Source organism: Stegostoma tigrinum, chromosome 16, assembly GCF_030684315.1.
Source record: "Stegostoma tigrinum isolate sSteTig4 chromosome 16, sSteTig4.hap1, whole genome shotgun sequence".
Classification (NCBI taxonomy): domain Eukaryota; kingdom Metazoa; phylum Chordata; class Chondrichthyes; order Orectolobiformes; family Stegostomatidae; genus Stegostoma; species Stegostoma tigrinum.
Window position 1 is genome coordinate 14270252 of NC_081369.1, and position 288358 is coordinate 14558609.

The 288358-nt window shown below is 42.2% G+C and overlaps 2 protein-coding genes across 5 annotated transcripts in view; one reads left to right on the forward strand and one right to left on the reverse strand.

Annotated features, from left to right (window-relative positions):
• The first annotated feature begins 25152 nt into the window (after positions 1-25152).
• On the forward strand, positions 25153-240601 carry znrf1 (zinc and ring finger 1). Of its 2 annotated transcripts, XR_009446774.1 has the most exons (6): positions 25153-25656; positions 130087-130182; positions 181444-181549; positions 217824-217921; positions 225837-225882; positions 234343-240601. XR_009446774.1 is itself a non-coding variant. In XM_048546862.2 (5 exons), exons 1-4 carry the CDS (start codon positions 25188-25190, stop codon positions 217879-217881), a joined length of 729 nt encoding a protein of 242 aa, XP_048402819.2. In that variant the 5' UTR covers positions 25153-25187; the 3' UTR covers positions 217882-217921; positions 234343-240601. The 2 variants fall into 2 exon arrangements, 1 of the variants encoding a protein (XP_048402819.2); XM_048546862.2 differs by lacking the exon at positions 225837-225882.
• Positions 240602-267731: 27130 nt separating this feature from the next.
• The window catches only part of ldhd (lactate dehydrogenase D), a 59140-nt gene continuing 38513 nt past the window's right edge, over positions 267732-288358 (reverse strand). For 2 of the 3 annotated variants that reach the window (XM_048547202.2, XM_048547204.2), the window contains exons 5-11: positions 282157-282316; positions 281235-281434; positions 280046-280174; positions 276671-276798; positions 276487-276577; positions 274587-274698; positions 271329-271984 (exon numbers count right to left, since the gene is read on the reverse strand). In XM_048547202.2, the coding sequence (XP_048403159.1) occupies positions 271819-271984; positions 274587-274698; positions 276487-276577; positions 276671-276798; positions 280046-280174; positions 281235-281434; positions 282157-282316 (986 nt within the window). In that variant the 3' untranslated portion in view covers positions 271329-271818. Of the gene's footprint in view, positions 271295-271328; positions 271985-274586; positions 274699-276486; positions 276578-276670; positions 276799-280045; positions 280175-281234; positions 281435-282156; positions 282317-288358 lie in introns of those variants that run through there. The other variant, XM_048547205.2, reaches the window with a different exon arrangement.

Below are 288358 nucleotides of genomic sequence, written 5' to 3' on the forward strand. Positions count from 1 at the left end.
AAGATGGCCTCACAGGAAGAGCCCACTGAATCTACACACAAGTCTTGTTTAACAGTGAACACTATCTATCATGATGCAAAAAAAGCTGTCATTTATAACATTTCTACTGTTTTGCCCAAATGGACAGCAAGAAAAACCAATAAATTGGTCCAATTCCTATTCCTGAAACCGAAGTTCCAGTATAACCAATATGTTCATTTCCAAGTATACTGTTTTTGCTATTTTGTCACTTTGGGCAACAGCTCCACAAATCTAACAATGCAAATTTTAGAGAAGTCAATGTCTAAGACACAGAAATAAACTGCAACGATGTTAACATGTCAGAGACATTAGAATACAGTGACGAGAATGCTGTCAGACTGTTGAAAACCCAAATTGTTCAGTAATGTCCTTTAGAGAAAGAAACCTATCATTCTTAACCAGCCTGATGACACAAAAATAGGTCATCAGGCCGTTATCACCTTGTCTTATTATCATGTTGTTGCTGGTCCCCAAGATAATCACATACGAAGTTCAATATTGATAGCGAAATCCTATCGAACACAAATACAATCATATATCCACAGTGTAAATCACATTTTCACAATAAGAACGTGACCATTCATACAAACTAGAAAATGCAGTCAGTGGCCTAACACTATTGCAGGAAATAGTTTAACGGTTTGAAGTTGGCTTTAATGATTGGACTTCCTCCAGCTCCCCAAGTGGAAATTACCTGTTGTGTTTCTGACATTACAGTAGAGATGATACTTCAAAATAGTATGTTCAATGGTTGAAGAGCCTTTGAGACATTGTGTGCATGATAAAAGGCATGATATCCAAGTTTTTTTTGCAATACGGTTGAGTATTAACTGCCTTTGCAAGCTTTTCACTCATATCAAGGCAGCTAGTGATGAGCAATATACACTGGCCTTGTCAGTGTGGCTCAAATCCAGAGATTGTTGCTTTCGATAAAAGACACTTTTTTGAGTAGCATTGAGGATGATTTTAAAGCTGCAGTGACCTAACATGGTGCAGCAAATAAGCCTGGGTTTTCCTGGATTGCATTTAGCAATTAATGTAATCTTTGAAAAAACGTTGACGTTAACATTGCCAACAGGTACCTGAGCTGATTCAGCAAATCATGTTTGCCTGCCCTGGTATGTAATCCAAACTGGTTTTAAAACAAGTACAAATTTAGCTTCTCCAATAGGGGTAGGGCAGCATTGTGTATAAATCTGAAAACCTCCTGACCCTATGGTTGTAGCAGCCTTTAATTCTGTGAGTTAGGAGGACTGAGGAATTTGGAGCCAAATGGAATTGAGGTTCTGATTTAACCAGGATCTGGTTGAATAGCTGAACAACGGGCTGAATGACCTGTCTTCTTCTTTCTCCATTGTTATGATGGTGCTGGAATTGGAAAGACAGTTCTGGCTGCTCATCCCTTCTGACTACCATGGAGCATGGTACTCTGAAAACTTCAGAGGGGCTGGGACTGTTTACACCACGATGAAGTACAGGATTGGTGTTTGCATAAAATGTTGAATCACACATAAAATCACAATCCAGCTGCCGATGTTTCCATTGCAATGAGATCAGGTTATTCTGATCTCTGGTGCACCAAATCATTTTGAGTACAACTGACAATAGCATATTACCAGCATAAATGTAGAAAACATGGGGTCAAAGCAAAATTAGTGAGCAGCAAAGTGTTCCACTGACTTTATCCCTGCACAAACCATCAAGGACATGCTGATATTTCAGCACAATTATTGTGTGAAGAACAGTATAGTGCTACTCCCACGCTGTCGTTGTACTGAAAATTTCCAGGAAATGCTGGACCGTAAAAATCAGTATTGAAAGTGGAATATTTCCAATTTTCCCGGTTACATGGGCCTCCAACAACCCTCAAGAAACATGCCATGAGAATAACTGTGTAGTTTTGTTTTATTTGGTGTCCTTGCAGCTGGACTCTGGTATTCACCCACTTCTATATTAATGCACTGTAGCAACAGAATGTCCCAGGGATAGGATTCCTGCAGCTATTTGCCTGGCTTAGTTTGTCACAAGGAGGCAAGTTGCTTTTTATGGCCTCAGGATGTTCCAAAGCACAGCCAAGTGAACACATTTTAGGTTGTTCTGTGGGCAAGTGCGACAGATTAATTACTCTCAACCTGTTCCCACAAACAGCAACAAAATGAATGTCCACGTTACTTGTTGCTGTTAACCAAAGGTTAAACTTGGCCAAAACATCAGGAAATGTTTCTTTTTCTTCCTCTTTGGTGTCAAGGAGTTTTCTACCTGCAGCTTCAACATGCTCGAGCAGGTTAAGAAGATCTTGATTTAACTTCTCATAAAATGTAAACAAGCTAAAAATATATGGTTAGACTTAACTTACTTGCAGGTGGATAGATAAATGATAAAACAACACATATTTTTATGGTATAAAACACCTGTCATGGCCTCAGGACTTCTTAAAGTTCATTCCTGCCAGCTAAGTGCTATTTTTGGAAGTGCAATGCAGGAAGTTCAGCATAAAGTATGAGCATAGCAAGTTCCCACACACAACAGTGAGATAATGAACGAATTATCTCTTTGGAATGTTGGTTGACAGACAACTATTGGTCAGGACACTGGGGAAGAATATTCCTGTTCATCTTCAAGATTTTTTTGTTTAAATTTTCATCTGAGAGAGCCTCAGTTTATCACTTTACCCAACAGTAGGAATTTCTCTCAGTACCACACTAGGTTATCTCCCTGGGTGGCTGGTGTGGGGCTTGAAGCCACAGGTCTTTCTGATTAGCAGCTGAGAGCATCACTAACTGATACATAAGACTGTATTTTTCCCCAGATGCTCAGGGAACTTGCAGGGAAGAATCCTGTAGAATGTGGGAAATATATCTGCCAGTAGAATGTTTAACAGTAGCTTCTCATTCCTGAGTCTCCTTCCAGTGGGCAGGGTGATGGCCTGCCAGATGTGATCGGATTGCCAGTGCTGGAAGGGTCTCTTTGACTCTGGGTGTTAAAACAATTGGAGTTGGAGTGTAGAGAGAAAGATATGTTGTAGATACGTTGTAATGGAAAGGAAATAGTCTAAGGTCGTGTTCCCTTTATTGGCCTCCTTCCTGGATGTGCTGCCGGGGCCTGGGAGCAAGTGGAAGGGAAGGATAATATTCTTATTAGCAGCAGCTAGAAGAAGCTGTTTGCAGGGGCCTGAGAAAGTGCAGACTGTGGCCCACATCAGCAGCATAGCATCGCATTCCTGGATCAAATTCAAAAGGTTGAATGGCTTAAGCAGGGCAGGAGGATGAATATAATGGCACATTCACCTACATCCTGACATGCATATCCCCCAGAGCCCCTCACCTTGCCTTCCCAAAGCTGCTCCAGCACATCACTCCTCACACCAACACACCTCCCAGTTCTACCATCCCTCTTGGTTTGTGCACTTCTCCACATCTCCATTATCCATCCACCACTGACATCTAAATGCACTCACCATCTTTACAGAGAGATTGGAGGTATCTTCCTCAAGTCTGAGTGAAACACTGAAATACAGTCTTATTCTATGAGACAGAGTGCTCAAACTGCATGGTGTGTCAAACATAGTGTTCTTCATAGTGCGTAGCCTTCTACAAAGATTTGCAAACTGTGGATCCTGCCTTAAGTGGGATAATTAATAGCATAGCCTTGCCTTTTCCATGTCCCACTGATCTGCAGCAAAGTGTTTTTGAGGTCATTGCTAGCAGGAAAGTGCAGTTGACTTCTGCATAGGATGAAGGCATTAGGGGATCTCAAAGTGTGGACTTTGCTCAAAGCATTTCCACTTCAGACCTGTTGTCGTCCTCAGTCAACACTCTAGATGGCGCCTCATCTCCTCATATTCAAGCCTGTTCATGAGTTGATGCAAGTGAAACAGTCTTCGACAAGCTCCAGAAGCCATGTTGACAAACAGCATTTGCAACAGTCAGAACAAGGACCTAAGCATCCTGTCTCCGCTTCTTCTGAAGCCCCATGTGGAAATACTAGGGAAAGGAAGAGTGAAGATTTATCGTTGCACCAGATTATGCATGAGGGCATCTTCTACATTAACTATTGCTACGTCACGCCTTCATTTGATGTCAGTGAATAATATTTTAGCCTCACATTCCCATCTTGCTCTGATCTTAGTAGCTGAGTTGCCTTTCCAACTGTGAATGGGAAAATGTGAATTGATGGCAACAAAGAGGGTGACCCTGATTTTTAAACAGTGACACCGAGAGCTACATTTGCTCACAACAGAAAACATCCTCTCTACATCTACCCTGTCAAAATCTTTCAGGATTTTATATGTTTTATTAAAGTCACCTCTTATTCTTCCAAACAACAGGGGTCATAGCACTGACCTGTCCAACCTTTCTAAATACAACATACCTATTCCAAGTGCTAATCTGGTAAACCTTCTCTGAACTAATTCCAATGAATTTACATCCTTCCTCAAATAAAGTAACCAACACAGTGCACAGTATTCCAGATGTAGTCTCACCAAATATCACGTATAATTAAAGCATAATCTTCCTACTTTTTGTATTCAATTTTCTTCTCAGCAAATGATATTGTTCTATTTGTTTTCTTAATTGTTTGTTGTATCGCACACTAACCTTTTTTTGATTCACGCACAAGGTCATCCAGATCCCTTTGCATCCTGAGCTCTGTTACCTCTCACCATTTAGATAATATGCTTTTGTTTTATTTTTCCTGCCAAATGGACGTCACATCTTCTAACACCATACTCCATTTGCCACATGTTTGCGTACTTACTTAAGCTGTCTATACGTTTTTGTAACCTCCTTATTTCCTCTTCACAACTTCCTACCTATAACTGCATTGTTAGCAAATTTAGCAACTGTACCTTCAAACCCCCATCTAAGTCACTCATATAAAAGATAAGCAGTTGAGGTCCTAGCTCTGTTCTCTGTTGCACTACACATTACATTTTTCAAACTGAAAAAAGTCCCATTTACACCTACATTTTATTTCCTTTCCTTTAAACCAGCTAATCTTCTATCTATGTAATGTGCTCTCTCCATACTGTGACGTGTTATTTTCTGCATTAACCCTTGAACTGGATAAAGATGGCAACGTTTAAAAGCATCTCAAAATCTCCAGAGATTTTTTTAGAGCACACGCATCATGGCAAGTCACGTCAATATTCAAAGAAGTGTTCAGGCTGTGGCAGCACAGTCACACTTGACTCTGAATAAAAATTAAATTGTGTCTATCTCTCTGTGACAATCAGCAACAGCAGTTCACAAGGAGTAACAGTGCAGATGGTCCAGGGACACATTGGGTGAACCGTATCACTTATAGCTCAACACACAATGAATCAGCAAAGGTAACTGATTCAAGATATAAAGTCTCTTTTAAAATGAACTCAAGCTCTGGGTAATAAATTCTTTCTATAAATCTAAGTACAGGACATCACCGGTTAGCTTTTATCTACCGTATGAGTTACCTTGGTTAATTTCAATGGAGTGGTCATAAAATCTTGTTGACTCTGCCTGATTACCTTGAACTTAATGAAGTGATCTGCTATAACTCCTCTAATAATAGCTTCTACTATTCCCCCCGCTATGAAAAATGTTAAACCAAACTGGCCTGTGAGTTTACCGCTTTCTGTCTCCCTTCCTTGTTTTGAATAAATATGTTATATTTACTATCTTCCAATCTAATGCGACTCTCCCTGAATCTTGGGAGTTTCATGAAATTTAGATCAATGCAATAACGATCTCACTAGTCACTACTTTTCAGACCTTCGGATGAAGTCCGTCAGGGCCTGAGCATTTGCTAACCTGCATCTCCAACATGGTACTCAGTACCACTTCTCTGGTGTTTGTGATTTTCTTGAGTTTCTCCCTCCCTTTCATTTCCAGATTTGGTACTATTTGGTGATGTTAACTTATATCCTCTCCAGTGAAGATTATTGCAGAAGACCTGCTCAATTCATCTTCCTTTTCCTTATTTTCTATATTTATTCTCCAGCTTCACTATCTATAGGACCAGCGCCCACTTTGTTAACTTTTCTCTTTTTGAAATATTTATTGAAACTTTTATTTTCTATATATGTATATTCTTCTAGCTAGCTTTGTCATGTACTCTATTTTTTTCTTTCTTTATCAAGTTTTGGTCATTCTTTGATTCTTCACTTTTTTTAATATTCCATTCATCATCTAATCTGCCAGGTGTCTGGACTATTTTATGCTTTTTCTTTTATTTTGATCCTATCTTCAGCGTTTCTAGTTAACCATGATCGTGGATTGGTACTATAGAATATTTCTTATTTATTGTATCTACCCTATATATTCCGAAATGCCTACCAATGCATTTCTATTGACCTCTTCTTTAACTTAATTTGCCCATTCATTTTAACGAACTCTGCTTTCAAGTCCTCATAATTGCCCTTAATTAATTTTTTTTAAAAACATCTTTAACCCACTCCTCTCTCCCTCAAACTGCATGTAAAATTTAAACATATTATGGTCCCTGCTACCTAGATGTGCCTTCACTATGAGGTCTATTAATCCTCTGGTCTAGGTCTAGATACCAGGTCTAGTATAGTTCTTTTGTGGATTTAGATCGTACTGTTCTAAGAAACTATCCTGAAAACATTCTATGAACTCATCATTTCGGCTGCATTTGCTCATTTGATTTCTCCAGTCGATATATTGATTAAAATCTCCCATGATTATTGCTGCGCCTTTCTGGCAAGCTCTCGAATTTCTTTTCTATATTCCACCCTACTGTGTGGTTATTGTTAGAGTCTTGTATACCGGACCCACAAATATCTCTTGCCTTTATAACTTCTTGTGTCTGCTCAAATGTTTCCACATCTTGGTTTCCTGAACTGAGGTCGTCCCTCACAGTTGTGCTAACGCCATCGTTACTGAACAAACACAACCTATGCTTTTTCCTTTCATCTTTACGTCTCTTCAAGATTCTAATCCCAATCCACGTCATTCAGCAGCCATATCTCTACAATAGCTACCAAATTGTACCATTCATTTCCATTTGTACTCTCAGATCAACTCCTTTATTTTGACTGCTACGTGCATTCAGATATAGAGCTTCAGTTTATCCTTTTACTCTCTTCATAAACTTCAGCCTTATTTGTAGGTTGACTCTTAGATCCATACAGTCTATCCCTTCCCATTGTGCACTAATTATCATTTCACATATTAATATCTTTCCCTTTGGCCTTAAATGAATTATTTCATTTATTACATTTTCCTATATCTGACACTCTGCCCCTTTGTTCCATTTAAAATTTGACAAGAACACCAGTCCCGGCACAGTTCGTGTGGAAAGCATCCCATCAGTTCATTCGGAGACAGGAGGAACTGCCGATGCTGGAGTCTACAATAACAAGGTGTGAAGCTAGATGAACGCAGCAGGCTGGGCAGCATCAGAGGAGCAGGAAGGCTGACGTTTTGGGTCTTGACCTTTCTTCAGAAATTTCTGACAAAGGGTCCAGACCCGAAATGGAGAAGAAGGGTCTAGGCCCGAAACGTCAGCCTTCCTGCTCCTCTGATGCTGCCTGGCCTGCTGCATTCATCTAGCTTCACACTGTGTTATCCCATCAGTATGGTTCCCGCTTTCTCCACTACTGTTGCCAGTGCCCCACGAAGTGGAACTCAACTACTCCCACAGCAGTCACTGAAATTCCTGGCATCTTGAGTCAGAGTCTTCAGTATAATGATTTCTAGGTTACTTGGGATATGACTCCTTTAGTTGTCCCAGTGACACAGGGAACTGTCCAAGCACAGATGGTGAGTTTTAAAAGCATCTCAAACACTCTGGAGATTTTTTCTTAGCTCACGCACATCGTGCCAAGTCACATCAATGTTCAAAGAAGTGTCCAGACTGTGGCAGCACATTCACATTTGATTCTCACTAAAGCTTAAATTGTGCCTCTATCTCAATCAGCAAGAGCAATCCACTAGGAGTAACAGTGCAGATGGTCCATGGGCACACTGGGTGAACTGTATCACTTCTGGATCAATACACATTGAATCAACAAAGCTAATTAATTCTGGGTATAATTTGACATTTAATATTAAGTCATCCTCTGGTTAAAGGGACAGAATCTGGTGGATCTGTTATATGGTCAGTCTGCTGCTTAGCTACATTGTTTATCACAAGTTGATGGAGTTTATGATGCCATCTTTGAAGCAAGCAACAGTAACAGGTGTATGTCAATGAGATGGAAAGGAAAGGTGCAAGTTACTGAAACAATACAGCGGTTACTGTGTGAAGAAAAGATACTGACAGCATTGGGAGTGTTTCCAGCAATTCTAAAATTTTATTACTCTTTAAAGGGTATCTATTAAAGAGCTGACAGCGCCACCCTCTGGAGAAGTCAAAGCAGGACGTTTCAGAGATAGCAGGAACTGCAAATGCTGGAGAATCTGAGATAACAAGGTGTAGAGCTGGATGAACACAGCAGGCCAAGCAGCATCAGAGGAGCAGGAAGGATGGCATTTCGGGCCTAGACCCTTCTTCTCCATTTCTGAAGAAGGGTCTAAGCCCGAAACATCAGCCTTCCTGCTCCTCTGATGCTGCTTGGCCTGCTGTGTTCATTCAGCTCTCCACCTTGTTATCTCAAACCAGGAAGTGATGGTTGAGTACAATCCTGCACTCATTCCCCATTGCAGTCAAAGGGAAATCCATGCTTCTGCATTCACTACTGATTCCAAGTGACTGAAGCTGCAATGATTATCCCAAAAGGATTTTCAATACGTCATTCTTAGACAAAATGGGTGAAATGTCCTGATCAGATATGCACATGTTCTCTGAGCTAGCTACACTTGTGTGTTATTGAGCAGAAAGGTTTAGGGCCCTCTTCTAAGGAACGATGTGCTGGCCTCAGACAGGATCCAGAGGAGGTTTATAATAATCCCAAGGATGAAAGGCTGATCATATGAGGACTCTGGCTGTGTACTCAATGGAGTTTAGAAGGATGAGGGGGGATTTCATTGAAACTTAGAGAATACTGACAGGCCTGAATAGAGTGGACATGCAGAGGATGTTTCCACTAGGAGAGTAGGACCTGAGGGGACAGGCTCTGAGTGAAGGGTAGACCCTTCAGAACTGAGATGAGGAGGAATTACTTCAATCAGAGGGTGAAGAATCTGTGAAACTCATTGTCAAAGGAGACTGTGGAGGCTATGTCATTGAGTGTATTTTAGGTACAGATGGATAGGTTCTTGTATGGGGACCAAGGGTTACAGAGAGAAGGCAGGAAAAGGAGCTGAGAAACATTTCTGCCTTGATCCAATGATGGAGCAGACTCACTGGGCTGAATAGCCTGATTCTGCTCCTATATCTTATTCCTGGGATTTTAGAATGGGTGTAGAATGACAGTAGACTTGTTCCTGAGAAAACAGATCGTTTCCTATGGAGAAACAGAGGACTGGGCATGGATAACTGCATGCTGGAATCATCTAGGGTGGGGAGCAGTTCCAACAGGGGCCAGTGGAAGCAGTTACTAAGGAAGTGGCTCTCGAAATAGTGGATGCATTGGTGGTCATCTTCCAGGATTCTATGGACTCTGGAACAGTCCCTGCAGATTGGAGGGTGGCTAATATCACTCCAATATTCAGAAAAGGGGGTAGAGAATTATAGACATGCGAGTCTAACAGTAGTGGGGAAAATTCTCGAATTCATTGTCAAGGATTGTATCGCGGAGGATTTAGAAAGCAGTGGCAAGATCAGACAGTGTTAGCATGGATTTACGAAGGGGAAATCATGCTTGGCAAATCAGTTGGAATTCTATAAAGATGTAGCTAGTAGAGTTGACAAGGGGGAGCCAGTCGATGTAGTATATTTGGACATTCAGAAAGCGTTTTGACAAAGTCCCACGTAAGAGATTAATGTGCAACATTAAAGCTCATAGGATTAGGGGAAGTGTATTGAAATGCATAGGAGACTGATTGGCAGAGAGGAAACAAAGAATAGGAATTAATAAGTCCTTTCAAATTGGCAGCCAGTAACCAGCGGGGTGCCACAGGGATCAGTGCTGGGGCTCCAGCTATTCACAATATGTATATTAATGATTTGGATGAGGGAACAAACATCTCCAAGTTTACAGATGATATCAAGTTGGGTGGGAGGGTGAACTGTAACAAGGATGCAGAGATCCTTCAGCATGATCTTGACAGGTTGGGTGAGTGGGCAAATCCATGGCAGATGCTGTATAATTTGGACAAATGTGAGGTCATTCACTTAGGAAGCAAAAACAAGAAGGCAGATTACTACCTCAATGGCTGTAAATTGGGAAAGGGGAGTATGCAGCAGGACCTGGGTGTCCTTAGGCACCATTCGCTGAAGGTAAGCATGCAGGTGCAGCAGGTGGTAAAGAAGTTAAATGGTATGTTGGCCTTCATTGCGAGAAGTTTCAAGTACGGGAGCAGAGATGTGTTGCTGCAATTATACAGGGCCTTGAGAGGCCACACCTAGAATATTGTGTGCAGTTTTGGTCTCCTTTTCTGAGGAAGGATGCTCTTGCTCTCCCGGGAGTGCAGCAAAGATTTACCAGGCTGATTCCAGGGATGGCGAGTCTGAAAATTTCCAATGGAAATATTCTAAAGATACTTTTCTTGACATTTATTTTCCAAGTTCCTGGGCTCCTCACTATATTAAGGCTACATTTCTGCACTCAACTGCAGTAGAAGAGTCAACCTGTGTTCTGCTGCCTGAAGTTTGAATCAGCTTTGGTCAGTTTGCCACCCCACAACACCACCCCAACTCCAACTGCTGATCCTGTGAGAATCTTGCTGGTCCTACTAAACTTGCAGCTTTTGCTACAGTCTGGTTTCTGGCTGAAATTCCTCTTTACTGGGCAGAGGTAATCTCTCTGCTCTTTCTGGATCTGACAGTCACATTTAACGTTACTTTCCACAACCATTCTACATATCGCATGGATTTCATTCCTTCAGAAATATTCCATCAGGGAATACTCTATCCTTTGAATAGATCCTAGGCTTCACTTGCTCACTATATGTAAGGAGAGCTTCCACATTAGACAGAGGTTCACCTTCACATCTATCAATGTGGTCTATTGCATTTGCTGTTCCGCATGTGACCTCCTCTGCATTGGTGAGACCAAACAGAGGCCCGGGGACCATTTTGTAGAGCACCTACTCTCTATTCTTGACAAAAGACAACACCTTCCAGTTGAGAACCATTTCAACTCCCCCTCCCACTCCCTGGGTGACATGTCCACCCTGGGCCTCCTCCAGTGCCACAATGATGCCACCCAGAAATTGAAGGAGCAGCATCTCATATTTCACTCTGGGAGCCTACATCCCAACAATTTAAATGTGGATTTTACCAGTTTCAAAATCTCCCCACCACTGGCCTCAACCCATGTCTAACCCTCCCTCTCATCCCCACCTCCTTGATCTGACATAACCTGTCCATCTTCTCTCCCGCCTATCTGCTCCTCCCACCTCACTGACCAATCCCCACCGCTGCCTACCTGCACTCACCTATCACATGCCACCTACCTTCCCTAGCCCCACCCCTCATCTCTCTATTTATTCCCAGCTTCCTTCACCCTCCCCATTTCTGAAGAAAGGTCTCGACCTAAAATGTTAGCTTTCCTGCTCTTCTGATGCGGCATGACCTGTTGTGTTCCTCCAGCTCCACACTCTGTTATCCTAACCTTTTCAATGGTCTTTTTTGAACAGGAATCAGCTCCCAAAGATTGGTTAGGATTCTTGTGGTGCAGCATTAGTGTTCCTACCTGAGCCAGGAGGCCTGGGTTCAAATCCTACCCATACCAAAGGCATATAATAACATCCCTGAACAGGTTGATCAGGTAAGTATCTCAAAGATCAGTTGTATAGGCCCCAGCTAGGAACAGAGTTAAAGGAGGCCGTGCTGTTAACTTTCTAATAGAACCTGAGGCTGCTTTAGAGTATGTGATTCCCAGAAATGTCATTTTGCGACACCATCAGGGGGTGAAGACTCTTGTTTTGAGAAATTTAACGTTAAACCTTTCTCCCTTCTCTTTCCCACCCACACGCCTCACAACAAGTAGCAGGGCCATATATCATCGCCTCTCTTTTATAAAATCCTGCCGCCCTTAAAACTACTGCTCCATCTCCCTCTTTTCTCCGAATCCCTTCAAAGAACTGCCTTTGATATCCAGATAAACCTTGAATCACTGAAAATCAGGTTTCGGTCTGGGTCCAGTTCGGAAAACTGCACTTCCCAAAGTGACAAATAATAAATCTCCTTTGTCACCGTGCCCTTCTTGACCTGGTGATGTGATTGACCACTGCATGTTTTCCAGTACATCATTTTCATCTGATATAAAGATTGTCAAAAACCTATTTGTTTCACCACATCTACACAAACATGTGGCTTAGTACATTTCTTCTATTGATTTTGCTCCTGCAAAGTGTTTTGGGACATTTGACAGCACCATGGGTGCTACATAAATGCAGGTTTTTGTCTTGTGGTTGCTGTTTTGTCTGCTGCAGATTAACATGATAACCTTCTGCACTGTTATAGGCTTGCACCTGTGACAGCTCGTTTTGAATGAAAGTTATGATATTCACAGCAAGAAATCATTAAAACTGCCTTTTGAGTTGCCATTTGGGTACAAATAGTATAAGATGAATCTCTGATTACAGTCTCAATGAAGTCTTAATTGCTGTGGCCCCTGTTTTCCATTTGCCAGCTGCAATATCAAATGTATATTTGGACAATAATTTGGAACTGTCAAGTCATAGTCATCTAAAAATACAGCATGTTTGGTCCAACTCATCCATATTCTTGTCCTGTTTTAGGACTGGAAGAATGAATTAAATTTTGGATCATTGATGAGAAACAGTGTTTGAACTCATTTGGTCAGAAAAACAACTGGAAGAGGTGGGTTGCTGTTTGAGCTTCAAAGTTTTCGTTCACGTTTTCATCTCAAATGCTAACATTTTCCGAATGCTCGGAACAGCTACTTCTCCTAGGTCTTTAGATAACCACCAGATGGCGCAGCTTGAACAATCACGGCTTGGAGTGTGAGTCAAAATAGATCTTGTTACCAGAGACCAGCGGAAAATCATTTGGGAACAACGTACTTTCTGGCTTTTGAATGAAACCAGTGGGAAGTTCAGATAGAGGTCGCCGGGGAATCCGCCCATCTCTCTGGGAAACATTGCCAACTCAATCCTACAACCATAGTGTATCTGAAACACAGGATCTACTACCAGTGTCAATAAATGTAGAACAAAAACAAAGTTGCTGGAAAAGCTCAGCGGGTCTGACAGCATCTGTGAAGGAGAAAACACGTTTCGGGTCCGGTGATTCTTCTTCAGAACTCCAGTTCAGGGGAAGGGTCACCGGACCCGAAACGTTCCTCTGTTTTCTACTCCACAAATACTGTCAGACCTGCTGAGCTTTTCCAGCATAATAAAATGTGAGGCTGGACGAACACAGCAGGCCAAGCAGCATCTCAGGAGCACTGAGATGCTGCTTGGCCTGCTGTGTTCGTCCAGCCTCACATTTTATTATCTTGGAATCTCCAGCATCTGCAGTTCCCATTATCTCTGAGCTTTTCCAGCAACTTTTTTTGTTCCTGAATAACAGCATCCGCAGTTCTTTTGGTCTTTATTCAATAAACGTGGAGCTGGAAAAGCACAGCCGGTCAGACTGCATCAGAACAGCAGGAAGGTCAACATTTCAGTCCGAAGCCCTTTGTCAAAATAGGATCCACTACATCAGGAGAACAATTTTATTAAATCATTCCTACAGAAATGGCCCAGACAGCAACATTTTCTCTATTCTTGAAACTGTCTACTTTCAAGAATTGAAAACACATACAGGACTAAACAGCTGCTCGGCTGTTTTATTTAATCTCTAACGTTTATTGTCGCTGTCCAGGCACTCCCCCGTTGTCTACTGGATACCCAGAGTTTAGCTCTGTGAAAAACAAGTTTCGACTGAAGCAGGATTGGCAATCCTTTCAACCTCATCGGAGCTGGCTGCTCAATCTTTGATTCACTTATTGAGGTCGATCTTCTAGCCCGCAAATCAAACTGACAAGGCTGGTCAGAATTTCCTCCTCCCTTATGTGGCAAGAAAAGTGGGAAATGCAGACAAAACGAATAAAAGATCAAAACCTTCAGAAAGGTTTTTGTGATTCTCTCCTCAAACCTCAAATTGAGCAGCATCCACTTTATTTCCTCGTATTTGCATCTAATTAAAGGCCCGACACACTACAATACGCCAGTTGTTATTTAACCTTTTTTTTGCCCTGACAAACCAGGCAGTGTAACTTGACAATATGTGGGTACCGGGATCTGCTGCTCGCCAAATGGCTGTCCCGGCTCATCATTCAGCTGCTTCTCCAGCACAACGTCTCAAAAAGCTCCCCGGCCACCATCCCCCTTCGACCCTTCATTTACACAAATCGGCATCAGCAAAGCTGCCTCTCCTCAGACCCAACTCAAGCAGCATTGCCAAACTTTGAAACACGGGGGTGAGGGGGGGGGGGGTGGAGTTATATGCTTCTGCCGGGTCACTTTACACCCAGGGCTGCAGGCACCTTGTACGACTGCACACGGTGCAAACTTATGGCTCTCGGCTTGTTTATTTAGCGCCCACTCACTTTGTGCTTCCTTGGAGCCTGCCAGCCCCTGTCTGCTTTGCAGTATTTTTTAGCATTCACAGTCTCTAGTGCTCAATTCCAGCCTGGGTGCATTTGTTTCTCAGTGCAGAGGAAGAGGCAGGCAGCTTGTCACAATGGGGAGCTCTGAACAGTCAGGAGAGTGAACATGCTACTGTGGGGCTCTGTGCTACTTCAGTATTACACCTGAGGCATGTGCCCGCAGATTAAGTCACAAATGCACTGCATATGCTTTAAGCAAATAACCGTGTGTGAAAGGCAAAGGATATCAATCCATGGTGAGGTGAAGGGAAGCTAGAGTAGATCGGAGGTACTGCCACACTCAGTTGAAGGGTTCGCACTATTCTAGTCACATTCAGTGATCTGACCAGAGCCCGGGGAGGCATGTCCTTGCCATCTGTAGACCGGGCCACGTCTTTCCTGCAGGACAACCCACTTGGTGATTACAGGTAGGCCAAGTCATGTTGCTATAGAGACATCACTTGAGGGGTGCACAGATTTCTCTCTGAATGCAACAGATGAAGGGATTGAGTATGATGGAAGCGAATGGAACAACAGCCAGTGATGAACAGGAGATGTCCCTAGTGAGGGAGCAGGAAGCACGGAGCGGTGAGTAAGGGTCGGTATTTGGGAGGATGCGACGGCTGAGAGACGAGGTGTGAATTTGCTGAAGGCAATATTGAGAGGCCTGTTGAGGCGTGCACGCAGAGTTCAAGTGGCGTCCCTGCGAGCGTGAGGTAGCAGAGAGCAGATGTCGGTGCTCACTGTGCGTGGAGTGCAGAAGGTCACTGACCTTCGTCCTATGGTGCTGGGCTTCACACCAAAACACAGCGCTCTGCCAGGCTGCAATCCGTGTCCGCACTGGCTTGATCTGGTGGTGAGGCCTCGTGCGGCGGTCAGCTGGAGAGAGGATTACCCTCTACATCACCACCCTGTCTGTCAACAACTTCAGGTCTGTGTCAGTGAAGCAGGGAGCAAACCATCCTTTCCGGTGGGCCATCGCCTTGGTGACAATGGTTGGGTGTGACAATGTGAGGCCCAGTTCCTGCCTGCAGCTTCTGACAATGATGAGTGGCTTTAAATATGGTGCTGGGACATGACCAGCAGAGGGTGCTGGAATGTCTCAGCAGGAGCGATCATTTCCAAGTCTGAGTGTACGATTCCCTAAGCAAGGCACTTTAGAGCGCAATCACATAATTCATAAGCTGACAAGCCAGAAGACTACGTGAGAAGTCACTGCCAGACAAGATAGGAATGGGTGCCATGAAATCTCATTTGTCAAAACATTTCAACTGAAAACAGGAGAATTCTGCCCAATGTTTGCATTTCACCAAAACCAGCCCTTTCGCTCCTGTTACTCCGTATGGTGCAAAAAATCCTGGATTTATAGGACATTTTTCACAATTAGTGGACTCTTTAAAACCAATAAATTTTGTATATCTAGAATTGTAATCACAGTTTGATGTCAGAAACAGGTCAGCTAACTCTCACAACAGCAATGCAATAATGACCAGATAATCGGCTTTTAGTGATGCTGATTGAGGGACAGATATTGGTAAGACACTTATAAACTGTGTCTTTGACATTGGACCCCTTTAAATTCACTTCAACAAGTAGATGTGGCCTCTGTCTAACACTTCACCTAAATACCAGTACACCAACCAGGCACTACTGTCTCAGGAACTATACTGATGTGTCAGCCCCAGCCTTGTGATCATGTCCTAGAGGGGAACTTAAATCCAGAATGTGTGATTCAGAGGCAAGCATGCTACTGATTGAATCATGGCTGACACTCCCATGAAAGCTTCGATTGAAATATGTCTCCTCGGTTAGCCTCATAATCTGCCCAATCTGCAACAGTCCGCTGTGCGTGGAGACAACAAACAATTCTCAATCATAGAATTTCTTCTCCAAGTGATGTGCACCAAACGGTGTTATTAATCTGAGGAAACATGCAATATCTTCAGTTGACATCTTTGTTCCCTGTTGTAACTTATCATTCTTTTTGCATGTAAATGCCCTGAAAATTAGCCATAACAATTGTGACAGAAAAAGCTCACATGACTTGATCTTGAAACTAAAGTGACTGCATGAAATTAACGTAATGCAGTTGTGAATAGATGAAAAGTTACAGAGCAGTTGTTACTTAATTGAATGATGGAGCACACTCAAAAAGCTAAAAAGCAGCTGCAAGTTGGTAATCTTCAAACTCCTTTGAGGGATCACTCTGAACAATGTCTCATCGTGCAGTGGTTACATGATTGATAGTAGATTGGACAAGACTCATTCTAAGCTGTCTCATCATGTCCCTATGCCATCATGGATTTATGATTCATCAGAGCACAATGCATTAGGAAGACAGCAAGGTCAGCAAAAATTAAACGTCTGAAAGGTACAGACACCAATCTTTTGGGTCATTTAAATGCTGTGCTGGTCCTGTAGCCTGGGAGCTAGTTCCTGTGGCTTCAGTTTTCTCCAATAATTTTTAAATTCCATTCAGCTCACTAAAATTATTTCAATACCCAAGGCCAATTCCGTTAATCCCCCTTGTTTTTTTGACACTGCGTTTTCATGCAGTAGAATTGTGATGGATTACCCTTGTCTAAATAAGAGAACTACAGAGTTTAAAGGACTATCCAAGGACCACTACTGTGATTGCAGCAACTATACAGTTATAGTCTATGACTTTGTCAAAGGTCTTTTCCCAGGGTTGGGAGTTCAAAACTAGAGGGCGTTATTTTAAGGTGAAAGGAAAAAGATTTTAAAATGACCTGGGGGTGGGGGTGGGGCAATGTTTTCACACAGAGGGTGGTTCATACATGGAATGAACTGCCATAAGCAGATACAGGTACAGTTACAACATTTAAAAGATATTTGGACAGGCACATGAACAGGAAAGATTTGGAGGGATATGGCTTAACATAGGCAAATGGGACTCATTTAGTTTGAGAAACTTGGTTGGCATAGATAAGTAGGACCAAAGGGCCTCTTTCAAAGGGACTCTATTATACTAGGAGAATACAATGATGTTACATTTGGTTTAACAGCTCCTTGATTTCCTTACATTACTTCTCCTATTTATATGTGTTGGTGGCAGCACTCTTCAAAACAATTGCTATAAAAAGGCATCCAGACAGTAGGCATCTAACAGTAGTTTGTAGAGGCCATGAAAACCATTGACCTCTGATATTGTTGGGTTTCCAGACCCTTCAATTGGAATGCCCCTGTCAATAATAGAATTCCTTTATTGTAAAATTGTCTTTAATGTTCTTGCTTATCCCAACGCAAGAGAAATGAAGTGGCAATGGTATCCAAAAATGTTAGCTGTTGACTTCAATCAGATGTCTTGTCTCAAACCTTACTCTTGGCACACGATCATGACTAACGCTTTGCCCAGCATACCCTCAGTACTGTACCAATTGGAGATCCTAAATAAAAGGTGCTGTCAATGTTAAATAGTACTTGCTACCATGGAAAGAATAGAAGGGTAATTGCACTGGCCAACATTATTTCCTCAACCTTCATTGCCACCAAATTAATCCATTGCTGTTTTGAGCTTGCTGTGCACAAATCAACTTCCTGAATTCCCTCAATTACAACAGTTATTGCATATGAAAAGAACCTCATAAGTAGCAGGGTGTTTGCAATGTCTTGAGGTTGTGAAAGACATAGTTTAATTACAAATGTACTTTTTTCTCCAATAGTATCACCTATTGTCTTTGAATGGCTGTACTCTTGAACAGATAATGAGTGACTTGTTATCACATATTCAGGCAGGTGTTTGTTAAGCATAGTATAAATGTAGATTGTAATACCAGATTGAACAATTCAAACAAGTCAACTTCAAGGATAATTGAGTTTGCGGCTTAAGGGAAGATGGATTAAAGGAATATGGAAATATGGTAGACACATGGGATATTTGGATTACTGTTCATTCTTATTTTATAGTTTTAAGAAGTATCAGGTGCCAGACCTATTGTAGTATTTGTTGAAAGTTCAACAGTTTTCCATGGAACATATTTTCTCCTATACAAAAGCAGAAGTTACCAGGAAAGCTCAGCATGTCTGGCAGAACCTGTGAAGAGAAGTGTTTCAGGTTCGGTCTCTCCAATATCAGTAAATCATATATATTCACCTCAAGGTCATATTGTTGTGGTAATCACTGAAGTATATAATGACCAAAGAAAAATATAATTGTCAGTATAACTCCTGCCATTCACTGGCAAGTGAAATAGCTGCCTTAATTTTACACATCAGCCAAGTTTAAATATTGTTCAAAACAAACTTAGACAGAACTCTTTATTTTCCAGGTGCCATTCTTGACTTTGAGAGTCACCAAACTATGATTTGTACTAGAGGAAGGGTGAGGAAACAGGCCCTGATGTCTATCTTTACTGAAACAGGGATCAAACTTGTTGTTTGATTTAACACTGTTGGTGTTATTCTGAACCACATCCTAGCCATCTAGCTAACCAACCACCTGAACAACTCCTAGTTACAAATGTAGAAAACATTTTTGAGCAATAATCCTTAACAATTAGGATTTGAACTTCACCTCATATAAATCTACTTTCTTCCCTACAGGCGGTAAAAAAATTCTACAAACCAGTTTCCTTTCTGAGAACTAGCTTATACACAGTATCTGCATCATATTAACTGATCTGCAATCAAACAAAGCCAGCATTTTTAGCTGCAAGCTGATCTCCGTGTGGGTTTACCATTCATACAAAGCATACAGAATAATTAAATTTCAAATGTTTTCCATGATACAGTTTCCCTGCCCTTATAAAACAGTGCAATTTAGTGTAAGCAAATCAAAGAAAATTCACTAATCTATTGCAATTGAAGATTTCATGACTGCCCGGTTTCTGCCTACTAAATCTTATTTCTTTTGTCATATCTGGTGTTAACTTTTCTCTATTTCTTATTTTTTTAAATGAAAAGAAGAAGCTCCATGCCAACTGGCTCCCGTCCCCAGGTAATTACAGACTCTAGATCTTAATCCCACTGCACCCGAAACTGATTTACCAGTTTTTTCTGAATTCACCCTTTTCCCAGCGCTCTCAGAATTTTCCGCCTTATTCCTATTAGACCCTAGACTGTCCCCAGTGCTGAGAAGAGGTACTGCTGTTGGACAGTGCCCCTGCTGTCATCAAACTTGTCATCTTCAAAATGCAGCATCACAGAAAACCAGTCAACACATTATAAAGAATAATTGATTTGCTCTCAACCTTTGAAGAATAACCTTCCCTGATTTTAAAGACTGGGGTTTTGGGAGTCATTTCATTCACCAAGCAGAAGAAACATCCCACTTCCCCACGCCATTTAATCAACCCCAGCAACACATGGTGATTGCTAAAATGACTGCAAAGTTATTGGCGACAGCTTATAGCGGGAAAATCATTGGTTTTCTTCAAGCTTCAGGTATTTTTACTGTCAGGAGGGAGACATCCATCCGCTCTTCCACAAGTCTGAAGGAGTTTCTTTACATTGTTCACACCCACAACCTGTTCAACCACTCAGGATCCAATCAGAAAGTCGTCAGGCTGATGACCTGGAGCGTCCATGACTAGTCGCAATTGCACAAATTCTATCCGCTACATGCTGTTGGCCAAACCTCACTTTGCGTACACCCCTCCATCTACGAACAGCCTTCCGTACTCCTTGAACAAAGCAGTTATATAACGCAAGGGCTTCCAGTCTCTTGCTTTTTTAAAAGTGTAGCAATTCCTTCCACAATCCTTTGTTTTAAAACAGCTTTCACCCACCCCACCCTGCCATTTCAGTCTACTATAAAAGAAAAAAAATGAATTAATACTTTTTTTTGTTATTGGTTAATCCTGTGTGATTTGATGCAGTAGGTGAGTCAGTGGTACGCCCTGCCCTCCACCCTCAACCAGACTATTATACATGATTACAGCTTCACAGTTAGCTCCAGTAACAGCGCAATGCTGCCGACGCCACTAATCCTGTGTGAGATTTGTAGCTGGCTACCAGCATTTATGGTGCTCTTGTGCTTGCAGGTGGGCTGGCAATTTCTAGGTGTTTCCAAACTTCACCATAATTGAACGGTTGTGTCGAAATCTATATAACCCTCCCTCTTTGCCCTGTTTTCATTTGGTTCTGGAGTTGAGAAACTTTGGCATTTTTTTTTCATTTCTGGACGATTCAGGAGCAAACAGATGGTAGTCTGGAATGTTTGCTTTTACTTGTTGATGTCAGCGAGTCTTTCATTGCTAATGATATGGAAACAATGAAGTAAAAATGTGAACTAATACTGAACCGCACAGTGTTTACATTTATATTGTTTAACAACTTATCAACTTTGAAGGTTGTCCCTTAGGATTGAGGATGGCTTGCTTCTAGTTACAGTGGATTCTGCGATGGTTTATATATCCGTTGCGTGATCTGCAGATTCTGCGATATGTGGGACAGGTGATGTTTTAAGGGTTGGACACACCTTGAAATTGTGTGGAAATACAGGAACAGCTACACCTCCCAGTCGCAAACCATTTCCATTCCCCCTCCCATTCTTTAGATGACATGTCCATCATGGGCCTCCTGCGGTGCCACAATGATACCACCCGAAGGTTGCAGGAACAGCAACTCATATTCCGCCTGGGAACCCTGCAGCCCAATGGTATCAATGTGGACTTCACCAGCTTCAAAATCTCCCCTTCCCCCACCGCATCCCAAAACCAGCCCAGTTCATCCCCTCCCCCCACTGCACCACACAACCAGCCCAGTCTTCCCCTCCACCCAATGCATCCCAAAACCAGTCCAACCTGTCTCTGCCTCCCTAACCTGTTCTTCCTCTCACCCATCCCTTCCTCCCACCCCAAGCCGCACCTCCATCTCCTACCTACCAACCTCATCCCACCTCCTTGACCTGTCCGTCTTCCCTGGACTGACCTATCCCCTCCCTACCTCCCCACCTACACTCTCCTCTCCACCTATCTTCTTTTCTCCATCTTCGGTCTGCCTCCCCCTCTCTCCCTATTTATTCCAGAACCCCCACCCCATCCCCCTCTCTGATGAAGGGTCTAGGCCCGAAATGTCAGCTTTTGTGCTCCTGAGATGCTGCTGGGCCTGCTGTGTTCATCCAGCCTCACATCTCAGGTTCAGGTTGGGGCCGGCTGAGGTAACGGAAGCATTGGTGAGCATATTGAAAAGAAGGACGGGAAGCGTCACAATAATTCTTCTAGCCTGTGGCAAGACTTGTTTTGTGATCTGATCTCAGTTTCCTGTATCCAGACTCTGCCCACACTGACTGCGATGCCACTTTCTTCCACACCAGAAACGTTCCTTTTAACCCTCCCATTTTCTCCAGCCCATCTTGCTTATTACAGAGTTCCCAAAAGTTTCTGCACGTCTGAGACCCTCCAGTTAAAGATAACAAAAAACAGAAATTGCAGGAGAAACCCATCAGGTCTGGAAGCATCTGTGGAGAAAGAAACAGAATTAAAATTTGGAGTCCAGTGACCCTTCTGCAGTTAAAGCTGATGATTGTACATTTCTGTGACATTCTATCCTTCGGTTTTAGCTATTCCTAGTTACTTGTGCTGCTCTGTAGTGTAAACCCAGATCATGGACTGAACCCTGGATAATATTTGCATACACTGTCAAGTCACATGCATATCTGTCACAACAATGTTTTAGTGTGCCAGGGGCTGACCATGCCAAACGATCAGCTCTGTGATTGTTACCTATGATGGGATGAAATGGAGGACGCAGCAGGCTGAAGCGTAAAACTCCTACCAAACCCGAACCCTGATCTCGCCTATGGACTGGAAAGATTGGGTTGAAATCTCCACCCATCCATTCCCAAACCACCGCCGGCTTGAATGTCAATTTTGGAACCCGTTATAATTATTTATCTCGACAAAAGTTAGATTTCCTGCAGTCGAAATCACACTAACTTCCTGGACCAAGCGCAGTAAAAATGGGGCCGGGCTGGAACGTGCTAGACAGCTTCTGTACACAGCCGTAAGGCGATCTCCTCAGTCCAGCGCGGCCTGGGTAGGGGGGGCTGAATCAACAACCAGGTCGGCATGAATGAGTTGGGTTGAAGGGTCTGTTTTCGGGCTGTATGACTATAATTCTAAGCTGGCCCATCTCTCCACAGATACCTACTGACCTGCTGTACAGTTTGGGTCTCATTTCAGGTGGCCAGAAATATATACTTCCTCTTGTTCCCTTTCTAAAAAAATGTGAAAACAGAAATGGTTGGCATTGCACTAGATGAAATGAGTTTCCAATCAGCTCTTTTTTTAAAAAAAGTAGCGTCACAATAAATACGTATGGATTTCTCCATTTGGTGCCATGAAAAGTTGAAAAGGTTCATGACGGAGGACTTTCCTATTGCGAATGGCCTCCTCCCTCCAAGAGCATGTTGTAAATGTCATCGCAAATATTGCAGTCAACCAGACAGAAAAAAAAAAGTGCAGGAGCAAACTACTGCAGATGCTGGAAAGTGCTCTGAAAACTAAGAAAATAAATGCCGCTTGAAACGTTAAGCTTGCTTTCTCCAGAGATGCTGCCTTATCTCGGTGTGGTCTCCAGCAATTTTTGTTTGCTGTAAAAAGTTAAAGGTTTTTTTAATGCGTACATTTTGCATTTTGAGAATAAGCATCTAGATTCGTGCAATCTAGTACAATATCAATTAATCCATAATCTGTTGGCCAGGATGCTGCCTGGGATTTAATTGTCTCGGGAGGAGAAGAAATACTATTCCTTCTCGTCCCTCTGTGGGGCGTACATCATTGTAATACCGTGCGTTTACATAGAACAGTTAACTACACACTGGCTCCAATTCACCCCAGATGGGATTAGTGAGGCTGAGGTACCAGTGTCTTATTTGGCAATTCTTACTTTCCGAGGTTCTGGAGAATGTTTTGTTTTACTGATGTATGAAGCCAGGGACGTGCTGCGGAGTGGAATGGCCAGCAATTCTCTGCGAGCATGAATCAGATTAAGCAGTTTTGTTCAGAAGGGTCACTGGGCTCGAAACGTTAACTCTGCTGTTTTTCCAGAAATTTCTGTTTTTGTTTAAAAATTCCTGGGTTGCGCATGGGGCACCTCACCCTCACTTCGGGCTGCTACTGGCCGATTGTTTTACTGCTTTCTTTGAAATAAGACGATGAGCATCCTGTGAACAACGTGGTTGGAAAGTACAGTGGTCACTGTTTAGAGCGGTTTTACTCCATCTCCAGCCTCGCGGGACATCGCTTGTGACTGGCGCTAGTACCAATCTTTCTAAAGGTGAATTCACTTTCCCCACTGAGCCGGTCTCGGCTGACCACTCTCCTAGGAGTACGGCCGGAGTTAGTAACGCCAGTTAACACATAAGCGTAATGCGGCGAGCTCCGCTCATTCGCACCCAGTGAGAAAGCTGTCCGGATACTGCCTCTTCCTATATTGGATTGCCCGGAGCACTGACGAAATAAACCATCTGTCAAGCATATATCCAAGACAGCTCCGGGCATCCTGGTGGGCTCGCTGTATCCGAACAAGACAAACTGCTTTGTTTAATGGAGTGTCGCGGAAAAGTTTTAAAAACAAACGCCTTTTCTTGAAATAAACCTCATTTCCTTGCTTTTCAGAACCCTGGGCAGACAAGATTTGGACTTTTTTTTGTGTGCGTGTGTTTGGGGGGGGGGGGGGGTGTAAGAAATAACCAATACGAAGACTGCGGGAAATGTGATAGGGATCGGATCTCATGCCTTGACATTTCGGCTGGGGTGAGAAATGTCATCACGAGCGAGTTGACAGATAAGACACCCAAACAACATCGAGAGGGAGAGAAAGAAACAAGCTATCCTGGTGCAAAACGAGTGTTGGGAAATACCTGCCAATGAGATGCAGACTTGTTGGGGGAGGAAGAGGAGAAGTTGGTCAAATGCAAAAAAAAAGATAAGGGGGGGAAAAAAGAAGAGAGAAACTGTTGCTTCCTTTATGCCACATCCTGCTTGTATCAAAGTGTAGAGAACACTGACAGCCAGACAAGGCAGTGAGTGAAGTGACTGACTGACTGACTGACTGGAGGGGGCTTTGCTGGCAGCGCGAACTGCTCATGCGCCTTGCTCTCACCTGGGCTAACAGGAGCTGGGCTGGTGCGGGAGGGACAGGGAGCGGGGTCGAGGGGTGAGGGAGGGAGGGCGGGGGGGGGGGGGGGGGGTGGAGGTGGGGGCTCTCCCGGGGAGTTTGTTCGGGCGGGCGGGCGGGGGTTTTAGAACAGAAGAAGAAGATGGCCGATAAGGCAGAAGTTGGAGAACGCCAGGGTTAGACAGCAGCTTCCCTTCACCCCCCCCCCCACACAAAAAAAATCAATCACTCCCCCCCCCCCCCGCCCCGCCATCAGTCCAGTCAGTCAGTGAGTGAGGGAGGGCGAATGGCCGCGGCCGAAGCCCTCGTGTGAGACCGGGCGGCGGTTAAACCCCCCCCCCCCTCAGGCTTGGGGGGTCGACGGTAGATTAACTACCACCCCCCCCCCCTTTCCCACACACAGCCTCCAGGGGAGGGTTGTTTATACCGCCCGCCGCCCATGGGAGGGAAGCAGAGCACGGCGGCCCGCTCCCGGACCGCTTTCCCCGGCGTCTCGAGCGACGACAGCGCCGTCCACACCGCTCACTACGGCCATTACCGGGCGTCCGCCGCCGGCACCGCCGCTGGAGGTGGAGGTAGTAGTGGTGGAGGAGGAGGAGGAGGCCCCGCCATGGGGCTCAGGACTCGCTCGGTTAGCAGCGTGGCCGCTATGGAACCGGCTCATCCTTTCGGGCTGTACAGTGGTGGAGGTGGAGGGAGCCGGGCTGGAGGAGGAGGCGGCAGGGTGACCGATGGTGTGGAGCACAGTAACGGAGGAGGTCCCGACTCGGCCGGTAACGGTTACCGGGAGACAGGAGGAGGCCCGGCCGCCCGGGAACTGCAGCTCTACCTGGGCTCGAGAGCGGCCTCGCTGTCCGACTCGCTGCCGCTTCACCTGGCGGCGCCACGCTGGTTCAACACACACAGCGGTGAGTGCACCCCTAACCAGCAACCAACTCAACCACTAACCCTACTCTGTCACCACCCGGTATCCTTCCATTAATGAGCAATCAGCCACCAGTCCAATTCGTAACCTGCCCCAATTAACCACCCTGAGGCACCCCCGACGCTGGCTGATATCTGGTCATTCATGCCTGTTGCCCCCGTCGATTAATAGCATGTGAAATTTCCTTTGGTTGTCATTTTATTCAATGCGGGGAAGATAAAGCTGTCGTAATTGCTGGTACCAGCTGATTATCAGAAGTCATAGTCGTCCATTAGTATCACCGTTTCTGATCTTTATTTGCTGGTTAATTCATCAGTAATTGGTGCTAACAACAGTTAATATATTATCAATACTTATTATGATGGCTTATTATCATTTGTTACAAATTTAGTAAATATTGCAGTACTTAGTGCTATCAGTGTTTGTAATAATCATTCTCTTCTGTTTTATAGTCATATTAGTTACAATATTAATGCATAATAATAACATTCCTCAACTGCATCATACATATATTTGTTGACACTATAAATGGTATATTTCAGGATGGAAGAAAGCTAACATGGCTGTCCCAGTGCTCCCTCCTTATTGGGTAATACACAGTGTATCATTAGTAACTAGTGTTCTGATTTCACCAGGATGGGGTTATCAAAGCTACCCTTGATTACTGTTAATGCTAACACTATTGACACTCGTTATTGCCAGTACTTAAAAATAAGCTCATTCAGTTTAAAATAGTTAATTCTCTTAAACTTTGACTCTTATAAGATTTTTGATTTCCTCTGCCTTTTTACATTCCCTCTTACTAAGCAAAGCCTTTAATGAGTTCAATAATACCAAATTTATAATTAAATCAGAATTATTGTTTACACACAGGTTTTGGTTGTAACAATAGAAATCCACTTTGTTTTAGATGGAGCTATAGGAGTAAGATGTTAGCACTGCTATCCTTTCTGATGTAACGTTCTGGCCATTCAGAAAGCCAGGACCTATTAATGTTCACAATCCTGAATGAATAAACAGCATAGTTAGTATCTTGAGGCCAACAGGCAAGAATTATGATGGATTAAATATTCAAAGTTGCAAATAATCCAAAAACAGATTGGATTAACACAGAAATTTCTCCCATCTGTACAGAAGGGAAAACATTTTCTCTGTTTCAGGTCCAATGGCCCTTTGTCATGTTCCCAAAAAGTAGGCTTTAGAATAAATATTTTTATCAGTAAAATGATAATTCTGTTTACAGTTGGGGACAAAATATTGTGTTATGTAAACATTGCTTGTATATCACGTGATGCTACAGTATGATGTCTTGCTTAATTGGAACCATACTTTGACGAGTATGTCATTGAAGGCAGATTGACTTCAATTACTCAGCGTTATTGGGAGCAGCAGTGTATTTGAGCGCAGTGTCGATGGGTTGGAGAGGAGTTGATACTTTAGATGTGGAAGATAAAAGTATACCAGATGGTTAGCATGAATGAGTAGAAGAGTGGTCAGAACCACTTGGGTTTTGGAAGTAGACAGACGTCACAGACATTCAGGTTGACCAAATGAATTGGAGACAATGGGGGAGAAAAGGCTGGACCAAACCTTTGTTTTGGTGGAGTTACAAATACATGGATGAGGTCACTATGAGAAGGTGACGGAAGTCAGTTAGAGATTTGAAAGTGAGGATGAGAAATGATAATTTCTTGGAGGACATAATATCACTGAAACTTTTGAGAGCATTATGTAATGTTACTGTATGACTTGGTGATGATGAGAATGGGTGCTGAGTATTGAATGAGTACCAAGTTGTAGAAGGTTGAGAGGGGAGTACTGGTCTGAAAGATGTTAGTTAAATTTCATTGTGAGGTTTAAGGTTTTAGCAAAGACTTGTTGCTCAGATTGTCGTTGAGGTTGTTGACTTGCTCGTTAAGCTGGCTTGTTCTTGTTCATGCCAGCTTGGTGAGCAATTCCTCAACTTTACTATGAGGTGATGGAACAGGGTTTTAGTGGTAGTAGAGCAAAATTATGGAAGGTACTGGGTATGCTTTTTAAAAAAAAAGGAAAAAAGTGGCCTTGGGATAGTGTGCATTGGGAAAGATACAGTTTGAATCAGCAATATGCCATCGTGCAACACCTTGTTAGATTGAGATGGATTGTAAAAAAACCAGCTGGGTTGAGACCAAACGTATGAAGGTGCCAAAGGCAAACAAAAAGAATGGCTTTATTTATTCCAGCAGTAAGGCAGATGAAATGTTGGCTTTGTGGGAAAAGTGATTTATACAGTGTTTTGCAGATCTTCAAATTAGAGACCTATTTCATAGTTTTGCGCTCTGAGTAGGAAATGGAGAAAATGATCTGTCTTTTGGGAGTAATTGCTAGACAGTACTTTGTTTTATTTGGCAGTGTTGCTGATGTTGATCAGGAAGTAATCTTGAAAAAGTGAGGATAGTATTTTGCTTTTATTGAGATAGTAGGAACTGCAGATGCTGGAGAATCTGAGATAACAAGGTGTAAAGCTGGATGAACCCAGCAGGCCAAACAGCATCAGAGAAGCAGGTAGGCTGACGTTTCGGGCCTAGACTCCTCTTCGGAACTTCTTCATCCAAAGGGTTATGACTTTGTGGAATTCCCTGCCCAGTGAAATAGTTGAGGTTACCTCATTGAATGCTTTTAAAGACAAAGATTTTCAAACAATAGAGTAATTAAGAGTTATGGTGAGTGGAGGGGTAAGTGGAAGTGAGCCGTTTAAAAGATCAGCCATGATCTTTCTGAATGGCAGAGCAGGCTCAATGGGCCAGATAGCCTACTTCAGCTCCTATGTTCTTATGTACAACTGTGACTACATTTCAGATGTATTTTGTTGACCGTAAACTTCTTTGCGTGGTCATGAAAAGCACTATACATGACAACACAGCGGGCCAAGCAGCCTTCAGAGGAGCAGGAAGGCTGACGCTTTGGACCTAGACCTTCCTGCTCCTGTGCTGCTTGGCCTGCGTGTTCATCCAGCTCTACTGCTTTAGTTTTTATATGCCTTTTTAATGTAGAGAAAAATACTAAGCCGTAACTTAACCCTGGAAAGTTTGGTCTTCTACTGCCAAGCAGACTAAATTGAAGTTTAACCATTGGCGTTGAGATCTGCATGTTGTGACAAATCAGGCAATGGATTATACCAGTATGTTGCCATTGGATCAGCTGTACTTCTACGGAGCCACAAGGGGAAGGGGGCATGAATTGTCTCTTCATTCCAAGAAAGGCTAAAGTGAAACTTAAAGTCAGCAAGTTACTAATGAGTTTCTTTTGACCATTTCCAGTGATGTGATGCAGAGCAGACTAAGTGAGATGCGCTAACTTGAATCAAAGAATATTGTGTATTTTGGGATGCTGAAAAACATACTAACACAATTAAGGCAGCGGAAAATAGCATTAATGCTAAGTTGTAAAGGCTAGAATGCTATTGATTTGCTTCTGCAGCTTTGTGAATTACAAAGAAATAATGCATTGTATTATATAGTGCTTTTCATGACCACTCAAAGCAGTTTACAGCCAACAAAATACTTCTGAAATGTAGTCACAGCTGTACATACGAACAGAGGAGCAGAAGTAGGCCATCTGACCTATTGAGCCTGCTCTACCATTCAAAAAAATCATGGCTGATCTTTTTGTGGGCTCACTTACACTTACCCCTACACTCACTCTTAATTCCTCTATTGTTTAAAAATCCAACATTGTCTTTGAAAGCATTCAATGAGGTGACCTCAACTGCTTCACTGGGCAGGGAATTCCACAAAGTTATAACCCTTTGGATGAAGAAGTTCATCCTCAACTCAGCCCTGAATCTGTTCCTCCTTATTTTGAGGTGATGCCCCCTAGTTCAAGTTTCACTAACAAGTGTAAAAAGCCTCCCTGCTTCTGTCTTACCTATTCCCTTAATAATTTTATATCTTTCTATAAGATTCCCCCCTCATTCCTCTGAAGTCCAATGAGTCTGGGCCCAGTCTACACAAACTCTCCTTAAACCAATCCTCTGAACTCTGAACTCTGGAATTAACCTAGTGAATTTCCTCTGCACACCCTTTCTCATGTAAGTACTGCCAGTACATCCTTTCTTAACTAAGGAGACCAAAACTGTACACGGTACTCCCGATATGGATTCACCAGCACCCTCTACAGCTGCGGCATAACCTCGCTATTTTTGAATTCTATTCCTCTAGCAATGAAGGACAATATTTCATTTGCCTTCTTCGTTACCTGCTGCACTTACATACTTTTTTTTCGTGATTCATGCACAAGGAAACTGTAATATAGGAGTATAGTTAGAATCCAGCTATCAGCTACATGAGGTTCGGTGTCAAATATGATGGTTTGCTCAAAGTGGCTGCTACTTGTAGAGGGAGTGTGAAATTAAATTTGAAGGCAAATTTCAACTTTGTTAGGGGTTGCTGGGGTATGTTTGTGCTTTGGCTCTCAAGCCTTGCGAGCCAGGGTTTTTTTAGTGTTTGGGAAGACACCAGAATAGGTGGGAGAAATATGGCAAATAATGTGCTTTAATAGTGCAAGAACATTCCTCCAGTCGTAATGTAATAGTGAATGTGCCCTCTTTTTTACACCACTATAAAATCCTGCTTTGAATTTGTTTGGAGGATTTTGGAGCTGTAACTTATTAGAATGCTAACAGGACAATTTAAAAAAAACCCCAGAAAAGAACAAAGCTAGGGTGGAAATTCCTAACGATAATAATTACAGATGTGACTTAGGTTGTAAAGTTGGGGTTGCCTACAATGGGTCTCCATCTTAATGGGGGAAAAAAAACTGTTCTAATTGACTTGCCAAATTAATTAACATAATTTGAAAAATTAAGTTGTCACCAGCTGATATAAGGTGGTCTGAACAATGTATAAATGAATTGTTTGGGATTGGAGGGAATAGTGGACAATATATCCAAGACTAAATAGAGGTTGAAAGACATGTGACATTCTGCAGACTGATTTTTTTTCATTGAAAACAAAGGCTTTCAACTTTTGTAAGTTGAACCAACAACATTTTATGGCTTTGACACTGTTTACACGCTTATCCCCGGCCTTATTGTGATTCCAAAGGGAACTTGCAAACCTCCTTTCCCAAAGCTATGTTCACAAAACTCTGTTTCATTTTTCATACTATCCCATTGTTTTCCCCCTCAAAATAAAACCTAGAAACGGTGGAAAATTTGAGCAAAGACATTAGCTGGATAGGTTACTCCAATAACTTTTAAGCTTGGACAGGAAAAAACTTGACAAGTGATAGACATTTCCCCTCTCAACTATAGAATTTTTCTTTTCCCTTTCAAGAACTATCTTTCTGCTCTTATCTGTGCATGTTCCCTCTTTTTGCATGTTCTTATTGTCTGATCAACTGTAACGTTTCTCTCTGATTTTTTTCTGGTGTAAACTATTCTCCTGTACACATTATCTTGCCTGCTCCCCCATCTACCATTTTCAACTTTAACAAATTATTTTGTAGTACCTCTAAACTATAGGATTTGTTATTTCCCTTGCTGTGTCTTTTATTGTGATTTGTCAAAGTTAAATTTAGTAAAATTGCCCAGTATGCCTCCGTAAACCAATCTGCGGTGCTTTTTATAATTTTCAAATTCAAAGTAAATATGAGTTCTTAATTACCAACCCTCAATTTACTTAGTCCTCTCTGATACTCTCTTCAACCTTTGTGGGCCTTGGTTTTACTTCTTTGTTTACAAACTTATTAGATATACCATTTGGTTACAGGAAATGGTGAGTCTAAAGATTAGAATTGTTTTTTGTTTTGAAGCAAACATTTTGTTGGTTGTCCACAACTATAATTTATGAAAAAGGTTTGATCTGTGAGCTGAAGTATGTTTTAACTCTGTCTGAATTAGCTTGAGATTACAGCAATATCAGGTGAAATAAACTTTATTCAACCTAGATGACTTTTGATACTTTATTTGTTGTAGGAAATTATAAATATTCGTGCTTGATGCAATGGAAGTCAATATTTTGTCATGGAAAATGAGCAGCTGACTGTAAAAGGAAGCCACCATCATTGCATTGTGGTTAGAACAATAGTGATTACACATGGCCTTTACATGACTTAAAAATGATGGAAGTTACAATCTTGAGCATGAAGTTCAATTTAAAGGAGTACAGAAGAAACTTTCATAATTTTTAATAGCCTAAAACATTTGAAATATTGAACAATCCTTGAGGAATAGTGCTGACTTTTGTGGAACAGTGCTGAACAACAGATGGCAGAACCTGAACTACTTTGGGTCTGACAACTGCTTCTTTTAAATCTTTGCACACTCAGTCCTTCCATCTGGATTTTTGTGGAACAGTAGGTTTGTTGTTGCTAGTTTTAATTTTAGAATTGGATTCTTTTATTTTGTGACTCTCAGCACCGTCCGAGATTTGCATTTCTTTTGTTACTGTTACAATTTTTTAAAAACTGAGATTAACACTGAACTTACTATTTCATAACACAACATTTATTATTTCCCTTCATACTGACTGTTTTAGATAGTTTAAAAACTCTGGCACTTGTTAATTTGGTGATATTTGTCATTCCTGACCACAAGTTAATATTAATTTACAATAAAGAATTTAGTTTTGTTTGTAAAAGGAGTGTTTCTAAGAGTTAACTTTTAGTTACAGCCAACCTTAAAAAAAGGTTGTACTCTTAATGTTTTACCTCTGTGTCCTTATGTAAAAGAACATTACTTTCCATGTTAAAATTGTCTTTAATGTGAATCAATGATAAATGAGCTTGGTAAAGTCGCAATAACAGCTGCGTTTCAATAGTTTATGTCACTCAGTTTTCAACTTTCAGTTCAGTTGTTTTTTTCTTATTTCCTGAAGTTGGTAGAAATGTAAGTTTTTTTTTATCATTGTTAGCATCAAGCTTTGTGGGTAATTCACCGATTCCCAATGTTAGTTGCTTCTCGACCTGAATTTTTAAAAAATAAGCCCATATATTGGCAGTACTGGATCAGGCAAAGAGAAGTCTCCACTAGCACTGAAATGAGTTATCAAAGTGTATTGTTTCTAGGGCATCGATGGAAGTCCTCCTGGGCTGTGACTGAAGTTTAGGAAATGAATCTAAAATCCACTTACCCGAATAAGCTGCAAAATAGAAACTGCTGAATAATTAATCTTCAGATCTTTGCAGTGAACCTGAAGGCTTTAAATCCATTTGTCTACTGAGCTTGCTGGTTTAATATCTGCACAATATGCATACCACATAAACTGTTACGACTAGAATTGGTGATTAGATGCGAATATCAGTAAGGGAGCATTAAAGTCAAGAGGTTAGATTTAATATTTTACTGTTTGTTATCCTGCATTACTTCCCCAAGTGCCTTTCTGCTTCTAGAGTGCACCTGCTACCTTCCATTGTACTCGTGCTGTTTCTGCTGTTTTCTTGGGGCTTCTGTGGCTTCACTGGCAGACCAGTGGGGGAGTCACTGCCATCATCTTTCCCGTGAGAAGGGGATTATGGCTGCCGGCACTGCCTTGATTTTGCAGGATACCTATGTGCGGTTTCTGCATGCTGCACCAAAGGAATGGGAATATTGTTGACTTTTTGTTCTCTTTCTTAATTTTGTCTTGGTGTGGTGGTGCTGGTGTTGGACTGGGGTGGACAAGGTCAGAAGTCACATGACACCAGGTTATAGTCCAATAGGTTTACTAATTTAGTCAAGCAAGGAAATTAATTTTGTCTATTTGTCTTGAGCCAGAAGCTTTTAAGTAAGTAAGTTATATTGCACAAACACTGATTCTGTTAGGATTGGAACAGTTACATTTGTAAATTAATTGATAACTGAAAAAAAAACATGACCACATGGTAAATAATGAACCATTTGCAAGTCCTTTGCTATTGTTGTTTTAATTATTAGCATTAAAAGCAATATGCTTTAGGTTTTTAAAAATTGTTTTATTTGGGTAGTGGAAGATAAATTGCAACATTGTAATGTCTTGAGCAGTATTAAGTTTTACGGTCACGAGATGATTGAAATGTTTTAACACAAAATTAGCCTCACAGTGTGGAGGGGTGTGGCATCTGGCAATGCACTGACTTTGGTTTGGATTGACTTTATTATTTGGAAGGTCTAAAATTATTAGTTCTTCACCCCTTACAAGACCAGGAATATGAATAACTACGCTGATTTGCTTGCCGGTACACTATATAGTTTAATCCTGATATTTTGCATTATTATTTTCAATTAATTTGAATTCAGCAACTGAAAGGTTTTAAAATAGTTCAGTAGCCCTTTTTAAGCAGAATTTGGATGAAGCAACCTCCAATTAATGGGGATGCACTGTATTTGTATGTACTTATTTCAGCTGTTTATTTTCTAAGGATTACGCTGAATAGTTTTTGACAACATTGTAGCATTCTGCCTCCATGACAGAAATTATTTGGATCAATCTCTGCAAACTTTTAATCTACAAAGCTCTTTACACAGTAAACAATCTCCTAAAATGTTTCATTACAAAATATTGCTAATTAATATCTCTGAATCTGTGGTGCTTGGGACAGGATGGATAACTCAATCTAATAGGACAGTAAAATAGCACTTTGTGATTGTCTAGATTGTTGAACTATGTGAATTTTAATGCAGTGCTGAATTTCCTATGCGCATTATCTAGTAGTTGGACAATGGAGCAATATTGAACTTTAGACTATATCCTGAAAATGGTGACCCAGTAAAATGACCCTTAACCTAAATATCTGCAGAACAAATGATCTTTTGTTTTGCAATTGTGTAGAAGTCATGAAAGCTCAGTTGTGTGTAGAATCAAGTGTAAGTAATTAATTTAAGAAGTTAGGAGTAGTTTAGAGAAATGTAACTTCCATATGTGAAGGGAGATAGATTAGCTGCGTCATATTGAGCAATAATAATTTATATAACATTTATGCATGTTTTAAAAATGCTCGGATTTAGTTACTGTTTGATAAAAATCTGATCACTTTGTGAAGTAGTTAATGTTTAAAATTCAGTTGGTGGATTATTTTCAATTAAGTACTATGTTTAACAATTTCTACTGGAGGTTACGATAACATTTGAATTTTTGCCATAACCTTTTGTTTTCAACAAAGCAATAAAGTGTCATTTATTGTCCTATTTGTGTGTAATTTGTTCAAAACTTTATATAAATTGCTATAGGTTGGCATTTGTTATTATCTCAGCAATTCAATTAAAGGAATTGCTGATTTTAAAATTTGTTTCAAATTCAGCTCTGCTTAGCTTCAAGGATTTCAGCTCCATAGAAGTATTGGCAATAGCGAAAGCTTGTGTTCGGAAAGGCGAGAAACAAAGTACCAAGAAATATATGGCTGAGCAGTTATGGGATGGTCATGGAACAAATCTAAACTGTTGCAGACTAATTTTGGGAAATTGTTAAAATTAATAAACAGTTTTGCAGATTAAACATCCGCAGAGATTGATCCAAACAACTTCTGCCATGGAGGCTGCATGCTACAAAAGATGTGTGCCTGTCCATCTGTGAAGCTGAGTAGACACCACGACTAGTGAGATTAGACATAATGCTGTGGCTGGCCTTACAAATATAAATACTGTAAATCAGGCTCATTTTTTTACATGAATTCCGTCGCCCGTTGCATTATAACAGCAGAATATCAAAGTCATGAAATAAGTCATCAACAAATGCACTACGATGTCTAGACTGCACTATTGGATGTAGGTAATGAGCAGTATGTGTCATATTAATACAGTTGACCTGCCTGGAAATTAATGCAAATAATCAACATGGATTAGGAGATGTCAAAAGCCTTGCCATAAATTATGGTCACATATAATAGGAACATAGTAGTGAAAATAATGACTCATAAGTGTAGCAGTTGCAGCTGTTTTAACTGGCAGCTGAATTTCCCCTTGTGGGAGAGTCTAGGACCAGAGGGTATAATCTCAGAATAAGGGGTTACAGAGGTGAGGAAGTTTCTCTCGCTCACTCTCTTTCTCTCACTGTCTCTCTCGCTCTCTCTCGCTGTAGAGGGCTGTCAAGGTTGGGTTGTTAAGTATATTCAAGGCTGAAATAGACAGATTTTTAACCAGTAAGGGAGTCAGAAGTTAGCGGGGAAAGGCAAAAAAGTAAAGTTAAGGATCATCAGCTCAGCTGTTATCTTATTGAATGGTGGAGCAGATTTATAGGGCTCAACCGTCTACTTCAACTGCCACAATTTGTGTTATTTAAGGGAATGCTTGTTGCTTACAAGATTTTCTGTTGTGTATAAATGTATCAATTTATTTCAATAGCCTTATTTTATAAAGAATGGGACTAGGCCTTTGTAAACCTTTTCACAATGATTGTTGCATTTTTGTGCATGTCATAGCTGACCATGGCAAATTTATGTTGATGCTTGAACCTTAAGGAAATCACTCATCAGGTTACTTTGTCAAACCACACCTCTGTTGTAAGATGATTGTGCCAAATAATTGAGCTTTTTAAAAAAAAATGATCTTGAACTCTAATTACTCTCACTGTACCATTGGAAGATTTTGAACATATGTGTAGACATGCTCTGTGGGATGAATATGCTTAGTGTGAATTTAACATTTGCATTCTTATTTAAGCTCCTAACACTAATTTAGTTTAAATACTAGACAATAAAATGTGAGGCTGGATGAACACAGCAGGCCCAGCTGAAGGGTCTAGGCCCGAAACGTCAGCTTTTGTGCTCCTGAGATGCTGCTGGGCCTGCTGCGTTCATCCAGCCTCACATTTTATTATCTTGGATTCTCCAGCATCTGCAGTTCCCATTATCACTTAGTTTAAATACTGTTTTGTTCAGAACAGAAATAAACTATTCAATTAGATAATGCTGTTCATCATCTCAACTCTGTATTTTCCCTGTCTTTTCTCCATGTGCCTTGATAAGCTTGTTTAACAATACTGTATCTCTGTCTTGAAAGCTTCTGTTGTCTCAATGCTTGCAAGTTTTTTTTATGGATGAGAATTCCAAATTTTTGCTGTTCTTTTATTTAAAAAAATGATTTAGCTCTCTTTAAAATGATCTTTCCTAAATCTTGAATTTCTGCGCCAAAGGAAATTGAAAAGAAATAGGGAAACTATCAAATCCTGCGAACGTTTCAGTTAAATTACATTTTGGTATACTCCAGTTATGTTTGTGGAGTATTTGGATTACTAAACCCGTCAGTGTGAGGAGTTATGTTGTTAACCTTGAAGGTAAAATGGCAACAACATGGCTCAGGTTTTTATTTACGTAATTTTTCCGTTCAGTTACACTCAGTCTTGGTAATTGTTTAAAATGTGAACTAATTTTATAAGATGGTATATGACAGAGCCCACTGGAATTCTCTCTCACTCTTAATTCCTTAAAACCTTTAGGGGAGTTTGTGGAATCCTGAGTTTTGTAAGATCCATGATGGGTAATCATGAATTGCTATAGACTTTTACCAAGACTGCAGATGGAGGACTGTAAGCAGCTTTGAGCTCTACATTATAGGAATGATGTTGAGACATTGAAGTACATATAATGCAGATTCACTGGGTTGCGGTCTGGAATTAGTTTGGAAAGAAAGTTGAAAAATGTGGGCTTTTAATATTAAAATGTATGCAATTTTATTGAGGTGTTTAAAATGGAATGAGCCTATAATAAGATATTGTTTGTCATGCTAATGTGCCATTGAAATAAGTTTAAATGGGAGCAGTTTAGACAAAGAACATATTCTTAAATTTTTTCAAAAGTTGGATTACAGATGTAGTTGAAGAATGGGAATATGGAAAAGTATGGGGGAAGGGGTAGAGATTGAAAGTTGTATTTCCAAGAAATTGTTGACAACCAGAGGGCATAAACATATGAAAAGAATTGAGGGAGAAGTTTTTTTTATCGTAAGCTTATTAGGATTTGGAATGTCCTACCAGGGTGATGTCACTGACCGGGGTCAGTGATGAAAATAAATAGCAGGTTTTGAAAGACAACTCAAAAAAAAATGCTTGCAAGTTTTTTTTATGGATGAGAATTCCAAATTTTTGCTGTTCTTTTATTTAAAAAAATGATTTAGCTCTCTTTAAAATGATCTTTCCTAAATCTTGAATTTCTGCGCCAAAGGAAATTTTTTTTTTTTACTTTAGACCTAGGCCTCCAGCATTCACACATTTTGCTTTTATTTTATTTGATAAATGTTTTGAGAGGGCATTTAGAGAAATGTGGGGCGTGGAAATGTGACTACACGGTGGAAAGTCAGCTCAGGTGCAATGAATAGGATCGCTTCCTTTTGTGGAGTAAGACTATGATTTTTTTAAAAAGGTGTTTTTGTTTATGACAGTGAAATAGTTAATATTTGTTTTCAGAGTTAAAAGCAAAATTGAATTTCTCTTCAGACAGCAGTTGTTTGTTTTATAAATATAGATTGCAACAAGTACTTTAACAAGCCTAGAAGGATAATGTAGCTTTGGTGAAGTCTTTCAGATCATGGTACTTATGATAACTACATCTGTTAATTTGCATGGAAATAAAGTTGCAACAATCTATTCTGCTAGATATTCCACTCCCAGAGTATGCTGATGGCTCTGAAAGCTCAGCTGGGAAAATGTCCAATGTGCTGCTAAATCTTATAAAGCAGAAGGTTACAGTTTTAATCCAGGCCCCCCTCTCCAGCTGAACCAGGGAAGCTTTAATTGCTGTTTTAGTTCTGGTGGCCTAAGGAGTGAGGAAGTCTGCCAGTTATTCAGCAGTAAAGTGTGCCTGTGTATACTTGGTCAGGTAAGGGCAGGCTCAGGCTTGGTTGTGAAAATGTTTCTACTTTCAAATAACCTTGCTGATGCTCCCTGTCAAGCATGAAGGTTATCACTGGTTAAGCACTGCAGCCTGTTGGAATCTTCAAAATAGGACTCAGCATCTTCAGAAGACCGGGGAAGCAATCCAGTATTAATTAAAGGACTACATTTAACGTAGAAAGAATGCTTTTTAGAACACTCATTTTGGCTACTGACATTTCACTGAGGACCGCCATTTGAAAAGCATCCTGATATTGTTTGAGGCTTCAGATTTATTTTAATGTTAGTAATTTTAAGAATTACGAGACAGATTAATCTTTTCAGATTTATTAAGTTTAATTAATTTAAAGGATATTTGAAAGTTACAATGAATTAAAGATATTTGCTCTCATTTCAAAAGTATTTTATACTGAAAATTTTCTGCAATAATATTGTTTTTGAATTATTTTTAAATACCAAAGATAATTAGTTGTTCCCTTCACTCACCATCCTTTGTGAGCTAAGCATACCTTTTCATTTAGAGAATGGGTAAATCTAGGCAGCTTTCTCATGGCATGTCTTCTATAATAGTGCTTTCTGAAGTTAGATGAAGTTGCCAAATCTAATTCGCTTTTTCTCATCTAATTGGAAGGCATTTATGAAATAGCAAATTAGGAATAATTAGCATCTACTTGTGTAATAAATACACATCTCTGAATATCAATTTATTTTAAAGGTTGTATTTTTCTTCTAACTTCCTTGAAGTACCCTAAATTACCTTGGGATAAAGTTGTATCCATTGTTAATGTACAAATGTATGTCGTAATTTGTTTCCACTCTAACTAGGTATTGATGGAAAAACTTATTTTGACACACTGAACTGCATGTATCCCAGAAACTTTATGCAGTATGTTTTTTTAGAATAGACCTGCTGCAAAACTGTGTGTTTCTCTGAAAACAGTGAATTTTGTTTTTAAATATAAATTTGTCATCGGACTCCAATTATCTTCAGCTTGTTCCAGTTTCAGTTTGCTATGTATGCACAAGGCTCCATGAAGGGCATTTGGTGGCTTAAATGTTTTTTTTAAACACTCTGTTAACTGTAAGTTGGTTTCCAAATGCAGTCGTGAATGATGAAGAGTCTCCTTTCTCTTTCTGTTAGCTGCCAGACTGTTACCATGAGCATCAATAATCCAAACTCCATTCCCAGTGGGAGTAAGGCCAGTGCACAACATGTTTGCTTAGAAACATGAAATGTGAATTTATGCTGAAGTGCAATATCTCAAAGTTTATTGTAACTGATATTTTGGTGATAGTTGATAACTTAGTAAATGGATCAATCATCAGACTTGCTGACCTTCTTTCAATTACATTTAACGTTCTTTATTTGTGCTATTTATATTTATAAAACCTCTTTTCTTTTTAACACTTTTTTTCTCTTTACAACGATAGCCTTCCTGTTTTCCTGTGGTTGTTGACTCTTGCTATGGCCTGGTTTAATGATGTAGAGAGGAGAGACTCTGTTGCTTTCTGGTTGTCATTATTGTAATCATGTGCAAGCCTGTCAGATCACTCATCCCCATGAAGTCAACATGGCCCAGTCTCTGAACTGTCTGACCGCATGACAGTTTGGAAATTTTTCCTTCCTTGAACTCGGGTGTAGGCCAGTGCTTTGACTATTATTTACTTCATAGTATGCCAAATTATTAAACCACTTAATTATGCTCCCTGTGTAATCAGCAAATGTCGTTTGATTTATTTGTTCACATGATGTGGGCATTGCTGTCTAGACCAAATATTACCCAACCCTAATTGCCCTGGAGGAAGTGGTGGCGAGCTGCCCCATTGAACCACTGCAGTCCTCGCAGTGTAAGGATACCCACAGTGGTGTTAGGATGGAAGATCCAGGAATTCAGTTCTGAAGAAGAGTCACCTGACCTGAAACGTTAACTCTGTTTTCTCCTCCACAGATGCTGCCAGACCTGTTGAACTTTTCCAGCAACTTTGTTTTTGTTCCTGATTTACAGCATCCACAGTTCTTCTGTTTTTATTTGAAAGATCCAGGATATTGATCTGTTAATGAAGAAATGGTCATTTAGTTCCAAGTCAGTAGGGGTGTGACTTGGTGGGAAACGTGCAGGTGATCGTGTTCCCATAGATCTGTTGCCGAGAACAGTAGAGATTACAGACTGGGAAGTGCTGTTGAAGAAGCCTTGGTGAGCTACTGCAGGGCATCTTTTCAGTGGCCCAGACTGCTGCCACTGTGTGTTACTGTTGAAGGTGGTTTCTGGGGTTCCAATCAATCAGATTGCTTTGTAACGGGTGGTGTCAAGCTTCTTGAGTGTTATTGGAACTGCATTCATCCATAGAGTATTCCATCATTTCCTGACTTGCGCCTTGTAGATGGTTACTAGCCTTTGGGGAGTCAGGAGGTGAATTACTCACCGTAGAATTCCTAGCCTCTCTAGCCACAGTTTTTATAGGGTTGGTCAATTTCAGTTTCTGGTCAATGGCAACCACAGGATGTTGATAGTGAAGGATTCATTTCAAATCGAGGGATGATAGTTAAGTTCTGTCTTGTTGGAGATGGTCATTTCTCAGCACTTATCTGGCATGAATATTACTATAGAAGGCTCCTGGAATTGTTATAAACGCAAGATAAGTAGATGTTGGCAACTCCGATTTGTAAGATAAATATTAAAGCTTTAAAATACCTGTCAAATCTTTCTCCCATACCCTATTCTGTTAAAGCTTCCTATGTCCACACTTATAATTGGTTCTGCTACAGAAAATATGTCATACTAGAATTGTATACTCCTGTTCACTACAGTATGTTGGGAGGATGTAATTACTATGTCAGAAGTTTACCCATTTTCCTATTATACACAAAAATTTGAAATGACACAGACCAATTGAAGAAAATAACCTGTTTCAGTGCAGACACCAACTGAATGGAGTCCTGGACATTTCATACCTTAACCATTTTTTCTTTCAAAAATTAATTTGCCAGATACTTTTTGAAAATTAATCTCTGCAGAGCATTTTGTTTTATTTTAATAGGCATAGATGTGTAAAGTTATTTAGAAGGGTAGATGCTTTCACAGTTAATAAATTTAGTGCCTTTGTCGAATAAGTCTTGGTAATTTTGTCGTTCATTTGAAGTTACATGGTTGATCTTTTTGTTCTAAGTCTAATATTGATGAAGTGTATAACTGCCCAAATTGATAACTGGGTGAAACATTTAAATTTACGTTGTGACCAGATTAGTTGTTGGACATGAGACCAATGGCGCACACTCCAACTCAGTCATTACAGTATATGTTCAGAAAGACAGTTTACCATCACCTTCTCCAAAGCCATTAGTGATAGACAATAACAGCTAGCCTTGTTTGTAATCCCCACATTCTGGGAGTGAAAATATAGAAAAGTACTAAAAATCATACTGATGTGTTTGCAAAGAAATCAAACCGCATAGCCACTTCTCTATTTTCACACACATACGAAGACTGGAATGTAGACCATTGTGTAATTTAAAAAAAAATTTGGTGATTAATAGCTGGAGTAATTTTATGGGGTAGGCTGGAGTTATTTTGGAGACATTTGAATGCTATGCTGGGTAGTCTGCAGGTTTCCTTTTCATCAAGTTTTCTTTGGAAAGAACAAACTAGCTCACTAATCTGTACTTTGTCTTTAGATTTTTGTGATCATTTGGTCTGTGGAAATCCATTCAGAAACCACTTATATTTGGCTAGCCCATTGGTACTTTCAATAGACTGCCATAAATGTGAAATCGCTAAATGTGCCTTGGGTCTTTTTATTTAAATCCTTTCATTTGCTGGCAGTTTTGTAGGTCATGCCATCTTCTGTTGTACATCCTAACTGTCCTTGTGAAGCTGGTATGTAGCAGCCTTTTTGAACTGCTGGAGTCTATCTGATGTAGGTACATTTAAAGTGCGATTGGGGGGATTCCAAGTTTGTGACACATTGGTGTGATGTAGTTTCAAGTCAGGATTGTATGTTGTTTGAGGGGGATCTTGAAGGTGGTGATATTCTCATGTATCTGTTGCCCCTCCTGTATCGAAGTTGAGTTAGAAAGGCACTATTGAAGGAACTTAGATGAGTGCAGTCCATCTATGCTACACTTAACTCCCATAGTGCTTCGGTGGGAGGTAGGGTGAGGATCAAATGGCTTGCCTTGTCCTGAATGGTGTTGAGCTCAAGTGTTGTGGAGCTGCACCCATCCAGGTAAGTGGAGGGAATATTCTGTCATACTCCTGACTCGTACCTTGTAAACTATGCAGTCATTGACAAATCATCCTAACTTCTAACCTTTATGATGAAGAATAGGTCCTCACTGAAGCAACTGAAGATGTTTTGGGTCTGGGAAATCCTAGGTGTCCTGAACTGAGTTGATTTTCTTCAGTAACCATTTTCCTTTGGGTTAGGAAAATTTTGCTAGGGCTTCCAGAGATGTTTTTATAGTGCTCCTTTAAAAGAAAAGTTTTATGAATGCTTTAGCTTTGAGGTTTTAAACTTCTTTAGATTTGACTTTCTCAAGCTTGGTAGGTAGTCATGATAAAGGCTCTGGAGAGCTACATTTTGGCTGAAAAGGTCTGGAATTGAAGACTAAAGCCTATTTTGTTGATTAAAACATCATACTAATGACATCAGTATGCCACTGCTGGGGTTGGGCAAGGTAGGTAGGATGGCGATAGGTGAGTGCAGGTAGGCAGTAGTGGGGATTGGTCAGTGAGGTGGGAGGAGTGGATAGGTGGGAGAGAAGACGGTCAGGTCAAGGAGATAGGGATGAAAGGGAGGGTTGGTCCTAGGATATGGCTGGGGGTGGGGAGATGTTGGCACCGGTAAAAGTCCACATTGAGACCACTGGGTTGTAGGCTTCCGAGGCGGAATATGACGTTCTGCTTCTCCAGTTTCCCGGTGTCATTGTTGTGACACTGGAGGAAGCCCAAGATGGACATGTCGCCCAGGGAGTGGGAGGGGGAGCCTAAGTGGTTTGCCAGTGGAAGGTCTTGTCGTTGGTCACAAAAGGGTGCAGGCACTCTACAAAGTTGTCTCCAAGCCTTTCCATCTCTGTCTCTTTAATTGGCTGAGGAATAACGTTCTGAGGAAGGGTCACTGGACCCAAAATGTTAATTCTGTTTTTTTCCTTCTGAGACGCTGCCAGACCTGCTGAGGTTTGCCAGAAACTTTGTTCTTGCTCAAAATTCAAACAGGACTAGAAAGGGTAGATGCAGGGAAGATGTTCCTGATGGTGGGTGAGTCCAGAACCAAGGGTCACAGTATGAGGATTTGAGGTAGACAAGAGATGAGGAGACATTTCAGCACCCAAAGAGTGGTGAGTTGGACAATGATCCATGATTGTGAAGAATTATGGAGCAGGCTCAAAGGACTGAACGGAGCAGGAGGCAGCCAGTCTTCTGTGTTTCTGTTTTGCTGGGTTCTCCCATTGTTGAGGATGGGGATGTTTGTGGAACTGCCTCCAATGAATTATTTAATCCACTTCAATTCAGAACTGAATGTAGAAGAATTATGAAACTTAGATTTAATACATTATGCAATAACTGAGCTCTGTCTGTCTTTTGCTGCTTATGTTGTATGGCTTGCAGATTGCCCTGGCTTCGCCAGGTTGACACCTTGTTTTTAGGTCCGACTGAATTATGTTCCTGGTATGCCCTCCCCAACACTTCTTTGAACCAGGATTGGCGGTAGTGATGGAGTGGCTGAATATGCTGGGCCATGAGGTTACAGATGGTGGTTGAATACAATTCTCATGGCCTCCAGCACCTCATTGATGTCCAGTCTTGAGATATGCCGCAGGAAAATGTTGTTGGGAGAATGAGGGGGAGAAGAAAGAGAATATTGTCATATTATCATCTACATGAGATCGTGCTGTTGTAAGAAGAATATTCTGTTTTTAAAGGCAATTCATTTTCTGAAGTGTCATTGAGTACAGTAAAATTTGGCAACTATGATCTTGTGTTCTGATAATTCAGTGACTGTGAATCCACATGAAAGATTACGATTTTAAATACTGTAAAATTAGTGTGGGGGAATTAGAATGGCTTCTGCTGTGAGAACTATATGTGAAGCCAAGTTCCTGCCATTTTATTTAGTAAAATGTCAACAGAGGGTTCTAGCAGGTTATTGTATCTGTTAGCGAGTTTTGAGAAGATTTGTAGCTCAGGTTGAGGTTCTGGATGTGAGTTTGCTCACTGAGCTGGAAGGTTAGTTTTCAGACGTTTCGTCACCATTCTAGGTAACATCATCAGTGAGCATCCTTCGTCGGAGGCTCACTGATGATGTTACCTAGAATGGTGACGAAATGTCTGAAAACTATTGTATCTGTTATTGTACATGACCTGACTGGAGGCAGCTGCTGTGTGAATCCTGTGAGTTGCATAATGTTCTCATCTTTGCTGTGATGAGCTATAAATGGATTATAGTTCTCACCTGATTTCAGTATCTGTTTCCTCTGCTGATTTTCAGACTTCCACAGGAACAGATGATTTGATCTGTGTATGACATCCAATGGCAATGCTGATGTTAGAATTCAGATGACTGGTATGCATGTTATTTTGGTTTTGGATTGAAGAAACTAAATAAGCAAGTCCTCATGAATTCTTTTGATAATCAATATCCTGCTTGCCTCTTGGTCAGCTTCTTGATTTGATTCCTTCAAGTTGCAATGATTGTTTACATTCGGTCATATTGATTTCCATTTTCTTTAAAATGGGTTTTTTAATCTCGTTGAATGCAATGGAGCATGCATATGTAATAGTCCCTAAGGATTTCTTTGGATGAGTAGTGGAGTTAGGAAATTAAGAATAGAGATGAGATAGTTACTGTCAAACTTACTTAAAACATAGCTGATCTGCTTCCCAATCTCTCAAACCTGTATTTGTACCTTAACCCTCGATGCCTCACAAAAGCTTATCAGTAATAAAAAATCAAGAGTGCCTGGGAAATTCAATAGTTCTGGCTAAGATAACAAAGTGTGAGGCTGGATGAACACAGCAGGCCAAGCAGCATCTTAAGAGCACAGAAGCTGAAGTTTCGGGCCTAGACCCTTCTTCAGAGAGGGGGATGGGGAGAGGGTTCTGAAATAAATGGGAAAGAGGGGGAGGCGGATCAAAGATGGATAGAGGAGAAGATAGGTGGAGAGGAGACAGACCAGTTAAAGGGGTGGGGATGGAGCCTGGAGAGGTGAGTGTAGGTGGGGAGATAGGGAGGGGATAGGTCAGCCCGGGGAGGATGGACAGGCCAAGGTGGCGGGATAAGGTTAGTAGGTAGAAAATGGAGGTGCGGTTTGAGGTGCGAGGAGGAGATAGGTGAGAGGAAGAACAAGTTAGGGAGGCGAGGATGGGCTGGGCTGGTCTTGGGATGCGGTGGGGGGAGGGGAGATTTTGAAACTTGTGAAGTCCACATTGATACCACTGGGCTGCAGGGTTCCCAAGCGGAATATGAGATGCTGCTCCTGCAACCATCGGGTGGCATCGTTGTGGCACTGCAGGAGGTCCAGGATGGACATGTCAACCAAAGAGAGGGAGGGGGAGTGGAAACGATTCACAACTGGGAGGCACAGTTGTTTAGTGCGAACTGAGCGTAGGTGTTCTGCAAAGCAGACGTCAAGCCTCTGATTGGTTTCCCCGATGTAGAGGAGGCCACAACGGGTACAGCGGGTGCAGTATACCACATTGGTGGATGTGCAGGTGTACATCTGCTTGATGTGCAAAGTCTTCTTGGGGCCTGGGATGGGGGTGAGGGAGGAGGTGTGGGGACAGGTGTAGCACTTCCTGCAGTTGCAGGGGAAAGTGCCGGGTGTGGTGGGGTTGGAGGGGAGTGTGGAGCGGACAAGGGAGTCACAGAGAGAGTGGTCCCTCCGGAAGGCTGACGAGGGTGGGGATGGAAAAATGTCTTTGGTGTGTTGGGGTCGGATTGTAGATGGCAGAAGCGTCAGAGGATGAAACGTTGGATCTGGCGGTCGGTGGGGTAGTATGTGAGGACAAGGAGGATTCTCTTTTGGCGGTTATTGCGGGGACGGGGTGTGAGGAATGATTTGCGGGAAATGCGGGAGACACGATCGAGGGCATTCTCGACCACCGCGGAGGGTGAAAGTTGCGGTCCTTGAAGAACGAATACATCTGGCATGTACGGGAGTGGAATGCCTCATCCTGGGAGCAGATGCGGCGGAGGCAAAGGAATTGGGAGTAGGAGATGGCATTTTTGCAGGAAGGTAGGTGGGAGGAGGTGTATTCTAGGTGGCTGTGAGAGTCGGTGGGCTTGAAATGGATATCAGTTGTTAGGCGGTTGCCTGAGATGGAGACAGAGTTCAGGAAGGTGAGGGATGTGTTGGAGATGGTCCAGGTGAACTTGAGGTTGGGGTGGAAGGTGTTGGTGAAGAGGATGAATTGTTCGAGCTCCTCTTGGGAGCACGAGGTGGCGATCAGTGTAACGGAAGAAGAGGTTTGGTTTAGGGCCACTGTAGGTACGGAAGAGAGATTGTTCCACATAACCTACAAAGAGGCAGGCATAGCTGGCACCAACTTTGCAGACAGAAACTAAGTTAACATATTGAGTCCACTGACTCTTTGGAAACAAATACAAGTCACAAAACACTTGAAATGTTAACTCCTGACTTTCTCTGAATTTCTGGCACTTTGTTTTTTATATCAGGTCTCCAGCTTCCATGGTAAAGCAAATCAGTATTTTTCTTGAAAGTTTCAGATGATCACAGCCTTTTGGTAAGGGGGTTTCAGATTTGCATTTTCCTTTGCTTGAAGAAAGGAGTTCACACTTTACCCCTGAATGACCTGACTCTAATTTTAACCTTAAACTGCCACCTTCTTGATACCCCGATCAAAGTAAATAGATTGTCTGCATCTACCTTTTTAGATTAGATCAACTCTCAAACTTCTATACTTGAGGGTCTCTAACCCATATTTATGTGACTCGTCTTTATGGTTTAACCTGTTAACGTTCTATTATTCACTGAATCTAGACTGCTTTGCTTTTGAGGCAGATATATATTTCTCGTGGTGCATTGCCCAGAACTATGGCGTTTGACTAAGGTTCTCTCCAAATGAAGCAAAACATCTATTCTTTTTGTATTCCATTCACCTTATGATAAAGGCTAACATTGCCTTAAGCTTGCTTGATTAATTTTAATGTCTATCCTGAAAATTTTAGTAAGTTATGCACAAGGGCACAAAAGTAACATTGCTCTTTTGTGAATATAGTTTCACACTATTTATCGACACTCTAATCTTAAGTCTATAGTGAATGACATCTCAGTTAGCTTGAGTTGCCACAGTTTTGACCACTCACTTAATTTGATAGTGTCCTTTTTGCGATTTCATGCTGTCTGCAACATTTAATGTGGTGTTATCAGCGAATAAGCATGCGCAACTCCGTATTGCTTCAAACATTTTTTTGAAAAATGTGGTGAGAAGCTAAGGACCCAATACAGACATGCTCATCACTTGGGAATATTTACCTGTTAGTGTTCTGACAGGAGTGTCATGTGAGTGCAATATTTTGTTTGTAATTTGGTTACTAGTGATGAAATATGATCCTCAAATGTTGCTTAACTGCATATTTCTAATTTTCCCAGATTGTGCGGAAAATGATGAGTTAGCCCACAGTAAGACTTCACTGACTAAAATCAGCTGTGATGATTTTACTGATGACTGTTTTTCAGGTACCGACAGGACTGTTAACATGTTTGTTTTAACTGTTTTGGCAGCAAGTTATGTTAGAACATTTAACCACGAGCATTATGTTTCACTTTAGATCATATATCGATACACAGGGTATGTGTTATATTTCAGCTGGAGTTTGGTTGATGATAATGCTGTTTAATCAGTAGGAAATATTCTGCTATTGTTAACAAAGTGACCTTGAAACTACCTTCAAATGTAATGACCGTAGAGCCTGTGCATGAGCTTTGTCATATACTGTGATTCTGTGGCACTCCCTTTCCTTCAATTCACAGTTACAGTTGAAAACTTAAGCAGAGTTTTTCCAGAGCTTCAAGTCTTTTTTTACATAGAAATTTATGAACTTGTTAACATGGAAACAGGACATTCCCAAATTATTAGGTGAGTCATTCCAGTAAGTACCTAATGCCACCTCCCACCCCCAAACGCCCCCACCACCCACCCACACTCACTGTCTTTCATAACATGTTGGCAGTTAGTTTTGATCCTTTTGTTTACTGTGACTTAACTGTTTTTGTAAAAATTCCTGATGAAAAACTGGCCTGGCAAGAATGCTCATCATTGTTTTGCTTTTAAAGCTTCATTCATCCTCTAATTTGTAGACTTCTTGTTTAACAACAACCAGGGAATTTAGGGACAAATACTACTGTGTTGCTCTAACGTACATTTGATTGAATGGAAATAAAAAGATTGATTCCATATAAAAATCTTTTCACTGCCACTGCAGCAGAATTTGCTTTAGAAGATTGCATCATCGCACATACATGTATAGTGTAGGAGATCATGAGGTGACAAGTTGTAGAGCTGGATGAACGCAGGAGGCCAAGCAGCATCAGAGGAGCAGGAAAGCTGACGTTACAGGTCTAGACCCTTCCTCAGAAAATGGGGGAGGGTGAGGGGATTCTGAAGTAAATAGGGAGAGAGGGGGAGGCGGATAGAAGATGGATAAAGGACAAGATAAGTGGAGAGGAGACAGACAGGACAAAGAGACTGGGTTGGAGCCAGTAAAGGCGAGTGTAGATGGGGAGTTAGGAAGGGGATAGTTCAGTCCAGGGAGGACAGACGGGTCAAGGAGGTGGGATGAGGCTAGTAGGTAGGAGATAGGAGTGGGGTTTGAGGTGGGAGGAGTGGATAGGTAGGAAGAAGGACCACAAGGAGCTCGAACAGTTCATCCACTTCACTAACACCTTCCGCCCCCTCCTTATGTTCATCTCGACCATCTCTGATACCTCTCCCTTCTTCCTGGACCTCTGTTTCCGTCTCTGGCATCCACCTAGAAACCGATATCCATTTCAAGTCTACTGACTCCCACAGCTACCTAGAATAGACATACTCCCACCCACCTTCCTGCAAAAATGCCACCCTCTATTCCCAATTCCTTCGCCTCTGCTGCATCTGCTCCCAAGATGAGGCGTTCCACTCCCAGATATCCCCAATGTCCTTGTTTTTCAAGGACCACAACTTTCCCTCCACAGTGGTTGAAAATGCCCTTGACTGTCTCTCGCATTCCCCGCAACTCATCCCTACCTGCAATAATAACCAAAACAGAGTCCCCCTTGTCTTCACGTACCACCCCAATAACCTCTGGATCCAACGCTTCATCCTCTGGCACATCTGCCATCTACAATTTAACCCCACCACCAAAGATATTTTTCCTTCCCCACCCTTATCTGCTTTCTGGAGGGACCACTCTCTCCGTGACTCCCTTGTCCGCTCCATACTCCCCACCACCCCCAGCACTTTTCCCTGCTACTGCAGGAAATGCTACACCTGCTCCTATACCTTCCCTCTCAACCCCATCCAGGGTCCCAAGAAGACCTTCCACATCAAACAGATGTTCATCTGCACATTTGTTGATGTGATATACTGTATCTGCTGTACTTGATGTGGCCTCCTCTACATCGGGAATGCCAAGCAGAGGCTTGGGGACTGCTTTGTGGAACACCTACACTCGGTTCACAATAAACGACTGCACCTCCCAGTCGTGAACCGTTTCAGCTCCCCTCCCCCCCGCCTCCCTTGGATGACATGTCCATCCTGGGCCTCCTGCAGTGCCACGATGATGCCACCCGAAGGTTGCAGGAGCAGCATCTCATATTTAGCTTGGGAATCCTTCAGCCCAGTGGTATCAATGTGGACTTCACAAGTTTCAAAATCTCCACTCCCCGACCGTATCCCAAGACCAGCCCAGCTCATCCCTGCCTCCCTCCCTATCCTTTTCCTTCTCCCACCTATCCGCTACTCCCACCTCAAGCCCCACCCCCATCTCCTACCTACTAGCCTCATCCTGCCTCCTTGACCTGCCCGTCCTCCCTGGACTGATCTATCCTCTCCCTAACTCCCCATCTACACTCACCTATACTGGCTCCAACCCTGTCTGTCTCCTCTCCACCTATCTTCTTTAACCATCTTCAATCTGCTTCCCCCTCTCTCCCTATTTATTTCAGAATCCCCGTCCACTCCCCATTTCTGAAGAAGAGTCTGGACCCGAACCGTCAGCTTTCCTGCTCCTCTGATGCTGCTTAGCCTGCTGTGTTCATCCACCTTGTTATCTCAGATTCTCCAGCATCGGCAGTTCCTACTGTCTCCAGGGGATCGTATCTGGATCACTTTGTCCAGCACAAAGCAGTGCAAGGTTTTCTATACTACCACAATGTTATACTTTAGAAGTACTTAATTAGTTGTATGTGGTTTTGATATGGCTTGATGTCATGAAAGTTTCGAGATAAATACAAATTCTTCCTTTAGTGCCAAAAGGAAATAACACAGGATGAAGGAATATTTAAATATGGCTCCTTTGAGATTTTGACAACAAGTTTGAATTAACACCTCTGGAACTGTTTTCTGAGTTTGGAGAATGCAAAGCAGAGGTAAATTTTGGCAGCTTTTCATTGGTGTTGATATGGAGATGCTGTGTTGGACTGGGTTGGACAAGGTCAGAAATCACATAACAGGTTATAGTCGGGCATCCATGCCTCAGAATGGCACCATTGGAAGTCAGTCCCCTAGCCTACCCCATATCTGACAAACCAGTAACCACAGTATCCCGGGGCTGATTCTTATTGGAAATCTGCCTGTTGGTTTTAGTGGCTTGGGGATCACCGTCACCTAATATAGACGGTGGAACATTTATTGCAATTTTCCGATAGTTTATTAATTTCATTGTGTTTGTAAAGAAGCAACAGTTTAGATTAGATTCCCTACAGTGTGGGAACAGGCCCTTCAGCCCAACAAGTCCACACCGCCCCTTGGAGCATCCCACCCAGACCCATCCCCGTAAAACCCACACACCCCTGAACACTATGAGCGATTTAGCATAGCCCGATCCACCTAGCCTGCACATCTTCGAACTGTGGGAGGAAACCGGAGCACCCGGAGAAAACCCACACAGACACGGGGAGAATGTGCATCTCCCCTCCCCCCACTGCATCCCAAAACCAGCCCAGCTCGTCCCAACCTGTTCTTCCTCTTACTTATCCCCTCCTCCCACCTCAAGCCACACCTCCATTTCCTACCTACTAACTTCACCCCACCCCCTTGACCTAAAGGTCCTCCCCAGACTGACCTATCCCCTCCCTACCTCCCCACCCATACTCTCTTCTCCTCTAGCCATCTTCAGTCTGCCTCCACCCCCTCCCTGTTTATTTCAGAACCCTCTCCCCATCCCCCTCTCTGATGAAGGGTCTAGGCCCGAAACGTCAGCTTTTGTGCTCCTGAGATGCTGCTTGGCCTGCTGTGTTCATCCAGCCTCACATTTGATTATCTTGGAATTCTCCAGCATCTGCAGTTCCTACTACCTCTTATAGTCCAACAGGTTTATTTGAAAACACAAGCTTTTGGAGCCTTACTCCTCCTCCAGGCATTAGTGAGAGAGGTAGTGTCAGACACAGAATTTATAAGTTTAAAAAATCAAAGGATCACACCACTGATGACAATGTACTAAACAAACCTAAGATGCTGTTAAATCTTTAATCAGTTAGAAGATTTTAATTGCTTAATATGTAAATGTAAAACCCCAAATTCCCTTGAAGGCACTGTCCTGAGAGAACTTAAGGTTTTTCCATTGTAAAGAAGAGTTGGCATTTTAAGTTGGACAATGCATGTTAGGTATGAGGCCTTGTTTAGATCCTGTTTGTGTTTTGGTTTGGAGTCAGATTGGTTTTATTTCTACAGTAGGAATTTATAAAAAAAAGCCACATTGACTGTCTATAGATTGTGTGCTTTCTGAATAAAACAGGATGTCTCTGCAAATACAAATTCATCCCAGAGCGCGTGTGTGCATGTGAGTGCACGAGAGAGAGGGAAAGTGTGTGTGGGGTGAGGTCACCTGTAGTGTGACCCAAGATCCTGATTGAGGTCGTCCCTGTTGGTACCAAACTTGGCTATCAGCCTCTGCTCGGCAACGCTGTGTTATTTTGTATCTTGAAGTGCGCCTTGGAAGACGTTAACCCAAAGATCCAAGGCCGAATTTCCTTGACAGCTTAAGTGTTTCATCACTGGGTGTGAATCACAGTGACATCCCACTTAACTATATACTCAAGCGTGCGCACTTGTGGATCTCCCTTGTTCTGTGATGGTGCATGTCAGAAAGAGTTGGCTCCTCTCAGGACTTGTCACTTCCATCTTTTTTTGCATGGTGATTTCGAAGGATAGAAGAGATGAATGTGGTATTGTCACAGGAATGTTTCATTGCAGAAGTATGCTTGTGTTTCATCAGAATTGAATTGAACTCAACACAACTTTGTCTGATGCAGTACAGATGGGAGATATTCTGTCACTTTGCAGTCTCTCCATCTCCACTACTTAGGATTGCTAACATGCTGCTCATCAAGACCTGCTGCTTTGTTTTGTTAGCCCTGGGATGTGTGGTGGTCTCTACTGCTCTGTCCATTTCATTTGGACTTTTTTCCTCATGAAAGGCTCAGGACATACATATGAAAGACTGTAAGGTATATGTGCATCTATATGCTTTTGTTGAGGAGGACTATCAAGCAAGTACATCATGAATGCCACTGCCATGCATGTGATCAATGTGTGCTGAAAATTGGATGAGCTGACTGAGGTTACGTGGCAATGGAGGGATTGGGATGCACGGCAGCGGTGCATAAATGGATTGGGTGGGTATTGAGGTGATTTAAATGGAGGGATTGGCATGGCTGAAACATATGTAGATGCAAAGAGTGACGTGATACAGTATGCTTGCCCACATAGATATGTTGTGATGATGCCTACAGGACCTAGGTGAATCTACAATTTTGCTCACCTATTTTTGCTTTGATTAGAACAATACAACTGTGCCTGCACAGGAACTTGGTTCGCAACACAACACTCCTACTATAGATTTCTTCAGCCATCCACAAACATTACTGAGAAATTGGATCTTCTTCCTTGCCTTTGCTGTATCCAGTTCTACACTGGAACCATGTTGTCTCATTTAATCAGAATGGTCTTCCTCATGCAGGTTCTAATTCTACTTAACACATACAATTCACCCATTAACCCACCGCCTCCAAATACATTTGATTATTTCTGGCTCATGTCACTTGTTTTCTATTACAAATGCTGAAAGTGTGGTTAGAATTATAGTAAAGTAGCCCGATAGAAAATGATATACTTGAATCAGCCCTCAGCTTGACTCTTGATTAAAACTGATTTTGGAGTATCAGGTTACTCAACTCATAGTTATCAAAGCTGAACCAATTCCTGGCTTGACCTTATGAGGTGAATTGGTTTTCTACTTGCTGATTATCCTGTAGAAGGTGATGATGAGCTGCCTCTCGAGCTACTGCATTCCATGACGTGGGGACTTCCAGAGTGCTGCTGTGAAGCAAGTTCCAGGATTTTGATCCAGCAAGAGCATGAGATCAAGCATATAGTTCAAATGATGTGTGACTTAGGCAGGAACTTAACAGTAAGGTGTTCCCATGCATATGCTGCCCTAGTTCTTTGAGATGCTAGATGCAATGAGTTTGGAAGAAACTATTAGGGTCTTGATGAAATACTACAGTGCATATTATAGATGACATGAATGGAGTGAATGGTGAAAGTGGTGGATTACATGCAGTGCTATCAAGTGGACAGCTTTGTCCTGGCCGATATCGTACTTCTTGAGCATTGTTGGAAGTGCATTGATCTAGGCAAGTCAGGAGTATTTCATCACATTTTGATTTCTGCCTTGTGGATGGTGGGGTTGGGGGGGGGTGCGGTGGGGAGGAGAGGGACAGTAGATAAGTTACTCACTGCAAAATTCCCAGTCTCTGTCCCGCTGTTGTTATCAGCCTATGGATATTGCTGGTCCAATTTAGTTTCTTGTCTGTGGTAACCCCTAGATGTTGATAGTGGAGAATTCAGCGATGGCATTGAATGTTATGGGATGATGGTTAGATCCTCAAATAAATAAGAGAAAAGAATTGGGGATGCTGAAAACCTGAAACGAAAACAGTAATTGCTGGAGAAAATCAACAGATTTGGCTATATCTGTGAGAGAAAGCAGAGTTAATGTTTCTAGTCCAGGAACCCTTCTTCAGAACTCTTTATGGATTCTTTCTTGTTGGAGTTAATAATAGCTAACACTTGTGTGGTAGAAATATTATTTACCACTTGTGAGCCTGACGTTGGATGTTGCCCGGATCTGGCTGTTCACTATCTAAAGACTTGTAAATGGTGCTGAACATTGTGCAATCAATCATCAATGACCATTTCTCACCACCTTATGATACAGGAAGGTCACTGAAGCAGTTGAAGACATTTGGGCCTAGGACACCACGGTGAGGAAATTCTGCAGTGATGTTCTGGGACTGAGATGTTTGTGCTCTAGTTATCACAGCCATCTTCCTTTTGTGACAGGTATGACTCCTAACCAGCAAGGGTGTGAATTTTTTTGTTTAAGACTTCTGTGAAATCAAGTCTGAGTGACATGCTGATGCCTGCAAAATTATTCCAATATCTAACTTGTTGAATTATACCTGTTGGAGCATGCATTACACATTTGTAGAAAATCTGTTGAAATACTTTGATATTGCCAGCAGCAATCACCATGAGTATTCTGGCAACATCCTTTTTTTGTTTTCTTGCAGTTGTTTTTGAGTCAGCTTATGAGAGAATGTATGTCGGAAAATAAAGACACCAAATAGCCAAACACCGAGCCATGGCTTTCATTGCTGAGCTACTTGTAATCGCATGTGTACCCTATTATTACTGTGTTACAAAACATGAACTGAGTCCCCTGCTAATGTTGTAAGACTGTTGGTATACACACTCAAGTGGATGAAAGTCTTTCATTTACCCATAGTCTTCTATTTGTTCTGTCTTGCATTTGTCCCTGTTTGTATTTGCCTGGGCAAATTGGTTTAAATTATAAACAAAATAATTTGATGACTGTGAACCTAGATGCATTCCAGTTTACGCAGCAAGTTATATTTAGTGCAAGATCAATTAGTGTACAAAAAGGAAAGTTCATGCTGCAGTAAATATTCAACATACATACAGTATTTTAACATCTTTCCCCTTATAAGATACAGAAAGGTAATCAATAACCAGGACAAATCCAAGACACAATCTAAAGGCCATAAACGTTAGAAATCGGAACTAATCAGACAGTGCTGAAAAAGTTCAACAGGATAGGCAGCACCTGTGGAGCTAGAAACAGGATTAATGTTTCAGATCAGTAATCATGCATCAGAGTGGAAAAAATTGGAGATTTAATGGGAAAATTTGGTGGTAGGGGTTGGGTAAAACAAATGGATTGGAATGTCTGTGATAGTGTGGGAGGCCAGAGTAATTAAATGATAAATGTGATAATGGTGCTTGCAAAAGGAGTGATAATGAGATAAATGAAGGAAAAGAATATGGGTCCAGAGGAGAAGGAATGGTTCATGGCAGAACCATTAGCAACATACAATCTCAGAGGAATGGGAATATTGATTAGGATATCTGAAATTGTTGAACACAGTCTAGAGAATGAGGGTTGTGAGGGCCTATTCAAAAGATGGTGTACTGTTCCATGAAGTTCTGTTGAAATTTATTTGAATTTTGCAACATTTTGAGTACAGCCATGTCAAACAGTAAGATGGAGAATTAAAATGATATTCAGCTACATTGGCTGACATTGAATGTTGCTAATGATTCTACCATTAACCATTCCATGTCTGCTAGACCCATGTTCTTTTCCTTCATTTATCCCATTATCACTCCTTTTGCAAGCACCATTATCACATTTATCATTTAATTACTCTGGCCTCCCATAGACATTGCAATCCATTCCTTTTACCCACCTCCATCCCAAATTTTCAGGGTCACACTTCTGCACAGAGAGGAGGCATTCCAGAACACACTTACCCTGTGTGTGGTCTCCCTGGAATTGATGAGATTGTGAACAGTATGCTGAATTGATGGAAGTAAAAGTAAATTGCTGTATTGCTTGAAAGGAGTGTTTGGGGTTCTGGATGGTGGTAAGGGAGGAGTTAAAAACACGTATTTGCTTGCCTTGTGAGAAGCTGTTTCGAAAAGGGTGCGTAGTGTTAGGGTGATGTCTCCTGAGTATGACTGTGTGACTGAAAAAACCTGTGAACCTAGTGTATTTCTCCCAGTGAAGGGAGGAAAATACATCTATTACCAATTGAGGTGCAGTGAAATTAACATTTTAAATAAATAGACTATATTTGTTGTAAAATTACCTGTTATATCCTAGCAGTTGACTGCTAATGAATCTCCTTGTGGTTCAGCTGACAGTACTAGATCTCTTAAGCATTGCGATTGCCACTCATCACTGAGCTCTTTCTGATATTACAACCTTGCAGTTCTTATATCTTTTTGGATTTAAAAAGAATTCTCCCTCCTGCAGCCTCTTTCCCACTGTTGGGAATATCTTAACTGCCATCCTCTTCTCCTTTTTCACTGTGAGGATAGCGTGACGTAGCTTGTATTGTCAACATTAGTATCTGAATTGATTGAGCCTGTGGAAGTTTATCTGTGAGGGGGCACGATGCTTTGCCACCTTTCATTTTGACTGAAGAAGAAGGGGAAGATTAGAGATTATGCCCAATGAGTTGACTCATAATATACTTTTTCAATATTTTCCACAGTGCAGGAAAAACCTAGTCATTGCATATATGTAGAAACAATGGGTTGTCATCTAGACTACTTATTTTTGTATCGTATAACCCGGAGTTTGTGCTAACTTTTAAATTGTATTACAGTTTGTTTTTCTAACAATTGCACTAGAGATTCCTTTTGTCTTCAAAGTTATTTGTTAATAGTTTAAAAAAAAGGGGTTTTTTTCCTCTCTCTCTGAAGGCTGTGTGTCTTTGGCATCCCTTCTTAGAATAAAGATGGTGAAGTAAAGTCTGAATATTTCTACAGCAGAGGTGGGTAGATTCTCATTAAGCAAGGGGTGAAAGATTATCAAGAGGAGCTGCAAGTGCAGATGAGAGGTAACAAACCAATCAGCCATGATCTTATTGAATGGTCAAGCAGGCTTGAGGGACTGAATGGCTGGCTCCTGATCCTAATTCATATGTTTGTCTGGAGTTGCATATAGACCCGATCAACTAGGAACAGTTGTGAACCAGTTGGAATTTTATGACATTTTTATTTTCATGGATAGCAGCTTTTTATTTACACATTTTAAAACTGAACTCAAACTGCCATATTGTAATTTGTACTTACATTAATAGTTCAGACCTTCTTAGCAAAAGAGTAACATTTAATCCATCAAGCTTCGAACACTTGCTTAATGCAGTTAAAGGTCATCTACTTTGATACATTTGCTGTCGGTCAAATGAATATTGATCAGTACTGTATTTTGAATGTAGGGAACATTTTTGTGTATTTTTCAGGTGCTATTGACAGAGTGAGTAGTGCAAATGCCTTTTGATGTATTAAGCTACAAACTGAGTCTAAAAGAAATGGAATTGTGTGCGAGTGCAAAAGGGATTTGGGGTTCTGATGTGAGAGTAGCTGGTTTAAGATACTGTGATGAAGACAAAAAAGTCTCTGTTCGTCTGAATTCAAATAGGTTGTGACTTACTGCAGTCAAGGTAGTCCACTATTTGGTGTCATTTTTTTTCTGTATGGATTTGAGTAAAATAATTGAACGTTATAAATCCAATTTGCTTTTCTTGAGGCAGACTGAGATTGAACTTTGGGTGGGGCATTCATCTCTTAGAAGCTATGCAGATAAGTCAAAATGGCGGCAATGACTTGTAGCTTTATTTTAAGGTTTCCTAAAATTTCTGAATGAGCTCTTGATTAATGTGTTTCAATTGGCCATTTTTTAACTTCTAAATTACACATTAAGCCATAGATCGACTACTGAATGTAAACAGACATAGCATCAGGGTCTCAAATAATAAATGTGCCTGAGAATAGAGAAAATGGAGGAAAATGGAACTGTTTTGAAGGTCTTTAACTGTGTGGTGCTACCTAGGGAGAGGAATCAATACAGGGGGTGTGAAAATGATTGTCAGTTAGTTCTCTATACCCCTTTCCTGTCTGTTGAGTAGTGGATCTTTGTTGTGCTTCCTGTGCCATATGCTTTTAGCAGCTGTGTTGGGGGTCCCTGTTAAATGAGTGCGATGTAAATTAGGGGTTGACATTCGCTCACTTGTCACATTCTGAACACAATACAAATGCTTGTGTTCTTAGACGTGTTCCTTTTAATTTAGGGTTTATGCTTGACTGACATTATTTGATTCTATAATATGCAGTGAACTGAAACAAATGAAGGCTTGATGTACCCCTGCTGGTTGAATGACAGAGCGAGAAAGGCAACTTTTGTTAGCAGCCTTTGTGATGACTTGGATTCTATTAATCAGCATGAGACACGTGGCGCAGCAAAGAAGTGGATTTTAATAATAATGACTTTCAACTCCATTTGCCTGCAGCTCTTTGCTAGTGTGGTCCCAAATTCTCGCTGTCTGGAAGAGTTGGCCCTTCTGTTAATCTAGCTGTGTGTGCCATTTTTGTGATACTTCAATTAACATTATGCACTAGCACGATTCGTTCAGTAACCTTGTTGAATCTCTAGGTGCCTAACCACGTAGAGTTAAAATTGTACAACACCCTAAGATTTATGATTAATTAGGGCACATAGAATTTATTTGAAGCAGAGCAAACTTCTAGATAATTAAATCCTGTTCCATATTCCAAAGTTGCAAAATGTCTAAGCCTATTTGATTTGCTGTATGAATGCATGTTCTGAAACCTTGGTCACCAGGACGAAATTTGGATTGACTGACTTATTAATTTGTGTTTCAGTTTGGTAATTTGGTAATTTTGGTGTTCTAATGGAAGGTTTATGCAACGACCATTAACAGTAGTCACAACTGCATTTTGCAAACCTCCAGGTATACAAAATCTGAAGAGGTGAGCAAGTGAGAAGTAGAAATGAAACTTGAACTGAATTGCCTGTAGTTTAAAGTTCAGGGGCTACAGTAGCCCATGCACCATGGCTGGGAAACTCTCCTGCCATCCGTTTCGTCCAAAATTGCAAGGGATTTTGTCCAGATATGATCAGACTTCTGTAACAGCTACAGTGATCTTTTTGCTGTACTGAAGGTGTGCTTGCTGTCCACAAGAACAATTATCTAGCTCCTTCCCCTTCTCTTTCTTCCCACCATCAGGTGCTTCTCATTTTGTTTTGAAAATCACCCCAGAATCTGCCTCCACTACAGTCTCGGACAGTGTGCAGGAGTTTGTGAAAAAAATTGTCAGAGTCCGTTCTGGAATTGTACTTAATTCAATATGTAAAGAACACTTGATTGCACACCTTCTAGAGTTTTAATGGAAGACTATTGCTTTATGCTGTGCGGTTTATGATGGGAAGTAAACATTGAAAAACATTGCATTACAATTAGTTTAGAATGATGAAAGATTTATTTTAGCTTATAAAAATCCAGAACTGGAAAGCTTTTTGGGCAGTTTTTAAAAAGACCTGACTGCAATCAAAACTGCATATAATTTCCTAGAAAGGAGTATAGAACAATTCAAGGAATGTTCAGTTACCTTGGTCTAAACTTTAGCTTGTGAAACCTCCAGACTAGGAATGTTTGATTAGAAATAGGTAGTTACATACAGTATAAGCTTTCAAGTATTCTTATTAGAATACTTCGCAGTTCACAGGACAGAAGCAGTTAAATCAAGCTTAAAAATTTGTTTTATAAGGATATTTTCCCTAGATTTACAATGGTGTTAAGTTTATAGATGAGACGTTACTTTGCTGTGTGTTTTAAGATCCTTCAACCTGTGTTCAATATTTGGCTTTTAAAAAATTTTTACGTAATAAATTTATATATTTTAAAGAAAATATGCAGTCTTGCGTGTTTATATTTCTATGAATGACAATCATGCTAAATATAAAAAACTATCAAACGAGATTTCATTTTGAGATCTCATTTGCCCAGCAGTGCCTCAGATCACACACTTTGTCATCTAATTTCTTTTCAAATTATCATGACTTAACTGGGAACAATGCAGTCAGAATTGTGACCCAGTGTTCCACAAGCCATCATAAAATGTGTAAAATCCCAGTGAGACCACCATAATTACCAATTTGACTGATTGGTACCGAGGACAAAAGCAATTCACACCAGGTTCCTTCAGAACCAATAAAAACTTTTTATTCTGTCACACTTAACTTTAGCATGCACAGTGAAAAAGAAAGATTTCTTATCTAGGTAACTTATATCTTACCCCTTCAAAACCCCAAACCTGCATATTCAGTCATGATTAAGACAGCCAGAAAGTAAACAGTTTAATACATGTTTTAGGTGCAAAAAAAACACTTTTTTTTTTCAAAATTCCAAAAGTCAAAACTCCTGAAGTCCTTCAAATTATTGTAATGATGATGTGCTGTGCCTGCAGGGTGACAGTTGTCCTTGACTGGTTGGCCGGATGAGCTTAGAATTTGCAAAAAAAAGACTTTCCATTTCAGCATTTTTTTTGTTTTTGGGGAGGGGGTGTGATGAAGAAGACGGATTTGTCTGCAGGTTCTCCTCACTGTGCTACTTGTGACACTTTTGCTAATTAATAACCTGCTGTTGTCAGGCCTACTTTCCTTAAATTGAAAGATTCTTGGTTCTGGAAGGTGCCATCTAAGAATTTTTGGTTGATTTCTGCAGTGCATGTTGTTGTGCAGACTACGGCTACTGAGCATGGATGGTGGAGGGAGTGGATGTGGTGCCAGTCAAACAGACTGCTTTAGCTTGGATGATGTCCAGCTTCCTGAGTGTTGTTGGAGCTGCTCTCATTGAGGTAAGTGAGGAGTATTGCATCATACTCCTGACTTGTGCCTTGTAGATGATGGATAGGCTCTGGGGAGTCTGAACGTGGGTTACACATCATGATATTCCTAACCTCTGACGGGCTTTGTAGGTACTGTGTTTATATGCCAACTCCACTTGAGTTTCTGGTCAGTGGTAATCCCAAGGATGTTGTTGGGGGAAATTTGGTGATGATAATATCATTGAATGTCAAGGGGCAGTGTTTAGAATGTTTCTTTTTGGAGATGGTCATTGCCTGGTATTTGCTTGGCTGGAATGTGACTTGCCACTTGTTAGCACAAGCCTGGCTATTGTCCAGAACTTGTTGCATTTGAACATTTCTGCTTCAGTATCTGAGGAGTTGCGAATGATGCTGAACATCATACAGTCATTGATGAACATCGTCACTTCTAACCCTGTGGTGAAGGGCAGGTCATTGATGAAGCACCCAATCAAGTAAATCTATATAATTAGAATAAAACTCAGAACGCACAAATGATTGCAGAAACCATTTCAGAACTTAGAAGGAGGTCTTACATCCATCCTTGAAAAAGATGCTCAGATCATCCCACTTCCCTGTTCTTTCCCCATTTATTCTGTTATATTTTTCTTTTCAGGTGTACATCCAATTGTCTTTTCAAACAGCTTCAGAACTTTCAAACACTGCATTCTACATAAAAACAATAGATTGCATTTATAAAATAAATAAATTCTTCCTGTCTTTCTTCTGAATGTTCTGCTAGCTATCTTAAATTTGTTTCTTTGGAATACCAGCCATCTGCGAAAATCATTTTTCACTGCCTGCAGATTCAAATTGTCTAATTTTGGACAACTCTGTAAAATTGCCCCTTTGTCTTCTGTGCCCTAAAATGAACAATCCCAGTTCTGTAGTCTATGCAGAAACTAATGTAATGATGGAATAACAAAATCACAATGCACCCACACAAAGTTGCATGTTTATTTGTAGAAATGATGCCCAATATGTCCGCACAGATGCAGACACATGCACGGACCCATGTGGTCACATGTAGACACGCATGCTGTGTGAAATTTTCACGTGGGCTGGATGCTTACAAATGTTAAATACCTTTTATATTACAGTGAATCCAGGGCAAGAAGCAAGGGTTTTATCATAGAGCAGAAAAGAATGAATTGTATGCGAGGCAAAGACTGAAAGTTATGTGTAGAAAGTTCAGCAAAGAATTTTTTCTAAGTAAAAATTTGGGTAAATAACTTAAAAAGAAAATACTGTTCCAGGGGTTCAGAAAATTGCATTCAAGTAAGTGGTATATACAATATAACTTTCAGGATCATTTTCATAGAATTCCTATAGTGTAGAAGCAGGCAGTTCTGCCCATGGAGTCCATGCCGACCTTCCAAAGAGCATCCCACCCAGACAATCCTCTACTCTCTCCCTACATTTTCCATGGCTGATCCAATGAGCCTGCACCTCCCTGAACACTACGGGCAATTTAGCATGGCCAGTCACCTAACCTGCATGTCTTTGGAGTATGGGAAGAAACTGGAGCACCTGAAGGAAACTCTCTCAGACACAGTGAGAGTGTGCAAGCTCAACAAAGGCAGTCACCGGGGGCGCAGTTGAACCTGGGTCCTTGGCACTGTGAGGCCACCTATTTTAAGATGTGTAGCGATTGTTACCTTGAAGTTCTGTATTGTGTTGACATTTGAGTTTTACCTTTTTGGATGTTACCTGTAAGAAGATTGTTAGAACTGCAGTACAGATTCTGGACTGCTTGCAAGTGGTGCTACTGGAGATGTACTTCTGGTAATTTATAAATGCAATCTATTGTTTTTAAAGACATAAATCTCAATTTTACAGCATTTTTAGAATGCCATGCTTCATTCCACTATACGCCTGCTATTTCCTGCTTCGTATTCAAACCCTTTCAATGCCCATTCTTAACGTGAAATATCTATTTAAAGAGAAAATATTTAGCGTAGCATTTAGGATTACATGTTTCAGTTGTGTTCACAGCACAGAAACAGCTTGCTGAACTGAGCCAGTAGATTCTAGAGTTTGTGTTCCAAATGAGTCTCCTCCTATCCTATTTCACCCAAACTTGTCAGCATATCTTTCTAGTTCTGTCTCCTTCATGGGCTTGCCTACATCTGCCTTTGTGTCTTCTCTACTTGTAGCTAACAAAGCTTTTCATTTATCTCCTCATCATTCTCATTGGAAAAGACTTCCAATTTGTAGACTGCACAATTCAATGATGGTTTTAACAAAAAGTTAAATTGTACATGTGTTGGGACAAAATGTTGAGAATTTTCAAATATGATAGCTACAAATGAATAAACCACTCCACACGTATATTTCTTCAGTGGTCTATCTGTATGAATACAGATTTAATTTTTCTAATAGTTTTTTAAAGGGAAGAAATTATTGTTGCATTAGTATGAGTAGATGAAGCAGGTACTTAAAATCAGGAGCAAAAAGCATGCAATTGTTAGTTGTATAGCATCTTAGTTTGGGAGTATAAGTATAAAATTGTTAGCGTCACTTTCATATTGTTGTGATACAATGTGTAAAGTACAATTACAGCAGCAGGTTGTAGTGCTAAAGTTAGCTGAGAACTCTGAAATTTTTGTGATTTGTTGAAGGCAGAAACATAAGCAACATGAGGCACATGAGTATTGAACTTTGCTGTGCAAAAGTACTGCTTATTGCAAAACTGTGCTTGCTATTGAACAGGGCTTTAAAGTGACCTTGACCTTTGCTATTGTCCATATGATGCAGGAACATAGATGGGGTTAGAGGAGCAGGGATTGACCCCTTTTCGATCATAAGCCTTCAGTAGAATTCTGAGAACTTTGACAATAGATTTAGTATCGCCCCAGAATTACTTTTCAAAAATTGTGTAATGGGGAAGATATAGAGAATTTGAAATAAATAGCTAATATGGCTTTCTGTATTGTCCTATGTTAAATAAACTTTTGGAGATTATAATTTAGGGCGAAATTAGTGAACCTGTTAAAAGATACAGGTTTCATGAGTTTTAGCAGAATGCAGTCATAAAAAGTAAGTCATACATGACTAACTGAACTTAATGTTGTTGAGGAAATGATACAATGCAAAGACAAAAGGAATGCACTCCTTTCTGGAGATATAGGATATATATAACGTGTGATTTTCAGCAGGTGTTTAATATGACAGGAAGAAATGTAAAACAAATTGTGTTACATACAGTTACAGGAGATATGTACAGTTGGTACTGGTGACTCAGGGGCAGAAAACAGCTAAATTTTGTTTTTGTTGCTTGCGACATTTTTGGTAATGATTATTTGAAGGGTCTGCAGTTTGTCATTTGTTTTTTTGTTTTTCACTTGAATAAATGATTTGGACATGGGTACAAGATAAATGATAGTGAAGTTGCTGTTGATCTCAAATTGCTGACGTTACTAAAGATTCAAGTTGTAAGATTGCCAAAGGAGTCAACAGTGACATGAAGAACTTTTTGATGCACTGAGGTGTTAGGTGAAATGAATTGCTTAGAGTATAGTGGATACAGATTCAACCATGGCTTTTGAAAGTGAATTTTATAATTATCCAAAGAGAAATTTTGCAGTGCTGCAGGAAGTGGAACAGGAATTTAGGATGAATGATCAGATGAAAGATTGCAGATTGTATATTGACATGCGAATTAAAAATGATTTTTTTTAGTTAATTTATAAGTTTGTCATCATTATCAATCATTTGCCATAATCATAACCATCTTCAGCCAAAATTGCTGAATGAATGATTCACGTTGACTTCCATCTGGGTCTCCAACATCGTAGATGCTAACTTTGAGCCAATTTGATTAACTCCATGTTGTAGTGAGAAACTGGATGTGAGTTAGCGAGTTTTGAGAAGATTTGTAGCTCAGGTTGAGGTTCTGGATGTGAGTTTGCTCGCTGAGCTGGAAGGTTAGTTTTCAGACGTTTCGTCACCATTCTAGGTAACATCATAAGTGAGCCTCCGACGAAGCGCTGGTGTTATGTCCCACTTTCAGTGAGAAACAGCTGAAGGCAGAGAATACATCAAAAGAAATAAATTCTGACAACATCTGAGCAACAGCACTAAAAATGCCTGCTGTAGATCCAGCAGCAGCCAAGCAAACCCATTTCAGTACAATCCTGGAGCTCACTTCCCAGTATTATGGGTATAAACCACTATCCAAGACTGCAATAATTCAAGAAGGTGTTCACTAAGCACCTTTCCATGGGAAGTTTTGGGAATGGAAATGAATGCTGGCTTTGCCAGTGATGCTCACATCCAATATTTTTAAAAATGTCCTAAAATATTTTTACAAAATATAATTTAATTTGTAATCATTGTAAATAATGGGTTAGAGCCCCCAACCCCTTTTTTGTGTGTGTGAGACTCATTTCCCTTCATTTAGACTGGAATTTGCAATTCAGACTTCTGTTAAACTGGTATATTACCTTTGTGATGCTGACTTTTCCACTTAACCAAGATGCTACTGTTTGCCTGTGAGGATGTCGTTTTGTTTTTGCCATGTGTGCAATGTTGACAGGAAGTGACATCATAGTTTCAGTATCAATGCTACCTTTATTCAAAAAGTATTGAATTCTAAATTTAACTGTGTAAAATATATAAAACACAACACTTTGAAATTCATATGTGGCGTAGTCCAAACTGAATTGGTGACATTCCAAGAAACCTGACTTGCCAGTTCTTGCTGTCAACTAATTCTAAGTCCATCTGAAATTGCATTTCTCAGCGGAATGAGACCAGAATTCTTGTACAAGTTTGCTTTCATGATTTTTGGGCAATTTGCACATGAAGGATTACAAATTGTAAAATATAAACAATTGAAATAATATGACTCCATTTATTCCACACAAGCTTTATAAAATACATACATTTATATGCAAACAGAGCTGTTATGATATACTTTCAAGAAACTTTTGTTTGCGTATTAGGGTTTATCAATAGCCAAGCCTTAAATCTGCTGTAAATTACATGTGCGGACTTGATGGGCTGAATGGCCTGCTTCCACACCTGTCGGGATTCTGTGATTCTAACCCTGCTGTTCACGGGTTTCTATCCTCTGCTGTAAGTGCAAGTTCAACTTGTTCAACGTTCCTCTACAAGCTGTCTGTTCTTCGCCCCTCTTCTCACTGATTGCTGTGACTCCCTGCACTCTCCAACTCAATTCTAAACCTTTCTCTTCCTTCATATTATCCTCAATGATCTTGTCTTGCCCTGTCTTTACTATCTTGCCTTTTCAGTACATTTTAAAACTTTCAGCATGCACCTCTCAAATTTCTCCTGGCTATCTGATAGCTGTCAAATCATTATACGTATGGCTCTGGCTATTACTTGCAATAATTTCAGCTTACATCTGTTTGTGAGGTGAGAGCTGAGGTTAAAACAAGATCAGCCAAGATTTTATTGAATGGAGCAGAGTAGACTCAGAGTCGCGTTTTCTGTTTGTCGTCTTTATGTTTGGCCATCTACCATTAAAATTATAATTCTGTGTTTCTGTCCTTCATTGTCCCACGAATATAGGGAGAAACATTTTAAATATCCACTAATTCTTGGCTATGCAGGCTGAGGGTTTCAAGTCACTGATATTTCTTGCATTCGTGGCAGTATTCCTCATGCGATCAGTTTTTAAGCATTTGAGGAAACTGTAAATGATTCATGAGTTAAACTGTTTGACTGTTGTGTTGAAATGGTGTTTTCTCAGTCACAAAATCAAATTTAAGACTAACAGTTGAGATGATCACAACTGTTAACAAACATGACATTGTATAGTTTCTAGACTTTCAGATGGTTGACAGTGCAGTACAGTAACTTTGTTTATGTCCTTTGTATCGTGGTAACTAACTGCTCTCAGCCTATGTAAAATGTCGCTGTGCCTAATATGTTATATTTCATTTCACTGTAACACAGTGGGTCACAATATTTTGGTGCTATTTTGAACAGTACTGATATTGCTTCTTGTATTACAGTTAAACAGAAGTTGCATTTGCATCTTAGAACACAAAGGAACTGCTTGCAAGTTGAGCAACGATTGTCAATAAATGATCACTGCATCCTGCTGTCATCTTCTGGAACTGGGTGTCAATTACTGGCTTGTAGTACCTGCAGCTGCTGTGCTGTGTCATGCATAATGTAATGTTCCTTATGCTCACTGCCCTCCTCCACCACCACCTTGCTCTATCTCTCCCAATCCATCAGCCTCCATCACATCACTTTGTTGCCTGCTGCAGCTGTGCAGAGAGCAGGTCGCAAAGATTGGGCAGCACAATCTGTCTGGAGTATGCAGAAAGGCCCCACCAAATCAGTTCAAGCAATGGAACATCCTCTGCAGGAGATAATGGGAACTGCAGATGCTGGAGAATCCAAGATAATAAAAGTGTGAAGCTGGATGAACACAGGCCAAGCAGCATCTTAAGAGCACAAAAGCTGACGTTTCAGGCCTAGACCCTTCATCAGAGAGGCCTCTCTGATGAAGGGTCTAAGCCTGAAACGTCAGCTTTTGTGCTCTTAAGATGCCGCTTGGCCTGCTGTGTTCATCCAGCTTCACACTTTGTTATCCTCTGCAGGAGACCTGTTTGTGCTCCACCATGGCCCTGGTCTAAGAATGGGCTGTGTTGTATTTGTGTCCTCCTTCAGTAAAGAGCTATGTAATGGAATCATCAGCCAGGATTTCAGGGGTAGTGTTTGTTTCCCAGTAGCTATCCTTGAAAGGCATCTGGACCCTCAAGTGCAACAGGACCATGAGAGTTCTTAAGGATGTAGAAATAATGGCAACTTCCACATATCAGGGGCCAAACCTCTAAGAAATGGTACTGATGATGACAGATCACTTACACATTTCTGTTGATTAAGTCAACTGCATTGTGATCTGCACGATGTCTGTACAATCTCTTGCACCCTGCCCTGGGGGAAGCCAGCTATGTACAAAGCCTACTGTCTGGGCTGCAGCACAAACCTCACCACAGGAAAATGAGATGATGTGGCATGATCTTGTACAACTGCATTGCTTACAGCTTTGCATTTGTGGGTGGATGATGGAGATCCCTCAGTTGTGGTTGCACAGGGACTGTTAAAGCAGTTGTCAGCTTGATGGACATTGGGATAGGAGGGCCAACTACGCCATCAGGTAGCAGGCCAAATTCAGTGACAGTGTCCTGGGACATGCTGAGCCTGTGCATTGCTCTTCCAGAGGAAATGACATCAAAGACAAAAGACTCTGGCCCACCTGCATTTCCTTTGCAACCTGAGAGGTCCTTTAGCTGCAGTCTCTTCATGTGGAGGTTGCTGCTGGTCCTGAGTTAGCCAGTACATCACATTCTCTTGTATTTCTCTGCACCTTTGATTGCAGTAACAGCAACAATGACTTCTGCTGTGGCTGCATCCTTCTGTCATGCTTGGAAAGAATCTGTGTGGGAAGCAGGAGAAACAGGAGAGGGCAGGACAGGACTTCAGCATTCTTTTTGACACCTTGGCATTGGACCTTATTCTGAAGAGTGTACCACCTGTCATGTGATAGGTTTACAGTAAGAGAATGTAAGCACTACAGGAAAGCAAAGAACAAAGAAAATTACAGCACAGGAACAGGCCCTTCGGCCCTCCAAGCCTGCGCCAAGCCAGATCCTCTATCTAAACCTGTCGCCTATTTTCCAAGGATCTGTATCCCTCTGCTCCCTGACCATTCATGTAGCTGTCTAGGTACATCTTAAATAACGCTATCATGCCCACCTCTACCACCTCCGCTGGCAACGCGTTCCAGGCACCCACCACCTTCTGTGTAAAGAACTTGCCACGCATATCTCCCTTAAACTTTTCCCCCCTCACCTTGAAATTGTGACCCCTAGTAATTGAGTCCCCTACTCCGGGGGAAAAAAGCTTCTTGTTATCCACCCTGTTGAGACCACTCTGAGAGGACTGAATTCTACTCCCAGTCTCTCATCACCCACAAGAGTCATGATTGCATGCGAAACTGCCTGGTATTATATTTACTGTTCAAATCAAAAGGGAATTCTTTCTGTGCTTCAGTGTGCTTGACGTCTTGCTTTCTCTAAATGTTTTATGGTTCGCTGGTACTACTTCTACTATTGCATATGATGACTTCTGGTATACAGCTGTCTGTCTTCAATCTGCAAAGATCATCAGCATTTTCAATGCACACGCTTGTGCACTGCCTGCATTTCACATGCTAAATGATATGATTGCAAATGATTTAAACCTGTGCTTAGCAAGTGCATGATTGATGCAATTACTGCTTGAAGGATCTCCTGTCTCCAACGTGGAGCCTGCATTTTTGAACAGCAAACAAGACACTGATTTTCCCCACTTCAGATGTGATCGCACTTGTTTTCCATTTGTAGGTTGCATTTAGCAATTGACAGATCATAGAAGGCAAAGTAGGTCACGTTGAACCGGTGAGTACCAGCCTCGAATGATTCTCCTTAGTCATTTCTATCTGATACTCCCTGGACAGAAACAAGAGCGGACAGGACAAGAATTTAGCAAGATGAGTCAGCGTCACTTACAATTGACAGCTTCACATATTCCTCTACACGATGGGACATGGAATGCATCTCCTCTGACACATCACATGTTCCCACCATTGCCTCAGACTCTGACTTCAACTATCACCATTGTCCCCTGAACCCTATTATTGCATTTTGGTTATGCCCACTACTTTTCTCCGTAGTCCCCCATCATTTGAAGCACTAGACGTGGTGACTGTCTATAATTCCCTTCCTGTAGCACCCCATCTCTTGAATACAGCACTGGCTCCCCCCAATTATGTGTTGAATTTCCTGTAATCTTCATTCTGTTGTGGTGGTCAGTAGTCATCAGTCAAGTGGGTAGACATTACTTCACAGCACAGTACATATAAATCTCTCACACGTACAGAATGGGCTATGCTGCGCACACACACACTGCAGATGCACCAACTAAAAGATCATGACTCAAATTGGAAAGGGAGTTGACCCCTCTACATCCAAGGTTGCTGCCTTCAGTCCCCAGTATTGAGAGACTCCTCCCCCTACTGTAATAGTTTCCCTGAGAAGAAACTCCTTTCATGCTATTTGTTCTGTTAGCACCCAGGACAGACTATGCTTCTCCACACTCACACACCACACCACCCCCCTCCCCCCCCCCCCCCCCCCCGACAATCACTGAATGACTTGGATAGAAAGTCTCCTGACAACTGACCAGGCCCCTGCCCAACTTCTGTGCAAGTCTCTGACTGACAATCTGCTAGTTGCCTGAACCTGCAGGCCCACTCCCTGGATTGTACTGAGATGAACACCTTGACCCTTGACCCTGGCCATCCCCAAACCTCGGATTGACCCGTGGACTCTGCCTTTGACTGACTGGACTGGGACCCCCTGAATTTCAACAAGTGCAAAGTGAGTGAGTGCTCAGATGAGTTGCAGTCCTGAGATGCAGCTTTTCCTGGCAATGAGCTGGGTGTCAGTCCTAGGTATGCATCATGTCCTTGCAGTGACATTTGAGAGACAGGTGCTTGTGTCCACTCAAGTGCAGTATTGAAGTGGAGACCTGTACTGTAAGTGGATCCGAGATGTGACGTGACGTTACGGTCGGGCTGGTGATGTCAGATGCCAATGTCTGTGAATTAGGAAGCGTCTGATTGCTGTCCATGGAGCATGCTGCAGCCCTGTAACAGTCATGCCAGATGCCAAAGATGGAGGTCCAGAACAGCAGGTGGTGAGCTGGAGTTGCCAGATACCCTCTCTGGCTTTCATGTCAGGAATTCTTGGTACCTAGTTTCTATCTGGTGGAATTGTTATAGTCTGACAAGTGCTTTGTACAATTTTAGCAGGACCTGCCTGTTTTTATTCTCTATTCTCCTTTGAAATAGAGGTTAACATTCCATTTGCCTTCCCTGGTACCTCCTGAGCATGAGTGCTAGCTTTTTTTGATTCATGGTCGAGAATTCCCAAATCCCACTGTACTACAGCTTCTGATAGTCATTGTCCATGAAAGCAAAATTCAGCTGTTCTACTTTTCCTGCCGAAGTCCATAACCTTACATTTTCCCACATTATATTCCTTCTGTCAAGTTTTTTCCCACACACTTAACCTGCCTTTATCCTTCTGTACATTCTTTGTTTTGTCCTCGCTACTTGCCTTCCCACCTATTTTTTGTGTCATTTGCAAAAATGGCAACAGTTTTATATACACTGATTTTATATTATATTTCCTGTTGCGTAATGTGAAGTAGATGAGTATCAGTGATAATGGGAACTGCAGATGCTGGAGAACCCACGATAATAAAATGTGAGGCTGGATGAACACTGCAGGCCAAGCAGCATCTCAGGAGCACAAAAGCTGATGTTTCAGGCCTAGACCCTTCATCAGAGAGGGAGATGGGGAGAGGGTTCTGGAATAAATAGGGAGAGAGGGGGAGGCAGACCGAAGATGGAGAGAAAAGAAGATAGGTGGAGAGGAGAGTATAGGTAGGGAGGGGATAGGGCAGTCCAGGGAAGACGGACAGGTCAAGGAGGTGGGATGAGGTTAGTAGGTAGGAGATGGAGGTGTGGCTTGGGGTGAGAGGAAGAACAGGTTAGGGAGGCAGAGACAGGTTAGACTGGTTTTGGGTGCAGTGGGTGGAGGGGACGAACTGGGCTGGTTTTGGGATGTGGTGGGGGAAGAGGAGATTTTGAAGCTGGTGAAGTCCACATTGATACCACTGGGCTGCAGGGTTCCCCTCCACCGACACCCTCATCCGCCTAGCCAAACTCGTCCTCACCCTCAACAACTTCTCTTTCGATTCCTCCCACTTTCTACAAACAAATGGGGTGGCCATGGGCCCCAGCTATGCCTGCCTCTTTGTAGGTTACGTGGAACAGTCCCTCTTCCGCACCTACACAGGCCCCAAACCCCACCTCTTCCTCTGTTACATTGATGACTGTATCGGCGCCGCCTCTTGCTCCCCAGAGGGGCTCGAACAGTTCATCCACTTCACCAGCACCTTCCACCCCAACCTTCAGTTCACCTGGGCCATCTCCAGCACATCCCTCACCTTCCTGGACCTCTCAGTCTCCATCTCAGGCAACCAGCTTGTAACTGATGTCCATTTCCAGCCCACCGACTCCCACAGCTGTCTAGAATGCACCTCCTCCCACCCACCCTCCTGCAAAAATTCCATCCCCTATTCCCAATTCCTCCGCCTCCGCCGCATCTGCTCCCACGATGAGACATTCCACTCCTGCACATCCCAGATGTCTAAGTTCTTCAAGGACCACAACTTTCCCCCCACAGTGGTCGAGAACGCCCTTGACTGCGTCTCCCGCATTTCCCGCAACACATCCCTCACACCCCGCCCGCGCCACAACCGCCCAAAGAGGATCCCCCTCGTTCTCGCACACTACCCCACCAACCTCCGGATACAACGTATCATCTTCTGACATTTCCGCCATCTACAATCCGACCCCACCACCCAAGACATTTTTCCATCCCCACCCTTGTCTGCTTTCCGGAGAGACCACTCTCTCCGTGACTCCCTTGTTCGCTCCACACTGCCCTCCAACCCCACCACACCGTCACCTTCCCCTGCAACCGCAGGAAATGCTACACTTGCCCCCACACCTCCTCCCTCACCCCTATCCCATGCCCCAAGATGACTTTCCATATTAAGCAAAGGTTCACCTGCACATCTGCCAATGTGGTATACTGCATCCATTGTACCCGGTGTGGCTTCCTCTACATTGGAGAAACCAAGCGGACGCTTGGGGACCGCTTTGCAGAACACCTCCGCTCGGTTCGCAATAAACAACTGCACCTCCCAGTCGCAAACCATTTCCACTCCCCCTCCCATTCTTTAGATGACATGTCCATCTTGGGCCTCCTGCAGTGCCACAATGATGCCACCCGAAGGTTGCAGGAACAGCAACTCATATTCCGCTTGGGAACCCTGCAGCCCGATGGTATCAATGTGGACTTCACCAGCTTCAAAATCTTCCCTTCCCCCACCGCATCCCAAAACCAGCCCAGTTCGTCCCGTCCCCCTACTGCACCACACAACCAGCCCAGCTCTTCCCCTCCAACCACTGCATCCCAAAACCAGTCTAACATGTCTCTGCCTCCCTAACCTGTTCTTCCTCTCACCCATCCCTTCCTCCCACCCCAAGCCACACCTCCATCTCCTACCTACTAACCTCATCCCACCTCCTTGACCTGTCCGTCTTCCCTGGACTGACCTATCCCCTCCCTACCTCCCCACCTATACTCTCCTCTCCACCTATCTTCTTTTCTCTCCATCTTCGGTTTGCCTCCCCCTCTTTCCCTATTTATTCCAGAACCCTCACCCCATCCCCCTCTCTGATGAACGGTCCAGGCCTGAAACGTCAGCTTTTGTGCTCCTGAGATGCTCCTGGGCCTGCTGTGTTCATCCAGCCTCACATTTTATTATCTTAGTTGAGTATCACATCACTCATTTTACCTCATTTAATTTTGCAATTCAATTTATCTTCCTATTGGTCAACTGGTGAACAATTCTGGTCTATAGTTTGTATGCATGCATCCAAATACATTATTATTGTCCAACTTGTACCTCAATAACTATACTTTTGTTCTTAATGTATACAATCTACAATATAACCACGGGTCCACGGACGGAATCAGCAACTAGTTTGGCGGGGAGTTGAGAGTGTTAATGAATGGTAAATTGTGAATCAGACACATTGATTTTGATGAAGGGTGGTAAAATTATGTAGAAATGTTTTGCTGTGGTCCTGCTTGCTGCTGTGTTGCTGAAGTGGATTCTCGCCCACCTGTGTTTTCTTCACTTTCTAATGCATCAAATCTGTTGACCGAGGTCATGCTGAGTGTAGTAGGAGTACAAGGAGAGGCTTAACAAGGTGAATCGTGAGTTGCTACAATGTGAACTAGCCACCATTACTGTTGAGTGTTTTTTTTGAATGAGCTTGGGTCCGTTAAAGAGAGAGTGTTAGTTCTGTCCCTGCATCTCTTCCAGGACTAAGTGTATCGTGAGTAGTTTCTATATGAATTTCATTTTGGTAATAAAATAGCACATCTAAAATATCAGTAATTTACTTAATTATAATTGATAAGTTACTGACTTTAGTTATTTACATATAGAGCAAAGTTTGCCTTGGACTGTCTTGGTGTTGTTTTAATTTGTGCAATGAAACAATAAGACAACCTCATTTGATATAACTTATTTCTTTCTCCCATAAATAGAGATAAGTTTGTACACCTTTTTCTCTTTTCTATCTCTTGTACTGTATTTAGCAATGCAAAACCTTTTTGCATATGATGCAAAGCGGCTTCTTTCTTTTTTTTTCTGTGCTGCCTGTTTCAAATTTCAACTCTTTTCTTTTGTTCTTTCCAGATAACCAGCGTTGCCTCATCCCAACGTCCCCCCAACCCTGGCCCCCTAGCATCCACATTGGGTGGATCAAATGGGCCATTTCCACCACCTCTAATACAATGCCACCGCCAGATGCACATTCAACTCTTTCAGCAATCCTAAGGGCCGTTACCTCAGCAATGACCTGCTTAATTGCTCCCAGTGCTCACTGTCATTTTCCTGGAATTTCCTGGCAAGCACAGGTGCTGCAACACCTCTTTTGACCTCCCTTCTTGCCATCAGCATGCCAAGTACCTCTTTCAATGGAAACAGCAATTTACTTGTGTTTTTTTCAATTTATATGCTTGTAATGTAGTCATGACATTAGGAAAATCAAGTCAAAACAAAAAGATTAGATGATTCTTTGCTGAACACTTCCATTTAGTTTCTGCTTAGTCCTCAGCAACTGGACAGCTGTTTTAATTTTTGAAACTTTTTTGTATACTCCGATACCCCTCACTCTCACTTTCCTCCTTTAGAAATTGGTTAGAACCTATCTTTTGATCAAAGATTTTGGTCCTTTGTTCTCGTGTCTCTTTTTGTAGCTTTTGTCTTTTTTTTTGGTTTAACTGTTTTCTCATCAATCTGTTCAAAGATGTTATTATAGACCTCTGAAAAAGGTGGGATTTAAACCCAGGTTCCCTGAATAAGTGGTAGAGATGTTTACCACTATGTCACAAGAACCTTAACAATGCCTCTAAGTGCTGTTGTGATGTTTAATTACATTAAAGGTGCTACGTTGTCATGGTTTGTCTTTAACAGAACAGACTACTTATGACTGAGAGTAGTATTCATGCTCTTTGATTTTTATGCAGTAAAATTCTTTTGTTTTTGAATCTTGAATGAATCTTGTGGTTTCACTTTTGTCATAAGGACCCAGGTTTTTGGATTTCCATTTTAAAAAAAAAGTTACTGATTTCTGTCATGATCATAACAATGTGCAGGATGTCCTGAAAAAAATTAGGGTTGTATTCCTGAAAATTGCAACGTTAAGTGAACAGACTTTAAGTGAAGCACTGATTCCATTGAAATTGAACTGAGTTCCATACGGCCTTATGTTAGCAGAGGAAAAAAAAGAAAACATTTGTACCTATATCCTGTAAGTTGAAATGCAGTATTTTAAATGACTAATATTTGTTTGATTAAATAACTGTTAAAAATACTTCTGTTAAAAAGATGAGTAACATTTTACTACATTACCTTCTCTAGTGGGCCCTCAGTGTGTGGAACCAAGTGGCCTGTTGTCTGAGTTATGTGATCAGGCTGTCCTCTGGGGCATTTCTTGTTATTGGTAGCATTAGGGCTGCTGCATTATGTATCTTTTCAGCAATCTGTGGCACCCTGTTTTTCTGGCTGGATTCACCTTGAAGGTGGGGCGCATTCAGCCCAACTAACCTGTGCTGGTTTTCCTGCTCCACACAAGCCTCGTGCTACCCACTCTACCGCCATACTTTGCTTTATCTCACCCTATTCAAGTATAGTCTGTTCCTTTCTCCTTCATGTACCTGTCTAGTTTCTTCCTAATTGCATCTGTACTGTTCACCGCAACTATTCCATGTATTGTTCCACCTGAATTCCACATTTCCAGCTGTGTTCTGAGTGAAAGTACTTCTCCTGAATTCTTTCTCAATTGTGAGCTTTAACACTAAATGCATGGTGATATTGTGGGTAAAGTTAATCTCGTCCTAGTCCAATGTCTGCCTTTCTAGCAGATGGTTTTGCCGTTTATGATCAGGAGCAGGCACCATGGCCAACTTTCCCTTTTGATCATCCACTTGTATGAATGCAGCACAGATCAACAATTTTGCATCACATCATTTCAGATATTGTAGATGCTGACAATAATTCTCCCGTTGAGATTTTACAACTCCACGGATCTCTCTTCTGTTTCTTTGCTTGCTCAGTTATCACACCCTTTTTCCTTGTTCTTTCATTCAATCTCCATAAAATCTAATGAACCTGAAAAATGAACTTCCTTTCCTTTACTCACTTTTACTGCCTTCCCAGCTGGACATTTTCAGATTTTATTTCAGATTTCCAGCATTTGCTGCATTTTGCTTTCTCCTAAATTCTCATGCTTTAAATATTAACTGGTTATCTCGAACAGTTGTTTTCCACCTTGTAGAAACCCAACAGGTGCTCACTTAATGTTCAGTGTCTATTCTATGGATGTTGTTTCTTTCTTTCTTCCTTCATTCTTTCTCTCCATCTTTCGCACATGTTATCCTTGACATTTTTAGGCTAAAGATAGAATTCTTCAGAATAAGTGAATTAGTTTCTTTGTAGGCAGAAGCAGTTGCTACAGATATATGCTTGTATTCGATAAGAGTGAACAGTTTTGAGGTTGAGATTTGCTCAACAGTGTCCCCTTCCTAACGCAACTTTCTGTAAAGGCAGCTTGGAGGGATCACATGGGAAGTGGTTGTATTGTTAATCACTCTGTGGACATTAAACTTGAACACCCTAACAAATTAATTGAAATCTTTCAGTGACAGGTCAAGTTTATGGGCAGTTACAATCTGTTCAGTAGCAAGAAAACACGTCATTTGGTCCAGCAGAAGCATGCCAGTGTTTATACTTCATATGAATCATTTTACCACTAAAGCCCATCAATGTAACATTCGACTCCTTTCTTCCTTGTATCTTTTAACTAGATCAATTTAAATGCCTGTATTAGTGACCGTTTTAGAATTATGGTCCTTAGTTCAGGTCACCTTGCCACAGGAAACATTTTCTCAACCTATCCTATCAAACTGTTTTATAATTTTGCAACCCTTGTTTGGATCACACCTTTGCCTTCTCTTCTTGAGAGGAAAGAAGCCCAACCTGTTTAATCTTTGTTGATTCTTATGACCCTTCATTTATCTTTACTAGAAAAGCTGTTTTCACCTTCTTGACTGCCTCTATATCGTTACTCCAAATGTTGAACATCAATGGTTCCATGAAAGCTTAACATTACTGCTGTTTTTTTTTAAAATTGTATAACTCTTGAATTGAACCGTAATGCTTTGCTTTCGTTTGTGACCTTATTAAGCTGTGCCATTGCTTTCAGTGATATATGCATCTCTTTGACCAAGATGTCCTAATATCATCTTGTATGGCTTGGTGTCAAATTTTGTTTCATTTCACTCCCATGTATTTGACACTTTTACCAAGTAAAAGATCCAGTTTGACTCAATTAAAAGTTAACTTGAGGTTTATTGTCGTGATTTCGTCCTCCCTTCTGATTTACATATTTTGGAGGAGAAAAATAGCCGAAGAAAGACCATCCATGTTAAGTTACCATCTGTTTGTAGAAATTGCGTATGTGTACACTTAACATTTGCCAATAGGTGATGATAGTTGCTGTGGCACTTCATTAGATTTGCTCTTTATCTTAGTATTTGTTAATTGGAAACTCAATGAATGATTCTGTAATCCTTTGTTCCCACCTGGGTGACATACAGCTAACTTGTGTCTTCATAATATAGCTACATATGCCAGTTCCTGATTGCAGTTTCTGAGCAGTCCTTCATATATCTGCACACACACGCACATTCCTTCCATCCTGCTCAAAAGCTCCAGATATAACTAAGTTAGGTTTCACTTGCTTCCAGCCAAACTCAGAATTGACATTCAAGCAGTCTTAAACAGACATGAGCTTCACTTCATGCAAGTTTTCTTTTTGTCTACCAGTGATGAATCCATACTTCCATGTTGTATAAAATGTTTTTGTTTGAATTATTTTTACAGTATTGTGACAACACGTGGCACAGAGAACATTTGGTTGTTGTTTGGCTGATACGGTGTATGGAGGTGCTGTTTTATGAGTAGATTGGGCCTGTGTTTGTTGGAATGTAGAAGAAGAAGACATGACTTTATGGGAATAGATCAGATTCTCTGGGGACGCGACGACATGGATATTGAAAGGTTAATTCCCTGGTGGGACAGTCTGGGAACAGAGGACATAACCTCAGAATAAGGGCTCAAGAATTTCTTCACTGAGGGTAGTGAATCTGTGGAATTCTTCAATGCAGAGGTCTCTTGAGGCTGGGACATTGTCTATTTCAGCCTTGAAAAGACAGATTTTTAATTAGTAAGGGAATGAAGGAATATGGGGGAAAAAGTAGGAAGGTGAAGTTGAGAATTATCAGAACTTCCACCATCTCAACGGCAGACAGAGCAGACTCATAGGCTGAATGGCCTACTTCTGTTCCTATGTCTTATGGTCTTTGGCAAGGATAATGGAGATAGATTCAGTTTTGGTTTTCAACAAGTATTGGATAAAGATCTGAAGGATGAAATTGCAGGGATCTCGAGAAAGAGCTAAGTGGCATGTGTGGCTAAATAGCTCTTGCTGAAGGGTAGCATGAGCTTTGATAGACTGAATAATTTTCTATGCTGTAACTACTCCATTCTGATGGAACAGTGTATGGAAGTAGATGGGAGAATTGAGAATATAGAGCTTCTTCTCTCTGTGGACTTGGATGTAAATGGGGTTAGAATGTGTGTGTTATGCAGAAATGAAAAAAATGAATTTTTTTGAGCTTTTCTTTTTTAGTATCAGCAATAATAAATAGGATTCCTATGCACTGATGGATTGTTTGTGTAATTTTGGGGTGAAATGCAACAGTATCGGCCTTACGGCATAGAATACTAGCTTTGCTCATTTTTTTGTGTTGTTTTGAGACAAAAATAATCATTGCTTTGTCACTTATACTGTTCCCTCATTACGCTTTCTGGATATTATGTTGCTCTTGCTATTCACTTGGACTTTTCATCTACAATCAGGATGCTTTCTGATACTTCTGCTGCTTTGAGTTAATTTTTAAATCTTCAGTTAGTGATGTAATCTTGTGCATTAGACAGTTCTGCATATCAGACTATCTAAAATGAATTGTTAAAGTCAATATCAATTGATATGCTATACAAATCAATTGTATAGATGAGAACAGCTCTGGTAAATGCTGTGATAGCTTCGATACATAGTTATTTATACAAGCCATCAGCACTTTTCAAGGAGTAATCACGTAATACTGTTTCTTTTGACTCAGTCCGATTCTCCGTGATTCGTGTTTTATGCAAAAAAAAGGTCTTTGGGCAGAATCTCCCCAGCCCCTAAACACATGGACATTGATGAGAAAGCTCAGAGAATTATGTGAGATCAGCAATGAACAGCTTCTTGCTGTTGAGAACAAAAGTCTAACTTTCCAACCAACATTAAACAGCAAAATGAGATTCTCATTTGCATGAAGTGACAAGCTTATTTGCATATATTAGCACACACTCCTATCCTTATTATTACATTGTCTCATCTTGGTGATATGCAGTCTCCCAGTCTCCCATTCTCCCACATGCTACATAGAAACTAGACAATTTACAGTGTGAAGGCCTGAGTAGCAACCTGATGACTCCAGCTCTCTGCTCATTTCTCTGGCCCTCCATCTTGGACATTAGTCACCTGTATCTGAGGGCACACGACATCATGCACCTCCCATACGGCAAGACTTCCAGGTCCCCTTTGGCAAAGCAGGGTGCTTATTACAATCTGTCCAATATGTCTGGGGCAAATAAAATGATTCATCAGCGCAGGTTCTGACTGCCAGTGCTTGACCAGATGTATGACTGAGCCTTAAAAATGACACCTATGCCAGCAATCCTGAGAGGTGGTCAGTACTTCCACCTGTATTGAGTGGGAAAATGCAATGATCAGGGCGCCATAGGCACATGGCAGCACATGGTAAGTAATGAGGTGAATTTGGGAAGATAGCCTAAGGAAAGCCCACCAAGAAACTCACTGATATTGTCATTTTTTTTAATGTTAATTTTTATAAATCCAGAAATCTCTCTTTTTGGCTTCATTGAAGCGAGAAACTCTCTTATGAAATGGACACAAATATATTTTCAAGGAAATGGATTTTTGTTAAGAATATAAGCAGTAGCCAGAGTTGAGAGTGTGCAGATATAAAATGGAAAAGTATTTCTTCAAAATTATTTTTGTCTTCACCTTTGAACATGCATGAAACCTAATGAAAAATTAAGGTACATTCTTTTCTTTAAAAAAAATGCTGCCAAAGCTTTAATATGCTTATGGAGGTGCTGCTAAGGTCATAATGGCTTCTTGTTGACTGAATTCTAGCCAAATGCATATAATGCAGCAACTGTTTTAACAGGCATGATGCTTTTATTTTTGTTGTTGATTTTCCATCCTGTTTTGCAGCTTATCATAAAACTGGTGATAGGTTATTTTGGCAGGTTTCCCGTAGGTCATTGAAAACCTGGAAAAGGTACACAAATTTCCAAAACAGGCCCAAATCCAATGAAAAATAACGGAAATTTGTCAAGACAAAGATCCAACTTTTATGACTCTGGTCAAAATTCTAAGTTTTCTAAATGATTTTTCCAGTATTCACGTCCCCTTCTATGTAATAATTTGTTTCACTTTGTGTGTCCGGATTTCAGTATAGATTTTATTTTTCCTCCAGTAGCAGCCGTGAGGTGTTTTGGAGACTACCAGAATAATGGCAGTCAGTTATCTGACTAGCTTTATACTCTTTTAAAGGAAGTAAGGCACAGCCTGAACAAGTACCTGATGGAGAACCTAAAGTGATACGTATGCATTGTTGAGTCCCATATGCACTAACCTTTTGCATGAGGTTACTGAAAATTTCTTGGAAATGCCAAAGCATTTTATTTTCTTACAGGTGCAGCATTCTGTTTTGAACATTTTTGAAAAAAGCATGCCACCAGAAACAAATTATCTGATCATTCACTCGTTTAGTTGTTGACAGGAGTCTTGCTGCTAACCGTTATTTCATTTTAAAAATAATACAAGGAAGTGCTATCCTAAGGTTTTGATGAGGTGCTTCATGAAAGTTCATTTATTCTTTCTTTCTCGTAATACTTGCATTAATTATTGTGAGCTAATTATGGGAGAATCCTGTTTACATTTGAGAAGTTTTGTGTGTGTGAGCATGTGTATTCTTCTACAGAGATAATGGGAACTGCAGATGCTGGAGAATTCCAAGATAATAAAATGTGAGGCTGGATGAACACAGCAGGCCAAGCAGCATCTCAGGAGCACAAAAGCTGACGTTTCGGGCCTAGACCCTTCATCAGAGAGGGGGATGGGGAGAGGGACTGGAATAAATAGGGAGAGAGGGGGAGGCGGACCGAAGATGGAGAGTAAAGAAGATAGGTGGAGACAGTATAGGTGGGGAGGTAGGGACGAGATAGGTCAGTCCAGGGAAGACAGACATGTCAAGGAGGTGGGATGAGGTTAGTAGGTAGATGGGGGTGCGGCTTGGGGTGGGAGGAAGGGATGGGTGAGAGGAAGAACCGGTTACGGAGGCAGAGACAGGTTGGACTGGTTTTGGGATGCAGTGGGTGGAGGGGAAGAGCTGGGCTGGTTGTGTGGTGCAGTGGGGGGAGGAGACGAACTGGGCTGGTTTAGGGATGCAGTAGGGGAAGGGGAGATTTCCCCTGTCTCTGCCTCCCTAACCGGTTTTTCCTCTCACCCATCCCTTCCTCCCACCCCAAGCCGCACCCCCATCTACCTACTAACCTCATCCCGCCTCCTTGACCTGTCCGTCTTCCCTGGACTGACCTATCCCCTCCCTACCTCCCCACCTATACTCTCTCCACCTATCTTCATTACTCTCCATCTTCGGTCCGCCTCCCCCTCTCTCCCTATTTATTCCAGTTCCCTCTCCCCATCCCCCTCTCTGATGAAGGGTCTAGGCCCGAAACGTCAGCTTTTGTGCTCCTGAGATGCTGCTTGGCCTGCTGTGTTCATCCAGCCTCACATTTTATTATCTTGTATTCTTCTACAGTTTGATTTATATTAGAAAAATACCTTGAGTAAATTTGAACATTTTTACATCGAATACCGTATGTTAAATGAATTACTTGTAAGTATTCTTGTGAAACTTTTTCCCAAGGAAAATATTTCTTATCTAAATATTGAAAGATGTGGTGCATCCACTGAAGACCACTTGTTACATTGGAAGTTGTATACGTGCAGTGTGTGTTGCTTCTGATGAAGACACGCCCATAGTCTGTGAAAAGAAAATGTCACAATTGAAAACATTGATATCAGATTGCTATGACCTATCTTAAATATCAAGTCATTAGGTAGAGCTGTTCTGACTAACATAACATCATAGAAGGAAAATAATCAAACAGAATGGACTGTTTATAAATCTTCAGTGAAACCTGAGGAAGAAAATTATCTGGAGGATCCCGTCATGAGCTTCTTTTCAGAAATATTTCAGAAGGTAAAAGCAATATTTCAAATACTTAACCTGTGCAGAATGATGTTGTGGCTTTGAATTATCAATTAATTCATCTTAAGGCCTGGCATTCAGCATGTGTCATAGCGGCCTATAATGCAGAAAAAAGCATTTCAGTCCATCAAGTCTGCACCGATTTTTATTTTTTAAGAAAAAGGAAGCACCTGCCTATTCAAATTTCATTTTCCAGCACTTGGCTCATAGCTTTGTATGCCTTGGTACCACAAGTGTGCATCTTAATGCTTCATAAATGTGATGAAGGTTTCTGCCTCTGCTACCATTACGTGCATTGAGTTCCAGATTCCCACCACCACCACCTGGGTCAAAATTATGTTCCTCTCATCATCTTTAACCATTCTGTCCCTTTTCTTGCCCCCAGTTATTGATCTCTCCATCAAGGGAAAAGTTTCTTCCTGTCTACGCCAATAATAATTTTATATGTCTCAAACGTGTCGGTCTGGTGTGTAGAGTTAAAACATTTGCAAGATGCACAGGCATCAGTGAGGGATCTGGGCATTTCTCTTCTGGGGCTGACCATTTAGGTCACTCTAGTGTGGACCAAAGTTAGTCCATTGGATGCATTCACACAAACTAGAGAAAAGGGTTGTGGGACAAATTAGGCTACTGCAACGGAAAAGAGGCTAGGCGGATTATTCTTTAGTATTGGGGCTGCAGACTGGGCTGCTTTTAAGGGGTTGGGGGAATAACAATTGCGAAAGAGGCAAGAGTATCTGCAAGGGGTTGGGAAGCAGAATATGGTAGAGCATAGATAGGAAGGAGGTGAAGCAGGAAGGGTGTCCATCCATAGTCAGTAGCCACCCTGGTGTCATTTAGTGGGGGGCGTGCAACATATGATCAGAGCTGGAATGGTCACCTCATGTGCCAGGGACTGACTGGGAAAGGTGAGCACCTTTGGCTTCAGGTAGATGAGGTGGTGACCAGGAGAAGTGTGAAGCCAGTGGACTTCGTGGAAGGGCTCTCCGGAAGGAGATCTGGATGTTCGGGCCTTGTTGGCACAGAGGTTGAGGATGGCAGCATCTGGTTAAACAGCACTTACTGTTGCTTTCCATCCTGCTGAAAGTCAAAAGTACGCAATAGGGAAGAAAATGGCAGTGATCACGCCTCAAGTGGTTAGGTTAAGCGAATTGACCTGTGAGGGACAAGGATGAAAGCCTCACTGATGTCAGGGCATTTAAAGAGATACAAAATTGCGCAAATGTACTATATTGGTCACAGAGCTACAGGCTCGCTAATCAGTGGCCTCCCAAATGCATTGGATCTGTTTCCTCAGCACCACCTTGTTACGCATGTCACTGACCTTAACAGCAACACCTTTTAGACACAGAGGCTGTGACAGAAGAGGGATGCCAAATGATGAGTGCCAGTGGTGTGAGCAGAACCCATATATGCCTTGTTTGTCTTGTCTCTGGATGTTGCAGCAGATTCTCATCTGACTTTCTCCATTAAAGATGATTGTCTTGCCAAAACATGAGCAGAGGTGCAATTCTGAAATAGTTGTGTGTGGAGTTTGAACTTGCAAAGAGTGAGGGAGGTGTGCAATCTGACACTTGACATAATTAAATAAAATAATCAATTTACTATTCATAATCTCAAAACATGAATTACGCGAATAATTAAAATATCTAAGTCTTTGGGGAAGACTTCTTTTGGAGTAACTTTTAATGAACATTGAATCAAAGATTTATTGCAATGTTTAGGGTAGTAATTTTTTTTGTTGTATTTATTATCATACAGTCTCACACAAAGTGTGTGGAATGAATTTTTTGTTGGGAAAAGAAGTTATTGATCAGTAATAAGTTTTCTGGATTGTTAACAGCAGGAGATAATTATATCTATGTTAGATTCTACACTTGAAGTCAGTTTGAAGACAATCTCTGTATGAGTCTAGATTGTGACTTTCCATGCAAGTTTGTTGAGAATGGCAAGTGAAGTGGGCTCAAGTGATCTTGATCAGTCTTAATAACCGGGGCGATAGACTCTGTCTGTCCAGGCTGTCAGATTGTGTTTTGAGCGCCAAGGAATCTAGCATTTGATAGCTATCTGTTATATCATTTGAACAGTGTTTGTTGATTTGAATGGCAGGTAACAGTGCAAACTTTAACTTTCCCGTTTATGTTTGGACATCTCTTCAGACAATATTTTTCAGCTGATAACATGGGACATTTGCCAGCCACAGAATGACCATGTAGTAAATTCATAATCATACAAAATTAATCCCATGTAATGTTGGAAATTTCCACTTCATTTGCAGCTTTTGCTTGATCCTACAGAAAATATTGGAATCCCTGCAAGGATGGCTGAATTAGTTCTAATGGTGCATTTGCATCAGATGTCTCTGCGCTACTATTTGGTGCAGACTGGCTATTTTGTATGATGTGGGAAGTCTGAAAATTCTTAGTTATGCTTTGGATTAGCATGCTTGCACTGTTTCCTATTTGGATTAGGTATAGTTACAGTAATGGGACTAATGGTATCATAGTTTATAACTAGGGGCTACTCATAGATAGGAAATTGTAATTTGTTGTGTATGCACATATGAGTGTGTGTACGTATATTTTATTTACATATTTAATTATCGATGTTTGAATAAGATGTAGTTGTGATGATTTAGCTCCATAGAATTGAGAGCTGTTGTCGAGCTTGTAACAATAGCTTTATTGACCTTTTTTTAATATTTCACCTTCCTCACACTTGAAGAAAGTAGGCTGGCTGTCTGGCAGAATTAAGAATCAATAGGTAGAAAATAATTTCGTTTAGCTGCATTTTACTCTGCTGTGAAAAATGTTTGCAATCTTTTTTTCAGTAAAGCTACGGGATTGATACTCTCTTCCACTGTTATGTCAGAAATGTGTCAACCTTTATTATTCCACTATCAAAAGACACTGGTTTCCACCTTTAAAATTGTCTTCTTCACTTCAAAAGCAGAAACATATGGAAAGTGTGATAACAGCTAATTATTTCATTCTTTCACTCAGATGTAGAAGTAATTGTAAAAAGGAGTTTGCAGAGGTCAGTTGTTGAAGTTAATTTGGATGGTGCTTCTTTCCCATTGCAGTACCTCTGACAGTTTTCAGAATGAGTTGTAACTGCATCATTTGGCAACACCAAGAACAGAATAATCTTAAAAACTTCTTTCATTCTTGGTTAACAACTCTTGTTAATAACTCTCAGTACTGTGGAACTATTGTAATCCCATTTTCCAGCTTGTTCTTGCATCTCCTTTCCTCGACTACCAATCTAACTTATACCTGCAAAGCTTGTGTTTCAATTGCTGTCTCAGGTTGTGCTTTCCGTGGCTTCACAATTGCCTTTAATGAAAGATATGAGTGGAATTTTGCCAAGGCCTATGTGGCGTAGGCTGGCAAGACCTTTGGCAGCATTGAACAAGAATCTGAAAGAAGCTGATCATGACATTGGGAGCATCTTGCCACACATTTATGCTTTTCATGAGAACGACAGCCTTGTCGGACCCAGGCTACTCCATGTGCAAAGGGCACATCCATGGGTATTGACATTTGGTGTGCCAGCCTCTTAAAACCCCTCCAAGCAAATTTAGTCACAGCATGCTATTGCAATTTGGACTGCAGCAAGGTCATACCAAGCTCAGGGAAATTTACTCCAGCTCCTGGAACGGACCGTGCCGGGGTCCTCACTTGATGTCATAGTGCTCGCTCAATCTGAGCTTACCTAAATGTTCACAGCAACTCTACCTTGCAGTGTCCTGCCTTGCCTGTTTGTGTGTTTCTCCCTGAGAAAGATAATTAAAACAGTTTACATTTCCTAACTGCTGTCGCATTTTATTTGACTGCCTCTTGTACATGGTGTACAGAACAGTCATGATAGGTTGCGGCGTTGGGAGTGAGTTTCCAACTTGATATGATGTGTCTTGAGTGTTGCAGGAGCTGCACTCATCTAGGCAAAAGAGAGTTTTATTCTTTCATGGGATGTTTGCATGACTAATAAGTTGAGAATTTGTTGCCTGCCTGTAACACCCCTTTAGAGGGGCGTGGTGAGCTGCAGTTAATGTGGGAAGGCAGGGACAGTGAAGGGACAGCAGTAAAGTTCTAAGCTGAAATAGTATATAATTTGGAGAGGAATTTGCAGGTGGTGGTATTTCCATGCATTGATCCCCTTATCCTTTTTAGGTGGTAGAGCTTGGAGGTTTGGAAAGTGCTGTGAAAGGAAATTCAATAAGTTACTGTTGTGTATCTTGTATATGGTAGATACCACTGCCACTGTTTGATGGAGGATGTAAATATTTAAATTGATAGGTGGTGTACCAATTAAGCAGGCTGCTTTGTCTTGAATCATTCCAAAGCCTCTTGAGTATTTTTGAAGCTGTACTCATGTAGGCAAGTGAACAATATTCCATCACACTCCTGATTTGTGCCTTTTGGATGGCTGCATGGAGTTAGGAGATGAGTTACTTATTGACAAATAGCCAACATCTCGACTGCTCTTGTAGCCATACTATTTATGTGGCTGGCCCAGTTAAGTTTCAGGTCAACGGTAATATTGCAGATGTTGAACATGGGGAAATTCGTCATGAAAGTGCCTTTGAATGTTAAGGAGATGCAGTTATAACCATAAGAAATGGATATAAGAACAGGAGTAGCCTTTCGGCCCCTCAAGCCTGTTGCACCATTCAGTAGGACAATGTCTGATCTGACATTCCGCTCATCCACTTTTCTGCATTTCCACCATAACCCTTGATACGCCTGCTGCTGAAGAATCTGTCAAGGTCAGCCTTAAATATGCACAAAAACTCTGTCCCAAAGCTCTCCGTGGCTAGGAGTTCCAAGGACTCTCAACCCTCTGATGGAAGAAATTCCTCCTCACCTCAGTCTTAAATTGATGTGCCTTTATTCTGAGATTATGCCCTCTGGTCCTAGACTCTTGCCATGAGGAAAAGAAGGCACTTAAGAAATCTTTGTCTCAATGAGATCACTTTTTGTCATTCTAAATTCTCATGAGCAGAGTCACAACTTGTTTCACCTTTGTTTGTAAGACAATCCCTCCGTACAGGGATCTTCCTAGTGGATGTTCTCTGAACTACCTCCAAAAAAGTCCAAAAAAGTCATGTCTTTTCTCAAATATGGGGTCCAAAGGTGGCACGGTTGCTCAGTGGTTAGCATGCTGCTCACCGCACCAGGGGCTCCGGTTCGATTTCCCCTTGGGCAGCTGCCTGTGAGGAGTTTGCACGTTCTCCCCATGTCTGCGTGGTTTTTTTCCGGGTGCTCCAGTTTCCTCACACTGTTCAGAGATGTGCAGGTTAGGTGACTTGGCCATGTGAAATTGCCCTTGGTGTTCAGGGATGTGTAGATTAGGTGTGTTATAGGGGAATGGGTCTGGGTGGGATGCTCTGAGAGTCAATGTGGACTTGTTGGGTCGAAGGGCCTGTGTCCACATTGTGTGGGGGTTCTATGGTTCTAAAACTGTCCACAGTACTCCAGATGTGGTCTAACCAGCAGCTGTACTATATATTTTCTTGAAGTTGCTATTGCTCAGCATTTGACATGGTGGGATGATCTTTGCTACTACTCAACTATATTCTGTTGCTTGTGGACATGGACTGATTCATTGTCTGCTTTTATCAGTTCATTTCGATAATTGGTTGAATTTGTTCTGTTTTTCATTAACAGTTGCTTTCTGAGTAGTTCTGTGCTTGAACAACTTTTTATTCCCATTAATATTGCTATGTCACTTTTGTGCAGAATCTCAATTTCCCTGGCTAAACAAGAGTGAATGAAGTTAGTTGTACAATTTTGGCCTTCTTCACATTCCTGCCATCTGGTAACAGTCATAAATCAGTGCCTGTAATATCACAGTGGTCCTGATTATAAAACCTTTGCTTCAGTTTACTCTGCTGAACTTTTGGAAAGAAGCGTAACTCTGATGAGTGAGACTTTCTGACATTGAATACCTACATAACATTGCAGGGTTTGTTTACTTATTTTGCTGCTATACCTTTATATTAAGACTCTGCAGAGTTACCAGCAACAAGTAGATAGCAAGGTAAAGTTGTTTCCAGCTCTCATGTGGAGGTGGGTCATTCGGACTTGATCTTTTTGATTGTAAATCCTAGTTACTTTTAATGGCTGTAAATTGAGATCAATTTTATCTGTGTTAATTGGACCTTTAGAGTATAGCTATATCACTCAAGTTGAGAGCTTGGAACAACATGTGTTTCTACTCCAGGAAGTAATGGTTATATTTGTTGTAATATCCCATATGTTCTTATCCTTGCAAACTGGGTGTGTTTTAATGCTGGTTGAGATTAGTATTGATGAATAAAAGAAAAACAGTAAAATATTAGCACAGCTTAATTGGAACGGAGTGATTTAATCACATCAGCTTTTGTTGATGAATGAATATTATTGTTTGTTGTACTGTTTGTGGTGTATTATGGGTTACTGGCAATTAGTCTTCCACATCAAGTCAGTGTATGCAGCCATTGTGTTCGCACCAATTTTTTATGTAGATGTATTTGGAAATCCGTGGAGAAAAAAAATCATGATAGCATGTATTACATCCATGTAATAACTTGGTATTCTGCTAGAATTTTGATTGCACTGTCTGGGTCTAAGGAAATTTGATTTATCCTGAATATATTAGGTTTCAGAAAAGATTGATTTATCAGATATTATCTATTAGTCTCACCTATTCTGTTCCATTTAATTGGTGCCCAATGCAGTGTGGGTGTCAGCATTAGACTGTCCATGAATTTGTCATTTGCCTGAATTAGTGTTTGGCAAAGTATATTGGCCATTATTGGAATGGAGGTTAGCTGATCGTGTTTGTCTCTTGAAGTGCAGCTGACAGCAACCTGGAATTTCTTTTTTGTGGAATTCAAACGAACGTCAGGGGAGTAAGTGTTGCAAGTTGCCCCATTATGTTGTTCCATTCTAGTGTCGCTAAATTATCCAAACTGAAAATATTGTTGAGCATTGTGAGGTTAGTTATAATGTGGTTCATGGTGCTATTTAGGCATAAAGTCTTTCTCTATCAGACTTGTGATGGCACCCAGCCGCCTTATCTGTACCTTGTTCTGTTGCTGCAATGCTGCCCAAGATCTGCATCAGAGAACCCCCACACCCACACTGCCCACTGGAGCAACATGCTCCCTGTGACAGTGGCCACTTGACAGCAAGCCCCTGAGAGGCTGCTACTTGGTCTTCCTCAGAAGATACAATATGGATAGCTTTTCAGTTTTTCATTTGATAGGCAAGACTTAAGCCATCAACTGAAGATTCTAAACCAGCTGTGGAGTAAATTTCAGTGTATGAATTTTCAAATTAGTTGGATCATATTTTGCTTCTTTTATATTCCTGAGTTGATATAATTTACTATTTTCTGAGGTCCTGATTTATGGTCTTAGCACCAGCTTCCTTTGAGAAATGTTTTAATAATCTGTAATTTTTTAAAAACTTATTTTGATCCAAGCCTACCAAAGCGGAGAGATTTCAGGCAATCAATATCAGCACGTCATTGGAATCTTCTTTTGGCTCTTCGTGATTCTGTTCGATATACAAATATCAGAATCCTCCTAGTCTAGGGCAAGTATTTTGTGTCTCTGTGTTCTAATTCTTATGATTAAATGAAGATTTTTAATACAACCTTACTGCTGAATTTTGTAGTGATGCACGAAGACTGATTGTTGTTGATGGTGTCACTACATATTGCATAAGCAATGAATGGGTCTAGTTAAAATATCCATGAGTTAAGGTATTACTTCAGTTGACCTAACAGCTTAGGCTATATACAGATGACATTGCCAACTGTGTATTTTGCTGCCTGTTACTGTTAATAGGAAATTATTAGGCTTCAATTCACTTCTTTAAATTTACTGATATTTTGAACTATTTTGTTGCAGAGCCAAGCACGAGAATATTCTGCTGTCTATTGTTGCTGTTGAAATTTAGAGGAATTTATTAACTTGATGATTTATGTACTGTTGAAGGTGTTGATTAAATGTGCGCATACTTTGGAGAACCACTTCCTATCTTTGCAGTTGTGTGGCTGAATACATTTTCTTTGCATTTTCAGTGCAATGGGCCAACATTAAAAATGAATTCTTGCTTGCTGAGATAGTATATGCACAGTATCTGGAAGATAACATTGTCCAAGGCCAAACAATGCTCATTTAATTTTCTCAGTAAGTAATAAAACACTCCTGTTTTCCAAATCTTTAAGCAATACAAAAATAATCACTACCTTGGAGCAATGTCTTATATCTATAACAAGAATCACAAATTACTGGAGAAACTCAGCAGTTCTGGCAGCATCTGTGAAGAGAAGGCAGACACTACAGCTTGGTGTATTGAAAATAAAGTTAAGGTGGTGACGAGCAGTGAAGCAGATTCTTTGGATTACAACAATTCATTTGCAACTCATCACTTCAAAATATATTAAAAGAATTGTCACTTCCATATCTCTCAATGCTGAATAAAGATTAGCATCTGTAGTACAAATTTTATGTGAGATTTAGCTGTTGCTTGACACTTTACGTGCCTGCCTGTGTATTAGCTGGAATTGAATGAACTGGCCATGAACTATCAAATATATTTCTGTACTAGCGGATGAAACTATGGCTTAGTGCTGACAAAAGTCTTGTTTAGAATTAGTAAACATTAATGTATTGGATGTCATCTGATGATACTTAAATTTTAACACATTAACCTTTCAGAATCGCATATTTATTTTGTAATAAATCAGCTCACAACATTTGACTGAAACTTCCTTTGAACTCCAGGCAAGTATTTGGTCGGAGGTCTCCTTCTAACAGAAGAGTAACAGATTCTTCAATAATCAGCTTACAGTATTATCTTCACATGTTGTTGAAAAGAGACACATGTTACAAAGCTTTTCAGGATGTAACTATAACGACAAACAGAAGAATGCCACATTTGAAGTTGGGTCAATACTTCGGGATAAAGGTGTGCAGATTTGATGGCTAGCAGGCTGTGTATGGGTGAGGCGTTTCTATGGAGAAAGTAACTGAAACCTAGGTGTCCTTGTCAATCAGTTGCTGAAAGTAAGCGTACAAATGCTGTACATGGTGAAGAAAACAAGTACAGTAGTATGTTTGCTTTCATGAGAAAATTTGAGTATAGGAGCATGGATGTCTTGCTGCAATTTTACAGTGCCTTGATAAGACCACACGTAGAGTTTTGTATGCAGTAATGATCGTCTTATCTGAGGATAAACTCATAAAATGAATAGTTTTCCTTACCAAAGTTATGTATTGAGAAGCATTTGCATGCACTCAAACAACAAAGGCACATTGAATACGTCTTATCTTTGTTAGGGTGCATTGACATCTGCACTGCATGTACTAGTCTTGAATTTGGATCAGAAGTTGGGAATACAACTTTCCTGATTGCAGCTCTTAACGAGACTGTTCTGGAGTTCTGTGCGTGCATCTTCACAAAGCTGACTTGTAACAAACATTTAAAGTGTTCACTCTTCACAAATAATTTTCCTGGTCTCTTGAGATGTAAATTTTATGTTTGAAAGGCTGAATCAAACTCCCTTGAGGTCGAGCTCAGTGCCTTCTAATCATTTTTTAAAAAATACTGAAGTTGCTGGAAAAACTCAGCAGGTCTAGAAGCATCTGTGGAGAAAAATCACAGTTAACATTTTGGGTTCAGTGACCCTACTCAGAACTTCCATATTATTCAAGAGTATTGCTGTCTCTGAATTACTTGTATAGCACTCATTGCATTGTAATCATTAACAGGATTTACACCATGCAGTGTCCAACTGAGACAACGTGAAACTACAGGGAACGTTGATTTACTTCAGGTCATCTCCCATCTCTGAATTTATCCTGCAATATGTTGTGCCAGTGTAAAGAACAAATCTGTTCATACTGGCACGAATTTGTAGTGTAAGTGTGCCTTCCCTTTATCGGTCATCCCGTGTAAATAGGAATCCAGCAAAGTATAACGCTGCATCTGATCTTTGGGAATAAATATTGGTCATCCAGGAAGTTACTTCATAATAGATCCAACTACCACTTCAAATCACAGTCATGTTTGAATTACAAACAATGGATAGCCTTGAAATCACGAACTCTGCTTGCAGCTGAAGCCATCGGACACACTGGTAACAGTGAGGTAACAGATAGGATACAGACTTTTGTGTGGTGACTTTATCCAAGGTGGCACAGAAACCCTTTTGTAATCTGTCAGAGTGCTTTTAAAGAACTGGCCACTTCACAAAGGCCAGGAACTGCACCAATGTTACCAATACTTTTCCTAAGTTGTCTGATTACTCAAGTGTATTGCTGTCTCTGAAATACTTGCAGAGCACTCATTGCATTAAATTCCTTGGTGCTGTATGGTGGTAACTGAATTGACTAACATGCCTACTTGCAATAACTTTTTCTTCAGAGAGGAAAATGAAGTTTTCACTCTCGGAGATGTGATTTGCTTAATTTTTCTGTCTTCTGTTGACAAATTTATGAGCTTTTCTTGAATGGATAGCATGTTCATAAAGAATCGTAACACTGGGACAGTTGTTTTGGGCATTGCAAATCCATTACAAGCAACCAACTATCATGTGACCGTGTTGGATATATGAATAGTCTTACAACACGAGTCATTGCTGTTGGATTGAAATCTAGGCCAGTGCAGCCAAAAATAGAAGCCTCCAGACTGGAATCAAGGTTATAGCTGTTAAAAATAGAAATGGACTGCACTCTATTTAGGTTGCTAAAAGCAAGTGCTGCAGTTTAAATTCAGAGTTGGACTTTGATGCACAGTGGATTGTGCATAATGCGGGGGATTATGAATTGAAACTCAACATGAACCACCATTCGAATTCCCCTCCTTGTGTGAATTGTGTTCTAAAGAGTTGGTCGCTGTCTGTGAAGGGATAAAATAATTGATGACTTGTTTTCATTGTTTGGAAGTATGTTGCATACTGGCTGACCAGCAGGGAGAAAATTCAGAGCTCCAGGGTTAGAGTTGTAAGATGACGAAGGAATGAAGCAGCAATGATAGTCTTTACATCATTTCCCTGCAAAAGCTTTTAAGTTAGGTACAATTAGCTTTTCCTTATTAAAGCACAGTGTGATGTTTTTGTTGTTTACTTTGTAAGAATGAGGAATAAACATATATTCTCTGAAACTCTCTCCATGACATTTTTAATGACAGTTAGGTATCTGATGTTAGCTAAGATTATGTTTTGTTGATGTGATGTAATGCAGAAAAGCATTCGCTATTGTAGTACGAGACCAGGCAGGTTTCACATCTGATCTTACATGATAGTTCAAAAGAACTATAATTCATTTTTAATTAACCTGTACTAATAAAGAGAAGGCCAACCTGTTATTAACCTCTGCTAACTTGGGGTGTTGGGTGAGGACATGATTATTTAATATTGCTGACTCCTCCACTGTCTCCGGTCCTCACTGCAGTCAGTTCTTTTACCTTCATCACTTAATGTGCATGCAACCTTTCAGCTCAGCTACCCAAGAAAAATCATTCACGAGGGTGAGGTGCTGTTTAGTTGCAGCTGCTGCTCTAAAATGTACCCCATCCTTCACATTATAGTATCAGTAAAGTGCATGTCAAATGAATTGTATTGGATATTACCAAGGACAATATCTTCTGACCAAATGTAACTCCCTTTCCACATCATGTGAATCATAGAGAACTGAAGTTTTCAATCTAGGTTTGTAAAACCTAGGATTTTAAAATAGTAAACTGTTAATTGATATTGTCATTAATATATTGCAGTTAAAATTTAAAACAGATTTGTGAAATCCTTTCATGGATATTATCACATTAAATGCAGCAACACAAAAGTGACCTGGATTATTGCAGCCTTTCGAAATCGTTTTTTTTTCCATAGCAGGAGGAAAGCACCATTAAATGTAAGCTGTGCAGAGCAACACTGGAACAATGCTGAACCGCTTAAAGATCAAACACCCTTCATGTGTTTTTTTTTAAAAAAAAGCAAAATTGAATGAAACTGACAGCATTTTTTTTGTGGACATTCAAGAAATTGAAAACACATGCCGGAAAAAATAACAGAACTGATATGCTATCTAAATGTGTCACTAGGACACAAGTGTTTGCATACTGATTTTTGTGGAGCCTGAATAATATGTGCTTGTGAGATAGATAGTAACCTTACATCAAGCAATCTGTAATGAGGTATGTGTGATGTCTTTATGGGAAATGTTAGAACATGCCAGCGTGGTAGCTTTCACCACTGACTACGGACAGCGTTAACTACAGATTGCTACATGACTATAATTATGTTGAGAATTGGAACCATCTATCTTCAGTTCTAGAAACTGGAGGCTTGTCAAAATGACATATAGTGGAAAACCTGGCTGAAATATAAAATACTATGTAGTGGAAAAATGAGGCATGGCAGGCCACATCTTGGCATGTGTAAATGATAATGCAAGCAACGTTGTGATTGCTGACATACTGTGATATATTGCATGGGAATATGTCATTTGTTTTTTCATGCTTTACAGCAAGAAACTCTGGTTTTTCTCCACATTGTGTGGATCATACAACTGAAGCTGCAAACGAGCTTGTTTCACACTTGCATCACGGCACCATGATGACAAAGCACTTGAAAGAAAATAAACACAATTTCAGGTTGAAGGATGAGATAACATGGTGTACAGCTGGATGAATACAGCAGGCCAAGCAGCATCAGGAGCAGGAAAGCTGATGTTTCGGGTCTAGACCCTTCTTAAGAAATAGGGGAGGGGAAGGGGAAGCATTCTTTTAAAACTCACCAGAATTTGGTAAGTGACATATAGTCATGGAGTTATGCAGTTGGTCTAACTCCTCCATCTTGACCAGATGTCCTAAACTAGTCTAGTCCGATTTTGCCAGCATTTGGCCCGTATCCCTCTAAACTCTTTCTATTAATTTACCCATCTAGATGTCTGTCACATGTTGAAATCGTACCCGCCTCCTCCTCCTCTAGTAGCTTGTTCCATCCACCCACCACCCTCTGAGTGAAAAAGTTGCCTTCGGGTCCCCTTTAAATCTTTCCCCTCCCAACTTAAGCCTATGCTGCCTAGTTTGGACCCCCCTGACCTGAGAATAAGATCTTGACAATTCACCCCATCCTTGCCCCTTGTGATTTAATAAACCTGTATATGGCCTCCACTCCAGGGGAAAAATGCCCCAACCACAGCCTTCTGTGGCAGTGAATTCCATAGAGTGGTGAATCTATGGAATTCATTGCCTCAGAAGGCTGTGGAGGCCAGGTCATTGAGTACATTTAAGACTCAGGTTCTTGATTATCAAGGGTTACAGGGAGAAAGCAGGATAATGGGGTTGAGGAATTTATCAGCCATGACTGAATGGCCTAATTTCTGCTCCTATGTCTTATGGTCTACTTAGCCTCCCCCTATCGCTCAAACCCTCCAATCCCAGATGCATCCTTGTAAATCTTTTCTGCACCCTTTCCAGTTTAACAACATCTTTCCTATGGTAGGGGGACCAAACTTGAACGCAGTATTCAATAAATGGCCTTGCCAATGTAATGTACAACTGCAACATTCCAACTCCTAAACTCAATGCACTGACCAATTAAGATAAGCATGCCAAATGCCACCTTCACCACTCTGCCTACCTGCAACTCCACTTTTAAGGAACTATGTACCTGTAACCCTAGGTCCCTTTTTTGGCAGCACTCTCCAGTGCCCTATCATTCACTATACAAGTCCTGCCCCGATTTGCCTTACCAAAATGAAACAGCTCACATTTATCTAAATTAAACTCCATCTGCCGCCACTCGGCCTTTTGGCCCTTCTGATAGATTTTGGTGCCATCTGCAAACTTGCTAACCTACATTCACGTCAAAATCATTTATGAAATGGCGAAAAGCGGTGGACCCAGCACCAATCCTAGCAGCACACCATTGGCCATAGGCCCCCAATCGAAAAAATAACCCTTTACCACTATTCCCTGTATCCTACCTTAAAGCCAATTTTGTATCCATTGGCTAACTCTCCTGGGATTCCATGCGATCTAACCTTGCAAACTCGTCCACCATGCGGAACCTTGTGAGACTGCTTGCTGAAATCTATACAGACAACATCCAACTCTCTGCCTTCATCAATCTTCCCTGCCGGTCCTTCAAAAAACACTCATGTTGGACAAACCCAATGAGCAATGCTTGTCTGTAAGAGCAGTATCTGCAGATAGCTCCTTGGCAAAACAGCCTGAAGCCAGAATGCTTCACTTACAAGATGAGCATTGGCAACTTTACTTAGCCATTAGTTTTCGCTTTAAAATGTGTTTCAACTGCCATGTCGTCTGAACAGTCAGTTTCAAATTCCAATATTTGCACAATTTGCAATAGACTTCTCCGAACTGACCTCAGAATTGAAACTCCTTCCAAAAATAGTAAAGTCACTGATTTCAAGGTTGTTGTTCAGTTCTCTCTGGAGTGATGCATGAAACCTGCCAAATGATCCTGCCAAACTTGCATTTATTGCTTCTTTTAGATCCACACCATAAACACATGCAGTTTCTTTCACCTGGCATTTAGATTGTTGCTGAATCAAAGCTTCTGCAACTTTTGTTGATGATAGAAATAGGAAAATCTGAGTGCTGTAGCTGTATCAGGTCAGTCCATAGAACCAGCTCCAAAAGCAATGCGTGAATCTGAAAATAGTGTTTTAATAAGACTTTTACATGAAGACTGTGCAGAAATAGAGAAGGAATGTATGGTAGAAAATTGCTCAAAAATTACTTCAGGGACTGTAGTTGAGTACCGGAATATAGTCCATTGGAATTGTGGAAAGTGAATATGTTTTCCTAGGTTTGTACAACATGACAGTCACCTGTGATTTCCAGGATCTTTCTGCCTGTAGAATGTATTTACCCAATGTTGCTCTTACTGTACATAATCTACCCAGAAGATTGACACCAAAGCATTAAATAATATTAACTTTTCTGAACAAAATCCAGCATTGGTGTTGAAATTCAGCATTTAATAACCATGAATCTTCTTTCTTTTATCGTCAATTTTTCATGATTTTGGCTAGCTCTGGGATGTAAGAAGTTAGAAAAATGCTGCTGAAAAGACACTTTTTGAAAAGGCATTAATGATGGTTGAGGATATTGTATAAGACATTTCTACCTGTAGTTCCTATAGATTTACCCATTGCTTCTTTTTCATCTTTGGTCAGTATAATTTAAACTACAGAACTAAAGAAGTGTAATGAGTCTTTTGTTTTTGTTAATCACACCTACTAACTTATAAATGGCTAACCAATACAATTTTAATTATTTAAATGGATACTCTTAAACAATTACATTTGTATACCAATTTTAATCATTCTGGATATATGACAGATAAGCTTTAGCTGCAATATGCTGTTCCTATGAAGTTTCAGTCGACAATGTTTTCCTATCTCAGTGATGTTGTGAGGCTGAACCACACAGGAGGTTGATCTGGATCAATGTTGCAGTAGTGCTGGAGATTTTTAAATCTAGTTAGAGTTTCTTTCTTTCAGTGAGCAGTTTTACATAAGTGCTAAAACCGATTCAAAAGTAAAACTGCCAAATGCAATTCTGGACACGTTTTGATTAAAAACAGCTTTATAATTCATAGTTTTGGCCATTCATATTTGAAGGTATTGGCAACTTCGATTAGATCTATTGAATAATGTACTTGCTGCATATGTACACAAGTGAAATACTACAGGTTCTGAAATGTCATACATCTGGAACTTTAACTCTATTAGTTTATTTACATTTGCCACCAGACCTGCTGACTTTTCCAACATTTTCTGGCTTTATTCTACATGTTCTTGGAATTTATTTCAAATTCATTTGCAAGTAACAAAATCAGGAAGGTTGTTGGAAAGGTAACAAAGTGTGGAGCTGGATGAACACAGCAGGCCAAGCAGCATCTTAGGAGCACAAAAACTGACGTTTCGGGCCTAGACCCTTCATCACCCCTCTGATGAAGGGCCTAGGCCCGAAACGTCAGCTTTTGTGCTCCTGAGATGCTGCTTGGCCTGCTGTGTTCATCCAGCTCCACACTTTGTTATTTTGGATTCTCCAGCATCTGCAGTTCCCATTATCTCAGGTTATTGGAAAGGGTCTGGCAGAGGATGGTTAGGAGATGATGTATGTTCCAGTTGAGTTTACCTCAATTGCTGTTGTTATTTTAACATTATTTCAAGAGATAATCAAGTTCCTTGTGTCAAAGTTATGAAACTCGAATCTTGATTAACACCCTCAAACAGCATGCAGATGCAGACGTGTAGTTAGCACAATTTGTGCTGTGATATGGGCTTTCCCTGGGAAATTTTCAAACCAAGTATTAAGCCTTCATTGTGTGGGTTTCCAAGAAGTTTACTTATCACTTTTCAAAGTGGGTGGGGTCATGACTTTGGAAATGGCCTGAAGTGTGCAATTTTCTATCATGAAAACAGTAGCAAGGAACATTTTTATATTGTATTTACTGACTGATTTGCTACAGTACGTGACACAAACGCAAGCTTCTGAAATAAAAAGATAAATAAAGAATTTATTTTCTCTTGCATTTTGTTTGGGCAGAGTTCATGTTGTTACTCTTGAATCTTGCCATAAATTTGCAGTTGGTCAGAAATTTCAATGTTTCTATCATTCCTATCACATACTGGAATGAATTCAGTATGGATGTTATAGGTTGAGAGTTGGTGAATTCCAAACAAACAACGTTTAGGTTGGTATTAGTCCTAAATCACACTTTAAGCACAATACAAGCGTATTGATAGTTGAAATTTATCATTTTATCATGGCACATAGTAAAATCGTCCGCTATCCTGTTGGTGCTTAGAAACCAAATAATGTCAGTGGCGATGCGCAGATGTCAGAAGGATAATTGGTTCATTCAAGTATGTGGTCAGCTACCACTGTTTAAAAATAGTACAGTATAGCATAGGAAAAAGCCTTTCAGCCCACCATTTCTGTGCTGACCACAGTGACATTTTAAACTGCCTGCTTTCTGTTCCTTGCCTGTTTTGTGTGTCTGACTAAATGTCTCTTAAACATTGCTACAGCGTCTGCTTCTACCACCTCACCCGGCTGTGTGTTCCAGCCAACTATCACCCTCTAGTTCTGTTGGAAAAATGTTGTGCAAATGAGAGGAGGGGAGAAACGTTTTATGTACGAGTTCATTTGGATGTGTCAAGGTCCATAAATATTTAACAAACCAGTCATCACAACAATTTGTATTGATGTTGCAAGCCCTCATGGAAGCATTACAAAAATAAACACAGCACGTAGGCACTGTCTCATAAACTAACTCTCTGCTACCCATGTCTGTGCTTACATCAAACCCTGTTTACCCATCATTGTAACCCTAGTTGTGGAATTCTCTCCTAAAAGTCTCATCACTGAACCTCTGCTTTTTCTTTTAAGACATTTCTTAAAATATACCTCTTTGAAACTTTACTGCCCAAATACCTCCATTTGTGACTCATTGCATATCTTGTTTTGTAATATGCCCAGAGGGTCTTGCTATTAAAAAAATGCTACATAAATTCAAGTTGTTGACCTACTGGAGCTCCTAAGGCTGGAAGAAATTTTAGTTGAATGGAGCGCACAACTGATATTTTTGCAATGTTTCTAATTTTAAAACCTTCCTCATTCTCCCAAGATCGACAGCCTAGTAACTGAGATCTATGTTTTAAGTGAATAGAAATGTAAAGTACAATGGTTCTGTTACTGACTGAGCTGTTGTTGTTTCAGAAGAATAAATTGCACCACTGCTTGCACATGATACCCAATTATTGGATGAGTTTGGAAGAGTAACCTTTGCCTGGCCTTGAACTCTAATTCATCGATGAGGTGGTTGATGTCTATTCTGTGTGCTGGAATTGGAAGATAGTTGGTTTAAAAAATCATTCACTTCAAGGACTCAGGCTAATATGGTTTTACCTATCATAATGTTTATTCTGCAAATAGCAAACCATAACAACTAAATTTGGAGTCTTTGGTATTGACCAATTCATTTTTCAAACCAACAAAATTAGTTAGGGGTGACTACGTTTTGTGTCCTGGGCAAATATTTTGCCAGACAGCTGCAGAAGGTAACCTGTACAGTGGGCAACAGTATTCCATGCTTCTGTAACATCATTGTAGATTTAGTAAAAATCTGCTTCTGTTTTTCCTTTTAAAAGCAGAAGAGTAGATAATAATTTTATAAAACCTTTACAAAGTTTACTTTTCGTTTTAGACATGTTGCTCCAGCAATTGTAACCGCAGGACAGTGATTGACAAATATCAGAATAAAATCAACTATCTACATTTTATTTAAATTATGGGATGTGGGCTTTGCTGGTGAGGCCGGCATTCACTGCTATTCTTAGTTACCCTTGAAGATGGTGGTAAGCTGCCTTCTTGAACTGCTACAGTCCGTTTGATATAGGTAGACCAACAATGAAGGAGTTTGAGGATTTTAACCCAGAAACACTGAAGGAATGGTGCCATTGGACCTCAATGGTTCAAGAAGGCAACTCACTACACCTCAACAAATTTACAAATTTAGTTCCAAACTGATGCAGATAACTCTGGCTGTTTTTTTCGAAGGTGTCTTCTGATTTTTCATTTGCTTGGGAATTGTTAATGGCACAGTGAGTCATTTGTTCTTGGCTGATATACTTTGCTGTTCAACTTTCAGACCATATGACGGAATTTTTCTGTTTGTGCATTTTATAGAATTTATTTGTGATGAATAAAAAAATGTATTATTTTACCAGGGCACATTCACTGGTATCGCTGTTTTTACTCTTGGGGATCAGTTATGTGATTTTTGTATTGCATTTTGTATTGTAAGGCCATAAATAGTATAATTGTAAATGCAGTTTCCTTCCCAATTTTAACATGCAGGTTATTTACTGGACTGATACCAGATTTCCATAAATGAAAACCGTTTCTTGCTGAAATAAAAATAGATTATTGGAAATAATCAGCCGATTAGGCACAATTGGAACCATGCCTAATGATCAAATGTATTAAGGAATCTGACCTTTTATGCCGTAACAAAACTACCTTGGTAGTGGGGCATTCCTTTTCAGACTGTGGTCCCTAAAGTTTAGACATCATTTCAACAACGTTACAGGCTGCTGTTGTATGAGGGTGGATGGTAAGAAGAAAGTCATACATGTGCTTTTTCAAAGACAGAGCATGATATGACATGAACAGAGAAAGAGTGAAAAGTTGTATCTCTATGGCCTGGCAGAAATTCATAATGCACAAATAGGATGGGCAATAAATCTTGGCTTTGACATCAACATTCTCACCAAAAAAAAAGTATTGGCTATTAATTTGGCGTCATGAGTGCATGAATGTTGGCAACAGGAGGATGTAAACAATAAGTGGGAAATGTTACAGGAAAATGAACAGGCAGATTTTGTTAGTGAGCAGTATCACAGGAAATTGCTGAACAATATACTGTCTACGATTTGATACTATACGAAGCAGCAAATTCTTGTTGATGTTGTGAAGCAAAAACTAACAAAGCAAGTTGACTTGATGGCTTTCACAGATTAGTTCAGCAGTATTGCAGGAAGTTGCCATTGAGCCCTTTTTTCACAATTTCTAAAATAGATGGTGTGATAAGTTTAGTATAGCTTTGTGACAACTGTGCTCTGGGTCCTCACCCTATCCTTCATGCAGCCATTATTTTTACTTTGTCATTCATCTCCCCTATTTATCTGTCATTATTTCATTGGAAATATCAGGCTGAGCTAGATAAGCAGAGCAGTAGGAAGAGTATAAGGGGTAAGTTGAAACAAGTGTGAAATTAGAACAACTGTCGTTCATTCGTTGAATATTAGAAACAATACAAAAATGATGCAAAAGCCAAAACTTATGTAGACAATATTCCTCTTCTTTATTTCACTCCTTATGCAATTTACTGCCACTCTGTCAGAATGGTATGACATAGAAATAGGTGTACATGTAAATCATTAATTTTTCAAGCTTACAACTCAGCTAAGGGTCCTTATAGTGCAATGACAGTGACCCTTCCTCAGTGCCAGAATGTCTGTTTAGGTTCCATCCTCCCCAGCCATATCACAATGTGTCTGACCAGGTTGATTAAAAATATCTACCTGCATGTCAGCTATTTAACCTCATGTGACAGCAATTTTTTTTTAATTGGGACTGGAATAGCACTTTTACAGCACTTTCCCCATCTTGCATGACAAAACCAATTCTAAACTTACTGAATTCTGCAGTGAGAAATGTTTTAAGGTTTGACAGAGTGACAAAGCAAAACTGTTTAAGAAAATTAAAAGAATATTTTAAAGCCCATTGAGTCTATTCTGTCATTCACTGAGTTCATGGCTAATCTGATAATCCTCAACTCCTGTTTTTCCTGACTTATCCTCATAAAAGCTCTTCAACAAGGTCCCTTCATTTTTCTGGTCTTGATCAGCAGTGTCAAATACTTACGGATATTTCTAACATATTTAGAATCAATCAGCTTTGTTTTAACTGCAGTTATTCATTATGTGCCAATAGCTTATGTCAGTATTCTGGAATTTTAATCAGTTTTTGGTGCAGCATCTTTATAAGAAAGGAAAGCCTTGTGATTTTAATAATAACTAACATAAATTGTCAAGATCTTTTCTTTAGTTGCTTTGAAGCAGCTTATATTTAATGGAGTTCTTATTGTTTCATGTTTCTTAAACCATATTTTCTTGTCAGTCTTGGTTGATGAATATTTTGAAACATTTCCCACTGCAGAATTCTAAATCAGTAATAAGTTGATTTTTATTATATACATATAATTTGGTAGCACTAGATATTGCACAGGCATGGCACTGTATCATTTTAAGTTTGGAATTCAATTTTACATCTGCCTGAGGCAAATAGGTGTTTTCTCTGTGATGCCTTTTTCTGTCATTAAGTTAATTGATACAGGATAAACTTTTAACCTAAATGATGGTGACTCTAACAAAACTATAGAACTACCCTTAAAGGTGAAATAAACCCCTCCTCTGCTATAATGACTGTAGTAAATCATTAAATTGGTGGCTTTGGATGGATGAACAACAGAAAAGACAGGAAAATGGAAACTTTCTCGAATGCTGAGTTTCTTTTTGTTTTCAAGGTCTGAGTTGAATGGAGGCACCTATGTGATGCTTAACACTTGATCAGTTTTTGCTTAGAAGAAGTATAAAATAAAATCTCTTGAAGAGTAAATTCTAGGAAATTGTGCTCAGTTTGAAGGATTTCATGCAGTGATACCGTGTGCATAATTGCTTTCTGCAGTCTGCAGCAAAATAAATAACAACAAGTCAAGCAAAACTTTTACACCCAATATCACCAAGTGAAACATCTTAACATTTTGATTTGGTTCAAAAGATAGTGTCAATGATGTTTTATTTTTGAATTGTTTATGTAGATGGGCATGAGTTTACTTTCACCAGTATGTTGCTGTACAGCTTGGAGAGGGAACTGCTGTGCAGACACATGTCTTTGACAAATCTTATGCGAAGATCCATATTCGCAGTTGGTGGAGTAAGCCTCGCATGCAGCTCTGGATATGTATTTCTACAATATCAATTTTTTTTCGTCTATTGAAGGGATATGCACTTCACTGGCTAGATCTCACTTGATGCCCACCCTTAATTGCCCTTGAGAAGGTGTTGGTGAGCTGCCTTATTGATATGGGATAAACTTTTAACCTTAATGATGGTGACTATATAACAAAATTACAGAACTACCCTTAAAGGCGAAATAAACTTAGGTCCACAATCTATTTCTTATAGTTCCTTCACAGCACTGTGGATGTAAGGAGTGCCAGGCTTTTGACCCAGCAACACAGGCCATCCAAGCCAGGATGGTGAGTGGCTCAGAAGGGAACCTGCAAGTAGTAATATTTCCATGCATTCACTGACATTGTCCTTCTAGGATAGTACTAATTGTAGGTTTGGAAGGTGCTGTGTAAGGAATCTTGGTGAATTTCTGCAATACACCCAGTACGTGGTACAGACCACGATTGTGTGTTGGTAGTGCAAGGATAAATGTGGATGTGATGCTAATCAAATAGCTTGCTTTGTTCTGGATGGTGTCAAGATTGTTAAGTGTTATTGGAACTGCACTCATCCAGACAAGGGGGAAGTTGATCCATCACACTGCTTACTTGCATCTTGCAGATGATGAACAGACTTCGGGGAGAAGGGAAGATGAATTACTGTGAATGGAATTGCTAGTCTCTGACCTGCTCTTGTAGCTACAGTGCTTGTATGGCTAATCCAGTTCAGTTTCTTAATAAACCCAAGAATGCTGACGGTGGAGGATGGCAATGCCATTGACCATTCAGGGACTATGGTCAGATTTCTGCGTGTTCAGATGGTCATTGCCTGGCACTTGTGTGGTATGAATGTTACTTGCTACTTGTCAGGCCAAGCCTGAATGTTATCCAGATTCTGCTTCTGCTGCATTTAGACATTGACTGTTTCAAGATTCAGGAGATGCAAATAGTGCTACACGTTGTACAGTGAACAGCACCCTGACTTTTTGATGGAAGGAAGGTCATTGCTGCAGCGCCTGTAGGTATGTCTGCACTCCTTCAAATGTTTTTTTTGCATGTGCCTATTTTTAATTGTTCTGTACGTTGCACACATGACTTCATTTGCTCATACTCTGAATTTTGCAAGTCTCCTCCTAAACCTATTCCCTCTGTCTGTCAGCTGAGGATGCTGGGGTCTGGGATACTACCGTGAAAAACTCTTGGAGCTGACATGACTGTTTATTTGTTTCTGTGCTGTACAGCTCTACAGCTCTGATTGTGACCTAGCATGTAAACTGTTGACTACTTATGTTCCTTTTTCAACAAAAAAGTTACGTTCTTGAGATATTTAAATTGAATAACCACAGATCATTTTCTTCAATTGCATTTTCTGAAACACAAACTTTGAGGAATTGAAATGCCTTCTAGTTTAAATAGTATTGACAGAAAAAGATCAATAACACCCTTTTAGCTGCAGACTAGAATATTGAAACCAATGGTATAAATGAAATAAGATTGAAAGTATTATTTTCATAAAATGTCTTTCCCAGTATCATTCCATTATTTGCAAAACTTTCCAAAGGTTCTTTCTGGCTGAACTCTGCTTAAGGACTGTGCATGAATCAGGCCAGGCTGGGCATTGAGCCAGTTGGTTTCACAACATGGGTGTATGCAGTTCATTGAAGAAACCAGAGTACGTTATGAGAAGACAAGGTAAAAATTTCTGGTGCAAAATTATAGTTGTGCAGTACACTGCAATTTAATATCGGAGATGTATATAGCTTTGGCTGATAGCTGCATCCTTTTTTTAAAAAAAATTGCCACACATTTAAGAACATAAGGGAAAGGAGCACAGGTAGGCCATTCAGCCCATTGAGTCTATTCTGTCATTCACTGAGTTCATGGCTAATCTGATATTCCTCAACTCCTGTTTTTCCTGATTTATCCTCATAAAAGCTTAATGATTAGAAATCTATCTCAATATTGAATATATTTAACATTCCAGCCACAACAGCCCTCTCCAGTAAAGAATTGCACAGATTGAGATACCTCCTGAGAGAGGAAATTTGTACTCCTCTCTGTTTTAAATTCCTTGAATTACTTTGAGAATATGCCCTCTGGCCCTAGGCTGTCCTATAAGAGGAAACAATCTTTCTGCGTCTACCCTGTCAAGCCCCCAAGAATCAATAAAGTCTTCTCTCATTCTTCTAAACACTGAGTACAAGCCCAACCTACGAATCTCCTCATGAGACTGTTCGGAACCAAACTAGTGCATCTTCTCTAGATTGCCTGAAATGTTAGTATATCTTCCCTTAAATAAGAGGACCAAAGCTGTTCTCTGTATTCTAGCTGTGGTATGACTAATGCCCTGTATAGTCATAGCAAGAGTTCCCTCCTTTTGTATTCCATTCTTTTTGAAATAAGGGCAACATTGTAATTTGTCTTCCATATTACCCACTAAAGCTTGATTACTGGCTTTTGGTGATTCGGACATTAGGATCTCCAGATTCCTCTGCTGCAGCTATCTACAGTTTCGCTTGTTTAAATTATATGCAGCTGTTCTATTCTTCCTGCCAAAATGCATACCCTCACATTTTTCCCACATCTGCTAGATTTATGCCCGATTTTTGTGTCATCTGCAAAGTTTTTGATAGGATGTTAACCTCTATAATCCAAGTCATTAATAGATATTGTAAATAATTGTGGCCCTAGCACTGATTCCTTTGGCACTCCACAAGTTACAGATTGCCACTTTGAAAGTGCCCCTTTTTATCCCAAATCTGTCTTCTCTTAGTTGGAAAATCCTCTAGCCATGCTAAGACACTACCTCCCACCGTTTGCTCTTGTCGTATTATGGAGCTTATGTGTGGTACCCTATCAAATGTCTTTCAGAAATCAGAATAAAATCTGCTGGTCCCCCTTTATCTACCTTCATGTTACCTCCTTATGAACTGTAATATATTTCCACTTCATGAAGCCAGGCTGACCTATCTTGACTGTATTGTGTTTTAAATGCTCTGCAGTTACATCCTTTCTCATTGTGGAAAGATGAAGAGCCTATTATAATGTTAAGCTAACTGGTCTGTAGTGAGAGATAGTAGGAACTGCAGATACTGGAGAATCTGCAATAACGAGGTGTAGGGCTGGATGAACACAGCAGGCCAAACAGGATCGTAGGAGCAGGAAAGCTGATGTTTCAGGCCTAGACCCTTCTTCAGACATGGGGGAGGGGAAGGGGATCTAAAATAAATAGGGAGAGAGGGGGAGGCGGATAGAAGATAGGTGGAAAGGAGACAGACCGGTCAAAGAGACGGGGATGGAGCCAGTAAAGGTGAATGTAAGTGGGGAGCTAAGGAGGAAATAGGTCAGTCCAGGGAGGACAGACAGGTCAAGGGGAGGAGGTTGCGGGATGAGGTTAAAAGGTAGGAAATGGGGGTGTGGCTTGAGGTGGAATGAGAAGATAGTTGGGAGGAAGGACTGGTTAGGGAGGCGGGTATGAGCTGGGCTGGTTTTGGGATGCGGTAAGGGGAGGGGGAGATTTTGAAGCCTGTGAAGTCCACATTGATACCATTAGGCTGCAGGTTTCCCAAGCGGAATATGAGTTGCTGTTCCTGCAACTTTCGGGTAGCATCGTTGTGGCACTGCAGGAGGCCCAGGATGGACATGTCATCTGTGGAATGGGAAGGGGAGTTGAAACGGTTCATGACTGGGAGTGCAATTGTTTATTGCGAACCAAGCGTAGGTGCTCTGCAAAGTGGTCCCCAAGCCTCCGTTTGGTTTCCCCGATGTAGAGGAGGCCACAATGGGAACAGCGATGCAGTATACCACATTAGCTGATGTGTAGGTGAACATCTGCTTGATGTGGAAAGTCTTCTTGGGGCCTGGGATGGGGAGAGGTGGGGAGCTATAGGGGCAGGTGTAGCACTTCCTGCGGTTGCAGGGAAAAGTGCCAGGTGTGGTGGGGCTGGAGGGGGATGTGAAGCGGACAAGTGACTCTTTTTTGTGCCTCCATCTCTTTTCGAATGTGGGTGATCCATTAGCAGCTTTTCAATCCTCGGGGAGTTTTCTGAATTCACGGCCTCTTGGAAGATTTCTACTTCTGTTCTAATAAAAACTAAACAGTACACTTTTATGCATATTGTATGTGTTAGAGTAGCAGAGCATAGTCCTTCACTTTCCCTTTTGTTTTGAAGTGCTGGTGAAATTTTAATCTTTGTCGGTTATGTTGTATTCCAGCCACTGAGCTGTTGTAACAATGAAATCTCTCGGAGTGATATTCTGATCATGATGACATGACTGATAAATATCAATCTGTTGCTATTAAAATGAATTTCTTTTATGGTGATCATTTACTTAAGGTGAACATTCAGCTTTACTTTATTCTGCATAAGGAGCAAAACTTCCTGCTTCTCGTACCATGCCTGTGTTGAGTGAACGGTTTTGTAGGAGAGTGGGTTTATTTCCTATTTTCACCATTTGATGTGTTTTACTTGTGAGGTCCCCTGAACTCGCTTAAAAACTGTTGTCACCCAATGCTATTTTGTAGCAAATTTCCGTTGGAGCACCACCTTGATTTTCAGTGCCACAGATGTTGTTTTGATTCCAAAACAGTGCCCACAGTAATGCACACTTCTGCTGTGAGCCATTATCTTGGGTTCGGAGATAGCAGGTGTATCTGCTGCAAGTATGCAGAGGGGCACAGCATATTTTTAATAATGATGTAGGGGTGCCGGTGTTGGACTGGGGTGGACAAGGTCAGAAATCACATGACACCAGGTTATAGTCCGACAGGTTTATTTGAAAACAAACTTTCGGAGCGAAGCCTATGAAGGTGCTATGCTTGTAAATCTTGTGTTTTCAAATAAACCTCTTGGACGATAACCTGGTGTCATGTGATTTCTGACCATGTTTTTAATAACGTAACACTGATTTGACAACAGTGCTGCCATTTTTGAGCACAGCTGATGCCCGCGCTTACCCATGCTGAGCTAAGCATTCTTTCAGCAGGAAAAAAGGCCACTAGTGCTCGTTTAAAGAAAATCAATAATTGCTTTAAGCTTAATTGCTGATTAATCGATTTCTACTGCCTGTTGATGAACTCCTAGAACTGTTTGGTGATTTGTACTGTTACTAAAAGTTGACAATATCTACAGGGAGTAGTGTAAAACATGTTGAAGTAGGTAGCCTTGACTTCAAGGATTCTGCTCAAATCACTTGCTCTGAGACACGGAAGAAGCAATTTGTATCCCTTTTGACTGGCAAGATGAGGAAACAAACTGCTTAAAGAAATCGCTGGAAAAGCTCAGCAGGTCTGGCAGCATCTATGAAGGAAAAAAGAGTTAACGTTTCAGGTCCGGTGCCCCTTAATCAGAACTTTTGTTTTTTATTTAAGCTGCTTAACGAGGCAGGAGGAGGAGAGTAAGAAGAGTACTGAGCAGCAACCTGTTTTTGCCTAATGTGTTCAGGGACTAACTCTCCTACTTGAATTTCAACATAGCTGAAATGTGACTGATGTCTCCACTGGATAACTAATGCACAGGTGGCCAACATACACACAACAAAAGTAATGTGATTGCACCAATATCATCAAGTAAACAGTTAGGATGTTTAAACAGCACGTCCTTGGATTGCTCTGTTTGAGCCCTGCAGTTTGCAGCAAAGAGGTCCTTGTTGGGACAGTCTGCTGTATACTGCATCAGTGCCCCTTTATGGGGGCAGAACCATTACTGAATGGCTAACAGCAGAGGGGAAGGAGAATGGGAAGAGGCAGCAAATGTAACCCATTTCTGATCAGCCTGTTCACAGTCACTTCACCTAACTATCCATCAGTCAATCAAATTCAATATCCCTATTTAGAAACAGGCTGCACCTCATTCTCTCTGATATAGTGTTATTTTGGCCACAATCTTAAAAAAATAAGCTACCAGAGAACAAACATTGCAAGCCAAATTTGTAAATGAAACTGTACAATACAGCAATCACCCTTGTGTATATTCCTAGTGCAATGTTTCTCCTGTGAATGCAGCAAGAACTCAGAAGGGCTTTTGACTTTTCAGGCGGGAAAGACTGCAGATAACTTTATAGCTTGATATCTTGATTTCACCATCTTGTAATAACTGCAGCAATCTTAGCTGTCAGGCAACAGCAAGGGCTCTCATGGGCTGGAAATATGAACATCCTGAAAGGGCTGTAAGCTCATGCTCCACACTGCCACTGCGCTGGCCAGTTCCTCAGCCATCCTAATAATATTAGTCCAGGAACTCCCCACCTACGTCCGTGACACCACCCACGCTCTCCACCTCCTCCAGAACTTCCAATTCCCCGGTCCCCAATACCTCATTTTCACTCTGAGCATTCAGTCCCGATACACCTGTATTCCCCATGCTGATGGCCTAAAAGCTCTCTGCTTCTTCCTGTCCTGCAGACCTGACCAGTCCCCCTCCACTGACACCCTCATCCGCTTATTCGAACTTGTCCTCACCCTCAACAACTTCTCCTTTAATTCCTCCCACTTCCTACAGACAAAGGGAGCGGCCATGGGCACCCGCATGGGCCCAAGCTATGCCTGCCTCTTTGTAGGGTATGTGGAACAATCCCTTTTCCAAAGCTACACTGGCCCTATCCCCCATCTCTTCCTCCGTTACATTGATGACTGTATCAGCACTGCCTTGTGCTCCCACGAGGAGCTCGAACAGTTCATCCACTTCACTAACACCTTCCACCTCCAACCTTAAGTTTACTGAGACCATCTCCGATACCTCTGTCTCCTTCCTGGACCCCTCTGTCTCCATCTCTGGCATCCACTTGGAAACCGATATCCATTTTAAACCTACCAACTCCCACAGCTACCTGGAATGTTCCTCCTGTCACCCACCTTCCTGTAAAAATGCCATCCCCTATTCCCAATTCCTTTGCCTCTGCCGCATCTGCTCCTGAGATGAGGCATTCCACTCCCGAACATCCCAGATGTTCTCTTTTTTGAAAACCGCAACTACCCCTCCACAGTGATCAAAAATGCCCTCGACCGTGTCTCCCACATTTCCCGCGACTCATCCCTCACACCCCCTATTCACAATAATAACCAAAATATGATCCCCCTCATCCTCACGTACCACCCAACCAACCTCTAAATCCAACGCATCATCCTCCGACATTTCTGCCATCTGCCATCCAACCCCACCACCAAAGGCATTTTTCCCTCCCCACCCTTATGTGCTTTCCGGAGGGACCACTCTCTCCATGACTCCGTTGTCTGCTCCACACTCCCCTCCAGCCCCACCACCCCCGGCACTTTTCCCTGCAACCGAAGCAAGTGCTACACCTGGCCCCATACCTCCACCCACCCCCCTCACCCTGATCTCAGGCTCTGGGAAGACTTTTCACATCAAGTAGATGTTAACCTGCACATCTGTCAATGTTATGTACTGCATCTGCTGTTCCCGTTGTGACCCCCTTTACATTGGGGAAACCAAACGGAGGCTTGGGGACCGCTTTGCGGAACACCCATGTTCTGTTGGCAACAAACAACTACATCTCCCAGTCGTGAACCATTTCAGTTTCGTTCCCCCTCAACCCCTCGGACGACATGTCCATCCTGGGCCTCCTGCGTTGCCACAATGACGTCACCCGACAGATGCAAGAACAGCATCTCATGTTTTGCTTGGGAAATCTGCAGCCCAAGGGTATCAATGTGGACTTCACAAGCTTCAAAATCTCCCCTCCCACAACCACATGCCAAAACAAGCCCAGCTAGTCCCCACCTCTCTCACCATTCCTCCCACCTCAAGCCCCACTGCCATCCCCTACCCACTAACCTCATCCTGCCCCCCCGACCTGTCTGTCCTACCTGGACTGACCTATCCGCCCCTAACTCCCTAGCTACATTCACCTTCACCGGCTCTGACCCCGCCTCTTTGACCTGTCTCCTCTCACCCTATCTTCTCCTTTATTCATCTTCTATCTGCCTCCCCCCCACCCCGGCTCCCTATTTACTTCAGAATCCCCTTCCCCTCCCCCATTTCTGAAGAAGGGTCCTGACCCAAAACGTCAAGCTTTCCTGTTCCTCATGCTGCTTGGCCTGCTGTGTTCATTCAGCTTCACACCGTGTTATCTCTCAACCTAGTAATCCGTTGGAGGACAGATTGCTGACCTACATTTACACCCTGAAAATTCCTATAGACACCAATAAGTATTTGAATCAAATTGTATGGATGTCATGACACATCTCTGGGGCAGGTGGCCTCAGCTATGAGGCAGCAAGAAACGATTGCCCGACTTCAGTCTCAGTTTCCACTGTGACATCTGCATGGTGGGTGGCTTCTTATGATACAAATACAATGCCACCTGCATTTGTTACTTACATCTCCAATCTTTCTTTAGAAACAAAATCTCCAAAAAATGTTGTGTTTTCCTGCATTACTTCTAAACTCATGTTCAACAAAGCAATTATCTCTGTCGTAGGTTACATCTTACAGTCCAGAAATGTGACATTGAGGTCCTTGTCAGTAAGAATATTTGCATATTCACCTTATGCAGTGAATTTATTTTGGCATTTTTAGCATCTAAATTTTGAACTAAAATTGTGTATGCATGTAATTGTGTGCGAAATGAATCATGGTAGTATGCTGTGCAGTTATAGCTTTCTCACTTAGATTGAAGGTGTGTGTCCCTGTCACTATTAAAATTTTTATTTGCTTATCACTAAAAAGATACATTCAGATTTTAAAACTCAGAATCTTGGATAATAGCTAGTCTTAGAGAAGAACTTCAGAAAGACTTTTGAGGTTATTAGATTTCGGTCCTTCTGCGACCGAGTGCATCATGGGCTTGTGAACATTGCGTCTTGAGCATTCTTCCTATTTTTGCTGGTCATTGATTTTATCTTATTACATCTGTGTGCATTGCTGGCCACAAGTTCCACTAACTTTTCTTGTGTTTACACTTTTTATTGATGAATTTAAAGAGGAAGTTGATGAAAGGAATGCAGTGACTTGTCTGAATAAATTTTAAGGAAGCTTTTGAAAAGGTACCACATGAAGAACTTTGCTGCTCGATCTTCCCCACTTCCTGAGGCTTGGTGACTATCAGGTGAAGCCACCACCAGTCATCACTCCATAATGAGAGAGCAGTCTGGTAAGTCTATGGCAACCTCACCTTTAACTTTCAAATTAAAGATCTGATTTTAAACAGTTGAACCTGATGGAATAGCGAGGTCAGTGTGCAGTAGGATAAAGCATTCACTTAGGGATGGAGACAGGGAGTTGTGGGAGATGTTTATTTTCATACTGGAGTTTAATAGATCATGGTGTTTCCAAATCGTCAGTCCCAGAATTACTGCTGTTTTTTCCAATTTGTAATATATATAGTGTATGTATTTATGTGTGTTGGTTCTTGGAATACAGAGCAGCATTTCAAAATTTGCAGATGAGACCAAACCCAGAGGAGAGGCAAAAAGTGAGAATGATACGAAATCCCTGCAAAAGGAAATAGATAGTTGCGCAGAATGGGCAGAGAAGTAGCAGATGGAATTTAGTGCAGAGAAGTGTGAGGGAGTGCATTTTGCTAGACGGGATGAGGAAAAGCGATATTGACTCAATTACATAATTTAAAAATGTGTGCAGGAGCAGGGAGCTCCGTGGGTACATGTGCTTCAATGTTTGAAGATGTCAGAACATACTGATTTGAGCAGTTTCAAAGCATAAATTGAGGCATTGAACACAAAAGCAATGAAATTGTGCTGAACCTCACAAGTCACTGGTTTGGCTCCAGCTGGAATATTGTATTCGGCATTCATTACCAGACCTTTAGAAAGTGGTCCTTGAGAGAATGCAGAGAATATTTGCTATAATGATTCCAGGGTTGGGACAATTTTAGTTATAACATTAGATTGGAAAGACTAGGAGCAACAGAGATTCAGGGGAGATTTGACAAAGGCACACAATATTATGATAGACTTAGATAAGTAAGGAAAACCTCTTCCCAACATCTGATGAATTGGACAAGATTTAGAGGTCACCAATTTAGAATTTTGGCAAGAGATGTAGGGGAATGTGAGGAAGAACTTATATGCAGCAACAGTTAATGACCTGAAAGTTGCTGCCAAGGTTAGATGTGGAAGCAAAAGCAGACAATGTTTGCAAAAAGAAATTGCATAAGCACTTGAAACATGCAGGACTTTGAGGACTTAGCAGGGGAGTGGAACTGACTAGAATCCTTCATAGGCCTGATGAGCCAATTGGCTCCTCTGATATAAATTACTCTAATTCTGAATGCAACAGGACATTCGTAGGTGAACAGAATAAGCAGATGGTGGAATCTGTGACTGGTGGAAACTGTCTATCTAAACTTACCTCGGTGTATTGACTTGTTTTTGCTGCTGATCATACTAAAGCCCTCCTTTGGGATAGGTTTACTGGCAGGGTGGCATGTTTTACATACAAAAACAAAAATTGTTGGAGAAATTCAGCGAATCTGGCAGTATCTGTGGAGAGGAAAACAGTATTTTGAATCCAGTGACTCGTCTTGAGAAAGGCAAGTTCACATCGGCAGTTTCCATTATAAATGTGAACATAAAATATTAGCATAGGGAAAGCTAATAAGATATGTATTAAGATGCAAGATTTTAATGCAACAACTAATGTAGTGAGTTTAGGTCAAGTAATGAAACGATATCCATGTGTTCATAGTAGAAATGTAAAAATGAAGTAAAATATATAAGTCCAGTGGAGACAGAATTCTATCAGTGCATCTTGAATTGGGCACCAATTACTAATTTCACCTTTCTTTCATTTTGCCCCCTGTATTTCAGCTTCACTTGGTGATTGTACTCATGACTCACTTGTGCAACAGAATATAGTCTGTATATATTTTAAAGAATAGGTCTACATGCACTCACTATGCACTGTTACACTTCTGACTCACCACTTTCTTTCGTGCTTCTTAAATTTCCACATGTTTTCTACTTGAACATAATAATGTCAAATTGTGTATTGCGCTTTATAGAATTCCTAAGCTTAAAATGAGAACTGACTTGCATCTCTGCATGCTGATCCAATTACGTAAAACTGTCAAATCTTGCTTTAGCTGAAGTCTGCTTTATTATGATTCTTGGTGACCAATGAAAGATCATTACATTTTGGTAGAACGCTAGTTGGGATTTTATAGGCTTTGCAAATTGGAAAGGTGATGGAAGTGGGAATGGAGAAGTATTAAGGTGAAAACCCCATTAAGGTCTTTTGCCCATGCCATTAGAATTTTACCAACTCCATAAGGGTTTTCTGCCACATGGACAGAATGCCAATTATGCCAATTCCTCTTGTTCAGGGGTCAGAGAGGTCCCTGGTTATACCTGTGTTTGGAATGCCCTCCCACCAGACTCTGGCAAAAATCACCATTCCCAGAACAACAACCCTCCAAGTCCTATCATCACCAATTACTCCTGTCTCTTCACTGGAGCCTGTCTGACTGGCCCTGACTCATGAATCTTATTCTGAGGGCAATGCTGTGCTCCTTTTCCTGGTTGGGTACAGTGCCAGCAGCGCTTATTACCTCAGTTCTGAGGAAAGTTCACCAGATCTGAAACATTAACCCTGATTTTATTTTCTCCACAGATGCTGCCAGACCTACTGAGCTTTTCCAGCAATTTCTGTTTTTGTTACAGATTAAAATCTGGTTGTTTGCAAACACTTAAAATTAATACCACACCAATTAACAAGCATAAGATCATAAGACTGCTAAAACTACAGTCTTTACACGAGCACATTATTTATAAGGTTGGATTTTCAGCACGAAGTACCCGAACTGAAGCTTTTAATTGGAATGCTTTCAGTTCATTACTCTGCACAAGGATTGTGTAAAAATAAAAAATCACAAATAAAATGCAAACCTTCAAACAACACAAAGGAAAGTTTCTCTTGCAAAGAAAACACCAGTTGCATTTCTTCTGCATATGCTACTGTAAACCAACCATAACATACCAACCATCATTATTCTGATGAAGAGTCTAGGCCTGAAACATCAGCTTTTGTACTGCTAAGATGCTGCTTGGCCTGCTGTGTTCATCCAGCTCCACACTTTATCTCATTATGACAGTTGGTTTTGTATAAAGGGCTTTAAGGGCAGATGAAAGCTCTTAAATCAAGACAAAATGCTAGAAACAGTCAGCACCAGCATTTTCTCTTGTTTCTTGTGGTAATGAAGGCATAAATGACTTGAATATTCCAATGCACTGTTGGCTGGTCGTCCTCTGTCCAGCCTTCCATAAACTTGAGGTGATCCAAAGTTGTGCTGTCCATGCCTTGTGATGAGATGTCCCATTCCCTTATAATGTCTTAACTTTAACATTCTCAACCTTGTTTTCAAATCTGTCTGTGGCCTTTACCTTTTCTTACCCTTTGTAATTTATTCCAAATGCCCAATCTTATGAGATGTCTGTCACTAATTCTGACTTCTTATGTAGTTGCAGTTACAACTGCTTCACCATTGGTCACCTCACACTTGGGAATGCTCACCCTGCACCATAGTACCTCACCTATCTCCTTCAAAACACTCTTTAAAGTATAGATTTTGTTTTAATAGAACCATTTACCATCTGACTCCATCTTGGTGTCACATTATATTTTAAAATGTTTCTGTGAAGTGTCTTGGAACATTAAATGGCACTTTACTAATACAGGTTGTTTTTATTTTGTGCTTCCAGAATTTACAGTATTTTAAACTATTTTAGGCTTACAAGTTCAAATCACTAATGAATATCCCAGTATGTATTTTTAAAAACCTTTGTACTGAATTAGTCCCTAATATACAAGTTTGTGTGTCACACACTTGGAATGTAAGAACTAATATCTACAACTGTCAGGAATTGCTACTTTCAGAAGTGGTAATGAATTAAGAATAAAATAAACATTGCAAAATGTTGCATAGAGTACTCGAAATGGAGAGAATAAGGCTGGAAGGTTCATGTATGTATACACAATTTTCAGTTTTGTTCAACTCTGTACAGATTTGCATATTTAATTACATTAGTTTTTTTAATTGGATTGAATAATTTTTACTTCTGTAAATTAATAAGATTCAGTTAAGTAACTTTGAAACTTTTAACTTGATTTAGAAACCGTCCTTTATTTAGTAACACTTGGCACAGTCAAGTGAGGAACAAGGCATAACGGAATCTCAGAAATATACATCACATTGCATCCTATTTCTAGAATATATAAATTAAATCGAATTAGTCAATTTGCAAAGCAGAATTCTGTAGAAGCAATATGCGTGCCATGATGATTTTGAGTAACTTGAAGTACAGAATTTTCTTTTTTGTTTAACCTCCAGTGATTTATTATTTTAATAGCTCCAACCGGAGCCATCCAAAGACATTGTGAATTTATTCCAGCACACTGTCCAGTTTGCTTTGTTCCTCTTGTATATTGTTGTTACTATTGACATCTGGTTTGGTTCTCCTTTGATAGTGTTCTTGAATAGTTCGGTTGATATTGTAAATGGTATGGATAGGCAGTTGATACTTTATAAAAGAAACAAAGTGTTGAGCATAACCAATTTAATTTAGTAAAATATACAGCCTCTAAAAATCACTTAATTTTTGGCTTGAAATTACTTTAAAAATATGATTCATGGCATGCATTCCTTAATTGCTTTTCTCAATTGATTTTTGCTTGGCGAATTTTCTATAATTTTCCAGGTTTCAAGGTAGTGTGGGGCATCTTGGAGGTTGTGGGAGAGGATGAAGGAGGAGCTTGAAAGTTAGTAGGGTCATTATTAATTTATTTTTTCAATCTGTGTAACTTTGTTAAATACATGACTCCATATCCCACCTTCTCCAGTTAGGCAACAAAACTGAAGAGGAGAGATATCTTGTGTTCTTGAATATTCTTGAATGATTTTATTTATTGCACCAGTGACCTGGCAATCTCGAACTGAAAGTTTGTGTTCCTGGATCCTTCTCCAGTATAGTGAGTAGGGATGTATCTGCTGAAATTCATTTCAACAGCTATTTACAAACTGAAGGTTGATTCACTGAATAAAAATACAGTACACATGACACAATGCATATTAGTATAGTGCCTCTAATGTAGATAAATGCTTATCTCTGTGTCTCTGTAATGTGTCTTGAAATGTCGACTGGTACATAAAACAGCAGGGGCTAGGGGAACAAGCAAAAGCTTTGTTGGAAAGATTGGTTTTTAAAGTGGGTTTTAAAAGAAAAAGGAGATGGTGTTGAAGGAATTTAGGGAGAGAATTCAGTTTGTAGGACCTGTGCAGCTGGATGCAGATAATATTGAATTTTGAATGTTCAGATCAATTTTGTGAAGAGTTCAGTTGGAAATGACTTTTCTTTGTAATTTTAGTCCTACGGTATGATTCCCCAACTCGGAGGCAACTTTGATACTGAAATGAATAAAAAGGAGCCTGATGCTGTGAAGCCACCCCTCTAACCCATTGTGAGACTTGTTTTTATTTGGATTTGTATTGGATTTACTGATGACCACATCATAATAGCTGTAAAGTTAGAAAATTCTGATTCCTCCATATGAGGTAGTATTTGCTAACAGTAATGATAGGCTAAGGTTGCCTTATTTTGCATAGTGTAGAGGTGCTGGTGCTGACTGGGGTGGACCAAGTCAGAAGTCACACCGACACCAGGTTATCGTCCAACAGGTTTATGCAGCATCATGTGAACCCAAGATCACATTTAAGGCCACTTCATGGGTACATGTGACCCCACCACACTTCTGTATCTGTGAAATCTTCTTTAGTGCCCTTTTTTTGGTCACCATCACCTGGATAAATTATGACCCCTCTACTTCATTAGTTTGTACAGTTTTGGATTACTAATGACTTTGGTTAGACCCTTGACATGCGACTGTTGTACCTATCATCTTATTTCAGTCATTTGGTTTATCTCCAGCACCACCTTATTTTAATGTTTTTGTAATTGTCTCTCTGCCTCATTTAATCGGATTATAGGTCATGCCTTCACTGGTTATTCAGCTGTTGACACTTTACTCATACCACCTAACACTTTGGATCACCTGCAGGGACTTATCATTTGGCACTTAACTCGCACCAGTTGTATAGTCTTTTGATCTTTCTGTCCATAAATTCTGTGTTCTGTGTGCTTCTTTCTTACATCGCCTAACGAAGGGGCAAAACTGTCAAAGCTTGTGATTTCAAATTAATCTGTTGGTCTAGGACCTGGTGTCTTGTGACTTCTGATTTATTTTCTATAAAGTTATTTATCTAATCTTTGTATTTGTAATTTATCCCCCATACACTGCTTTTATCTTCACTCTGGGGTGAGATGGTGAGAAAGAAATGTGTATTTCAAAAATACATTTGTATCCTTCTTGCACAATTTATGAAACTAAATATCTCCATTAGCACTGCGGATATTTCAATAGACTATAGCGTTTCCGAATTGTGTATTGTCCTTTACAATGTTTGGTACTTTTGTTTTCATAGAATCATAGAATCCCTAAAAGAAGATGGGAGAAAATCAACAGGTGGCAGTAATAATAACTTCATGTAGTTATTATTATAAAGCCAGTTATATATTAGAAAAAAAATCTTGGCCCATTCTCTTGTATCTATTTGTATGTGGTATCATTTTTGAATAGGAGCAAGAATTTTATAATAACTGTGTCCCTATATCTTAGACCACATATGAAGATTGCTTACTCTCAAATACAAGTGCACTCTTCCCTTGTGTTCATAATGTCTGCAAGTATCACACCACATCTGAGCTGGTTGTATGGTAGAGCAAAACAAAAATAAATAAGGATTTTAAAAAGCAGTAAATATGCATTATTCCCCAATGTACCCATCCTTCTTAGACTGACGTTGACACTTAGTATGGATCATGTTTCTTTACTTAACAACAATTACTATTTATGACAATTAGATAAAGCTGTGGGTAAACAATTCTGAACTTTGGACACATAACTCTACTAGTTAAAACTCCAATCCCCTTCTCACTCCCCCTTATGCAACAACATGCACACACACTTACATTTACACGTACATACATACACAACATACTTAGAGACCAGGGAAAAATAGAGTGCTGTGGGCAGAGGGTAAGAGTGGGAACGCTGTTCAGAGATACTTGTTTGCAGGGTTGCTGAGATCACCCTTTTTTCTCACAAGCATACAGCTGCTTTTCATTCTTTCTTCTCCGAATGTATTCACTAGTTTTGCAGGAAGCACATGGTGACTGTTTTTCGCTTATAAAATGCCTGTAACATTTTAATTAATTGTCACAGCTTACAGCAACAGTTGAAGGTAAAATAAAACTTCTTTTTCAGGCTTAACATGTGTTTTTTGCAGAGAACATCAAAGTGAGCTTGTGGAGCTCTGGCTTCTTCCTGTCTTTCTCGCAGCCCAAAGCTATTCAGCTACCTGAGAGCCAGTCACATAATTGTTAGTAGGCAGAAGACCTTTGCCAAATGGCCACTAATTTACAGACCAATCACCCATTACTTGCTGGCTGAATCTCCATTAGTAGAATTCTTTAACTCCAGCTGGTCTGCACTTTCGCATAGTAATGCTTGAACTAATAACAGCGTAAACAGTGCTTGCAATGAGTGTCAGGTTACTTGCATTCAAAAAGCAGACGATAATCCTTCCACAATCCTTGGTTTTAAAATAGTTCTTTTCTCGTTCCAGTCCTAAATCACAATGTACAAGAAGATAAAAATACATAGCCTTTACATAAGTTTCTGGAAATTTGGTTAATATATGCAGTATTTTCAGTCTTCTCTGAATGTATTCATTAGTTTTGCAGGAAGCACATGGTGACAGAGTATTTATGGTGATGGCCTACTTAAGGTGAACATAGGAACAGGAGCAGGAATGGTCTGGTCCCAATTCTCAAACTATTCTCCCCTAGTTCTAGAATCCCTAATCAGCAGAAATGGTTTATCTTCCCTGTTTTTCTCCTGTTAATATCTTAAAGTCTGATCAGATCACCTCTTAATGTTCTAAATGCTAGAGAAGATAGACCTAATAGCCCCTGAAGTACAGATATCATTCTTGTAAGCCCGTGTTGTACTTCCTCCAAGACCAATATACCCTTCCTGAGGTTTTGTGCCCAGATCTGCTCGTAGTACTGCGACTGAGGACTAACCAGGATTTTTGCATAACTGCAGCAAAACCTCTCTATTGTTGTACTCCAGTCCTCAAAAGCCCAACATCCTGTGGGCTTTCTTGATTATTATCTGCACCTGGTTGTGATATTTTAAAGATCTGTGCACCTAAACACCCAAGGCTGTTTTGGATATGCACTGTATTTAACTTTCTACCATCTAAAATGTATTCAGACCTTTCTTTATTGGTCCATAATAGATAAACTCCCTCTTGCTTACATTGACTCATCTGCCACAGATTTGCCCCTTCACGTAGTCTATCAATATCACTTTGTAATTTTATGCGATCTTCTATACTGTCCACAACGCTGCCTAATCTTCATGTCATTAGCAGATTTGGATATGACTTTCTATGCATAGTCAAGTTGTTTTAAATTATATCAATAATTAAGTCTTTGACACAGATCCTTGCGGGACACCACTAGTCACATCCTGCCAATTTGAGTACTTACTCATTGTTTCTATTTTCTGTTACCTGCCACACAACCAATTTACCAGCCATGTCAATAATTTTCCCTCCATTCTGGTCTATCTTAGTTCAGAGGTTTGTTTTTAGTGGGGGACTTTATCAGATGCCTTCTGGAAGTCAATATGAACAACATTCTTGGAGACCTCTTCAGAAAATTCAGTGAGGTTTGTCAGGCATGACCTACCTGTTATCCACGTTGGCTCTTCTTGTCGAACTGAAAATTTTCAAGGTGTTCAGTTACCCTATCCTTGATTGTAGACTTCAGCATTTTCCCCACCATGGATGCTAATTGGTACATAATTCCCTGGTTTTCCTCTATTATCCTTCTTGAACAGCGGAGCGACATGCAGTTTTCCAATCCCCCCCTCTGAGAGCCAATTCCTGTATCTAGGGAACTCCGAAAAATTTCAGTTAGGGTGTCAACAGCGTGTTCTCCTATTTCCTCTAACAACACCTGATGGAAACTGTCAGGTCCCATGGATTTGTCACTCTTTAATTCCATTAATTTGCTTCATTATTGATGTTTCTTTATGTTAATTTTATTCAGCCCTTGACCCATTATTAATTTTATTCAGCCCTTGACCCATTATTAATTTTCTTGGGACTTCCGGTCGGCTATCTTCCTCTTCTATTGTAAATACTGAGGCAAAGTAATTGTTGCTGAGATACTTGTAAGATTTTTACTGTTGCCAGATTACTTTTATAGAATATCTCCAACAGTGCCATTACAGAAATCTGACAAAGCTTGCTTTGCTTGTTCCTTGAATCCTGTGCCAACCAGCTTTTCTGCATCGTCACCTGAGCTGTCTCATTTGCCTAGTAACCATATAGTTGCAGCCGTAAGGATATTCCAGTTAAGTCCACCAAATCTTATGGTACGGTGTTCTGAATCTGTGGAAACAATACTCTTATGTTCGGAATCAGTTTCTTGCACTGTCTTTCTCTTCTCCTTCTCTTGAAAATTAGCTATCTCGGAAGTGGATGACATTGAAGTGGGAATTTCAGAAAGTGAGGCCTATGACAGTATAGCACAGTTATTACGAGCAAAAGAGCAAGTGATGTACAGGTGGTCAGAGGCTGGCAAACTATATGAATTTTAGATTTCATTGAAGCATTGGATGGAGAACACTTGAAATGGAAGATGAACCAGGTCATGAAGAGATTTAAGCAAAAGATAAGAATTTTAATTTTAAGGTATCAGACTGGTAGGTTGGGGAGAGTAAGGGTAGGTTTGAGATAGGAATCGAGCAGAAGAGATGTTGAAGAGCTCAATTTTATTGAGGGTTGAGTTTGAGTCCAGCCATTACAGCAGTAGAATAGTGAAGATCGTAAAACATATTAAGTGTTTTCTTGCCACTTGTATTTCCCCTTTTGGGACCATATCCTATTTAAGAATGGAATTTTGAAAAACGCGTTGCTGATCCTTTTGAATGTTTAAACAATAAAAATTTGTGACTTTGCCTCTTGGTTCTTAATATAATGGTGCAGTAATGAAAAGCAAGGGGTTGCATGTGTTGGAAAACAGATGACCATGAAAACACATGGCAGATTAGTTAGCATTTGTGACCGAGCAGATGAGTTCGATGTTTCAGATGTAAACCCATCATGAGAGCTGCTGAATTGTTTCTACACCTGAAACATTGCTTAAGCTGTTCTCTTTATAGATGCTGATTGGCCTCCTGAGTGCTGTAACATTTTGCTTTTTAAAAAATCCTGAACTGCCCTTTAGGGAAGGAAGCTGCCATCCTTACCTAGTCTGGCCTATATGTGACTCCAGACCCACAGCAATGTGGTTGACTCTTAACTGCCCAGTGGGCAACTAGGGATGGGCAATAAATGCTGCCTAGCTAGTGACGCCCTCATCCCATGAATGAACAAAGGAAAAAAAAGCTTTCATTCTTCACAGATAATTTGACTTTGCTCATTGAACATGATCCATTACTTAAGATAATGAAATGTGAGGCTGGATGAACACAGCAGGTCCAGCAGCATTTCAGGAGCTGGGCCTGCTGTGTTCATCCAGCCTCACAGTTCATTATCTTGGATTCTCCAGCATCTGCAGTTCCCATTATCAATGATCCATTACTTGTTGCTTATTCATCGACGAAGGAGACCACTGATTCATAACTCAACCATAATAGTGCTAGTTAAGTTATATGGCGCATTTGGTTTACAGTTTCAATCCTTAAAATACTGATCATGTTTGTACTGGTATCAAAGTAGAACTATATAAATTTTGCCATTCTCAAGTCATTTGCTCTGTTGGAATTGGGATTGGGGAGAGATTATAACAGCATTTTATTCCATCTGAATTGTGTTTTATACTGGTTAAGTATTTAATCCCCAGAAAAGACAGGAGATGAACTTTGAATAAGTCTGCAACTTCTATCAGCTCTCTAGTCCCAGATAAAGGTGCTAGTAATTAATTTGCACTCAGGCTTGTTTCATTGTGGGGTTAGATATCTCGTGCACACTCACTGCCACTGATTATTTTTGTGGAATCCAGATTCTCAAGGACTCGTTGTCACTAACTTCTCAAAGGAGTTGTGAACTGTTTTCAGGAATATTTTGAAGGGTAATTTTACGAGATTTTACATGTTCCCTCACATCTGCCTAGTCTTTTCGCAGATGCATTCTGTTACTACATTTGAATGACAGCTTTGAGATTATAGAACAATATTAAGAGATGTGAGATAGTGCAAAACGTCTATTATAACTGAGTGACAGTCTTTGATTAAGATTTCTGTAAATTTGTGGGCGCAGTAGTTTTTCCAGAGCAGATTTCTGTGTGTTTTTTCAAGACTTCTCATTGCTTCTGTATATAATGCTTACTGAATAAGGTGAGCAATAGAGGGAGCAAGCGGAATGGAGTTAAGGGATGTGGCTAGGTGGTTAAACCAAAGTCTCGGAGAACTGAGGTCAGTGTTCTAACCAACCACTGTTTTGAGGGTTGGTATGCCTAACTTGATTGCACCCCTTATCCCTGCAGTGAAAACGCTTCAGCAGGGGAGCCATTTATGTAGAGATTGGCCAGTTGAGTTGGAAAATCACCCAACTTAATCTTCCTATCTTTAATGAAAATCTGGTATAAATGTTAAGTTTTCTGTTCTGGCAGTCTTATCAATCTGTCGCACCTAGAATCGCATCTGAAGAACCAAAAGTAATGAAAAAAATTCCCATTCGTGCAATGTGAATATGGAATGGTAGAACACCTAATTGGAAAGAATAAGCATTTTGTCAACTTCAGGATTTCCTGTTGCATTGTATGCAATGACCATGTGATAATGGCAATGTAGAGAAGTTAATGTTTTCTCTTTTTAACAGGTGGAAAATTTGAACATAAGCCATTCTGAAATTAGATTTCATGTTTGCTGTTTATAGTAAGTGCATAAATTTGTGCATTATGAAGTTGATTTATGATTGCTATAAATTGTGCAGAGAGGACATTGTCCCCCCTCTGGCAATTCGTAGGAATATCCAATGGACACAGTTAGGTGTAACCATATTTTAATTTAAATGTGCATTCTCTAATGTAATCTCCTTAAGACTACCTGGTATTTTTCAGGAAAATCACCATGTCTAGTTGGCATCTTTTATGAAATATCTGTGGTTTTTAAAAATGTTAGTTGGTTAGGTTAGCAACATGAATGCATCCTGTGAGAAGACCAGCTTCTGAAGTTCAAGGTTTGAAACTTGTAATGAATTCAGATCTGCTGCAGAGCTTCATACTAGCTCAGATGTGTGTGTTACTACATGCTGTTCATCGAAATTAGCAATTACTGACTTGCGTCTGCTAATGCGATGGTGAACCTTTTCAATTTTGACAGACTTGCACAATAACTGGTAGGTGTCCGTACAGTATGGTGAACAATGCATGGCACATAAGTTGTCTATGATTGTTAATGTCATTATCTTTTGCTTCTTTGCCTAGGAAAATTGGCCACTTATTTTAGTTAAATTGTATCACAGGAAGTCTGGAATGAAATGAGATGACAAAAACAAATATGAAAATTTTTAGAATACAGAACTGCAAAATTCCAGACCCAAGTTTTTATGTGTCTCTAACGTAAGTGAATTTCCTCCTGTTATACTTGCTATCAAAGTGACAAAATGAGTGGAAGCTCTTACAAGGAGTGGGAGACAATTGAGAGCAAATTCCTCTCAACTGCTCCTGTGCACTGACTTTCAGGCTTCGACTGTGAAAACCTGTGTGAATGTCATCATAGCTAACTTTTAGTTAAGTAATTGTATGTGACATGTTTGAGAATTGAGAAGAGGGAAGAAAATAAGCTTGAAATTGGGGCAAAAGTGTCAATGAAAGTTGAAGTGTTTTCAATCACTGAAGCAAAAAGAATAATAAAATATTTGGATAGATTAATAGATTCATGAAATATAGATTGTTCCTGAAACTTTCCCTGCACATTTGCTCAAAAATTTAATAAAGCCACTGTGCATTCTGGTGCCTAAATGTGTTGGCATACCAATGTCATGGACTAAACCATGCTAGAAGTCAAATGTTTCTCGACTTTCCAATTCCTCTTGTTGTGGAAAATCAAGAATGATCCTGTGTCTCATCATTTGGTATATGGACCATCATTGTATTTCAGTGCCCACTTACATTTGTAAACTTGTTAAATGATAGGCAGGGAGAGTCCAATGAGTCCCTAAAACTTGACTGGCCGAAACATCATGACTAGACACTCCCTGCTCCTACTTTCCTGCTCCTAAAGTCATGTCTTGTCACGTGATCCTTTTAGTTACATGATCCAAACCTTGCTTTAAGAATACCCCTATTAAATGTCTCCTTTAAGTCCACATAACAGAAGCATTTTAATGATGATACCATTCTCGGTGGGAGCGTTGAACACGCGGGATTTAAGTGGTATGGCGACAGAGCAACAGCTGATACAGGGCACAAAAACTCATTTTACTTATAGTCCTTTTGATTCTAGTTTAAGTTGATTAAGTGTATAAACTGAAATTTGTGGATTTTAGTACCAGAGGACCACCTTTGCAGCAAATGCCTGCATTTTGAGGAACTTTAGTTCACAGTGGTTCAGCTAGCACTTGAGATGCGGTATATGTGGGAAACCAGAAAGGGGCGTGAGTTCAGTCCAAGGGACATATACACCGTGATGGTAAGGCACTCCAAGATGGTGAGGAAATGATACAGATCTAACATGCTAACATAGGACTGTGAGATTGCAATTCATGGGATGCCAGGATTGAGGACAAGGGGGGCTATGTTGTCAAGGTAGATGCTGTTTAGATTGGGACCTATGTCCAATCATCTAGGAAGTAGGATACTTGATGGGTTTTAAATAAAGGGATTGAAAGGATTCAAAAAAGAATGAATTCAGAATCAGTAACAGAAATACCAAGGTTACAAAACAAAGTAATGATATCGGTAAAAGTAAGCAGAGCCGGGAGGGCACAGAGCATGCTACCAAGATATATTTCCAAGTTGAATGAGACATTAGTAATTATGGTGACATCAGGGAAAAGAGAAAATAGTTAGCGGTGCCATATTTGAATGTGTCAAGTGTTTGCAATGTATGAGTAGATGAATATAATAGAGAAATTAATCTCACAGGTGAAAATTAATCTGTTTGATCCAATAGCTGTTCAGAGATATGGTTGCAAAGTGAATGAAGTTGGGAATTAACTATTCCAGATACTTAATTTAGAAGAGAGGCAAAAATGGAAGGCCAGAAAGAGTTTTTCTGTTAATGAACAAGTGAAAGGTGTACGGAGAAGAAATATTAATTCAGAAAATCAACTCGGGTGGAATCTTCAAGTCTGGGAGATGGCAAAGCAATTTATTTTGTTTGCCCCGGCATCCCAGAACCCCTACTGTTTTCATGCTCCCACTGGAATTGAGTTCCAGGTAGGAAGGCCCATACTTAACCTTCCTGAACTGCCTCAGTGGAAACACTGGACATCAAAGACCTTAGCTCCAGGTGGAATAAAAGAGGGATGATCCACTCAACAGTTAAACCAATGCAACCAGTCTTGTAGGGATGCGAATCCCATGATCTGCACTAAATTGCTGCGTGATTGAGAGACCGGACATAGAGTAGTGGAGTAGCTGCTGAAAGCAAGCCCCTGCCCTTCCTTCTGTTCTCCCGTCCCCTGCAACACACAACCCAGAAAACCTTCTGCCTTGCCAGGAAAGCACATAACTGACACTTTGAGCCCTCCCTTCTTGTGGCATTGACAAGTGTGAGCAGGATGGGACTTCCACCCCTTGGCATTAATTCAGGCCCACCACAGCCCCCAAGGTGACCTAATTGGAGGAAAGTGCAGTGAGCATTGCTGTATGGAGTCCACTTGAGTGCCTTGCCACATTTTGAGCAAGCAAACAAGGTGTATGACAAAAGTGAAAGATACTGCTCTCAGAGACAACTGCACAGAAATGACATAAGTGTAGTTTGTACTGGACAGTGGGAAACATGAGGCAATTGGAGGCATTTTATTTACTCCTGTAATCACAGACACTCCAATCTTCATTTGGACTACATTACCCAACTTTCCAGTAATTATGTGGAGGAAGATTAATGTGGAGGATTGTAGTCAGTATGCGTACTGTCTACGTATAATTGATCTTGCTTAATTTAAATCACTCATAGGCTTGCAATGTTAAATTCATACTTTCATGTAATTTGCATTGTTTCATTCCAATTACTGGAAAACTTAAATATTTCAAATTTGAAAATGAATGTGAAATTATCAGGAATAATCTGTGTACGTGGAAAGAATGTTACTTTGGTTTGGATTGTTTTGAAATATTAACTACTGCACTTGGCACCATTCAGTATTTCAAACACACCAAGGATTATTAATCTAAATTCTATTTATTGAAAACCGCTAGTTAACATCTTTTTAAACAATATTTTGAATTAAATATATGCATGAGGTGTTTTTTTTTAAATTTTATGAAATATCTGTTTAATTAACTTTTCATATGTAAATTGTTTTATCATGACACTGAAATATTAACTTAGTCCAGCCTCATCATTTGAAATAAAAGTATTTTTAATCATTTTGTTTTAATGTAGATTTGTCCAAAATAGTCTAATTTATACCTTGTATATGTATTAACAACTGAAAACAAGTTTGCCGAGTGCTGTAATGTACTGATCGTCTTCCATGCTAGAGGGCCACATAGGTTTTGATAACCTGTCTGTTTATCTAAGGATGAACAGGGGGGTGATTAGTTCAGTATAAATCATTTTCTATCTATTGATTGTTTGAAGCGCAAGTTTGTTTTGCAGATTGTGAATGTGAATGTGAATGTCTTGATATGAGAAATGGGTTTCCTGGGGTGATCAGTTTACATTGCTAATTTATCTGCAATCAGTGAATTCAAACATGTTGAAGATATTTTTAAAAGTCTAAATTATAAATGTACTCTTAGGATCCAGCTTTAGGTTGAATAATAAAAGACAGATTTATACTTTTAGGTAAAATAATTGCGTAAATTTAACAAGCCATCACTCAAGTACCTTTCAGCTGAACTCCTCCTTTCATTCACTCCCCAGATGAAGGCTTAAATCAGTTCACTAAAGTATTTGTTAATTTAAATTTAATGCCAGGTAATCTTGTAATGAGAGGTAACAGGTTGAATTTCTGAATCTGTGATCATTTCATGACTAGAGTCTTGCAGATGAAAAATAAAGTTGAACTGGATTATTAGTGAAGACTGCCTGTTCTGTTCCTTTTGATGGTATTTGGTATGCCAAAATTTTAACTCCTAGCCTGCATCTGAGGGAAGATTTCCTGGAAGCCAAATGCTATTAGTGAAAAGTATAAGCTGCCACTTTTTCTCATTAATTTAAATATTGATGAATTTTACTTTTCCTTTCAGGTTTCAAGTGCCCAATTTGCTCAAAATCTGTAGCTTCCGATGAGATGGAGATGCACTTTATAATGTGTCTCAGCAAGCCACGACTCTCCTATAACGGTAATGTACCAAATACTTCTACACTTGCAGTATGTGTGTTACTACTTCTTTAATGAGAGTTGACAACAAAAGTGCAGTATATTCTCCTGTGAAGTGTTTTGTGTTGCCTCCGTGTAGACAATAAGGGTGAGGATGATACATTGGCAGATGTTAGAATATGAGCTTGTATCAATAATCCCATTTCTAATTTTCTGATTTTTAGCCTTGTGGATGTGGGAAATTGCTGAGCAAGCATTCCATTTTTTGTTCTTGAGAGGAAGAAGACATCTGAAAGAATCTGGTGGATTTCTAGAGGCTTCCTGGGCCATTTTTGTCCCCACATCCTTCTCCATGCCACACTTGCAATTGACAGTAAGCGTTACCACAAGTAGCATCTGTGACTTGTGCAGAATAGGGAATAATTTCTCTAGAGGGAACTGGTTGTTATTATAATCACCTAAGAAGTTGATAATACAGCTGGTCTCCTTTTTGAAATAGTTATGAAATAATACAGCACTCAGTTGCTGTGTGGAGATGTTTTGGTACCTGGATGTCGATGGATTGAAATTTGGGCATGCTCCATGTCCCTAGGATAAAGTTTCTTTGATGTTTACTTCAGCCAATCAAAATAAAAGCCCAATAGCAAGGCAGTAATGTACTCCTACACTTTTAGTTGCATATTAAATCTTGCTTCTGCTTCTACGTCACCTGCCATTTCTATATATTTGTAATCTATGTTCATGACTGGTCTAACGCATTTACTGTAAATTCTGTGGTAACTTCACACATTCCTCTCAACCTCGAATCTGCTGCTGTCCAGTTCAAGGTCTGATAGAACTGTCAGTGCAAGAGATAGATCATTGAAACAGTCAATATTATTCTTGCCAATGATACTAACCTTATTGTTATGTTAGGGAATAAGCCATCAATGAGAAATCACAGAACTGATGTTTACCCACTGGGCACTGTCACAGCTCAAATTGAAGCAGACATACTCCTTGGCCAAGGTAGAAATAGATCCAGTTCCTGGTCTCATACAGAGTTTTGGTTCTTTTTTCAATCCTTGCCTTATTTTGGGTGAGAGAAACACAGGTTTCAGTCCATATGGTTGAAAGTATAGCCGGGATGATGATTATTGAGATTTGTATTACTGACATTATCTTCAAAGTTTCCAAAGACCAGAGGAGCCACTGTTGACAAGTAATGTGGAATTAACATAAAGCTGGCACAAATTCAGCATTATAAATCAAATGCCACACAGGTACATGCAGTGGGATTGCCAAAGCAGATGTGATTGGACGAGTTGCCAAAATATTGATGTGCCAAAACCTTGATCCATGCAGGTTTTCATTGTTAGTTGGACTTTGATAAATGAATTTGCATTTGTGCTGATTTTTGTATGCTGATGATTTCTTTTTTCCTTTGGTCATTATGATTGATTTTTGTTGCAAACAGTTGCTTCTGTAAACAACTTTTAAAATTGATGAAGCAAATGTGAAAGGCTAGCTATGAACATTAGCAAGTTCTGAAACTTAATTCGGTGACTGCAATTTTGAGCATCTTAACCTCTCCCTGATGTAGAACGAACAATGTCGACTTGTGTGAAGAATACTTCCAGTGACAAAGGTTATGTAGTAAGATTTGCAAAATGCATCAATCAAATACAATAGCGCACTTGTGGAAGATAAGGTCTGTGCTTGGATCATTTCAACAAATCTTTATCAATCAAAGTGCCCTTTAACAGACTTCTTTTATTGGCTTATTAGAAACTTGTTAATACCCGTTTTTTGATGTCGGCAGTGGAAAAACAGATCTGTCGTGTGGAAAAATCTCCCTTAATTGTAAAGTATGATTATTAAGGCAAACTGATGGAATTTAATAGTGATACTAATTATCTGGCAAGTTTTTTGTTTGCTAGAATAGAATTTGAATATTGCTAACAAAAAACACACATTTTATCAAAGCTTTTCCTTTTGCACTTGGAATGATAGAATCATATCGCACGGAAGAGACCCTTCCTCCATTGAGTCAGTACTGCCCAAAATACACCACTCCCCACACCTGTCTCATGCTAAGCCCACAGCTTTGCATGTTATGACCCTTGAAGTGTTTTAAAGTATTTTTTAAGGATTGTAAGGTTATCCACCTCAAATATCCTCCCAGACAGTGCATTCCAGACTCCCACAACCTTTTGGGTTAAAGCAAAATGTTTTCCTCAAGTTCCCTCTCAACCTCCTGCCTTTCACTTTAACAGTTTGCCCTTTTGTTCTTGACCCTTCAGCAAAAGGGGATGGCTGCTTTCTGTCCAACGTATCGATATTCTGTCCAAAGTATTCTTAAGTTGAATACTGTGTACAGTTCTGATCACCCTGCTACATGAAGGATAGTATTAAATTGAAGAAGTTTCAGAAAATATTTGCAAGGATGTTACTGGGAATGGAGGGTTGGAGTTATAAGGAGAGGCTGGATAGGCTGGGACTGTTTCACTGGAGCACAGGAGGTTGAGGGGTGGCTTTGTAGAGGTTTATAAGATCATGAGGGGCATACATAAGGGAAATGGCAAAGGCCTTTTCCCCATGGTAGAAAAGTTCAAACTAGATTGTTTGAACCATAATATTAAAATGAAATTTTCTTTCTTTATGCCTACCCACTTCATTTTTTCCACAAAACTATGATTTTGAAAGAGAGCTTTGCTGTTATCTAAATGGAATGACTGAACAAGGTGACCAAAGAGAAGCCATGCTTACATGCTAAGCTTTCTGGTCCCATAACAAACCACATCCTGCACCAATCAAGATGAAAACTTTGAAATTGTGGACCATTTTCAGTGTTTTTGAAATTACCTCTCAACGAAGATGGACATGGACGGCAAAATTCATCATCTCCAACCTGCCAGCTTTGTCTTCACCTGATTGAGGAACAGAGTATCCAAGACTAATGCCACGGATTACCAGGCATCATTGATCCCCGCAGTGCGCACCTTTACCTTTCAGAGATTTGGAGGAGTTAGAGCAGGCACTTTGAAACATTGAAGACAATCACCTTTGGTGACCGTGCAAGGTCTTCCAAATCTAATGGAAAGAAAGATGGCCCTGCATCAGCGTGCTGCCATTACACAACTTGTCTGACACTCATGCCAGTTATACTGCATTGGGTATGTCATTCATGTGCCTGATTTGATTGCTAAAGCAACTGCAGTATTTGCATCTCAGTCCTCTGGAGAATCTCTTGTCATGACGGTGATGTTAAAGGCACCTCTGGAGAGGTTGGATGTAGCTGCTGACTCATGGGAGACCTTGGGCTGTGATCAACCAAAATTGGACTAATTTGGAAACGTTTTGAGAGATGTTGTGTATTTTCAGAGCAAAGTCCAGGTGTCAGAAGGAGCACACTAACCTCTAAACTAGCCACACAACAAAGATTTCAAGCATCACCTGCCCAAGCTATAACATTTGTGTATTTGTGGCTAGTTAAGCTTGTAGCAGAACTCTGAACTGGTAATTAACAAGTACATTTTTTTTCTGCTCTGAGAACAGCATTTAAACTGATTCCACATGCAGAATCATCCCAGGTTTGCTAATGCCTTTCAGGGAAGGCACTGCCATCCTTACTTAAGTCTGGATTGCATGTGATTCCAGACAACAATGTAGTTGACTCTTAAATCTGGACAATTAGGGACCGACAATAAATGCTGGCCTACCTGGTGATGCCCTCATCTATGAAAGAAATAAGAATCACATGTGCTATGGGGAGAAATTTGGGTGTGATGTCCAACAATGATCTCCCTGATGTTGAGATCAAAAGGTTCCATTTTCTAACCAGGTGATGCAGATGAGATGTGATTCACACCAGTGAACTGGGAGAGTTCTATCTGCACGGATTATCACTCAACATAACACTCATTGCATATTAATGCAGTGACATTAGATAGTAATTTCTCACTTCCCCATCTGCAAGATAGAAACTAAATGGGGGAATTCCTGATGAGAAAGTCAGGGTGGTTATATGGTGGCTTCAGTTCACTTCTGCACTACTGAACCTCCATTTTGGTCACCAGTCACCAGCATCCTGGAGCAGACTCCATAGGCAGTCGTCACAGGAGCCTCACATCCGTGGTCATAGGTATCCAACACGTACCAACCTCACCGCATCCTCATGTCACATTTCCAGTTAACTTGCAGTACAATTTTTCATTCCAGTACAGTACATGGCTCTTGTCATTGCAGTGTTGCTACCAGGACACTTTACGTGCCGGGTAAGCAGCCAGGTCATTGTTTTGGCTAGATTACATCTCTATCATCCTCATTCACTCTCTTAGCACCTACTCTATTTGTACCTACTTCGATGCTGTCAGCAACACTGCCATGTCTTGCTTTTTTGGTGCTTTGCCCCATTACCAGAACTTAAAAGAATCACAGTGTCTTGACTTGCTTTATAGTGCAGACACAAAGCCAGGCAGCTTGTTACAGTTGTCAGCAATGATCAGTGAAGAGAGTGAATATGTTGCTTTATGGCACTCTACTAAGTCAATCTCAAGGAATTAAAGCAAATAGAATTTTCTTGTTTGGGCAGTGTAAGTTAAAAACAGAGAATACTTCCAACTGTGATAACAAAGTGTTGAGCTGGATGAACACAGCAGGCCAAGCAGCATCTTTGGAGCACAAAAGCTGCACACTTTGTTATCTTGGATTCTCCAGCATCTGCAGTTCCCATTATCTCCATTACTTCCAACTGTATTGGGTGTTGGTGAAGCTGCACCAGGAGTACTGTGTACAGTTTAGGCCTTTACGTATTTAAGAAAGCATATACTGGATCAAAAAAGATTCACTGGACTGATTGCTGGGATGAAGAGGTTGGCTTCTTAAGAGTGACTACATAGATTATACCTTTTATTTGTTAGAGTTTAGAAGACCGAGGAATTTTTTTTTAACATACAGGATTCTGGGGGGGGGGGGCTTGACAAGGTAGATGTTGAGAAGATGTTTTCCACTAGTAAGGGAGTTTGGAACTAGGAGACGCAGTTACAGAATAAGCGAACACTCATTTAAAACTGGGATGTGAAGGAGTTATATCTTGTCTGTTATTCTCCATCTTAAAAGAATTACGGAAGCTCAATCACTGAACATATTTAAAGAGAAGATATTTTTTAAAAATACTATCAGATAATTAACAGCTATGAGGAACTGATGCAAAAGAGGAATTGAGGTCTGGAGCAGATGAGCCACAATCTTAGGGATGGCGGGATAGTTTTGAGGATCTGTATGGCTTACTCATGCTCTTGTTTTACGTTCTTATGTAATTTTTAAAGACTAAAGACTTGCTGTTCCAGCAATTGAGAAATTACTTCTAAACTAAAAATAAATCTTTTCATTATTTAAGAAGATGGTAGAGTGTAAACTTTGGAACCAAAGCAGGTCATATAATTACCAGTTGATTAACTGCACCAGCAATAATGATACAGAGGCACCTTAACAAATCTCTCTCAACTGGACAGGGCTTTATTAATTAAAAATTAAAGGAGAGGAATTCCGACCCTGATTGTTAAAACGATCAAGAATGATTCTTTGTAGGGCTCTGAACAGGTTGCTTTAAATAAATCTTGACTTACTTTTGTGAATAAAGAAAATAATATTTTGTCTGTAGTAATTATAGTCTAGTAAACTGACTGTGTTAAAGCATCAAAAGGAAAACCTTCCTCATAATAAGTTTTGATGTAAAGCGTGTCCATTTAATATTTTGAATCAGACTTCTGCAGCCTGAACATTATTTCCTGCTTCAAACATCACACTCAGTTTTTGGGAGTTTTATTCAGGACAGTGATGATGTATAATTTTTAAATATGTTGTCACTTTTCAGCTTCCTTATGACTGTTATGCCCTTGAATAGTTTTGAGTTAATCCCACATTTATTAGTTGCACATTAGTGTTTTCATATTATGCTAAAATACACCAGTGAACCACTTCCTTTTGCTGCTTGACCCTCCATTCAATAACAGTGGGGAGTGTAAAATCCAGCTTTGATGAATGTAGGGAAATTGAATTCCTCTAGTTCTTTTACAGACTTGAGCAAGATTCCTTTTTAAAAGTCTGAGAAAGAATAGACCAAATGCGGCTCAAATTAATTGAACTAAATTGAATGGAAAATAGATTAATATGTTGAATTCCATTGATTCCTTCTTGCATTTATCGTGTATGGGATGTCAGTTTGTCCAGCATTTCTGATTGTATTGCATTAAGTCATTGTATGAAATGTTCAACAAAAACGGATTTAGAGCTGTTAATATAACATTTCTATCCAGTTTGATTAAGATCAAGGTATGCTACAAATATGATTGTGTTTGAAGAGTGTGGTGTCTAATTTCTGAACATAAAAGAACAGAAGACCTATAATACTATTCAAGCTGATCTCAACTTGGCCTTAACTCTAATTTACTGCTTGCTTCTCTTAACCCTTCAATGCGTTATTAATTAAGACTCTCTGTCTGTTTCCTTAAATCTAATCCATGTCCCAGCATTCACCACACTTGGAGTAGCTAATTCCACAGATTCACAAGCTTTTGAGAGAAGTAATTTCGGTAACTTCATATTTTAAATCTACCAACCCTTATCCCAAAACTGTGACCCTCTTGTTTTAGATTGCACTGCAAGAGGATACGTCCTCCCTATGTCTACTTTCACAATCCCCTTTTGCTTCTTCAATACCTGAATTAGATCTCCTCTCATTCTTCGCAGATTTAGCAAATATAGGCTTAAGCTGTGTGATTTCTCCACATTAGACGAACCCCTCACCTCTGAAATCTTTTAGTGACTCCCCTCTGAACTGCATCCAGTGCAACTATATCCTCCTCAATTAAGGAGACCAAAACTCCAAGAACAATCTGAATAATGCTTTATGTAATAAATGTTAAGACCATAATGGAATGCTGCTGAAACAATTGATTTTGATTAATTTAATGGAGGAGGTGATGGCATAATGGTAATATCATTGGACTAGTAAAGCAGAACCCCAGGTTAATGTAATGGGGACAAGGGCTTGAATCCCATCGTGGTAGATGATAAAATTTGAATAAATTAAAAATGTGGAATATAAAGCTAGCCCACTGTGATGTTTTGTTCACAAATGTCCTTTAGGATTGAAATCTACCATCCTTAGCTGGTCTGGCCTACATGTGATTCAAGACCCATAGCAGTGTGGTTGATACTTTACTGCCCTCTGGGCAATTAGGGAAGGGCAGTAAATGCTGGCCTAGTCAGCAATGCACTCACACCATAATGATTTTTTAAAAAATTTAGATAGTATAGATATTGCTGCAGAATAGTTTAATTTGCATGATTATTGTAAATACGACTAGCAATTTAATGTTAATTGGTGGACAGCTCTATGTTGTATTCCTATGCTCGCAGACCATTATGGCTCTGACTGTTTCATATGGAGTGATTTACAGCTTATAGCAAGAAGAAATTTGAGAAGATTTGTAGCTCAGGTTGAGTTTCTGGATGTGAGTTTGCTTGCTGAGCTGGAAGGTTAGTTTTCAGACGTTTCGTCACTTGTCTTTATTTTAAAAAAATACTTTATTCATAAGATGTACTAAAAATAAAACATATTTATACACCTACCCAGTCATACAAGCCGCTCTGGGTTACCCAGGGGGTACGTACACCAACTAAAGGGGGAAAAAAAAACAAAGCGAAGAAAATACCCCGGCGGTTGTCTGCCCGCATAGTCCCCGTTGGCCCCGTGACCAGTTGGGGGAAGGTGCCAGCTGGGCCCAGTTACCAGATAGGGCCCTTTTTTCTATTCTGGGCGAGGGGTTTCATACGGTGGTCTTTCCCCACACCTCGCCTTGGCGGCGGCTGCCCCAAGCTTTAGCACGTCGTTCAGCATGTAGTCCAGCACGTAGTCCTGGACCTTGGAGTGCGCCAGTCTGCAACACTCAGCCGGGGTCAGTTCTTTCAGGTGGCAGACCAGCAAGTTGCTGGCAGACCAAAGAGCGTCTTTCACCACATTGTTGGTCTTCCAGGCGCAGTTGATGTTGGTCTCGGTGTGCGTCCCGGGAAACAGCCCATAGAGCACGGAGTCCCGCGCCATGGAGCTGCTCAGGACGAACCTCGACAAATACCACTGCATCCCCCTCCAGACCTCCTGCGCACAGTCACACTCCAGAAGGAGGTGATCGACAGTCTCGTCCCCCCCCGCAGCCACCTCGAGGGCAGTGTGCGGTGGCGCAGAGATTCCGGGCATGCATTAAGGATCTCACTGGCAGAGCCCCTCTCACCGCCAGCCAAGCAATGTCCTTGTGCTTGTTTGAAAGTTCTGACGATGAGGCATTCTGCCAAACGACTTTGGCAGTCTGCGTGGGGAACCACACGACGGGATCCACCCTCTCCTTTTCGCGAAGGGTCTCGAGGATACGACGTGCTGACCACTGTCTGATGGCCTTGTGGTCAAAGGTGTTTACCTTCAAAAATTTCTCCACGAAGGACAGGTGGTACGGGACGGTCCAACTACTTGGAGCGTTCCGCGGCAACGAGGCCAGGCCCATCCTTCGCAACACCGGGGACAGGTAGAACCTCAGTAAGTAGTGACACTTGGTGTTGCGTACTGAGGATCTACGCACAGCTTGATACAGCTGCACACAAAGGTAGCCATCAGGGCGAGGGTGGCATTCGGCACTCCCTTTCCCCCATTTTCCAGGTCTTTGTACATGGTGTCCCTGCGGACCCGAAACATCCTCGACCCCCAAATGAAGTGGAAGGTGGCCCGGGTGACCGCAGCGGCGCAGGTCCAGGGAATAGGCCAGGCCTGCGGGACATTCAACAGTACCGAAAGACCCCCTCACCTGACAACCAGGTTCTTACACACGATGGAGAGGGACCGGAGCATCCACCTGCCCAGCTTTTGCTTCAGTTTGGAATGCGCTCCTCCCAAGTCTTGGTGCACGCCCCAGCTCCACCGAACCAAACACCCAGCACCTTCAGGTAGTCTGTCCTGACGGTGAAGGGGATGAAGGAGCAGTCGTCCCAGTTCCCGAAGAACATGGCCTCGCTCTTAACCCTATTGACTTTGGCACCCGAGGCCTGTTCAAACTGGCCGCAGATGTCCAATAGCCTAGAAGACTGCAGAAGACAGCGACGTCGTCCACGTACAGGGAGGTCTTGTCCTGAAGGCCTCGGCTGCCTGGGATAGTCACGTCCTTAAGGCTCACGTCCTTCCTGATGGATGCAGCGAAGGGCTCCACACAGCACACGAACAAGGCAGGAGAGAGCGGGCAGCCCTGCCTGACTCCAGATCTGACGGGAAAACTGTCCGATTCCCACCCACTGATCGAGACTGCGCTAACGATGTTGGTGTAGAGCAGCCGGATCCAATTGCGGGTGCCCTCCCCGAACCCCAATTTGGAGAGGACGTCCTTCACGTAAGCATGAGAGACCCTGTCAAAGGCCTTCTCCTGGTCCAGGCTGACAAGGCAGGTGTCCACGCGTCTGTCCTGTACGTAGGCAATTGTATCCCTGATGAGCACGAGGCTCTCAGCAATCTTCCTGCCCGGCACAGCACAGGTTTAGTCAGGGTGAATCACCGACTCCAGGACAGACCTGACCCGGTTGGCTATGACCTTGGCCAGGATTTTGTAGTCCACGTTCAGTAGTGAAATGGGATGCCAATTCTTAATTTCTTCCCTCTCCCCCTTCCTCTTTTAAATGAGGGTGATGATGCTCTTCCTCACGGACTCGCACACTTCCCCTGCCCAAAGTGCACTATCGTACACCTCCAGCAGGTCCTGGCCGACCAGGTCCCACAGAGTGGAATACAGCTTGACCGGTAAGCCATCGCTCCCGGAAGTCTTATTCCTCCCCAAGGACTTGACGGCTGTGGTCGGCTTGTCCAGGGATATCGGCCAGTCCAGCCACTCCCTCGTGCCGTCGTCTAAGACCTCCGTGATAGACGACAGGAACGACTCGGAGGCCGCGCTGTCTGTGGGCTTCACGTCATACAGTCCGGCATTGAAGGATCTGCTGATCCTCAAAATGTCAGGCCGAGACGACGTCACCGAGCCGCCGTCCTCCTTCAGCCGGCTAAGCACAGAGCTCTCTTTGTGCACCTTCTGAAAGAAGAAACGCGAGCATGTCTCGTCCTGCTCCACGGAGCGGACCCTGGACCGGAAGATTATCCTGGAGGCCTCCGTGGCGAAGAGCGAGACTTGCTGGCCCCTCACCTCGCGGAGGTCCCCTGTGATATCAACCCCCATCAACTGCAGAAGGAGCAGGTTCTGGACCCTTTTCTGGAGTCGCAACAGCTTTCCCCGCCTCTCTCTCGCCTTCCGAACACCCTTGAGGACAAAGAACCTCTTGATGTTCTCCTTCACTATCTCCTGGAGACTCAAAGAGGGGTTTCACGGTTCTCCAACCAGCGTGTTCCCTCGTAAGCTCCTCGACGTTCTATGGGGTCAACAGAGTCGTGTTGAGCTTCCACGTCCCCTTGCCGGCCTGCTGGTCGTCCTGTAAGTGACAGTCAGCCAGAAGGAGGCAGTGGTCAGAGAAGAACACCGGCTCGACGCCGGTGGACCTGATCGAGAATGCCCATGACACAAACAGGAAGTCTATCCTTGAGCAGATAGACCCGTCTGGCTGCGACCAGGTGTGTCTCCGCTGCGCTCCGTCTGCAGGGGTGCTGAAGACGTCGAGCAGCTTGGTGTCCTTCACCATGCCCGTCAGGAATCTGGACGTGATGCCCAGTTGACTCCCCCCCCGCCCCCCGCCCCACCCGCTGTCCCCACGCCGGATCTTCCATCTGCATTGATTGATGCAGTTGAAGTCTCCGCCTAGGATGACCAGCCTGGACGTAGCCAGCAGGGGTGGAAGCTGCTGCAGGAAGGCCAACCGCTCACTCCGTACCGCTGGAGTGTACACATTGATCAGCCTCAGGGGAGCGTTCCTTTAGGTGACATCAGCCACTAGGAGGCGCCCCCACCACCACCACCTGAACTTGAGAGATGGTGAAGTTGCGCCCCCGCAGCAGAATAGCCAGGCCCGAGGAGCGACAGTCGTTACCCCCCGACCAGATCAAAGGCCCACAGGTCCAGGCGCCGGACCATTTCCCGTACCTGCTGAGGTGCGGTATCCCGCATTCCTGCAGAAACAGGAGGTCCGCCTTGACTGTGGTCAGGTCGGCCAATGTGGACACACATCTTGCGGTGGACTTGACGCTGCACACATTAATGCTCGCAACTCGTACCCCCATTGTGGGCAGTGACCACAGTACCCTTCCCAAGTCCAAAGTCCAGCACCTCCATCTGTCCCTTCACGCCCATTGCCCGGGCTAACTGCTGGATGCTCTCCGGGCTGAGGAAACCGTCCGTGCTGCCTTCCGGGTGGCATCGCTCCGTCGGGGGTACGGAGGCAGGAGAGTCCGGCTCTGGATCAGGCTGGGGACACGCTGTTTCCTCTTTCCTGCCTGAAAGTTCCGGGGGGCCCTCCAGGGCCCCAGCAGCGCGTGGCTGGGTGTTGGAGGGAGCCTCAGGATGCCTCCTGTCACCTGGAAGCGGGATGCTGCTTTCCTTCTCCCTTGAGATCTTTAGCTTCTGCTTAGGGCGGGCCTCCTCCAAATCTCCCTCGTCAGAGGAACTCTTATTGCGCCCCCCCCCCCCCCCCCCCCCCGTAGCTGCCTCTTCCCACCTGATGGTTGTGATGCCTGGGCCCGCCGGCCCACCTTCCTCCTCGCTTTTCTGACCGTCGTCCACTCTCCTGGGTCACCTGTCGCCTCCTCCATCGACTCTGGGTTGTCGGTGGGGAGCGGAGCCTGCAGGGGCGCTTTGCTGGCCTCTGGTCCATCCTGCGGGGCTGGGCCCTCCTGCACGACCTGGCCCTCCTGCACATTAGGGGGGTCCTTGCAGGACCCTGGTGCCTTCCTCTCCTCCAGGGGGGACCTTGCCCCTCATTGCCCCTGCCGGCAACCTGGGCGTAGGTGGTCCCCCGCTGCGGGCATGCCCTGTAGAGGTGGCCCGCTTCCCCGCAAAGGTTGCAGCATTTTTTCTTTTGGGCAATCCTTTGCAAGGTGTCCCTCGTTCCTGCAGATGGTGGCTTTGCAGTCGGCCGCCACGTGACCTGACCTACCACAGGCATGGCAGACTTTAGGTTGCCCTGCATAGGTCAGGTAGCCCTTGCTCCCGCCGATTGCGAAGCTGGACGGTGGGTGTACAATGTTTCCGTCCACGCCCGTCCTCAGCGTCACCCTGACCTGCCTCTACTGGTCCAGATCCCGAAGGGGTCCATGATGTCGGTTAGGTCCCCTTCCACCTTCACGTATCTTCGAGGAAGGTCAGGACATCAACTGCTTTCACATGCAGATTGTACATGTGTACAGTCACCATACGGCTCCTCTGCACCGGTATTACGAACAGTGGGACAGTGGTCAGTACAGAGAGGGGGCCCTCACCTCCTTTCTCCTTGAAAACCTCCAGGAAGCGCTCGCAAAGCTTGGCACTCCTGAAGGTTACGTCGTAAAAACCTCCTCCAGGGAAATCCTGCAGGCAGTAAATGTCCGCAGCAGTGGACCCACAACAGTCCAACAAGACCCTCTTCACGAAGAAGGTGCGGTCCACAGGTGCACCTTCATCCACCTTCTTCACGGAAACACGGATGGTGTTCCGGACCCCCTGACCCGGGGCACGAGCACTCACCGCAGCCGTCGTTGCAGGTTGGCTGCTCCCCTGAACCAGTGGTAGGCCGAAGCCAGCATTAAGATCCACCGGTTGCAAGGGTGCACAGCCAACCCGACGTCTTCCTTCCACCTCCAACACAGCGCTCTCCTCCTCTCGGTCCACAAAAGAGTGGGTCTTTATTTTGTTCCAGATGTAAGCTGGTTCACTGATCTAGAATGTTTGTTCCCAGATAATCAGTCGCCATTCTAGGTATCATCAACAGTGAGCCTCCGATGAAGCGCAACAAACCCAAACAAACAGACAAACATGCCCAGAAACCATAACCACTCTCCCCTACATCAAAGACATTTCCGAAATGACTGCCAGACTACTCGGACTTCTTGGCATCAGGGTAGCCCACAAACCCACCAACACACTAAAACAGCAGCTAATGAACTTAAAAGATCCTATACAGACAACAAGCAAAACAAACGTCATCTACAAAATGCCTTGCAAGAACTGTGACAAACACTACATTGGACAAACTGGCAGAAAGCTAGCCACCAGGATACATGAACATCAACTAGCCACAAAACGACATGACCCACTATCACTCGTATCCTTACATACAGATAAGGAAGGACACCACTTTGATTGGGACAACACATCCATCCTAGGACAAGCCAAACAGAGACACGCATGAGAATTCCTAGAAGCATGGCCTTCCAACCAGAACTCCATCAACAAACACATTGATTTGGAGCCCATCTACCATGCTCTGAGAAAAAGAACAGGAAATGACATCACCAATGCAGGAAACGACATCACCAACCCAAGGAAACCTAAATCGATAAATAGAAAGCGAGACATAACACTAGCGCTTCATTGGAGGCTCACTGATGATGTTACCTAGAATGGTGATGAAACGTCTGAAAACTAACTTTCCAGCTCAGCGAGCAAACTCACATCCAGAAGAAACTTGTGCAACTGATGGGTTAGGTTTAAACCCGAATTCAGGCAGTATTGGTTCAAAATTGGTGAAGAAGAGTTAGCTAGTTAGACAACAAGAGTTAACAATTTAAATCTCTGACCTTTCAACAGAACTGGGAAACACTGCAGATGTATTAGCTTTTGAGCAAGAATTGGGTCAGACCATGATTAAGGAATGTCTGTGATAGAGTGGAAGACAGGAAATATTGAATGATGGAAAAAAAATCAGTCCTTCAGGGTAAGGGAATGGTGCTTGGGGAAGAAAAGAAGTAGAAGATGTGTCTAGAGTCGGTGTGCTGCTGGAGGAATGAGAGAAGGCTGAAATAATCAAAAGTGAAGATAAGCGTTTACTGCCTTAAATCATTGAACTCAGTTTTGCATCCAGAGGACTGCAAACTACTTAGTTGAAAGATGAAGTGCTTATGCTCAAAGCTTACCTTGAGCCTCACTATAACAGTATGGTCGCTGAGGACACAAATGTCAGTGTGACACCAAGAATTAAAACCACTGGAAGCTCAGTGTCATGCATGCAGACAGAAAAGTTCTAGGCTGCAGCTGGTTCAAAGCTAGGTCACTGAGACATCAACTGCTGTCAATGCCACTGCTGTGCAGATGGGATTCCATTGATATATGCTGTCCCCACAGAGATGATTCGAGCTCACTTCTTCAGGCTACGAATATCAAAATTAACTTGAGTCTTTTGGATTTGACTTCTATTCCCCTAAAGCAAATGGATTATCAAGTGTTTGACTGTTATTTTAAGGAGAAGTATTTTGAATGCAAAATAATGTTGTTCACTCAAAGTATAATTAATATACTAAAAGCACTTCAGATCTCATACCCGAGACCCAACAGTAGGAAAGAACAGTTGGATTAATGAGACCAGTGAGAGGATTTATCCACAGATTGCTTCATTTAAGTCAGCATGGATTTTTTTTGAGTCTACACGCTAATTCAAAGTCTTTCAATTTAAAATACCCCTTCTCCCATCGCAGCAGTACTCCCTTTTAATTGAACCCGAAATCAGTGCTGTATTTTATTTTGAAGTCTTTCATATCCTGTGTCAAGATTTGTTTCCATTTATTCTGTACAAAGGAACTGGAATTTGTTCAAACCTACTAGGGTGCAATAATGAATTAACATGGATAAAGGATGCCTGTCACTGCAGTTGTGCTGTAGGAGCTGCTGCTACTGTTGTAACATCAGGTATCTTTTGAGCTTACGTGGTAGAATTAACTAGTTAGAATATTCCATTCCAGGTAAATATAGCAGATTATTGGATATAAACAGTTTAGAATTTCCAGCTTTGAACTTTTGACAACTGCCATTCCAATGTTATACCTTAACTTTAATTAAATTTCAGAACTTTCATATTTTTACAACACTTTGCAAGGAACTGCTTAGTATATATAATTTGTGGTTTGGATTTCCATGTGGAAATGGATGGATATAGATCAGTTTTGTGGAAATAATTTAAAAATTATTCAGCACAGTCTGTAGTCAAGTGCTTGGAAGGAACACCTGTAGCGATAATAGATGAAGTGTTTGTACTGTTTAGTTTATAACAGATATGAGTAAACACCCCAAAGCCATTGGTTTAGTTTTGACTTCAGCACAGAAAGTTCACAGTGTCAGTTCAGAAAAATCAGGAGTTGACTTCTCTTCTGAGTCATGAGAAACAGTTATTATAGCTGAACTGTTTTAGTTGTGGAGCTTCCAAGCCAGGTGACTTTGGATAAAGTTAATAAAACTGAACATCTTTAGACCATCAGAATAGTGAAAGGCCATGCCACCAGATCAGAAATAAATCGTAAAATTTCCTCCACAGTTCAGGAAAATAAACTAGGAACAGTTGGTTAAGTAAAACCAAATAATTGAGATAGGAATCAAATCTGGCTGGCATTGAGTATCCGTAAAAGAATAGTGTCGGTAACCAGGTTGAAACTTTGCAGGCCCGAAATGTCAGCTTTTGTGTTCCTGAGATGCTGTTTGGCCTGCTGTGTTCATCCAGCTTCACACTGTTATCTTGGATTCTCCAGCATCTGCAGTCCCCATTATCTCTGAAACTTTGCAGTGATGTTCGGTTCAAGGTCTTTCAACTGCCCAGTAGTGAATATTATTGGTGTACTTGTAGAATTGCTTTGTTTTATATTGTGTAATAAGCTTAAATTCTGTTGTTAAAGTCCACTTGCAGCCTCATGTCAGTGTGTTTCTGTGATCAACCACTGTGATAATTAACTGCAAAGACTAAACGTTTGACCTGTTGAGCCAGATTTCAAGCTGGGATTTAAATTGTCCAGTCCTGTCATAAAATATAGGAATAGCAGTTGGCCAGTCACCTGTCAAGTCTTCTTTGCCATTCAGTTAGATCATGACTGATCCAATAATTATCAACTCCAGTTTCCTGCATTTTCCCAAACCTTTGATATCCTTACTGGCTAAAAATCTATTTATCTCAGCCTTAAGTATATTTAATTGTCCAGTCTCTACAATACTTTTTTATCTGGGAAAGAATTTGACAGATTGACTACTCTCCAAGAGCAGAAATTCCTCCTCCTCTCTGTCTTATGTATGTGATCCTTTACTCTGAGATATAATGCTCCGGTGCTCGAGCCCTTGCACGGGGGAAGGTCCTTTCCACAATTACCCTCTTATGTCTCATAAGAATCATGTATCCTTCAATGAGGTTGCCCCTCATTCAGTGCATACAGGCCCATTGTATTCGACCTCAGTTCCCCTTATACTTGGAATCAATCAAGTGGACTTTTTGTTGACTGCCCCCATTGCTACTTTATCATTCCTGAGACAAGGGAACTAAAATTTTTCATAGCATTCTAGGTGTAACGTGATCTTGAGTATCAAAGTATACTAAAGCCTTGTGTATTTTTACCAAACTTCCCTGTATATTCCACTTCTATTGAAATAAAGGCCATTCTCCTTACCTGCTCAAACTTTAAGCCAGATTTTTGCGATTTAACCACAAGGACTCCGAGATGAGTCTGGGTTGTTGCTTTCTGCAGCTCTCTCTATTTCTATAATATTCACTTGTCTATTCTTCCTACCAAGGCGCACAACCTCATTTTAGAGTACCAACATTTCATGTACTTCCAGTACTTTGGGCTGTCATTGAGTGGCCTAAAATGTGGCATCTTTATCATATGCCTTCTAGAAATCCAAAAATATTGCATCTACTTTTATCCTGCTTGTTATCTCCTCAAAGAATTTTAATAACTGTTCAGACATGTTTTCCCCTCGTGGAAGTGTGTTCACTTTGCTTGATCATAAATGTGCATTCCTAAATGCTGTGTGATTACATTGTTTAAAGTGTACTGTTTTATTTTCCTCATAACTGGTAAGTTAACTGGCCTGTAGGTACCTGTTTCTGGCCCCTTTCCTTTTAAATAAGTGTGTTAGTCAATTTTCCAATCCTCTGGGACCATTTTAGAATCTAAGCACTTTGGAGGATTACAGGCAGAGTATCCACTACCTCTGTAGCCACTTCTTTTAGTACCCTAGGATGCATCCTATCAGATCCAGGAGACATCTTGGTCTTTAGCTCATTAGTTTCACTCGTACATTTTCTATAGAACGTAGAACATAGAACATAGAACAGTACAGCACAGAACAGGCCCTTCAGCCCATAATGTTGTGCTGACCATTGATCCTCATGTATGCACCCTCAAATTTCTGTGACCATATACATGTCCAGCAGTCTCTTAAATGACCCCAATGACCTTGCTTCCACAACTGCTGCTGGCAACGCATTCCATGCTCTCACAACTCTCTGCGTAAAGAACCTGCCTCTGACATCCCCTCTATACTTTCCACCAACCAGCTTAAAACTATGACCCCTCGTACTAGCCATTTCTGCCCTGGGAAATAGCCTCTGGCTATCAACTCTATCTATGCCTCTCATTATCTTGTATACCTCAATTAGGTCCCCTCTCCTCCTCCTTTTCTCCAATGAAAAGAGACCGTGCTCAGTCAACCTCTCTTCATAAGATAAGCCCTCCAGTCCAGGCAGCATCCTGGTAAACCTCCTCTGAACCCTCTCCAAAGCATCCACATCTTTCCTATAATAGGGCGCCCAGAACTGGACGCAGTATTCCAAGTGCTATTCTCTCGTGATAGTTATTGTATTTATTTTCTATCTTCCTTTTGCCCCTTGATTATCTAGTGTTTTTCAAATGTTATTAATGTCTTCTACTCTGAAGACTGATGCAAAGTACTTATCCAATTCCTTTGCCATTTCCTGGATCCCCATTTCTATTTCTCAACCTCGTTCTTGGAAGGGGCCATTGTTCATTTTGGCCTCGCTTTTAAATATTTAAGGAAGTAGTCAACTGGGGTCTAACAGTTTATACCATATTTCAAATGGCATTTGAACTGCTGCTGCAATACTTCGTTGTGATTCAAAGATGCCATTGGCATGTTTTCAATATCCATCACATATTGGAAATGTATTGCATTACCAAGATGCACCAAGAGTCAGGTCTGTGAATGGGAACTTGTGATATTGACTTAAGAGGCTTAAAAGTTCATTTCCCACAGAAGTCATCTGAAACTTATTGGAATGAATCAGGCATAATGTAATTTGTGACAATTGCCTTTACTATGTGTCTATTTTCATGCACAGTAATACTCATCCGTTCTGAAAATAAAGAAGGGGGATGGTAAAGATGACTGGATAGACATATTTGAATTGCAACAGTCAGTCATTTTACTCATCAAAGGGTGTGATTTAGTTATTAAGTTGCACACACCTCGGTTCACTGTCTTGGTGCTTTAATAATATTTCTCATAAGGGATTTTGTTGCTGGTTAAAAATGCCAGCAGTGTCACTTATCCACTCACAAGCTCTTTCCCTATTTCTTTGAAATATAATTTATGTTTAGAAATAGATTTTATCCAATTTTTGTTACCCAACAAATTTTTGGATAACATCAACGATTATGAGTGATGCAGTTTAATCGTGGGACAAGTGCACATTAATTCAGAGATTTCTCTTTTTCCCCTCTTAGTGCGGCTTTGAAGAATTGTAAAGCTGTATTTCTGTGGGGAGGAAATAAAGGCACTGGATTTTGAGGAATGAAAAATGGTGAAGCTTTCAGTGCTCAGTGCTGTCAAGGAGTAAATCATACAACATTCTCTATCTTCCACATAACACTCAGTTAGGTGCTGAAAGTTGTCAGCTGTATATGCTTTATTCTACACCTCCATTGGTACTTACTGTGTGAAATTGCTCTACTTACATATGAGACATCCAATAAATATGCTAGAAAAGTTAGGGCTTGTCCATTCGGGTGTCAGTGAATTTCTAACAATATTAAATCTCATAAATAGACTCTAACTAATGAGAGAATCAAGAAGCGTTGTTTCTCAGAATTGAATATGTCTGGGAGAGATGAAGAGATTTTTGTTTTTTTTCTCTTCCCTGTACACCATCTTTTTGTCCTTTTTAATCTGTTTCACCTTCTGTACTCTGACATTGAATTAACTACCCTAACTTGCACTTCCTGGTTCAGACTGTGTGTGAATCAGTAGGAATTCCTTGTTCGTTGTGCTGAAGGAGAGACACCATTGCTTGCTCAGTTCGCAGATCCCAGATTTCCTGCACAATGTGCCAGTCCGTTTTGACAGCCCAATTACTGCAAGCCACAGAGCAAAGCTTCACAGAAGTTTTATGAGTAAATGTAAGTGCAGTGAATATTGAGCTTTATTTCCTTGCCAATGACCACAAAATTAAGGCTCATATTTCTACCATGTGGACATGGGGCATCACACTAATAATGCTGCCATGTTATGTAATAGAAAAACCTAATACAGTGAATGAGATTGCACACCAGTCATTTCATTCAGCCTTAACCATTATCAGCAATTTAAACTTAACATGGAGGCAAATTTCTTCTTGGACAAAACACATTTTTGTTTAGCCCTAGGCTCAAAATTCTGTCTTCATGCTGTTCTGTTCATTCATACCTATTTCTTTGGTCTGGTCTTTAAGCAAAAATACTATAAAGAAGCATGTCCAAATGTTTTGTTAGATGCAGTTGTATTATTGGTGACTTTGTGTTAACCAAGAATGGCTTTATAAAGTTGAAAGGTTAAAATTCATGAGTGCTGACATCTAATCGTATAACTTTTAAGATTTGTTTCCTGTTCTTTATATCTTCTGCCAGAAGGCAGTAGCAGCATTGGTTCACACCTCCAGTGTGCACCAGCAGTTAACATGGAGTTTTCATCTTGCAATGCTGTATGGTGTGCTTAATTAAACCTGACATAGTTTGTGTAAATCCAGTCTGTTTTCTTTCCAGATGGTCAATTTATTAAGGTAATTGTTATGCTGCTTGGAAACTATCCTTTTTTAGTTGGGGGGGGGGGGGGGGGGTTGGTGCAGTGCAATGGCCATGGTTGTATTTGATATACATTTTTTGAGACAAATAGAATACGAGAGAGAGGATGCAGAAGGTAGACAGTCATGCCATTAGTCGGTAAAATCCAAAAGAACTGCGGATGCTGTAAATCAGAAACAAAATCAAAGTTGCTGGAAATGCTCAGCAGGTCTGGCAGCATCTGTGGAGGAGAAACCACGGTTAACGTTTCGGGTCCGGGTTCTGAGGAAGGGTCACCGGACCGGAAACGTTATCCCTGTTTTCTCCTCTACAGATGCTGCCAGACCTGCTGAGCTTTTCCAGCAACTCTTTTTTTTGATGCCAATAGTCTGACTCTGTACCACACCAAGCCACAGAAGAGCAGTTAAGATTGTTAACTCAATTGCGCATTAATCTTCATAGTACTAATGAATCCAGCCTACTTTACTACTGTATCATTCACTTGGATATGTTACAGGCTGTGCAGAGAATTGACAAGAATTTGTAAGAATAATCATGTTCCCTAAGGATTATCAATCAGACTGCAGAATACTGTTGATTAGCTAGAAGTGTGTTGGCAGCTGTTACAGCATCTGAGACCCTGTGGTTACAACACAAAGTTTAACTTTAATTAGCTGATTGCCCATAACTTCAGAACCCTTTCAGGATTAAAAATCAATTTTTTATAATATTTGAGCAGCTGTTTTTGTTATTCATGATTAAACATTGGATTAAATCCAAAATAATTGACTGAAAAGATGTAGAATTTTGCAATTTAATTTTATCATTGCACTTGTCACCAAGCATTGATGTCTGACTGAAAATGCACCGCTAGACTATAAAAGCAAGATATGAGTCCACCATCTTAAGACTGTCATCAAAAACACATCTTCACGTACTGATTAAGTGAAACATGCATTGTACTTTTCAGATACACCACGTAAGACCATCAGTCAGCAAATTATCACTGAGCATCTTTTTTTGTAATTCAAAACAGTGAATTGAAGGGCAGAAATGGTTATGTTCTGAGGAAGAATCACTGGACTCAAAATGTTCATTCTGCTTTTCTCTCTACATACGCTGCCAGACCTGCTGAGTTTCTCTGACGTTATGTTTTTGTTTCAAAAATACATTGAGTCGGCCAGTCATTCCTCTCTGATGTATTGATGAAATTGGAATACCTTTGTAATATCTGTTGCACCCTTTCTGTCTGTATTTCATATTGTTGTTAGAGACTTTTTTTGTAAAGTTGCAGTCTTCAAATGGACAATTGGTGCATAATAAATTGTTTAAATAGCTGAAAGCTAGTTTTGGTCAACAGTTAATCATTTTACAGGATGCATAGTTGATATTGCTGATTTAAGTCATCTTTCCTTCTAATTTAATCTTATATGACCGTCCTGGTGACTGATGACATTTTACCTAGTAGTGGACTTCCTGTAATACAAATCACTACAGTTATTCCAACTTGTTCTTTAAAATGTGGTTTGATAAACAAATATCATTTTCCTACTGGAAAACAAACATGGGCTACATTCCTGATCTGTAATTGTTTTCATATATTTGTTCATCCAATATGGACATCACTGGCTATGCCAGCATTTATTGCCCATCCCTAATTGCCCAAAGGGCAGTTAAGAGTCAACCACATTGCTTTGGGCCTGAAGTCACGTGGGCCAGACCACATGAGGATGCAGTTTGCTTTCCAAGAGGACATTAGTGAACTGGATGGGTTTTTCCTGACAATCAACAATGGTTTCATGTTCATCATTAGACTTTTAATTCCAGATTTTTTTGTTTTTGAATTCATACTTCACCATGTGCCGTGGTGGGATTTGAGCCAAGGGCCCGAGAGCGTTGATAGCCTCGGATAATACAGCTATGCCATTGCCTCCCCACGTTTTCGCATTTAAAAACCGATTGACTGCCTTGAACCTACAAATAAGATTTTACTAGCTAATTCTAACTGCTTCCTTCCAAGTGTTTAATCATCTTCAATTCACCAACCCAACTGCTTGCTGCTTCTCTCTCTTGGCCCTCCCACATGGTCTACCTATTTCAGCCTAGCCGCTCCTTACTTCCCTCTAAGACCATGCTGTCCGCTGCTTCCTGCCATTCACCACTCTCTCTTGCTTTTGTCTCTGACATTCTAACCAAAAAATCTATGTTTTCTTCAACCAACCTTCTCAGTGAGATCTGTTACCTTCAAAGATTTGTATACATACACCCCCAGGTCTGACTGTCTTGCACCGCACCTTTTAAAATTGTAACATTTAATACAATTGACCTCCCCTTGTTCTTTCAACCAAAATTTATCATTGTACAGGTGAAATACAATGCAGAGAACTGAAAGAAATCTGTTTATTTCACTAGTGTGTCCACTTCATTGTTTACACATTTCTAAATTTTGTATCATCTGTAAACTTGGGAATATGCCTTATAGACAGAATTTCAGGCCATTTTGGATCACTTTGGAAAATTATGCTCCATACTTTCCTATAGTCTGAGAACCTATCATTCACCTCTTTACCTTTGCCAATTTCATATTCAGACCGCCACTTTTTTTTCTCCCATGGGCTCCAGTGTTGCTAATTTTATCACATGCATTTTTGAAAATCCATTCAATTCAATCATCAACTGCATTGCCATTGTTGAAGAAATTGTGGTAACTAAAAAAACTCAAAGTTGACTTCTGTTTATTTGCCCATACTTTTTGAAACACTTGTGAATTTTGTCACATAATATAGCTCTACAAGACTCCTAGCACTAACATTAAGCTGAATACTGGTAAGTTGCTGTGTTTATCACTGTCTTCCATTTTTTGAACAAGGGTCTGGCATTTGCATTGTTCAATGCTGTGCCTCCACTGTCATATCCATGGGAAAATTAAAAAGCCCCTTTTTTGTTTTTGGCAGTCTCAAACCTTTCTTCCTCAGTAACCTTGGATAAATCCCACCAAGACTGGGTGTCATTCTACTTCCTGATTGTCAGCCCTTTGAACATCTAATTCTGCTTATCATGTACTTAATTTCATGATTACCTTCAAATATACTGCTAAATGACAGTATTTGTCCCTCTAGTACCTCAAAATTGCCTTTTACCTCACGAGAAGTTTTGGTCCACAAAGGATTCCATATCCCAAGCCCTGCGCTCATTCCTGGAACCTGAATATCAAAGACATCTGCGTCAAACTTCTGCACGTTGACTACAGCTCCACCTTCAACACCATTATCCCCTCCACATTGATCTCAAAACTCTGTGACCTCGGTCTCAGCTCTGCCCTCTGTAACTGGATCTTCAGGTTTCTGACCCATAGACTGCAGTTAGGATCAGTAACTGTACCAGCTCCACAATAACACTCAACAATGGAGCCCCCCAAAGAATGTCCTCAGCCCCCTACTGTACTCCCTGTGTTGCCGAATTCTGAACAAATACCATCTACAAGTTTGCTGACGACACAACAGTAGTGGGATGGATACCTAACAATGACAAGTCAAATTACAAAAGGGAGATAGAGGGTTTGGTGACATGGTGCAATGAAAATAGTCTGTCTGTCAATATCAGCAAAGCTAAAGAGCTGATCATTGACTTCAGAAAGAAAGGAGAACATGCCCCCATCTATCAATAGAAATGAGATTGAGAGGGTGAAGAACATCAAGTTCCTCGGAGTAACGATACCTGACAACCTGTCTTGGACTTCCCGTGTGGATGCAGCAGTCAAAAAGGCACAACACCTCTTCTTCCTCAGGCAGCTCAGAAAATTTGGCATGTCCATAAGGGCCCTCACCGACTTCTACAGATACTCCACTGAAAGCATACTGTCCGGGTACATTGCAGCCTGGTATGGCAACTGGTCTACCCAGGACCATAAGAAACTACAGAAGGTGGTGTGCACAGCCCAGGCCATCACAGAAAACAACGTACCATCCATGGAAGTTACCCTCCGGACCAACCTCAGGGAATCTCTCTCCCATTGCAACTCTCTTGTAATCTTTTCGGCCTTGAAACTGCTCGATCTTCTTTTCTCTCCATCTTCGGTCCGCCTCCCCCTCTCTCCCTATTTATTCCAGAACCCTCAACCCATCCCCCTCTCTGATGAAGGGTCTAGGCCCGAAACGTCAGCTTTTGTGCTCCTGAGATGCTGCTTGGCCTGCTGTGTTCATCCAGCTTCACACTTTGTTATCTTGTACCATCCATGGAATCCACTTACACAGCTCACTGCCTCAGAAAGGTTGCCAACATAATCAAAGATCCATCACACCCCGGTAATGATCTCCTACAACCTCTATCGTCAGGCAGAATATATAGAAGCTTGAACGCGTGCACGAGCAGGTTCAGGAACTGCTGCTTCCTGGCCATTATCAGCTGATAAATTAACTCTAGCCACAAATAATGCTGATATTGCTAACGTTGACCTCGCCTAGCACACACCCTGTGCAATGTAACCTGTATGCTTCTGTGTAAATATTTCAACAGCCTTTTAATCTGTACATCCTTGCTTACTATGATCTGCCTGTATTGCTTGTAAACAGCTTTTCATTGTGTTTTGGTGCACGTGACAGCAAATAAATCAAATTAATAAATCAATAATCACCTCTGCTGTTTTATTATTTATATGTACATTTAAAAAAATCTTGTTTTCCATTTCATATCAGCTGCTATAATCGATTGTCATAGCCTGGGGGGCTTGACGACCTCTCACTGCTGGTTTGTGAAGACAGTGTTTTGACCTGTTGCATTGTCTGTGGGCATTATATCTCAAATTAATGGATGGTTTTTAGTGAAACTTGGTGTACAGAATGTGTCCTAAGAAAGAACTGGTTAGATTTTTATTAGCAAAGATGGGTTTCCAGGTTTGTAGCATTTAGAGTTGCATTGAATTTACTTTTACTGGCATGTTGTGCATTCTCATTTAGAATTCTGTTGATTGTTTTAAAATGTTATGGATTGTCTCAGCTGCTGTGGTGGAATTTCACATAGCTATCATAATATGCAAAGTTTTTTCAGAGCAGGTTGTTGGATGTGAATTGGCCTGAAATTTAGAGAGATGGAAGTCTTGATTTTAAAGAAAAAAAATCAGCATCATGGTTACAGAGCATTTAACCCCAGGCTGGAAAATATCTAAAGGAAGAGCTGTGAGATTTAGCAATCATGTTGATTTTAATATAGTATGTTGGAGGAAATATGTGCAGTACAGAGTGCCTCCTCCTATTTCTTTGTTTTTTCAGTAACCTCAGTATGTTCTGTATTCTGCTCAGTTCTTAAACCTTTTGAGGCTTGTATTTGACATGAGCCCCTCTTCTCTAGCTCATTTTAACTTTTATCTCTTTTATCAACCAGTGAGCTGTAGCTTTGGATGCCGTTAACCGTCCTCCTGAGAATGTTCTACTCTACCATTTTTTGATGGCTTTCAATTGCTAAAATTCCAACACTTACCCCCACTTTTCTCTTTACAGTGTTGCATCCCAAGTTAAATTAATGAATCAGAGCTCCCCCATTATCATCACTATGCTACTTTATTTACTTGCAGTTTGTCTCCTTATCTCCTTCCTTGAAATTTGTAGCCTATTGTGTACACATTTAACTCCTCAGTTTTTTTCTAAATTCTGGTCAGGTTGGTCCTGTCCCCTAGTTAAAACATTCTTTTCTTGTGTTTTAAAGGTTTCTTTAATCAGTCTGCCAACTTCCTGCTTTTTTTTTCCCCCACCCTTATCTTTCCTGAATATGCCAGGGTAGGAATATTAAGTCCCAAGCTCCCAGGGTTCCATAATTGCTGCCACAACAGTACTTTGTGGCTTGTGTCAGCAGCTCACCTATTTTATTTTCCATTCTTTGTATGTAATTCTGTGGTTCATTCACTCGCCAAGCTGGTTCGTTAGTTCGCAAATATTTCATTACCCTGTTGGGTAACATCATCAGTGCAACCTCTGATGAAGCACTGGTGTGTTTTCCTGCCTGGTATTTAAACTCTGGGGTCTGTTGGGTTTCATTACCTCGTTTCTGGTTTTCTGTTGCAGCGGTGTAGAGATATAGGGCCTGGTTCTATGTGTTTGTTGATGGCCTTCTTGGTGGAGAACGAGGCCTGCAGAAATTCCCATGCTTGTCTCTGTTTGGCCTGTCCTAGGATCCTGGTGTTGCCCCAATCGAACTGATGGTTCTCTTTATCCGTGTGAATGGAGACGAGTGAGTATTGGCCGTCGGTGTTCATGTACTCTTGTGGCCAATTTTCTTCCTGTCTGTCCAAAGTAATGATTGTCACAGTCCTTGCATGAATTTTGTATATTACGTTGGTTCTGTCCATAGTGGTGAGGGGTTTTTGGTTCAAGTTAGCATTTGGCGTAGGGTTGACATGAGTTTGTATGCTGCTCTAGTGCCCAATGGTCATAGGAGTCTTGTCCATTCAGATATGTTCTTGATGTATGGTAACATGATGAGTGTGTTAGAGCATGCAGTATCTTCCTGTTGTTCTTCATGTGATAGTCATTGTCAGATCCAGTTGTTCGGGTATCCATTGTCCTTAAATACTTGGTGGAGATACTCCTTTTTGGCATAGTTCCAGGTTGCCAAAGGACCCTAGAGTTTAAATACCAGGCGAGAAGACAAAACCAGCGCTTCATCAGAGGCTGCATTGATGATGTTGCCCAGCTTGGTAATGAAGCATTTGCAAACTGACGAACCAGCTCAGCAGGCAAACGTATCGCAGCATCCACAACCCAAGTTACAAATCTACTCGAACCTTTGTTTGTAATTACATGACTGTCTTAAATTGCTTCACATTTGCACCTGATCCCTCCAGTTTCTACTGTGCTCCCAGCATCCTGTTTCTCCTCTCTCTCCCTAACATTTCGTCCTGGTGTAAACCCCGTTATAAAGTAGTGGAAACCATCCCTCGCAATTTTAGTTATCCTCCCAGGGGTATATTATTTCTAGCTCAGTTGAGTTGTAACCTGTTAACTTTGGACAGATATTTTCTGACCTGAATGTGGTCCCTGTAGCCCACGAATAAGTCCCTAATTTGTGCATCATTTTTCCAAATATGCATTAATTTATCTTCATCTTGTGTTTCCAAGCTCACATTGTATTGCACCTACTGTTGTTTCACTCATGCTGCTTACTTTCCTTGGAAGGTCCCGAAATTCTGATCTCAACTCCTTTACTTTCTATGTCATTGTTTCCCAAATGGACAATAGCTGCTGGCTGTTGGCTTTCCCCCTCAAACTGTTTGATACCCTGTAAGTGTTGTCTGTTACCCAGGCAGCAGGGAGGTAACAGGTCACGCAGGGCTTAGATTGAGGATTCCCCAGTGACCAGAGGATTTTTGTATTTTACTGTGCCAACTGTACAATTAGCTGCTGTGCAGTGTAATGAATATCCTGTGGACTGCACACCCACAAAGGGTCATTATTCTCACAGGCATTGAGCAATGAAAACTAGCACAGTCTGAGTATTTCTGCACTGCCTTCCTGCTTGTCAAGAGGCCAACCACTTAATATCCTTCTGAATTCTTGTTAGTTGTGAGTTGCCTATCCTGTGAAACATGAGTTACAGGAAATTCTCAGCATTCTGTATGCCCTGTATTGACTTCTGTCACTCCCAATACTTAGAAGCCCTGAGCTTGAACTTCAGCAGCTGGAGATTTTTTCCGGTACGATTGGTTGTCCAGAATATGTGCATCAGGAATCGCATACAATGGAGCTCAGCTGTGCCATCGTTTTACATAGCCATTACTCCATTTTCTTACGTGCACATTTTTATTCAGTGCAGATTAGATTTTTTTAATGTTGAGGATTTTTTGACAGTACATAATGATTATTATCCCTTTCTTTAAGGTACTTCATACTTCTGATCCTCTAAGATTGGAATCTTCTGCCCTCTAGAGGCAGCCTTGGAAGTGGGACGAGCGCATAATTGTGATGGAGCTAAACTCTGCTGCTTTCTTGTCAACACCAAAATTTTGCTCAGAATGGGAAGTGCCTTGGCAAGACATCCCTCCCTGTAGCCACCTGAGGCTGTTAAATGGCCAGCTTATGTCCACCAAAAGGGCAAATCCTGCAATTGCTGGTATGAACATAGCTGCAAGCTGTGCAGCCTTGAGGCCCATGCGGAGTAGCACTGTACAGTTAGTGGGCTTCTCCAAAAGCTGATGAGCCACACAGCTTACAGGGAATGTAGGCAGGCAGGCTTGTCATCATCTGGGGGAGAGGATGCTGGTTGCTTGATCAAACAGACCCAGTTGCCTAGTTACAGCTATATTGGGTGATTTGGAGGTGCATACTGAGAACCACCCTCGCCCCACAGAACCCCATCCCACAATATTTACCTGTGGCTGGGGATCCAACAGCAACCTAACTGAGAACATGCAACAAAGTGCACCAAAGCTGTGTCCTTGATACACGCTGCAGTGAGAATAGGCTGAACAGTTTTCCGTGTTGCTTCTGTAAATGATGCTAATTCCATCAGCATATAATCATTACTATGTTAATTAAGGAGCACAGTCATGTTGATCTGATGATAATAGTCTGTCCTAAGACCAATGGAGTAAGCTGTTCACTTGATGGCTCTGGGGTGGTGTGAACACTTGTAGCATGATGGACTTAGAGTCAGAGAGCTGTACAGCATGGAAACAGACCCTTCGGTCTCAGTCGTCCATGCCAACTAGATATCCTAAATAAATCTAGTCCCATTTGCCAACATTTGGCCCGTATCCCTCTAAAACCATCCTATTCACATACCCATTCAGGTGCCTATTAAATGTTGTAATTGTACCAGCCTCCACCACTTCCCTCTGGCAGCTCATTCCATACTCGTACCATCCACTGCATGAAAAAGTTGTCCCATAGGTCCCTTTCAAGTCTTTCCCCTCTCACCTTAAACATATGCCCTCTATTTTTGGACTCCCCTGACCCTGGGGAAAAGGCCTTGCATATTTAATCCATCCATGCCCTCATGATTTTACAAACCTCAATAAGGTCACCCCTCAGCTTCCGATGCTCCAGGGAAAATAGCCTCAGCCTATTCAGCCTCTCCCTATAGCTCAAACCCTGGAAACACCCTTATAAATCTTTTATGAACCATTTGAAGTTTCACGACATCATTCCAATAGTAGTGAGACCAGGATTGCATGCAGTATTCCGAAAGTGGCCTAGTCAATGTCCTGTACAGCTGCAACATGACCTCCCAACTCCTACACTCCATACACTGACCAATAAAGGCAAGCACACCAAATACCACCTTCAATATCCTATCTACCTGCAACTTCACTTTGAAGGAACTATGAACTTGCACTCCAAGGTCTCTTTGCTTAGCAACACACCTAAGCCCCACCATTAAATGTATAAATCCTGCCCCAATTCCCCTTTCCAAAATGCAGCACCTCACATTTATCTAAATTAAACTCCATCTGCCACTCCTGAACCTATTGGCCCATCCCGTCAAGATCCTGCAGTAACCTCCTTCGCTGACGATTGCACCTCCAATTTTGGAGTTATCTTAAAACTTATTAACTATACTTCCTATGTTCACATCCAAATCATTTATATAAATGTCAAATGCAGTGGACCCAGCACTGAGCCTTATGGTACGCTGCTGGTCAGAGGTCTCCAGTCTGAAAAGCAACCCTCCACCATCACCCTTTCTCTTCTACCTTCGAGCCACTTCTGTATCCTAATACCTAGTTCTCCCTCTAATCCATGTGATCTAACCTTGCTAACCACTCTACCATGAGGAACCTTGTCGAATGCCTTACTGAATTCCATGTAGACCACATCCACCACTCTGTCCTCATCAGTCCTCTTTGTTACTTCAAAAAACTCAATCAAATTAGTAAGACACGATTTCCCACGCGTGTTGACTATCCCTAATCAGTCCTCACCTTGGATCATCTGCTGCCCTCCTTACACAACTAACCTCCTAAATTCCTATTTTGCTGTTTGCAAGAATTAACTAAATTGGCGTTGGCCTCGTCCCTTGAGAGTAGGATTAATTCACAGTAGAGTTGCCTTTGGTGCACTTCTAGCTTCTATAAAAAGAGCTGAAAATAGGTTACTTTTTATTATCAAATTGTAAATTTCACTCCGGGCATTGGTTAAAAGCAAGGTGGTAAATAAAATGCAGAGAAATAAGTATTTTTTCTCTATTTGCCAAAATTACAAACTCTTTGCTGAAGGAAAGAATGAATCTTTGTTTTAGACACCCAAAATCACTAAGTGTTCTTGCTCGTTCTCGTTGTTGCCAACCTCTTTATTTATGGATAGTTATCTCTATAATGGGTCGGTGCCTGCTAACACAGTTCAAACAGAAAAGTTGCATTGTTGGCCCAGGTAAAATGATGGATGGAAAGGTAATATACGTATTGGCCAGGTATGAATATTTTGAAACTTAATAGATGCAGCGTTTCTTCTTGAATAGATCAAATTTGTAATTAGGATCAATTTACTCCTATTGATTCTGTTTTTCTGTGCCTAGTAGAAAATAAATAGTTTCCAAATTGCATTTAATTGAGTACATATTATAAAATATGTGTACTCAATAAAAACATGAAACTATTTAAATATTATTTAAAAAGAAAGAACCAATTTTCATGCGGCAATTTCACAGCAGCCTCTACTGCCACGGCACTTGTCTGTTTGAGAAAATGTGAAGCCTTCTGCTCGTTCTTACTACGAGCAATTTCAGCCTATGCTGTATTTGAATTAGCAGGTTTTTTTTTAAGATTTCCCTTTTATAAATGTTCATGGCTTAGCTGGCACTTAATGGAAACTCCAGTATCTTCACGGAATATTTTCTTAACGGAGGCAGACTGTGGATGTGGAATTTAGGTGCCTACTTTCACAAATCAATAAAAGCTTGTGCACAGGTATATCAAGAAATTAAAGGCTGATGGAATATTGGCCTTTATGTCAAAGGGATTGGAACATAAGAGAGAGCAGGTGATTATCCAGTGATGCAAGATCCCCTTTAAGTATCATGGATAATGGGAACTGCAGATGCTGGAGAATTCCAAGATAATAAAATGTGAGGCTGGATGAACACAGCAGGCCAAGCAGCATCTCAGGAGCACAAAAGCTCCTGAGATGCTGCTTGGCCTGCTGTGTTCATCCAGCCTCACATTTTATTATCTTTAAGTATCATGCTTAGTTTTAGGCTCAAATCATCAGGAAAGTGTATGTCTTTGGAAGGAGAACAGCACAGATTCACCAGAATTTTGCCAGGACTCAAAGGATGAAAATATGAGGATGAGTTGGATTAAGTAGCTAGGTCAGCTGTGATTCAGTGTTGTTCTCTGGCCTCATGAGCCAAAAGGTTAGGGAATTGAGCTCCATGTTAGAGATTTGTGAATGAGATCCAAGCTGACATTCTGGTAGTTTGGAGGAAGTGCTTCCTTTAGATGAAACATTAAGCTAAGGTTCTGTCTGCTCTTTTGGGTAGAAGCAAAAGATGTTAGGGCTTTACTTCAAAAAGAACAAGGTTCTAACCAGACTCCTGACTGGCATTTATTCTTTCATCAAAACTGCTAAAACAGATTATCCGAGAAACGTTGGTGGGGTCTTGATTTTCACATTCTGCTGTGTTTCCTACGTGACGGAAGTAACTGCATTTCAGAACTGCTTTGTCGATTGATTGCTTTTGGGCATCTTGAGGCTGTGAAAAGCTGTGTGCAAATGCAAATTTTGGGAAGTAATTATTGCCCATCTCATTTTGGAGTGGACCTTTGTAAAGAAGGTCTGGAGAGAGAAGGAGAGATGCACTTTTTTTTGGTTGAATTTCACCCAAAGCAGCTCTTTCCACAGGATTGGTTGATCTGCAGGCTATTGTCAGGGAAACACACTGAAGCAAATATCAACTGTAGCTGGAGGACCATCAGTTTGGCAAAAGGCACACATTGGTCTGCCCAAAGGTAACTGGTCTTCTGGCAGAAATTGTACACCACTGTGTGCACACACTGGCACATTCCAAGCTTCAGGGCTACGTGTTGAAGAATGTAATAAAGCTTGAGGGAACTGCAACAGAGATACAATATCTAAGGTCTTTCACTGTAGTACACCCAGAGGCTGAAATCTCTACAACCCTTCAGGCTCTATGTCTGTTAAAGATTGTGGGTTGTGAACATTCAGAGTATTAAAATTTTAGAGAGGCATCTTGGACTGATGCACTGTGTATAAAGAAAGCTTTATTTTTGTTGAAATGTATATTCAATTTGAAATATTCTGCCCTCATGCAGAATGCCTGACTTGGTATGTATACTGTAAATATTAAGGGTACAATTGTAGCCAAGAATGGAAGATTCTGTTTAGAAACAAGTTGAATTTTTTTTTATAAATTCTGAAATCTTTAACTTGCAATGTACTTTTGCAACTTCTATGAATATTATATGCTCTTGAGGAAAAAGATTACATTAAGTTGAATTTTGAATATTTGAGGGTGATCTAATTGTAGTGTTTAAAGTTTTAAAGGGATTTAATGTGGTTAGGACAAAAAAACTTCCCTCTGGTGGGAGGTTTTTAGAATACCGAGGCAGAATCTTTAAACTAGTGCTAAACCATTTAAGAAAGAAATCAGGGAGTACTTTTTCATTCAAAGGGCAATATAAATTTGGAACTCTGCTCCTAAAAAAAACTACAGATATTGACTCAGTTGAAATTTTCAGTGCTGAGATCGATACGTTTTTGTTAGCTAATGGAATTAAAGAATATTGACAAATTGAGAAAATGGAGTTGGGTTACAAATCATGATCTAATTGAATAGAGGAATGTGCTCAAGGGACTAAATGGTCTATTGCTTATCCTAAGATCCTATGAAAAAATCTCAGACTGCAATCAATAGCAAAGTAGGGAGCTTTCACTGATGATTGTGGTGGGTCAGAAAACGGATGGGGAAGATCATATCTCTGAGGCTGGATTCTTAGCAGAAATCAGTTAAGTATCATTTTTGGCAAGTTTCATGGAGGGTTTTTGTTCCCACCCCACTGAGGTGGTGGCAGCCACTGATAACTACATATCCCACTGTATCCCATGTTTACCCATGCACCATCGTCTGCCCCCTTGAATGTTGAATTTCCCTCCATTGCCATCATTGTCCCTTCTGGGTCTCAGGTTGATGCCTCCAATCTCTAACATTAAGCTCCCCACTTCCTGACCACAACAGCCTCCTCAAAAACCCAACTTGACTTTTGTTACCCCTCCCCAAGACTGACTGTAGTCCACCAACTTGGTTGGCTGACCAGACCTGTGACTGATCTCCATGGAGCTTTCTAACTGATGTTCCACAATTCCTCTGTCTGTTTGCACTTTATCTACAGGAATGTCCATTGCCCACTTCCCATTGCTCTCGACTAACTATGACAGGAGTCTCTTGCTGATGGTAACTCTGCCTTTGATTTGCTTGAGGATTATTCTCCTTCAGCTTTGAGACATCACCATTCCATTGATACAGCTAAAGTATTTGTTGTGTAGGCTGTTGGAGATCTGGGATTGACAATTGCACAGTGCTATGCAGCAGCATGTCTGTCCCCTTTACTGATGACTGCTGACAGCATTATGGGTTTTAGTTCTGCATTAAGTAGGATACCAAGGCTTAAGTTCTGTGAGCTTTTAAGCTGTCACTGAGTGGGGAATGCACCAAAAGGAAAGGCAAAAATGCAATGGTGTTTGAAAAATCTAGAAGTCTGGAGTCTGAGCATGGTTGTCTTGTGTTCTGTAGCCAGAAACCAACCCAACTGTTATGTTTAAGTTCCAGTTCTTCACCCAGAGAGTGGTGGATATATGGAATGCTCTGCCCCAGAAAGCAGTGGAGGCTAACTCTCTGGATGCTTTCAAGAAAGAGTTGGATAGAGCTCTTAAAGATAGTGGAATCAAGGGTTATGGGGATAAGGCAGAAACAGAATACTGATTGTGGATGATCAGCCATGATCATACTGAATGGTGGCGCTGGCTCGAAGGGCCAAATGGCCTACTGCAGCACCTGTTGTCTATTGTCAGTTGATTAGACGCTCTAGAGGGGGCCACAGGATCAGCTAGAACTGATCCCTGAAGTTGGAAGCTGTGTTTGGGGGCGCAGACATGGGCAGTGGGGTACGGTTTGATCCATGATGGCATTGGATACCTCACCTTCGGTGGGAGTGGAGGCAGATTTCTTGCTGGGGGAGCTTGCCAGGCCTTATGACCCCAGCCAGCCCAAGTTAAATCTGCAAATCAGGATCAGTCAGAGGCTTCCAGCTCATTCACGTGTTTAAACTGCCAGACCTCCTCGATAAAACAAAAGTGGGTGGAGTGGAACTGGCCTGCTGACATGTCAGTTTTTGGCTGTTTAACTGCCCGCATCAAATCACCCAGCTGGATCCAATCCCACGGCTTAGCCATCTTAAATTTTCCAAAAACGAATTGGTCACTTGCACATGTCCTCCTGTCAATTTAGACCATTTGAAGTGACACAATGCAATTTTGTGTCACAAGCTTAGTGTTTTATTAATGTTGCTAACATAAACGCAGGGTTCTGTCTTAATTTTGTGAAACTGATAACGACATTGTCAGAGTGAACTTGTCAAATACGTTTATAAGCAAGATTTCATAGGGTTAATGTGGCTAGAATACAGCTGAGTAACTCTATTTAGAAAGGAACAAGCTCTTTAAAGCAGTCATCTTTATAGTGTATTCATATTGTATGTTAGTATATGCCAAGTTATCATTGTAACAGTGATGATACCTGCACTCTCAATTTAGATTAAACTATTCTTACGGTCCCCTGTACGTCTCAGTTCCTGCTACCTCAGTTGTATGCCGCTGGCATTCGAGGGTCAGATGAGCGGCCTTAAAGGCTGCTCACCATCAGCCTTGAGGAAATGCAGAGGAGCCATCTTGTGAAGACAGTTTTCCAATCCCATCTAATAGGCAAACAACCAGGTGCAGTACACCTATCATCAGCAAGTCCATCCAAAGTAGCATGGAATCCATATTTCTCTACACTGTACGGTAGCACCATGGGGGCAACAAGTATTTATTACTGTTTCTCATCAACATTTCCCCTTGCCTTTTAGAAATTGGGCATGCTTTTCAACTTCAACCTGAATTTGAGCACCTCCCGATCAAAATCTGTGGAGGAAGTCCTGAATTATTTGGTCGGTGAACGTAAAGTCCCAAACTACTGCATAGGTAGGAAATTGATGGAGGGTAGAAAATTTTGGTTCTGCCACACTGAGCTAGATAGCAGACCATGCCTTGGGTGGGTACAGGACAAATGCTCATTGGGGACCAGCAGTGTGTACTGATAGGAGATGGACTGCAACAACTCATCAAGTTTCCTTTGATAGCACCTTTCAGATGTGAACTCTACCACCGGGAAAGACCAGAGCAGCAGAGGAATGGGAATGCCACCAGCAGCAGGTTCTCCTTTAACAACACACTATCCTGAGTGGGTTCTAACTATGGCAGTTCCTTCACTGTTGCTTGGTCAGAATGCTCATACTTCCTTTCTAACAGCACCACAGATGTACTTACTTCCCTTCGAAAGCAGTGATTTCAAGAAGGTGGCTTACCACCTCTGTTCTGTGGATAATTAGCAATGGGCAATAAATGCTTGCCTGGCACCAACATGACACATCCCATGAATAATTCCCCCTCATTCCCTTTATGCAATTTGATATTGTGGCTGGTTCACTGAAATACTTACTCTCCATAACAAAACTCCTAATTATTTCCTTGAAACAGAACAACTGAAACAAGTCTATCTGAAATATCCGACATTTCAGCTGGAGTTGAATTACATCCTGTCTCAACTAAACACCGAGAAGGCCAAAGCTTTGTTGGTCATCACTGACATGAACGTCATTGATTGTAACCACCATCACTCCATATTTGTTCAGGCTATTTAAAAAAAAATGTGCAAAACCTTTCATCCTTTTGGATCCAGAAATGAACTTCAAATATCAAATTCTGTCTCCAAGATAACTTATTTCCAACTTTAGTGACATTACCGACCTCTATCATTTGATGTTTTGCGCACATTTTTTTTCTTGAGCTTTTGGCTTTGCTGCACTTGCCTTTAAAGAAAAATCTCTAAAACAGACGTGTTTGGTTAAGCTTTCCGTCATTCTGTTTTATTGCTCACATGACATAATGTGTTTCATTATTTACTTCAATTTGTGAAGTACCTTGTGATGTTTTTGTCTTGCTAAAGGAAAGTTTCGTAGGATTTGGCTCTTTAGCCAATCTCACCCATTTTTGCTTTGCAATGAATCATAATTCATTTGAAGTAATTGCACATATCTGCCTTTACCCTCTGAGGGCTCCAATACATTTCGAAAGATATTTTCTCTCACCTGGCGAAGATATCTTATCTTATTTGTCTCAGGCTTTATGTTAAAACTTTACATGTTGATGTATTTCTACTCTTAGATATTATTAGATATTCTGTTATGGCTGTTCTTTGATGTTCTTAGATATTTATGAATAACATCAAATTGGATTCTATTAATTCTGGCATGACATTTTTTGATAGTTTCTCGCGTGGCTATGTATTTAACCACTCAAAGCATACTGCTTGTTAATTTCTGTTAATAGAATTGTAAAATTAGTGAATTGTCTGCTTTAAGTTTTTTTCTATACTAATGTAGTAAATCTTACTCTCTCTGCTTCTGAATTGAAAATGTATATATTCCAGAGAGAGAAATCCTGGACTCTTAAAATATTTGGGAGATTTATTTCAAAGCTAAAGCTTTCTAAATTAAGCAAGTTGGAGGGAGATAGTAGCTTCCCCTGTGGGATGGTTTTGTCAGTGCTACTGACCTGAGAATAAATATGGAGGAATTAACTAGCTTCCACCAGGCATATAGAAGTTACCAGGGAAGTATTTCTAATAAGAGTTAAACCGCATGGTTATGTGAACTATAATACATTCAAGGCTGACAAAATTAACAATTTACAAAAATTAAGATTGATCTTACACGAGTTGCCATTTTCACAAGAAGTTTGTTTTGCTTTTTATGTTATACAGATGTAGTGTATATTGTCTGCAAAATTGTATTTTTCTGCTAACAGTGTTGTTGTTCAGGCACTTAAGGATGCTAGATAACATGGTGTAGAGCTGGATGAACACAGCAGGCCCAGCAGCATCTTAGGAGCAGGAAAGCTGACGTTTCGGGCCTAGTCCCATCATCAGAAATGGGGGAGGGAAAGGGGTTCTGAAATAAACAGGGAGACAGGGGAAGGCGGATCAAAGATGAATAGAGGAGAAGACGGTGGAGTGGAGACAGACAAGTTAGAGGCAGGGATGGTGCCAGTAAAGTTGGGTATAGGTGGGGTGGAAGGGAGGAGACAGGTCAGTCCAGGAGGACTGTCTGGTCAAGAAGTCGGGATGAGGTTAGTAGGTAGGAAATGGGGGTGCAGCTTGAGGTGAGAGGAGGGGATAGGTGAGAGAATGAGCAAGTTAGGGAGGTGGGGACGAGCTGGGCTGGTTTTGGGATGCAGTGGGGGGAAGGGGAGATTTTGAAGCTTGTGAAATCCACATTGATACCATATGGCTGCAGGGTTCCCAAACGGAATATGAGTTGCTGTTCCTGCAACCTTCGGGTGGCATCATTGTGGCACTGCAGGAGGCCCATGATGGACATGTCATCTGAGGAATCGGAGGGGGAGTTGAAATGGTTCATGACTGGGAGGTGCAGTTGTTTATTGCAAACTGAGCGTAGGTGTTTTGCAAAGTGGTCCCCAAGCCTCCGCTTGGTTTCCCCGATGTAGAGGAGGCCACAACAGGTACAGCGGATGCAGTATACCACATTGGCAGATGTGCAGGGAACATCTGCTTGATGTGGAAAGAATTCTTGAGGCCTGGGATGGGGCTGAGGAAGGTGGTGTGGGGGCAGGTGTAGCACTTCCTGCAGTTGTAGGGAAAAGTGCCAGGTGTGTTGTGGCTGGAGGGGAGCATGGAGCGGACAAGGGAGTCATGGAGAGAGAGGTCCCTCCGGAAAGCAGACAAGTGTGGGGAGGGAAAAATGTCTTTGGTGGTGTGTTCAGATTGCAGATGGCAGAAGTGTCAGAGGTTGATGCGTTGTACCTGGAGTTTGGTGGGGTGGTACGTGAGGAGCGACCACATCTGCAGCAAGTGTTGGTTGCTGGAAGAACTCCGGATGAGAGTAAATGATCTAGAATCTGAGCTTCAAACTCTGCGGCACATCCAGGAGGGGGAGAGTTACCTGGACACTTTGTTTCAGGAGGCAGTCACACCCGGTAGATTAAATAACTCAAATTCAGAAAGTGTTCAGGGACAAGGTGTGACCGTAAGTGAGGTAGGTAGGGGGATTCAGAGTTCAGCAGTGCAGGAGCCTCAGCCCTTGACCTCGACCAACAGGTATGAGATTCTTGCTCCCTGTACAGATGAGGAAAAGGACTGTGGACAAGATGAGCCAGCTGACCATGGCACCGTGGTGCAGAAGGCCATTCAAGAGCGGGGAGCAAAAAGACAGGTAGTTGTTATAGGGGATTCTATTATTAGGGGGACAGATAGTATCCTATGCAAGGTGGATCGGGAGTCCCGCATGGTGTGTTGCCTGCCCGGTGCCAGGGTGCGGGACATCTCCAACCGGGTTGAAAGGATATTAGAGCAGGAGGGGGAGGATCCAGTTGTGGTCCACGTTGGGACTAACAACATAGGAAAAGCTAGAGTAGAGGACCTGTTCAGGGATTATGAAGCACTAGGAAAGAAATTGAAGCACAGGTCCTCAAGGGTCATAATCTCCGGATTACTGCCGGAGCCACGTGCCAATTGGCATAGGGAAAAGAAAGTTAGGGAAGTAAACACGTGGCTAAGGGATTGGTGTGGGAAAGAGGGATTTCATTTCGTGGGGCATTGGCATCAGTTTTGGAACCGGGGGGTGATCTCTACCGTTGGGATGGTCTGCTCCTGAACCGATCTGGAACCAGTGTTCTAGCGAAAAGGATAAATAGGGTGGTCAGTAGGACTTTAAACTTCTGAGTCGGGTGGAAGGGAAAGAGAAAGAGACAGGGAGTGTGGAGTTAAATGGAAAGATAAGCAACAGGATAGCATGTGTACAGGTGGATTTAAGCTCGTGGCAGACTAGGAATACAGCAAAAAGGAAGGATAGCTGAAGACATCTTGGGATTTCCAACCTCTCTCTAATAATGATGAGAAAGTTAGTATTAAGGCACTTTATCTAAATGCTCGTAGTATTCGCAACAAAGTAGATGAATTAACAGTGCAAATCCTCTTGAATGATTATGGTGTGATAGGCATCACAGAGACATGGTTGCAGGGAGGTCAGGACTGGCAGTTAAACATTCAAGGATTCACAACATATCGAAAAGACAGGGAGGTAGGCAGAGGGGGTGGGGTTGCCTTGTTAGTTAAGAATGAAATTAAATCTACGGCACTGAATGACATCGGGTCAGAAGATGTGGAGTTTGTGTGGGTGGAATTGTGGAACCACAAAGGCAAAAAAAACTATAATGGGACTTATGTACAGACCTCCTAACAGTGATCAGGACCAGGGGCGCAAGATGCACCGAGAAATAGATAGGGCATGCCAGAAAGGCAAGGTCACGGTGATCATGGGGACTTCAATATGCAGGTGGATTGTGTGAATCACGTTGCCGGTGTATCCAAAGAAAAGGAATTCATGCAATGTTTGCAGGATGGCTTTTTGGAACAGCTTGTGATGGAGCCCACAAGGGACCAGGCTATTCTGGACTTAGTGCTATGTGATGAGCCAGACTTTATAAAAGACCTTAAAGTAAGGGAACACTTAGGAGGCAGCTATCATAATATGGTAGAGTTCAGTTTGCAGTTTGAAAGAGAGAAGGCAAAATCTGATGTAATGGTGTTATAGTTAAATAAAGGTAATTACAGGGGCATGAGAGAGGAATTGACGAAAATCGACTGGAAGCAGAGCCTAGCGGGGAAGACAGAAGACCAACAATGGCAGGAGTTTCTGGGTGTAATTGAGGACACAGTACAGAGGCTCATCCCAAAGAAAAGAAAGATTATCCGGGGTGGGATTAGACAGCCATGGCTGACAAAGGAAGTCAGGAAATATATCAAAGAGAAAGAGACGGCCTATAAAGTGGCCAAGAGCACTCGGAAATCAGAAGATTGGGAAGACTACAAAAACAAACAGAGGATAACAAAGAGAGCAATAAGGAAGGAGAGGATCAAATATAAAGGTAGGCTAGCCAGTAATATTAGAAATGATAGTAAAAGCTTCTTTCAATACATAAGAAACAAACGAGAGGCAAAAGTAGATATTGGGCCGCTCCAAATTGATGCTGGAAGGCTAGTGATGGGAGATAAAGAAATAGCTGAAGAACTTAATAAGTACTTAGCATCAGTCTTCACATGGAAGACATGAGTAGTATGCCAACAATTAGGGAGAGCCAGGGGGCACAGTTGAGCATGGTAGGCATTACAAAAGAGAAGGTGCTAGAAAAGCTAAAAGGTCGAAGAATTGATAAATCTCCTGGCCCCAATGGGCTACATCCTAGAGTTCTGAGGGAGGTGGCTGAGGAAATAGCGGAGGCTTTGGTCGTGATCTTTCAAAAGTCACTGGAGTCAGGGTAAGTCCCAGATGATTGGAAAATTGCTGTTGTAACCCCCTTGTTTAAGAAAGGATCAAGGCAAAAGATGGAAAATTATAGGCCGATTAGCCTAACCTCGGTAGTTGGTAAAATTCTGGAATCCATCGTCAAGGATGAGATTTCTAAATTCCTGGAAGTGCAGGGTCAGATTAGAATAAGTCAGCATGGATTTAGTAAGGGGAGGCCATGCCTGACAAACCTGTTAGAATTCTTTGAAGAGGTAACAAGTATGTTAGACCAGGGAAACCCAGTAGATGTTATCTATCTAGACTGCCAAAAGGCCTTTGATACGGTGCCTCACGGGAGGCTGCTGAGCAAGGTGAGAGCTCATGGTGTTCGGGGTGAGCTACTGGCTTGGATTGAGGATTGGCTGTCTGACAGAAGGCAGAGAGTTGGGGTAAAAGGCTCTTTTTCAGAATGGCAACCGGTTACAAGTAGTGTCCCGCAGGGTTCAGTGTTAGGGCCGCAGCTGTTCACCTTGTATATTAATGATGTGGATGAAGGGACTAGGGGCATTCTGACGAAGTTTGCCGATGATACGAAGATAGGTGGACAGGCAGGTAGTACCGAAGAGGTGGGGAAGCTGCAGAAAGATTTAGACAGTTTAGGAGAGTGGTCCAGGAAATGGCTGATGAAATTCAATGTGAGTAAATGTGAGGTTTTGCACTTTGGTAAAAAGAATACAGGCATGGACTATTTTCTAAATGGTGAGAAAATTCACAACGCAGAAGTGCAAAGGGATCTGGGAGTGTTGGTCCAGGATTCTCTAAAGGTTAACTTGCAGGTTGAGTCTGTAATTAAGAAAGCGAATGTAATGTTGTAGTTTATCTCAAGAGGGTTGAATATAAAAGCAGTGATGTGCTTCTGAGGCTTTATAAAGCTGTAGTTAGGCCCCATTTAGAATACTGTGTCCAATTTTGCGCCCCACACCTCAGGAAGGACATACTGGCCCTGGAGGGTGTCCAGCGGAGATTCACACGGATGATCCCTGGAATGGTAGGTTTAACGTATGATGAACGGCTAAGGATCCTGGGATTGTACTCATTACAGTTTAGAAGGTTGAGGGGAGACCTAATAGAAACTTACAAGATAATGTATGGTTTAGAAGGGGTGGACGCTAGAAAGTTGTTTTCATTAGACAGGGAGACTAGGACCCATGGACACAGCCTTAAAGTTAGAGGGGGTAAATTTAAAACTGAATGAGACGACATTTCTTCAGCCAGAGAGTGGTGGGCTTGTGGAATTCATTGCCACGGAGTGCACTGGAGGCCCGGACGTTGGATGCCTTCAAGGCAGAGATCGACAAATTCTTGATCTCAGAAGGAATCAAGGGCTACGGGGAGAGTGCAGGGAAGTGGAGTTAAAATGCCCATCAGCCATGATTGAAATGGTGGAGTGGACTTGATGGGCCGAATGGCCTTACTTCCACTCCTATATCTTATGATCTTATGGACAAGGGGGTTTCTCTTTTGGTGGTTATTGCGGGGACAGAGTGTGAGGGATGAGTTGTGGGTAATGTGGGAGACATGGTCGAGGGCGTTCTTGACCACTTTGGGGACTGGGGGTGGGGGGCACGGTGGTGTGGAGAATGTTGCGGTCCTTGAAAAACGAGGACATCTGAGATGTACGGGAGCAGAGTGCCTCATGCTGGGAGCAGATGCGGCAGAGGCGAAGGAATTGGGAATAGGGGATAGCATTTTTGCAGGTAGGTGGGTGGGAAGAGGTGTATCCTAGGTAGCAGTGGGAGTTGGTGGGCTTGAAATGGCAAAACCAGTCCAGCTCATCCCTGCCTTCCTAACTTGTTCTTCCTCTCACCTATCCCCTCCTCCCACCTCAAGCTGCACCCCCATTTCCTACCTACTAACCTCAAGAACAGGAAGGCAGGTTCCTATCTAAATGGAGTCAAATTAGGTAAAGAGAAGTACAACGGGATCTGGGTGTTCTTGTACATCAGTCAATGAAAGCAAGCATGCAGGTACAGCAGGCAGTGAAGAAAGCTAATGGCATGCTGGCCTTCATAACAAGAGGAATTGAGTACAGGAGCAAAGAGGTCCTTCTGCAGCTGTACAGGGCCCTGGTGAGACTCCACCTGGAGTATTGTGTGCTGTTTTGGTCTCCAGATTTGAGGAAGGACATTCTGGCTATTGAGGAAGTGCAGCATGGGTTCACGAGGTCAATTCCCAGAATGGCAGGACTATCATATGTTGAAAGATTGGAGCGACTGGGCTTGTATACACTTGAGTTTAGAAGGATGAGAGGGGATCTGATTGAGACGTATAAGATTATTAAGGGATTGGACAAACTGCAGGCAGGAAGCATGTTTCCGTTGATGGGTGAGTCCAGAACCAGAGGACACAGTTTAAAAATAAGGGGTAGGCCATTTAGAACAGAGTTGAGGGAAAACTTCTTTGCCCAGAGAGTAGTGAATATATGGAATGCTGTGCCCCAGAAGGCAGTGGAGGCCAAGTCTCTGGATACTTTCAAGAAAGAGATAGATAGAGCTCTTAATGATAGTGGAATCAAGGGTTATGGGGATAAGGCAGAAACAGGATACTGATTGTGGATGATCAGCCATGATCATAATGAATGGTGGTGCTGGCTCGAAGGGTCGAATGGCCTACTCCTGCACTTATTGTCTTTTGTCTCCCACCTCAAGCCGCACCCCCATTTCCTGCCTACTAACCTCATCCCACCCCCTTGAACTGCCCGTCCACCCTGGACTGACTATCTCCTCCTTACCTCCCCACCTACACTCACCTTTACTGGCTCCATCCCCATCTCTTTAACTGGTCTGTCTCCTGTCCACCTATCTTCTCCTCTATCCATCTTTGATCTGCTTCCCCCTCTGTCCCTATTTATTCCAGAACCCTCTTCTCCTCTCCCATTTCTGATGAGGGGGTCTAGGCCCAAAGCGTCAGCTTTCCTGCTTCTAAGATGCTGCTGGGCCTGCTGTGTTCATCCAGCTCTATACCTTGTTATCTTGGATTCTCCAGCATCTGCAGTTCCTATTATCTCTGATACACTTAAGGATGTCATTTGGTTCTTAGTACACACTATTTCTGCAACTTCTTAATTCATACACTTGAAGTAAAAATGTAGGCAAACAAGTACAGTTTGCTTGAAAGATGCTTCACCATTACATTCAGCCATGAAAGTACTTTGGACGTTGTTAATCAATCTGTAAAACTTCCTACAAATTCACAGAAATGTTCAGAGGAGGAGTATTAAAATAAAACAATGATTAGGCTATGGTGGTGGTGATGATGATAATGATATCTGGAATGCCGTGACAAAACCACCTCATCACCTGAGATTTTTGGTGCAAAGTTGCTTTCATAAGATTACCCATTAAAATTCAAAGTGTAAAGACAACGGTCATGGCTGTTGGTAAAAAGAAAGTAACCTTTACTGTAATTACAAATAAAGCTGTAACCCATTTCCAGTTTTCAATCAGGAAATCAGAACAGTTCACAAACCAACACCTCAGTGTCCTAAGGCATCCTAAGAGCTATAGACGTATATCTAGTTGTAATGTCTAACATAATCACTGATTAATGTAAAATAATGTAACAAATTAGCGCTGAGCTATTAGGAGTCTTGATGGGAGCTGACAGCCTTCAGTTCCAGACTTCTTCCTTGGCTGGGTGAGAAAGTGGCTATCTAGCCTTGGGGATGTTCAGGAACAAGTTATGTGAAGAGGGAATGGAATCTGTCAAGTGGGCAAGCCAAAATAAGATACGTCTAGACAGCTGTTGTCTCCAGACATAGATATTTTGGATTTTTTGGAAGAAACATTCATGGATCAGTGAGTCATTTGTTGAAATGACAGTTCAACTCAGTTGTACATAATGAATTTTCATGAACTCTGGTAGGCATGCATTAATCTTTGTTTTAATTCAAACTAAATTATGATTTTCATGGCAAAACATGAATGCCAATAACAAATTATTCAATGAACATTTTAATGTGGAGTTGATTCATCAAAACAATTTAACTTCATTGAACGTGCTGTGACTTGATTTGTTTTCCTTGACATGATAATAAATGAAGGCACATCAGGTGATACGTAAGCACAGATTTAGCAGGTTCATGTGATAATGATTGCTACAGACGCGTCAGTCATTGTTGTGCTAAAACAGTTATTTAATTCATATTAAAGTATATGGAAAACCTTCACATTTTTAAAGTTTTTTTATGGCTTAGTGGCATTTTGGGTGAAATAATCTTTGCTTTCTGGTTGCTTTCTTTATGTTTTAAATAATTCAACTGAGCCTTTATTATTGTAAAGTGATTGCACGACATGGTAGTTTATAATTTCTCAAGGCTTCTGAATGGATTAAAAGGGGGAAAATACATTTCAGAAATTCATGGCATTGGTTCCTATAGGAACCAATGTTAAAACTGGAGTTAGGTTCTATGAAGCCTGCCTTAGTTGATTGTAAAGTAAAAGTGAAGCACTGGGGCTTGTGAGGAGGTTTTTCTCATTAAGCTAAAGGTCAGTTTTGTCCACTGATGCCTCCACAGTCTGCTCAGGTTACTGTTGGCGGGGCTGCTCCTCTTGGTCGTCTGTGAGATCGTGGTTTTCCTCCTTCCCTTTCTGGTGAGACGGCTGCCAGTTCATTGCAGTGCTTGGATCATGCTTATAGCTGGTGGAACAACGAGAAGGTTTTACCCAGCCTGGTGGCGCAGAAGGTGATAGCTGCTCTGGTTGTAGTCAACATCCTACATGCTTAGAGGAGCAGCCGGAAATCGGCAGCCACCAGGAAAAGCACTTCTGTTGTGCCCTAGCAGGTGTTAGCGGTAGGGGTGGAGAGATGCTGCCAGGAAGCTGCTATACTGTGTGTCCTAATGCGTTGCAGGTAGAGAATCTCTGGTAGAGACCTTGTGTAGTGGCTCTGCGTGAGATCACGCCACAAGTCAGAGGCGGGGCAAAAGGATCAGCCTTGTGTTAGAGAGTAGAAGTGGTCACTCTAAAATTCACTTGGTTCTAGTACTTTGAATCATGGGCATATTTTCCAAAGAGTGACAATCACGTGAGTTTTGTGGAAGTGTTCTGTTGTTGGTGGAGTGAGGCAAATATGGGGTCAGTTGAATAGTTACTGTGGAAGTAATTCAATCTAACATTTCCTTAAGTCCATTGGAACCCTCCATATTCTCTGAATGAAGACTTTCAGATGGCGCTCGGCATGTGGAAATTGCCCACCATAATCTTCCATTTCCTGGTCAATATCTTTGGAGTGTGTTATGATGAGAATTCGGCAGGGCCCTGGTACACCTCCCGATTGTCTGGCCATTGGAAAATCTGGACTTGTATGAAATCTGGCCCAAGGATAAATCAACTATTTCTTAACAACAGACATAAATGATGTAAGGAAGATCAAACATCAAGCTGGGTATTGGTGTTTTCAGCACCCTTTAAGTGAAACTGCAGTACTTGCACCTCTAAATTCCTGGTATGTTATTTACCTGCAACAGTTGATAGGGAAGACCTCAATCCTCAGTTTCTGAATGGTTTTGTCACATTTGTGCCTAAATTAGAAAATGAGGGTGAGATCCAGCAACATGATCTCTGGCCACCTCTGTGCTCTGCCATCATTTGAAAAGGGTCATTTTTGGATGATTACATGTAAATAAGGTGACAGTGTTATAATCTGCCTTATTTGCTGTCATTTCTACTTCATGTGCATTATATTCCTAATCAGGGCACAGAAATGGTATCAGTGATAATGGGAACTGCAGATGCTGGAGAATCCAAGATAATAAAATGTGATTCACCAGCTTCAAAATCTCCCCTTCCTCCACCGCATCCCAAAACCAGCCCAGTTTGTCCCCTCCACCCACTGCATCCCAAAACCAGTCCAACCTGTCACTGCCTCCCTAACCTGTTCTTCCTCCCACCCCAAGCTGCACCTCCATCTCCTACCTACTAACCTCATCCCACCTCCTTGACCTGTCTGTCTTCCCTGGACTGACCTATCCCCTCCCTACCTCCCCACCTATACTCTCCTCTCCACCTATCTTCTTTACTCTCCATCTTCGGTCCGCCTCCCCCTCTCTCCCTATTTATTCCAGTTCCCTCTCCCCATCCCCCTCTCTGATGAAGGGTCTAGGCCCGAAACGTCAGCTTTTGTGCTCCTGAGATGCTGCTGGGCCTGCTGTGTTCATCCAGCCTCACATTTTATTATCACAGAAATGGTATTCCGTGTTTCTCAACACGGTAGAAAGTGAAAGCATGTCAATAATCTGTAAGTTACCTTCGTAGTAGCAGATTCTGTCATTTCTGACTTGGTTTTTGTATTATAATGGATTTTCCTGAAGTAGTCACCCACTTTATGCAGTGGTGAAATTTTCTCAAGTACAGCTTCCCCACTTAGGCCAGCAGTTTCAAATGCCAGTTTCCTGTTGGGTAGTCCTCTCTATCTTTGTTTTTCAGCACTGACCCATGCTCATTTCTGAGTCAGTAGGTTGTGTGTTCAAATCTCAGTCCAGGGATTGAATGTAAAAAATATCAAGGCTGACACTTCAATGCAGTACTGGGGTGCTGACTTTCAGGTAAGATGTTAAACGAGGACCTATCTGTTGTAAAAGATCCCATGACAATGTTTTGAAGAATAGTAAATAGGATTTTCCCAATTCTTGAAAAGCTTTATTCATCAGTCAGCGTCACAATATCGATCTCTTATCCCGCTGCTGTTTGTGGGAGCTCTCTGTGCACCAGTGAGCTGTCATGTTTCCTACATTCATTACACTTGAAAAGTACTTCATTAGTTATAAAACACATTGCGATGACCTGTGATCTTTTTTAAAATTTTGGGAAGAAGGTGTTGATGGGATCAAGGGATAAAAATAGGCCAGTCTGTCAGAGGTGATATACCCAATTAACAGTATCATGTTCGCTCTAAGCATGCAAGTAGCTCACTATAACAGTCATATAATATATGCATTGGCGTCTGTTCCAGAGAAATCTGAGACAAAACACCCAATGGTATGACTAAGCTATGTAAATGTCTGACTACTCATACTGTGAGAACCAGCCCAGTCACAGTATGCTTTGCTTTAGTGACGCTGCATGGTAAAAAGGCATGCCAGGATGACAAACAGCTAGTGAATTTGGATTGGTCCTGTCAGTTGAAATGCTACCATTAGCAGACTGTGGTAGTGATCATGAGGAGCTGGCTAAACAGAACCTGAACTGTCAACATGCCAGATGCAGAATGGTGCCATCTGCTGCAAAAGTCATGGAAGCTGGTACATTTAATCACTGAAATAGTCAACTATAGCTTGAAACTTGGCTCCATCATTTCATTAGTATGTTGCAATGGTAACTAACCTATGGGAATGCTGTTGCTGAGAGCCACAGAGGGATCCCCTTCTATTATACACCTCGTTAGAGTACTGCACTATTTTTCAGTTTAGCAGACTGTGGCTAATGGACTGCACTGCTGCAAGGATCATTTATGGGGTTTTAGCTATTCAATTTATACATTGATTTAAATGAGCGTAATGTATCCATGTTTAAGGATACTATAAAATTCAGTGAGAAAGTACTTAGATGCGCACGGAGCTGCAGGGGGCAGGTTATTGAGTAGTTAAGAGCGTAACAGCTGGAATACAACTTGGTAAAAGAAGAAATCATCCAGTTTAACATCATAAATTTAAAAGGTGGAAGGCAGCTAAATTCTGGTATTCAGAGTGATGTTGGGCCTTGGAACATAAATCACAGAAAGTTAGGTGTAGTGAGAAAAAAACCAAATTGTATAATAGCCTTTATTGCAAAGAAAAGAAATCAAAATTTAAAGACCTGTTACTGCAGTTATGTAGGAACTTGGAGATTTTGCAGTTTTGGCCTCCTTAACAAAGGAAAAGTGGAGAAAGCGCAACAGAAGGGGTACAGGTGGAGGACTTCCATGGTGGGATTTAGGTAGAAGAGCAGCCATCACCTTATTGAATGTCAAGAGAGGCTCATAGGGCCCATGTGGTCTGCTCCACTTTCGTTTTCTTGCAATAACTTCCACTTCCATGTCACCAAAACCGGGAGCCAGGCGTTGGGCTGCTGTGTTATTTCTCTAAAAGCCCAGGCTTTCATCTTCAGTTTCCACCTCTTTCACTAACGTCCCTTTCATCTCTTGCTGTTTTAGCTCAGCAAGCTCTATTAGTAGAGTGTAATTCATTTTGGGCAATTTCTGAATTTTTGAATAATTGTCTCCATGCTCCCATTTGATTGACCTCATCCCTCTGAATTCTGAACTCAGACAGCCAGCCAGGCATCAAAGAAAAGAACACTGGAACCAAGTCTTTATACACTTAGAAACTTTCAATTACAGGCTAACACTTTATAACTTACATATTTGTAATCCTGGCAAAGTAGTAGCATCCCTACCCTGGGACTAGGAGACCAGATTTCAAGTCCCACCTGCTGTGGAGGTGTGTGATAGCAAGTTGGTTAGAAAATATCTCCATCAAGACCAGTTTCAGCCTGCACTCTATATATTAGTGTAACTGAGTCCTCAATTAATCCCCATCACTTGAATAAAGATTTCTCCAAATTAATATGATAACTTAAATAAATATATAAAATTAATATAGCTAACACCCACTTACAATGTTACACCTCAGCATATACAGAATTGTGCAGAATTCTATCAAGAATAGTATGGCCCAGAATACTGGGGACAGAAAGTAAAGCTTATTTACGCATTTCTAACCATTCAAGAGTAAACTGGATCTATAACTTAGTATGACAGTACACCTTTTAAGATTAAATTGGTGGATAAACTCAATAATGAGGTTAGATTGCACTGAAGTCATTCTGTGTTGTTTTTTAAATATCTTTTGATTTTTCTTTTACTTCCAAACTTTTCAAACAACAATATATATGTTTGTCATTGCCACAAAAATGTGTCTCCTTTGGACAACTTATAATTTTAAGCAGCTTTACCAAAGTGGGAAAAAATTCTATAAAAAAGAACATACAAGGGTTCAAGATGAGTTTCCCCCCCCTCCGCTTTTTTGGCGTAATTGGTAAAAAAAAACAGATGATATAGTCTGTTGCTTGAATACTTGCATACTGTGCCCATTCAGTGATCTTGTGTAAATCCTTGATTCTGTGCCCAGATCAAGTTGGCACTGTTATCAGATTATTAAACTCTGTCCAGTGATCTGCTTGTATGGGTAAGTAACTGTAATGTGTGATAAAGTTGCATGTTAATGTCTGTGTTTTGGATTATTAAATCTACTTCCAATGAACAAAAATAAAAATAAATTTATAAACGTTGTTTTCTGTTTCCCGATTCCTCTCAGGTGTGATATCAAAGGTAATGCTCCCCTCTATGCAGTGACATTGTTCAGAAACGTGAAAAGCTACTTGTACCTAGCAATTATTTTTGTGAGTGAGTAGCCAAGATTGCAGTAGGGCAGTGAAGTTAAGTTGAAACTTCAGGCATATGAGGGTCAATAAGCAAACTATCTTGTCAAGTTGTCACTTGTTAAGTCTTTGATATTTCCTAAAACAATATAGATACAATAAAGCTTTTCATCTTAACAGTTCCCAGTGTGCCTCTGCTGAAACAACATCTTTTTGTAGCGAGATAGATGATGCTTTGTGGTGTTATCTTTTAATGAGATATCAAACAAGGGCCATGAATCATGTGGAAGTAAAGAACCCCATAGAAGTCTTTTTGGAGTTGACCAGGGAACTTCCATGATTTCTTGGACACATTCATCTCAGAGCCAGCATCACTAAAAAACAAGGGTAATGTGGAAAAGTTTGGATTGGAGTTGAGGATTATTAGATCAGCCATGATCTCATTGAATGGTGAAGCAAACTCACAGGGCTGAATGGCCCAAATCTGCTAGTGACTTACAAGGATGCTAAAATGTTAGACCTTTGGATAAAGGTAGAAAAATATCGCTTCATCAGGCATATCAGACTGAAAAGGTATTCAATTTGCTCAGACATTATCATTTCTTAATGAGCTGGCTGCATGTAAATTAATTTGTACCTGAGTTGAAAGCCAGGTATGTTGACTCATATCAAGATTAGTCAAATAAGGTGAGCCTCAAGGACATTTTGAAGGCAGCTTTCTTTAGTGTACTGCGAGTGCTTATTCCTCAGGGATACAAGGGAGGGCTGTTTTACCATAGAGGCCATAACGCCCCAGCCTAACCTCCCCTTAATCAGGCGTCCAAACCATTTTGCTTACAGTGGGGCCATTGGATAATGATTAGCTAACTGAATACCAACCAAGAATTAATTCTGCATAATTCCATAACTCTGTATCTCACAACTGCTTACTCAATAAACCACTTGAGCAGTTGGAAGTGACAAAACCATGTATGTGAACTTGTAAACTGTAAATTGAATATCTTCTTGTGTGAAGGTTTTTGCTTTGACTCACTGAATGGTTATAGCACAGATGGAAGTCATTCAGCCTGTTGTCTATGACAGCTGTTTGCAACAGCAACTCTTCTTGTCCCACTTTCCAGCAGCTTTTTCCCTGTATGAAGCTCTGCAACTTTTTTCCTCTCTTCAGTTATCATTTGTTTTAAAAACACTTTTGAATTGCTGTTGGGATTTGTCAAACTTTTAGCTGAAAGTTGAAATAAAAAGGAGCTTTTGCATGTGTGCTCAATTCAGTAGGCAGGATGTGCTTCGATGTACACGTGAAATTTCCTTTAAATTTGTAAAACAAATTTTGCTTTACAGACGATGTACTGAGTAAAGATGCTGGAGAATGTGTAATCTGTTTGGAAGAACTTCTGCAAGGAGACACAATAGCTCGACTTCCCTGTCTTTGTATCTACCATAAAAGGTATGTCGGCACTGAAAAGCAATATGCATGCAGAGTACCGGAAAAGGTACAGTTTTTGAACAGTTGTTGGTTATGCTCTGTTATAAATGTTTGTGTTGCTGAATAATTATGTCATATTAAATAGTATTTTTAAAAAGTGTAGCAACTGGTTCTTTCGCTTATACCTGCCACATTGAGCTTCAGTATTGGAGGCTCTAAATCTTATGAAACTTATGAAAAATAGGCTCTGATTATTGATCACTTTTAAAGCGTTCCAACCAAATTGGCAGATTTTGTTGCATCCTCTTTTAACATGGAAACATACAAGTACAGCCAAAGAAGATTTTAGTACGTTTAGGGTAAAAATGCTTTCTGATGCCTTTAATAGAAGCGACTGTGTATTCCTTATTGGACATCAGCTAGTTTATCAGCATAACTTGACCAAGTGCCCAGCTGGCACTAGGAATCCTGAGATATCCCAGCAGCGGTCAGTACTGCTGCCCGTGGCACGTGAGTGGGGAAGTAGTGCATCGTTAATGAGGCAGTTTTGAGAAAATAGCATGAAAAATCTCACTTCGAACAGTGTCAAGCTTCTTAGCATTGTTGGACTTCCATTCGTTCAGGCGAGTGGGGAGTATTCCATCACAATCCTGTCCTGTAGTCATGGACAGTTGCTGGGGAGTCAGGAGGTGAATTTCTCGCAGCAGGATTCATAGCCTCTGACCTGTTCTTAGAGCTACTATGTTTATATGGCCAGTCCAGTTCAGGTTCTGGTCATTGGTAACACCCAGATGTTGATAGTGGGGGATACAGTGATGGTAATGCCATTGAATGTCAAGGGATAATGTTTACATTGTCTCTTATTGGAGATGGGTCATAGAACATTGAACATTACAGCGCAGTACAGGCACTTCGGCCCTCGATGTTGCGCTGACTTGTGAAACCAATCTGAAGCCCGTCTAACCTACACTATTCCATTATCATCTATATATTTATCCAGTGACCATTTAAGTGCACTTAATGTTGGCGAGACTACTATTGTTGCAGGCAGGTCATTCTACGCCCTTTCTATTCCCTAAGTAAAGAACCTATTTCTGACATCTGTCCTATATCTACCACCCCTCAATTTAAAGCTATGGTCCCTCAAGCTAGCCATCACCATCCGAGGAAAAAGGCTCTCACTGCCCACCCTATCAAATCCTCTGATCATCTTGTAATCTCAATTAAGTCGCCTCTTAATCTTCTTCTGTCTAACGAAAACAGCCTCAAGTCCCTCAGCCTTTCCTCTTAAGACCTTCCCTCCATACCAGGCAACATCCTGGTAAATCTCCTCTGCACCCTTGTGTTGTGAATGTTGCTTGCCATATTTCAGCCTGGAGATTGTCCAGGTCTTGTTGCAGTTGGACACAGACTGCTTTATTATCTGAGGAATCACAAATGGTGCTGAACATTGTGCAATCATTGACAGACATCCCAAACTGTGACTTTATGATGGAGGGAAGGTCATTGATGAAGCAGGTGAAAATGGTTGAGTCCAGGACACTACCCCGAAGAACTCCTGCAGAGATGTTCTGGAACTGAGATGACTGACCTCCAACAATCACAGCCATCTTCCCATGTGCTACGTATGACTCTAACTACTAGAGAGTTTGCCCCTGAATTCCCATTGATTCCAATTTTGCACAGTCCTCCTTGATGCTGCACTCAGACGAATGCAGTGATGATGTCAAGGGCTGTCACACTCACCTCACAAGTGTTTGGTGGTGGGTTTTTCAAAAAAAGAGGTTGTTTTCAACCCAGTATGGAAGTTGCTTTCTGGATAATTAAATAAATTCAAAAGGAAAGGTTGGAACTGGTACTGTATTGAACTGTAATTTGACAGTAAATTAGTTGTAAACCTTAAAAGTCCCTTCCACTGATTAATTCACTTTATAGCGATCTGTCTATCAAAATTGGGAGCAGAGGACAGGATTAACCTCTATCTTCAAGTAGAAAGATAGAGAAATTAGAAGGTAATCCTGATTTTTGATAATTAGAAACAGCTCCCAGTTGCTTTTAAAGTAGATTGGTGGAGTCACGTTGCAGGATCATGAACTATGATTGCCTACCCACCAGGGTTTTTAGAATTGGAAGCATTTGAGCAGTAGAAGAATAACATGGATTTGTGGACCTTGGTTACTTCCCTTGCCAAAAAGAAGCAAGGTGTAGCTTTGGCTTCACAGGAATGAGTAAAATTAGTGCTAATGTATTTTCAAAGCTGTATGCAATAGACTTGGAAACCAGAGGGGACTATTGATAATAATTTATGGACAGAGTTTGCCAAAGTAGGTGACTTGTTGGAAGTCAGAATCAGAGAGATAGAAACAGACCTTTTAGTCCAATTCGTTCATGCCAACCGGATATCCTAAATAAATCTGCGCAGTGTGATCAATAATTGATGAACTTTAGAAGATTGGACCATCAGTCCGTTAAAGAATATTTCATGGAGTTGTTGAAGTTTTAATGAAGAATAAAGACATTTAATTTCAAAATTCCAAAGTCTGTGCCTGCATTCAAACTATTAGGTTGTGTGCATTTCTTTGCAATGATTTTTGTTTTGAGCAGATGTCTGTTGGGTCTTTTAAAAAGTTGAGGAGACTATCACTTTCATAGGACATGTGAGAGTGATCAGGGAAAAGAGTACTGTAATTACTGCCTCGCAAAATCGAAGGTGGCATAGTCACAGGCACTTGTATAAGCAAGTAATTGCTGAATAATGTTTTGAGGGGGATGTATCTTTTGTTTCATAGATTACTGAATTAAGGAAAAATGTAAGATTGGGGCATAGTTGACAACTGTAGAATCCCAGAAATCTGTCGGAAATAATGAATAAGTGTTTTCACTTTGACTATGAATATCACAATGTCAGGAATTGCCCAAGAATCAGGAGTCAAGTATTTGAGGCACGTCATAAAATGGACAGTTCTGAGGGTGAATGTGATCATGATACACAACAAGAGAATATTCTGTAAATGGCTGAAGGCTTAAATCAGCCCATCTTAGAATATCTAATGTACTGACTTGTTTTACTGCGCCATGCTAGCTACTGGTTGTACCTCAACAGTGTGAAGTGATTGGCTGAACTATTATTTGGGTACCCTGGACCAAGCAGATAGGAATAGAATTGGAGAGTATTTGTTGTATTTGCAAGTATTTGTTGCTTTCAATTCAGAAATGACAAAATGTTACCATCTTCAAAGAGAGTGAGTCTCCCCTGTAAAATTACAGGACAGTAGCATTTCATCAGCACTGATGTCATTCATAGTGAGAAACCTTTATTAATAAATATGTCTGTTACTGTTAAGCTACTGTTAAAGGATGCCAGAATTGTGGATAAAAAAACACCAATCCCTTGTAGAACAGATCACATTGTAATGTTAAACGTATATTTAATATGAAGGGTTGTAAATGTTCCTTTACCAGGAACTTAATTAAGTAGTAGCTGAGTTGAAGGTAAAGAGTACAAATATTGGCCTGTTACATTTTGTAGATATGGCAACCAGTCTACACATCACCGTGGTGATAAGCAGTGAGGACAAACTTGACAGATGATGGAGCTAAATTTGTGAATGACGAGTTTTGAGAAGTGTGAGAGAACTTATAATATTATAGTGTAAGCCCATAGCTTGTGTGAAAGATACAATGCAATAATTGATGAAATGTTACACAAAATGCTGGCAGAATAGCCAAACTGTAAGTTACTAATGGTGCAGGCATGGTCAGTACGTTCAGAGACTTTTTACAGGTGATTAAATGTGTAGCCCATACTAATTAACATCTCCAAAATTGCCAGTATTCAGCTCTGGAAGGAACGATTAGCTAGCAGGAAACATTCGAGATGGGGCCTCAAATAAAATTAGGAGTCCATTAAGACATCGCATTAGACTCCCTGGGGAGACTTCAGTTTTGGTGACATGGTTTATCTTGAGAAAGAAGGATGCACTGACGTGGAAAGAGCAAGGAAAGGTTATTGCATGTGTGGGGAAAAGTTTCATAATGCAGCATGGACATTATCCTCAAGTCTCGTGATCACCTTTTATGGTCCGAGTTAGGAGATTTCAGACTCTAATAAATTCGGTGATGATGATAAGGCACCATCTACTTTGCATAGCCGTGGCTTACATAATTTGGAAGCAGAGAGGCAGGCCTTAAGAACTCAAGAAATACGTATCACGCACATACTGGAAAATCTCATGCAAGATCCATTTGCCCAAAATAGGCTTTTGCGTGGTATACCAGTGAGCATAATAAGATTACTGGAGGGAGGGCACAGTAATGGAATAAGGAGGGATGTCTGCATGTAAAATATAAAATTGGTTAAATACACAAGATGAGGGACAAGAAATGAGGGCCATCAATTAGCAGCATGCAATACAACAATGAGAAAACTTAGCACAAATTTGAGTTCTCAATCAGGAGGTAAATCTAAGAGGGGAGAAAAATCGCAGGATTTCTAGCAGATGTTCTGATATGAATAGTCAGGAGAGATTGAGAGAGAAAAGAGACCACAGTTGGACAAGGTGATAGTGTACAGCCTTCTCAGGTGAAAAAAATATATAATTCACTGAGATCAAGAGCAATTTGTGCCTGCTAATATAAGATAGGACAATAAAAGAGACTAAACCTAAGAGTTACAAAACTGGAAAGAATTCGGTAGAAAGTCAGAAGTTGATAATAGGACTCGACCAGCTGTATCACATAGATGGATCTGTATGGAAAAGGTTACATGAGATGGGACCTACGAAGTCGTGAGACATAGGAACAGAATTAGGCCATTCAGCCCATTGAGTATACTCACTATTGTATCATGTATGGTATGTTTCTCACTCCTTTTCTTCTGCCTTCTCTCCATATCCTTTCATCCCCTTCCTAATCAAGTACCTATCTTTATCATAAAGAAACTCAATGACTTTGCCATAGAAAGCTGTGGAAGCCATAGCTCTACGGATTCGCCACTCCATGGCTGAAGGAATTTCTTCTCATCGCACTTCTGAAAGGTCATTCCTTCACTTTGAGGCAGTGCCCTCGGGTCCTATTCTCTTCCAGTGGAAATATTCTCCATGTCGACTCTATCTAGGCCTCTTGGTGTTCTGTAAGTTACAGTGAGATCCCCCTTGCCCTTCTAAATTTCATTGAGAACGGACCCAGAGTCCTCAACGACTCCTCATGACAATCCCTTCATTCCAGGATCATTCTTGTAAACTCCTCTGGACCCCCTCCAAGACAAGAACATTCTTCCTTAGATATGGGGCCCAAAACTGCTCTCAATATTTCAAATGCAGTCTGAGCAGAGCATTATAAGTCCTCAGCAGTACATCTCTGCTGTTGTTTTCGAGCCCCCTTGAAATGAATGCTAACATTACTTTCCTAACTGCCATCTGAACCTGCATGTTAGCCTTGAGAATCCTGATTTAGGACTCCTGAGTCTCTTTGTGCTTCAGATTTCCAAAGCCTTTCCCCATTTGGAAAATAGGCTATGGGTTTATTCTTCCTACCAAAGTGCAGTCTTACACTTTCCCACATCGTAATCCACCTGCCATTTCTTTGCCTATTTCCCTAGCCCGTCCAAGTCCTTCTGCAGCTTCCCTGTTTCCAAAACACTACCTGTCCCTCCAGCTGTGTTTGTGTCAACTGCCAACTTAGCAACAGTTCCCTCAGTTCCTTCATCCAGATTGTCAATGTGTAATGTGAATAGTTGTGGTCCCAACACTGACCCTTGTAGAACCCCCCCACCCACTGATTGCCATTCCGAAAAATACCCCTTTGTCCTCACAAAATGGACTGTTATTTTATTTAGCAGCCTCGTGTGTTGCTATTTGGCAATACTGGGTTGCAAGTATTGAAGAATGCTGGGGAGAAAAGTTATAGGCGACAATTCTGGGAAGTTAGTTTTAAAGATCTTTTATACTCATTCAAATAGCTTCTATTTTGAGGAAAAATGTTAATAATCAAATTAAGACAATTTAAGATTTGCCTGTAAGCTCTGGAGCTTTTAAGATATTGGAAATGAATCAGGGTGGGTCAGGTCAACAGTCTTGCTTGGAAAACGTCAATCCTGTTGCGCTTAGACCTATAAGATTTAGAGAGAAAATGTGCAGCTGATACCAAGGATGAGATGGGACAGCTGAGAAGTTCTGTTAGAACAGCTCAGTTGGTTAGGTGCATAGACCAGACCGGATGCAAGATATGATCAGTCTTGTCATGAAAAATCTGAGGGTGAAGAACATCTCTAGACTGAATTAAACATCTAAAAAAGTTTAAAAATAAAGATGTATCCTTGATTATTTATAGTGAAGTCTTGCATGTGAATCTTGGCAATGTACATTCCACGGAAACTCTCAGTAACCACATCTGCAGCCAGTGTCAGCTAGAGTAGCTTTGGCTCAGTTATGAGCTGGAATCTGTGCAACGGATAGGTACTTGAACATGATGTTTCAGGTCGTTTTGATTTCTTGCATTTAACTTGGTCCATGGAGAGGGACAGGAGGGTGTGACTTTGAGTGAGCCAGGTATGAAAATCCAGAATTGAACTTTGGAGGTACCTCGGTGAGTGTTGTTGTCAAAGTTCATGCTTCCAATATGGATGCGGGCAGAAGCCAAAGTTCACACTAAGTTGCACATTGGCAGATTGTGTGAACACATTTATTTCTGGTTCCAGAAGCTACTGCCCAAATGGAGCTTAGGGACCCACAGAGCAGCAAGAAAAATGAGAGGGAACAGAGACACAAATTGCAAAGAGGCTGAGTAGATTGACTGTAACACCATAGTCCAGATCACCGTCAAAGTGGGGAGAAAAGCGAAATATAGCAGTAGAAAGGGATAGAGTAGTTAGGGGGAATAGATAGTGATAGTGACAGCAAAGATAGAGACCTCTGAAGGTCGTTTTGACTAGCTTAACTGGTGCCAAGATTCAGCACATTTCTTCTAAGCTGGAGAGAATATTGGAACAGGAGGGAACATTGTCGTGGTGTGTCGGCACCGATGATGTGGGTAGACCTAGAAAAGAGATTTTGCTGACTGGTTACAGGCAACTCAGAGCTAACTTTAAAAGCAGAAGTACAACGATTATTTCTGGATTATTGCCTATCTCAAATATTAATGTGGGAGAAATGGGTTCCAGTTCATGGGGCACCAGCACTAGTACTGGAGACAGAGAGGGCTGTTTCATGGGATGACCTACATTTGACCATTGTCCTGACAAATCGAATAACTAAGATTATAGATGGGACTTTAAACATATTAATGGTTTTGGGGGAGAGTGGTGGTAGTGGCGTTTGTGGGAATGATAAGATTCAATTAAAGGAAACTTCAAAAAATAAAAAAAAAGCAAGGGAGTAGAAGTACAGATTAGTGAAGAAGTGAACAACAATCAAAATGTGATGAAAGGGGTAGAAATTATACGTAGAAGAGTGCATTGAGAATTTGAATTTGAATTGGAGTAGGTAATAGTGATTTAAAAAGTCAAAGCTTAAGGCTCTCTATTTGAATGCACGCATTATTTGGAACAAAATAGATAAGTTGATGGCACCAGTAGAAATAGACAAATGTGACTTGATAGCTATTATGGAGACATGGCAACAGGATAACTAAGACTGGGAACTCTGAATTGAAAGGTATTTGATGTTCTGGAAGAAAAAGCAAAAGAAGAAAGGAAGTGAATTGGTATTGTTAATAAGGGAAGGCATCATGGGGTGGTGAGTTGCAAAATTGATGGAAGAGTTTGTGATGTGGAATCAGTCTGGATGGAAATAAGGAATAACAAGGGAAAACATTCTCAAGTGAGATTCGTCTCTTGGCCCCCAAAGAGCTGCCTCACTGTGGGACAAATTACAAATTGGGAAATAAGGTGTGTAAGAAGGGCAGTACATTTGTCATGGGTGATGTTAATGACTAAACAAATCAGTTTGGCAAAGATAACATAGAAGATAAATTTGCAGAGTTCCTCAGGGATTGTTTCTTAAAACAACATATTACAGAACATGCCCAACAACAGGCTATTTTAAATCTAATAATGTGTAATGATGTTGGATTGATTTGACACCTCATAGCTAAAATCCTTTAGGAGATAGAGTTCACAACATGGTAGAATTTCAAATTCAGTGTTATTTGAGTCTCAAACAAATATCTTCAAGGTAATTAAGGGGAATTATTAAAAACAAAATCTGTGTAAAGCAGACTGGAAAATTAGATCAAGGGGAAAGTCAATGGATGAACAATGACAGACATTTCAGCAAATACTTCAAAATGTTGAGCAGAAATTTATTCCAATCAAAAAGGACTCACTGGGAAGGATGAAGCACCCATGATCAACAAAGGTGGCCAAGTAGAGTCTCTAATCAAACATTAAATTATACAAAGTGGAAGAAACTAGTGGTGTGCCAGAGGATTGGGAATTTTTTTAGACATCAGTAGATGACTGAAAAGCTAACAGAGAGAAAATTAATTATGAAATTTAAATTGGTAATGAATATAAAAACAAACAAAAACTTCATACAGACATGTAAAACAGCTATGTATAAAAGAGTAACAAAACTAAGTGTGGGGCGATTAGAGGATGCAAGTAGGTACTTTATAACGGGGAACAGGAAAATAGCAGATAATTTAATCCAATATTTTACATCGATCTTCACAGTGAAGGACACTACAAACACCCCAAAAATGACAGATTAGCAAGGTGTTAATGGAGGAAACGTCTTGTACTGGTCTTTATCACAAGGGATAATGTGTTTGACAAATTAATAGGACAAAAAACAAACAAGTTGCCAGGATCTGATGGCCTACATCAGAGGATTATAAAGAAAGTGGCTGCAGAGATAGTGGAGGCATTGGTTATAATATTCCTGAACTCTCTGGATTCTGGGAGGATTTTAGCAGATTGGAAAATTGCTTGTATAGTGCCACTGTTCAAGAAGAGAAGGAGATATAAAGCAGGAAAGTATAGGCCAATTAGTGTAACATCCATCATTTGTTTAGAGTCGATTATTAAGGAAGAAATAACAGTTCATTCAGGAAGGCTTATCATAATTAAACAGCGTCAACAAAGTTTAGTGAAAGCCAAATCATGTTGATAAATTTCCAAGAGTTCTTTGAGAATAATACAAGCAAATTTGATAAAGAGGAATCAGTGGATGCAGCGCAATTGATAAGGTGCCATAAAAAAGTTAATTGCACAAGATAGGAGCTCATGGTTTGATGGTAACGTATTAGCATGGATTAAGGAAGGTTAACATACAGAAGACAGAATCAAGACTAATGAGCCTTTTACATATTGAAAAATTGTGAACTGACAAGGATGAGACCTAGGGCCTCAATTATTTACTCTCTATTGGAAGGTTGGGGTATTGTCTAATGATCCTAATGTGCTGATTATGCAAAAATAGGTAGGAGGTTATGTTGTGATGAAAGGGCTATAGATAGCTTGAGTGCACAAAACCCTAACAGATGGAATTCAATGTGTGAAAGTCTAAGGTCATACACTTTGCTGGGAAGAATCCAAAGATAGGCTAATGTTTAACCGGAGTTAGATTCCAAAAATGTCCCGCACAAAGGAATCTAAGTGTTCTTGTTCATACAACACAAAAAGTTAGCATGCATAAGGGCAGATAAAATTTTGGAATTTATTGCTAGTGGCTTGCAACTTAAAAATGAGGAATTTTTGTTATAACTGCGCAGGGTGTTGGTGAGGCCCACATCTGGAGTACTGTGTGCAGTTTTGCTCCTTGCATTTTAGAAATAATATGTTGGCATTGAAGGCAGTTCAAAAGAGATGCACTAGGCTCATTTTTGGGATGAATGGGTTTAGTTCTCTTGAGCAACTAAACAGTTAGGCCTTTATTCATTTGAGTTTAGAAAATTAAGGAGGTATGTTATTGAAACATACGCGATTCCAAGGGGTACTGTGATGAAGTACATATTGAGAAAATACTTTCATTAGTGGGGGAGCCTTGAATTAGGGGACATAGTTACAGAATAAGGGGAGCATTCATTTAAGCAATGAGACGCAAAGAACTTGTTCCAAACCATCCCCACTTGCTAGAATTCTCTACTTCAAAGAGTTGTGGCGGCTAGAACACTGAAAGTAGTTAAAGAAGGGGGTAGATAGATTGTTTGAAATATCAAGGATTGAGAGTTGTGAGGAGCTGGCACAAAAGAGGAGTTGAGATCAGGGGCAGATGAGCCATGATTTTATGGAATGGTGGGACTGTCTTGAAAGGAAAATGGCCTACTCCTTATTCTTGCTATGTTTTGATTTTTTTTGTTCATAATGAGAGTGCACAGTCTGTCTAGGTAGAAATTTCTGATTATCTAAATATAAAAAGCATAAAAGGGAAATTGGAGGTAAGGGAAGTGAGGGGTTAGGTAGAACTGTAGGGTGTCTGTGGCCACACCATCTGCAGCTCAAATTTCATACTATATGAGAGCATGAGGGTGAAGTGAAATTTGAGAAGGGATGTAAGACAAGAAAAGTACCATCTACCTGTACAACCTTAATCAGTTGGGCCAGTAGGCCGAGATGTGGCAGATGGAGTTTAGTTAAGATAAGTATGAGGTGGTACATTTTGGTAGGGCAAACCAGGACTTAGACAGTTAATGGTAAGGTCCTGGGGAGTGTTGCCAAACAGAGACACCTTGGAGTGCAAGTTCTTAGTTCCTTGAATGTGGAATTGCAGGTAGACAGGGTAGTGAAGGAGGTGTTTGGTATGCTTGCCTTTATTGGTCAGTGCATTGAGTACAGGAGTTGATAAAAGTCATGAGGGGCATGGATAGGCTGAATAGTTAAAGTCTTTTCCCCAGAGTAGGGAAGTCCAAACTAGAGGGCATAGGTTTGGGGTGAGAGGGAAAGATTTAAAAGGGAGCTAAGGTAGTGCAAGTATGAAATGAGCTGTCAGGAAGTGTTAGAGGCTGGCGTGAATACAACATGTAAAAGGCATCTGATTGAGATAAGAATAGGACGGATTTAGAGGGATATGGGCCATGCTGGCAAATGGGACTAGACGAATTTAGGATATCTGGTCGGCATAGACAAGTTGGACTGAAGAGTCTTTTGATGGTTTATTTCTCTATGACTCTACCTTAGTATTCTTGATGTCACATGTAATGGTCTCATCCTAGTTTGCACCATGATGCAAAGCTCGATAGAGCCAAGGAGAAGCAGGCCTGTCTGTCCTCAGCAGGTTTTCTGGTCCTCCGTGAATCATTGTCCTGTGAAAGGAAGGAAGGAATGCATGTAACTCAGTGTTTTCGGATGATAAACTGGCCATGGTCAAGTAGTTGGAAGTATTTGGAAGCCACAGAAATGGGTATGATTCTAACAGGATTGTTAAGGAGATGGAGTGTCTGTACGAAAGACATGATTCTTTCAGGTTTTTGGGTGAGTGAGTTTGTGAGAGAGTGATGCATGTGACTTGTAAGTAATGCTATTTGATATATTTATGATCAACTTGCTCAGAAATGCTGTGACAGTCCTCTGGAGCAGGTGTAACCTGAATCCAGGCTTCCTGGCTCAAAGGTAGGGTCACCACCATTGTGCCACAGGGACCTTCACAATGTCATTTGAAATGCATTCACTGACTTTAAGCACCTGTGTGAAGTCTTTGGACTTCTCATCGGCTCTGCAGCCTGTTCTGAATGCCTAATATCAAGCTGAGCTAAATGATTCCCTCTTCATATTTTTAAATGCAGTTTAGTCGACACCTGAAGTTCGATCTATTAATTGTGATTTTGGTTTTACATTTCTGCTACCCAGTTTTCAATACGTTACCTGTTTCTTCTTACATTCCTGCCTCTCACTCTACCACTCCCATCTATTTTACACTTGTAGCAATACTGTCACATTTGTTAATCCTCCCCTGTGAAAATCCTGAGACTTTAAGAAGATGGAATGTGCTGAATGAACCTGTACTGAGAAGTTGCTGCTGGCATGAAAATTGGTCAAAAAAATAAATCTGATAAACCTCAGTATAATATTTAAATTATGTTTTGAACAAGAACTATCTGAGAATAATTTCAAGTTTGCAATTTAACCAGCATTCAGATATAGTTCCTCGGGTTTTGCTAACAGGAGTTATATTTTATAAATCCCTCAACTGGATTATTGCCTTGTAATTACTGCCAGGCAGCTCTTCTATGTACATAGCCGATTAATCTCAGCAATGTAATGAAGTAGAATTGTATATTTTAGCAATACCCAATTAATTTACATTAGAACAAGCTCCCAATTAACAGTATCAATGACTGCAATTCCATTAATAACTGCCAGCTACAAAGTGCACTGTTTTCAACCAAAAATCATGTTACCTTATCTGGATAGACACAGAAAGGATTGAAATAGTGAACTCATTTCTCAAGTGTTTAAATATGAAACCTGTCAAGGTAATTTAATGAAATTAGCCATGATCATATTGAATGGCAGAACAGAGTCAAGGGGCTGAATTGCCTACTCCTGCTCCTATTTGTTATGTTCTGAGGTACATTTGGAAGATTGTTTTAAAATCAAAATTTGACTCTCCATAATTTGCTATAATTATTACAAGAACCCGACAAATAAATTTTATGGTCTAGCAGCTCTAATATAGAAAGGACTGCTTCACAGGAGGACACTAAGACCAGCATAGGCATAAAACCAAAGATAATGTTGGACAGTTGACCAAAATCTTGGTCAAAGATGCAAGTTTCGAGGAGAATGTTGATGAAGGAAAGAGAAATGAGCCAGAACCTTCCAAGCCTGTAACCTACATGGACCATGGTAGGAAACTTGAGAAATTCAGGTGAGATGTCCAGTGAGTACCTTCTTGACATTAAGACCAAAACATCCCATCTTCCAACCACGTATTGAGCAGCAAGATGAGATTCTCACTGGTGAGCAGTGAGAGACTTATTAGCATGGGTTATCACTGATTAACTGCTTCATAAATATTTAATCTCACCACCTTAATATGCAGTTTCCTATTCTATCAACTGTCAGCTGGATACTAGATGATGGGAATTCCCAACATAAAAGTCAAAACAGTCATCTGGTAACTTCTGCTCACCACTTGCTACCCTCGAACTCCACCTTGGACACGCAGTATTAGAACCTCATCACGTACTGCATTGGCAATGACTGCAGCACCCCACTTCCACAGAACAGCACAGCCTTTTGTGTACCTGCAGCAGCGCAAGATTGGGCAACCAGCTCACAGATTGGACCAGGTTGTACCTCAGGGCTGTTCGTTTGCTCTCTTATTCATTCATTTCATGGGCATGAGTAATATAAATAGTAGAACATGAGCCTTTGTTGGAAGTGGATGTAGTAGCTGAGATGGAGCGAGTGTGAAGCAGAGAGGAAATGATGGCATAGTCATTGACTTTTCTATGCCACCGCATGTTTCTCCAGATGGCTGAGACCACACTGATCTGACTGGCATCCTCAGACCACACTGACAGAGTCTGATATTGTCGCCTTTCTGCCAGTTCTGACTGAAGAGGGCAATTCATAACTGCGCCACATCAGTCACCAGGACGTCCAGATCCCTGTCTGCTTAGTGGGTTGCCAGTTTCCCCTGATCTGCCTCACCAGGGATAAATGTCATGATATGTGCAGGGCAACTTTGGACTGATGACATTTGACAACAGTCTTTTCTGCTGGCATCATGAATCTCGGGATGTCCCAGCAGCAGCTGTGCTTCCACCTACAGGAAAATCAGGCTAACATTGGATAGGCAGGCTGTGATACCTAGTTAATGAGGGAGTTTGAGACAATGAGGGAGTTTGGGACAAAAATAGACCATGAAAACTATTAAAGTAGCCACATGCTCCTGCACAGACAGTGCAGTAACTCTATGCTTAGAGTCCTGTTTCTAGGTGAAGTAATAATGAGGTGAATTAGAGACCCAGTACACCACAAAAATGAAACAAAATCTTAAGCAAAATTTTAATTATCGACTGCCTGTTGGCTGTGACCATGGTCTTCAAGGTGAACTGGTGTTGAGCTTGGATATGCTGTTAACTCTACAGTGTAAATCAGTGACGAGAACTTTGTGCTTTGTGTAGCTGCCAAAACTGGTGAGAAAAGAATTGGAACAAATAGAAGCAGGTGTGGAATTTCAGCCAACATAATGTTTTAAGGATTTGTCACAATTTATCCTCAACTAGAGCTGGAAAAGAAAAGTAAGGTAATCCAGAAGAGCCAAAAGGAATAAAATATATTTTACATTAAATGTAAAGATTCAGTGCAGAATTAGGTCATCAGCTACTTGAGCCTGCTCTGCCATTCAGTAAGATCACGGTTGGTCTACCTAGGCTGTACCTTCCTTGAGGGGACGCAGCTTTAAATTGAGGGTTGATAGATAGAGGGCAGGTGTCAGAGGTAGGTTCTTTACTCAAAATAATAAGGGCGTGGAATGCCCTGCCTGCAACAGTAGAAGACTCGCTAATATTAAAGCCATTTAAATGGTCATTGGATAAACATATGGATGATAATGGAATAGTGTAGGCTAGATGGGCTTCAGATTGGTTTCACAAGTCGACGCAACATCGAGGGCCGAAGGACCTGTACTGCGCTGTAATGTTCTATGTTCGATAACCCTTGATTTCCTTGGTATCCAAAAATCTATCAATCTTTGATTTAAGTGTATTCAGCAACTGAGTATCCACCACACTCTAGGGTAGGGAGTTCAAAGATTCACCCCCTCTGAAGAAATCTCATGTCATCTTAGTCCTAAATGGCAAAACCCTTGTTCTGACGTGACCACCTTAGTACCAATCCCCAGCAAAATAAAACAACTTTCAAACCTAGAGCCAATCGAGCTCCTTAACTGCAGAAGGAGACCACTTGAGACATTGTGTCAGAGTTGGCTGTCCAAATGAACAACTCACTTATTGCTATTTCCTTGCCTTTTCCCTTAACCCTGCATTTTTTTTTCTTTATCATGTAGAAATAAAGTTCTCTCTAGAATCCTCCTGAGAGCCAACTCCTCGTCACTGTCGGGAAGCATGATTCCCATATTAACCACTCACTGTCAGGATTTAGTGCTTTCTGCAGTGAGAGTAGATTGGATATCTTCGGGAGCGGCTAACCCCTGCACCCACCAGTGAGAGAGCCCACCAGATCAAGCTCCAGTTTAGCAAGCTTCTTTGCCTATCAGGAACATTAAAACTGAAACAAAAACAAAGTTGCTGGAAAAGCTCAGCAGGTCTGGCATTAAAATTGAAACCCTGCCCTGCCAGAACAGCCAGCCAAGCGGAGACCGGCAAACACTGGGAGCTGGAAAGTGATGCTAAAGGCCCAAGCTGTGAAGGAGAAGGTGTGAGATTTTTCAGGAGGAGTGATGGATTTTCAGAAAGCAGAGGAATAAAGGATTGCTTTCAGCAATCGTCCTCTTGCCTTGTTGTCAGTGTCCCCAGTTACCCAACAATGGTGCAAATGGATGCCCCCAACCAAGCAGGCTGGGCACCTTGGTTTCCTGTCCCCCAGAAGAAGTCATTTCCTGGCCATTGGGGAAGGCAGGTATTCAGGCTTGTGGGAAGTTAAACCCCTAAGTGGCTGCAACTATCTGAGGGCCTTCGTTGGTGGTGGGTGAGGAGTCATGGATTTGATTACTGAGTGGTAGGATGGGGCAGGTATCTTACCAGTGCCAACTTGCCCAATTACTTGCCCATGCCACCACCTCTAATGAGGGGAATTTCTGCCCACTGTGTGCATACATTTTTTTTGTGTTTGCATAAATTCCTTACCAACTACCTTAAACCTTACTGCTTTGTTCCCAAACTTTGTCAGTTGGAACAGTGTTTCCTTATCTACTCTTTCCAGATGATAAGAACGTCTGTATTAAAACTCCTTAAAAACAATTATTATTTTACTATTTAGTAAATGCAAATGCTCAGAGCCAAGCAGCTACCTCCTCATTCACTGAGTTTAAGATGATTAGTCTATCACTTAGTCTGTAGAGGAGACATTCCTCAGTAATGTGCAACATTATTGTTCTATTTCTAAGCAAACAATGGGATTGTACTGCGACTCATTAGGGATTCCATCCCATTTGTACATCAGGGACAGTCAATAAACACCGCCTTGCCAGCAACATCCTCCTGATGAAGAATTGATTAATTTTCAAACTGCACCATCATTGTTTACTGTGAAAGTTGGCATACATTCTTGATTTGGGTATATTTTCAACTTACAATTAAAAGATAGTATTGCCATTGAGAAGCTGTTAGTGGATTTCTTGATCACAACAGTTTTACCATAGGCAGTTAGGTAGGTCTGGATGTTAACTTAGTGGTGTGTGACTCGAAAAGAAGCTTGGATATGGTGGTGTTATTATTCATTTGTTGCCCTTGACCTTCTAGGTAATGGATTTGTGAACTGTTGCCAAAGAAGCCTGTGCAACTTTGTGCCCTTCCTCTGGTACATGATACTTGCTGCAACAGCATAGGCTGGTGATGTACAAAGTGAATGCTTCATCTACTTTATCATGAAGTTCTCAACTATTTTTTATTAATTCATGGGTTGGGAGCATTGCTGGCTAAGCCAGTATTTATTGCTCATCCCTCATTGTCTTTGCAAGAAATGGTGGTCAGCCGTCTTCTGTCACTGCAATCCTTAGGACATAGGTTCACTCATAGTGCAGTTAAGGAGGACGTTCCTGGGTTTTGGTTATGTCAGGGCAGTGTGTAGATTGGAGGGAAACTTGCAGGTGATGATGTGCCTGTGCATCTGCTGCCTTTGACCTTCTAGGTTAGAAATTGCTGTTGAAGAAGTTTAAAATAGTACGGGTGCTGATGGTACTGCCACAGAGGCATGGTACAGAATCCCCAAAGTGTGGAAACAGGCCATTCAGCCTAACAATCCCACACTCCTGATGAAATATTGCAAGACACCATTGAGATGGTACACACTGTTGCCACTGCGCACCAGTAAACTGGATGGATTCAATGTTAGAGATGGTGAATGGTGGAGGTCAATCAAGCTGGCTGCTTTGCCCTCCATTGTGTTGAGTTTCTTGAATATCATTGGAACTGCTCCCATCCAGGCAGGTGGAGAGTATTCCATCACATATTTGAGGATAGTGGGCAGACAATGAGAGATGAGATACTTGCCACAGAATTCATAGTCCTTTGACTTTGTCTTGCAGCCACTTTATATGCTGGTGTAGTTCAGTTTCTGGTCAATGATGACCTCCAGAATGTTGATAGTGGGGAAGTTTGGCAGTGGCATTGAATGTCATTGTTTTAAAAGGGGGAAGATTAGATTCTGTCTTGCCAGGTGCCTGGGTGGCCTAAATATCAGCCCAAACCTGGATGTTGTACAGAGTTTGCTGCGTTTGGATGTAGGCTGCTTCAGTATCCAAGGAATTTGAATGGTACTGAACATTGTGCAATGAATGTTCCCATATCTGACCGTATAATGGGGCGTAGAAATATCTGAAGATGGTTGGTCTGTGACATTACCCTAAGAAACTGTTATAATGATGTCCTGAAACTGGATTGACATCCAACAATCACGGCAGTCTTCCTCATAGAACATAGAACATTACAGCACAGTACAGGCCCTTCGGCCTTCGATGTTGTGCCGACCTGTCATACGAACCTGAAGCCCATCTAACCTACACTATTCCATGTACATCCATATGCTTTTCCAATGACGACTTAAATGTACTTAAATTTGGCGAATCTACTACCGTTGCAGGCAAAGCGTTCCATTCCCTTACTACTCTCTGAATAAAGAAACTACCTCTGACATCTGTCCTAGATCTTTCACCCCTCAATTTAAAGCTATGCCCCCTCGTGCTCGCCATCACCATCCTAGGAAAAAGGCTCTCCCTATCCACCCTATCTAACCCTCTGATTATTTTATATGTCTCAATTAAGTCACCTCTCAGCTGCCTTCTCTCTAACGAAAACAGCCTCAAGTCTCTCAGCTTTTCCTCGTAAGACCTTCCCTCCATACCAAGCAAAATCCTAGTAAATCTCCTCTGCACCCTTTCCAAAGCTTTCACATCCTTCTTATAATGCGGTGATCAGAACTGTACGCAATACTCCAAGTGCGGCCGCACCAGAGTTTTGTACAGCTGCAGCATAACCTCATGGTTCCGGAACTCGATCCCTCTATTAATAAAAGCTAAAACACTGTATGCCTTCTTAACAGCCCTGTCAACCTGGGTGGCAACTTGCAAGGATCTGTGTACATGGACACCGAGATCTCTCTGCTCATCTACACTACCAAGAATCTTACCATTAGCCCAGTACTTTGCCTTCCGGTTACTCCTACCAAAGTGCATCACCTCTCACTTGTCTGCATTAAACTCCATTTGCCACCTCTCAGCCCAGCTCTGCAGCTTAGCTATGTCTCTCTGTAACCTACAACATCCTTCTTCACTATCCACAACTCCACCGACCTTGGTGTCGTCTGCAAATTTACTAACCCATCCTTCTACGCCCTCATCCAGGTCATTTATAAAAATGACGAACAGCAGTGAACCCAACACCGGCCCTTGCGGTACTCCACTAGTAACTGGTCTACAGGATGAACATTTCCCATCAACCACCACCCTCTGTCTTCTTTCAGCAAGCCAATTTCTGACCCAAACTGCTATGTCTCTCTCAATCCCATCCTCCACATTTTGTACAATAGCCTACTGTGGGGAACTTTATCAAACGCCTTGCTGAAATCCATATACACCACATCAACCGGTTTACTCTCATCTACCTGTTTGGTCACCTTCTCAAAGAACTCAATAAGGTTTGTGAGGCACGACCTACCCTTCACAAAACCGTGCTGACTATCCCTAATCAAATTATTCTTTTCTAGATGATTATAAATCCTATCTCTTATAACCTTTTCCAAGAACTGAAGCAAGGCTCACTGGTCTATAATTACTAGGGTTGTCTCTACTCCCCTTCTCGAACAGGGGAACCACGTTTGCTATCCTCCAGTCATCTGGCACTATTCCTGTAGACAATGATGATTTAAAGATCAATGCCAAAGGCACAGCAATCTCCTCCCTGGCTTCCCAGAGGATCCGAGGATCAATCCCATCCGGCCCGGGGGACTTACCTATCTTCACACTCTGTAGGATTTCTAATACCTCTTCCTTGTGAACCTCGATCCCACCTCGTCTAGTAGCCTGTATCTCGGTATTCTCCTCGACAACATTGTCATTTTCTAGAGTGAATACTGTCGAGAAATATTCATTCAGTGCTTCCCCTATCTCCTCTGACTCCACACACAGCTTCCCACTACTATCCTTGATTGGCCCTAATCTTACTCTGGTCATTCTTTTATTCCTTAAATACCTATAGAAAGCCTTAGGGCTTACCCTCATCCTATCCGCCAGCAACTTCTCATGTCTCCTCCTGGCTCTTCTGAGCTCTCTCTTTAGGCCTTTCCTGGCTACCTTGTAAACCTCAAGCGCCCTAACTGAGCCTTCACACCTCATCCTAACATAAGCCTCCTTCTTCCTCTTGACCAGAGATTCCACTTCCTTCGTAAACCACGGCTCCCACGCTCTACAGCTTCCTCCCTGCCTGACAGCTACATTTTTATCTAGGACACACAGGAGCTTTTCCTTGAATAGGCTCCACATTTCTAATGCGCCCATCCCCTGCAGTTTCCTTCCCCATCCTATGCTCCCTAAATCTCTCCTAATCTCATCGTAATTGCCTTTCCCCCAGCTATAACTCTTGCCCAGTGGTATACACCTATCCCTTTCCATCACTAAAGTAAACATAACAGAATTGTGATCGCTATCACCAAAGTGCTCACCTACTTCCGAATCTAACACCTGGCCGGGCTCATTACCCAGTGCCAAATCTAATGTGGCTTCACCCCTTGTTGGCCTGTCCACATACTGTGTCAGGAAGCCCTCCTGCACACACTGGACAAAAACTGACCCGTCTATAGTACTCGAACTATAGTGTTCCCAGTCAATATTTGGAAAGTTGAAGTCCCCCATGACAACTACCCTGTCTCTCTCACTCCTATCGAGAATCATCTTTGCTATGCCGAAACGTCAGCTTTCCTGCTCCTCTGATGCTGCTTGGCCTTCTGTGTTCATCCAGCTTCACACTGTTTTATCTCTGGTAATTGGTAAGGGTGGGTTTATCTTGTGTTTTTTGGGCATGATATACTTAGACAATTTTTGGTAGATACCAATGTTATAGCTGTGACATACCCAATGTACCAGAGAATATCCTATTCGTACTCCTGACTTTTGCCTTATAAATCACAGAGCAGTATTAGGGAGTTGAGTGGTAAACTGTTTCCTGCAAAATACTTGGTGACCTGCTGTGATAGCCATAGAATCTATATTGCTGGCCCAATTCAGTTTGTGATCATTTGAATTGATTTATTATTGTCATGTGTACGAAGACACATTGAAAGTATTGTTTTGCGTGCTAACCAGACAAATCATACCTCAGATAGTGAAATGTGAGGCTGGATGAACACAGCAGGCCTAGCAGCATCTCAGGAGCACAAAAGCTGACGTTTTGGGCCTAGACCCTTCATCAGAGAGGGGGATGGGGTGATGGTTCTGGAATAAATAGGGAGAGAGGGGGAGGCGGACCGAAGATGGAGAGAAAAGAAGATAGGTGGAGAGGAGAGTATAGGTGGGGAGGTAGGGAGGGGATAGGTCAGTCCAGGGAAGACGGACAGGTCAAGGAGGTGGGATGAGGTTAGTAGGTAGGAGATGGAGGTGCGGCTTGGGGTGGGAGGAAGGAATGGGTGAGAGGAAGAACAGGTTAGGGAGGCAGAGACAGGTTGGACTGGTTTTGGGATGCAGTGGGTGGAGGGGATGAGCTGGGCTGGTTGTGTGGTGCAATGGGGGGAGGGGACGAACTGGGCTGGTTTTGGGATGCGGTGGGGGAAGAGGAGATTTTGAAGCTGGTGAAGTCCACATTGATACCATTGGGCTGCAGGGTTCCCAAGCGGAATATGAGTTGCTGTTCCTGCAACCTTCGGGTGTCATCATTGTGGCACTGCAGGAGGCCCATGATGGACATGTCATCCAAAGAACGGGAGGGGAAGTGGAAATGGTTCGCGACTGGGAGGTGCAGTTGTTTATTGCGAACCGAGCGGAGATGTTCTGCAAAGCGGTCCCCAAGCCTCCGCTTGGTTTCCCCAATGTAGAGGAAGCCACACCGGGTACAGTGGATGCACTATACCACATTGGCAGATGTGCAGGTGAACCTCTGCTTAATGTGGAAAGTCATCTTAGGGCCTGGGATAGGGGTGAGGGAGGAGGTGTGGGGGCAAGTGTAGCATTTCCTGCGTTTGCAGGGGAAGGTGCCGTGTGTGGTGGGGTTGGAGGGCAGTGCGGAGCGAACAAGGGAGTCACGGAGAGAGTGGTCTCTCCGGAAAGCAGACAAGGGTGGGGATGGAAAAATGTCTTGGGTGGTGGGGTCGGATTGTAGATGGTGGAAGTGTCGGAGGATGATGCATTGTATCCAGAGGTTGGTGGGGTGGTGTGTGAGAACGAGGGGGATCCTCTTTGGGCGGTTGTGGCGGGGACGGTGTGTGAGGGATGTGTGGCGGGAAATGCGGGAGACGCAGTCAAGGGCGTCATACCTCACATTAGTTCATCAAAACATTAGAACAGAATGCAGAATATAGTGTTACAGCTACAGAGAAGGTGAGAGAAAGATCAACTCTAATATGACAAGTCCATATATAAGTTTGATAACAGCTGCGAAGAAGCTGTTCTTAAAGTTGTTGGTATGTGTTTTCAAACATTTGTATCTTCTGCCTGTTGGAAGAGGATGGAAGAGAGAATTACCAGGGTGGGAGGAGCCTTTGATTATGTTGGCTGCTTTTCCAAGGGAGTGGGAAGTGCAGACTGAGTGAATGGATGCTGTTTTTCATGATAGACTGGGCAGTATTCACAACTCTCTAATTTCTCGCGGTCTTGTACAGAGCAGTTGCCATGCTACATGGTGATGTAGTTGGATAAGATACTTTCTATGGTGCGTCTCCAAAAACTGGCTTATAAAAATCTGTAAAAGTTAATGATGCCCAGATTGTTGCTGGGGAGATTCTGCAGTAGTAGCGCAATTGATTATCACAGGTATGTTCTAAGTTCTGAATTCCTACTGGTGATGGTTGTTGTCTGCCTTTCTGAGGTGCACATGTTACTTACTTGTTACAGCCTATCTCCAACTCTTGCTTCATGCACACATTGACGCCTTCAATTTTGAAGAATTGTGAATGGAGCCAAACATTGTGTAGGCATCAGTGAACATCTGCTTTTCTGACCTAACAATGGAGGGAGACCTGTTAAGGCTGTTCTTGGGTCCCTTCAATGATAAACTCCTGCAGTGAAGTCTGGAGCTGAAATAATTAGAACCCAACAACCGCATCTATTTCACTTTGTAGGAAGTATGACTGCAGTCACTGGAGAGTTTTTTCTTCCTGATTCATGTTGATTTTAGTTTTATTCGAACTGCTTGGTGCCCTGCTCAGATGAATGCTTCTTTGACTTCAAGAAAGGAGCTGCTTTCACATCGCCACTGGAATTCACTTGTTATATGCATGGCAGGGCAAGAGCGTAATGAGGCTGGACCCAAGCAATCTGATTTTACTATAAAAAAAGAGCTGTTAAATAATGTAAAGTTGTGCTACAGTAATTAGGGTCGACGGCTGAATTTTCTAATGAACAAACTCAGGCAATACGAATTATGAATATCAGGAATAATAGGATTGTAAAGTGTGTGAGTTAAATAATAATAAATGAATTGAAAATGTAAGAATGACCCACTTTTAAGACTAAACCATACTGGAAGTAATGAAGACAATACAGGAATGTTAATGGACAGGAAGGAATAAAAATAAATACACTTGTATAATTGTTAAAGTCAGCAACCATGTATTACTATAGTGAGTTCCTCACACTTCAATGAAATCTGAGACATCACATTAAGTTGTGGAAGGTAATCTCTTATTTCTAGTGGGAAATCTAGTTATTTTCTGTCACGTTTTAATTGGGAACTAAAAATTGGCATTTCCTTAACGTTCCTACTCTAGTGAAAGAGAAGAAAATTTCTAGCAGTTCAGGTAATTCGGATCACTCAGTTGTAGTTGCCAGAAGATCTGTGATATACTGCCATCTATTGTAATTTTGAGAAGGTCAATTCTAAGAGTCTTCTGATCAGTTAAAAGACTTGCAATCATGTAGTGCTTCATGTCACTTAGAATTATTCCACATACAATAAGTTACATTGGAAAGACACATGCAGACTTCAAACAGAAAAACAGGAAACAGCTAAAAAATTTCTACAACTGTATTTATTTCTATTTCAAGCCTTTCTACCCATTAGTTGCAAAGAAAAACACACCAGGTATTTTGTTCACGTTTTTGCCCCACGAATAGTTAAGCAGTAAATGACCAGTTCACCCTTTTCTGTAATCTTGGTTACGGACAGTTGTTTCTCAGATCACTATAGGAGCTTTCTGCTTTTTGAATTTATTAATATTCACCTGGTATAGATACTTGGTGTCTCAATTCAGCATCTTATCTGACGGTCAGCCATGAGTGTACTGCATTCTGTCAAAACTGGTACCTTCTTGTCAATTCAGACATTGTGCTTATGTGATCTAATGCACAGGTACCAACCACTGATGGTTTCTGGTTGGGGTAGAGTATTGCCATCAAGCCTCCCTACAGTACTGGTCTAAGGGGTTGTTCTGCAGTTTAGAGTGGAGGATGGACTGCAAATAAGTATCAGACAAAGAGGCTGTTGTCGTAGATAATAAGTTGTAGTTTCTCAGTAACTCTTCACATATATATAATTTATTACTAATAAGAGGTAAGGAAAGCTCATGCACTTGCATCAGAAGATCGTACTGGAGTCCAAGCTGGCTGTGTGACATCATTACACAGGGCACAGCTGAATATAACTCAAACATCAATTTCTTCCAGAGCTATTACCTTCTACAACCATGCTGCAGTCCTAGAATGGGGCTTGAATCCATTAGCTTTTATTTTGAAATTGAGTGCTACCTACTGAGTCAAGCTGGTATGTACCTACTGAGTATCTACAACGAAAAGCTACTGAAGATATCCCACAGCTACCTAGAATACACCACCTCCCACCCACCTTCTTGCAAAAATGCCATCCCCTATTCCCAACTCCTTCACCTCCGCCACATCTGCTCCCAGGATGAGGCATTCTACTCCCATACATCTCAGATGTCCTCGTTTTTCAAGGTCAGCAACATTCCACCCACCCCCCGCCGTCAAGAACTCCCTTGATTGTGTCTCCCGCATTTCCCGCAACTCATCCCTCACACCCCATCCCCGCAATAACAACCAAAAAAGAATCCCCCTCGTTCTCAGGTACCACGCGACCAACCTCCGGATCCAGCGCAGCATCCTCCGACATTTCCGCCATCTGCAATCCGACCCCACCACCAAAGACATTTTTCCCTCCCGACCTTTGTCTGCTTTCCGGAGGGACCACTCTCTCCATGACTCCCTTGTCCACTCCACACACCACCCCTCCCACCCCTGTCTCACCACAGCCGACACTTTTCCCCGCAACTGCAGGAAGTGCTACACCTGCCCCCTCACCACCTCCCTCATCCCCAACCCAGGCCCCAAGAATTCTTTCACATCAGCAGATGTTTCTCTGCACTTCTGCTAATGTGGTATACTGCATCTACTGTACCCGTTGTGGGCTCCTCTACGTTGGGGAAACCAAGCGGACGCTTGGGGACCGCTTTGCAGAACACCTACGCTCGGTTCGCAATAAACAACTGCACCTCCCAGTCACGAACCATTTCAACTCCCCCCGCCCATTCCTGATACGACATGACCATCCAGGGCCTCCTGCAGTGCCACAACGATGCCGCCCGAAGGTTGCAGGAACAGCAACTCATATTCCGCTTCAGATCCCTGCAGCCCAATGGTATCAATGTGGATTTCACAAGCTTCAAAAACTCCCCTCCTTCTACTGCATCACAAAACCAGCCCAGCTAGTCCCCACCTCCCTAACCTGCCCTTCTTTCCACTATCCCCTCCTCCCACCTCAAGCCGCACCCCGAATTCCTATCTACTAACCTCATCCCGTCCCCTTAACCTGTCCATCTTCCCTGAACTGACCTATCTCCTCCTTAACTCCACAACTACACTCATCTTTACCGGCTCCATCCCCGCCTCTTTGATCTGTATCTCTGCTCCACCTGTGTTCTCCCCTATCCATCTTCGATCCGCCTCCCCCCTCACCCTATTTATTTCAGAACGCTCTTCCCCTCCCCCATTTCTGATGAAGGGCCTCGGCCTGAAACGCCAGCCTTCCTGCCCCTATGCTGCTGCTTGGCCTGCTGTGTTCATCCAGCTCTACACTTTGTTATCTCGGCTTCTCCAGCATCTGCAGTTCCTATCATCTCTGATACTGTACCTGTTGTTGCCACATGGACTTCTATAACTGGGGCAGTAGTCACACGACTTCCAGTGTTCTCAGATCAAATGAGGCTCTCTGTGAAAGCTAATGGAATGAAATCTAGCTAACGACATGTTTAGAAATTAAATTACCCTAATGAAAACAGTAACATTTTAAAAGCACCTTTATTTCCTGACCTGTAATTAAATGCTGCAGTTTTAAGCCCAGATGAAGAATAATTTGGGATTCAATCAATAAACAAACGTGTACTTATATGCCTACTTGCCTCCATCAGATCTTTCTGCTAGGTCCCAATTTCTGAAGTACTTCTGTACAATTATAAATTTCCCCCCCCAGCCATCAAAAATTAAAACTTACCTTTAAAAATATCTTTTAAGGCACTTGAAATCATTGCAATTATGGTGGTTTAATTTCTCAGATTGTTAAGGAAATATTGTTGCTAGTTATTATTCAATTGCCTTGAAAAATTGCTCATTCTAGTTGGCATGATGGGAACCCGTAAAATGAAAACAAAGACTTTCAATTTTGTCAATTTGTTCCTGGGTTGTGGCCTTCGATGACTCGTTCAGCATTTTTTTTGCCATTCGTACTTGCCCTTGAGAAGGGGTGGTTGTTAACTGCTTTCTTAGTCCCGACCTGCCAAAGATTGCAGTGGTTTGAGCATTGAAATAACTCCAAGTTACCCTTCGTTTACACATGCATTGTGCATGGCACTGGTCCAGCTTCATCAGTGCCAGCTCAGAGTGAACAGAACCTCTGACTCTCCTGTTTATCTCTGTCAACCAGGGCCCTCTGATTGGACTAGATTAACAGCCCTGATCAGGAGACTGATATTATATGAGGTCCATTTGGCTGACTTTGCTACAATCACCACAACCACATTATTAGAAAGGGAGTTCCAGGATTTTGACCCAACAACAGTGAAGGAACCTTAGTATATTCCCAGGTCAGGTTGGTGTCTGACTTGGAGGGGAAGTTGCAGATGTTGGTGTTTCCATGCATTTGCTGCCCCGACCTTCTAGGTGGTAGAGGTTGTGGATTCGAAAGATGCAGTCAAAGTAGTTTTGGGAGTTACTGCTATGCATCTTGTAGATGGTACAGGCTACTGCCACTTTGAATTATTTGTCAAGGGATTATGTTTTGAAGGCTGTCAAAGAGATGTTAATCAAGCAGGCTACTTTGTTCTGATGGTGTCGATCACACTCCTGACTGGTACCTTGTAAATGGTGGGCATGCATTAAGTCTGCCCTACCAAGCAGCTGTTCAAGGCACCCTCGGATATTGTGGGTTATTCATATCACTCTTGTTTGTGGGATACAGCAAGTTCAGAATGGCTGTCACTTGTACCTATCCAAGTTACTGCACTCTATGCAATCATTGAAGTGCCTCAGTGCATTATTCAATGTGATATGGTGCTGTATAAACACAAATAATGTAGTTCATGTAGACAATAGTTTTTGCACTGAAAACTGCTGTTATTTAATAAGTGCTATTCCTTACTGCTACCAGTATGATTCAAACTGCCTGTACCACCACCTGCTGATAGTGTAATGTGTATTGTCTTCCTGTCAAAAAGGGGAAAATACTGACTGTTGTAAATCTGAACTGTTTCTTAAGATGGGTTGTGATAAAGCTACAGTTAGGAACACATTTATATTAATGGACTCTGAAATCTTTTAAAATATGGAACTATTTGGATGCTTTCTGGATTGGAACTCAGTGAGAGTTCCTCAGGGTGGTATCCTAGGCCCAACCATCTTCAACTGTTTCATCAGTGACCTTCCCTCCATTGTAAGGTAAGAAGTGGGGATGTTTGCCAATAATGCACAATGTTCAGTGCATTCACAGCTCTTCACATTCTGAGGCAGTCCTTGTTTAGATGCAGCATCATCTGGACAATATCTTAACAAGGAGCAAGTAACATTCACATCACACATGCCAAGTAATGACCATCTCCGATAAGAGACACATAATGACCTTGACATTCATTACCATTACCATTGCTGAATCCCTCACTTTTAACATCTTGGGAATTACCATGGATCAGACACTCAACTGGACTCACCATTTAGATACAATGGCTACAAGAGCAGGACAGAGGTGAGAAATACTGCGGCGAGTAACTCACTTTGTGACTTTTCAAAACCTGTCCCCTCTCCATAAGGCGCAAGTCAGAAGCATGATGGAATACTCTCACATGCCTGTATGAGTGCAACCCCAACAATGCTCAAGAAACTTGACACCATCCGGGACAAAGCAACCCACTTAGTTGGCGCCATCTGCACAAGCATCCACATATTCCACCACTGATGCTCAGTAGCAGCATTGTGTACTGTATGCAAAATTGCATAAGCCCCTAAACGGCACCTTCCAAACCCATGTCTGTTTTCATCGAGAAGGACAAGGACAGCAGATACATGGGAACACGCCCACCTGAAAGTTCCCCTCTAAGCCACTCAGCATCCTGACTTGGAAATATATCGCTGCTTTTTTGATGTCACTGGATCAAAACCCTGGAAATCCTTCCCTAACAGCATTGTGTGTCTACCTACATCATGTGGACTGCAGCTGTTCAGGAAGGCAGCTCACCACCAACACATTAAAAACAACTAGGGAGGGACAATAAAAGTTGGTCCAGCTACCTCTTGGGATTGAATTTTTAAAAATCTCAGACAGATTTGGAAAGATATTGGAGACAGAATGAGGGAATCTAGTTGGTGTGATTTATGTCAGGACAAACATAATGGGCAAAAAATCCTGTGAGGTAGAATACCATGAAATAGGAAAGAAATTCAATGAATAAAATGTGAAAGCTATAATCTCTGAATTGATACCCCAACCACAAGAAGTTTGGCTGGAGATAAGTAAGGTAACAAGTGAATATATTGCTCAAGGTATGCTGTGGGAAAGAGGGTTATGTTTCTGGTCTAAGAGCACCACACTAGAGCAAAAATGAATTGTACTGTGGGATAATAAAATGTGAGGCTGGATGAACACAGCAGGCCAAGCAGCATCTCAGGAGCACAAAAGCTGACGTTTCGGGCCTAGACCCTTCAGAGAGCTTGCTGACGTTTCGGGCCTAGACCCTTCATCAGAGAAGGGTCTAGGCCCGAAACGTCAGCTTTTGTGCTCCTGAGATGCTGCTTGGCCTGCTGTGTTCATCCAGCCTCACATTTTATTATCTTGGAATCTCCAGCATCTGCAGTTCCCATTATCTCTGTACTGTGGGATAACAAGGTGTGGAGCTGGATGAACACAGCAGGCCAAGCAGCATCAGAGGAGCAGGAAGGCTGACATTTTGGCCCTAAACCCATCATCAGAAAAAGAAGGGTCTAGGCCCAAAACATCAGCCTTCCTCCCCTATGATGCTGCTTGGCCTGCTGTGTTCATCCAGCTCCACACCTTGTTATCTCTGATTCTCCAGCATCAGCAGTTCCTATTATCTCTTGTACTGTGGGAATAAGCTGTATCTGGCATAAGAGAAGGAATCGAGTCGGTAGAATAGAGCTCAGGCAGACCTGACTAAGTAAGTTGCCATTGCCCAGATCCCACCTGCTGGACACCTTCTAAACCTGACCAACCACCTGCTGAAGGCAGAAGATTCTGAGGTGATGGTGATTCTGAGGTCTGTAATTGTGCAGTACTCAATGTGCATACACAGAAACAAATGGCATATCAGCAACCCAGATACAGGGCATGGAATGGAGAGCCAAGTTCTGGGATGTTCTGAGAGGATCTGAAACTGTTGGTCATCCTGTGTATGCCAACTCTAAACTAGTGAATTGAATGAAGCGGTCAGGGGCAAAAGGTAGGGTCGACTATAGTTTGAATTCAAACAAAGGGCAGAGAGTAGAATAATGATCAGAAATTATGCTTTAGACACTGAAGGTAAAGGGAAAACTAAAAGGTCTAATGGAATTAAACCAAGTAAAGAAATAACAAGGGTGAGCAAAACATTAGAGCAGAATGCGAAGTTAGGGTATATGACTAAAATAAGCATTATTTATGAAAACACTTTTAAAGAACAAATTAAATTAATTGCAGGAACAAATTCGACTTGGAGTTTATGACGTGGTAAGACATTACTAAGACATGGATACAAAGCAGGGAACTAAATCTCATAAGCCGTGAGATGTGGAGGAAACGTTAGAGGGTCAAGAGTCTTTCTGGTTAAGGATGAAGTCATGTCCATATTCAGAATAAATAGAAAATGGGGAGAATGGGGGGAAAAATAGAAAAGTAGTACAGTAATGTGGGTTGTTGATTCAGGCTTCCTGATGACAGCTACGATGTAGTAATGTGAGCACGCCTATAATATTGGTAGTGCCATTTTAGTGGAGGAATTTACCTTTCATAGGGATGAGGAAAGCAGTAAAGCCCATTTCAGAAAAGTGAACTTCTTGAGTGTGTTAACTCAACATTTGGTATTTACTATGTGACAAGATCTTATTAAACTGACATATTAGTAACTAGCCTTCTGCAAATATAAACAAATCTCTATGTTGAAAACAGACAAGTCATAAGAGTCAACAGGGTCTTGAATCGCGCAACACCCAACTCCATCGTCAATGCACCGTGTTGAAAATAAGCATTTGTTCTTAGAAAAATGGGAAACAAACTTTCAGATAGAGCTGGGTGAGACAGCAACAGTCACCTGACTCATGAATAGCTGTTTCATGGCCATTGGCCAAGAGGGTTAGTTAGGTGAGTGACTTATGTTGGCAGCTGGCCAATGTTAAGGAATATTAATAGGGACAGGTGGGAAGGAAGGGGTATTAGGATCCAGGAAGAAGAGACACGCCATCTCCTGGGGATAAACATGGTTATCCCCACATCAATCCAAGGGAAGAACAAAGACTGTTGGTACCAAGACCATTAAAGACTAGAAGAGATCACCTCAAAAGGATATAAGACAACTGGGACATGGGAGCGCGCTGCATCCACCCCTCCATCCCACAGAACACAGAGTCTGAGATCAAGAAAGCTTTCTCATTTGTTTCCTTCCTTTGCCTAATTAACTAATGTACTGCATCTAAACTGCAGCTTTTCGATAAACTATCAGAAAATTGCAATAAATCATCGTCTGCCTGTATAACATGACTGATTATGAACCCTCTAAAATCGACAGTGTTTAGAGTAGTTTTTGGCAAAGATATATACTGGATCCAACAAGGGAGCATTCTGTAACCTGAGTCAGTACTGAACATGCCTGATTTAGTTAACAGTCCTCTAGGAACAGTGTAAAATCATTTATCTAATAATAGTTATATGATTGGGTTCAATGTGTTCAAAAAGAAGAAATGTGAAACAGCTATTAAAGTTCTAGATTTACATAATGCTGACTACAGTGCATTTAACCAAACAGTAAACTAGACAAATCTGTAAGTAGTGAAAACTATTGATGGGAGATGTCCAGTTAAGAATTAAATGTGGCAGTGACAACTTATCCCGGTACCCTTTGTTTCTGTGACATCTGCTTTAGATCAGCTGTCTTTGTGTAATTTTAAGTAAATTTATTTGATACATAATGAATAACATTGTAAAGACCAATTTTGTTCGGACTGTGGACTAAATTGGAAAAGGAGCTGCTTTAAACTAAGGAATTTGTGTAAGATGGTGTTTACGGGTTTTAAAAAACAACTGGCACATTCTAACAAAAACCAAAGTTTGCTGGAAAAGCTCAGCAGGCCTGGCAGCATCTGTGAAGAGAAAATCAGAGTTGACATTTTGGGTTCGGTGACCCTTCCTCAGAACTGCGTTTTTTTTGCAGCATCTACAGTTCTTTTGGTTTTTATTTGGCACATTCCAAGTTGTACATATAATTTTGTCTGATTTAAGCTTTGGCAGGTGGCAGGTGCAGGGTGAGGTGTGTGTTAGCAAGGCCATTTTGCCCAGAAATAATCTTTTGATTTATTTTTCAATCAAGATGAGCTCTGTGGGTTCAGGAGACCTCACTACAATAACAATTTTTTGATTGGTTCCTGAGCAAGTAGCTCCAGCTCTGTGCTTAGACAATACAAGAAAAAAGTTTGAGCCTACAAAAAGAAAACATATAAATCTTTCTGTTTCTGTCTTTCCTATGTGTGGAGAATAAAAAATCTCATCGTAGCTGTTGTCACTCATCATTTCACTGTAAATTGCTGTCTGCAAATTCCTTTGTTGAAAGAGAAGTGGAAAACCCACCTTCAGAGTCATTGAAAGGACAAACTTTCAACCATTGGATGAAAAACTGGGAATTGGTATGTCCATATCCTTGCAAATTATTGGTGAAAGACAGAAGAAAGCCAAAAGGAAACAACTTATCCACAGTTATGATCCAAACGTTGCCAGAATTGTGCTTCTGACCTTTTTTCCCTGTCCCTCCTTGTGTCTTGTTTTGTCTCTTTGTATGTGTGTGGGAATTTTAAAAAGGAATACAGATTAATTTATAGTGGTATGTTACACAATTTTTCTTCATTGACGTTGGTTTAAACACAGATTAATTACAACGAATGGTTATTTTCATGTTAATGAGAAACTCTATGCATATTGTTTTAACCTGAATTTGACATTTGGGTGAAATTGGGCTATTTGGTGTCTTAATCAAATTTCACTATTTAGAGTCATCAAACTGTACAGCATGGAAACAAACTTGCAATCCAACTTGCCCATGCTGACCAGCTATCCTAAATTAATCTAGCCCTGTTTGCCAGTATTTGGCCCATATCCCTTTGAACCCTTCCTATTCATATCCCATCCAGATGCCCTTTTAAATGTTATTATACCAGCCTCCGCCACTTCCTGTGGAAACTCATTCGATACATGCACCACCCTCTGCGTGAAAAAGTTGCCTTTTGGGTCCCTTTTAAATCTTTCCCCTCACACCTAAAACCTATGTCCCCTAGTTCTGGACTCTTTCTCCCCCCCCCCCCCCCCCAAAAGTAAAAGACCTTGGCTATTCACCCTATCCATGCCCCTCATGATATTGTAAACCTCTGTAAGGTCACCCCTCCGCCTCTGACACTCCCTTTCTTATTTCTTAGTTCCACCCAGATAACTTCCCTGGACGTATTCCTTGGAATATCCTCCCTAAGTACAGCCATAATGTTGTCTCTGATCAAAAATACAACTCCCCCTCCTCTATTGCCCCACTTTCTATTCTTCCTGCAGCATTAAGCTGCTAGTCCCATTGATCTCTGAGCTTCGTCTCTGTAATTGCTATGGTATCCCAATCCCATGTTGCCGACCATGCCCTGAGTTAATCTGCCTTCCCGGTTAGGTCTCTGCATTGAAACAAATGCAGTTTAATTTATCCTACCTCGTTCTCTGCTTTGTTCCTGCCTACCCTGACTATTTGACTCGCTCCTTTTCCGAACTGCACCAGTCTCAGACTGGTCTCTTTTCTCACTGTCTGCCTGGGTGTGTCTTCTCCCCACCTTAACCAGTTTAAATCCTCCTGATCCACCCTAGCAAATCTCCCTGCCAGTGTATTAGTCCCCTTACAATTTGGGTGCACTACTTCCTTCCTTATACAGATCATGTCTGCCCCACAAGAGTGCGTTTACTTCTACGCATGAGGCCTGACTGGTTAGGCAGATGAGCTCAGAGCTTGGATTGGCTCTCCAGGACTGGGTTATATATAGCCATAACAGAAATATGGCTGAGAGAAGGGCAGGACTGGCAGCTCAATGTTCCAGGATACAGAAGCTACAGGCGTGACAGAAGTACAAGGAAGTGAGATGGGGGAGTTGCCCTTTTGGTAAGGGAGGACATAACTGGGCTTTGAGAAGTTATTCTTAAGAGGTCATCAAATGAGGCCATATGCTTACGATGTCCACTAATGGGATTATAGATCCCCCAAATGCCAGCAGGTACTGGAGGAGCAGATGTGTAGTGAGATTGCAGATACCTGTAGGAATAACAGTAGTATTGGTTAGAGATTGTAATTCCCCCTGTATTGACTGAGCCGCCCAGAGTGTAAAAGGGCCTGGATGGCGTGGAATTTGTCAAATGTGCCCAAGCAAGTTTCCTAAATCAATATGTAGAGGTCCCTACTCGGGTGAGTGCAACACTGGATCTCCTCTTACAAAATGAGGTTGGGCAAATGACTGGATTATCAGTGGGAGAACACTTTAGGTGCAGTGACCATAACACAATCAGTTTTAACATAGTTATGGAAAAAGACCAGACATGTCCACAGGTTATATTGCTAAACTGGAGCAGGGGCCAATTTTGGGACCATAAGACAGGATTTAGCAGTGGTCGAATGGGTGGATCTGTTTGAAGGAAAAGGAATGACTGGCAAATTAAGGCTTTTAAAAGTGTGATAAATGGGGACAGTGGGGATATTTTGGACTACATACATAGTAACAGTGAGGAGGTGTTTGCAGCCTTAGATTGCATTAAGGTGGATAAATCCCCTGGTCCTGATCAAGTCCATCCTCTGATGTTATGGGAGGCTAGGGAAGAAATTGCAAAGGCCCTTGCAGAGATTTTTTGCTTCATCTTTAGCCACTGGTGAAGTTCCAGAAGACTGGAGGATGGCTAACGTTGTTCCATTGTTTAAGAAAGGTAGAAAGACAAACCAGGGAACTACAGGCCAGTGATCTTGACATTAGTGATAGGCAAGTTACTGGAGGGAATACTGAGGAACAGGATCAACCAACACTTGGATAGTCAGGGTCTGATTAGCGATTGTCAGCATGGATTTGTGCAAGGGAAACCATCTCTGACAAACCTTTTAGAGTTTTTTGAAGAGGTAACCAAGAGGATGGATGAGGGTAGGGCAGTGGATCTTGTCTCTCTGGACTTCAGTAATGCCTTTGACAAGGTCCCACACAGCAGGCTAGTAGTCAAGGTTAGGTCACATGGGACCCTGGGAGAGTTAGCTAATTGGATTCAAAACTGGCTCAATTGTAGGAAGCAGAGGGTGATGGTTGAAGATTGTTTCTTGGATTGGAGGGATGTGACTAGTAGTCGGTGCTGGGACTTTTGCTACTTGTTATTTGCATAAGTGATCTGGATGTGAATGTACAAGGCATGATTAGTAAGTTTGCGGATGATACAAAATTAGGAGGAATAGTTGATAGAGAAGGTTATCAAAAATTACGGAGGGATCTTGGTCAGTTGGGGAAGTGGGCTAAGGATTGGCAAATGCTGTTCAATACAGATAAGTGTGAGGTGTTGGACTTTGGAAAGTCAAACCAAGGTCGGACTTGTACAATAAATGGTAGGGCCCTGAGGAGTGTTGTGGAACAGAGGGACTGAGGAGTACAAGTACATAATTCTTTGAAAGCAGCTTCATAGGTAGAGAGAGTGGTGAAGAAGGCATTGGCATGCAGGCCTTCATTGATCGAGGCACTGAGTGTTGGAGTTGGGACTTTGTTACAGTTGTATAAATGGTTGGTGAGGCCGCATTTGGAGTATTGTGCACGATTTTGGTCACCCTCTTATAGGAATGACATAGTTAAACTGGAAAGTGTGCAAAGAAAATTCATGAAGATGTCGCCTGAGTTATAGGGAGCAAAACAAAAACAAAGTTGCTGGAAAAGCTCAGTAGGTCTGGCAGCATCTGTGAAGGATAAAAACAGAGTTAACGTTTCAGGCCCAGTGACGCTTCTTCAGAGCTATAGGGAGATGTTGGTCAGATTAGGACTTTATTCCTCGGAATGTAGGAGATTGAGCGGTGACCTTTTTGAGATGTATAAAATTATGAAGGGCATAGATAGGATGAATGCATATAGCCTTTTTAGCAGGGATGGGGAATTAAAAAGGAGAGGGCATAGGTTTAAGGTGAGAGGGGAAAGATTTAAGAAGGACCTGAGTAGCAACTTCTTCACCCAGAGAGTGGTGCGTATATGGAATGGGCTGCCAGAGAAAGTGATTGAGGCAGGTACAATAAGAAATGTTTGGATAGGTACATGGATGGGAAGGTTTTAAGGGGGATATTGACAAAATGCAGGGAGTTGGAATTTAGCTGAGTGAGCACCAGGGTCAGAATGGACCAGTTTTGGCCAAAGATCCTGTTTCCATGCTGACTGTACGACTCTGTGCATCTAACAGATCCGGATGATCCAGAAGTGTGAATCCCTCTCCCCTGCACCAGCTACTCAGACACGCACAGCATTCATCTGCTCTATTCTCCTATTCCTGCCATCACTAGCTCATGGCACCGAGAGTAATCCAGATATCACTACCTCAAGGACCTACTTTTTAAATTCCTGCCTAAATTCCTATATTCTGTCCTCAGAATCTTGTCCTTTTCTCTTCCTATGTTGTTAGTTCCAATGTGTACAACGACTTTCTGCTGGTCCCTGTATCCTTTGAGAATACCCTGCAGACTCCTCGAGATAACCTTGTTCCCGGCACCAGGGGGGTAACACTCCATTCTGATGTCTCTGTTGGCCACAGAAAGGTCTGCCTGTGCCTCTGACAAGCGAGTCCCCTATCACAATTGATCACTTGGAACCTGACATACCCCTCATTACAGTAGAGCCAGTCTCTATAACGCTGTCCACGTTACATTCCCCAAGAGTGTGTCACCGTCTAGATTTTCCAAAACATCATACTTGTTTGAGATTTGTGATGACTCCAGGAGTAGTAAAGCTTAATTTCAAACGCGCTATCCAGTGAGTCGTGACAGTGTGCACGCAATACATTGTTCATTCAGATGGCTGTGCAGGAGGAAATAAGTTTTAAGTAACATAGTGGCGGTTAAATTGATTTTTAAAAATTTTAAGGCTTTTGCAACTCTATTTATGTCTGAAAATGAGTACTAAATGCTAGTTCCAATATTTATTGCTGCCTATTGTACACCCCTCTGTTACTGAAGACATTTGAGAGAATTAGTTTATTTCTTATACCAGTTCATTTTAATCAACTTTTCTTTGTTCCATCTCAGCTGTATAGATTCATGGTTTGAAGTGAACAGATCATGTCCAGAACACCCTTCAGATTGACCTCTCCTGGCTTGCAGCTGCTTATGGCCTTCTATTAAAGGTAAGAAGAGACATTTGTAAATTAAACTTCAGTGCACTATGATAATGTGTCAAAAAAAAACTGTTCAGTTTGCTAGTAATTTTCCCTAGAGAGACCCAGTGAACTGAAACAGTTTCTTCAAGGTGAAATTTGAGCAAGCTAGGGAAGTGCTGGTTTATTTTATGTGTGACATGAAATTAGTTGTGATGAGCAAATTGTGAAAAAACAAGAGTGTGTCCATGCCAACAGTGCAAAATTTCAACAGCTGTAAAATGAGTTCATGTATTTGCTTCACACTGGTGGTTCTTAAACAAATTTTTAAGTAAGTGTACTGATACAGACACTTGGCTTGCAAGAAATCTCTCTGGTGCGTTAGTGTCACCATGGGATTCATGTAGGCATTAATGCAACTATAACAGTGCTAGGTCTACTCATAAAATATGTCAAAGTGCCTATAATGTGGAGGTGCCAGTGTTGGACTGTAGTCGACAAAGTCAGAACTCTCCGCCTGGTTTTGTCCAACAGGCCTATTTGAAATTGCAAGCTTTTGGGCACTGCTTCTTGCATCACAACTTCACCTGACGAAGGAGCAATGCTCCAAAAGCTTGTGATTTCAAATAAACCTGTTGGACTGTAACCTGGTATCATGTGACTTCTGACTAAACCCCCATAGCCAGTCTGAAACCGTCCCTTCTCTTCTGTCTTTATCCTGCAGTCAGTCATCTGTGAGATGAGTTTGGATTACCAAATGGCACTGAGTCAGGCTTGCCCAAATAAAAATGCAGAAAGGTGTACTACCATCTAGAGGCCAGTATTATTATGCATAACATCGCTTTCCCCATGAGAAGATGAGATATTGTAATATGCAGAATGTTGGTCAGCAGACAGACACAAATCTGATCTCAATTTAAATACTTTTTTTTTGCAAGTTTATAATTTGTTGTCATTAAGTTGGTTTAACCTTGTGCAATTCCACTGTGAGAGACAACCCTTTGGGATGAAAGGGCTATGAAATGTTGCTGGGAATGGAAGGTTTGAGTTGTAAGGGGTGGCTGGATAGTCTGGGACTTTTTTCATTGGAGCTTTGGAGGTTGTCTAGTGACCTGACCAGAGGGTTTATACAGGGGCCATAGATAAGGTGAACAGCAAAGGTCCTTCCCTCACGGTAGGAAAGTTCGAAACTATGGGGCATAATTTTATGGAGAAAGGAGAAAGTTTTAAAAGGGAGCTGAAGGGCAACTTTGTCCACACAGAGGTTGTTGAGTGTGTGGAATGAACTACCAGAGGAAGTGGTAGATGCAGGTACAGTTACAACATTTAAAAGACATTTGGATAGGTACTTAAATAGGAAAGGTTTGGAGGGAGATGGACCAATTGCAGGCAAAAGGGAGGAGTTTAGTTTGGGAAACATAGACAACATTGACAAATTGGATCGAAAGGACTGTTTCTATGCTCCATGACTTGTTGAACTGATGTCTAAGCAAAGGGAGTTTCATTAATCATTGATTAAAATACAGTTTTAATAACTTCAGTCTGAGAAATTGTGGTGTAAAAGTGCACACAGAAAAGAGCAAGAGAATGAAATGTTTAGACTGTGGCATAACTGAAATATGCAATCCCTTAACCATTTCTTTAATTGTATTTTTTTTTAATCGGATGCAGAATGTGAATGATGGGGAATGGTGGTTGTTAGGTATCCCACAGTGCTGCTGGGAAGAGAGTTCCAGGACTTTTATCCAGTCATAGTGAATGAACAATGACATAGTTCCATGCCCACATGGTACATGACTTGAAGACGAAATTGCAGGTAGTAATGTTCCTATGTATCTACTGCCCTTGTCCTACAAAATGGTAGAGATCCTGGGTTTGGTGAGTCAATGATAACGAGTTTTGAGAAGATTTGTAGCTCAGGTTGAGGTTCTGGATGAGAGTTTGCTTGCTGAGCTGGAAGGTTAGTTTTCAGACGTTTTGTCACCATTCTAGGTAACATCATCAGTGAGCCTCCGACGAAGCGCTGGCGTTATGTCCCGCTTTCTATTTATCTGGTTAGGTTTTCTTGGGTTGGTGATGTCATTTCCTGCATTGGTGATGTCATTTCCTGTTCTTTTTCTCAGGGGATGGTAGATTGGCTCCAAATCAATGTGTTTGTTGATGGAGTTCCGGTTGGAATGCCATGCTTCTAGGAATTCTCGTGCATGTCTCTGTTTGGCTTGTCCTAGGATGGATGTGTTGTCCCAATCAAAGTGGTGTCCTTCCTTATCTGTATGTAAGGGTACGAGTGATAGTGGGTCATGTCGTTTTGTGGCTAGTTGATGTTCATGTATCCTGGTGGCTAGCTTTTACCAGGATACATGAACATCAACTAGCCACAAAACGACATGACCCACTATCACTCGTATCCTTACATACAGATAAGGAAGGACACCACTTTGATTGGGACAACACATCCATTCTAGGACAAGCCAAACAGAGACATGCACGAGTATTCCTAGAAGCATGGCATTCCAACCGGAACTCCATCAACAAACACGTTGATTTGGAGCCAATCTACCATCCCCTGAGAAAAAGAACAGAAAATGACATCACCAACACAGGAAATGACATCACCAACCCAAGGAAACCTAACCAGATAAATAGAAAGCGGGACATAACACCAGCGCTTCGTCGGAGGCTCACTGTTGATGTTACCTAGAATGGTGATGAAACATCTGGGGACAAACCTTACAGCTCAGTGAACCAGCTTACATCTTAAACACAATAAAGACCCACTCTCTTGTGGACTGAGAGGACGAGAGTGCTGTCTTGGAGGTGAAAGGAGGACGTCGGGTTGGCTGTGCACCCTTGCGACCAGTGGATCTTAATGCTGGCTTCGGCCTAACGCTGGTTCAGGGGAGCAGCCAACCTGCAACGATGGCTGCGGCAAGTGCTCGTGCCCCAGGTCAGGGGGTCTGGAACACCATCCGTGTTTCTGTAAAGAAGGTGGATGAAGGTGCACCTGTGGACCGCACCTTCTTCGTGAAGAGGGTCCTGTTGGACTGTTGTGAGTTTGCTGCTGCGGACATTTACTGCCTGCAGGATTTCCCCGGAGGGGGTTTTTACGATGTGACCTTCCGGAGTGCCAAGCTTTGCGAGCGCTTCCTGGAGGTTTTCAAGGAGAAAGGAGGTGAGGGCCCCCTCTCTGTATTGACCGCTGTCCCACTGTTTGTGATGCCAGCACAGAGGAGCCGTATGGTGACTGTACACATGTACAACCCGCATGTGCCAGCAGTTGATGTCCTGACCTTCCTCGGAAGGTATGTGAAGGTGGAAGGGGACCTAACTGACATCGTGGACCCCTTTGGCATCTGGACGAGTAAGAGGCAGGTCAAGGTGACGCTGAGGATGGGCGCAGACGGGAATGTCGCACACCCACCGTCCAGCTTCGCGATCGGCGGGAGCAGGGGCTACCTGACCTATGCAGGGCAACCTAAAGTCTGCCATGCCTGTGGTAGGTCAGGTCACATGGCGGCCGACTGCAAAGTCACCATCTGCAGGAACTGCGGGGAGGAGGGACACCTTGCAAAGGATTGCCCACGAGAGAGAAGCTGCAACCTTTGCGGGGAAGCGGGCCACTTCTGTAGGGCATGCCCGCGGCGGGGTACCACCTACGCCCAGGTCGCCGGCAGGGGAAATGCGGGGCCAGCCCCCCCCGGAGGAGAGGAAGGCACCAGGGCCCAGCAAGGACCCCACTAATGTGCAGGAGGGCCAGGCCGTGCAGGAGGGCCCAGCCCTGCAGGATGGGCCCGAGGCCAGCAAAGCACCCCTGCAGGCTCCGATCCCCCCCGACAACCCGGAGCCAATGGAGGCGGCGGCAGGCAACCCAGGGGAGTGGACTACAGTCCGGAAAGCGAGGAGGAAGGTGTGTCGACGGGCCCAGGAACCGCAACAATCAGGAGGGAAGAGGCAGCTACAGGGGGGCTACAAGAGCTCCTCTGACGAGGAGGATTCGGAGAGGGCCCACCCGAAGCAGAAGTTAAAGGTCTTGAGGGGGAAGGAAAGCAGCACCCCGCTTCCAGGTGACGGGAGGCGTCCTGAGGCTCACTCCGACACCCAGTCAAGTGCCGCTGGAGCACTGGAGGGCCCCCCGGAACTTCCAGGCGGGAAGGAGGAAACAGCACGTCCCCAGCCTGATCCGGAGCCGGACCCTCCTGCCTCCGCACCCCTGGCGGGGGGATGCCACCCGGAAGGCAGCACAGACGGTTTCCTGAGCCCAGAGAGCGTCCAGCAGTTAGCCCGGGCAATGGGCATGAAGGGACAGATGGAGGGGCTGGACCTTGGACCTGGGGAGGGTACTGCGGTCACTGCCCACAATGGGGGTACGAATTGCGAGCATTAATGTGCGCAGCGTCAAGTCAACCGCGAGATGTGTGTCCACGTTGGCCTACCTGACCACCATCAAGGCGGAACTCCTGTTTCTGCAGGAGTGCGGGATACCGCACCTCGGCAGGTACGGGAAATGGTCCGGCGCCTGGACCTGTGGGCCTTCGATCTGGTCGGGGGGTAACGACTGTCGCTCCTCGGGCCTGGCTATTCTGCTGCGGGGGCACAACTTCACCATCTCTCAAGTTCAGGAGGTGGTGGGGGGGCGCCTCCTAGTGGCTGACATCACCTACAGGAATGCTCCCCTGAGGCTGATCAACGTGTACGCCCCAGTGGTACGGAGTGAGCGGTTGGACGTCCTGCAGCGGCTTCCACCCCTGCTGGCTACGTCCAGGCCGGTCATCCTAGGCGGAGACTTCAACTGCATCATTGATGCAGATGGAAGATCCGGCGTGGGGACAGCGGGTGGGGGGATTCAACTGGACGTCATGTCCAGATTCCTGATGGGCACGGTGAAGGACACCAAGCTGCTCGACGTCTTCAGCACCCCTGCAGACGGAGCGCAGCAGAGGTACACCTGGTCGCGGCCAGACGGGTCTATCCGCTCAAGGATAGACTTCCTGTTTGTGTCACGGACGTTCTCGGTCAGATCCACTGGTGTCGAGCCGGTGTTCTTCTCTGACCACTGCCTCCTGTTGGCCGACTGTCACTTACAGGACGACCAGCCGGCCGGCAAGGGGACGTGGAAGCTCAACACGACTCTGTTGACCCCAGAGACCGTCGAGGAGCTTAAGAGGGAGTACACCGGTTGGAGAACCGTGAAACCCCTCTTTGAGTCTCCAGGCGACTGGTGGGAGACGGTGAAGGAGAACATCAAGAGGTTCTTTGTCCTCAAGGGTGTTCAGAAGGCAAGAGAGAGGCGGGGAAAGCTGTCGCGACTCCAGAAAAGGGTGCAGAACCTGCTCCTTCTGCAGTTGATGGGGGTCGATGTCACGGAGGACCTCCGCGAGGTGAGGGGCCAGCAAGCCTCGCTCTTCGCCGCGGAGGCCTCCAGGATAATCTTCCGGTCCAGGGTCCGCTCCGTGGAGCAGGACGAGACGTGCTCGCGTTTCTTCTTTCAGAAGGTGCACAAAGAGAGCTCTGTGCTTAGCCGGCTGAAGGAGGACGACGGCTTGGTGACGTCGTCTCGGCCCGACGTTTTGAGGATCAGCAGATCCTTCTATGCCGGACTGTACGACACGAAGCCCACGGACAGCACGGCCTCCGAGTCGTTCCTGTCGTCTATCACGGAGGTCTTAGACGACGGCACGAGGGAGTGGCTGGACCGGCCGATATCCCTGGATGAGCTGGCCAGAGCCCTCAAGTCCTTGCAGAGGAATAGGACTCCCGGAAGTGATGGCTTACCGGTCGAGCTGTATTCTGCTCTGTGGGGCCTGGTCGGCCAGGACCTGCTGGAGGTGTACGATAGTGCGCTTCGGGCAGGGGAAATGTGCAAGTCCATGAGGAAGGGCATCATCACCCTCATTTACAAGAGGAAGGGGGAGAGGGAAGAAATTAAGAATTGGCGTCCCATTTCACTTTTGAACGTGGACTACAAAATCCTGGCCAAGGTCATTGCCAACCGGGTCAGGTCTGTCCTGGAGTCGGTGATTCACCCTGACCAAACCTGTGCTGTGCCGGGCAGGAAGATCGCTGAGAGCCTCGCGCTCATCAGGGATACGATCGCCTACGTACAGGACAGGCGGGTGGACACCTGCCTCGTCAGCCTGGACCAGGAGAAGGCCTTCGACAGGGTCTCTCATGCTTACATGAGGGACGTCCTCTCCAAATTGGGGTTCGGGGAGGGCATCCGCAATTGGATCCGGCTGCTCTACGCCAACATCGTTAGCGCAGTCTCGATCAACGGGTGGGAATCAGACAGTTTTCCTGTTAGATCTGGAGTCAGGCAGGGCTGCCCGCTCTCTCCTGCCTTGTTCGTGTGCTGTGTGGAGCCCTTCGCCGCCTCCATCAGGAAGGACGTGAGCCTGAGGGGCGTGACTATCCCAGGCAGCGGAGGCCTTCAGGTCAAGACCTCCCTGTACATGGATGATGTCGCCGTCTTCTGCACCGATCGTCGGTCGGTGAGTAGGCTGTTGGACATCTGCGGACAGTTTGAACTGGCCTCGGGTGCCAAAGTCAATAGGGGTAAGAGCGAGGTCATGTTCTTCGGGAACTGGGACGACCGCTCCTTCATCCCCTTCACCGTCAGGACAGACTACCTGAAGGTGCTGGGTGTTTGGTTTGGTGGAGCTGGGGCATGCACTAAGACTTGGGAGGAGCGTATCTCCAAATTTAAGCAGAAGCTGGGCAGGTGGACGCTCCGGTCCCTCTCCATCGCGGGTAAGAACCTGGTTGTCAGGTGCGAGGGGCTTTCGGTACTGTTGTATGTGGCGCAGGCCTGGCCTATTACCTGGACCTGCGCCGCTGCGGTCACCCGGGCCATCTTCCACTTCATTTGGGGGTCGAGGATGGACCGGGTCCGCAGAGATACCATGTACAAAGACCTGGGAAATGGGGGAAAGGGCGTACCGAACGCCACCCTCGCCCTGACGGCTACCTTTGTGTGTGGCTGCATCAAGCTGTGCGTAGATCCTCAGTACGCAAACACCAAGTGTCACTACTTACTGAGGTTCTACCTGTCCCCGGTGTTGCGAAGGATGGGCCTGGCCTCGTTGCCGCGGAACGCTCCGAGTAGTTGGACCGTTCCGTACCACCTGTCCTTCGTGGAGAAATTTTTGAAAGGAAACACCTTTGACCACAAGGCCGTCAGGCAGTGGTCAGCACGTAGTATCCTCAGGACCCTTCGGGAAAAGGAGAGGGTGGATCCCGTTGTGTGGTTCCCCATGCAGACTGCCAAAGTCGTTTGGCAGAATGCCTCATCGCCAGAACTTTCAAACAAGCACAAGGACATTGCTTGGCTGGCGGTGAGAGGGGCTCTGCCAGTGAGATCCTTTATGCATGCCCGGAATCTCTGCACCACCGCACGCTGCCCTCGAGGTGGCTGCGGGGGGGACGAGACTGTCGATCACCACCTACTGGAGTGTGCCTATGCGCAGGAGGTCTGGAGGGGGATGCAGTGGTATTTGTCGAGGTTCGTCCCGAGCAGCTCCGTGACGCGGGACTCCGTGCTCTACGGGCTGTTTCCGGGGACGCACACCGAGACCAACATCAACTGCGCCTGGAGGACCATCAATGCGGTGAAAGACGCTCTTTGGTCTGCCCGCAACTTGCTGGTCTGCCAGCTGAAAGAACTAACCCCGACCGAGTGTTGCAGACTGGCGCACTCCAAGGTCCAGGGCTACGTGCTGAGGGACGCGCTAAAGCTTGGGGCAGCCGCCGCCAAGGCGCGGTGGGGAAAGACCACCGTATGAGCCCCCTCGTCCAGAAAAGGGAAAAGAATCCTATCTGGTAACTGGGCCCAGCTGGCGCCTTCCCCAACTGGGCAGGGGGCCAACTGGGACTGTGCGGGGTGACGACTGCCGGGGCGGTTTCTTTGCTTTGTTTCTTTTTTCTCTGTTTTGTTTTTTTTTCCCTTTAGTTGGTGTACGTACCCCCGGGTAACCCGGAGTGGCTTGCATGACTGGGTAGGTGTATAAATGTTTTATTTTTTGTACATTCTATGAATAAAGTATATTTTTTCAAATAAAAAAAAGGTGACGAAACGTCTGAAAACTAACCTTCCAGCTCAATGATAACATCTAATAGATGGTGCACACTGCTACCACTGTGCGTTGCTAGGAAAGGGAGTGAATATCAAAGGTGTTGGATAGGATGCCAATCAATTAGGCTGCTTTGTCCTGGATAGTATCAAGCTTCTTGAGTGTTATTGTGGCACACCCATTCAGACAGGTGGAGAGTATTCCAGCAGAATCCTGACTTAACTCTTGTAGATTGAGAACAGGCATTGGTGAGATGGAAGGTGATTTACCCACCACAACATTCCTAGCCTCTCATCTGCTTTTGTAGCCACAAACAGTTTAGTTTCTGGTTAATGATAACCCCCCCAAGATGCCTATGGAGGTGATTAGGTTCTCTCTTGTTGGAGATGTTGGACCCTTACACATGTATTAAGACTGTTAGTGAAAGTCCAGACCTATATATCGTCAGATCTACTGCATATGGAGTACTTTAATAGCTGAACATTGTGCATTCATCAGCAAACAGCCCAATTTCTGACCTTCGGACAGTCATTGATGAAGCAGCTGTGTGATAGCTTCACCAGGTTGGTGCCTCATTTTTAGGTGTATCTTCATAAACACTACAGATTAAAAGGTTTGTCAGATGGAGTCCAGGCATATGCTTTTCTGGCCAAATTTTATTCCAACTCCCCAATCCAAATGATTTACTTACACCCAAATGCACCCACTTACATTTAATTAACAGATAACCATGACCTGTTCATTAGCTCCACTTGGCCTCAGGCCGTACTAGATACTAACATATCTGATGCGGCTCCTGGCTTGCCCCGCTGCATTCTTCATTGAGCCATAGTTGAATACCCAGCTTGATGGGCTGTTAAACTGGGGGAATTGCTGTGCCTCGAGATAACAGGTTGTAGTAAAAATTCTGCTGCTGCTGATTGCTCACAGCACTTCATGGATGCCCAGTCTTGAGTTGCTACAGCTGCTCACAGTCTTGTCATTATATACAGTGGATGCCACACAACCTGATGATGGGTATCCTCAATGTGAAAATGGGACTTCATCTCCACAAGGGCACTGTGGCACTGTACTGATGATGTCATTAATGGCTTTATCTGTGATGAGTAGATTGGTGAGGATGAGGCTAAGGTGGATTTTTTTTCCCTCTTGTCGTATCCCTCAGTACCTACTGCGGACCTTGTCTCTCACCAATGACCTTTACAACTTAGCCAGCTCAGTTAGAGATGTTACTTGGGAATGGACATTGAAGTTTCAGCCTGTGTCCTTGCCTCCCTCTTGCTTCCTCGAAGTAAGGTTCAACCTTGAGAAATATTGATTCATCAGCCAAGGTGATGGCGTGGGAGTGAAAGATGATAACCAGTAGGATGTCTCCTTGCCTATATTTAGTGTCATGCTTTCTAGGGTACAGGGCAGAGGGCAGTTAGGGTCATCCACAGTCCCATGGGTCTGAAGTTGCATTTAGGCTAAACTAGGTAAGGATGGCAGGTTGTCTTTAGTAAAGGGCATTGGTAAACCAGATATGTTTTAGGACACTGATAGTGGTCAGTATGGCTACCATTATGCTGGTTTTTAAATTCCTGATTTTTTTTAATTGTATGTTTACATCAAGTACAATGCAAACAGACATACTAGCAACATATCACAGTTGCAAACTCCAGCAATCTTTTTAGGTCAGAAAATTCAGGAGATTTCTCAATGGTCATTCAGCATTTGGTAATTGAAAGGACCTGATATCCTACTGGCTTTTGTTTTGTCAACAGAAGATGTAGTGTATTCTGAAACTAATATGATGTACTTCACATACTTATAAACGAATGTCTGCGTAGTGCTGACCCATCACAAGTTCAACAAGGATCAGAACAAAAAGAGAAGACATCAGAAAGCTGAAATAATATCCCATAAATGCTGAGAATGCCCAACAGAACAGAGAATATCTGTAAAAAAAAATTGCCAGGTTTGACTTGTTAGTTGTGTTCCCCACACCAGCACTGAAGATTACAAGTTAGATGGACACTTTATAGAAGTTGGAGGGGACTGAGTCAAACGATTTTCAGCAGCCTTAATTGAAGGCTTCTAATGATATGAAACGATTGGTGAAATAGTGCAGGCATGTAAAGGGACAGAATGCGATACAGACTGTAGAAAGAAGACAAGCAGAATTCTGGGGAATAAGGGAAAATAAACAAAGCAGTTATGATGGTACAAGATGTAAATCACAATGTAGATTCACCTGAGATGCAAAGAGATAACTAATCACTTGCTGCACTTTGCTCTGACAGAAGTTCTCAAACCCAAATGTTAGTTTGTTTCATTCCTCCCTTCTCAGACCTACTGGGTTTCCTGAGGACCCAGAAATAGAGGCAACTAGGGTTTAACTTCAAAGACATGGTTCATATGAAGTATTCATCATCATTATTATATTTAAGTGGTCAACGTGTCTCCTTCCTCACCCTGTCTCCATTAAAACTGAAAACGGGCAAGCTGAAATCTAGTTTGAGACTTTTACCATCTCTATCGGTTTTAATCCACCTATTTTTATTGTTAAAATTAAGTGTCTTATGTTAGAAACAGTTCAATAACTCCGCCAAAATTCAAAAATAAACATGCTGCTTTGTATCCTACCCTGCGGTACTCCCTGCACACCTACGACTGTGTGGCCAAATTCCAAACCAACGCCACCTACAAGTTTGCTAATGACATCACCGTAGTGGTACGGATATCTAACAATGACAAGTCAAAACAGGAACATAAAGGGCTTGATGACATGCTATAATAGAAAAATCTGTCTGTCAGTGTCAGCAAAGCTAAAGAACTGATCATCGACTTCAGAAAGAAAGGAGGAGAATACACCCCCATATACATCAACGGAACTGAGGTTGTGAGAGTGAAGAACATCAAGTTCCTCGGGCTGACGATAACAGATGACCTGTCCTGGACTTCCCACGTCGATGCGACAGTCAAGAAGGAACAACAATGCCTCTTCTACCTCAGGTGGCTCAGGAAATTTGGTATGTCCATAAGGTCCCTCACCAACTTCTACAGACGCACCATTGGAAGCATACTGTCCAGATGCATAATGGTCTGGTAATGGCAATGGCTCTGCCCAGGACTGTAAGAAACTACAGAAGGTGGTGCGTACAGCCCAGACCGTCACAGAAGTCAATCTCCCAAATATGGACTCCATTTACATGGCTTGCTGCTGTGGAAAGGCTGCCAACATCATCAAAGACCCATCACACCCCAGTAATGACCTCCTCCAACCTCTTCCATTAGGCAGAAGGTACAGAAGCCTGAACACACACGAGCTGGTTCAGGAACAGCTTCTTTCTGGCTGTTATCAGACAGTTGAATGGTTTCTAGTCTCAACTAATGTAACCTGCATGCCTCTCAATCATTCTGATCTGTACATCCTTTGCTTGCTGTGATCTGCGTGTACCACTCATAAAGTTTTTCACTGTATTTCAGTGTATGTGACAATAGAATCAATCAACCATTAGCCAAATAATGTGATCAAACATTTGAGGTGGGCCAGGCAAGAGAGGGGCCTAAAGAATAGCTGGCTTCGAGTATATGTAGGTAGATAGTAAATGGATTGTTTACAATGTTACAAAGTGGTTTTTTACTTTGCACTCGTTTGAATAATCACACTTTAAATATTAATTTCCAGCATGTACATCAGACAAATTAGTTTTGTCTCATGACTATGTTATAAATCAATGTAACACTTATAAAACAAATCGCAATGAAGCATCAAACTCCTAAATGTTTGCTGTGGTGCCTGAAACTTCATAGGCTATGTGCAGCATTCAGTAGTGTTAGCATTTACTGGGTTTTTTTATAATTACTTAGAACTGTTAATTCTTTGCACAGATTGCACAAATATCAGTATGTAATATATGGGATAATGAAGAGCAAAAGTGTACGTGTGACCAACTCATTCAGATGTGTGATCATTTATGCTGAGTGTATGGTGACTGCAACAGACCAATTGTGTGCAATCTGTGCAGGAACCTTCTAATGCACAGCTTAGAGGGACCGTTGGTAAGTGTATTATGAAATAATATGTTCTGTCTTGCAAATTATTATGAAGACTCAGAACATGAATTAGCTATAATTTAAACAATTTAGAATATATTCACTCACAATCTATTCCTATCTGGTTAGAATTATGTAAAAGCAGATTAGCCATTTGGTGTAAATCCTGTCTACTTCAAAAGGACATTGGTGGAGTGTGTGGTCCGGTGGCAGGTGAGTTTCAATGCAAGGCAATATGCAGTGGTACATTTTGACACAAAGAACATGGGGAGAGAGTATGAAGTAAAAGGTATTGTTTGAAACAGAGTGCTGGATGAGAGACACCTTGGTGTATATTTACATCAGTAATTAAAAATGACAGGACACACAGTAGAGAAGAAATTAATAAACCATACAAGGCCCTAGGCATCATTTAATAGGGACATAGAGTACAAGACCAGAGAAGTTGTGCTCAACTTGTGTAAGATACTGGTTAGACCTCAGCTGGAGTATTTTATACAGTTCTTGGTGCTACACCTTAGGAAGGATGTGAGCGCATTGGAGAGAGTGCAGAAGGAGTTTACAAGATTGTCGCCAGGAATGCGAAACTTCAGTAATGAGGATTGATTGGAGACATTGGGACTGCTTTGGTTCGAGAGGAGAAAACTAAACAGAGATTCAGGAGAGTTTTTCAAAATCAGTAGGTGACTGAACAGAGAGAGAGAGGGCAAAACTGTTTTCACAGAGGATCAGGAATCAGAGGGCACAAGTTTAAAGTGTTTTAGAAAAAAAAAGCCAACAAGAGAACTTCTTCACATGGCGAATAGTTAGTGTATGGAATGCACTGGAAGTGTGATGGACGCAGGTTCAATTGAGGCATTCAAGAGGGCATTAGATAATTGTTTAGATAGTAACAATTAGCAGTGTGACAAGGAAAAGGCAAGAGACTGGCACAAAGTTAAAATGCAGAGAGCCAGTGTTAGCACAGTGGGCTGAATGGCTGTCTTCTGCACCATAACAAATGTATGATCCTGTGTCACTTCACAATCCATAAAGGAATTCATCCAGATGCAATGATGAAATTACTATTGATTGATTTAAAAGCACAGAACTCCAGTATTTCACATATTTATAAATCTCGAGTCACATCATCTTTGTTGCCCTTGTATCTGTTTATTTCTCCCTCCCCTTCTTTAACCATTCAGAGAGGACTCTCCACCATTGTTCCATTCTTGCCTTGTGTGGCGGGGGGGGGTGGAAATTCAGCTATCCTACGTTAACCTAGCAGGTTGAATGTGCTGCTTAAGGTGCAGGCTCTTTCGTGGGTTTGAACATAATCTCTTTCACATGTTCAATTCTGAATTTAATCACTGCCATTTTGAGGTGGCACCAAGCCTTGCAAGTGTGGGATGCACAATTTTTGGAATAGTCGCTGTAAGCCTTACACATACAGTGGGTAGATCAGCAACCTATTCTGCTTTGTACTGAAAAAAATTAAAAACCATGGTTTAAGTGGATGAAATTTCACCTATAAAGAAACACTCAACACTCCTGGTATGCATTTCTGTTTGCTCGAATCTTGATAACTTTGGCAAAGTTGACTAAAGGAAACTACTGATCTTCATTCTGTACTTCACTATATATAGTAACTTAAATCTTTTAACAAGATACTTCTGTGATTCCTTACAGCTTTGAAGTTGCTTTCATTCATAAACTTCAATTCTCATTTACAAATCCTCTACAAATTGTACTAGCTGGCAAACCTAGTGCTAGACCGTTCTCTCTGTTTCCGGGGTCTCAATTGTCTTTTGCTTCCCAATTGATCTAAACCTCCATTAAATGTCCCTGCCCACTGCAATTCTCTTTGAAAATTTTCAACAGCTTATCTTTTCAGAAACCACCTTGATATTCCTTTCTCTTGTGTGCCTTCTGTTCGTGTTAATCCCTTCATTTTCTGTTCAGTATCTCTCATGCTGTCTATAAAGAGATATTATTCTAAGGGGAGTGTTGTACAAATATCAGATGCTGAATATGTTTTCCCTGAGATAAAACCATTCAACAATGAGAAATATTGCAGCACCCGTTCTATTTTTTGCTAAATAAATCCTTTCTGTCAAGTGGTGGGTAAGTAGTTATTAATTACCCATATTTAATTTGTAATCAGTCAAGCATGTTATCAAATTTTATTTCACTCGCATTAAAAAGCAAAGTGCGTAATATTTCTGATAGTACCAGAAGAAGGAAGTCAAATTAACATCTCGGGCTGTGCTGTTTTAAAGAACCAACTGTTCAAAAAGCCCAGATGAAAATCTAACCATGAATGTAATAAAGAACTGATGGCCTTCAAATACATACCACAGGCCCAGTGGCGCCAGTGCCCTGGCTGTGAGGTAATTTATTCCTTCAGTTTTCCATGTCTCAACGCAGTGGAACTAAAAAGTATTAATGTTGATATCCCACACAACCCAAACATGCAAGGGTCAGTAAATACTAACTAAGCAAGGTGAGTAACATCTAAAATGCTCTATCAGACAGTGTGGTGGAGACAGATGCAATTTTGTTTCGAAAGGGAATTGAATAAATATCTGAGGAGAGAAAAGTTGCAGGGCTATAGATAAAGGGCATGGGGAGTGGTACTAACTGATCTGTTCCTCCAGAGAGTCAGCTTGACAACAGTGGGCCAAACAACTTCAACGTGTACGATCACCATGCTATGATTGAATGTTTGAAGATCAAAGGAGAAACTCTAGTCGATTAATAATGCTTATCTCTTTCCATGTTAAAGAAACCGTCAAAAGATTACAATGAAAGATGTAGAGAGCAAACTACTCTCCAACAAAATCATTTCAGAAGAGCAGGATGATTAAAATTGCACGCTTAAAATCGTAACTGTGCTTGCACCCACCACTTCCTCTGGAAGTTCATTCCATACATGAACCATTCTATTTAAAAGTTGCCCCTGTGTCTTTTTTAAAATCTCTGTCCTGCCACCTTAAAAATATGCCCCCTAATCTTGAAACCTCCCACCCTAGGGAAAAAACATCTGCCATTCACCTTATCTCTGCCCCTCATGATTTTGTAAATCTCTATAAAACCACTCCTCAACCACACTAACCTGTCCAACCTCTCCTTATAACACAAATTCTCCATTCCCAGCAAATCCTTGTAAATCTTTTCTGAACCCTCTTCAGCTTAACAATACCCTTCCTATAACTGGGTAACCAGAAGTGGACACAGTATTCCAGAAAAGGACTCACCACTGTTCTGTACAACCTCAACATGATGCCCTAATTCCTTTACTCAGCAGTCTAAGCAATGAAGGCAGGCATGTTAAACACCTTCTTAAGTACCCTGTCTATGTATGATGCAACCTTCAAAGAATTATGAACCCAAATATCTAGGTCTCTCTGTTCTATAACACTACCTTTAATTGTATAAGTCCTGCCCATGTTTGTTTTTACCAAAATGCAATGCCTCGCATTTATCCAAATTAAACCCCATCTGCCACTCCTCAGCCCATTGACTCAGTTGATTGAGATCTCTTTGTAATCTTAGACAACTTCTTCATTGTCCATTGTACCACCATTGATGTCATCCGCAAATTACTAACTATGCCTTCTGTATTCTCATCTAAATCATTTATGTAAATGACAAACAAAAGTGGACCTATCATCAATCCCTGTGAAACACCACTGGATCCTCATAAGCCTCCAATCTGAAAAACAACCCTCCACCACCACCATCTGGCTCCTATCAGAAACCCAATTTTATATCCAATTGGCAAGCTCACCCTGAATCCCATGTGATCTAACTTCACCTGAATGGCACCAACATGATGCTTATTTATTTTACTAATTCTCTTAAGTGTTTGAGACAACAAGATAAATTTTTAATGTATTTAATGAATATCTGGTGACAGTTCAGTAAAACAAATGGTGACTGAGCAGTACCATTTCATCACAAAGCTTTTTGCCTTTGACCACTAAATTCAACCCTTTGATTTACCCAATTCCCACTACTGTGTTATTCATCAAAATGAAGAGTACACAATCTACATCAGGATTAGGCAATTAAGTGGCAACATTTACTATCTATGTCATCAATTTTGAAATTGGAAGAAAATCTGTGTCAATGTATTGGCTAATGGTGCAATAATCTCCTGTGTCATTGTGCCTTTCAGGACCTTTTCTAATATTCTCACTTCTTTTAAATTAAGCAAAGGCAGGTAAATTATAACTTGCTAAAGGAAATTAGCCACTCTAGAGAAAACAAAAAATAAAATGTCTCTGTAGGATTAGCTATACTTGTGCAAATCACAACCAGTGAGTAGTAAGCTACAGACTTTGACTTTCTCTTTCTTACTTGCAGGGCACTTTGCTCACTTTGGATAAACCCTTACTTGGAGGTTAAGAATCTGAAACACTCGAAGTTTACCCTTGAACTGAAATTCCAGCAACCAGTTTTGAACAAGAGAAACAAAAAGCACCAAATGAAATTTGGATAAAGAAGGAAGTATGGGTAGATCGCCAGCTGGTAGATCAATCACATCAGCCCCAGAATGACTAATACTTTTCAAAAAGACTGTACAGAAATAAAGAGGGAGAAAAGGACTGGCCAAACAGCACGATAGCTTTTTGGGTTTAAAAATGCCATACAAAAGACTTGTCTCTGGGATGTGACTTCAAGGTGGCAACCACTACATGTTATTAAAGCAAAGGAGAGTGGAATTTCACGTGTGTTGACCAAGTTCTGAAAATACCAGAATGTAAAGCATTGAGTGTCCGTGGGCTTGTAGTTGTGTCCATGATGTGTTTACACAGTGTCCAGTGTAGCCAGCGTGTTCTTGCTGATGTGTGTACAGACACGAGTACTCTCCTGGCTTTTTCCATCCCACTTTGTGACAGACGTTGCCAAAAATTTAAAATGGAACAGAACCCCCTCCTCTGTTGAAAGGATCTGTTCCTTGTCGACAATGTTCAGCCAGAAGCGCTCTCTGCACTAACGTTTAAACCTGGAATCCTGTCTTCTTGAGCTGTTCAGCTCTGTGCTACAAAGTGACACAGGCATCCTAAAGAGATGGTTTAAATCTCTTTTTTTTTGTCCTCCTCTCAAGGCCCTTGTGGATTTTTTTATGGCTGCAATTTCCTCTAGAGACTAGTGAATCTGTCCTGCTGTTAAAGATACCAATTTTACTTCAGCTTGTTATGGAGCCTGAATATTCAGGCTGGTGTGTTTATGACAGCTGGAGAAAGATACTCCCTTTTGTTTGTCAAGGTGTTTTGATATGGTGTACCGTCACGATGTTGAATAAACTATTGAATGAGCATTTACATTAATTTGTGCTAGATAAACTGAAATGGAGTTAAGGTTCCCTTTTCTAATTTTATTTTGACAGAAATCTCTTCACACATGAAAAGTTACAGCATGATGTAAAGGTTTTTTTTTACTATTTGGTGATGTAGGCTTTTAGTAAGTCTCAGGAAATGCAATGGCCTGCACGTGACCCTGATGTGGGTAGTTTTCCACTTTCTTTAGGGACTGCATTTACATTGGGAGACCAGTTTATAGCATAAAGGACGTTGCAATGGTTGTCCGAGAGCTATAGACTGATGCTACTATTCAATGATGTGTTTACAGTGACTGCAAGTTGATAGAAGTAACGTAAGCTAGGATTCATAAGCTCTGCCCTATCTGGCCAATCAGAACTCTCCAGCAGAGCTAGTACACAGATCCCTACAAACATTGGGAGAAACCCTGAGTTTGCTAGGCACGAGCAGCCTGGATATCAGGAAGTTAATTCCTTGCTGTAGATTTTACTAGTAAATTAAGTGGTAATCTTTTTTTCCCCGAAACAAAAACTAGTGTTTTATAGTTGATGAACAGACAGACAAATAAGAAAGAGACTGGAGATGACACTTTATAAAAAATGGAGGATGTGACTGGAAAATGAGGAGCGCGCACACCAGCATTTATATTAAAATTGGTGTTTGTGAGAAGATTTCAGAATCAAGACAAATTGCACTAGTGGTCAAAAAAAAATTTGAAACCGTGCTGTGAGCAGTTTTGGGTACTACAAGCTACTGCATGACGGGTATTGGGTTTGAGCGTAAGGTAGATTATTATAAGATAATTGTGCTTTTCCCAGAAATGTGAGTGTGCCTAGCACTTCTTGGAACTGTGTACAGTCATTGTGAAATTAATGTTTTGATATGGTGGGTTAGGGGCTTTTCCCATGTATAGAGATTGAAATATGTAGCAGGATTATGTCGCTGCTGTTTTTACTATGTGTTTTATTCTGGCATCAGCTTTACATTTCCCTTCCACTTTTGTAATGGTTTCACTGTGTGCTCTGTTTCTTTAAATGATTTATCAAAAGAGGTCACAATGATGAGGTCCTTGTAATCTGTGATGGATTTCAAACTTCAGGTACAGAGTGTCAGTGAAGCAAGAATTTACTTTGTTTAAACAAACTTTGTTTTAAAGTTGTTGCACGATACACAGCACATTCATGATGACATAAAGTAATGCACTTTTTGTTTTCTGTGTACTTTTTTTGAAGTTTCTTGAATGCTCTTGCACTGCTTTATTCTGATACAGATTCTGACCTGGGTGGTCTGTCCTAATTTTCAAGGTGAACATTGTAAAAGAAAAATCAAAATTTAAGCTTATTTACTTAATTTTGAATGCCTCTGCTGTAATTTATACTTATTCTAATTTACTCTGTCTTAGTGCCTTGAGTTGAAACCATTTTTGGTGCTCTCATTGAGCTGACTAGTTTCCAGCCTGTTTCTTGGTAGCTTTGATGAATGAGGAAATTAACAGTGCTTTTAATGTGGCTTGTCCCCACTATATTTTCATGTCAAATCTTTCATATAAAGTTAGTTATTTTTTTAAAATTCCTTTCAGATGTGTACGAAAATAATATGGAACTAAATATCTAAATTACAAATAAATGGACTCTCTCGATTTCTGTCTTCATAAAACAATGTCCAGTTCCTGCTCTGTAGCTGAACAGCTGATCTGCAGCAAATATTTGACTGCTTTCTTAAAAATTCAACTGTCGTTTGTGGTACGATCTAGTGTGAACCTAGTTGAAGTTGTGTGCAGTATTTGACTGCTTGTGTCAAACATAGATGCCACCTAGTGGCTCAGGAATAAACAGCCCAAATCAATCAAAATCATAATTTATAAAAGCAGATATAATCATCTACAGTAGCATCAACATTCTCACTTAATGCATTTTTAAAAATGGAAATGAAAAGAAAATGTTGAAAGTACTCAGATGCTTTATCTGCATCTGAAAACCCTTTAACGTTAACATTTCAGTATGGAAAACCAAAACCAATACACTTGCTAAGAATTTGGGGATTTTTGTGTAATAATTAATCCTTTGGATTAAGAAGGAAATTTACCTAAAATAGCATGATCCCACAGTTTTGCCTGCTCTTTTAAAAGTTTGACTAAAATTGCTGTCTGACAGGGTGGTCACAAAGTACTCTGTGGCAGAATGTTGCTGAGCACCTGTTATTTCTCACGTGACTCACCTCTGTTATTTTCACTGGAGCAGGAATTGATCATTTCTTCCCCCAGACATGAAGTGGACCTCAGCAGGCGACCGCTGCAGGCCACATTGACTCCCTCAGTCAAACAGCTGCTTTAGTCATGAAACCTGGTGGCAGCTGACTTGCTTGTCAGAGCATAGCATGAGGAGAGGAAAGGACAGCTAAGTTGGGAAAGGAGAATCTCCACTTGCATAATTAAAATGTATTGTTGTTGAAATGTTTACCCAAAAAAAACTTACAATGCTGCTTCAATTTTCACCATAATGACTTGCTTATCGGGGTTGCAGAAGAGTTCTGTGGTATCACATCTGTTGCTTTAAAAGTGGTGATGTTCTGATGGTCGATCTGCAGGCAGTAAGATCTTGATTACAATCCATGTCAGTATCTTAACATAATGTGTCAACCAAGAGTATAAATTCTTAGTCGCCTTCAGACGTCATATCCTCTGGTTGATTTTGCCATATGTCTACGTAGAGGCCACTTTTGCATTGAGAGTACAGGCCAATGATTGCAACGAGTAATCTCCATTTAGTACTGCTCTGTTTTAGCAGCAGAACATCACAGTCTAACTACTTATATCGATTGCCCTGAGGAGACCATTGTGCGACTTTTAAAAAGATATCAATTATTTTAAACTTTCGATTCTCATTCATGATACTTTTAATATTTAATCACCTGCAAGATTGAAAGAGTAGGAGATGATTCAGACCCTTGAAACTGCTCCATTCAGTTAGATCATGGTTGACCTGCACCTCGACTCCACATCCTTCAATTTGTGGTGTGCAAAGATTTCAGTCTCTTTAGATCCTGCCACCTCTGCTGTGGGAAATAGAAGTTGAGTTTACACAAGCATACTTTGTCTGTATAAATCTTTTATATCATTCTGGGGAATGCATATTGCAACCCCTTTACAGCCGTTCAATTCTTGGATTGAAATGGGATGCCCAAAAAGTGAATGCAGTGTTCTAGTTGGGATCTGACCAAGACTGTATACAGCTGAAAAATGTTCTTCAACCCCCTTGAGATAAGGGTAAACCTTTCAGACCTTTTGATTACATTTTGAGTACTTGCCAACAACTGAACTGAAACACTAGAATTTACGTTGCTCAGGCCCAAAATGAATGACTTTAGACTTATCCTTATTGAACTCCATTGGCCAAAGTCTTAACTACGCAATTAAGTATATTTCTTCTTAATTTCCTTCTCCCATCTGCGTGATTCCATCATCCCGTCTAACAACATTTTTATCTACAAACTTGGTGCGCCACTCTATTTCTTTAACTAAGTCATTAATAGATATTGAAAGAGTGTGGAGTTCCAGAACAACTCCCAGACTGTAAACCTATTGTTTAGAAGAGATTGACTAGTCTGATAATCATCACTGTGTAGCATTCCCTTTGTCTTAACTCCTCGTTTTCTATTTCCCGATCAATTTCCAGCACAGATTATAAGTCTACTTCCAATTCCGTCTCCCTTCATTTTGCCATTTTGTTTCTGGAATTGTATCAAAATGACTTCTTGAGATCTACGGATAACATCACTAGGTACCGCTTATTTGTGACACTGCTACTGAATTAGTCAGATATGACCTGGACTTAATGAAACCGTTTTAACTTTCTGATAAGCTCATTTTTGTTTAATTACTTACTAACCATTCGCGGTGACAGATCTCAGTAACTTCCCTATAACTAACATTAAACTGACAGGCTAGAATTCACAATGTAACTGAACAATCAGTGAAACATTAGATTTGAAAGATTATGACTAATGCTTCTGAATTCTCTCTCCAATTATTTTAACACTCCAGAGTGGAAACCGTCAAATCCTCAAGATTATCTTGCCTAATTCCCACTAATTTCTCCATTACCTAATTTTTAAAAAAAAAATTAGTTGTATTAAATCCAGTAAGATTCTCCCTTGGATTTATTCTTCATCTATGATTAGTACTTTATACCTTGAAGTTCCGGATACATCTGTTTTTTTGGGTCCACATTTCTCTTAGATAATCTTGCTCTCATTATTAGTAGTAACAATTTTACTATTAGCTTTTACCTTAATTGCAAGTTTTAGTTTTGTTATGTTTTTTCAGCTTGTAATTTCCTTTTGTCCTGTTGTTTCCATATTTTAATTAATAATTGTCACAATGTAGTAGTGAAAATATGCTGCTGTATACAACTTCTGCCTCTCTTCTTTTGCCCAATCCACCTTCCAAATGAAATGTGCTTCATTTTGCAGTTAATGAAAGAATGTTATCCAAACAGTTTTATTTAAATAAGCATTCAGAAGGCTGATCAGCAATTATTTATGCAAGCTTGTTAGATAAAATCCGGATTGTCTATTGTAATAGCACATTTGGGTAACTAATTATTTGGTTAGACTCATGTAAAAGAGGTGAAAGAGGAATAAGAGAAACTGTGTCTGATGACCTTTATTAAGCAGAACTGCAACATGAAGTACAAATGCTGTGTATTCTACTTCCTCTGTTCAATATTTCAGTGTGACTGGGACGTTGCCTTATGTAATGAATTGTCTTTGTATTGCCCTACAAGAAAAAGGAACTCTTTAGGAGATTGGAGGAACTTACCCAATGTGATTGTAATCAGATGCAGACAATGTAAATCCTAGTGTGTTTCAGTGTAGTGCATTATTAAATTATGGCCTGGATCCTTGAACTAAAGCAGTGTTTGAAAGGAAAAACAAAATCAGACTTTTCGAAGACGAAATACTGTATCATCAATGTAAGTCATTAATTTACAAGTCAATTTTTTTGTAGACTTGAATAAAAGGGGATAATCTTTCAACTGTCTTAGTGTGTTTTACACTATGCACTGTAAGCAGGCTTTCACCAGGTTCCAATGAGAACAGATGGAATTTGTTTGTAATGCAGTTTCTTGAAAAATGTTAAATGTTTACAGGCACATTATGCTTTTTATATTAAATTTACTGAGTAGAAGTTGATCTGAGATTAACACCAAAAAGATACAAAGCTCATTTTAAACAGACTATCCTGTATGTTGATGTATAGTATGTATTTCAAAATTATGAAAAATAAAATCTACACAACATTCCCACAATCCTATGTTCAATTTATTTTTAAGTTTTAGTTTCATCCCTGAGATTGGGATGACGTGTGTGAGGTTCCATCACATGGAGCGATGTGTCTGCCTGTTACAAAACCCTGCGCCGGGGTGATGTGTATCATTTACACTTTACATTTTATTGTAATGTTTTCTGGCTTGTTCTGGAATATCTGCAGGCTTGATTACCTGAGCTTGAGATCATAAAGGCCTAAAATGTGGAGGCAGCGAGTTAAACTTGGTTATTTCATCTCTATCCAGAGTTCAGATCAATGGAGATGAAAATTTGATGAATTGATGTTGGTTACGGACTCTTAAAATGAATTTGACCGAAGAATGGCCTAGTCCATGGAAATAATTGGCACAATGCAGTCCTAATAATTGGTACCATCCAGTGTCAATGTGAAAGCTCTTGATTAAGGTACTTCAGTTGGTTACACTCATTTGAAGCTCCAATTACCAGTTAATATGTGCAAAAAGTAACATTCAAATTTTGAATGCTAGCCTCCATTTGCATGCATAAATTGAGAATATTTGGAATTAGTTGTTTTTAAATCTGCCTTACTTTCTCCCCCATGCCAAGTCCTGATCTGTGTAAATTTTACATTCAAAACCAGGGAATTGAGAAGCTGCAGTTTAATGTATAGTGCCCACTTCAAAATTTGCAATGGAGGCAGCCATTGTAAACCTTACTGCAGTTGAATGACATATTCCAGAGTCGAGCTCAGGTATAAAAAGTGTAGCCCAATGGCAATTGGATGGGCAGTAAATATTGGCATTGCGAGGTGGAGCTCAGATCCTGTGAATAGATTCTTTGCGGTGAAGAGAAGGAGCAAGCCCCCTTTAGGTAAGGGGCTTACAATTAGCTGGAGCATTGATTTCTATCTCATGAAACAGCCAGAATTTATTCATTTTAGTTATTTCTGGTTTGATTATTATAATCCTCAAGGATAGTTGCTAATGGGAAGCTTTGTAATAAGGAACTACATGCAGCTCTTCGACTATGAATGTTAGATCATGAGAGATTATACAGACATGGAAAAAACTCAGATCAACAGAATGCTAACCTGCCTTGGTCTTTTCAAAACTGATAGAAAACAACTAAGTTCTTAAATAACATAATTCTACTTGACAAACTGCTCGGACATTAAGGGAAGTTTTAAATGCCAAGAATGGAAGGGATGTAATAAAATGAACGTTGAATCAAAATTACCTTGAACCCTTCCATTTCTATTAGGATAGGTGTTGGTGGACAGGCAAACCCTCCCAAGGGGGTGTTGGTCATTTAAATATTTTGTGTGGCTGTGCCTTTTGGATCTTATCTCCTACCACTCGCCACTTGGGTTTACAAGATCGTAGGAAGCTCAGCAACTGGGGAGAATTGTGTAGAAGTGATAAAAGCTGTTCCAGCACCTCTGACATGCTAGAGGAACAGAGTGCTTGCTTCCAGCCTCTCCAGCTAACCTTTTTCCCATGGTCAGCTGTGGCTCCCTTTCCACACAGTGACCAAGCCACTCCCCAAACCCTTGTCACTGACTCTGATCAGTGTACAAACTGGGGTCATAATTTCAAGTCTCTTCAAATAAATGGCTGACTGCTACATCATCCCTAATGCGTACTGCATAAAGCCCGCATGCTATAATACTCAGAAAGCCTTCATGTAGGATCACATTTGCTGCTCAAAGAGGGGATTTTAGATCAGGACAAAAATCTGGCAGATGGTGGATAAAGGTTTTTTTAATTGTACAAATCTTATTTTTGTTGTTAGCATTTCGCTGAAAGTTACAATTTAAAATTCTGAAGCTCACAGGTAGAAGCAAGTTTTTAACAAGGACTCCATTGGATGAGTGGTTATGTTTGACTGACAGCTGGTCCCTCTTGACTAACTGTGACTGTACACAGTGACTGACAGCTGGTCCCTCTTGACTAACTGTGACTGTACACAGTGACTGACAGCTGGTCCCTCTTGACTAACTGTGACTGTACACAGTGACTGACAGCTGGTCCCTCTTGACTAACTGTGACTGTACACAGTGACTGACAGCTGGTCCCTCTTGACTAACTGTGACTGTACACAGTGACTGACAGCTGGTCCCTCTTGACTAACTGTGACTGTACACAGTGACTGACAGCTGGTCCCTCTTGACTAACTGTGACTGTACACAGTGACTGACAGCTGGTCCCTCTTGACTAACTGTGACTGTACACAGTGACTGACAGCAGTCCTTCTTGACTAACTGTGACTACACTATGACTGACAGCAGTTCCCCATGGCTAACTGTGACTGTACACCATGACTGACAGCTGTTCACCCTTGGCTTGACTGATGGTCACTGCCCTTGGACTTTAAGATATGGCCATTTGCTTGAAGCCCAAATGGTGTGATTACACAGTTCAAGCATGAGACTGATATAGCAAGATGTCCACCTCCTTCACTAATCACTGCCGGCAAACATGGCAAGCTGCCTGTCTCTCTGTGTCAGTGCTAAAAGACAAGTCAGGCCAAAGGTACAACGAGGTTTTTAGATCTGAAGTGGCAAAGCACCAGAAAGGCAAGACAAGTCAGAGATGCTGTGATCACCCAAGTAGGTGCAGAGTGAGTGAGCACTGAATGAACAAACTCAAAGTGCTGAGGTGCTCCCTGCTCCAGTCTAACCCTGAACATAAAGTGGCTGGGCAGCAGTGTGATATGGTAAGTGGTGGGGTTAGAGGCACCGACAGGAAGCAGTGACATGGCTTTTCACTGAGTCAGGCATATGCCATAAGAATGTAGGGGTGCTGGTGATTCTATCTGTGTGGATGGGGAGTTACAGGCAGCAGTCACTATCCATGGAGTGTGCCCAGACATACTGGGGGCTGCTGGACAACACAGAGACTTTGGAGGAGCTATCGGTGAGATGGAACCACTGGGTACTCGCTCTGAGTTTCACATTGGGATTTGTCCATGTGTAACCATGTGGGAGAACGGGACTGTCCATATAAGCGAAATGAGATTATGTATTAATAAGATGTAAATACATGGAAATAAGTTACTCTCTGGCAGATTCTCACCTCTCCATTCGAACGTTGGGTAAGAAATCCAAATTAATGTTTCTCGATGAGAATCTCAATTGTCTGTTCTCACCACTGCCCATTTATGGGACTTTTGTACAGTCCCCTGACAGTAATTGTATGATAGGACAGCGAATAAAGGATAAAGCAAGGGGAGCTTATCAGAAAGGCACAGTGATAATTGTGGGAGATTTGAATCTCCATATTGTGATGAAGGGTGTATATATTATGTATATATTATATTTTGGATTTTAAAGTAGAGGTACAGGAAGGTGGGTCAGTTCAATGAAGTAACTTGAGGTAGATTCCAGGATATGTGTCCAGAATCTGGAATCTAATGAGCTGAACGTTGATGAAGTGGAAGCGTTTTTTTTGACTAACTCTGCACGTTGGTGATTGATTCTCAGCGGCAGCAATGTGAGATGGAGTGTCAACAAGAAGTATAAAAAATTTAACTCGTGAATAGGTGGAGTGCACGCTGAGGAGGAGCGGACACGGGACAGCTGAGTAAGTGAGGTAATATATTTGTGATCATGGGAACTGCAGATGCTCTCTGATGAAGGGTCTAGGCCTGAAACGGCAGCTTTTGTGCTCCTGAGATGCTGTTTGGCCTGCTGTGTTCATCCAGCTCCACAGGTTCTGAGCACCGATTTGATAAGGTTACCAGTTTTGTTTTTCAATAGTCTGTTTGGGAATTCAGAACAGTGGGAATAGATGTCAGGGCAGTTGCATGCTCCTCCTGTAGAATGTGGGAGGTAAGGGTCACCACTAGCGTCCCCACTGACTTTATCTGCGGGAAGCACACCCAACTCCAGCTCCTCGGAACCCGCATTAGGGAACTGGGGCTGGATGAACTTCGGATCATTTGGGAGGCTGAGGGGGTAATTGAGAGGAGTTACAGGGAGGTAGTCACACCTCAGGTACAGGAGAAAGGTAGATGGGTTACAGTCAGGGGACAGAAAGGGAACAGTTAGACATAGCAGGGATCCCCTGTGGCCGTTCCCCTCAATAACAAGTATACGATTTTGGTTACTGTTTGGGGGGGTGCGACTTACCAGGAGTAAGCCATGGGGTACAGATCTCTGGCACAGAGTCTGTCCCTGTTGCTCAGAAGGGAAGCGGGGAGAGGAGAACAGCATTAGTCATTGGGGACTCCATACTTAAGGGGACAGATAGTAGATTCTGTGGAAACGAGAGAGACTCGCAGTTGGTGTGTTCCCTCCCATGTGCCAGGGTGCGTGATGTCTTGGATCGTGTCATTGGGATCCTTAAGGGGGAGGGGGAACAGCCCCAAGTCATGGTCCACATAGGCACCAACGACATGGATAGGAAAAGGGATGGGGATGTAAGGCAAAAATTCAAGGAGCTAGGGTGGAAGCTAAGAGCTAGAACAAACAAAGTTGTTATCTCTGGTTTGTTACTCGTGCCACGTGCTAGCGAGATGAGGAATAGGGAGCGAATGCACTTGAACACATGGCTACAGGGATGGTGCAGGAGGGAGGGATTCAGATACCCGGATAATTGGGGCCCATTTTGGGGTAAGTGGGACATCTACAAAAGGGATGGTTTGCACCCGAACCAGAGGGGTACCAATATCCTTGGGGTGGGAGGGGGAGAAATTTGCTAGTGCTCTTTTGGGAGGGTTTAAACTAATTCAGCAGGGGGATGGGAACCTGAATTGCAGCTCCAGTGTACAGGATGTTGAGAGTAGTGAAGTCATAAATAAGGTTTCAAGGTCGCAGGAGTGTACCGGCAAGCAGGAAGGTGGTTTGAAGTGTGTCTACTTCAACGCCAGGAGCATCCAGAATAAGGTGGGAGAACTTGCAACATGGGTTGGTACCTGGGACTTCAATGTTGTGGCCATTTCAGAGACTTGGATAGAGCAGGGACAGGAATGGTTGTTGCAGGTTCCACGGTTTAGATGTTTTAGTAAGATCAGGGAAGGTGGTAAACGAGGGGGAGGAGCGGCACTGTTAGTCAAGGACAATATTACGCTGGCAGGAAGGACATTTGATGAGGACTTGTCTACTGAAGTAGTATGGCTGAGGTTAGAAACAAGAAAGGAGAGGTGACCCTGTTGGGAGTTTTCTATAGACCTGCGAAAAGTTCCAAAGATAGAGGAAAGGATTGCAAAGATGATTCTGGATAGGAGTGAAAGTAACAGGGTAGTTGTTATGGGGGACTTGAACTTTCCAAATATTGACTGGAAAAGCTATAGTTTGAGTGCTTTAGATGGGCCAGTTTTTGTCAAATGAGTGCAGGAAGGTTTCCTGACACAATATCTAGATAGGCCAACAAGAGGCGAGGCCACATTGGAATTAGTTCTGGGTAATGAACCAGGCCAGGTGTTAGATTTGGAGGTAGGTGAGCACTTTGGTGATAGTGACCACAGTTTGGTTACGTTTACTTTAGTGATAGAAAGGGATAGGTGTATACTGCAGGGCAAGAGTTATAGCTGGGGGAAAGGCAATTATGAGGTGATGATGCACAGGATGGGGAAGGAAACTGCAGGGGCTGGGCACAATTGAAATGTGGAGCTTATTCAAGGAACAGCTACTGCGTGTCCTTGATAAGTATGTACCTGGCAGGCAGGGAGGAGGTGGTTGAGTGAGGGAACCGTGGTTTACTAAAGAAGTTGAATCTCTTGTCAAGAGGAAGGAGGTGGCTTATGTAAAGATGAGGCATGAAGGCTCAGTTAGGGTGCTTGAGAGTTACAAGTTAGACAGGAAGGATCGAAAGAGAGAGCTAAGAGGAGCCAGTTGGGCGGGGGGGGGGCGGGTGCTGCGCATGAGAAGCCTTTGGCAGGTGGAACAAGGAAAACCCTAAAAGCTTTCTATAGGTATGTCAGGAATAAAAGAATGACTAGAGTAAGATTAGGGCCAGTCAAGGACAGTAGTAGGAAGTTGTGTGTGGAGTCCAAAGAGATAGGAGAGGTGCTAAATGAATATTTTTCATCAGTATTCAAGCAGGAAAAGACAATGTTGTTGAGAATACCGAGATACAGGCTCTCAGACAAGACGGGATTGAGGTTCATAAGGAGGTGGTGTTAGCAATTCTGGAAAGTGTGAAAATAGATAGGCCCCCTGGGCTGGATGGGATTTATCCTAGGATTCTCTGGGAAGCTAGGGATGAGATTGCAGAGCCTTTGGCTTTTATCTTTGTCATCATTATCTACAGGAATAGAGCTAGAAGACTGGAGGATAGCAAATGTTGTCCCCTTGTTCAAGAAAGGGTGTAGAGATAACCCTGGTAATTATAGACCAGTGGTTTATAACCACTTCGGTTATAGGTAAAGTGTTGGAGAGGATTAATAGAGATAGGATTTATAATCATCTAGAAAAGAATAATTTGATTAGGGATAGTCAACACAATTTTGTGAAGGGTAGGTCGTGCCTCACAAACCTTATTGAGTTCTTTGAGAAGGTGACCAAACAGGTGGATGAGGGTAAAGCGATTGATGTGGTGTATGTGGATTTCAGTAAAGCATTTGGTAAGGTTCCCCACGGTAGGCTATTGCAGAAAATACAGAGGCATGGGTTTGAGGGTGATTTAGCAGTTTGGATCAGAAATTGGCTAGCTCTAAGAAGGCAGATAGTGGTGGTTGATGGGAAGTGTTCATCCTGGAGTTCAGTTATTAGTGTTGTACCACAAGGATCTGTTTTGGGGCCACTGCTGTTTGTCATTTTTATAAATGACCTGGAATAGGGCGTACAAGGATGGGTTAGTAAATTTGCGGATGACACTAAAGTTGGCAGAGTTGTGGATAGTGCAGAAGAATGTTACACGTTACAGAGAGACATAGATAAGTTGCAGAGCTGGGCTGAGAGGTGGCAAATGGAGTTTAATGCGGAAAAGTGTGAGCTGATTCACTTTGGAAGGAGTAACGGGAATACAGAGTACTGGGCTAATGGTAAGATTCTTGGTAGTGTGGATGAGCAGAGAGATCTCAACGTCCATGTGCATAGACCCCTGAAAGTTGCCACCCAGGTTGATAGGGTTGTTAAGAAGGCATACGGTGTGTTAGGTTTTATTAGTAGAGGGATTGAGTATCGGAGCCATGAGGTCATGTTGCAGCTGCACAAAACTCTGGTGCGGCCGCACTTGCGGTATTGCGTACAGCTCGGTCGCCACGTTGTAGGAAGGATGTGGAAGCATCGGGTGCAGAGGAGATTTACCAGGATGTTGCCTGGTATGGAGGGAAGGTCTTATGAGGAAAGGCTGAGGGACTTGAGGCTGTTTTCATTAGAGAGAAGAAGGTTGAGAGGTGACTTAATAGAGACATACAAAATGATCAGATGATTAGATAGGGTGGACAGTGAGAGCCTTTTTCCTCGGATGGTGATTGCTAGCATGAGGGGGCATTAGCTTTAAATTGGGGGGTGATAGAAAGAGGACAGATGTCAGAGGTAAGTTCTTTACTCAGAGGATAGTAAGGACGTGGAATGCCCTGCCTGCAACAGTAATGGACTCGTCAACTTTAAGGGCATTTAAATGGTCACTGGATAAACATATGGATGATAATGGAACAGTATAGGTTAGAAGGGCTTCAGATTGGTTTCACAGGTCGGCACAACATCGAGGGCCAAAGGACCTGGTCTGCGCTGTAATGCTCTATGTTCTATGTTCTAGGCAGCGTGCAAAGTGACACGTGGGGGAAGCCCGTGCTGGTGGAGAACCTTTTGTGATTCTCCCTATCCCAGGGGAAGGATAGAAACTGCTGTAACTGGTGATCATGGCATCAGTGACATCCGAAAGGCGTTTGCAAGTCAAGGATTGGGAAATGCCACACATAGGGACAAGCTACTTCCCAAGTGAGCACAAACACTTGGCAGATACAACCTTGACGGACATCAAGTTAGGATGGCCGCACCTTGATTCCAAGTTTAACTCCGGACCGATTCAATGAACTTTGACTTGGTATTTGTGTTAACTTATGCCCTTGAGTGTCTGGGCAGGAGTTAATACATTGGGATGTCCTGCAGTGCATGTCCCCTCAGTATGTCATGCTACAAGAGAACAGAGCTCAGTAAGCTGGAAACTGAGAGCTTTATACAGTTAGGTTGCACACTACAATATGGTGATGATATCAGCATGTCCTTTAAAGGTATATTGGGCCACAATATGCCATGTTGAGGGAGTACAATTCTGATATTAAGGCCTCCCACAGCCAAACCTCACCAAAAAGCCATCTGTGAACGACATAGACAATGTCTTTGCTTACATACAGTTCATAAAAACATATAAAATAGTGGCTGGAGTAGGCTATTCCATCCTTTGAGCCTGTTGTTTCATTCAACGTGGTCAGAGCTGACTCTGTATCTCAATGCCGAATTCCCACTCTCTGCTTGTAACTCTTGACACATGTAGCTTCGAGAAATCTATCTATTTCTTTTTAAAACCTATTCAGTGACTTGGCCTCCGTGGTTTTCTGTGCTGGAGAATTCCACAGGATTGTCACCCTCTGATTAGATTAGATTCCCTACAGTGTGGAAACAGGCCCTTCAGCCTAACAAGTCCATACCGCCCCTTGAAGGATCCCACCCAGATCCATCCCCCTACAACCCACACACCCCTGAACACTACAAGAAATTTAGCTTGGCCAATCCACCCAGCCTGCACATCTTTAGACTGTCAGAAGAAACCATCGCACCCAGAGGAAATCCACGCAGACACGGAGTGAATGTACAAACTCCACACAGACAGTTGCCCGAGGCTGGAATCAAACCCAGGTCCCTGGCGCTGTGAGTCTGCAGTGCTAACCGCTGAGGCCTGTGACATTTCTCCTTATCACAACCTGAAACGGCCTCCCCTGTATCCAGAGACTGTGACCCATTGGGCGGGCCACAGAGACCAGAAGCAACTTCTCTGTATCCAGTCCTTCCAGCTCTGTTGGGATTTGACACATTTCTAGAATATCCCTTTCACTCTTCTGAACTCCAGTGGAAACAAGCCCAGTCAACCCAATCTCTCTCCATACAACAACCTGCCATTCCAGGAATCTATCTGATGAACGCTTGCTATACTCCCTCTATGGCAAGTAGATCCTTATAAGGAGACTAAAACAGTACACAATACTCCAGCTGTGGTCTGTACAGTTGCAGTAAAACTTCCTTGCTCCTATTCTTAAATTTTCATGCAGTGAAGACCGATATATCATTTAGCTTCCTAACTGCTACCTGCATTTTCTTTCTTTCAGTGACTAGTGTACAATGACACTTCGGTGTGTTTGTACATCAACATTTCCAAAACAATTACCATTTAAGTAACGCTCTGCCATTCTTTTTCTTTATTGAAGTGGACAACTCCACAAATATCCACATCGTGCTGAATTTGCCGCATATTTGCCTAATATCTCTCATTCTCTAAATTGACCTTAAGCCTCGCTGTGTCCGCTTCGCTTCTCATGCTCCCACCTAGTTTTGTGTCATCAGAAAACTTGAAAACATTACACGCGATTCCCTGATCCCAGTTGTTGATAATATATTATGAATGACTAGGGCTGAAGCACTGATTCCTGCAGGGACATCTTGTCACCACCTTCCATTCTGTTGCCTTTGTGCAATCCATTGATTTTTTTTTAATGTGCACTGTAATCAGATCATTTAGAATCAGACTTAGCATTTTCCAGTCTACTGACTGGTCTGTTTTGTCACTCCATCCTTTTGTTAAACAGTACAGTTACATTTTCCGCCCTTCAATCTACTAGGATTATTCTAAAATCTACAGAATGGTGAAGATGATAATCAACATAACCACCATGTCTGTAATACCCTGGGATAGAGATTGTTTGGCCTTGTGGAATTATCAGCATTCAGTCCCATTAATTTCTCTAAAGTTTTTTTAAACTAATGCTAACTTCCTTCATTTCTGGTCTCCCAAAAAAACCCTTGTTCTTCTAGGATTCCTGGGAAGATTCTGTGTCTTCGGTGAAGATAGCGCAAGAGCAGTTGTTCAATAGCTCTGTGATAATGGGAACTGCAGATGCTGGAGAATCCAAGATAATAAAATGTGAGGCTGGATGAACACAGCAGGCCCAGCAGCATCTCAGGAGCACAAAAGCTGACGTTTCGGGCCTAGACCCTTCATCAGAGAGGGGGATGGGGAGAGGGTTCTGGAATAAATAGGGAGAGAGGGGGAGGTGGACCGAAGATGGAGAGAAAAGAAGATAGGTGGAAAGGAGAGTATAGGTGGGGAGGTAGGGAGGGGATAGGTCAGTCCTAGGAAGACAGACAGGTCAAGGAGGTGGGATGAGGTTAGTAGGTAGGAGATGGAGGTGCGGCTTGGGGTGGGAGGAAGGGATGGGTGAGAGGAAGAACAGGTTAGGGAGGCAGAGACAGGTTGGATTGGTTTTGGGATGCAGTGGGTGGTGGGGAAGGGCTGGGCTGGTTGTGTGGTGCAGTGGGGGGAGGGGACGAACTGAGCTGGTTTTGGGATGCGTTGGAGGAAGGGGAGATCTTGAAGCTGGTGAAGTCCACATTGATACCATTGGGCTGCAGGGTTCCGAAGCGGAATATGAGTTGCTGTTCCTGCAACCTTCGGGTGGCATCATTGTGGCACTGCAGGAGGCCCAAGATGGACATGTCATCTAAAGAATGGGAGGGGGAGTGGAAATGGTTCGCGACTGGGAGGTGCAGTTGTTTATTGCGAACCGAGCGGAGGTGTTCTGCAAAGCCTCCGCTTGGTTTCCCCAATGTAGAGGAAGCCACACCGGGTACAAAGGATACAGTATACCACATTGGCAGATGTGCAGGTGAACCTCTGCTTAATGTGGAAAGTCATCTTGGGGCCTGGAATAGGGGTGAGGGAGGAGGTGTGGGGGCAAGTGTAGCATTTCCTGCGGTTGCAGGGGAAGGTGCCGGGTGTGGTGGGGTTGGAGGGCAGTGTGGAGCGGACAAGGGAGTCACGGAGAGAGTGGTCTCTTCGGAATTACACAGGCCCCAAACCCCACCTCTTCCTCCGTTACATTGATGACTGTATCGGCATCGCCTCTTGCTCCCCAGAGGAGCTCGAACAGTTCATCCAATTCACCAACACCTTCCACCCCAACCTTCAGTTCACCTGGGCCATCTCCAGCACATCCCTCACCTTCCTGGACCTCTCAGTCTCCATCTCAGGCAACCAGCTTGTAACTGATGTCCATTTCAAGCCCACCGACTTCCAGAGCTACCTAGAATACACCTCCTCCCACCCACCCTCCTGCAAAAATTCCATCCCCTATTCCCAATTCCTCCACCTCCGCCGCATCTGCTCCCACGATGAGACATTCCACTCCCGCACATCCCAGATGTCCAAGATCTTCAAGGACCGCAACTTTCCCCCCACAGTGGTCGAGAATGCCCTTGACTGCGTCTCCTGCATTTCCCACCACACATCCCTCACACCCCGCCCCCACCACAACCGCCCAAAGAGGATCCCCCTGATTCTCACACACCACCCCACCAACATCTGGATACAACGCATCATCCTCCGACACTTCCGCTCCCACCTACAATCCGACCCCACCACCCAAGACATTCTTCCATCCCCACCCTTGTCTGCTTTCCGGAGAGACCACTCTCTCCGTGACTCCCTTGTTCGCTCCACACTGCCCTCCAACCCCACCACACCCGGCACCTTCCCCTGCAACCGCAGGAAATGCTACACTTGCCCCCACACCTCCTCCCTCACCCCTATCCCAGGCCCCAAGATGACTTTCCACATTAAGCAGAGGTTCACCTGCACATCTGCCAATGTGGTATACTGTATCCATTGTACCCGGTGTGGCGTCCTCTACATTGGGGAAACCAAGCGGAGGCTTGGGGACCGCTTTGCAGAACACCTCCGCTCGGTTCGCAATAAACAACTGCACCTCCCAGTCGTGAACCATTTCCACTCCCCCTCCCATTCTTTAGATGACATGTCCATCATGGGCCTCCTGCAGTGCCACAATGATGCCACCCGAAGGTTGCAGGAACAGCAACTCATCTTCCACTTGGGAACCCTGCAGCCCAATGGTATCAATGTGGACTTCACCAGCTTCAAAATCTCCTCTTCCTCCACCGCATCCCAAAACCAGCCCAGTTCGTCCCCTCCCCCCACTGCACCACACAACCAGCCCAGCTCTTCCCCTCCACCCACTGCATCCCAAAACCAGTCCAACCTGTCTCTGCCTCCCCAACCTGTTCTTCCTCTCACCCATCCCTTCCTCTCACCCCAAGCCGCACCTCCATCTCCTACCTACTAACCTCATCCCACCTCCTTGACCTCTCCTTCTTCCCTGGACTGACCTGTCCCCTCCCTACCTCTCCACCTATACCCTCCTCTCCACCTATCTTCTTTTCTCTCCATCTTCGGTCCGCCTCCCCCTCTCTCCCTATTTATTCCAGAACCCTCTCCCCATCCCCTTCTCTGATGAAGGGTCTAGGCCCGAAACGTCAGCTTTTGTGCTCCTGAGATGCTGCTGGGCCTGCTGTGTTCATCCAGCCTCACATTTTATGATGTTCAATAGCTCTGCCATTTCCTTGCTCTCCCCATCATCAATTATCCCATTTCAGACTGTGAGGTACCTAGATGTGACTTCTGTACTTTTCTTTTGACATACTTACAGAAGCCCTTACAGCTTCCTTGTGTGATCCTTGCAAGTTAATTCTCATCATCTCATTTTCCCTTTTTAATCAACCTTTTGGTCCACCTTTGCTGAATTTCAAACTGCTCCCAACCTTCAGGTTTATCACCATTTCTAGCTATTTTATATGATTCTTCTTTAGGTCAAAAATTATCTTTAATTTCTTTTAATAGCTGTGGCTGGGCCACAAACAAATATGTAACTCGTGGAAAGCATGCATTTATTCCTTAAATGTTGATCATCATATGTCCACTATCATGTTTTTTAACAAACTTTCCCAGTCCATCGTAGTCAACCCATCCTCATACTTTCGTCATTTCCTTTCTTTAAATTTAGTACAGATTGGTCTACTTCACTTTCTATCCCAATGAAGAATTCTGTTATGGTCACCTTTTTGTAAAGAATCTCACAATGAGATTATTAATTAACCCCTTCTCATTTCGTAAAAGGATAGCCTGCCCACAAGTTGGTTCCTCAGCGTACTGGTCTAAAAATCCAGAAAATCATCTCAACTAGTTTTATTGTTGTTGGGGAGAGATGTCACAGACAACACTGCATCAAGGAGCAGAAAACTGCCCTGTCATATTCCCCAGACAGGAAATTTTAAACCATTTGCCATACAACGCATTACTTTGAAATTCGGTCATTTTTATGTAGGCAAACAGATTAGCCATTTTAGGTGTTGCAAGTCCCTAGAAATAACTCTCCTGGCAATTTTAGAATCTCATACTTTTAAGAATCTTGAGATGTACAATTACATTGAAAGTCCTTTATAAAGATGAATTGTTGAAAAATGCTAATATTTCTTTTCACAATATAGAATCCTGCAATAAGTGTGACAACACTCGATTTTCCTTGACATTTTATCAGCGCTAAGAATTGCAGCACCACTGATTTATTTGTAAAGCAATGCTCTTTAACTGTTGAATGTAATAGGTTGGGGAAGATGACTTAAATTTTCGACAGCTAAATTTGTTTCATATGTCGATAATCGCCTGTTGTGAGATTGAGGTTAAAAACCCTGTGGCATTCTTAGTGAAGAAGAGAACCTTGTCACCAAAGTGCGTCTGAAAATCAAAAGCAGTTGCAAATAAATTGATGGCTGATTCGACTTTTGACTGATGTGGGAAGTTTTGTGAACTGTTAATCTACAATAATAAGTGGCTGTGTTCCAAAAATAACTAATTGTGTGCAGCACTCTAAGGCATTTTAAAGTGAAGGGTAATGCATGTAAATGCAACAATGTAACGTTTTATTGTAATCTAACAATATCCTTGTTAAGCAAAAAGGATGTTACATTGGAACATTTATCTCACTTGCCATGCAGTAAAGGGCTAGTAATCCAACTATGTTTTAAATTCAGTATTTTTGAGTTACAGTCCATTTGAGTGTAAGTGCGGTAATTTGGGGTGGCACGGTGGCTCAGTGGTTAGCACTGTAGCATCACAGCACCAGGGACCTGGGTTCAATTCCAGTGTCAGGCAACTGTCTGCGTGGAGTTTGCACATTCTCCCTGTGTCTGTGTGGGTTTCCTCTGGGTGCTCCGGTTTCCTCCCACAGTCCAAAGATGTGCAGGCTAGGTGGATTGGCCATGCTAAATTGCCCATAGTGTTCAGGGGTGTGTGGGTTCTGGGGGATGGGTCTGGGTGGGATGCTGCAAGGGGCGGTGTAGACTTGTTGGGCCGAAGCACCTGTTTCCACACTGTGTAGGCAATCTAATCTAATATTCTACTTTTGAAGTATTACTACTGCTCTTGCCCTCATCTATCCAATCAAACTGTGTATTTAGAAAGATTGAAATAATTCACTGTTCTATGCAGATCATTTGCTGCCCAAAAGAAACCTTTTATGGTTTTGTCAAAATCTGAAAATAACCCATTTATTTCAAAAAAGTGTTGCTGCTGATGAGCCTTAAAATGTGAATTGTCAGGCAAATGATTTAAAGCTACTTGGAGGTTTTTGGAAGTTAGGAAGTAATAGTGAGAAGGAACATATAATTCAAAAGCAAAAAATTGCCAAATTTGCAAGGAAAGCTGTGGCCCTCTGTGCATTTGCTGTTTTTTTGTGGAATTGAGAATTGAAGTAAATTGAATTAGTTTTATTGTCACATGTACTGACACAAGCACAGAGAAACATTTACCAGTCGCCTCTTACAATGCCAACAAAGGTCCTTATGTACCTAGGTTCTTAGTTACAATGCAGAAAACTTAAAAAAAGGTTAAAAGTTGCAAAACATTGTAGTCCTTCTTACTAAAAAGTAGAAAAACAAAGAAACCCAGTTGACAGTTCAACATAATTGTCCACAAGTGCCTGGCCATGCTGGGCTCTAACTCCTCACTTACTGCACTCATCCATTCTTAACACAGAGCCCAACAGATTAGGGATTAATATGTACCTCACTATTGTGTGGTGCAATGCAAATGGGTGCACAGTTTTTTTTTCTCATTTGTTCAAGACATATAGGAATTACCGAGTAAGCCAGTATTTACCACACAGGCAAAATGGTGAAAAATGTTGACCTTCTTCCTGCTGTGCTGTGCTTTCCTTCAGACAGCTGAGATTACAATGACTAGAACAGCAATCTCAGACCAGGCTGGCACGATCTGATATCGGGGGGGGTTGGGGGAGCTCCATTGCTGCTCCTGAGCGAGGAGGAGAACCCACCTGCAAAGCAAGGTGGCACATCTCCCTTGTATACCATCTCTGGGTCAGGAACCATGAGGGACAAGGATATGGATCCAAGGCTGGTATTTGGATTTAGGCTACTCTCTACCGATATCTTATTGAATGATGAGCAGGCTCGAGGGGCTGAATGGCCTACTGCTGTTCCTATGATCCGATGTGTAACTGCTCTGCGATATCGATGCTTTCCTGGATGCACCACAGGCTTTTAAGGATGGCACCAGCCCAGGGATGCCAGTCCGTTCTGGCAGCATAGTGATGCAGTGGTCAGTACTGCTGCCTCACAGCGCCAGGGACCCAGGTTCAATTCCAGCCTCAGGCAACTTTGTGTGTGTAGTTTGCACGTTCTCCTCGTGTCTGCATGGGCTTCCTCTGGGTGCTCCAATTTCCTCTTACAGTTCAAAGATGTGCAGGTTAGGTGGATTGGCCGTGCTACATTGCCCATAGTCTCCAGGGATGATGTGGGCTGGGTGGGTTAGCCAATGGGAAATGCAAGGTTACAGGGATAGGGTGGTTTGACTGGGATGCTCTTCAGAGGGCCAGTGTGGACTTGTTGGGCCAAATGGCCTGTTTTCACACTGTAGGGATTCTATTCTATTCTGTCCCAATAATGGCATGCCATTCCAGGCATAGAAAGTGGTAGAATGGTGCTAGAATTGAAAAAGAAGGATACCATGGAGCATGGTTGGGAGTTAATGTGGTAAGTTTGATAAGAACCAGTGGAAAAACTCACTACACTTCGTGGAGAGAAACCCTGCATGAAACTGCTAAAAACAACATACAATTCTGCCCATTAACTCCACAGATACTGCCAGGCCTGCTCAGTTTCTCGAGCACAAGCTCTTTTTATTTCCGATTCCCAGTATCCATGGTATTTTGCTTTGATTTCAGCGTAAGCAAAATTATCTGTACAACTTATCTTCATCGCTTCTTCATGCTGAACCATACAGAAGAGATGAGGGATTGGCCTTGCTGAAAGACCCATGAAATAAGCACAGTGAAGTCTGAAAGGCAAGACAAGATTGCACGAGAGAGAAACATTTGTTGATCCATCAACTTTGATTGTTGAAAAGTTGTAAGGCCCTGGAAAATTGTATCAGAAGCTAGTGATGGGCAGGACTTGTGTGAGAATTTTACATCAGTTAGGAAAAGGAATGAGTTCAAAAAAAAATGCTGCTGCAGAGCAAAATATTCTCATTGAATTCAAGACGCTGCTGACAGAGTTGGCACTGAGCTGCCGTACATAAACATGCCACATCCTGCCAGGAACAGGTCAAAGATAAATGAGCTGGCATGTTGGAGGCATTGCTAAGATTGTTTCTCAGGCCATGTTGTATTTTTATTTTTGCATCATCTCCACCACTTTCCTGTGAATGTGTGCCCAGGATGCTGGTTTCAGAACGCCAGTCTGACTACTGTTGCGCAGTTGGGGAGAGCACTTGGGGATCGGGAGGAAGGAGGTTAGAATTTGATATTTGTAAAATGCTTGTGGGGGGGGGGGGGGGAAGCATTGCGTGATCCCTTTAAAAGTTGATGTGCTTTTTCTATGCTGAGGGATCTAAAATGGACATCTGTGAGCAGCAGCTTGAAAGGTTGCAAGTACGCAGAGAGCACCTGAATTGAAATATTTATTTCAAAAGGCCACACAGTTAGCAAGCCAAGCAACAGTTTTTACCATGACAACAACTTTTGAATTTAGACAATTAATTTGAACCAGGCACTTAGACATCAAAAAACAATTACATTTAAATCTGGTGGTTTTGACAACATGGGAGCAATCCTATTGTTATAAATATTGATGTGCCATCAAGTGTGTGAAAAGAAGGAGGCAGTTGGACAAAGCAACAGTTAACTGCCATCTGTCAGAACTAACAGCTCTCGAGAGAATTTCGGGCTCTCACAGTCTCCTCTATGCATTAGAAGAAGCACCACCTAAATAACACAGGTACCCATGTCACAACTAGTTAACATTCCTGACAGAAAAATTGATGGAGATGGCACGGAACATTCCAGAACAGACGTAACCTTGCTGTAATTTTGAGAGACTAAACTATATTTTTCTTTTATATATATGGGGCTTGTATTTATTGGAACAGCGTATCATTAGAAACTTGCTTTATTTGGAAATAGTAGTTAGAAGGGGTTTATTTGGTTTGTTAATCGTTTAGTTAGTTTGCTCACTGTTAGATAAATAAATGGTTACTTATTGATTGTAAAGTGAGTGCCAGGGATTTATTTTATTTAAACACTAGAAGTTGCTGAAAAGCAGGTCCCGCCACTTTTCACACTGCTTTTACAGGTTATAGTATGAGGTGCTCCTCTTTGGATTTTTCAGTGTTAGTTCTCAGAATGGGGAGTGGTGGGGGGGGGGGGGGGGAGAGGAGTGGTCAACCTACGCTTCACAACACTACCTAGAGCAGAGCCATCAACTGTCTGAGATTCACCAGTGGTGTAGTGTAGCTCAGAGCATGGAGAATTGACTTGTTTGTCAGAGGAGATTTTAAAAAAAAGGCTGAACATCGATAAACTTGAGCTGAGCAAATGTTGGTTTTATTCAATTATTAGATATGTAAATTTCTTACTATCCTCACAATAGAGATGTATACACAGAGAAAATAGAAGCTTGAGCAGGCTTTTCAGCCCATTGAGCCTAGTCTGCCATTAACTATGATCATCACTGTTGATCATCTAACTCATTCCTGCGTTTCTGATTTCCCTCCAAACTCTTTGATCCCTTTAGCCTTAAGAACAACGTCGAAATCCTCCTGGAAAACATGCAATGTTTCAGCTTCAACCGTTTCCTGGGGTAACGAATCCCACAGGCTCACCACTCCCTGGGCGAAGAAATTTCTCTTCATCTCAAATTTAAACAGCCGGCTCTGTATGATCTAAAACATAACTCAGTTTAACTGTCCCCTCAGGAGCAGTTTGGACTGGTATTTATTTTAATCAATCTGTTCCAGCATGGTGTGACATACATCCTGGGCAGGAGGGACTCGAACCCAATCCTTTTAGTCAGGGCACTACCACAGTACCATTCGGGGCAACAACATGGTTACTGTTTTGCCCTTTCTAATGATGGTTAAAAACAAGTGATTATCACATTACTATTTGTAGGACCTTGTCAAATTGGTCATTCAGGGCTCTTTCAGTGCAGTGGTAATGTCCTTACCTCAGCCGGGCAGACCAAGTTCAAGTCTTACCCTCTCTAGAGGTGTGTCATAACATTGTTGAACAGGTTGACTAATTTTTTTCCAGTAAAATTCGTCAATATAAACCCAGATATTGCCAAATTTAATGGCTGCTTGAACAACTGAGTATTTCCAAAATGTTCTGTTGCAATTTTATCATCAAATTGGCTATTGGTCATCCTACACAGGGTATGTGAGTCTTGATCTCTCAGAGCAAGGGTGCAGAGGCTTTTACCAGAATGTGGAGAGACTGAGGGACTGCAGCTATCAGCCTGGGTGTGACCGACCAGGATACCCTTCCATTGTTACCACCGGCTATGGGGCTGTCTTCCTCCCTTACAACAATGGGTACGCTGCTGAAGCTATTCATTGGCTATTACATGCATTTGGGAACTCCATGGGTGGTGAAAGGTATTACGTAGAGTCAAGTCTATTTTCCTTTTCTTTGGCCTTGCCATTGAGTTGAACAACACCAGACCATATCCTCTCAGGCATTAGAACCTGGTGCTGAACCCTGGCTGCATTGGAGCCTATGGCAATGGAGGTCCTGCACCAGGCCAATGGACTGGCCAGCTCTCTGAATATCCTCCTGCTTTGCCTGTACCACATTCCTGAATCCATTTGTTTTGCCTTTCCTCTCCTGTTTTGCTGTCAACATTCACACCTCCTTTGTTGTACAATGCCTCCAGCTATCACACTGTCCAGCCTCACAGACATTTCCCTCTCCTTCTACTCACACATCTTTTAGGATTCACTAACTGAGTAGAAACCAAAAGAACTGTGGATGCTGTAAATCAGGAACAAAACAAAGTTGCTGTAAAAGCTCAGCAGGTCTAGCAGCATCTGTGAAGGAGAAAACTGAGTTAACGTTTCGGGACCAGGTCCTCTGGGTTCTGAGGAAGGGTCACCAGGCCCGAAACATTAACTCTGTTTTCTCCTCCACAGATGCTGCCAGACCTGCTGAGCTTTTCCAGCAACTTTGTTTAGGTTCACTAACTGAGTGCTTGGTTAATCAGCCAAACTGTTCTCTAACTCCTTCCAATTCTCATGAGAGGCCAGTGAGCTGAAAAAGTTCATTTTGGTCTTTTTCCATCTCCAAAGGTGCTTTCTGATCTGCTGAGCTTTTCCAGTGCTTCTTTTTTTCCTTTTGCTTTTCAACTCACCTGTGGAAACTGAATGTCAGAACAATTTGAGACTGTACTTGATGCCATATTCATGCTGTGAGCTATGAAACTTGCTTCGAGTCTAAGCGAAACTTTGCATAAATCTCATGTTCTGAATTCTTGTGCAGGGGATCCATTTGAAGCTAAAACAGCTAAGCTGGGTGAAAGAGGGAGCCAGAGCGAGGAAACTCAACACAGACTTTGTTGGATCAAATACCAAATAGTTCTGAATAATTCCAGTTTAACTGTGCTCTCGGCTATACTCACATTAAATCTTGTTGCTGTGAGCACATTTATCTCTCATTTGCAGCTGCTGAGACTTTAGATAAATTCTACAAAAGCATTAATGCTGATGGATGAGTCATAGCAACCTGTGTGGAAATAGCTGATATACAAAAATACCGTTTCTCAACCTGATCAGGCTATCTGGACCAGAGGATGAAAGTCTTCACCAAACATGACCCTAGACATTTTCCAAGCCAAATCTTTATGACATGATCGGACTGGATGGAGTTTAATGCCATTTTCAACCGTTAACCCTCTCAGAACCATTACCTCATACAATAGGATTGAAAATGCAAAAGCATGTAAAACAAAATCTCACCACATATCCCACCTCCAGCTTAAATAAAATTTATACATGGCTTGTAAGAGAGTTTCTTATTGTACTGAAGTCAACAAAATCATTCTAATTGCAAAAATTGGCTCTTACGCCTTCATCAATGTGATGTAACATTCTCCAGCAAGGATACTCCTACTGTAGTGGTGATAATGGGAACTGCAGATGCTGGAGAATCCAAGATAACAAAGTGTGAAGCTGGATGAACACAGCAGGCCAAGCAGCATCCCAGGAGCACAAAAGCTTTGTGCTCCTGAGATGCTGCTTGGCCTGCTGTGTTCATCCAGCTTCACACTTTGTACTCCTACTGTAGTCTTCACTCTTATTTTTCGCATCGTTGTGTAAGGATCAGTGACTGCGATGTCTGTATTGTGTGGATTTATCTTTCAGCAAGCATTAACTCGGCCCAGGTCATCTCTACAACCACGGCTCTTATCTGCATGAGAAACTTGTAGGTTCAGATCTCTCCAAAAAGTGGAGCACATAACCTGGGCTGACTTCAGTGTATGGTACTGAGAATGTTGCACTGTTGGAACTGCTGTTATTTAATGATCTGAGATGTTAGCTGAGACTCTGTGTTCAAGTGTATCTATAATGTAATGGGACCTTCACCAGCAGCAGGCAATCGTGATTGGCAATACTGGGAAAGGGAGGAGAGACCTCCACAAGGTGGCAATAGTGAGCAGATCAGTTCTGGGTTGGGGCAAGTTTGCAGATGGACTGTCAGTGGAAATAAGGGTCTTTGGTGGAAGGAGGGGGTGATAGACAACGAATTCCGCAGCGCAATGGTTCATTCCATGTGCGTATGGTAAATGTCCTCAGTTTCTCTCGTTTGTAATAACTTGATGCCTGTGGAATAAAGAATCTCTGCTTCATGCTCTTTGAGCCAACAATGTGTTCAAATTTCATGTTATAAAAAGATTCCCAGCATGTGTTTTGGAATAGCATAGGATAGAATAGAATAGCCGTTACTGTCACGTGTGCTCTGGCACTGGAGTGCGGGAGTTTTTCAATGTCACCTCTTACGGCGCTGTCTTAAGTACAAATGCCTAGGTACAAATCTTAGATACAAAATGAGAGTAAAAAGAAATGCGGTTGCATTAATTACAGTGTTTAAAGAATAAGTTAGATACAAGACGTAGTCAAAGGGTTGAAATTACAGACAGATAAAACAAATAAACGTTACATTGCAGCAGCTCTGCACAGCGGCTTTGCCACCTGCGCCAGACCCCAGTCCAATACTCTTTCCTGCTCTGCTCCATATCGGCTCTCAGCTGCTCCAAGGTAAATTCCAGGACTGCTTGCCCTGCACCGGCCACTGTTCCGGATCGTTGTCCTCTATTGTATGTGAGTTTGCAGCTGAACCAGATTTCTTTTTCCCTATAAGTCACCAGGAAAGAGGCTGCAGTGAGGTTTTCTTTAAATCAAGACCACACGGTGAGCAAAATATCCACTCCGTTCTCCCTCTACCCAGAACCCCCCCCATGATCATATTATCATTTACTCTCAGTCTAATGAACATAAACATGTCTTTCTCCATCGCCCCCAAGTGTGGTCTCAAAATGCTAATTTAAACAATTTTGCATTCCCCTTAAATCCTGATGTCACAGTTTGAGCATATCTAGTGTCTGTCCAGCTCTTTCTTATTGATCTAGTTTTCAGTACTTTCGTTGAGTCAGTGGCTGGGTCTCAGGCCCGAGTGACACAGCTTGGCGCGATAAAGTCAGTCTCATGTCACTGGACTGAATCTTTCCTCACAGTTTCCAATAGGATCGAAGCTTTTCAGTTTCTCCTGATGGTTCCACACAGTATCTGGATGAGATACAAATGTAGCTGCTGTGTAACTGAACCTTCACCCTGCTGCTTCTCTATCTACTTCTTTTGACCAGCTACAAATGTGAAAGTCTTTGCTCAATACCAGCAATTATACTGTCTGAGCTGTTGGTTCCCCTGCATTTCTTCCTTCCCCCTCTTCTGGGATGATGTTGGATCTTGGCCTACGCGTTTGGCTGTGCCAACCGGAAATTCCTCTTTGCGATGAGTTTTTTTTGGCTGGAGGTTGGAAACGCTTTAAACTGAAATAACTCTTGCTGTTCTTTCAGTGTCTGGCTTTTCTCGTGGGCTTTTTAATGGTTCTGACTCCCAGATATGCTCCTCAGAAGTATGGTTCCTGATTTCACTTCCATAGCTCTGCTTATTTCACATGGTGAATGACCTCACGTTCAGTCGTCAACAATTCCACAGATTCCTTTGAGTGAAGAACTTTCTTCCTTATCTCAGTCCAGAAAGATCTACCCTTTATCATCAGACTGTGTCCCCTGGTTCTAGACTCCCAAGCAAGGAAACCATCCTCCTACATCTAGTCTGTCCAATCCTGTTACAATCAAATCCCTGCTAAATTCTGGTGAATATAGAATCAGTCAACCTAATGCCTCCTCATAGGACAGTCCTATGATCCCCATTATCAGCTTAGTGAACCTCAATTGCACTCCCTCTAAGGCACATATTTCTTAGGCTGGAGAGCAACACTGCACACAATGCTCCAGCTGTAGTCTCACCAATTTGAAATCTTTACAGAGTCATAGCCATAGAGGCATAGAGCTCCGCAGCACAGAAACAGACCCTTTGATCCAACTCATCCATGCCAACCAGATATCTTAAATTAGTCTAGTCCCATTTGCAGGTAATCTGATAACACCTCATTGTACACACCAACAGCTTTAAGGTCATGAATTGAGTCACCTTTCAATCTCCATAGCCTAACTATCTGTTGACCAGCCCAAATCATTTATAAATGAAGTGGTGAATTCCCCAGGTCTCTGCCTCTATGGTTGAACTTCACTCTTTTAATTGTCCTTGGGGTTGAAACAGGAATTAAATGCCACCCCGAATTTCAGCATAAGATGCCAACAGCAATTTGGCTGCTTTGTGACTTGGATTACAACAGTGACTACACTTCAAACGTACACATTTTATCTTCTCTGTTTGTAACATCTGGAGTTAATGTGGTTGCGATAAAATGGAATTCTTTCTTTGATGTTTTTATTCTGCTGATTGTTGTGTTTGTTAGCTTTGTTATTGTATTTAGTAATTCTCATGTTTCATTGCAGTGCTGTATAATCATGGTACTGTTAATGCTCCATACACCTTGGGCAAAATTTATTTGAATGTTTACTATTGTCTAATATTATTCTTCAATATCTTTAACGTAGTACATAACTGATACTTGTAGAAAGTATTGTAGTTTTGTCTCTGTTAATCTGTTTAACAAATACCACAGACAATTGGGTTCTTGTTGAGATAGATATCTTGAAGTTTATTAAAAACACTAATGATTAATATAGCTACACTACAACAGACTTACATGTCATCGGGGTTCTTGGCTTATTAATGTTTCTGTTATGTTACATGTACATTACGGACAGAGTGGCTGCAGGTGAGGCAGGTACGTTTTTATCAGAATGTTGCACGTCACAATGGCATTTAATTGTCTTAAAAGTTATCAGGCTGTCTGTGGATTTTATGCTATAATAAATACATCCCTGTTCCTTTCAAAGCATGGTAACCCTTGTCCAAATAAACATGTACAAGGATGCTTACAGATCTGTTGTCTCTATAGATTCAAACGATACCGGGTGAAGGTATGGCACAACCAGATCTGATCCTTAGACAGTTATTGTGGTGTAGCCTCACTCTGTGATGTGCTATCTTTTGTTGCAGATTGAGGTGGATTATTTCTCGTGGATGTGTTGTCTTACACGGTTTGTTCAGAATCTGAGTTGTTGCTCTGTATGATGAGTTGTTATTGATATGAATAACGAACAGTACAGCACAAAAACAGGCCCTTCGACGCACCAAGACTGCACTGATTCACGATGCCTTTCAAAACTAGAAGCTTTATGCCTCTACACAGTCTATAGCCATTTATTCCCTGCTTATTCATTTATCTGCCAACGTGTCTGTTAAATATTCCGCTTGTGTCTGCCTCCACCACCTCCCCTGGCAGTGCATTCCAGGCACCTAATACCCTCTGTGTAAAAACACTTGTCTCTGACATCTCCACTAATCTTTTCCCCCCTTTCACCTTATACCTATGCCCCCTAGCAATTAACATTTCAATCCTGGGAAGAGGACTCCAACCATCCATCCTATTTACACCTCTCATAATCTTGTAAGTTCTATCAGGTTGCCCCTGATCCTTGACGTTCAAGTGAAAACAAACCAAGTTTGTCCAAACACTCCTCGTAGCTAATGCTCTCTAAACCAGGCCACATCCTGGTAAACCGTTTCTGTAACCTCTCCAAATCCACATCCTTCTGATAGTGTGGTGTGCAAGGTGTGTGCAGTATTCCAAATGCGGCCTAACCAAAGTTCCATAGAGCTGCAACGTAACTTGCCATTTTTTATGTTCTATGTCCTGAGGACAAAGGTAAGCATGCCATATGTCTTTTTGACCACTTTATCCACTTGTGTTGCCACTTTCAGGGAACTATGGACCTGTACTACCAGATCACTCTGTCAGCAAGGGAGGTAGGAGTGAGATGAGGAGATACTTGTTTACTCAGAGTTGTTAGGATTTGGAATGTACTGCCTGGGAGAGTGGTAGAGGTGCATTCTGTAGGAGGTTTCAAAAGAGAGCGGGGTATATATTTCCAACAGTTGAAGTTAGAGAACCATGGAGATAGGCAGGAGAGTAGCTGAAATGCTGGACTTCAATGGGTGACTGAGGTCAATCAGACTTCATGCATGCTTTAGATGTTTCACTGATCCAGTAGACTGATGCAATATTAGTTAAACAATTCGGAAGCTACTGGGTTGCTACAATTGTTTTGAACTTGTATTCTTTTTCGAACAAAACGTCAATTGTTCATTTTATGGGTTTGACCAAAAGTGCTGTTGATGAGTCTGGAGGTGACGTTTAAATCCTTAAGCCATTGCAGCTGAGTTAGCTTTAATGAAATCACATTCTGTACCTTCGTATTGATACCAGCTACAAATTGACCGAATCTTTCATCTGGCTGTTGTAGATATGGCAATGAGCTCAAGCCTTTGGTTCTTGAAACTGACACTGACCCAAAGTTGACCTTCTAAAGTTGAAGTATTTCATCATTATCTTTATGTCATCGTCAGAAATGCCGGCGAATTTTATTCTTCCTAACCTTATAGTAGCCAAAGTGAGAAGAGGTTTGACAGCCTGTAAAGATTGATTCTTATTCCAAATAACTGAAATTTTGAGAGAATATCAATGGATTGCAAGCCTATGGTGAAATATTTGCCTGAATATACATTATAGAAACACTGCAATGCTGTGAAATAATTTTGTTGTTGACGTCTCTACTTTTTTATTGTACCTTCAGAAGTTGCTGTACCTTTAAAAGTGGCAGACATGGGCCTGTAGGTGGTATTTAAAAGTGACAGGCTGGTCCCTGTAGGTGGTATTTAGAAGTGCCATTCTTGTCCCTGCATATGGTATATAATAGTGACACACTTGTACTTGTAAATGGTATAAAGAAGTGATTGGCCTGTCCCTGTAGGGTACATATAAAATTTACAGGTTTGTCCCTGTAGGTGGTATTTAAAAGAGACATTCTTGTCCCTGTAAATGGTATAGAAAAGTGACTGGCATGTCCCTAAGTTGTTATTATCAGCAAGAGAGGGCAATGAAGAATCCCATGTGTGATTTTAAAATGTTTTTGCACTGATTTGGAAAAAGAAGATTATGGAATCTGCTGGTGTTTGGAGACAGGTAAGGCCTCTTTGATGAATGAGGCACCTTTTTTCTGTACTTTGTTCTAGGATCATGTTCTTAGATCAGAGCTTTCCTTTCACACTTCTAGCTGCTGTTTCTTTTAAAATCAGAACTCCCCTGTGCTTCTTGTAATTTGCAGATTTCATTTTAGAAAATTAAACAGATAGGTTATTCATTGTGCTTCATTGCAGGTTTATAGCCTTTAGCTTTATTTGTAACTTCAGCCTATTCAGCCTTTAACATCCACTTACTATCACTAATTAGATGTCATAAGTAGGTTTAGTGCCTGTTTACCCTAACTATGTTAGTCCACATAGTGTACAATACAGAAGATGGTATTTTACTAAAACTCATGTCTTGAAGTTGTGGACGAAATTCACTATTTACATGGCTATGGTATAACCAACTTACATATAGAGTCTGGGTTCTGTGTTTGTTGATATTACTACACATTATACAACAGAATTGACAGATGGCACTCACTCGACCACACAGAGATATAGCATATGTCACATGTTGTGCTGTCAAGTAGCCGTCTTAAAGATATAGTCCCTATGTGGTCTGGAATCCATGTTAAACACAACATTTACTAATCCATGTTCATATACTTAGACAAAGAAAGGGCCATTTATTGTGCAAAGAATGCCTGGCTGTTACTGTCTTGGATTGCGAAACTATTCATGAAAATGTTTAGGAAGGACAGCAACCACCGACTCTCACCAGGTTCATTGGGCCTGTGAACATAGGTAAGAGAATTTCAGGACTGAAATAGCCTTTTCCAAACCTATGCATTCCTACTTTCACTTGTTTACATCCTCATTATTGATAGCTCACATGTGAAGAGTCTCCAATGAACATTGGTCTTTATTGACATTGTATTGTGTGCTGCCATTTTCCTCTGGGAATGTTCATCACAACCCATTGTATATAAGAGCTCATTCTGAGTGGCAGAACTAGCTTATGTTCCTCTAGTTTCAGTTCCAATTCTCAATTTTAGAACAGAATCAGAAAGACTGTTACTTTCTTTTGTTTTTGTGATCATCAAACCAATTGTTTATTGTTGCACTTGAGTTATCTTATTGTCTAAACGCCATCAGTAGTAAACAGTAAGGTAGAGGATAGCATTAAACAGGAAGTTACAGACACATTTAATAAGGGAGTTCAGGTCATTTTAATCTACATAGAGACTGGGAAAACCACATTCATTGCAAGGCTGCGGTAGATTAATTCCAGGACTTTTAAACTAATCCATTGAGGAACTAACTCGGGGGCAGACTATTCTATATTTGGCTTTGTGTAATGAGGAACAGTTAATTGATAATCTTATTGTGGGGTCCTTTGGGAAAAAGTGGTCGCTGGGAATAGAAAGTGAAGTAGACCAATCTGAAACTAGAGTCCTAAATCTAAACAAAGGAAATGATGAAGACATGAGGGGTGAGTGGCTACGTTGTCTGGGTAAGCTCAATATAAAGCCTGACAGTGGACATGTGATGATTAACATATAAGAAATGGACGCATGCTTTCCAACAGTTATATTCTCATTTCAGGCCCAACCATGGCTAGTAAAGGAAATTAAAGATAGCGTTTGATCTCAGGATTAATCATGAAAAGTTGCTCAAAAATAGACTTGGAGCAGTTATAAAATTCAGTAAAGGAGGACTAAAAGGTTGATTGAGAGACAGAAAATCAGAGTGTGAGATTAAACTTGCAAGGATCATAAAAGCCAAGTGCAAGAGCTAATATAAGTGTGCAAAAAGACACAGATTAATGAAGACAAATATAGGCCCCTGAGGAGAATTGATGATAGAGAGTGAGGAAATGGCAGAACAAGTAAACACTCAGCTTTGTTCTGTCTTAGAAGAAAACAAAAAGCTTGCCAGGAATGCTAGGGAAACGAGGATCTTTCAGGAAAGAGGAATTAAAGGAAATTAAACAATAGTGCTATAGAACTTAATAAGACTGAAAGCTAATAAATCCCCAGGGCCAGACAATCTCTATCCCAGAGAAGTAAAGGAGGTGATCGCGGATATAGTGGATACCTTGGTTGTCACTTTCAACATTTTGTAGATTCTGGAATAGTCCCAGAAGATTGGAGGGTGGAAAATATAACTTCACTGCTTAACAAAGGAGGGAGGTGCTAAACAGGGAATTACAGACCAGCTGGCCTAACATCAGCCATAGGGAAATGCAAGGATAACAAATACCAATGGTATTATACAAAGTCAACATGAATTTACGAATGGGAAACTGGAGTTTTCTTGAGTACATAACTAATTGTATATATGAAGGAGAACCAGTGGATGTGGTGTACTTACATTTCTAGAAAGCTTTTGATAAAGTCCCACATAAGAGGCTAGTGTGCAAAACCAAAACACATGCAAAAGGTGGTAGTACATTGGCATGGATTAAGAATTGGTTAGCTGACAAGAAACAGATAGTAAGAATAAATGCATAATTTTTAAAGTGGAAGGTCGTGACAGGGAGGGTACTGCAGGGATCAGAACTTAAACCACAGCTATTCATAATATATATCAATGATTTTAACGAAGGAATCAAGTCTAATATTTCGAAGTTTGCTGATGTCTCAACAATAGGTGAGAGTGCAAATGATGATGATGAAGGAGCTGTCAGGGAGTCGCAGACAGGTTGAGAGATTGGGCAGCTGCAATGGTAAATGCAACATAACATGGATAAATGTCAAGTTTCCTCTTTGGACGGAAAAACAGAATGGCAGAAAGTAAGTACTGACAGATTGGGAGGAGTTGATTTATAGAGGAACCGAGGTGTCTGTACACTGATCACAGAAAGCAAGCATAAAGGAGCAGCAAACAGAAAGATAAATGGTGCATTTGCCTTCATTGTAAGAGTGTTATGAGAAGTGGTCTTATTGTAAGGTACACATTTCTCAGAAGGCTGAACAGACTGGATACAGGGATGATGTTTCCTTTGGCCAGGGAGTTCCAGGGCAAGGAGGAACTATCTCAGATACATGGTAGACCATTAAGAATAGGAGAAATGTCTTTCAATAGGAGAAACGTGGTGAACCTGTGAAATTCTCTACCACCTGAAGGTTGTGGAGGCCAGGTCATTGAACATATTTTGGAAAACAATAGATACATCAAGGCTAAAGATGTCAAGGGGTATGAAGGGAGAAAGAGGATCGGCCGTGTTCATGTTTGAACGATAAAGGGTTCCAGATGGTCGAACGGCCTACTCATGAAACCACTTATGTTCCTTGTAAAACGCTGTTCAGTTCACACTGTTAAAGTTATCCCAGGTTGTGATTTTGGAAAATCACTGACCTAAGCTACACTCTGGAATAATTCTAGGAAAGATGTATTGGCTACGTTTTAGTCCACAGTGTTTCTATGTGGTGACGGAGTTGGGGCCACACACAGTCTTCTGAGGCAGATGCCACATAAAAAACAAAATGACACTCCATTGACTTGGTGCATCAGTGGTTCTTCCAGAAATATCATTGTTGCTTACATTATCTTGTTGCTGCTGTTTCCACTTCTTATTTGCCCTTGGCAGGATCAAACTAGGAAATATCTCAGAGTCAGCTTATGAAAAGTGGATTTTAAAAAATGGGTGTCCTCATCCACAGGTAAGTAGATTGAGGATTTGAGATTAGCTCTGACCAACTGGATTGGAGAATTTCAGGCACGGAGTTTTAAAATAATTTTCAGGTTCCCTTCTTTAAGAACGCTAATCCTTCTGAACACAAAATGTTAGGAAAATGTTTGATTTGGTCAAAATGCATCCCTCATTGTTCAAACTCCAGGTACAAAATTCGGATCCAGCCCAGTCCTCAAAAAGTGATAGTACTCTTGTGTGTGCCTTAATTTTCTCAATGCATCAATGCTTGGTTGTAGGATTGATCAGCCCTCCTGCACTCTTCATTGAACCAAACTTGATCTCTGGTCTTGATGGTAATGGTGGAGAGGACGATAGGACACGTTAGTGATTGTGCTGAATTCTGTTGCTGCTGACAGCCACAGCACCTCGAAATTTTGAGCTTCTAGATGTTTTCAAGATGTGTTCCATTTAACATGGTGGTACTGCCACACAACATAATGGAGAGTATCCTTAATGTGAAGACAGGAACTTTGTTTCCACAAGGACTGTGCGCTGTTACTGTCACTGTGTCCCGTCAGTGTTACTATTGTGTACGGTCATTTCAGGTACACTAGTGAAGAGGAGGTCAAGTATGTTTTTCTCTCTCCTTGGTACCCACGCCACTTGCCAGAGACCCAGCCTTGCAACTACATCCTTCAGGATTCGTCAGTAGTGGTGTTACTGAGACACTCTCGGTGGACATTGAAGTCTTCCACTCAGAGCTTGCTCTAAGTGTTGTTTAGTGTAGAAGGATGATGATGGGTGTTGATGAGTTTGCCAATGGTGTGGCAGCAACTGCTGATCAGAAACAGATTTCCTGGAGCTCTGGATTACTAGTCCAGTGACATTATCACTATCTCCCTGCACAGATGGGAGTGGAAGAAGGTGCAAGTCTATTTGGCCAACAGCGTGTGGCACGATATTCTCAAAAGGATTGGTATTCCCAATGTAACGTTTCTCCCTATAATGAAGTTTGATATTTCCTGTCTGCATTTGAACTTGCACTGAAGAAAGGAAGAAAGATTCATTGTGCTGTAAATAAAACTTTTATTAATCACAAATACTCAGAACAATATTATCATTATATGACAGATTAAAAATAAACTTCTTCTTTGAAGGCAGTTTAAACTAAAAGAATTGAACCGTAACATTGGACGATTAAAGTGTTGCTGATTCCTTGCAGTTTGCAAAATGTCCATTAAAGCGTGGCCAGGTCTCTATTCTTTCTGAAATCCTCCTTGCTACAATTTGATTCAAGTTTGTTTTTGTACCCAAAGCCTACAATTTCTAAGAAATCAAATAATTTGTAATAAATCAATTGAGGAATTACTCAAGTGCTAACCAGAATAACTTCTGCTGTAAAGCATTTACATCTTTTTCAGAATTGAGCATCCTGTACTTGTGCTTGAAGGCTAACAACTGTAAAACTTTCCCATGCCTTCTTAAGGGGAATTTCATTGTCTGTGCATCGATCCCAATGACACTGACACTTGCTGATTGTAGGGAGGTGGAAATGGCATCGCCTCTTTTACACCACTTTGCCAGGATTCATGATGTTTTTTGGATCTAGCACAGCTTTAATGTCTTTCATTACTTTCATTCCTACAGCGCCAATTTCTTCAGCCAGGAGCTGCCTCTTGCCCAAGCCTATACCGTGCTCCCCAGTACAGGTACCATGCATGGCCAATGCTCTTCTGTGTGGGAGAGAGAGAGAGAGAGAGAGAGAGCGAGCAAAGGTCCAATTAGCAAGCTAACCTGATGCATTATAATGTTTTCCAATACACTATGTTCTGTAATTACAGCACCAACTCACACAGAGCTGTCAGAATCTTTAGTCAGTCAACTTTATCATTTCCTAACTGATCCATGGACTAAATAACAGGGGAGAAATCAACATTGACTCAAGATTCTTTATTAAATAATGAATTGGCAATGATTATTGACTGAGGTACACACTGTCCCTACCCTTCTGACTGGCATACAGCAGTGCGAGTTAACTCACCACAATATTTTGTTCAGGAATCTCTGAATATTACCTTGGGACTTCACTTTCATTTATTTGACCTATTCAGTTCACCCAAATGTAGGTGCAGAGACTAACTGCACTCCCAGGACGGAGTCACTAAATGACCTGAATGTGAACATTTAAAAAGGATGGGAGAAAATGTTCTGCCCACCAATGTTCATCCACATAAGGCACTCTAAGAAGCTTTAAGCAATCGTGGATTCCCCAGAGCAGATGAACTTAACCGACCTACAGATCTCCCCACAAAAATGACAATGTCATCTTCCCTCAGGAACTTTTCAAAGGACTGTTCCAAATGTACGCTGCAACTCTACATCTGAGCACCCCAAAGTGTACAGAGAATGCCATCATATCCATTTACGCTGGGGACAGCAGAGAGGTGAGACAGAGCTGCTCTTCAGATCGACAAGTTTGGCCTATGTGGTGAGGAAAGGCAAGAAGGTACTGTTGAGCAAGTACCAGAACTAACAAATCTACAGCATGGTATCATGTGCCCTTCACTAGGCCCCAATCCCTTTTCCTTTCGTTTTAGTAACAAGTGAACATTTTTTTGTGACACCCCATCCACCCACTTGGCTTTCAGGAATTAGCAAACCCTGGCAACTTTGTAGTTAACGCAAACTTCGTGTATCGAGCACTTTGAGTGGGAGGAGGGGGAAAAGCACTGAATGTGAAGACAGTCCAACAGTGCATCATTGGTGTGTATAAACCTGTTAATCTCAGCCCACAAGGCAAATCATCTTGTCAAAGTCAACTTGAAGATCATTTGGGATTGTTTTACAAACCACTACTTTCTACCTTATATCCATCACTGAGCTGGAATAAACCACCTTGACATCAAGATCACAGCTGAACACTTTGAAAAGTGCCATTTTGTTTTCTTCAGGGAAATCAAGTAATGCAGGAGCGGAGACGAGGTGCCTTACTGTCTACCAACTTAACAATTACCTTCTTTTCATATTCACCAGAGAGTCTGTTGGATTTCTCCTATAATTGGGTAGCTTGTTGTTATAGTAATGGCTCGACATTAACAGAGATAATCTGAGCAGACATTAGTCTCGACATTAATGAAACAGAGATCTCCAGGAAGCTTTAAAGTGGTGAATACAAATAAATTCTTTGGGAATGTACAACATCCACTTCAGGATGGAGTCAGCAAAGTACTGAACAGGCTAAGGGAGGGCCACTGGAGTGTGAGAAATTGAATAAAATCTATAAAGAGAGCCAACAGTGAAATTTAATAGGCAAATCAATGACCTTGAAATATCAGAGGGTGGTGGGGAAAGGGGAACTAGGTGTTGTAATCTCTCCAACCAGTTCAAAGGGACTTGGAAAACAATCTGGGGTGATAACACAATGGAGCTAATTCGGTATTGGTCAACCAAGCGGAGAGATCATTCACTTATGTTGCTGAGTGAATGTAGAGTAAACAGTGCAAAAACTGTACAGCGTACGAATTCCCATTACTAACATGCTCCAGTTTGGACCACGCAGAGAACCTTGGGATGCGTCGGGATCATCACTATGTTTGCAGAGAGCGCCCCCCCCGCCACGTCGACGTGGTTCGGGTGTGTGCGTGTGTGTGTGTGTGCGTCTCCTCCTCTGCCTGGGTGCCAAATGGCATTACCCTGCCTCTGTCATAGGAAGAGGCACCAAGGGTGAGGTTGCGGCCCCTCACCCCCCCTCTCGGTGCTGACGGTGGTTAAAATGGTGGTGTGCAGGTCTGTGTGCATTTCCAGCAACCACTGAGAGCTCTGCTGGACTTGGTTCTCCACAGCAATCACTAACCTGCCCCTGGACACGGCCAGACATAGACACCGGAGCCAGCCTGACACTGGCGGGCCCTACCAACCTCTGGTGCAGTTTACTGAGTGTCTGCTGTTCCTATCGCTGTCTATGCATTTGTACAAGGTCAGATACTAGGGGATCATCCTGTGCATGGGGCAGAGCAGCTCCCTAGTCTTCGGCAGGTCTCTGGGTGCCCAGCGACCTGGGCTGTTCCCTCCTGAGACAGCTGGAGGGATGTGCCAGTGATGTGCTGACCACAACCTTCTCCTGGATCAAAGCGAAACCAGTTACCGTGTGGAATGAGAGGGTCTGGGTGCGCAGCAGGGATATGTGATAGGCCGAGATGGGGGTCGTGGAACCCAAAAGCAATAATGAATGAGGTGTGCAGCAGAAAACTGTGTAAGAAAAGTTGCTGTCAGCCCAGGACGGGAAACACTGTCTTCAATCCCTCAGCAATGACATTCAGCCTTCTGTTACTGTACCTGGCCAATCTATTGGTGAACTCTTTTATCCTTGTCATTTCATCCTCATTCTGGGTGTCCATCATCACCAAACAGTGGAAGTTACCATCTCCTACGTGGCCTACAATAGGTCCTTGGGTTGAAAATGACAGATATTTCACATCAGATGTAATGAAACCATTTACGAAAACAAGAGTAAGTTTAAACGCATTACACATTAAAGAGGGAACCACAATTAATCATATCCAATGAGCTGAGGATAAACGTTATGAAATGGTGCTCTATTTAAACCATCAAATAAAAGCAAAGTACTGTAGACATTGGAAATCTGAAACAAATGCCCCAAATTCAGAGGAAACTCAGCAAATCTGCCAGCAGCCGAGGAGAGAAGAAAGAGAGTTAATGTTTTGAGTCCAGTGTCACTCTTCTTGAGTTCTTCACAGATGCTGCTAAACCTGCTGAGTTTCTCCAAGCTTTCTCTGTTTATTTCTGCTCAGTTGTGGTACCAAGGAAATATTTCCCTCCCCACCACATCCCCTTCTGGAGGCACCGGTCTCTCCATGACTCCGTCTGCTCCACACTCCCCGCTAGCCCCCACCACCCACGGCACCTTTCCCTGCAACCGCAGGAAGTGTTACACCTGCCCCTACTCCTCCCCCCTCACCTCCATCCCAGGCCCCAAGAAAACCTTCCACATCAGGCAGAGTATCACCTGCACATCCCTCAATGTGGTCTATTGCATCCGCTGCTCACCATATGGCCTCCTCTTCAATGGTAAGGCCAAGCAGAGGCTTGAAGATTGACTTATAGAGCATCTGTTCGCGACAAACAACATCTTCCAGTTATGAAACATTTCAACTGCCCCTCCCACTCCCTGGGTGACATGTCCATCCTGGGCCTCCTCCAGTGTCACAGTGACACCACCCGGAAACTGGAGGAGCTGCACCTCATATTCTGCCTTGGGAGCCTACAGCCCAACGGTCTCAATGTGGACTTTACCAGTTTCAAACTCTCGCCATCCCCAACCTCATCCCATGACCAACCCTCCCTCTCATCCCCACCTCCTTGACCTGACACAACCCTGTCCATCTTCTCTCCCACCTATCTGCGCCTCCCACCTCACTGACCAATCCCCACCACTGCCTACCTGCACTCACCTATCACCATCCCACCTACCTTCCCCAGCCCCACCCCTCCTCTCTCTCTCTCTCTCTATTTCTGAGCTCTCTTCCCCAACCCCCATTTCTGAAGGAGTGTCCCGACCCAAAATGTCAACTTTCCTGCTCTTCTGATGCTGCCTGGCCTGCTGTACTCCTCCAGCTCCACACTGTTATCTCAATATGAGATATGCTGTTTCAAAAGCAATGGCAACTCTCTTAAATAAGGAGACCAGAATTGTCCACAGTACACCAGAAGGGGCCTCACCAATGCCCTGTGCAACTGTGGTAACTTTATATTCCGTTACCCTTGCAATAAGTGGCAACATTGCATTTGCCTTCCTGATCACTTGCTGTACATGCACATTAGCATTTTGTGATTCATGTTCCAGGACACCCAGATCCCCGGTGACTCTGTGTTCTGCAAAACTCTGCGCAAGTTTCCTTGCCGTCCTTACTCCTGTACCTGCATTTCAACACCAGTACCTTTCCATGAGTTTCCAAAAGTACCCGTGCTGATGCCTGAACAGTCTGAGAAATAGATGTGGTGATCAAAAGGGATCACCGAGAGTATTTAGTCTATTTGTACGACAGACCGTCTTATGGAAGCAAGGTACATGGGACCCAGGAGGTAAAATATACTGCGCCTAATGTGACAGTAAGTACCGATTGTGACCCACATCAGTCCCAGCTGGGGAAGCAAAGTGAGAAAGCAGATGGCTAGGATTTGTATCGGTCAAATGCTATCTTTCACTCCAGCTAACCTGTAAGCTTTGACCTCACCAAATCTTCTTTCGTGGTCACGATGATTTCCGGTAGCTTTGAGAGTGGGACGCAGACATCTGTGGAATAACCCTTCGGGAACGAGGGGAGATTTTGTTTGTTAGTCGGACAGGTCGGAGGACACAGTTTGAAAAGTGCCCGAGGTGAAGTCCGGAGCCATCTTACCTCACAGCCCGGGCGGATGGCTCGAGCGGCATACCACGCATTGTGCCGCGCCTGCCAGAGCTTGTTCCGCGTTTCTTGATCTTTGGCCCAAGTGAAATCGGAGCCACTGTTCGCCTTCACTATGTCCTCTGTGAGACAACCAGAGACAAGTGTGACAGGGCAGCCATTCCACATGAGCACAACAGCCAGGGTAGAGGAAGGGATAAAGGGATCTCTATGGCTTTATCTATGACCAGACGGAACAGTAATACCTTGACTAAAGTCCACACACCTGTTTGCAGCTTTAAATGGATTTACAAATGGAACTAGAAGCTTCTTGTTAGTGTGAATTTGAAATGGTCACCAGTGCAAATCTGACTCAGAGGAATTAAAGGCTCTGATTTGTTAGCGCCAGGGGCTTTGTTCTCTACTTAAAAGCACAAGGAACATCGGCATTGGATTAATGCCAAAGCAAGTTTTTATTTCCTCTGTTTCTAAGCAACAACAGATGGCAGTGCCCTGATTTAGAGCCAGCTGTGTTCAGCCCCTGCCCTGTGCCACTGCAGTCCAACCTGCCAGGATGAAAAATATTTACTCCGGCCAGAAGCTTCCTTCCCATTGCCTTTTATGGTATGAACATATAATGCAAAGAGGCCCAGTTTATCAGAGATTTTGATTCAGCAGGGCTTCGTATAATGGAGTAAATGTGTGATGAGGCCAGCTCAAAAGAGCAATTGTAGAGAGAGAAAACAGATGGGGATTAAGTTTTAATGTCACCTTTAATTCATATTTACTTTATGACTCATTCTGCTTTTTTCCCCCTGTTGTGGGACTGGATGTGCATGCTTAAAAATTGTGAACTCATTTGTACTGTAAATGTCTCAGTTATGTGGCAATGAGTATAAAACATGTGGTCGGCAGGTGTGCTCCACTGCAAGCAATTGAAATAAGTTTAGCAGTTTACTATCAGTCATCACTACCTAATGCATTCTCCATGGCAACGCCCCTCTCACTTGCTAGCCAATTGGCATTGTTCTTTAGACCCAAATGAATGTTGTTTTCCCTTCACTCTGGCATTTCTCGAGAATTGTCTTGATCAATGTAAGATAGAACGCTTCCACAAGACAATTAAAAGGATATTCTATTTTTCAGCAATATTCAGAATTATGTTATTTATCCTAACATAGTAATATATAGAACCATCGAACGGAGAGAAGTAGTGACGGATTGAACTGCAAGCAGAATTTCGGCAGAAATGTGTGGACCTCTAGCAATTCTGAGAGAATTGAACATGGAGCTCAGGAAAGCTTGCTGCCAAAACGTAGAAGTTATAACACAGTTTTTTATTTTCATATAGACTAAGCGAAAGAGATCAGCATTACATAATAGGTGTAGGCCATTCAGCCCTTTGAGTCTACTCTGCCACTCAATGAGACCATTTACTTTGAGTGCTATCCCTTAATCGTTTTCTCATCCCAAAACAGAGAATTAAGTTCTGTTCAAAAACAGAAGTTGCTGGAAAAGCTCAGCAGGTCTGGCAGTATCTGTGAAGGAAAAAAGTCAGAGTTAATGTTTCAGGTCTGATGACCCTTCCTCAGAATGGACCCTCCCCGGACCTGAAATGTTAACTCTCATACCTTTTCCTTCAATGGTGCTGCCAGACCTGTTGAGCTTCTCCAGCAACTTTTGTTTTTGTTTCTCATTCACAGCATCTGCGGTTCTTTCGATTTTAATAAAGTTCTGTTTTCTGGAACAATTACCTGAATTTTACATTGGGGACAGGAGTCCTCACCCCTGAGTGATCCCCCTCAGCCCCCTGTTTGGTCCATGTGCATGCAGTGGCTAGTAGGGCCACCTATTACTAAAGGTGACCTTTACATACCTTGGACAGGACAAGCATCACCTGACAACCACCGGCCAATCTCTCGCCTCAGCAACACCATCAGGAGTGGGGAGCATTCCTGGAACTGCAAGAATCTAACAAGAGGAGGTACCAATGGAGCCGGGACCCACATTCAGGTCGGCGGACTATGGGCAAAGGCTGCTGGGCTACAGCTTGTAGGGAAGCTCAGAATTGGCAGGATGGAGGGAGGGGATGGGGAACTGAGTGCGGGAGTGGGGGTAGCGGAAGAATTAGGAAGGGATCGCCCCAGGCACCTGTCTGCCTGGTTTCAATCGTCAACCTGCCCTCCCACTCTAGGTAAGACCCCAGTGGTGTTAGTAAAAGGAGGCCCATCAACTAACTGCTTGAGGGCCTCAAGGGTAAAATGTTCAGATTCTGAAGCAACAACAACAGATGCCTCCTTGAGAACATTATAGATTGCCTTTTACTTTGGTATTAATGAAGAAAGGCACATTTTGTTGAAGGTTTCTGTCTTGCACTCATCAAAACAATTCTCAAGAGTACCAATTTAAGGGAAATCCAATATTTGCACTGATGGGAAGACAGTGCTAATTGGTTGCCGTGTGAACTCTGATTGGTAGAGGCATTATCATGGAGAATGCACCAGTTAACAATGACAGACAGTTAACTGCCACATTTTATTTAAATATTAAACAAGGCAAGTTGAATCTGATTGGTCAACGTGTTGACAGTGAACTGTGGAATGGCTGTCACCAATTCTGTGGGATAATGGCTAACCTAATTAGGTTATTTCTTGCTGTGTATAATGCCAACTGATGAATGGCCCAAAGACTATCACTTTTGGTCCTGAAAACTCCCAGTCCTAGCATAATTTCAAGTTACACTGGGGGTATGTCATCTCAAACATTTGAGCCACAAGTGGAGATAGCTCTCTCATACTGCTACAGGATGCTGCTGTCAAACCAAACAGACATCCAGCCTAATACGCAAATGGGTAATGTGATATATGAATTCCAGCGCTAGTGGTATTCTTGCAAATTGTCCTGATGAGTGCAAGATAGAAAGCTTTGATAAAAATGCCTGTACAAAGGTTGTTTATAATTATTTGCCCTTCATGTTATAATATTCTATATATATGTACATATATGAATATATACACACATCTATTTTGTAGAAATAAAGTATATATTCAAAGTTTTGTCACAAAGATCTGTATCTCAGGTTGTGAGTGAAGTTGTTGACTTGCTCACTGAGCTGGCTTGTTCTCGTTCAATGAAATATCTGAACGAGGATAAGTCGGCTTGGCGAGCAAGTCAACAATCTCATAAAATATATATATATTTAATGGGACCTGTTATTGTTGCTTATATATTTTCCTTGACTTGTTTGATTGATGCATGTGTCTAAATAATGAAGGTAAATCATCCCGGTCAGAGTCAGGGCCTATTCTGCAAAACTAAACCACTGCATAAATGGAGTGAGTGTGTAAAGGGACAGAGGGAGGTGTGTCCCAGGTAAAACTGTGAACCCACCTGTGGCTTGAACCTGTTCCACCACACTTCTGTCAGTGCCATGGAATTCCAGGAATAATGTTGATGCAACGGCATAGCTGAGATTGCTGTACCTGTTACAGGCATCGACCATCACATCATCGAGGAACTCTGAGAGATGGAAGTGTGGATGTTAAAAGTGCTATGTAAGTGCAAGTTATTCTGGTTGCCCAAGTGTGTTTTATAGATCTATATGTTGGACTCAAACCAGCAAGTGCAATAATCATGTACAAACAAAACTCATCCTGCATAGATTGGTATGACAGGTCGGCACAACATCGAGGGCCGAAGGGCCTGTACTATGCTGTAATGTTCTATGTTCCAAGATAATTATGAACTATGCCTGGGTTCATTTTCTGTTGGTGCATTTGTTTCATTTATAGATAGAGGAACGTGGCGCTACTGCTTTATATTAAAGATAATTTGATACCAAAATAAAAGAAAAGATATTGACCTTGTTGAAATTAATAGCACTTCGTTTACAGAGTAAATTAACATTGACTAACTTGGTAAATTAGTCAATAGAAAGACAGAGAGACAGCCACTCGTACAGAGGGTGGCCCCAGTGGTATGGAAAGGTATGGAAAGCTCAGGCCTCCTTCTCATGTTTATGACGGAGCCAATATGGACCACCAATGTCTGGTGTCTTGTTGAAGAAACAAAGGTGGTATGTCACTGAGGAGAGAGTGAATAGAGAATGGTATCACTAATTTGTGGATTCCATCACACATGGTTAACGCATATCTCAGATTCACAGCTAAAGGCAAAGTCACATCCAATCCAAAATCTAATCTCTCAATATACAAGGTAATAACAACAGCACTCTCTAGAAGCTCCTGAAATTGTCACTCACTCTGCACCTATATACAGGTCATACCACACCTGCATAGAAGTCAAATAAAACTGTGTACCGATCACACATCACCCACGTACAAAGTGACACTCCACCCCTGTTCGGACTATAATGCACCCATGTTTGGAATGTGTGGCTCCCATGTCAGATCAACTGCTCCAAGATAAAAGGCAATGTAACTCATTCATGCCTTTATCCAGCCAAATAATCTGTTTGCATTTGTGAAAGGGCAATCATTTCGTCAGTTTGCATCGCCTGTTTCTTACTCTTTTATTAGTGCTTTAAGTTTCACATGTTGTTGTTAAAAGGTTGCCTTACCTATCCTCGCTATGGGGATGCAACTCTGTAGTATCTGCACTGTGCAGTCCATGGCTGCTTGCACTGTTGGAAAGGAACAGACTGCGGAGACCATGGATTCTGGGATTCCATAGAGACGCAGCGTTGTCTTAGTGATTATTCCCAGAGTCCCTTCAGAGCCGACAAAAAGATTAGTCATGTTGTAACCTGCCGATGTCTTCCTGCAACAGAGAGGATTATTGTGGTTTATCCATGTCCAAGCTGGATGAGCGTTTCCGCAGATCGCGTTAGGGAGGTCAGTTGTCTGAATCCTATTGGGTACACAGCATGAAGCCTCACCTGCTTCAGTGAGAGGATAGTTTGCTCCATTCTCACATCAGTCACCGACAGAAACCAAGCAAGTCAACACCTAGACTTCATTTTCCCTGCTTCAGGGCAACGTAAACCACATGACTGTGCATGCTTTGCAAGCACAGCTACTGTTAACAGTGAAAGATGCTCACAGAAAGGCCACACAAACTGAAAGGAATTAACTGACTGGCTCAGCAGATTTCAGTTACTGTTTGAGGGATAATGCCGAGACAGTGGGGTGAGAGGATCGCATCCAAAGGGAAGTGTATCCCTCCACTGGACAGTCAGCCTCCATCAGGTGTTCAAGTGGGGCTTGAACCTGTGACCTTCTGACTCAGAGGTGAGAGTGAGCTTAGTTCAGCCAAGACTGCTGTTTAAGAGATGCTTGGGAACAAAACCCTTTGGTAGGGAGGAGAAGTTGAGGAGATGCGTTGGATTAAAGTGAGCCTTATTTCATCCCATTCATACCTCCTCTGTTGTGAAGCTCTCCAAGAGTGACTGCGGAACTCTTATTCAATAATATTTTTATAGAATTTACACATTTTATAGAAATTCTGACAAGAACTGGTGTTTGAGGGGTTGACTGTTTTACCTAAACCTTCGTTCCTTTCCTGCTGTGTGCACTATTCTCCCATCAGCCAGCACCACTTCCAGATTGATCACGTTTTCCCTCATTGTCCCATAGCGCACTGCGTTTGTACCGGAAGCACTGGTGGCTGCCATCCCACACAGGGAGGCATCTGCACCTGGATCTGTAAAACGAGGGAAAGTTTCCTTCAGAATCACCCAAGGAACTGTCACCTCGTGACCATCGTAACATCACCCTTCCTTTTGTACAGGGCTCCAATATTCACATTAACAGCCTGGTCAGGAGGTGCACCCTATTGATCCATCACCATCTCTGCACCCATTCGCTCAGTAACTGTGTCATGTTTGACAATTTAGTGGCACTCAGTCTTCAAGTATGTATTATTGTTGCTAAGTCCCTCCACGGCCTCACTCCTGCCCACCCCCCGCACCCCCCCCCCCCCCCCCCCTCTCTATAGTCTCCTCCAGTTCTGTAGCTCCTGCAGATCTCTGGGCTTGGGTACAATCCTGACATCCACTGCTGCAGTATTGACACTGTGCCTCTAGTCAGCCAAGCTCTATCTTCCAAATTCCTCAGCTAAACCCATCCTCCTCTCTAACTCTAGTCCTTCCTTTATGTCCCTCAGTAAAATCTGCCCCTTTGACTAATGCTTTTGCTAAGATCTCTAGACATGATCCAATTTGATAACACTCCTGGTAAGAGGTATGGAAAGATTTTGCTTTGTTAAAGGTGTTACATAAATGCAAGTTATTGCTAGTTCTGGTTAAGCTCTAGTTAGACTCTACAGTCAGCAAGTTAGCGTTCTATATAATGAGGTGCAGTCTGCCCCAGCCTGGTTATTCCCACAGTTATAATTTATGATTAATGAAATCACATGTATCACAATTACACATGATTACTTTTAAAGTGGTACAGGGTGACTCAGGTTGGTTGCAGATGGGCCCTTTTAAACTGTTGTTGATAGATCCTGCCACAGCACTGGACTAAAGCAGACTTTCTTGACTTTTACAAGAAACTGCATTCAGCCTGATACCTATTTTCACCAAAGCATCAGGTGAAATGACTTCTTAGCCGGGAGACTGTGCTGAATGATTACCCTAGATTTATTCATTTCCTAAACAATTCCTACATTATAATTCACTTCTTCCTTTTCAGAATTGAAACATGATGACCTTTTAACAGTTGGCTTTCTGTTTCCGATTATAGAATTTCAAACTGTTCCCCGATTTCCCAGTCTGCATTGAGTTTGACCTCTGCTTGACGTTCTGTAATCAGACCAGGGCTGAGGACTGTTTACCTGTCTGAGACTAAGAGGCTGGCACAGTAGGATGCCTTTTATACCTGTAAGTCTTTGAGAAATACAAGTTTGCAGATAATTTATTGCTGGTTGAAATTGGTTACACGGTCAGGAGAATCTACAATCTTGCTTTTTCTTAAATTAATCTCACCTGGCAAAAACTTCTGTACTATTTTGACAAATGAGATAATCTAGTGTAAACTGTTAGACACTAAGCAGACTGAAGCATGTGCTGTATAAATACCGATGACTGCGGGGTATTCAATGTTTGGAAATATCTTTCACAAACTGGATAATTTAGTGGTTTTTTCCAAGAAATTCTGTCTTCCTAATGAAATGTCTTGGCTTTTAGTGTTAAATTAGACTTGCTTTTCAACCTGTACTAATTTCAGACTACATTAATTGATCTCCCAAAGCTGATGATAATATGCTTTTTAATGAAATAAGGACTTGCATTGACATAATGCCTCAGGGACATCCCGTAGTGGTCGGCAGACATGGAAGTGCAGCACCCCCACCCTTGTCGCATCAGAAACAGTCAATTTGTGCACAGCAAACTCCCACAGGCAGGATTGTTTTAAGGGGCAGAATAATTTCTTCTTTGTAACAGTCCTATAGGATCCTTCTTTTCCATGTGAGATGGCAAATAAGGCCTCAGCTTAAAGTCTCAACTGAATCCGACACTGCGGCCCTCATTAAATTGGAATATCTGCTTAGATTTTATTCTCTGAAAGAGAGAAAACAGTGTGACCAATTAAACCAGTGACAGGAAAGAGCAAATTGTTATATCATATAACACAGCAATATTATTCTGCTACTTAACTAATACAAGGTCAGTAATCACACAACACCAGGTCACGGACCAAGAGGTTTATTTGAAACCACAAGCTTTCGGAGCCTCATTCCTCCTTCAGGTTTTGGTGACAGAGGTAGTATCAGACACAGAATTTATAAGTACAAGATCAAAGGGTCACACCACTGATGAGGATGTACTAAACAAACCTAAGTTGCTGTTAAATATTTAATTGGTTAGAAGGTTTTACTTGATAAATATGTATATGTAAGTCCACAGATTCTTTTCAGGTTACTATCCTGAGAGAACTGAGATAACAAGGTGTAGAGCTGGATGAACACAGCAGGCCACGCAGCATCAGAGGAGCAGGAAGGCTGACGTTTCAAGTTGAGAGGGTCTCGACCTGAAATGTCAGCCTTCCTGCTCCTCTGATGTTGCTTGGCCTGCTGTGTTCATCCAGCTCTACACCTTGTTACCCCAGATTCTCCAGCATCAGCAGTTCCTACTATCCTGAGAGAACTAAAAGGTTTTATCAGTGTAAGAAAGAGGTGACATTTTAGGTCAGACAATGCGTGCTAGGTGTAAGACCTTGTTTAGAATTGGTTTGTGCTTTGGTTTGGAGTCAGACTGGTTTTATTTCTAAAGTAGGAATTTATAAAATGCCACACTGATTGACAGTCTATAAATTGTGTGCTTTTTGAACAAAACAGAATGTATCTGCAAATACAAATTCACCCCATAGATTTACGTGCGCCTGTGTGTATGTGTGTAGGAAATAGACCATTGATAGCAGCAAACCACCCAGCCTACAAGACAACATCGACCACAACATCATATAGCCCTGTCACGGTAACCTCTGCAAGACATGTCAGACCTTTAACATAGACACTACCTTCACATGTGGGAACTCCACCCACCACATGCACAGCAGATACTCATGTGACTCAGTCAGTATTGTCTATCTCATACGCTGCAGGCAAGGATGCCCCGAGGCATGGTATATTGGCGAGACCATGCAGACGCTACGACAACAGATGAATGGACATCCTGCAACAATCACCAGACAGGGACGTTCCCTCCCAGTGGGGGAATGTTTGTGTAAATGTCCTCCAAGGCAGACTTCGGGATACAACGCAGTCACCAAGCAGAGGCTGACAGCCACGTTGGGTATCGGTGAGGACGGCCTCAACCGGGATCATGGATTCATGTGGCACGACAAGTGACCCCAAGTGACACTACACACACACTCTCTCTCTCTCTCTCTCTCTCTCACACACACACACACACTCGCTCGCTCGCTCTCTCTCACACGCTCTCTCTCTCACACACACACACGCGCTCTCTCTCACACACGCTCTCTCTCACTCTCTCTCTCTCACACACGCTCTCTCTCACACGCTCTCTCTCTCACACGCGCTCTGTCTCTCTCTCTCGCTCGCTCGCGCTCTCTCTCTCTCGCGCTCTCTCTCTCTCGCGCGCGCTCTCTCGCACGCGCGCACTGGCTCGCTCTCTCTCTCTCACGCTCTCTCTCTCTCTCTCGCGCGCGCTCTGTCTCACTCTCCCTCACGCGCGCGCGCGCTCTGTCTCACTCTCCCTCACGCGCGCGCGCGCTCTGTCTCACTCTCCCTCACGCGCGCGCGCGCTGTCTCTCGCGCGCGCGCGCTCTCTCTCTCTCGCGCGCGCGCTCTGTCTCTCTCTCCATCGCGCGCGCGAGCGCGCTCTGTCTCTCTCTCTCTCTCGCGCGCACTGGCTCGCTCTCTCTCTGTCACGCTCTCTCTCTCTCCCTCGCGCGCGCGCGCTCTGTCTGTCACTCTCTCGTGCTCGCTCGCTCCCGCTCTCTCTCTCTCTCTCTCTCGCACGCGCGCGCTGGCTCGCTCTCTCTCCCTCGCGCGTGCGCGCTCTGTCTCTCTCTCCCTCGCGCGCGTGCGCTCTGTCTCTCTCTCGCTCGCGCTCTCTCTCTCTCGCACGCGCGCACTGGCTCGCTCTCTCTCTCACTCTCTCTCTCTCGCGCGCGCTCTGTCTCTCACTCTCTCTCTCGCGCGCGCTCTGTCTCTCTCTCTCGCGCGCGCGCGCGCTCTGTCTCTCTCTCTCTCGCGCGCGCTCTACCTCTCTCGCGCGCGCGCGCTCTCGCTCGCACGCGTGCGCTGGCTCGCTCTCTCTCTCTCGCGTGCGCTCTGTCTCTCTCTCTCTCGCGCGCGCGCTCTGTCTCTCTCTCCATCGCGCGCGCGAGCGCGCTCTGTCTCTCTCTCTCTCTCGCGCGCACTGGCTCGCTCTCTCTCTGTCACGCTCTCTCTCTCTCCCTCGCGCGCGCGCGCTCTGTCTGTCACTCTCTCGTGCTCGCTCGCTCCCGCTCTCTCTCTCTCTCTCTCTCGCACGCGCGCGCTGGCTCGCTCTCTCTCCCTCGCGCGTGCGCGCTCTGTCTCTCTCTCCCTCGCGCGCGTGCGCTCTGTCTCTCTCTCTCTCGCGCTCTCTCTCGCTCGCGCTCTCTCTCTCTCGCACGCGCGCACTGGCTCGCTCTCTCTCTCACTCTCTCTCTCTCGCGCGCGCTCTGTCTCTCACTCTCTCTCTCGCGCGCGCTCTGTCTCTCTCTCTCGCGCGCGCGCGCGCTCTGTCTCTCTCTCTCTCGCGCGCGCTCTACCTCTCTCGCGCGCGCGCGCTCTCGCTCGCACGCGTGCGCTGGCTCGCTCTCTCTCTCTCGCGTGCGCTCTGTCTCTCTCTCTCTCGGGCGCGCGCTCTATCTCTCTCGCGCGCTCGCGCTCTCTCTCTCGCGCGCACGCGCGCGCTCTGTCTCTCTCTCCCTCGCGCGCGCGGCGCTGGCTCGCTCTCTCTCTCTCACTCTCTCTCTCGCGCGCGCGCGCGCTCTGTCTCTCTCTCCCTCGCGCGCGCGCGCTCTGTCTCTCTCTCCCTCGCGCGCGCTCGCGCTCTCTCTCGCTCGCTCGCTCTCGCGCGCGCGCTCGCGCTCTCTCTCTCTCGCACGCGCGCGCTGGCTCGCTCTCTCACGCTCTCTCTCTCTCTCTCGCGCTCTGTCTCTCTCTCTCTCGCGCGCGCTCTGTCTCTCTCTCTCGCGCGCGCGCGCTCTGTCTCTCTCTCTCGCGCGCGCGCGCTCTGTCTCTCTCCCTCTCGCGCGCGCGCGCTCTGTCTCTCTCCCTCTCGCGCGCGCGCGCTCTGTCTCTCTCCCTCTCGCGCGCGCGCGCTCTGTCTCTCTCTCTCTCTCGCGCGCGCGCTCTATCTCTCTCTCGCGCGCGCGCGCGCTGGCTCGCTCTCTCTCTCTCACTCTCTCGCACGCGCGCGCTCTGTCTCTCTCTCTCTCGCACGCGCGCGCTCTGTCTCTCTCTCGCGCGTGCTCTCACTCTCTTGCGCGCGCGCGCTCTCGCGCTCTCTCTCGCTCGCTCGCGCTCTTTCTCTCTCGCACGCGCGCGCTGGCTCGCTCTCTCTCTCTCACGCTCTCTCTCTCTCTCTCGTGCGCGCTCTGTCTCTCTCTCTCTCGCGCGCGCGCGCGCTCTGTCTCTCTCTCTCGCGCGCGCGCGCGCGCGCTCTGTCTCTCTCTCTCTCTCGCGCGCGCGCTCGCTCTCTCTCTCTCTCTCTCGCGCGCGCTCTGTCTCTCTCTCCCTCGCGCGCGCGCTCTGTCTCTCTCTCTCCCTCGCGCGCGCGCGCGTGCTCTGTCTCTCTCTCTCCCTCGCGCGCGCGCGCTCTGTCTCTCTCTCTCTCGCGCGCGCGCGCTCTGTCTCTCTCTCTCTCGGGCGCGCGCGCTCTGTCTCTCTCTCTCTCTCGGGCGCGCGCGCTATCTCCCTCTCGCGCGCGCGCTCGCGCTCTCTCTCTCTCTCTCGCACGCTGGCTCGCTCTCTCTCTCTCACGCTCTCTCTCTCTCTCGCGCGCGCTCTGTCTCTCTCGCGCGCGCGCGCGCTCTGTCTCTCTCTCGCGCGCGCGCGCTCTATCTCGCACGCGCGCACTGGCTCGCTCTCTGTCTCTCGCGCGCGCGCGCTCCTTCTCTCTCTCTCTCGCGCGCGCGCTCTGTCTCTCTCTCGCGCGCACGCGCGCTCTGTCTCTCTCTCGCGTGCGCTCTGTCTCTCTCGCGCGCGCGCTCTGTCTCTCTCTCGCGCGCACGCGCGCTCTTA

Excerpts from the sequence above, each read along its gene's own strand:
- znrf1 (XM_048546862.2), top strand. The coding sequence starts at position 25,188 with ATGGGAGGGAAGCAGAGCACGGCGGCCCGCTCCCGGACCGCTTTCCCC. Across the intron at positions 25,657-130,086 it reads CTGGTTCAACACACACAGCG|GTTTCAAGTGCCCAATTTGC; the intron begins GTGAGTGCACCC and ends TTTTCCTTTCAG. Across the intron at positions 130,183-181,443 it reads GCCACGACTCTCCTATAACG|ACGATGTACTGAGTAAAGAT; the intron begins GTAATGTACCAA and ends TTTGCTTTACAG.